General features: G+C 42.4%; 3 protein-coding genes across 7 annotated transcripts; all 3 read left to right on the top strand.

The window, feature by feature from the left end:
• Positions 1-1,115: 1,115 nt before the first annotated feature.
• On the top strand, positions 1,116-81,259 carry BOD1L1 (biorientation of chromosomes in cell division 1 like 1). Of its 5 annotated transcripts, none has more exons than XM_081959857.1 (25): positions 1,116-1,477; positions 3,634-3,758; positions 8,786-8,976; positions 13,524-14,138; positions 15,613-15,750; positions 17,465-17,634; positions 25,624-25,738; positions 25,882-26,026; positions 31,311-31,386; positions 33,454-39,172; positions 47,849-47,916; positions 49,107-49,176; positions 53,770-53,843; positions 53,927-53,996; positions 54,117-54,172; positions 56,309-56,393; positions 58,027-58,106; positions 59,539-59,608; positions 59,688-59,722; positions 65,770-65,818; positions 67,975-68,003; positions 68,135-68,219; positions 68,636-68,807; positions 75,280-75,423; positions 78,169-81,259. In XM_081959857.1, the coding sequence occupies exons 1-25, from the start codon at positions 1,226-1,228 to the stop codon at positions 78,275-78,277; spliced, it is 8,742 nt and encodes a 2,913-aa protein (XP_081815983.1). In that variant the 5' UTR covers positions 1,116-1,225; the 3' UTR covers positions 78,278-81,259. The 5 variants fall into 5 exon arrangements, 4 of the variants coding, with proteins under 4 accessions (XP_081815983.1, XP_081815984.1, XP_081815985.1 ...); XM_081959858.1 differs by having other exon boundaries at positions 59,542-59,608; XM_081959859.1 differs by having other exon boundaries at positions 49,110-49,176.
• Positions 81,260-87,137: 5,878 nt separating this feature from the next.
• Positions 87,138-91,064, top strand: NKX3-2 (NK3 homeobox 2; the record flags this gene model as incomplete). The annotated part of the gene is made up of 2 exons (XM_081959165.1): positions 87,138-87,776; positions 90,514-91,064. Exons 1-2 carry the CDS (start codon positions 87,284-87,286, stop codon positions 91,062-91,064), a joined length of 1,044 nt encoding a protein of 347 aa, XP_081815291.1. The 5' UTR covers positions 87,138-87,283.
• A 31,850-nt stretch (positions 91,065-122,914) lies between these two features.
• Positions 122,915-210,755, top strand: RAB28 (RAB28, member RAS oncogene family). Its single transcript, XM_081959861.1, has 7 exons — positions 122,915-123,265; positions 133,423-133,519; positions 153,695-153,783; positions 161,379-161,508; positions 192,974-193,077; positions 197,986-198,063; positions 209,550-210,755. The coding sequence occupies exons 1-7, from the start codon at positions 123,185-123,187 to the stop codon at positions 209,640-209,642; spliced, it is 672 nt and encodes a 223-aa protein (XP_081815987.1). The 5' UTR covers positions 122,915-123,184; the 3' UTR covers positions 209,643-210,755.
• The last annotated feature ends 77,603 nt before the right edge of the window (positions 210,756-288,358 follow it).

Here is a 288,358-nt window from a genome sequence, read left to right on the forward strand (position 1 = left end):
ACCAAACCTGGATTCAAAACGCAGCCTAGAGAGTTGCCCCTGCATGGCCCCATGGGAGTCTGACAACCAATCAGAATACAAGCCGAAGATCAAAGGCCAGAGAAGGCGTAAAACCAGGGCCTCAGCATCTCAGCCCTTCCTTCTCTTCTTCTCCCCAACATTGAAGCATGTGATCACCTTTTCTGTTCAGGACTCAAGCCATGTGGTCCTGTCCACCATTAAACCATCTTTCCAAGCAGCCTCCCATGTTTTCAGTGTCTTTTCCCCCCACTTGGAGCCGAACCCAGAAGGACATTTCTTTCAACACAAGGTTGGAGGAAACAAATTTGTTAATCTGCAAGCATCACAGATAACATTTTAGAATATTCTCCCATAGAACAATGCAAAAGACAAGTGAGGTTGCAGCAAATTACAATGAGATGGACCCGTTAGTAGGAAAAGGAGAATGAGCAGTAACACTTCGCAAGATGCATCAAACCTGAAGTCAAGATGTTTGTTATTTATTTGCACAAGGCGAGCATTCTTTTTATTTGAAAAGTACTCGGTCCGGCGAGGTGAGCGACCGGGCGTGACAAGCAGTGGCTGGGAGGGGTAAGGCATCTTAACCACTACTTTGTTTAAAAAGCCATGTTTGATAATAATGGTTAAATTTGTTCTGATGCTTTCTTTTATATTTTAGTTTTAAGATTGTTAAATTTGTGGGTTTCTAGGGGAGACTCTCGCCACCAGTATGGAAGCTGCAAAAAAATTTCTTGTACACCCTTTTACCCTTCCCTATATATTTCAAAACCAATAAAAATTTTGCAACAACAAAAAAAGCCATATAAATCCACTTCTAGCCTAGCCTCTTTCGTGGAGTTGTAGGGGGGGAGAAAGGAAAGACGATCCTGATACGTTTATTGAAAGACAGGGGGAACCAACAAGAGTGTCAATCGATCACAGAGCTCCATTTACGTCAATGCCCCGAGCATCCCAACCCTTCAGGGATATTGCGGAAGCCAAGTGTGAAATGCTATGCCCCTCGCTTGGCGGAAACCTCGGAAGCCCACGTGACGCCACAAGAGGCGTGGTTTAAAGAAAGGTCACATTCTCCGCTGCGTCGTCAGAGTTTCTTCCGGCCTTCTGCTTCCGGGGTCGCGGGTTGTGCGGGGGAGGGCGGAGCCTCAATGCGGTCGCGGCTTGGGAATTAGCCGCTGAGGGTGACGACGACGACGCTGCCGCCATTATGTCCGGCAGTGGGGGCACCCTCGCCGCTGCTCCCGCGGCCCCCACCGCCGCCACTTCTCCTCCCGAACAGCCACCTCCGCCGCCGCCTCCTCCGCCTCCCCCACCACAGCCGCCCCCGCCCCCGCCGCCGCCGGGGAGCTCCGCGGGCGCCGCCGAGCCAGAGCTGGTGTCGCTCATCCTGAACCGACTCAAGAGTCAAGGCCTTTTCGACCAGTTCCGCCGAGATTGCCTGGCCGACGTGGACACCAAGGTGGGAAGTTGCGGGTCTCGGGGGCCCATCCGACGCCGCGGCCCATTATTGCTGCTCTGCCCCGTTTGATCTCTTGTCCGAAAAACGACCGTCCAGTCCGTCTGAGCCCTTCCCGGAGGTTGCGATTTTCTTGGGAACGCTTTTCCCAGCCGTTGGGCCTGAAGAGCCCCTGCCTTAATTAGTCGAGTCCTGCACGCATCGATTTAGCGGCGATCACCTTTCCCACTCCCCACAAGATAGCCCTGCTTTTTCCTATATGAGCAGCTCTGACCTTAACGGTGTTCCTACCGCCTAATTCTGGACTTGTTTAACTGTTTTGCTCAATGGGCAGCTGGCCTTTCCTGCCTAATTCTCCCAGAAGCATTTCTCAAGTCTGGATAGATACGGATTGCAGATTTGTTTTCTTAAAAAGAGAGAGAGAAAGGAAAAACCGTATTTAATCTGACTGAGATTCATCTAGTCCGACTTTTCCCTATCAACAGCAATCGGGAGTACATAAGGAAGAGTTTTCCTGATATGGCATCTTTGAAAAGGGAAATTGTATTTCTCTGACAGCAATAGAAGTATCATTAATTGTGCATTAAATCGGCTACACAAGAGAGAAGTATTTCTGTTTCAGTATCCCCCACAGAGGTAGATTCAACTCTCTTTAAAAACTGGGCTGTTTTACATTTGGGTCCTTAGAATTGGACTTGGATGCAGAGTAGATCATTTCTGGGCTTTATTACAGAAAAATATTACAAAAGAGATTAAGTTAAAAACCATTTTATCAAGTTTTCTCATACTCTTTCCTAGATATATTTGAACAACTTGTCTACTGCCCAGATTCTAGTTTCAATATAACGCTGCCCTATTTTACAGACTAAATTTTAGAATTAGTGAAACATACAAGTATTTGTACACATTTTCCAATGTATCATGAGCACTATTTTGGTTAATTATATATTGTCAGTGTAGTACCCATGTGGTATTCTGATTCTATCACCCATTTGGTCCTGGTCTTGGAAGTTCCAGCTTAGTTATTGAGATTGAAAAAATAGTAAATTTCAACAATTAATATTGCATGGGAGATGAATTAATTAGCTGTTGTGAACTGTAAAAATACAGACACCTCAACCTTGGCAAAAATAGACAATTGATATTACTCTTAATTTAAGAGTAAAAGTAGGTTTCTCTTAAATATTTTTACATCAAATTATAAGCTATCTTGTGAATCACTTCATACAATGATTGGATAAAAATGCATATGATTTAAGATAATTACCTGTTGGACAGAATTTATTATTGGAATTACTGTGTTTCCCGTGTTAACATTCCGAAATAAGCACTTGGCCTTATTTTCGGGGGGTCTTTTTATTTTTGAGGTACAACAGGCACTCATGGCTGCTACTGTGTTGCAATTTTTTGGTGGAGGGCTTATTTTAGCTCATGTGCTCAAAAGCCTGATTGGGGAGGTCTTATCGGGGAAACAGGTTATTGTCTGAAAGATGCTTCTCAAAAGGCAACTGGACTTTCTTGGGTTTTTTTTCCTGAGTTCCTGAGTCAAAATTAAAAAGCTTGTTGGATGGGAAGCAAAATATTTTCAAGGGGAAAAAAACCCAGGAAAGTCCTGTTATCTTTTGAAAAGCATATTTGAGACAACTATGACCTGGGTGATTGAGAATCTCCTTAGATATGTTGGAATTATTAAAATCTTGAAATGATTTTCTTATTATAAAGAAGAAAAGAGCAACAATCGGAGCCTCCTTTAACAAATTCTCAGTAGAATTACTCTTTCTCAATATAATTGATTTATGATGGCCCTGTCTTTGTAAAAATAAGACTTTGGAGAAAAGATCTAGCTTTCTTTTCAAGTAAATAGCATTGGGCTTCTAATCACATTTTGCCTCCAAGTAGCATTCAGATATTACAATGTTTAGTAATTGAAATATGTGCCTCTATTTTTCAGAACTTTCAGCAATGAAGTTTTTTAAAAGTATGTTTTCTTAACCTGCAGTGGGTTTTTTTCCTAGTTAGATAAGCTTGGAATTATTACAGTGTATACTACTGTTTCTGTATTATTTTAAGATAAGGCTTTTAAATGTTTGTCTCCACTGATGAGAATGTGAAGGAATATTATGCAAGGAGGCTTCACAAGGTATCTGTTTCTTTTTTAGCCTGCATATCAGAATTTAAGACAGCGGGTGGACAATTTTGTTTCCAACCATCTAGCAACTCATACATGGAGTCCTCACTTGAACAAGAACCAATTAAGAAATAATATCAGGCAGCAGGTTCTTAAGTAAGTTTTACAAATTGTCCTTCTCTATGATCAACTGGTTTGACTGGAAATATGCAGGATAAAATGTGATTTGATATATGTAAATATTTGGAAGATCTTAGGCTGGGTGTCGGCAACCCGCCGCTCTGGAGCTCTTTGGGCCCTCTGCTGTGGCTTCCCGTCCTATCACTGCCTGGCTTTGCCCTTCCCTCCCTCACCTGGCCTGAGAAGGTAGGGGCGATGGTGGGGGAATGGAGAAGCGGCCGGGGCTGATTCTCCAGTACCTCACCCTTCTGGAGCTTCTTCCAGACCTTGTTGTTGCTGGGCATGCCTCGGTCGCTTGAGGAGATACGCAACCTGCTCTCTGCCCCAAGTCACTGACCTGGCCTGGCTGCCTCTTCCTCCCCCCTCCTTTTCCTCTTGTGACTTCCTGGCTGGGAGGGTGCACACGTGCAGGGTGGGAAAGGAGGGGGATGAGGAGGAGGGTCGCCGGAGCCTTGGTGCAGGAGTGAAGCGGCCCTGTAACTGCCTTTATGCCACATTTGTGAGTAAGATAGCCTTTGCTTCCTGCCGCTTTGGGCTGGAGCTTGTGCCCTCCACGCTTAGCTGAAGAGCTGCCTGGGGTGGGAATGACATGACAAAGCAATGGTCAGAGCCTTAGTTCAGGAGAGAAGCCGCGTCCTGTTAAGACCCTCTTTAAGTGAGCGGCTGCCTGCCCTGTGTGTGCCTTTGCTGCGCTTTGGCGCTCACGAGGAGGGTCTCCACATGTGTGTGTACCCCTCCCACCACAGCCGGCCAGTGGGTCGTGAGAGGAGAAAGAGGGGAGAGGAATTGGGTCACCCAAAGGGAAGCTTCCTCTGCAGCTGGCGATCATTCCTCAGTCAGCCTGGATTTCCAAAAAGAAAAAAGAAAAGGAGTAGCGAAGAGCCCCAAGGAGAGCTTGCTGGCTTGGCCAGGCTGCGACTTTCAGAGAGAGACTGAGACAGGGTGTGGAGGTGAGAGACACACAGTGATACAAAGAGAGCGGGGGAGAGAGTGGGGAAGATAGGGTGAGAGAGATACAGAGGCAGAGAGAGAGGGGTGGAGAGGGGGAGGGAGGGGGGAAGAAAGATACAGGTGGGAAGAGACAGATAGAGGGAGAGGGGCAGAGAGACAGATAGAGGGAGAGGGGGAGAGAGAGACATAGAGAATGGTTTTGTGGCTGGGTAAGCATGGCTAGGAGGTCATGTGACTTGAGTGGAAGTGAGTGACATTGAGTTTGCCACGTCCACCCAGGTTTTGTGGCTCCCTGCGTTTTTTTTTCTGTGGGAAATGGGTCCAAATGGCTCTTTGAATGTTTAAGGTTGCAGACCCCTGTCTTAGTGGTTTGGATTCAAAAACTGCTACGTTTCATATTTTGAAATTCAGTGTGAATGTGTGAGGCTGCTATTCAAAATAGCCTGTAAGGACTGATAGTAAAAATTCACCATAGTAAATATATTTCATGTAGCAGTTCGTGCATTATACTTAATGTGAATATAGGAGAATCAGTTCTTACTGAAACATCTTATGTTTTATATATGAATGTCAGCTTTAAAAGATCCTATCTAGATTTTTACATGCTGAAAAGAAATTAATATTGCCCTTCAGGTTTTTTATTACATGGAGGGTTTTTTTCCTCCTAAATGATTTTTTCCACATTTTGACTCATTGTATTTAACCAAATTGTAAGATTGCAGTATATCAACAGTCCCCAATCTTTACAGCTCTACAGACTGGCAGCAGTGGAGGGGGGAGAGGGGATGGTTTTGCGCACATGCCCACCACTTGCATAAATGGGGCTTTGCATGCTTGCCCACCACTTGCACGGCCAGTTCTCAACAGACTGCAGCCCAGTACTGGGCCATGAACCAAGGGTTGCAGACCCCTGCAATATAGTACTGCTGGTGAATGAAAACAGAGCTTAGTTATAGATTTTAATAATTTGTATCAACCTACTTGGTATATCATTAAATTGATTTTTCTGAAGTTACTGGGGTTATTATACACTGCTCAAAAAAATAAAGGGAACACAAAAATAAGACATCCTAGATCTGAATGAATGAAATATTCCTATTAAATACTTTGTTCTTTACATAGTTGAATGTGCTGACAACAAAATCACACAAAAATTAACAATGGAAATCAAATTAATCAACCCATGGAGGTCTGGATTTGGAGTTACACCCAAAATTGAAGTGGAAAACAACACTACAGGCTGATCCAACTTTGATGTAATGTCCTTAAAACAAGTCAAAATGAGGCTCAGTAGTGGGTGTGGTCTCCACGTGCCTGTATGACCTCCCTACAACTCCTGGGCATGCTCCTGATCAGGTGGTGGATGGTCTCCTGAGGGATCTCCTCCCCCCCCTGGACTAAAGCATCCCCCAACTCCTGGACAGTCTGGTGCAATGTGGCGTTGGTGGATGGAGCGAGACAGGACTAGAAGACCCCCAAGGTCCCTTCCAACTCTGCTATTGTATTGTATGATGTCCCAATGTACTCAATTGGATTCAGGTATGGGGAACGAGCAGGCCAGTCCATAGCATCAATGCCTTCGTCTTGCAGGAACTGCTGACACACTCCAGCCACATGAGGTCTAGCATTGTCATGCATCAGGAGGAACCCAGGGCCAACTGCACCAGCATATGGTCTCACAAGGGGTCTGAGGATCTCATCTTGGTACCTAATGGCAATCAGGCTACCTCTGGCGAGCACATGGAGGGCTGTGCGGCCCCCCAAAGAAATGCCACCCCACACCATTACTGACCCACTGCCAAACCGGTCATGCTAGAGGATGTTGCAGGCAGCAGAACATTCTCCACGACATCTCCAGATCCTGTCACGTCTATCACACGTGCTCAGGGTGAACCTGCTTTCATCTGTGAACAGCACAGGGCACCAGTGGTGAATTTTAAGCTGTAAGCACAACTTCCACCTCATACCACCCTCATGGAGTCTGTTTCTGACAGTTTGAGCAGATACATGCACATTTGTGGCCCGCTGGAGATCATTTTGTAGGGCTCTGGCAGAGCTCCTCCTGTTCCTCCTTGCACAAAGGTGGAGGATGCTGGATTGTTGCTCTCCTATGGCCTCCTCCACGTCTCCTGATGTACTGGCCTGTCTCCTGGTAGCTCCTCCATGCTCTGGACATTACACTGACAGATACAGCAAACCTTGCCACAGCTCACATTGATGTGCCATCCTGGATGAGCTGCACTACCTGAGCCACTTGTGTGGGTTGTAGACTCCGTCTCAAGCTACCACTAGAGTGAAAGCACCGCCAGCATTCAAAAGTGACCAAACCATCAGCCAGAAAGCATAGGAACTGAGAAGTGGTCTGTGGTCACCACCAGCAGAACCACTCCTTTATTGGGGATGTCCTGCTCATTGCCTATAATTTCCACCTGTTGTCTCTTCCATTTGCACAACAGTATGTGACATCGATTGTCAATCAGTGTTGCTACCTAAATGGACAGTTTGATTTCACAGAAGTGTGATTGACGTGGAGTTACATTGTGTTGTTTAAGTGTTCCCTTTATTTTTTTTGAGCAGTGTAGTATGCTTTTTATAATCTTCATTAATTTGCTTTTTTAACTTGTATAGTTGTAATATATGGTCAGTTATATCCAATCCACTGACCAGAGCTCCTCTACAAGGGAAATGAGCAGTTTAGAAATAGGAAATATAAATAAATAAAATTTAAAAATATCTTTTTCTGGAATGATATAAGGACTCTTCCTTGAGCAGGGGATTGGATTTAGAAGATTTCCAAGCTCCCTTCCAGCCCCGTAATTCTATGATTCAATGATCCTGAAACAGTACTTTAAGGATATATTAAATGAGATAATGAAAATTTTAGAAAAGCAACAGTAATGCCTTACTAGGCCTGAAGAGCCATGGGAATTAATTTTTGAGTCTTAATTTTTTTTATCTCTGAATATAATTTGCAGAAATATTTATTTGTTGGAATTGTTCGGTTCAATAATGTGTGACAGAAATAGATATCCTTGTCAACTACTACAAAAAGCAAAATTATTTTTATTTGTGTGCTTCAGTCATAGTGATTTAACGAAATGCAGGTTATAATAAATATCTTTTAGAAAAACTTAATGTGAAAGAAAATATGCAATATATTATACTTCATAAAGAGAAAGAAAACATGCAAAAATTCAGTGCGGGGAATCAGTTCTCAACAAAAACAAATTTGTATTAATTTTTTGTTGCATTTTGAACTACATTTTAAAGGAGAAATTTAGTAAATCTAAAGTATAAGAATTATCAATTTTATAAAACCAGGATTTAAATTGTCTTAATTTAAATTGATCTATAGCACCCTGTCAAACTCAAGGACCCCGTTTTCACTGGCAGAAGGCTAGGAAAACAAACAAAACAAAGCAAAAGGAGAAATGTTTCCCCTTTTGCATTTGAGCATGCAAGAAGGGGCAGGAAAGGAGAAGGGGAAAGAGGAAAGACAAAGAAAAAGAAGGGAAGATGGGAAGAGAGCAAGTAAGGAAAAATAAGGAAAGAGGGGAAGGAAGAAAGGAGAATGAAGGGGGAAGGAGAAGGAAGGAAGGAGGGAGGCAGAAGGGAGATTATAATGAGAGTGAGGGAGGGTCCTGCCTTAGCACTTGGCCACCACAGGTGCACCCAACACAAGTGACAGTGAGCTGGCCACGATACCCACAAGGTCAAACACAAACTTGATGTGGACATCTTAAGAAATCAAGTTTGACATCCCTGATCTATGTGGATGAATTGAATCCCTTCCTTGCCCAATATTTTGCACTGTTTTTCCTAGGATATCTGGGAATTCTCTTGAATTCTTCATTATATTCTCTCATGATATATGCAAATAATGATTCTAATCTTCTTTATAATCTTGTTAAGATTACCAAGAATATCCATAGAAGAAACTTAATATAAATTAGCATTAATATGTTCCCCTTCTTGCATAAATTCTTACAATGATTGTGTTAAAGTAATTGTGTTAGCTGTGATAGATAAATTATATTGTCATTTCATTTCAGATCTGGAATGTTAGAATCTGGTATTGACAGAATCATTTCTCAAGTCGTGGATCCAAAGATCAACCACATATTCAGGCCACAGGTAGAGAAGGCTGTCCATGAATTTTTAGTCACAATGAATCACCCAGAAGAGACCAATCCCAGCTTTGCCTTGCCTGAAGATAAATTAGAACCTTCTGTTTTGCTGCAAGGTATTTCTTCTCTCTTCCCTTGGCAAATGAATATGCTTTTAATATTTGGGTTTTAAAGAGGTGAGTGTAAGGAATCAAGAGTTGAAGTAATGCTCCTAATCACAGGCATACATTCAAATAATGTCATTGAAACTAATTGCCAAATTTATGTGCTTAAGGGAAAATAATTTCTTTATCAACAAACTTTGATATTACGGTACCTCTTTGGAGACATCCCAACCTAATTACATCTGTCCATCTGAATATAGTAATAGCTGGGTTTATTTTCTAGAGATAGCCTTCCTACTGAAAACTCTGGTTTATGGAAAGCTACTTCCAGCTGCTGCCATTGTCTCAATTTTCAGTCATATTGTAATAATAATAATAATATTATATAATATTATCTAAATAAGTAACGGAGTGAGCTCCTGTTACTTGTCCCAGCTTCTGCCAACCTAGCAGTTCGAAAGCATGTAAAAATGCGAGTAGAAAAATAGACCACCTTTGGTGGGAAGGTAACAGCATTCTGCTCACCTTTGGCATTTAATCATGCCAGCCACATGACCATGGAGACATCTTCGGACAACGCTGGGTCTTTGGCTTTGAAACGGAGATCAGCACCGCCCCCTAGAGTTGGGAACGACTAACACATACAGTACTGTGCAAAGGTTTTAAGCAGATGTGAAAAAATGCTGTAAACAACGAATGCTTTCAAAAATGGAAGTGTTATGTATGGTCATAAATGAATGCAGTGAATGAACAAAAGAGAAATCTAAATCAAATCAATATTGGTGTGACCATCCTTTGCCTTCAAAACAGCAGCAATTCTTCTAGGTACACTTGCACACAGTTTTGGAAGGAACTCGGCTGATAGGTTGTTCCAAACATCTTGGAGAACTAACCACAGATCTTCTGTGGATGTAGGCTTTCTCACATCCTTCTGTCTCTTCATGTAATCCCAGACACACTTGATGATGTTGAGATCAGAGCTCTGTGGGGGCTATGCCATCACTTCCAGTACTTCTTGTTCTTCTTTACGCTGACAATAGTTCTTCATGACTTTGGCTGTATGTTTGGGGTCATTGTCCTGCTGCAGAATAAATTTGGGGCCAATCATACGCCTCCCTGATGGTATTGCATGATGGATAAGTATCTGCCTGTATTTCTCAGCATTGAGAACACCATTAATCCTGACCAAATCTCCAACTCCATTTGCAGAAATGCAGCCCCAAACGTTCAAAGAACCTCCACCAGGCTTCACTGTTGCCTGCAGACACTCATTATTGTACCGCAGTCCAGCCCTTCGAACACACTGCCTTCTGCTACAGCCAAATATTTCAAATTTTGGCTCATCAGTCCAGAGCACCTGCTGCCATTTTTCTGCATCCCAGTTCCTATGTTTTTGTGCATACTTTAGTCACTTGGCCTCGTTCCTACGTCGGAGGTATGGCTTTTTGGCTGCAACTCTTCCATGAAGACCACTTCTGGTCAGACCTCTCCGGACAGTAGATGGGTGTACCTGGGTCCCACTGGTTTCTGCCAGTTCTGAGCTGATGGCAGTGCTGGACATCTTCAATTTCTAAGGGTAATAAGCTTGATGTATCTTTCATCTGCTACACTAAGTTTCCTTGGCCGACCACTGTGTCTATGATCCTCAGCGTTGCCCGTTTCTTTGTGCTTCTTCAAAAGAGCTTGAACAGCACATCTTGAAACCCCAGTCTGCTTTGAAATCTTTATCTGGGAGAGACCTTGTGGATGCAGTGTAACTACCTTGTGTCTTGTTGCTGTGCTCAATCTTGCCATGACATGAAACTGTCTTTCACAACCTCACCTTGGTAGCAGAGTTTAGCTGTTCCTCACCCAGTTTTACACCTCCTACACAGCTGTTTCTGTGTCAGTTCATGACTGGGTTTCAACCTACGTGTGACATTGATGATCATTAGCACCTGTTTGGTATAATTGGTTGATCATACACCTGACTATAATCCTACAAAATCCCTGACTTTGTGCAAGTGTACCTATGAGAATGGATGCTGGTTTGAAGGCAAAAGGTAGTAACACCAACTATTGATTTGATTTAGATTTTTCTTTTGTTCGCTCACTTTGCATTTTAAACATTGACAAAAATAAACAATATTTATATTTCTGAAAGCATTCTTTGTTTACAGCATTTTTTCACACCTGCCTAAAACTTTTGCACTGTGTGTGTGAGGGGAACCTTTATCTTTTAGTGTTCCAATATTGTTAGAATCCTCCCTTTTTTATCAGATTGCTGTATCACAAGCATTTCTCTCTTTTTGAATTAAATTCCAGTGCATCCATCCCAAAAATGTCCTCAATAACTATTCTTTAATTCATGGAGATTAGGATATGGAAGATTCAAATAAAGGTGTATATCATTCATTGACTGTTGATATTACAGTTGAAGCTGATGAAGACCATATTTAGGCTATCAACGTTACTGAGGTTCCATTGAGGGGGGCGGGAGAGGTCAGCTTGGAAGATAGAATATAGGCAAAAATTTCAATTGTCTTTGTAATATTTATTGTCTTTTTCTTTCACCATCGTCACTATTGCATCATTCAACTGATACAGTAATCACGCATTTCTGAATGACCTTTCTTTTCTTCAGCCTATTCATACTTATTCCCCAAAAGATATTAAGGTTTGCACCTGATGTTGCCCCTCTTAAAGTTGGTTAAACTTTATCTCCAAGGTAGCCAGTCTGGCTTCTGATGTAGTTTTGGAGACTTCAAAAACGATGTTCCTTAGCAACTTCTACTTGTCAAGGCTAACTCTAGACATCAGGGTCTCTATGACAGTCATAAGGCTCTAATATGTTGCAGAACTAATACATTAAAAGGGCATATTCTTGTTTTGAAAGCAGTCATTAATAGTCTTTGCTTTCTAATAAAATTTGGAGGTGAGATCTCACCTGTTTCTAAGAATTGTTAGGAGGATCTGCCTCCAGAGTTGTAGATTCTTGAATGCTGCAGGAATTTTCCAAGTCATAGGATTTAAGATTCTGTTGAAGCTCTAGTCTAGCTATGGGGGTGAGATGAGCACTGATAAATTCCTTGGCTCTCAAGAAAAACAACTTAAAGGTTAGATTGTTATAGTGCAAGTCACAGAAATCTTGGTACAAAGTTGATCAAATGTAGGGTGGAACACATTATCTCATGATAATGAAAGGTTTAGGATGTTGAAATGCTGGCCTTTGGCACAGTGGGCTTTCCTCCTCCAGTGGCCTCTGCCAGCAATTGTCCACCCCCAATGACCCCTTGGCACTAGGGGAAATCATCCCGGCCCATTCCCTGAGGCATGGTTTTATCTGGGTGTTTTGTTGCACCAGACAAGTAGCTGCCAGCCAATCAGGATTGAACAGCAACAATGGTGCTGAGAGGATAGTGTGTGACTGGTGGTGGGTGGGGTGAGTGAGGGGCTTGGGGTAAGTGAGGCGCTATGGGACAACACACAATTGACAGCGGGCAGGGTGATCCTGGGGGCTATGGGGTGCAATACGTGATTGGCAATGGGTGGGGCAGTCACAGGGATATGGGGGCAGCACATCATTGGCGGTGGCCAGAATGATCGTGGGGCTGTGGGGGGATGAGCGAGGGGCATGCGAGGCATTGTAAACTAATGTAACCCCACCTAATTCCACCTCTCATGCAAGCTGTAAAAGCAGTTTGCAAGCAATATTGGCCTGCACACCCAAATACCATGCAAGCTGGGATGTCTTTGCATGGCCTGGAGCCAAAGGGACTGAGAATATGTGAAGCCAGCCAGCTTGGACATTTAGCTCAGTCAATCAGCAATTTAAGCTAAAAGCAGAAAGGCCAGGTTTGGGTTGTTTTCTTTCTTGAGCCGGAGGAAGCTGTTGGCTGCCAGGAATTTAATCATCTTGATTAGCCCAGAGCAACTGCAGGAATTGGAAAACCGTGCCAGCTTCCAGGTTTCACGAAATCATAAAGAGGAGAGAAGGTAAAGCTTGACAGCCCCCGGGTTTGTCGCAAATGCGGAATTCCAGATTAAAGTTGGGCAGCTGGCTTGAAGGCCCCTAGTCCCCACCAATCACACAATGCCATTGTTATTGCCCCACCCGCTGCCAGTTGCATGCTGGCTCTTTAGCACCATCACTGCCACCCATTGCCCGATTGGCTGTCAGCTACTTGTCCAGAGCAGCTAAACACCCAGGTAAAATCGTGCCTCAGGGAATGGCTGGGATGCTGGGGGTGAAGGGACAGGGAGCCATTGGGGTGGACAATCACTGGCAGACAACAACAGGAGAAAAGTTGGTGCCGCTGAGAGTCGGCACCTAAATATCCTCTTCCAATAATGAGAGTAATAAAAAAGCTTTCTTAACAGTGTATTGCCACTACTGCATCATATCAGAGTTATGCCACATGGCTTACTGTCAAAAATGGAATGTTAGTATCTAAGGATGTGCCAAAGTTGGGGTCACATTGCGCATTCTGAAATAAGAGATTCTTTTTTGGTTTGGCTTCTTCACTACATATGCAATATCTCATACTAATAGTTGTACTTAACCTTACTCTTATTTGAAGGTGTTCCTGCTGTCACTCCAAATATGAATATGGCTAATGATGCTCTGTCTATTTTGGAGACCATAACATCTCTCAACCAAGAAGCCAGTGCCACCAAGGCTTCTACAGAAGCAACCAACACTAAGACAAATGAGAGATTCTCAAAGAAACTCCTATCTCAGCACAGTTTGGATGGCAGCATAGAGAGAGACCGGAATGCAGAAGATGTTTCTGATGGAGAAAAAACTCCTTATATCTCTACAGAAGAAAGTTTTGAACCAGTAGTAAACTGTGAAGATATAAGTAATTCATTTTCTTCAAACGAAGAAGGGAAAACTATATCAAAAGAAGCTAGTAGCCTGCTTAATCCAAGCAAGGAAAATTTTCAGGAAAGTGATGAACAGAAAAGTAAAGTGGTGGATAAATGTGATAAAAAACTGGAAAGCTTGGAAAAAGGAGAAAAGAAGAAAGAAAAAAAAGAAAAATCTGACAAAAAAGTAGATTTCTCAAAGAGAAATGGTGATGATGTAAAAGCAAAAGAGGAAAAGACAATAAAAGATAAAGAGACAGAAGTGATAAAAAATTTAACCCTTGAAAAGAATGCTAGTAAAAACAAAAATGAAAGCACAAAAGAAGGTATAATAGAGGTGTTTATTAATTCCAAACACATTGAAACAAATGGAGGGGTTTTTAATTTATTTGGAAAGTTTTGATATAGGTGAAAAGATGCCGGCATTACATTTTTTTAGTTGACTTTAGAATTTTTTTTTACCTGTAGCATGGTAATTTTCTAAAGATTTTAGCTTACTGGACAGAGAATACTTCAGAATATAACCTGTTTTATAGACATAGCAGGTAATATGTTGGTAAGATAATACTAAATATTGTGATGAGTGTTTTTATCCATCTTAAACCGTACCTGTTCATTGCTTGTAGTGAGTATCTTTGCACTCTTTTCTTGGTTTTTAATTGCCCTTGTTTCAGATTTTTAAACTGGAGCAGTTTCTTTTTACTCTTCTCTACTACCCTGTGCACTACTTATGAAAGGAGACATTACTGCATTTAAGTTTTCAGCCAATTTTTCATTATATATATATATATATATATATATATATATATATATATATATATATATATATATATATATATATATATATATATATATATATATATATATATATATATATATATATATATATATATATATATATATATATATATATATATATTTGCAATGTCTCATTTTCATGTTGCATTTTGAGATTCTTACCTTTGCTTTCTCGTTCAGGATCCATTATTTCTCATTTTATGGTGTTTTGCATTTTATTTTTTTAATATGCCAGGAATCTTTCCTAGAGGATGGCTTTTTATACTTACATGTTTTGACAGTTTCATCATTTAACAATCTTTCCGAAATACATTAATTTCTCACAGAAGATATGCTTAAACTCTTTCATATGTTTTATTCAGTTTTAATTATTGTTAGGTTACTGTTACTGTTACTTCTGTTTCTTTGTACTCCTTTATCTCATCTAAAGCAATTGACATCGCTTCCATCTTCTTTTTTGTCAAATTTCTTGTCCTCTTTTCATAGGTATTATGTTAAAACCTTCTTGCATTATTTTGATTTCTTGTTTTATGTGTTTTATTAAGCTAGTTCTCTCTTGCTATGGCCTTTTTAGCATGGTGCCCTCCTGGTTGATGGTATGTCAGACACTTCAATTCCAAGCTGGTTTAACTAATTGCTATGCTGAGAATTGTGGGAAATTGGAATCCTAGTGTGACTGGAGGGTACCAGACTGGAGAACGGAAGCCTGAGAATTGGCATTTCACTGAGGAGGAAGACTTTCATGACTATTCTTAGGACAAAATATTTTCATATCTGTCTTATCTTATGATGATGCTCAGTTTCTGCACTGAGACCTTTTTACATACATGCACACCTTTTGCAGACTAATGAAGAGACAGACTTCTAAAGGTCATTTTCTTCAACAGCACTTTGGAAGGTGGGTAGTGCCAGGCATGCAGGGAGCTGTTTCTACTTTCTTGTGGGATGTTTTGGATTCTGGGTCAGATTTTAAGTCATCTCTGTCTGTTTTTTCTCAACTAGTGTTGGAAGATTCTGATGTGGACATACTGAGTGATATTACTGTTAGCTCAGTGCATACCAGTGATCTTTCTTCGTTTGAAGAAGATAGTGAAGACATGCTTTCTGATAGCACAGAAGAAGGAGAAATTGTTTCTGATGGTAAAGTAATCTTGACCTTTGGCTAATGAGAAGAATAAAAGTATGAATTTGTTTTTCCTTAAATACAACTCCCTTATATACTTGTGGTACTATTAGTTGGAATGATTGAATATTACGTACATTCAGTGCATGTATTTTTGTGCAGTGTACCACAAAACCCCAAGTAAATACAGTTCTTTACTCCATGAGGCTGCCCCTAAAATGGATTAAAATTAGTTTGGATGTGATTTTAAATGTTTTCATGGACACAGAATCCAAGCAAAGATTGGTGAGAAAACTCTTGGCAAGACAAGGTATAAACATCCCTCTTGCCTTAACAGGTAACCTGGATCTGTCTGTTCTCATATATTTAGATACCACATAAATGAAAAAAATGTTATTTCTAAATATATTTGTTATTTAATATGATGTGTTCTGCATTAACCACAAACCATAAGTGGACTCTCATTTAGCAAAACTCACTTTATGTTCAATAGAATGAGAATTAGTTTGGTCTAATGGGCTAGAAATAAGGAGGCTGTGAGTTCTAGTCATGGCATAGGTAGGAAAGCCAGTTGAGTTGACTTTGAGCCAGTCATTTTCTTTTGGCCCATGATATCAGTTCCTGTGGCAACCAATGAATCAACGTTCAGTTCTTCTTAAAGCAGAACTTGCACTTGCAGGAAAAAAAAACGCAAGGAAGAAAAATCTTATTTAATAGATATCAGGCAAATTATAGCATAGTGTCCTTTGTTCATAAGAACAGAGTCAGTTTGTTAATGTATATATAAAAGGCATTTGAAAGATTTTGGTATTTTGTTGTTAGGGTTGAATGTATGCTTTTGTTTTGTTTCATCTTGACTGATGGATTTGTATTTTATTTTCTATGGTAAAACAAATATTAAAAAGTTTTCAGTATTTTAAGTTCAGAAAGCTGCATTTAAATACCTAGCTGATTGCTTGCTTTGATCTTCTTGACCTTTTAGCACCATCTGTGCTAAGAGGATAATTCTGTGCTTTTACTGGCTGGAATATCTGGAATCAGTTCATAGTTTTCCTAAGATAATTGAAGCTGAGGCAATCAGATAATAGATAATATGCAATATAACAATAGCATTTAGACTTATATACCGCTTCACAGTGCTTTAAAGCCCTCTCGAAGCCATTTACAGAGTCAACATATTGCCCCCAAACAATCTGGGTCCTCATTTTACCAACCTGGAAAGGATGGAAGGCTGAATCAACCTTGAATCTCGTGAGATTCGAACTTCCAAATTGCCGGCAGCCAGCAGAAGTAGCCTGCAGTACTGCATTTGAACCTCTGTCCCACTGTGGTTCATATTACAATTCCAGAATCTTGTGGTAAAAATGAAGGCTAAATTTACTGTGATCTGTAGTTCTGGATTTACCATAATAATGGGATAATAAAATAATGTGGGATTTTAACATTATTTCTAACAGTATTAATAAATATGGAGGATATTTATTGATACAGATGGAGGATAGCTAAGGCTAGGATCCTCAAATGCCAAAATAATTTTTACTTTCATATAGGGTGATGGTTTTTCATTTCCAGCTACAGTTCCTTCTATGCAACATCAGTTTTGAGAAAGGGGTCGGTTGAGAAGGGGGTTTCACCTACCTTGGGGGTATTGTCTGGTTCTTTGGATCTTAGCTTATATCTAAATTATAAAATGAACATTTCCTTACACTTTTGTTCTCAACTTTTATCTAGACGAGGAAGATGAATGCAGCCAGATTAAAGCAAAATCAGAGGCAGAAGGGACAAATGATAAAAAAACAAAATCTGGACGACATGCTTACATCCACAAGCCTTACCTTTACTCCAAATATTACAGTGATTCAGATGACGAAAGAACAGTGGAGCAACGTCGCCAGTCGGTTGTAAGCTGAATTGCTCTTTTATCTCTTTCCTTAATGAGTGGGAGTTTCCCAGGATGAATGATTCTTGGAAAAATTTCTTACAGCATCACAGTACCATTTATAATGCAGCAGTTATTTTCTGTGCTCCAAGCTGAGGGTTGTGTGTCACATAAGTGCTTGCTCCATTTTCTTATGAATATCAACTTGTCAAAAGATTGGCAAGGGAAGTTTTGTACACATGCAGTCCCAAAGGTGCTTTATCAAGAGGCAACTTGATTTTCTTGTTTTTCTTTGAAGATGTTTCACTTCTCATCCAAGGAGCTTCTTCAGCTCTGACTGGATGGTGTGGAATGGAAGGATTTATACTCATTGCAGACAACTGATTATTTACCTTCTTTTAGAGAGTCCTTGGGGCCACCTGGAGGTTTCTGTGTGTCGTCAGAGTCATCTGTGGTGCAAATGAGTGTGGAGCCTTGGAGCTGTTGAAAGGGCTGTGTTGTACACTGGAGATAGATGATGTTGTATCTCTCCCCCTCTGTTGAGAGAGGGCTGTTCAATTTTGACATAGATGGCCTCTTTGATCTCTCTTTCAAATCAGCGGTCCTCTCTGTCCAAAATGTGGACTTCGCTGTCTTCAAAAGAATGGCACAACATAGAACAAACCCATCAGGACAGGATTCATCTGCATTTAAAAAACAAAGGTCACATAGTCCTTTGAATAGTTCCAAGAAGGCTCCATACCCATTTGTACTACTTAGGTGACCCTGACAACATAGATAAACCTCCAGGTGGCTTCAACGAGACTCTAAAAAGAATGCAGATGACTAGCTGTCTGCAAATCCTTCCATTTCCTACCATCCAGTCAGAGCTGAAGAAGCTTCTTGGATGAGAAGTGAAACGTCTTTAAAGAAAAACCAGAAAGTCCAGTTGTTTCTTGAAAAAGTACCTTTGGGACAACTATGACCTGGATGACTGAGAATCTCCATAGATGTGTTACATCCACTACATGCAATCCAGGTAGCCAATATTTTCTTTATTTTAACTTCTAAATACTTGGATACATATCATGCTGGCAAAATTTAAGGCAAGAAAAAAATGCCTGGTTTCAGAATTCCTTTCTCCCTCTAATTTTTAATGTATTGCTGCTAGTTTAACATTATTGTTATCTCTTAAATTGAAAGAAAAATTTAAGGATGTCTCAAGTGCCTTGTTGCTATCTCTGCCATCTCTCACCAAAATAACTACTGGTTGTGTCTGCCCTGGAGTACCTGGAACCTCATTTTTTCCTAGCTAAATTCATCCATAGTGTGGGATAGATGAATAGAAACTCTCTTCTGTATATTTATCTCATGCAAATGCATGATTCTTCCATCTTGTTTTTGTATTGCTTTTGTTTCAATCTGGGCTCTCTGTGTAGTTTTATGTTTATCTGTTTCTATGGATGTTTTGCTATTATACTGATGAGTCCATTGATGGCTTGCTATAACAAGTCTGAATAAATCATTTATTAGGAGTGTAGGTGTTAAATTTTGCTGCCACTTTGAGGCATTTTGAATTGACATATAATATGAATTGTTATAGTTGGGATGTAGTCCAGCTATGGACAGTCATCACCACATCCAACTAGTTGAGAAGATTTGGATGATGCACCAAATACAATTGATCCTCTATGTAGATGTCCCTTCTAAATTCAGTGTCAACTGAGGATCCAAGTGTCAGGCCTTAAAGACATCTTGGGCATTGGATCTTCAGGCCTGCCACATTTAGTTTGTGGGAAACTGGGAAGGGGGATTGCATAGAGTTGGGGAGATATATAGTGATAATAACCTACTTTTCTCCAAGAGTCAAGGACATTCTGTCCTGCACCTGGAGGGGTGTGACTGGGAGGCATCTCCAGTTAGGATGGTGCTTTGATTAGACCATGTGATTGACACGTGGATGCTGGGTAGTGCGTGGACTTTCTTTTGGGTGGGGAAAACCTGGAAGGTTTCAGATTTGGGTTTTCCCAGAAGTGCCAATATGACATCTCTAATAAAATGGAACTTTGAGGAACTTCAAGTCTTGGAGTCTTATTTTGTTGGGGGTGTTACTTGGATCCCTGACATCCCGAATCCTCTTTAAACTTCAACCAGCTCCCCAAACCTCAAGGTGCTGTCCGGGGTCCTGAGCCCTGAACATCGACCCACCACCACTGGGTGGTGTGAAGACTCTGGAAAGTTGGAGGAAGACAAATCAGCCACAGAGGGAGCCATGGGCGAGCTTGGCAGTCTACGTCGAGACCATCTACTCCCCTTCCCAAGCTGTGGTGGAAGCAGAGATGGTGGCAGAAGCGGAACGTCAGGTTGGTTCCCAGCCCAAAGAGCCGATGCCCAAATGAGCCACCCAGCAAGACCTTACTCTATGGAACAAAGCTGCAAGAGCCACACTACCTTAAGAGGCAATGCCTGAAACGATGCTGCTGAGCCAACAGATGGGACTGAGCAGAACGGAGCTGACCCCTGCTTACGAGTGGAGAGTGCCAGGACCCGCAGACCCCAGGCGCTCTCGGATTAGGAATTCACGCAGCATCACGCAGCCAGTCGCTAGCGGGCCTCCTGGAGCAATTCGGCCAACTCAGCATGAGGAGCACAGCTCAGCTCCTGGGAACTGGACAACCCCGTTGGAATCTCTGGCTCAACTCACATTCACCTTCCGAACCTCAAAGCTGCAGCACCACCAAGTGCCGCATCTGCCTCCTTCTACACGGCCCGAAGCGGATCGTGCCACAGCCTCACATATTGGGCCTGATCCACCAAGGGGACAGCATATGCAATCTGAATTGGACAGCAGGAAAGCCCATTGAGTCATCCCAGTCCAGTACTACAAGGACCCCAACTGGGGCTGTTGGGACCTATTACCCCATCCCAGCAGCAAGTCCTCAGATTGCCCCAAGGTGATAAAATCTCACCAGTGTGGGCATTCTAACCCGGTCAGGGGTGGGTGCAATACCAGCGGACGCCTGCTCCAATATTGCAATACATGGTGGCCCAGCAACCAGTGCAGTTACAACCGCCAGTACCAGTGCAATTCCAGCTATTGGCCATGGTCCTGCCGCGGGTGCCAGCACAACAGCCCATGATGGCTCAGCAGCCCACAGCGGTTCCACAACTGACTCTGCCAGCCACTCCCCCTCCGGGTTTTATGGCAACTTTTAATGGAACCCCGGGATGGCTAGCCTACTTCCTTAATCGAGTCTGGGCGCACATTGATTGTTATGGGATCAATACCTAACCGATCGGGATTTGATTTTGGCGATTATGAATGGCATGAATGAGGGAGAAGCAGCAAAATGGATAGCTGAGCTCCATGATGAGGAAGCCCTCGAGCTAGACGATGAGGACAAATTCATCCAGCTGCTCTGAGGCCGCTTCAAAGACATGGCCCATTCTGTAAAGGCCGAGGCCCAAATAAAGACATTGAAACAAACGGGCTGACATCCCAAAGAGTTAATGTGGAAGTTTCAAAGATTGCTGCTGCAAAGCAGGGACAAACCAAAAATAACAGCTAAAGACTCTGCTGGAGAGAAGAAGGTGAGCTGTGGTGAAACTGGGGGAGAGGATCTTTCTTATGTTCTAAATTGAATCCCAAGAAATAGTCAGAACTATTCGCCCAGAACTGTGTATTAAAGTGGCGCCTGAGCATTTTGAGGCGTTTTTTTGTTTTTAAGTACCAAACCAGAATGAAAGCTTTAGGAGAACAAACAATATATTATGAAATAAATAGACTCCTAAACAGGGAAGAAGCATTACTGGGAAGGTAGTTTTGAACATTGGGTTTATCTACATATTTTTTAAAAAAAGTAAAGTTATTTTGCTTTGTATTTCCTGTACAACGCAAGGACAATAAATTGGTAAACTAGTAACTGAAATTTAAATGGAGAGTGCCATCTGTTGACAAAAGAGGAAACTGCAAAGAAACTGCATAGGCATAATCATGAGGCCCCATTCGCTTTGAGCAGGTTGATAGGACATTAATAGGTGGTGTCCTAGCCATCTGAGTGACAGAACTTGTCAGGCTAGAAATGGGCCAATTCCGGGAACTCATCCGAAGGCATCAAAAGGCAAAAGAAGGGGGAAACACCAGGACCAGATGGATTACCGGCAGAACTGTACCAAACACTACAAGAAGTATTAAGCAAAGCAATGTTGGAACTATTCAATGACTTATTAAGGAGGCAAAAATGCCAGAAACATGGATGGAGGCATATATAACACTTATACCAAAAGAAGAGTCAGATCTACAACAAATAAAGAACTATAGACCTATTTCACTATTAAATGTGGATTATAAAATTTTTTGCAACAATAATGGCAGAAAAATGAAGAGACATTTAAATGAATTTATACACATAGACCAAAATGGATTTCTCCCCAAGAGATAGATCAGAGACAATTTGTGAATTGTATTGAACACGCTAGAGTACTATGAAGCCCACCCAGAAAAGCAAATGGCGTTGTTGTTTCTGAACTCTCAAAAGGCCTTTGATAATGTGAACTGGCAATTCATGATAATGCAATTTCAAATGATGGGATTTGGTGACGGATTTATAAATATGATTAAAACGATATTTAATAACCAGTTGGCAAAGGTAATGGTAAATAATGATATGACAGGAAAGATAGCGATTACGAAGAGAACTAGACAAGAATGTCCACTATCGCCATTATTATTTATACTGACAGTAGAGATTTTGAATAGAAAAATATGACAAAATAAAGAGGTAAAAGGTACGAGGGTCAAGAAAGAAGAGTATAAATTACAAGCATTTGCGGATGATTTGGTGTTTATTATGGAGGATCCAATAGAAAAAGCCAAAATTAGTTAAAATAATAGAAGAATATGGAGAAGTAGTGGGGTTGAAGATTAATAAAGATAAAACAAAATTCTGGTGAAAAATATGACAGAAAAACAGAAAAGAGTTGATGCGGAAACTGGACATACCTTAAGAGGCAATGCCTGGAATGATGCTGCTGAGCCAACAGATGGGATTGAGCAGAATGGAGCTGACCCCAGCTTACAAGTGGAGAGTGCCAGGACCCACAGACCCCAGGCGCTCTCGGATTAGGGATTCACCCAGCCATCACGCAGCCAGTCACTAGTGGGCCTCCTGGAGCAATTCAGCCAACTCAGCGTGAGGAGCAAAACTCAGCTCCTGGGAACTGGAAAACTCCTTTGGAATCTCTGGCTCAATTCACATTCACCTTTCCGAGCCTCAAAGCTGCAGCACCACTGAGTGCAGCATCTGCCTCTTCCTATACGGCCCGAAGCGGATCGTGCCACAGCTTCGCATGTCAGGCCCGATGTATCGAAGGAACAGCATATGCCAGAATCGGAATTGGACAGCAGCAAAGCTCCTTGAATCACTTCAAACATGAGTGTTACTTGGAACCTGCTACCATGTGTAATCTAAGATTGCAAACCTGTTCCTTTAGAATGAGAACAAACTTACCAAACATTCATGTGGCTCTTTAACCCCTCTACTGCGGCTTCCTGCCTACCTGGTCGTATGACCTGCTCTCCACCCCGAGACATTGGCCCAACCTGGCAGTGGCTCAGACCAACCTCGCTAACACAAGGGGTGGGAATGTGATTTTGGAAGAGGGTACAACAGAAAGGGGGACAGGCTCACAGCTGAGAAGTGAGCACGAGCTGCCGGCTTCCCCGCTTTCTCACTCAACCCGCTGGCCGGCTGTTGCTGTGCCGGGGGGGTGTACACGAGCGGGGATGCCCTCAATTGAGCAGCTGGGTTCCACTACAGTGCAGCAAAGGCATGCAGAGCGGGTGGGTTGAGCGGCTGACGGGCAAGCGTCTTTGGTGAGGGTGCTCCAGCTTTCTCCAAGCGTGATGCCCAGGCTGGGCGTGTGAGAGAGGATATTGCTTGCAGACGGTACTCCTGCTCATGTGCGAGAGAGGGTATCCTCATTCGTGCAAGAGAACGAGTGAGAGTAATGAGAGAGAAGGGTAAAAAGAGAGAGAAATGTGAAAATGATGGAGGGGGGGAAAGAGAGGAAAAAAAGAAACAAATGAGAGAGAAGGGAGAGAGAAAAATGAGAGAGCTGGAGGGAAAGAATGGGAAAAGAGGGAAACAAATAGAGAGAGAGAGAGAGAGAGAAATGAGAGAGCTGGAGGGAGAGAATGAGAGAGGGTAAAGAGAGAAACAAATGAGAGAGAGAAGAGGGAGAGAAAGAAAAAAAAGGGAGAGGAAAAAGCGAGTAAAAATAGAAATGGGAGGCAGAAGTGACCCATTTCCCACTGAAAACACCGGGCGCCACAAAACCTGGATAGGTGTGGCTGCGGGGTCATGTGACTGGGTGGGAGTGACGTTGAGTTAGCTACACCCACCTGGTTTTGTGCTCCTGGTGTTTTCTGTGGGAAACGGGTCCAAATGGCTCTTTGAGGGTTAAAGGTTGCAGACCCCTTATCTAGCCCGTTGTGGAATTTAAACAGTTTCCGAAGTGAACTTCTGTCAATCTCCAAATGAACCTCTTTAAGCACTTTTTTGGGGAACGTCGAAGTCAGTGGGAAATAGATGGAAATCCAGGGATCAGTGGCCTCATTTTGGAAGAATATTCCTTCAGCAGCATCTTCTAGACCAGTGATGCTAACATTTTTTTGTACCCGTGTACCTGCGTGGTGGAAATGTTACACAAAACTATCCCGCGAGGAACACGCGGCCTTGCTGGCCTTCGCATATGTGGGAGTGCTGAAAGCCGGAAGAGCAGTGCTCCATTGCGCATGTGCCCAAATTTCCATTGTGGGCTTGACAAACAGCTGGCCATCGCGCTTGTGCACAATGGAAACATGGAAGTTAGGGTGCCGCTGTGCACAAATGCATAAAGTCTGGCTGGCCTGGGTGTGTGCACAGAAACACGTAAGAGGAGCCAGCGAGGCCGCACGTCTTGCAGGAGATGGCTCTGTGTGCTGTTTCTGGCACATGTGCCATAGGTTCTCCACCATGGCCCTAGGCTTCGAACAGGAAAAGATCTGATCCATTGTGAAACAAGATTCCTACAGCCTGGAAGGCAGTCTAGCATAATAGTATGGTAAAGGGTAGGAAAGACTTGCTTACAAGCCAATTGGCAACGTCTCTCTTCCCCTATCTAGTTTCTGGCACAAATCACTCATCAGGATGATGAGAGCAGTTTTATTATTGTCTCCCAGCCAAATAGAACTTCATCTAGAAAGAATCATACGTCTGGAAGGGACCTTGGAGATCTTCTAGTCTAACCCACTTCCCAAGCCAGGAATCCTTATTCCATCCTGGACAAATGAATGTCCAGTATTTCCCTGAAAATCCCCAGCAATGGGCACCACAGTTCCAGGAGACTTTTTTTTTACTATTGACTTTTTAAAAATAAGTAACAAAAGTGGCTCAGAATAGGTAAGACCTAGCTGTTTTCATGGCGCGCACAAAAAATGTACCATTGATTGATTTGTTGCCTTGTTTTGGATGGCACACGGAAGCAGGCTAAGTTAAGTAACCACTATGGACTATTTTTTTAAACCAACATCTCTATCCCATTGTTCCTTAAACTCAACCATAATATGGCTTAAAATGTTCTGTGCATAGGAAATAGGGAAGATGCGCCAGGGAGTGCCATCTTAAATAACAGGCTGCAGTAGACATATATCACATAAGTTGACTTCAAGATGCTTAGGAGTATTAAATTAAAGTTAGCATATTCTACTAGATCTTGCAGACCTTCAAACGTAGCAGAAGAATAATTCCCAGCTTCCCTCAGTATTGTCTGTATTGAATGAAGCTGCCAGAAATTATAGTTGGACAACATCTTGAGAGCCACAGGAGGGAAATGCATGGTCTGCTTTGTTTTCTGACACACCAGAATCCAGCTAATAGTGATACTTCACATGGGCTCATAAACCTAGGTAATAAAGGGCAATTTGGATAAGGGAACTGAAAGCCTGTCCTTGTCTTACTCTGGATCACACACTTTCCCACCCTATTTACAGGCTAAAGAAAAAGAAGAGAGATTTCTGAGGAGACAGCTTAACAGAGAAAAACTTGAAGAAAAGAGGAAACAGAAGGCTGCAGAAAAAACAAAATCTCTGAAAATTGGCCATCAAGGTACTGAGTTTTACTTTATGCCAATCATTCTTGCAGTGCTTTACTACTGGATGCATTTTTGGCAAACCGGTGGAAGCTTCCTTTATTCTGAAACCATGGAAATATGAGATACAGCAGCTTGAGATGTTCTGATGTTATTTTAGGTAAAAGCATTCAAAATTTGGAAGACCTTTCAGGAAGAAGCTTTGATCTAAAAACTGGTGGTGCCAGCATTAAGGATGTGCTTAAAGAACAAAGATTTTTGGAAAAGAAAGTAGCACTAAGCAGAAAAAGAAAAAGAGAGTCAAGGTATACCTTCATTTTATTTTATGTTAAAGTGGAGTTACGTTCATGTTGGCATATTTCAAAATTGTCTTGTGGTTTTCAGGTAGTAATCACTGAAGACATGCTTTGCTTGTGTGATTTTAAAACAAATCAGTAAATTAGTTATAGGTAGTACTTGACTTACAATGGTTTGTTTAGTGACCATTTAAAATTACAATGGAATTGTAAAAAAAGGAAACATAACTATTTTTCACACCCATTGCAGCATCTCCATGGTCATTTGATCAAAATTCATCTGACTCATGGTGACTGACTCATATTTCTGACAGTTGCAGTATCCCGTGGTCATGTGATACAAAAAATAAATGTAATTAAATAAGAATGTCAGCCTTGCCCCAACTAGGCCCTATGAAAGAAAGACCATCAACTCCATTTGGTTGAATTGATATGTTATATTACTAAGAAGTAGTGGTTGCAGCAAAAGCAGGCTAGAACTAACGTTCCTATGCAAGAGGTTACACATTTTCCCCTTCTCCCTGGCCCTCCCCGCCTTGACCGGTTCATCTTTGACCAATAGTGTGCCAAGTAGGTGTTCTGGGAACCGCTCAGATGTTTGGTGCCTCATGGTCCAATTTGCATTCCTTTCTTAGGCTCTGTAGCCCTGAAGACTGGAACAAGTTGGTTCTTACACCTCTGGTTTCCGTCAATCCTGTCTCTCCCCCCCTCCCCTTTTAGTCTTCTCTACCCTCTACATGCCAATTGCCTATTTCTTCTTCCCCCCTCTAATGATTAATAGCAGGATGCCAGCAAGGCGCCAAGCTGAAGATGGCAGATCTGACTTTCTGCCCCTCTTTTTAGACACATTAGTCCTGCAAAGAAAACACAAGCTGGAGGGGAAAGAGAGATACAAATACAAATACAAATACAAATACAAGATCAATTTATGTTCATGAGGCTTGTCCAGGTATTGTCTATGGAATTTCTTAAGTAATTTGGAAGCTCTAAGATGTTGCAAATCCACCCAATCTATTTTGGAAGGTGGAAAATCTTTCCATGCCACTAAGTGTTAGGTTTTCAACTAGCAGGTGTGTGAATTCAAAATGTCTTTGATGTCCTTCATGAGGGGTTATGGCTAAACATTTTCCATGGAAATACCTTAAGGCCACAGTAGTCTATGCATAGAAATAGGGTACCATCTTTCTTTTCTCTGAAAAGGATTGGGATGGCCACCCAGGATCTGGCTAGTTGTATGAACCCATGCTTTAAGTTCTTATGAAGGAGTGGAGCTCTTCAAGCTCCTAGGGGGGTCATTGAACACAGCTTGGGCTTAGCCCCCAGGTGGATTTCTGTGACACAGTTAGTAGGGTGATGAGGGGGGGTAGTGTATTCAAGCTCTTTTCACTAAACGTGTAGATCCCAGTATTCATTGGGTATCAGGGATCCCCTTAGGGAGTTCTCTATAGGCTTCCCCCATCTCTTTCTCTGTTTTCTTCCCCAGTGCTGCCTGCAGCCTCCTCTTGGGTTCATCTCCGAGCATTTTCTGCTAAATCTTTAATAGCCTCCTCCTCCAGTTCACATAAGAGTTCCATTTCAGTAGCCATGCTGCTTTATCTTCCTTGCTATGGAAATAATGTGTATTTCTACTTGCACCTAGTAATTTTTGTGAACTGTCACAATTTTACAAAATTTATTGTAGTTTCAAATTCTTTGGCCTAAAAAAGGGGGGAAGGGACTTTTTTTTTCTTTCACTCTCCTTTTTCCTTCAAAGTACTAAACTTTTTAAAAACCAAAAAAGCACTTTAAAAAAAAAACTTTCTAATACATCTTATTCTTTGACTTTAACATACAAGTTTTAAACTTCAATGTTGCATTTAGCTCCCTCCCTCCAAACTACCCTTATAGAATAATTATTTTTTTCTTTTATAAACATCCTTTTTAACATGCAGAGCTTTTCTTTAAACTGGTACGTCATTTTTTTCCCCTTAATGCAGGTACTCTCAAATACATTTTCAATAGCTTTTGCCTACTTTAAGATTTACTTAAGCATTATAAATATGTAAAAAATAGCAATCCCACCCTGCTTTTGCTGCGGTTTTTTCGCCTTCCCCAGGCTCCAGAGGCTTTCTAGGAGTCTGGGGAGAGCGAAAACAGCCTCCCCGCCCACCCATCCCCGGATGCCCTCTGGAGGCTTCAGGAGCTTTCCTGAAGCCTCCGGAGGGCAAAAACCAGACCTACAGGGAACCCGGAAGTTCGGGAATGGTAATTTCCGGTTTGTCCATAGGGCCGATTTTTGACCTCCGGAGCATTAAGGGGCTTCAGGAGGCTTCCCTGAAGGCTCCAGAGGGCAAAAAACGGTCCTATGAGCAAACCGGAGGTCCGTTCTCGAATTTGCGGTTTGCCCATAGGGCCGTTTTTTTGCGCTTTGGAGGCTTCAGCCTCGTTCCCCTGACAAATGGCTCCACATGCCATAGGTTTGCCATCACGGCTCAATACACTCATGCTTTCCGCATACATTCTCCACATTCCATTTCCCTCCCTGCAGTTCATCGGCAAGTTGAAAAACATTAGGTTTGAAAAAAGCAAAGTGATTCAATCTTGACATCCCTCTTTTCTCTAAAAGTCCCAAATGGCTCTCTTTGGATCTCAATGTTGCCTTGTAGTTCTATACATACTGAGCCTGAGTGAACGTTTATCTATTTCTCTGGGAACAAGAAGGAAACAAATTATTTTCTTGGCAATACCTTTTGGAAGGAATGTTGTCCTCCCTTAATCTTCCTCTGGTAAAAAATATCATTATATTTCTTTTTTAAAAAAAAAATCATTAAGGATGAACTGCATATGTAGGTGTCTAGCCAATAGTCTCAGAAATGCTTTTCAAAAGGCAACTGGACTTTCTTTTTTTTCTTGAAAATGTTTCGCTTCTCATCAAAGAAGCTTCTTCAGTTCTGACAATGATGGGAAGGATCTTGGATGAGAAGTGGAATTTTTCAAGAAAAAAGTTAACTTTTGAAAAGCACTTTTGGGACAATCATGAGCAGGTTGATTGAGAATCTCCCCAGATATGTCTATCATCTGTCTGTTTATTTATTTATTTATTTTCTTCGAATTTCTAGACCGCCCCCTCTCCCGCAAAGGACTCGGGGCGGTGTACAGTCCACACAACAAACAATAAGTATCAAATACAAATATAAATACAGATATAAATACACATAAGGAGGAGGTTAAAAATTTAAAAAGAACTGTACGGAAGAATATAAATCTGGTTCTAAAAACCCTAAAATCAGTTAAATTTAAAACCGTACCCTATAAATAACCAGGTAAGAATATGGTTCCAGGAGGTAACAGTTGTCACAATTATAATTATGCCAGGCCAGCTAATCGAAACAGGTGAGTCTTCAATTTTTCTCGGAAGGAGCGGAAGTCTGTGGTGGTTCTGATATCGGGGGGAGGTCATTCCAGAGGGTTGGGCCCATCACAGAGAAGGCCCTACTCCTTGGCGTCGCCCGCTGGCATTGCCTAGTGGACGGCACCTGGAGAAGCCCCTCCCTGTGAGAGCGGATTGGCCGCAGGGATGTATGTGGGAGGATGCGATCCCGCGATCCTGTCTATCTATTTACCATCTATCTGTTACATTTTGGAACCACCAATCTCCCTCACAGTGGGACCCTTGGTAGTGTACCATAAAATATTAAAATATAAAAACAATATATAAAAGTTATTTTTTAAAAAAAGGCAAGGATGATTAAAAGCACTATTAAAAATTAATAGGAAGGTGAAGAGAGGGCTTTCACAGGGACTTAAACCACCCCATGGCTCTGTGCTCCTCTGGGCTTCCCAAGCAAAACTGTAGAGCCATATTTTCACTCCTTTCTGGGGAATAATGTTCCTGAGGGTGGGGGCAACAAGGAAGACTCTCTTCCACCTCTCAGAATTATTTGAATGATGGGGTCTACAACATACCTTCCCTGTCTGACGTAGTAGTTAATACCTTAGTATCTACATTAATTAATGAAATAGGATATGTATGTATGTATGTATGTATGTATGTATGTATGTATGTATGTATGTATGTATGTATGTATATATATATACAAATCCCAGTAAGGGTATGGCTAGCTGATGAGAGCTAAATAGCTTGAAATAGATCTATACTAGTCTCCCTTTATTTATCAGCAGAAATACAACACAAATATAAAAAGGCAACATTAAAAATAAAAATATGGTTTTCTGCCTGCATGGTCTTCTGTAATGAGCTGAAGGACAGAAAGGGGGAGTAGTGAGCTCCCTCCCATATGTGGGCATACCAGGGGTTGTAACACAAATACATACTTATTTCCCTGGCTCAGCTGATAAGGAGGAGAGCCTGTGGCTTAGTGGCTAAGACTCTTGCCTAATATGTAATACAGCCCAGGTTCAAAACCCAGTAAGGGTATGGCTAGCTGATGAGAGCTAAATAGCTTGAAATAGATCTATACTAGTCTTCCTTTATTTATTTATCAGCACAAATACAACATACATACATATATATATATATGTATGTATGTATGTATGTATGTATATGTATATGTATATACATACACACACACACACATATCTAGCCTATTTCATTAACAAATATATGTTGTTGCATTTGTGCTGATAAATAAATAAAGGGAGACTAGTATGTATCTATTTCAAGCTGTTTAGCTCTCATCAGCTAGCCATACCCTTACTGGGAATTGAACCTGGGCTGTATTACATATTAGGCAGTTGTATTAGCCACTAAGCCACAGGCTCTCCTCCTTTATCAGCTAAGCTAGGGAAATAGGTATGTATTGTGTCACAACCTTTTAAAGCTGTAACCCCAAATGAATTCAGTGAATTTTGTTTTCTTTCTGCAGTTGTTTGAGTGCTAGCTATGTTTTCTAGTGGACCACATTAGAGCATTGTCCTTGAGATTCCTCCTTTGTTACCTCCATTTCACTGCATGCCTCTTCTTTCCATAGTGTTTCCAGTCTAATACATTTTTCTATGGACGTCTTTCCGTTATTTCCATGTTATCTTGAAGCTTACTAGTGTCATTATTTGGATCTAGCCAATCATTCCTCTCTTTCTGGTCCCAAGGACAGCATCTAGCTCTTGTTCACATGGAAAAGAAACTATGGATGCTATGAATATGACCTAATTATGAATGCTGTGACTATTTAGGAGAAGGGGCAAGTCAACAGATTGTCAGCTCATTACTTTGTTTAAATATTTAATTAATTAAATAGGTTATATTTCTACCAGAATAGAGATTTCCAATAATTTTATCCTCTCATACATCTAGGCATGATGAAGAGGGCTGGAAGAAAAAATGTGAACAGCCTGATGAATATTTTGGAGAATTTGAAAAGATCAATGAAGTAAGTCTTAATTTTTAGAAAAGCTTTTAAAATTCTTGCTGGCTAAAATTGTTCATTTGATAAATGCTTCTAAAGTGAATTCTGTTTCTGGTTATTAAAACACCTGTTTATGTGTGAGCCTTGGCTCATGGCATTTGTAGAGTTAGTGGGAGACCTGTGTTCTTAGATCAAGAGGGTATAAAAGGGATTCATTTGAATCTACAGGCTTCTTCAGGGAAATGTGCAAGAAATTTTTTAATGAAATGAACTCTGTTGATTCCACTCAGAAATGGCACCCTGAACTGGCCGAGAATTTCTTTGTTCTGCTAGATGGCTGGTTTGGTTGCTAGGAGTTAGTCTCTGTAGACAGTTCCTGGATTGGAAAAGGAACAATGTGAAATTATCCTAAAATTCCTTGGGTGGTTGTGCTTAGCAGGAGGGAGGAAAGATTCAGTGGATTTCATCTCCCTGGTAAGTTCAGCAGGAGGAGGAGTACACCCTGTCCTTCCAGCCTTTGTTTTCAAAGGACACCTATGCTTTTAACTGCTTTGCAGTTAATGTTTTTTCCCCGTATGTAAATTGCTGACTGTGTGCTGGAAACCCTATCACCCTATGCTATTTAACTGGAGGGGGTGGGGTGGGGGTATGATTTTCATGGGGGCAAAAGAAGGACTTGGTACTGAAGGCTCCACTCCCGAGACCCTCCGTCTTCCTACCTATAACCATAGGCATTGAAAGTCTGGCTTTCTTGCAAGCAAGCCCAATAGAGACGCAGCACTTTAGTCCTGGATGCCACCATATCATAAACACGTTGCCGGGCTTCTCAGCAAGCCCCCTACACCTTTGTTGCTTCCTAAAGCAGCCCTGGGAAGCACGGAGGTTGGGATTCGGTGGGCATAGCGGGCACTGCGTAGGAGGCATAAGGCAGTTGCCGGTATCTCCACTGCTTGGAACGCCTTCGTTTCAGATCCGCTGCACACCTGGTTGAAGATCCACCACCTCTTCCCTACATTCATACAATAGGACAGTTTTATTATCATGACGGGTTCGAGCGGAAAGTGAACTGCTTCCACTTCTGATTGTGCTCCACCTGGATGGGGAAGCTGCCAATGCCGGGCTCACCCCTCTCCCCTGCTGCTGGCTTCTTTGCCTTTGTTCGCGTGTGGTGGGGAAGAGCTCAGAGGGGAGCTGGGGGGGGGGAGATTTATCCATTTACGCTATTTTACACTTGAATTATCTCCCGGTTCCAATTTCACGCTTATTGTATCAGTGGGTTTTAAATCTTCTCACCCAGTTGCGTCACTTCGTCCAGCCATTGCTCCTGCACTCATGCTTGCCCCAGTTGACCCGACTTTGTGGCAGACATTTTACAATGCCTGCCGCTCCTGCTGCCTGATTAGAGAGCTAGTCTCTGGCCTTTGAGGAACCAGTTTAGTTCCTCTTGGCCGCTCGAGGTACAGCTCTTTCTTCACCTTCTTTACAGGAAGGTGCCAGTCTGAAGACCGCCCCCCCGGCAACGGTTTGTCAGCCCTGTATTTCACGGTACTCCTTGGAGCCCACAATTCTAATCTGTCTCTCCCTGGGTGAGGCCATCTTGTGTTGCCACACAGTTGCTACGAAATCTGAGAAAGAAGGGGAGGAGGGAAGTAGATAGCCCAGCTTACAGTCAAAATAAAAAGAACCAAAGCCATTTTAACAGATGGCTGGTGAAGGAGGAGAGAGGCCTGACAGCTATATTCATTGGATAATGACTGATGACACTAGGGAGGGGGGAAGTTTTATTCTTTTAATTATGTAAAAACCGCTGGAACTTTCAGAGTTGGTTTTCACCGGCTATGCTGATATGTATCCAATAAACATGTTATTTGAAGAATCTACCAGCCTCTGGGTTCTGATTTAAATGGTACATTACTTGGAACCTTGACAAATGGCATAAGCAATTGTGTTGGAGGAAATTGTTTCTAACAATAGCAAAATTTCACTTAAGAAAAGCACTGGATCCAATCCATTTTATAAATAATTATAAATGAAGCTATCAGTATTTGAACTAAAGATGACTTAACAATTTGTCACTTTTTTGTCTTGCAGGGTACTGAAAAGTTGTCTTCAAAAGAAATTAAAGTCAGTCAAGGCAAAAATGGAAATAAAGTTGTTAGAAAAATTGCAGAATTGGGACTTTCACCGGAAGAAAATAAAAGTGAAATCAAAGTTGAAAAGGAACACAAGAGAAGAACGTCTGCCTCTTTCCAGTTGGAGGTTATCCAGCCAGATGTTGAAGGAGAATCTCAATTTGAGATGGCAGAGGTCAGTCCAGAAGAACCTCAAAAGCAAAGGAATGTACTTAAAAATGAAAAACATATTAAAAAGGATGAGTCAGAAACACCAGGTGTTAAGAATGTACTGAAGAAGGAGGTGAGGCCATCAAAAGATAAAAATGAAAAAGAAAGAAGTCTTTCTGAAGACAAATCATTAATGAAGTATAAATGTAAAGGAGATAATGTTCAGAAAACAAGTGAAAATGTTGAAAATGTACCTTCTGAGAAGAACATGAGAAATGAAGAAACTGTTGTGAAAAATAGTCAGCTAGCAAAAGTTTTGCCTGATGATAAAACTGAAAGGAAAAACAAGCATAGAAGTGAACGAAAGGCTTCTGTGAACAGCAAAGAGATGAAAAACATTTCAGAAAAAAATGAGATTATACGCAAAGAGAACAATAGAAAAGAGAGGCAGCTTTCCACAGAGAAATTGAAAGCAGAGTACAAATCCAGGAAGTTTCCAAATGATTCTAGGCCACCAAAAGAGTCACAGAGTGCCTCAAAGATTCATGTTTCTTCCATAACATCAAAACGAAATGAAGAAGAAAAGCATGATGCAGAATCATCCAATTTGGATCATATTTTGCGGCAAGGTGATAATCTACACAAAGTCAGACGAAGATCAAAGTGTGGCTTAGAAGAAAGGATCGTATTGAAACCAGTGTCCAAGAGTTATAACAAATCAGCAAAAGTACCTGAAAGTGAATTACAAGAAAGTTTATCTAAGCATGAATCTGTGCAGAAATTGGACAAAGATAAACATTCAGAAGAGAGTAATCCAGATAAACAACCTAAGTTCAAACAGGAAATGAAATGTTTTGAAGAAAATTCAACTGAGTTGGAAATTGAAAGTGAAGCACATTCACTTAGTAGTTTCCAAAAAGATGCTAATCATAAAGTTAAGGGGCAATTAGGAGAAAAAATACGAGAAAGAAGTAAAAGTGATAAATATTTGAGTACTTCTAGACTGGAAAGGAGATTGTCAGCAGATAATCACAAAAGCAGAAATTTTAAGCATAACAAGGACATGAAAAAGAAAGGAGATGAGGGAAAATCAGAAGACAAAGGCATGAAAGAAGTAGAAAACAATGCAAAGATGCTAGAAAATCTGCACACAGAGAAGAAGCCTATTAAAAGATTAAGTAATGAACATCGAAAGATGAATACATCAACCCAAGAAATAGATACAAGAGAGGAAAAAATACCAGCCATCACAAGCCCTTTCATTTCTCTTCAAAAGACTACTGGGCACTTATTGTATTCTGATCAAACCCAGGAACCAATGGAAGAATGTTGCAGTGATATACATAATCAACAAAGCCAAATTGAGGAAGAAAGCAGTAATAATTTACAAGGAAAAGCTGAACTGAAAAATATTGTCAAAGACCAAATACATCATCATTTAATGTCTGAATTCAATACAACATTGTATTCAAATTTCAGTAACTCTGAAGAAAAAGTGGAAGTTTTTTCTACTAAGGAAGTAAATGTATCAAGTGGCACCTTCAGGCAGATGCCAAAGGATTTAAGTTGTTTTGAAAAAGAACAACATCATGTAAATGCTGCTTCTGAAGAAACTGATCACGTTTTACCTGATGCTGCTCATGAAAATGAAAAATTAAAATTTCATGGAATGACTGAGGATGGTCATAGTCCAACGAATCTTACAAGTAGAGGTCATCAAAATTGGAAAAGTAGTTCTTTAATAAAGAGTTTAACAAGAGAATGTGCACATCAGAAATCTATGGATGTAGATCTTCCAGAAATCACAGATCCTTATAATGGATCTAAAGCGGGATCTTTGAATACATCTTGTGATAAATATACTGTTTCAGATAGTCAAACCCTTAAAACAAAATTTTATGATAACATCGTACTCAATGCAAACCTGAAAGATGATCCTGCCAATATAAGAATTAAAAACTCAGATGACACAATACATTTACCTTCTAAACTAATACCTAGAAAAAGAGTAAGTGCTGTAGCAGGTATTCAGGAAGTTACTAGGCAAAGAACTGGAAGTGCATCAACTAGTACCTTAGAGAATGATAATCTCATAGGTTCAGAAGCAGCACCTACAAATTTAAGTGCAAACAAATATGTTTTAATCAACTTGGAGAAAGTAGAAAGGGATCATTTCAGTGAGAATATTGCAGAATATAAACTGGAAATAGACAAAGATCAGAGTATTAGTAATTTAGTAGAATTATCTTCAGGTTCAGTGCCCAAGAATGTTTCAGAAAAAAAAATCAAAGTATCTGCATTCCACAAAGGAGGAAATGATATGAAAGAAGTTGCTGAAGATAATAATGAAAGAAGTGTAGTAGACAGTAGTGTAGAAGGTAGCCATTGCATTGTTAGTCACAGTAGCATGGAAACTGATGCAAATGTTATAGGAACTAGCACAGAAAGACCTACCAGGATCCCTTCCATAGCTGATAGTCTTAAAGAAAACCATGGAGATGAAGACATGTCAAATTTGCTGACTGAAGGTGAAGCCATCATTACTTGCTCAGAAGAGCAAAGAAAGGCTCATTTAAGTTGTGCAAGTATAGAAGCAGATGAAGGTTTCACTTTGAGTCCGTGGATCAAAAGTAAAGAAAATGCCCATTCTGTAATAGAAAAAGCAATTGGTGAGTGCACTGTCACAACAGCTGAAGAAAGTGGTGCTGTTATGGAAGAGCTTGCAATATGTGAGAGTTCTTCAACCAGTACAAAGGAAAGAGAAAGTGGTGAATGCACTGTGAATTACATACAAGAAAGTACAAAGAAGGCAGTCAATGGTAGAAGAGATGACCTTGATCAAAGTGTGAATAGCTATGTAACAGAAGAGAAAGATGATGCTGTAACCAGTGCAAGCTCTGAACAAAAATGTGTGGCTTCCAACTACGTTGATATAAGCAGATTTCATGGCGGTGCCACATGCACAGGTGAAATAGAAAGTGATGGTGCTGTAACCAGTGCAGGTACTGAAGCTCAGAATCAGTCTATGATTGGTGATCCAGATACCTTTCAGAGTAACTCAGTTCAATCTGAACAAGCTAAAGCAGCTGAGGGCACTGTGACTTGTACAGCTATAGAAACTGAGCTCATTGGTTCTGTTATCTGTTCAGTGACTGGTACAGATTCACAAGAGAATGCTGTAACAGGACTATGCCCTGAAATGGTAAATAACATAGCAACAATATCCCATGCTGACAAAAGTGAAGACATTGTAAATGGTGAGAGTGCTGTCAGTAGCACAGGAATAATAGCAGAAGATGATCCTGCTTGTACTCTTTTGGAGGAAAACCAGAAAGGGTTTGTAGGAGTCTCAGACACAGAAGGAAAATATCAACTTGCCACAGACAGTACAGAAGTTAGAACTGAAACAAATGCTGTTGAAGTCAGTCAAGGTTCATATATTGATGATGAAGGTTGTGTAACCAGCACAGGTGAAAAAGAAGAGGATGAAGAAAGTGAAAATTTTGTAACTAGTACAGGAAGAGGCAATGAAGAAGCGGAACATGTGCTGGCTTGTACAGGAACAGAAGAAAGTGGAATGTTGCTTATTAACATGGGAACTACAGAACATGAAAGTTCTGTCTGTCTGTCTACAGATCAGCTTGGAACAGGGTTAGATGAATATTCATTAAATGCAAATAAAAGTTCTATTGATATTATGGCATGCTTATCAAAAGAAATGAAGGTTGATAGTGTTCACAATAACATAAAGGGGACAGTTGCAAGTAGCACCACTAGCGTTGGCATAAGTAATGAAAATATGGCATTTGTCTCCCCGAAAGAGGATTCTCTGTTTACCGAGACACTTAAGAACAACAATGACCTCTTAAATAAACAAAATATAAATCAACCATTGGTTAGTGAAGAGCGGAGTGAGAACACTGAATCTTCCTTGGATAACAGGAAATGTGGAGAACTGATTAAGATGGTATCTAAGGAAATAAATATACTTTCAGCATCTGCTAATGAAAAGGATAAAAGTAAAGGTGAAATCATCTCTACAAGTGGGGCCAAATTGTGCTCTGTTTCAGCACATTCTGCCAAGCACAATGAGCCAACATTACCACTTGTTGCTAGAACAGTTGAAAACTTAGAGACGGTCAAAGGTCTGCTAACATCTGAAGATTTTAGTTCTCCTGCATCAAGTACAACTGTCAAATATATGAATCAAGATGGAGATATTATGAAATTTAATAAAGTTTCTACTAGTATTTTAGAAGAATTTGAAACTCCAATGCCAATTGTAGCAGTGAAAGATACTGACACTGTACTTGCCATTAACAGAGCTGTAGAGAAAACCAGCAGCATGGAGATAAATGCCATTCATATGCCCAGTGTATTCACAGGAGGAAGCGATGAAATCCAGGTGGTTGGTGATAAAGAGGGAAGGGATGAATGTGCTACAATTTCCACAAGTGTAATTGAATACACAGAAACTCCCGTTTCAGAGGAAGGCAGTGAAGACATTGCTCAATGCTTTGATCCAAGACTGGAGCAAACTACTGATACTGCCACAATCTCAACAAGTTCAGTAGAACATTTTGAATTTTCTACTGAGAAACAAATGAATCAGATCTCTGTAACAGAAGAAAAATTGAATTTTGCTCAGCTTGCAACAGAGATATATAACAGAGTTACACATAGTGTAGTTGTGCCAATAGAAACAAAACAAAGTAGTGAAAATACAGTAGTCTCTCCAGAAGTAGAAAAGTACAAGACTGTTCAAGAAGCTACAAGCCAAGAATCTGAATTAGATGAAAGTGACACGCATTTACTTACAAAAGTAGGAATATGTCATGGCCTTGAATTCAGTATTATTAATAACAAATCTGATCAGATGTTTATTGCTTCAACTACAGAGGATCTTGCAAAGAATCCTGACAGAACAGGGGCTGCTGTCTCAGAAGAAATTCCATGTACATTGACCAGCACAGAATTGGAAGAGAAAACCAATGTGTGCCCTGAAGAATTGGTTCCCACAATGTTGACAGATTTAAAAAACAGTAAGAATTTAGTTGAGTTACCTAGTGATGGCCAAGGGATCCAGGGAGGGGAGGAAAGCAGAGAACCTTCAGTGATATCTAGGACTGATGGCAATAGTAAAAGCATAGAAATTTCCACAAGTACAATGGAACTTATTAATATAGTTGAACTTCCCTGTGCAGAAATAAGTTTTGATTCCTGTGTCTCTGGCCGTGGTCTATCTGCTGAAACACATATGGCTGGAAATAAATCCAAAGAAGATGGGAAATATATTCTGTCAAAACCTGCTGGTCTACTAGAAAAAAAAAAGTGGAATGAGAAGATAGACTTTATTATTCATCAACCAGTATTAAAAGCTGAAGTTACTGAAGAAAAGGATGTCTCCAACTCCAGTTCATTACCATTTGAATTAGAAGGAAATTCTGAGAATGCTCAATGTAGCAAGACAGATGTAAATGCTAAAGTACCAGATGCTCTTGTTCCTGGAAATATAGAAAACAATCATGGTAAGAATTAAATAGAATAGATTATCTGTAGCTCAGGGTTCAACTTTTGAATCCTTGGTATTCTCTGAGCTTGCTTGCTTGCAGGTGTTTCATTTTCAATTAGGTAATATCATCACTGCAAATGAGTATGGAGTTTGCTCCATTTATATACAGTACATGCCCAGCATATAATGTTCCTTGGATTAGAGTATTGTTTTCTGCTTGATTGTTTGCTTGGTGTTAACTCCTGCTTTTCTGGCTGTTAGAAAGGATGTGTTCTAGTCTTTCATCTCTTCTGAATGGTTTGTGAATATGGTTTATTCGTATGTATCTCATCTTCCGGAAATCCCCTAGTATTTATGGGTTTAGCTTGATCTAAGGTGCTTCCAGTTGAAACTATTATTTATTTTGTCCATGTGCTGTGAATTTTCAGCATGTCTTCTGATTGCAAGTTTGTGTTCATTGATGTGCTCTGCTAGTCTTCTACCTGTCTGTCCTACATAGTTGTTAGTCCTTACCCATGTTGTAGATGACTCCTGGTTTTCCCCCCTTCTATGATAGCACTTATCCTTGTTGATTCTGTACTGGGTTGAGTCATTTTCTGACTAGCATAATAGGTTTAATCACTGTAGTGGGATGATAACTTCTTGATCCTTGATAAAAGGATAACACTACCATACATTGAAAATTTCAGAACAGCCAAAAGACTATTGCAACCACACAGCATTACTGTAGCATATAAACTAACTAAGTCCTTCCAAAACATCTTAACTAAACTAAAAGACCCAATAGTTGGCCTACTGCAGCATTCTGCTGGCAAAAATAGGGTGCGGGATGCCCACATATGCCCCCCCCCCCCGTGCCACGTTTTGGCCAGCAGGATGCTGCAGGAGGTGTCTATCCCTTCTCCTCTCCCTTTCCTTGGATGCCATCAAGCTTGATGAAGCATAGCAAAGATGGCAGAGCTGGCAGCAAACAACCAAGCTCAGAGAGCACCAGGACTTGGTAATAATGGTAAGATTCTGAGGATTTTAATGTAATGCATACAAAAGCTAATGATTTGAATTCAATTTTTTAAAATATAATTTGGAATTAATTAACAAAGTATCTCAAGTTTCATCATGTTATGAAATAAAGCTATAATAAGGATTCCTCGGTGCTCCCTGAGCTTGATTGTTTTCTTGCAGACATTTCATTATCCAAATTAGGTCATCAGTGCTAGTGGGGAGTGGGGTTTGCTCTCATTTATATTCTAATAGTTTGCCCTGTTAGAATTGCTGGGAGTGGTAGTCCTTTCGTTAGGACTGTTAGCTTGTTTGGGAATTCCTTAATTGGGCATTGTTTGCTTCTTGTTGGACTAATGTTAATCTTGGCATTAATCTTGTCACCTGGATGTTGATTGCTGGTGAGGAGGTGTTCTGGTCTTTTTGTTCCCTTGTTGGTTGTCTCTCTTGAATGGTATATAGATGTTGTTTACATTTTTGTGCCTATTGATAGTCAATTTCTCAGAATGCCAGGTTTCCAGGAATTCTGTAGTGTTTTGGACTTGATCTAGGATGGTTTATGTTTCGTAGCTGAAACTATGGTTAAGTCTATCTACGTATTGTGAAATTAAGGAATTTTCCTCAAGTTTTCTAACTGCTAGTTGATGCTCATGTATGCTTTCTGCTAGTCTTCTGCCTTTTGTCCTATGTACAGGATATTGCAGTCCTTACACTCCTGCTTTCTGCTGGGTCTTTTGGTTTACTTAGGATGTTTTGGAGGGCTTTATTGGGTTGAGTGTCAGGCACTTTTTGATGAAGTTGCATGGATATCCATTTTGTTGCAAGATTTATAGATGATCTGTTTCCTTTTTCTGATGTTAAGGCTTGCTGTAGCATGTTTGTGCTCATCTAAATAGTATTCTTACACAGCTACTCTTGTGAGAGATTGGGTTAATATATTAATATTATATTATTAATATATTAGCACACTTGGTTAGTGTGGGTGATTTTTCAATAAACTTGTATTTCTATATTTGCCATTGCTATTTGCTGATGAGGTTACCATGGAAAAGTAGCATGTTCTTTTCTTCTTCCCTTGTGAATTTTATATCTTTGAAATTGTTGACAATTTTGTATGTGTTATTTAGTTGGTTTTTTCTTATAACCAAGATGTCACCTTCATACTGGATGCATACTTTGGGTTGTATAGGTGTGAGCGCTATAAATAGTTTAAATAATAAACATCTGAAAAGTTTCAACACTTTTATAATATTTAAATCAGTGAATGCCTTGGCTTGAGCACCACTTTCTGCTTATTGAAAATGTTTCTATTCTACCATTCAATTCATAATTTGTATTTCAGCTTATAAAAATAGAAGGCTAAATACACTCACAGCAGAAGTAAATAACGCAGGTATACATGGCTACAAAAATAGAAAGGTGTTTATTTGGGTGGGTAAAGGTCTAGGTCAGCGATGGCGAACCTTTTTTGGCTCGCGTGCCATAAGTGGGGGGAGCGCAGGGGGGTCATGTGCAGGCGTGCCGCACCAATAATGCAATGTGCGATCCCCCCAGTGTGCATGCGCGCACTACAGGCGCGACCCCCCATTTTTACATGCTTTTTTTGCCCCCCCCCCAGGCTCCAGAGGCTTTATAGAAGCCCGAGGAGGGCGAAAACAGCCTCCCCGCCCCCCCAGACACCCTCCGGAGGCGTCAGGGAAGCCTCCGGACGGTCCCTGAAGCCTTCGGAGCGCTTAAAACGAGCCTCCGAGCAAACCAGAAGTCACTTCCTGTTTGATGGGAAGATCGTTTTGAGCGCTCCGAAAGCTTTAGGGACCGTCCGGAGGCTTCCCTGACTTCCGGTTTGCTCGGAGGATCGTTTTGAACGCTCCGAAGGCGTCAGGGAAGCTCATGAAGCCTCTGGAGGGCCTCCGGGAGGGGGAGGGGGGGCTCTTTTCACCCTCCCCAGGCTCCTATAAAGCCTCTGGAGCCTGGGGAGGGCGAAAAATGGCTTTAAAAAAAGGTGAATTTTTTGCCATAGGTTCGCCATCACTGGTCTAGGTTCTACAAAACTGTTGAAATGTGGGAGTTTTAAAGATAAGGACAAGAGTAGCCTCTGAGGCAGTCTTTTCCAGTCACTCAGGGCATGTGGAGTAATCACATTCCCCCGAGGAAATAAGCCTGTGGTGGTTTTCTATTAATGCCCTTGTTTTAATGTATGTCCGTTTTCATTGGAAAGACTAGCCAATGATGATTTCAAATGGTTAAATAGAGTACAGTGAATCAAATACAACTGAACTTTCTTGACAGCTTTAAAACATGAAAAATAACATATATTTCTTTGGCCCATGTTTCTGAAAATAGGTTTGTAAGAAGGCAAGTGAGGGGGGGAGTACATGAAGTTGTTGGTAATAGAAGATGTTACCCTGATGTTTACATGACTTCATCCCAAACAAGTCCCAAACATTCTATAGAATATTAAGCAACTATCGTATTTCCCCAAAAATAAGACCTAGCCTGATTTTTACACCTGCACCTAATATAAACCCTGCCCCCAAAATAAGCCCTACTTAAGCCCTGCCCACTCAGTCCCACCATCTGGTTGCTCACGGCCGCATCAGGACAGGAGGGCGCATGGCACCACCAAGAGGCGAGGCAGGTGGCAGGGGGAGCTGCCTCCTCCTACACCTACCACTTTGGCACTGCCTCGTGCTGCCTAGTCCCCGTTCACCATTTCAAATGAGACAGCTCTGGAGGCCTGCAACTCTGCTGCTGCATTTTGGGAGATGCCGTCTTTGCCTTCAGACGTGTCAATTTCAGCACCTGGAGCCCTTGGGGGTGGTTTGCCTTGCCACCTGCTTTCCAGCTCTGTTGCGTTTCTCCACCACTATAGAGCTTGGAGCATCACCGTCCAGCTCCCCTCTCGTCTCCAAAGCATTCCTTTGCTGACCTGCTTTCCAGCTCCATTGTATTTCTCTGCCACCGCGTGCAGGGAAACAAGAAGTAGTGGGATTTTAAAAAAAGTTCAATCAGACCTTCCAACTTCACAAGATCTTTTTGCAAGAAGTTGAAAGATCTGATTGAACTTTTTTTTTCAGTCCCACAAACTTCTTTTGTTACCCTGCATGTGGCAGTGGAGAAACGCAACAGAGCTGGAAAGCAGGTGACAAGGCAACCCCCCCCCCCCAACGACTCCAGGCATTGAAATGGCCCCATCTCAAGGCAAAACTGGCATCTACTGAAACAAGGAGGCAGAGCTGCAGGCCTCCAGACCTGCCACCTTTGAAACGCCAAACGGGGCCAGGCAGTGCAAAGCAGTGCCGTAGGACCAAAGAGCAGGTACAGGAGAAGGAGGCAGCTGTTGCTGGGCAGGTGATCTCTGGAGAAGGGGGAGGGGGGACAGAAGAAAGCTCCTCCAGCAGAGGCTGATGCACAGCGCTGGCAGAGGCCTTTTGCCATCACTGGCTCTGAAAAAGCGGAGAGAGACTGGGTAAGAGGATTGAGTCTCATCTGCCCATCCTCTATAGCATGGAAGTCCGGCTTGGGAGGGGAGTGAAAGGGAAGAGGTGGGTGGGCAGCTCTTTTACCTTCTCACCCAACTGTTGATGGGGTTGGGGGGGAGCTGGGGGATTATGTAGGATGGCATGGCGCCATCCCCGCCCAAGCTTGCCTAGTCCATTCATCATCAGGCTTGCAGAGCCTGATGCTGGTGGCCCCTTCCCCATATCACCTGGCAATAGCAGCCAGCAAGGCATCTCCTGCTGCCTCTCTTATGCTGTGGCTGGGACTTGTAGCGCTGCTTCACCCCATCAGCATCAGGGCTCTGCAGACCCCACTGCACCAACAGTATCCTTCACCACCGTCTGGATAGGGCCCTCACAGAGATGGGCAACATTGCGGGGCTGGAGGGAGGCTGCGGCTGCAGGAAGGACTGAAAGGGCCCCGCGGAAGGCAGGAGACTCCTTCCTGATGGGGAAGGCTGGGCAAAGCCGGACAGTGCTCTGCAGGGCAGGCTGCCTGTGTGCCCTGCTCTGTGCTCCATCCCAGAAAATTTTGGCTTTTCTCTGGAAGGGTGAAGCAACCTGGCGGGCAGAAGGGTGTGACTTTTCGCCTGGCTCTTTTTGCCTTTTTTCCCCCTGAACTGACCTTTTTCCACATCCTGCTTTGTCTTTTGCTTTGTCTTTTTCACACAGAAAGCGGCCAGTCCTGCCCCCTGCCTTGTCTCATGGTCGCGGCACCAGCCTGCCGGACACGCTGCACAGCCGCCTGTGTCAAAAAAAATAAGTCATTCCCCCAAAATAAGGGAATCATGCTTATTTTGGGGCCCAAAAGAAAATAAGACTAGGTCTTATTTTCGGGGAAACACGGTAGAAGGAATAGATGTTGTTTAAAATGGCCAAAAGAAGCAGAATGTGAATAAATTAATTATGTTCCTATATTATACCATTACAAGCTGTTTCATTCAATTAGACGGGAATTAGAGGGGAAAACCTTGGCAAAATATGACTAATTAAATTGATCTTAGAATTAGTAAAAATAAGGTAGAAATAATCTGTGATAATACTATTTATAAAAAGGAAATAGAATATTATTAAAAAACATAATATTTAACACAGTTAAGAAGATAACATTGAAAATTGTGAAAATAGGTAATAAAACAATTGTAAGGACCTGACTCTCCTCTCTTCAAGAAAGCAGAACCCTTGAAACAGACATTATTTCAAAAGGAAACTTTTATTGAGAGAAAGTAATAGCAAAGAAAGCAAGGCAGGATCTGAAATTCCCGCTGTTAGGTTAAACGTTGCAGAAAAACCCCTCTGCTATGTCCAGTCCGAGGTGGGCCAATCCACAGGTGTGAAATTGTTATAAGAACTCGAGCTGAGAAGATGATAAGTTGTTCTCAGGCACCACTGCCAAAACAGATGGCCCCAGGCCAATTCCTCTCCCTCACTTTCCCAAGCAGGTACATCAAAGTGACAGGAAGACCAGAAACAGGAAAGAGATTGTAAAGGAACATCCGGGAATGGCAGTGTCCCAATAGGGATGTAAAGGACCTGACAGCAATATAATATATTGAAAAATGGGGAAAAAGTTACATATTTAGATTTTAGCTGTGATAAAATGATTCTGCTGCAATTTATCTTTTGGACAAATGTATTAATAACTGAACAAAGTAGAAAGATGGTTTTGTTTTTACTCTAGAACTTCATATTTCAAAAGTTCTATTTTGAATTACTTTGCCTCAGCAGAACCAAAACCTACAATGTCTGAGTTGTTCAGGTCTCAGGTGAAACAAAGTATGGAGTAGGCAAGTCAGGGCTGGTGGGTTTTTTTGCATTCATTAAGATCAATCTATCCTTTTGGCCAGCCCAGATCTGAAGTTCTGGCTGTCAGTTCATTTTCTGTTCCCAGGAAGAAGTATGGAAGTGCCCACAGACTGCAACTTTATGTGGGAAGAAAAGGCTCCCCCCTCCCCCACTCCTGATTGTGAAGAAATGTAGACCTGCCTTAGGAATGGTAAAGAATGAATTAACTATTAAGTGGTGAATTGTAGAAAGGATGACAGTCTTAAGAAAGAGGATACCAAAGAGGACATCCAACACAAACACACGAGTACAGAAATGAAATAAGGAATTATTCAACCAGATTCAACAGGTGAAAACTGGTGTCTTTATAGACGAGGACTGTGATAGTGAACCTATGGCACGCGTGCCACAGGTGATACGCGGAGTCATAGTTGCCAGCATGGCAGCCCTCGGCAGCTTTCAGCTCTGGCACGCATGCATGCGCCAGCCAGTTGATTTTCAGGTTTCCAGAGAGCTGGGGGAGGCCGTTTTTACCCTCCTCAGGCTTCAGGAAAGCCTCTGGAGCCTGGGGAAGGTGAAAATCCCCCCCCTGCGCAGGGGGCGCTCACACATGCACAGGGGTGGTTGCTTGCGCAGGGGGGTGAGGACACATGTGCGTGATAACTTGCACGCACATAGTTTTGGCACACCTTTAGAAAAAGGTTAGCCATCACTAGACTAGGATAAATGCCCAAGAAATTCTATGAAAATCTCTTGTCGAACACAGCTTGTTTGGCCAATAGTCTTGGCTATAGTCTGCAAAATCTGGAAGGAATCAGATACTTACTGGACCACCTTATATATTACATTGCCAAAAAGGTTTATAGACCATTGGTGCTTGAAAATAAAAATGAAGTATCTTTATGTCATGATAAATTGAGTTAGCCACACAATTGTGTTAGCCACCCTCAAATAACCTCATGAATAATGCAGGAAATAATCATTCTTCCTGAAAGAAAGTTTATTTCTTGCCACGGATGACATAAATGGGTCTGTGTTTCTGGACATACTGTAGGTAGCAATTCATGTTTTCTGAAACAAAGGTGGTAGTCCAATCATCCTAGAGATAAAGGTAGTATTGATTGTTACTTCTTCTTTCCCAGGACTCAACAATTAGGCCAATGAAGTATAAAACCAAAGTATTACTATTTGACTAGAGTGGTGGGATTTTAGTCTAACAAATTAATAACAGCCTGTTTATGTAAGGCTTCAGAATAGACTTTCACTGTATAGTATGAGGGATGCCAACAAAGCATGTTCTGTTTTCTTGTTCTATGAAAGGCATTATAGAATAGGCATTTTCTGTACAAAAGAGGAACTAGAAGAGGCTGAGAAGACTTGTGGGGGAACAGGTTAAGGCCAATGGGATATTTGGGAGCTGTTGTGGAGAGAGAGAAAAACATGAATCTCCATATCTTCAGTTGCCTTGGGTTCTTTGCACTCTTCTCCCTCTTAATTCAATCTATTTCTGCCTAAACAGCTAATTTCCTTCCAGGCAGGGACCAAATCAACAGAAACACCTATGTTTCTGCTCAGGCACAGGCGTTCAAAAATATCTATTCTTGTACAACTGTACTAATAAAGGTGAAAGTAATTTTATTGATAGTACTTCATGCTAACAAAATAACAAATGTATTATTATAATTTGATAGTTATAAATAATACTTGTAAAAAAAATAATCTTATTTTGCCATTCCAAAAGTTACTTTATTAATAGTAATGTGCATTTAAAATATTATAAGCAAATTCATAATGAACTTCAAAAACTGAATAAATAAATGCAAAGAGGTATTGCCTGTCTCTGCCATAATACATATTTCATAATCTAATGGAAAGTTGTAGAAGTTGTAGTGACTTTTCTCCACGATAAATTTAGCTTTTCTATTAAATTTTGAATATTTATTAAATATAATATTAAAATTATTAAATTTAAGCAAGCTATAATATACTAATTGAAAATAGTAAAACAGAATAGCATTCTGTTACAAATGAAGGTGAATATATAGGATAATGTTGCAGAATCTAATCTTGGTTGATCTTCGAAGCTTTTGGTGGATCCCATACTCAGGGAACTTCTGTCCAGTAGTGTGTGTCTTTGGGCTATTCTGTGTGTTGTATTTATATGGTGCTTGTTGTGTGTGGCTTTTTAGCCACACCCAGATTGGATCCTGCAGAATATATTCTAATTTTATATTGTTATCTCTGGAACCAAACCTCCTAATCCTGTTTCCAAATAAAATTTCAAAAAAATTTAATTTACTAAAGTTGGCTTTATTCAGCCATTTGTATAGGGTAAAGTTGCCAGATAACTATAAGATTATAACCTATTGTAATCATCATATTATAATTGCTTAAATTATTTTCATTAGACAGTAAAGTGGTGTGTCCACTTGAGACTGACAGTCTGGAACCAAAGATGGAGACAGCAACTGACGAGGTACAATGGTGTTTTGAAATGTTTAGTTATTTAAAGTTGTTTGTACTTAATTTGGAAGAAAACAAATATTTGAAATTAAGATTATTCAAGAAACATTGATTAAATTGGACTGTAATGTAAAAAAATGTTCCATGAGCAGATTCTTGTTGGGAGAGTCTGCCCATGCTTATATTTTTGCTCCTTATTTGAAATATAGGCTCTGTACCTAGTTGCTTGCCAACATATAGAAAGTAGCTCAAAACAAAAGCTTTATAGAATATAGATGCTTATTTTAAAAAATCCTAAACAACCTATGATCATTGAATTACCATTTCAGAGATATTTCCTTACCTGAACAGAAACTGAATGACCAAGAGCAAAAAGCAATGGGAGTGGGATTAACTTCATGCCAAATTAACCATGGCTGACTGATCTACTCAGCCTCCAGAAAGGGCCATGGTTGGTCCAGTTTAGATGATCTCCAATGGCCAAAGGAAGGGCTAGTCTGCCCAGCCTCCAGATGATTAGGGCAGACCTAGTCTATTGAACCTCTGGGCAGTAGCATGACATCATTTAAGTGACCACAAATGCCAACTTTCAATCCTATTGGTTCCTTTGGTCCCCAATTTATTAGTCATTCCATAAGTTAGCTCATTTGATATACCTCAATTCAAAATTTGTTGCCGCGTGTATTTTTTTTTTGTCCCGTTCAGGGTTACAGGCAAAAGAGTTCTAGTAGTACAACATATAGATGTATATGCTACATGTATGTAGCTGTACATTGTTTGAAGTATTCCAGCTTCTAATTCATTTGTTTAATTCAAATATACTTCTTGTACAGCATAGTCACAGTACCTTCTCATTTGACTTCCATTCACTCTGTTGGAAGCTCTGTGTTTAGCTCTTTTGTAAACACACACACATACAATTCCAGGTAAGGCAAATCATACAGAAGATGTGTCTGTCACTCTTGCTTTCTCCCACATTGATTTTTAAAAAATTTGAAAGCTCCCTTAGGGTTTAAGAGAGTTAGCAAGAGTGCATTTCTATGCCACCATGCTTCCTGCCCTTGCTTTAGAGGCAATACAACAGTATATTATTGTTGTTATTCTTCTGCAGTTTACTCAGCAGCATGCTTGCTTTCAAATAGAAGTGTATTGGGGTTTGATACTATTAAAGTTGAAAGAGATTTTTTTCTTTTTTCTTCATAGCAGCTGTTGTGTACAAATCCAGAAAAGGAACTTCACTATGAAGAGAAACAGCCCGAAGAGGTTCTCAAAAGTAAATTCATGTTTTTAATTTTTATGATAAGTCATAATTTTGTGTCCCAATCAATGAAACTATAGTATGTACATTTAACAGGACTGTATATCCAGTCACTTGTGGTGTCTTGAGGTATTAAAAACAAAGCCTCAAAACTTAGTCTCTCCATTGCATTTCTAGCAGGTTTCAGTTGAACTGAAGTAAGGGACTTGAGAACAGTGGATCTCTTCTTCCCTGGAAGTTTCAAACAAAGCAGGATGGCCGCTGGTTGACAGTGATATAATTGATTCTTTCCCTTAGCAAGGGGTGAGCTAACTGGAATAATCTTTTCCAACTCACATATTCTGTTATTCTAGTTGTGAAAGGTAACCTAAGGGATTTTAAATCTATTTGTTTACAATATATGCCAGTGTGTGAGTGATCATAGAGAAGTGAAAGTTGCCTTTTCATTGATCTCTACTAACAATACAATATTTCATTCAAAGGGCCTAACATAGTTTCCTGCACAGTTTTCAAACTTTTTTCAGGACATGGAATCTACTGATGAAAAAGTACATTCCCAAAACCCTCTTCTAGAAATTCTGCATACTCCTGTTTTCCCTCTTGTTGTGTGTATAATTGTAGTTCAAATAAATGATTCCTGGATACTTGTTGCTTGTACTCCACAAAGAATAGCTAAAAGACATTTTCACATGTAAGTTTCTTACATGGGAATCTACCTATCTATTATTCTACATGACATTAAGTGTTAAATTGTATTTTTTTCCATTAGAGACATTTTTAGAACGCTCCTTCACTTGATAATATTCAGCCTAAGTAAGAGGAAGTTGTTCAAAAGAGAGTCAATGTCTTCTGTCAAAAATGTGTCTGCAATGCAGGCCAAGAGCTTCATAATCCAAAATTGCAAGGAATGTAAACACCCGGTTGCTGTTTAATGAACAAAGATCTAACTCTGTATTTGATGGTATATTTCTAAAACTGAAATATTATTTCCTTTGTATCTTATGTAGTAATAATAAAAGAAACCATGTGCATACTTAAAATGATTTTAAATGAGCATCACAATGAATAATTAGAATAGCAGACTTAGCTGTATTCTAAGTTTATAATAGGAAGTTCCAGTAAACTGGAATTTTAAACAACTGGGAGTTCAAGCTTCCTGTCAGTGGCTCACCTTGACTTTTCTATCTCCTGGGCCTCTTTCTGCCTTGGAGTGAACAAGTAGGGAGTATCTAATTCTTTGTTGCTGCTTTGCTTTCTTGGGGTTTGTGCAATCTGGTTAATAAGAATATGGGAGCCAAAGTCCTCTCTTAAGCCCAAAATCTCTTCTGCTGCACTTAAACGCGATGCTCTGTTATATTTTCAGACAAATGATGATGATGATGAAAGGAGAAAACTGTAATTATTACCTTAGGATACTTTAATTAAAGAGGTCGTTAAATAGAGAATATAATAACATTTTTCCTTCACATCCAGGTAGATTTTTTTCCAACAAATTACATATATACAAATATCCTTGATTTATAACCACAGTGGAACCCCAAATTTCTGTTGCTAAGCAAAACAGTTGTTAAGTGAATTGTTCTTTATTTTTACAACTTTTTTCCACAGTTGTGTAAGCAAATAACTGCAGGTGTTAAGTGAATCTTTTGGTTGTTAAGTGAATCTTCAGTCTTCCCCCATTGACTTTGCTTGTCAGAAGCTTTAGCTGGGAAGGTTACAAATGGTGATCAAATGACCCTGGGACAGTGCAACTGTCATAAAGACATGCCAGTTTTCCTGTACACTGCTTGGAGAATTCAAGAATGGGTTAAACTCAGCCAATCTTCCCAGGACTGAATTGAAATTTTAGCCACGCCTCTCGTTGCCTTGACTGCCAGTTTTTTCAATTCAGTTCAAGCCCAGTGGACGCGTTTCTATTTCTCTCAGTCCTTTGCAGATTACTTGGACTCTTCTTTTTGTTTTTCAAGTACCTTTTTTCTTCCTTTTTCCTTTTCTCTTTTTTCCCCAGAGAGTAGGCTTGGTGAGTTAAATACTTTTGTTTGGATTCCAGTTCACCGGTACAGTTTCAGGGGTCCTGGGGTTGTCCGGACACCTGCTACTGTCCGGCAGGCTATTGGAGGCACAAGAGTGCAGGCGGTGGGCGGGGCTATGCGTGATCGCCACGGCACCTCCACTTTTATTTTGAATTGTGCTTGATGCCGCAGGTGGTTTTCAGGTCCTCTCGGCTGGTGGTGGCCATTTTGGAAGTCTCCCTTGTGGTGGTGGCCATTTTGGAAGCCTTACATGTGGTAGTGGCCATTTTGGAGGCCTTTGTTGTGGTGGTGGCCATTTTGGAAGGCTCCCTTGTGATGGTGGCAATTTTAGAAGCCTTTTTTGTGACTGCTGCCATTTTGGAAGCCTTTTTTGTGACAGCTGCCATTTTGGTTTGTTTATTTTTGGCGTGAAGCCTCCCTTTTGGCACATTTTTTTCTTCTGTTGCCAGATCAGCCTGCCGGTAGCCTCGCTCTGTGCAGATCACTTTCCTGTCCGGGTTGGTTCGATGGGTCTGCTCTTATCTCTGACTATTGGATTGGGCGGCATAGGGGTTTTTGGCCTCCCCCGGTCATACCCCTTTACCTCTTCCTCTGCGCTAGTTCTGGGAGCGCAGCAGCTTGCACCGGGGGATTTTTTCTGGCACTTCCTCTTGACTCGGCCTTGCTTATATCTGTGGCCTCAGTGTGTTCATTGTGGGAGCGCTTTAGCCTCTTGTCTGCTGTGATAGCAGGTGGTGAGTTATTCAATCCCTGATCTATCCACTGATTGCAGGGGCCCCACCAGGGAAGGATGGCTGAACAGGATCCCAGGGTTTCAGGACAGCCGGGCACCTCTACTGGCAGGGACTATCCAGACAAGCTGGTAGGGCATCTGGGGAGCCCTTAAGGCATCCTTGCCATCGTCCAGGCAGAGCAAGAAGCAGGCACAGGGCCAGGATAGGGATGCCTCATGTCGCCAGACGGCACCAGAGAACCAATTCTCTAAGGCCCAGGGTCAGGCCACAGTTTCTCCTCAGGAGCCTGCCAGGGATGCTTCTCCGGTAGATCGGACCAGGCCCGCAACTTCTATATCGGACAGTGAGGAGGAACAGGAATTTCCCCCTGAGGCTTCCTTGATCACAGGCGGTCCCCCAAGGCCCTCGATGACTGAGCATGCTGACCTCTTTGATTGCCAGCTGGAAGTGGAGGAGGAGGTCATACCTGCGGGATCCTTAGCCCCCCAACAGGCCTTGCCCCCTCCACCCAAAAGAGCCCGCCTCACAGAGGACCGGGGTCCCAAGCTTTCCTCAGAGATGCAGGAGGTCATTGCCAGGGCCATTTCTCAAGGCATTTAGGCTGGCATGCAGTGCAAGACCAAGCGTGCACAGCGGCCTAGGCCTAATCCAGGGCCTCCTGACCTGCAGAGGGCAGACCAGGCACAAAGACCAGTGTCACCCCATTCCTCGCTGGACAGCGGGGATTCAGATTGGGAGGAGGACATTCTTCCAGGGCAGGAACCCGAGTTTTTGGGGGATGAAAGAACCATCCCTGACAAACCTGCATTCTCAGGTTTACTTAAACAAGCCAAAGACTATATTGGGTAAGGCTAAAGCCTCAACCCGATTTGGTTCTTCTGGCCCTGAACAACCTGCTCCAGATCCCTTGGACCTCAGTGAGGGCCTCTTTGAGGAGCCAGTTCAACTTCAAGAAATAGTTCCTGTTCCAAAGTTATTCCTAAATGTAGTGCAGAAACAATGGGCGCAGCCGGGCACCTTTGCCACCCCTAGTGGTAGTGACAGGAAGCTATACATTGTAGATGCTAGCTTGGAGGACTTATTGAAGTTGCCCCCTGAGGACACTCCAGTGGCTGCGCTCACATCCTCCTCTGTCCTTTCCCCTGACTTTGAAGGGCTCAAGGCGGAGGACAAGCAAGGTGAAAAGGTCTGCCACAAAACGCATCAGGTGGCTGCCTGGGCGATTAAGATGTCTGCTTTCTCTTCCTTTCTATCCAGAGCTTCACTTCTTTGGTTGAGCAGTTACACATCAAACTCCCAGCTGGGGACACTAAGCTTAGAAAGAATGTCAACAAAATCATTGCGGCAATGGAGTATACAGCTGATGCCACTCTGAATGCTGCCAAGTTTGGGTCTAGGGGCTTAGCATCCAATATCACCACCCAACACCTTCTGTGACTCAGACACTGGAATGTGGACATGAGGTCCAAGTGGAATCCCCCCAATAAAAATGACATAGTAGAATAATAGAAAGTGTGGCAGGCCAAAGATCCAAAAGGGAATATGGCTGCAGGCCTGACATGGTGATTTATTGAAGATGTGGGTGAAGATGGGGGCAAGAAGCAAGAAGGAGTTATCTTGTCTGGTACTTTTCCTGGCTTTTGTCTGTGAAATACACCACAGAGTTGGTGTGCCCAATGGGATGGGATAGGTTGTAGGAGGCTTAGCTGTTGTTGGTGTCTGAGATGGGGATTATGGAAATGGGTGGCAGTAATTTTCTACTACTGATAGTTTTCTACTAATATGTCATGGCAACATTAGATTCTGATTAATACTTCTATATTTCTGTTTTTGTTTTTTAGCCTTTGGAAGTACACATGCTATGGTCATAACAGAAGCAATAGAAGGTCAAATTCTTAAAGAAAAAATATCAGAGGTATGCACTGAGGTTTGGGGTTAAGGACTGGCCAATCCAAGAAGGCAGTCCTTGTCCTCATTTCTCCTCTCCTTTGGTTGTAGCCAGAAAGACCTAATCAGAACGAAGAGAATTTCATGCCAGAAGCAATGAGGAGTCCTACTATTGAAGAGGGTAAATGGGGGAGTTCAAACTATGGCCTTGCTTGATTGAGATAATGGTGCAAATAAGTTTTCATCCTTTTGACTACACTTTTGGAAATCATTTCAAGAAAACATTAATGTTATTTTACAGGTGGTGGTACACAATGCCAAATTTTGGAAGAGGAGGCCAAACAAGAAATTAATGAGGTATTGTGTGATTCATTAAAATACATTGCAAGATATACTGTATATATATTATGGGCACATAATGATCGCTAATGATAGATCATTTTCTTTTTACATCCAGTATCATTTCTTGATTTTTGTATATCCCTGCTTGGAATAACAATTATTATTTATAAATAAAAAAGAGAAGAATCAACTTATTCCATTTCAACTGTACTCATGCTCACTTGTAAGGTCTAATATACCCTTGTGGTTACAATTACTGGTTTACAAAGCCATCTTGCTTTGTACCTTGCTCCAGATGATGGTATGCAGAAAGTCTGATATTGAGAATAGAATAGAATTCTTTTTTTGGCCAAGTGTGATTGGACACACAAGGAATTTGTCTTGTGCATATGCTCTCGGTGTACATAAAAGAAGAGATACATTTGTCAAGAATCATAAGGTACAACACTTAATGATAGACATAAGGTACAAATAAGCAATCAAATCATATTAGGAAACAATATAAATCATAAAGATACAAGTAACAAAGTTACAGTCATAAGTGGGAGGAGATGGGTGATAGGAACGAAGAGAACATTAATAGTAATACAGTCTTAGTAAATAATTTGACAGTGTTGTGGGAATTATTTGTTCAGCAAAGTAATGGTGTTCGGGGAAAAACTGTTCATGTGTTTTGGTGTGCATTGCTCTATAGCCTGCATTGTTTTGAGGGGAGGAGTTGAAACAGTTTATGTACAGGATGTGAGGGGTCTGTAAATATTTTCGCAGCCCTCTTTTTGACTCGTGCAGTGTACAGGTCCTCAAAGGAAGGCAAGTTGGTAGTAATTGTTTTTTCTGCAGTTCTGATTATCCTCTGAAGTCTGTGTCTGTCTTGTTGGGTTGCAGAAGCAAACCAGACAGTTACAGAGGTGCAGATGACAGACTCAATAATTCCTCTGTAGAACTATATCAGCAGCTTCTTGGGCAGTTTGAGGTTCCTGAGTTGCACAGAAAGAACATTCTTTGTTGTGCTTTTTTAATGACATTTTTGATATTAGCTTTTTGTAGGTTTTAGGTTTTGAGATATGATAGAACCTAGAAATTTGAAGGTCTCTACTGTTGATGCTATATTGTCTAGTATTGTAAGAGGTGGTAGTATGGGGTGGTAGTATCTCCTAAAGTCCACCACCATTTCTACTTTTTTGAGTGTGTTCAGTTCAAGATTGTTCCGGTCGCACCACGAGGCTAGTTTTACCTCCTGTCTGTATGCGGATTCATCATTGTCTCAAATGAGACCGATCACTGTTGTATCATCTGCGAACTTCATAGTTTAACAGATGGATCGTTTGAGATGCAGTCATTGGTATAGAGAGAGAAGAGAAGTGGGGAGAGCACAAAACTTTGGGGTGGCCCTGTGCTGATTGTACAAGTATCTGATGTGATTCTGCTTAGCTTCACCTGCTGCTTCCTGTCTGTTAGGAAGCTTACCATCCACTTACAAGTGTGTTCAGGTACCGCTAGCTAGTTTAGCTTAGTTAGAAGAATGTCTGGAATGATGGTATTGAATACTGAACTAAAGTCTACAAAGAGGACCTTTACATAGGTCTTTGGAGATTCAAGATGTTGTAGGATGTAGTGCAGAGCCTTATTAGCAGCAGCATCTGTCGATCTATTTGCTCAATATGCAATTTGAAGGGGGTCTAACAGCAGATCCATGATGGTTTCCAGGTGGGCCAACACATGTTAGAGCAACTGGTCTATAGTTCCTTGATGGAAGACTTCTTCGGAACTGGAATGGTAGTAGAGCGTTTGAAGCAAGAAGGAACATAGCACATCTCTAGTGATTTATTGAAGATTCGGGTGAAAATGGGGGCCAATTGGTCAGCACAGACTTTTAAGCAAGAAGGAGAGGGGACAAAGAGAAAACACCTCATTTATTGTAACCAAAAACAGCCAAAATTGCTTAAGTTTGAAAAGGAGGTAACTTGGTAACCCATGTCAAGTGACATTGAAACAGGAAGATATCAGTCGTATCCCTTGTCCGAAGGATCTTCCTGAGTAAATAGAATGAGTTAATGCAGGGTGATGCAGAGAGCAAATTGGTAGTATTTTAGCAGCATTAAATGGGGGTTGTTCTCTTTCATCAGCAGTTATTTATTTATAATTCTTTAGGAAAAAACTGCCAACAACTCTGAAGAAATGCCTGAATGTCATGCTGTGGCTGAGAAACATTCCTCAGAATCTGTAAAAGAAAAAGGTGATACCAAGTGTGATGAGTTTGAGTTTTCCATAAAAAACAGCAGTCCACAAGTAATATTGCATGACCCATTAAATTAATGAGAATTTGTTTACATACATTTCAATTTTTGAGCTGATAATGGTGATACAATGCCTAATTATTCTGAAGAGGCCTGATGGCACAGGGGTTAGAATGCAGTATTGCCGGCTAATTTTGCTCACATTGCCAGGAGTTTGATTCCTTTGATCCTGATCCTGACCGGCTCAAGTTTGACATAGCCTTCCATCCTTTCAAGGTCAGTAAAATGAGGACCCAGATTGTTGGAGGCAATATGCTCACTCTGTAAATCACTTACAGAGTGCTGTAAAACATTGTGAAGCAGTATATACCGAAATCAAGTGCTATTGCTATTCCAGAAAATTTGAAACTTCAGATTGAAAAGCCTCTCAGACAAGTTATTCAAAAGGTGTAGAGTGATCCTTTTCTTCCAGCAGTTGGCTGTACAATCTTAGCAGTAGAATTACAATATTTATATTTATATTATAGTAGTTTCCTTGAATATTATTTTTCCTTATACTCCCTACTTAATTACCTGGACATGAAATCTAAAAACTTATTCAGAAGCGACATGGAAAGAAGAATCCATTAACATTTAGCTGTTACTCAGAGGTGTTTGCAGAAGGGCAAGAGATAAAACGGGTGTGATGATTTGCATCAGATGACAGGAAACAAGTATACAGTCTTTGCATTTTGTGATGACATTGCTATGTATGTGGTATTAGTTTTACCTATTTGCTGCTTAGGATGTTATTTGCCTCCTAGGATGTAGAAGCTGTTTCCTACTCCTTTTCAAATAGATACATTAGTTGCAAGAACAAATTTGGGTTGGCTGTCTGGTCACCGGGACCAGAGATTTACTTTTCCAAGCAAAATGATTGAAGCCTGGGAAATGGGTCCCTTATCAGTTAACAGGAGTGTTGATTTACCACTAGCTTATCAAATACTTAGGAGCTGAGGGTTTGGCAGCACAAGGAAATAACAGCCAGTCGCCAGCCATCAACACACCAATCAGCCAATAAGAAGGCCCCACATAAACATGACTCAACAGAACAGCCCAAAGCATGTATTCTAGTACAGAGAAGTTCCCTGAAGATGGACTCCATCATGAGTCTGAAAGCTCGGAAGAGTACATCCCTGGTCCCATTGACCGACCTAAATTTGATCTCACATCATTATCCTAGGACAGGGATATTTGTCTTCATTCATGAGATAAATTATAAACCATTCCATGTTGTGGATATTGTGTTGAACAAGATAAAGTAGATAGGGTGGTTTTCTATTATTTGACATTTCTGTCCTGTAGAAGCAATATACTTATTTCCATTTTTTGGGACAGTCAGTTTCCTGATTAATTTTTAGCATAATAAATAACCATATAAATGTGAATTTTAGATCCATGATACAGCAAAATATAAGGCAAGTAATTATCTGAAGTTTACTAAGGTTGTCATAAAAGTAAAAATGATTGGGTGTGCAGCAAATGGAAGCCAGACTTACGCTGTTCAGAGGAAGTCAACAGATTATGTCGTTGCTAAAAATAATTATATAAGCATTTCATATAAGTTGGGTTTCTTGAATTTCTTTCCTGCAGATAAAATTATTGGCAGAATGGATAGTTCTAACACTTCAGGTCTGGAATCCAGTTTGAATCCTGTTGAGGGAAGCAGTCTGGTCAGTATCAGTCACTCATTTGAAAGTTGCTTGTATGTGCTTCAGATGATCATGTTTTGCCCAATTGTAACAATATAAAAGACAAAAAACCAGACTAACAAACAATTCACTAATGTTTTTCTAGGTAATCAAGATAATAGCTACGTTGCAGATAATTCATGGATCAAAATCGTTAACTACTTAGCTCCTAAAGTAATCTGAATGAAGGAAAGAAAGAAAAAAAACTTTTTTGTATTGTAAAAAAATGAACCTTTTTGAGTTCAAGTTACAATCGTAATGGAGACCATTACGGTTAAATTAAATGGCCTTACAACGACCCCTGCTCTCTCTGATGCAGCTATTAAATTAACTTACGGGATGTTAAGTGAAGCACAAAGTACCTTGGGGAGGGAGAGACCCTAGGAGGCCTAATGCAGGCCAAGGCTTGCCTGCCTTGAGGTTTTCCCACCTCCTGAAGCACTCTCTGCTCTGCTTCTCACCTCTTGCAGTCCTTCAGCTTCCTATCCACCCAGCAACCTAGAAGACAGCAGACCAGCTGGTGTTTGCAAATTCATACTATTCTGCAACATGTGCTATTGTAATACTAAGGAGGCTCCATTTAAAAGGCTGCCCTCTACAGGTTTGTGAGAATAACAACTGCTTTGCCCCGAGACTGGCTCAGTAAGAAAGCTGATCCTGTGTCTCAGAAACTGCAAAAAAAGAAAAGTAAGTTGGGTGCTGCTGGACCCTGGAGCAGGCCAAGACCTGCAAGCCCCTAGGTTGGAGGGCAGCTGGAGGCTTGCAAATTCCAAATGACTTGATCTCCCCCTTGCTTTCTTGGTGGGAAGGAAGCTGGGAAGCATGCCAATTTACATGTGCTACAGTTGGCCTGATCTCCCCTGAGTGGATTAATGGCTACAGGCACCCGTAGGCAGGGGCAGGATAGGTGAGTGGGTAGTGCTGCAGCATCCCTATGGTTGGTTCTAAGGGCAAAATGACTTCAGGGGTGCTGCAAGGTCCATAACTTTTGAAACTGAATCATGTAGTTTTGAGGGAGTTAACTGAACAGTTGCTAAGCCACTGGTCATAGATGGGGCACTACCTATAGTTGTGATTGTGAAGCATGTCAAACTCTAAACAGAGTGTTTTAAACTTGGAACACTTCTTTTCTGACTGAAGCCAAAATGCTCAGGCTACAAAATAAAGACTTCAATTTCTTACTCAGAACTAGTCATTTTTTGAAAATTCATGAAATATTTTGCATACCCTAGAGACTAACAACCACTTTTCATTGGTGCTAACCTGCAAAAAAAAAGGTTAGATCACAGTAACTCTGTTTGTTATTAATTTTCTTTAATGGTTCTCAACCTTTTTTCCTTCCTATATTTGTTTTAGAGGATATCTTCAAGTGTTCTTTTTAACTAATAATAATCTTTTGGCTTGTTTGGTACAGCAGCAAGTAATAGTTAAACGAAAAAGAGGAAGACCTCGCAAATATCCTATTGAAATAGCAGCAGTGCAGAGTAAGTATGATAACATCCCTTTCTAAAAAATAGATATCAGTGTTTCACTGAATTCAGGAATTGTATTCTTTCATTCCAGGTCAGGATTCAGCATTGGACACAGTCATGAGAAATGTAAGCATTTGGTGGGGTGTTTTGTCTGCATGCAGAGGTTGAGGGAGTATTATCTTTCTATGGAACTTATTTGTATATTGTTTGTTTGGTAAAGCAAACATTGGCAGGATCAAGAAGACAATTTCACTCAGTATAATATTACTTATACTGATATTTTACTTTTAAAACACCCTGCCTCTGAGAGGATCCTGACCTTCCTCACCTTCTAAAAAGCCTTGAAGAACTGACTTTTTCCAGATGTCTTGGGGTAGTGTGTAGCTGGAACCCAAGAAAATTGTTTTTTTCAAAGTGAGCTGAGTATTGTTTTTGGAAACACTGGAGGTTTTTGTGCTGTTTTTTATGCTTCTTGTTCGGTACTGGTGCGATTAAGCACTAGCAATGAACCCCAGGTCGAGGTTATAACAGAGCAACCCTGTAAAGTATACGCAGCGTGCGATAGATAAAGCAACCACACTGAATAATGGATAGTAAAGTAACAAAATAAACTTTACTTTTTGAAGAATATAGCAAAATCCATAAACACAGCCAAAAAGTCATACACAGAAAAAACAGTCCAATACTACCAAGATAACTTGGATACAAGTAGCAAATAACTTACACACAGTAAGTAGTAGCAACAGTAGTAACAGTTAGACAGCAGTTATCATACATCAATCAAGAGAGAGAGAGAGAGAGAGCAACAACATCAGCTGCAATTTAAATGCTGTAATCTACTAATTAGCAGAGTTCCTCTCTTAAAGATACATAACATGCCTGGTGCAATATATTGTCTACCCAACTTGTTGGTTACACCCTAACACTTCTTATCATCCCTGTTTTTAAGCTGTCTAAGGTTATGATATTAGGTTGGTGGCTATATAATTTTTTAAAGAATATTCTTTTAAACATGATTCTTTCAACGCCAAAACTTAATTTGTTTTCTCTTGTACAACGGCATTCCCCATTTATTTACTATATACTGTATATATGCTGCACATTTTTCAAGGTTATAAAATATCTACGGTAACAATCAGAAACAACATTAAAACAATCATCAATAAAAAATGAACCCAACCCCAAATAATAATTATTTCAATAGTACTATTAGCCGTAGTGGTGCAATGGTTAGAATGCAACATTGCAGGCTAACTCTGCCAGCTTTTCAGTCCTGACCAGATCAAGGTTGACTCATCCTTCCACCCTTCCAAGGTCCGTAAAATGATGACCCAAGTTGTTGGGGGCAATATGCCGACAGTATAAATTGCTTACAGAGACTTTTAAAGCACTATGAACCAATATATCAGTCTAACTACTGTTGCTTTTTTAAAAAAAAGTGTGTCCACTAATGCATCTCAGCATTCAAAGTGTGCTTTTCTCCTGAGCTAGATGGAAAAGCCAGGTCCAACTTGTATTCCTGAAACCCAGCAGGGAAGAAGTAAATCAAATCTCCATAAGATAGAGGATAGTGATTGAAAATAACAATGTTTTAATCCAATCAGACATTGTTCTGATTGGATAAATAAAAGAATGTACTGCTTTTTTACTCAAATGCCTATACACAAATGCAAGATTATGAGGACTAAACAGGGAGAATTAGAAATTAGAAGGACATGAGGGGAGATATGATATTGTTGCTATTACGGAAACATGGTGGGATGAAACCCACAATGGAACATACAGCTAGAGGAATGTAAATTATTTAAAAGAAATAGACCAAATAAAAGAAGAGGTGGAGTTGCACTATATATTAGAAATAACTACATCTCTACAGAAATAGAGCACAATAATGACAAATATGATCTTGAATGCATTTGGATCAATATTAAAGATGAAAAAAATGACATTACTATAGGCCACCCAACCAAACTGAGGCAATAGATGAACTTTTTGCTAGGCAACTAAGGTATGTAGGAAGCACATCACAATAATAATGTGGGATTTTAACTACCCTGACATCAACTGGGAGACAAACTTCACCAAGTGGAAGATCCAACAGGTTCCTAACAAACCTACCAGACAACTTTGTTTCCCAAAAAGTAGAGAAGGGAAGAAGGGGATCAGCCATATTGGATTTAATTCTCACTAACAGAGAGGAAATGATAGAAGGTGTTGAAGCTACAGGAACCTTGGGGGCAAGTGATCATGCAATATTGGAATTCAATGTTATGCAAGCACAAGCAATATAACAAAGTCAAACTAGAGTCTTGGACTTTAAGAGAGCTAATTTCAATAAACTTTCTGAGCTTGGGAAGGATTCCATGGATGAGAATCCTCATGGGGAAAACAATTCAAGAAGCTTGGGAAATTTTGAAAAGTGAGATTATAAAAGCCTAGTCTAGCACAATACCAATGAAGAAGAAAAATAACAGTTCTCAAAAGAAACCAGCATGGCTGCATAAAGAACTCTCTGACAAATTCAAAGACAAAAAGTATAAAAAGTGGAAAGGGGGGCACATAACTAAGGCAAAACATCAGCAAATAGCCCGAGGCTGCAAAGATGAAGTGAGGAAAGCTAAGGCTCACAATGAACAAAGGCTTGTTACAAAAGTAAAAAATAACCAAAAAAAAAAGGTTCCAACATGTTGAAAGCAAGAATAAAGTCAAGAGAATAATTGGTTCATTGCTGGGAGAAAGTGTCAAGAAGGTGACAAGCAACAGGGAGAAAGCAGAACTACTTAATTTGTTTTTTACAACTGTCTTTACACAAAGGAAAAAAAACAGTTGGACCTATAAAAAACAGCACCACAAAAAGCAGATTAGGAACACAAGTTAAAATAGGGAAGAAAATGGTAAGTGAGCACCTGTCTACCCTAGATGAGTTCAAATCACCAGGACTGGATGAATTACACCCCAAGGTTCTGAAGGAACTGGCAAACGAGATCTCAGAATCACTGAACTATATCTTTCAAAGATCCTGGAGCACCAGGGAACTGCCAGAGGACTGGAAAAGAGCTAATGTAGTTCCCATCTTCAAAAAAGGAAAAAAAAATAGATCCAGGAAACTACAGACTAGCCTGGCCACAATACCAGGGAAAATTCTGGAAAAGATAATCAAGCAACGAAACAGCGAACATCTAGACGCAAACAAAGTAATAAGCAAAAGCCAACATGGGTTTGTCAAAAACAGATCATGCCAGACTAATCTTATTGCATTCTTTGACAAAGTGACAAAATTAGTGGGCCAGAGAAATGCCGTGGATATAATTTACTTGGACTTCAGTAAGGCATTTGATAAAGTAGACCATACCCTACTATTTGATATGATACAAAAATGTGGGTTAGACAGCAATACCACCAGAGCAAATTGCCTTTGCAGAATCAAGCCCTGGAAGATCATGGGAAGGACATGTTTAGAAGCAACGCAAGCATCTCCCTGTAACGAGAATTGCAAGCAACACTAAGGAATCATTGAGACTTTCTCAGAATGGCAGGAGTTGCAGTTCCTAATACCTTCAGGAAGGCTGGGTGATGGAAATCTTAGGCCAGGCTTCTTGTAGCTGAAGCAATCCGTCTCGCCCAAGGTCAGGTTGGCCATTGCAGGAGGCTCATCCTGCATTTGTGGCGGAGCTGGGGAATGGGCCACACCTCCCATGACGGCCAACCTGACCCTGGGTGAGACTGATTGCTTCAGCTGCGAGGAGTCTGGCCTAAGGTTTCCATCGCCCAGGCTTCCTGAGGGTGATGGGAACTGCAGCCCAGCACAGCTGAAGAGTTTAACTGAGCCATGACGTTGAACACAACAGTAAAGCAGTGGTGCTCCCCAAATGAGGAAATGTGAGCTTTCAGGGAGGGAGTGTATTTCCGTGGCTCATTCATAGAATTCATACCGTGCCTTCCCATTTGCATTCAAGGAGGCCCTAACATTCATGCCCTAACCCTTTCGGTATATCGTTTTGTTATACTTAAAATGGTCATTAGGGCAGAGAACCGGTTGTTAAATTATTTCAGGTGTGTTAAACTCAAATTTCATTGAGGGCCGCATTAGGATTGTGTTTGACCTCGGGGGACCAGGGTGGGTGTGGCCAGGGTGGGCATAGTCACCTTGATGTTACTCGTGTCGGGGGCACCTGTTGTGGCCTGAGAGCTCTGCCAGAGAAAATAGGCTCCCAAGCTCTGTTTTCGGCTGGGACGGCCTCCTGCAACCCTCTGCCAACAAAAACTGAGCTCAGGACGGCCGTGTGCAGCCCTCCTGAGCTCCGTTTTCACTGGCAGAGGCACTGTGGGCCAGACATTCACTCTTTCCAGGGCGGCCCTTGGGCCATACATATCTAAGCATCCCATGGGCCAGATCCATCCTGGAGGCCTTGAGTTTGACACCCCTGAATTATCTGACTCCCACCACTGGATCAGATTATCCCTAGAGCAATACCACTTAAACTTCACAGTGCTTTACAGCCTTCTCTAAGTAGTTTACAGAGTCTGCATATTGCCCCCAACAATCTATCATTTTACTGACCTCGGAAGTATGGAAGGCTTAGTCAACTTTGAGTTGATCAGAATCGAACTCCTGGAGTGAGCAGTGAGTTAATCCTGCAGTACTGCATTCTAACTGTGCTACCATGGCTATCCAACGTAATCTGCCAGCTTCCTGTCATTTAATCTTTGCCTCTATGCTTTACTATACTGCATTTTGCTTCATATACAGGTAATTCTCAAGTTACGACAGTTCACGTAGCAACCATTCTATATTACGACTATATAACACCCTCCCAAGTATTTACAACAATTTACGACACAGCCCAAAGTTAGGAATGTTGCAGCACCACAGTAGTCGTTCACACTCACGAACATTTGCAGAGGCACTGGAACATTCACCCTACCTATTCCCCCAATCCCGGCCCTGGGTCACCACCGTCATGGGGCCTGTGGAGATTCACTTACCTTGCAGCGATCTAGCAAGCCGCCGGTTCCTTTGCCTGCTTCGGTGCATTCGCGGAGAACAGAGGCCTAAAGTAGCGTGGGATCAAGGCCCTGAGAAGCTCCCCGTCTTGGCGGAAAAAGAGTTTGCAAGCTGATGGGGGGATTGCAAGAAATGCGATTTCACTGGCCCAATGTCTCATCAACTTGCAAATGCATTTTGCGCCAAGACTGCAAACAGGCAAAGAAACCACAGCAGAAAGGCTGGAGAGGAGACAGCTTGCTACATCTTCACCAGGTAAGTGACCTGGCACAGCAGGCTGGGGGGGGGAGCAATTGTGGGGAGCACAGGGGAGGGAGCATGAGATATCTCAGGGGTTGGGTGAGGCCTTGGGTGGTCTGAAGCAAGTAGCCTATTCCATCGCTAGACGACACCTCCCCCCCATGGCTTTCCATATCTTGAGATACCTCATGTGGGTATGTAATGGGCAGGCTCCATTACATTCATAACTCAAGTATTACCTCTATGAAACTATAAAAAATGTCAACATTGATTGTAGTTTTTAATATTCTGACCAATGAGCTGTTCTGTGTATAAAATATGTTTTACAGTATATTCTAAAATGTAAGCCATGACAAAAACATTTAAAAGTGTATGTGTGTGTGTATTTATGATATTGATAAACTCACTATAAGATCATGATCCTCTATGGATAGAAGTTTCTTTGAAAAACCCAGCTTTTTTCATGGGTTGTAAAAAGTGCCGTGTTTCCCCGAAAATAAGACAGGGTCTTATTTTCTTTTGACTCCTGAAATAACATTTCGCCTTATGTTCGGGGAGGTTTTATTATTTTTGCGGTGCAGGAGGTGGCAAGCGTGGTCACCTCATGGCTGCTACTGTGTTGCAATATTTTCAGGAAGCACTTATTTTTGGAGGAGGGATTATTTTAGCGCATAGGCTCAAAAGCCTGATTGGGCTTATTATCTGGGGAGGTCTTATTTTCGGGGAACCCCAGAGTATTGCATATTACATTACTTTGGGTCTACACTAATTGTAGCAGTTGGGCTACTTCTCCGTATTTAAATAACTTCTGAGAGGACAGGATATCATGAATTGGTTTAAATATAAATAAAGGTTGAAAGAGCATTTAAACACACTTAGTATGTTTGATTTTTCTACTGAGAATACTGCTGCTTTTGTTCTTAATTAGGTACTGCAGTCTTCAGGCACTAGCAGTAGACCAGTGATAATACCAGAAGGTAATGATTCAGACATATGTTCTTAACATGAAAAATAGATGGCATGAAATGCAACAGGCTTTTTTTCCCTTTTAAATAAAGACTTGATACTCCATCAATTTGGCTATCATAATTATGAAGTTTTCTTGTCCAGAGTTCCAGGGTAGTTCTAACATGTATGCAAGCCCTTTCTCAAATTTGGTAAAATCTGTGGTTTCAGTGGCCTAATAAATTGATATCTGTCAGCAGGACATCGCTAGGGAACTTAATGGCATAACTTCCTTCCATACTGCTCATGGGATCGCACAGTTTGGTCTGATTGATTTGATTTGATTTCTGAACTATCAGAATGTATAACTCCTAGTGTTGTAGAGTAGTAAATAGAAGAGTGCAGAATTCAATAACATAATTAAAACTTTGAACTTCCATAAAACCAAAAAGATCCAGTAAAAGATTAGTGAAATATAATTGACTCCCACCCACCCACCCCTCTTTCCTAGAACACATTTCCAAGAGGACAGCCTTCCCACCCATGTCCAGCCATATGTCAAGTCAGCTTGTAGAGTCTTGTTATCGAGGGAGCTGACGTTTAACTGCAGTGGCTAGAGAAGCAGGGTCACCAGCATTTAATATTTTCATTTGATAACTGACTCTTAATAATAATAAAATAATAATATTTAATGCTTCTAGACCGCCCCCTCTCCCGCAAGGGACTCGGGGCGGTGTACAGTTCATACAAAATATAACAGGATACAATAAAATTAAATTAAATATGTACAGTTGACAATTGACATGGAGGAGGTTAAAATGTAGTTAAAAGAACTGTACAAAGCAGATATAAAATAAATTCAAACCCCTAAAAACAAATACAGTAAATTAAAAAGCCCCTAAAATAACCAGATATAATACATTTGCCAGGAGGGACAGTTGAATTATGCCAGGCCTGCTAATCGGAACAGGTGGGTCTTCAGTTTTTGCCGGAAGGAGCGGAGGTCAGAAGTGGTTCTAATGTCGGGGGGGAGGTCATTCCAGAGGGTTGGGCCCATCACAGAGAAGGCCCTACTCCTCGGTGTCGCCCGCTGGCATTGCCTAGTGGACGGCACCAGGAGAAGTCCCTCCCTGTGTGAGCGTATTGGCCGCAGGGATGTATGTGGGAGGATGCGATCCCGCAAGTAACTAGGTCCCGTGCCATGGAGCGCTTTAAAGGTGGTAATCAGCACCTTGAAACGCACCCGGAAAACCACAGGCAGCCAGTGCAGCTCGCGCAGGAGAGGTGTTACGTGGGAGTACCTCGTACTCCCCATCACAGCCCGTGCGGCTGCGTTCTGAACTAACTGCAGTCTCCGGGCGCGTCCCAAGGGCAGCCCCATGTAGAGAGCGTTGCAGTAATCCAGGCGGGACGTCACCAGTGCATGAGTGACCGTGCGTAGGGCATCCCGGTCCAGTAGGGGGCGCAATTGGCGCACCAGGCGAACCTGGTGGAACGCCCCCCTTGCCACAGCTGCCACATGGTCATCCATTGACAGCCGGGCATCAAGGAGGACGCCCAAATTGCGCGCCCGTTCCACAGGGGGCAATTGTTCGCCCCCTATGGCCAGCGATGGGATCAGCTGGCTGAACCGAGGTGCCGGTAGCCACAGCCACTCAGTCTTGGAGGGGTTGAGTTTAAGTCTGTTGTCCCCCATCCAGACCCCGACGGCCTCCAAACACCGGGACATCACTTCGACAGCCTCGTTGGGGTGGTTTGGAGTTGAAATATACAGCTGAGTATCATCAGCGTAGAGGTGATACTCAACCCCAAAACCACGGATGATCTCACCCAGCGGCTTCACATATGTGTTGAACAGGAGAGGCGAGAGGACCGACCCCTGTGGCACTCCACAAGTGAGTGACCTCGGGGTCAACCTCTGTCCCCCTGTCAACACACATTGCCTCCGGTTAACATCCAGCCTCATAGAATTATATACAATTCCAATTTTCAAGGAGGATTAGGTCATTCTATTTTACTATTGTCTATCATCCCTATCACAATTTACATTTGCATTTAGTACATTGTAAGTTTAGGAGGAACAGCATGCAAGGAAAGTCATTTTTAATTAAATGACTAAGTAACATTTTTTGGCTAATTTTAATATCTTGATAAAAGTACATTCTTAATTATTTGTTTCTTTTTACAGCCAATGACTCTTTGAACAATAGAAGCAATGTAAGTTGAATAATTTTTAATTCATGCTGTTTTCCAACTCAAATCTAAAATATCTTTACAGGATTACAAGACCTTTTGGTTGTAGTGGAACTGGATTGTTGTTTTGTTTTGTTTTTATTTCCAATTGTTAGGAAACTGAAAAAGAGAAGAGCAAGGTGGTTATGGGGTTAAGAGGAAGAAAATCGAAACAGGCTTGTCTTTCATCAGAGGAAACAGGTAGACAAAGACCTCCTCTTCTTCTCTTAACTTTTTATTTTTTTAAGTTGTCTATTAACTTGTAAAGAGATCAGCTTTATACCCTGGGAAAAAAATCATTGGGCTGAAGCTAAAGTAAATATTATAGAAAAATGTGCAAATCTCTGTAATTTTATGTCAGGATTAGTACAGCACAGCTGCTTGGTTCCGCTTGAGTTCTCTATGAATTTTGTCTGTGAAAGAACAAAGTAAACTATCACAAATGTGTTTAAAGAGATTTAAACAAATATGAATTAAAACATAAAGGGATGGAAAATTACATTTTCCATTTACAAGGTTCTTTAAGAGTATTCTATATGGTATGCTCTTTTTTTAAAAAAAATCAATCTTTTTCTGAGGCTTGAGTGGATCTTTGATACCGTCATTAAAATTTGCAGGAACAAACACATCTGAGTCATCTAAAAAACGTCAGAAGCTCATATCCGTCTCTGAAGAAAGCGCTAAGGGCCTGGATGAAATCAAGAAGAAAGGAAGTGGTGATGAAACAGATGGAGATGAGACGCATCCAGGAGCCACAACTAGGTCAGCGTCAAGATTAGAAGCAGAAAGGTAATTCCAACTATGACAAGACTTGGCAAATGATTAACCGGGTCTCTCCAGTAGGGCTTGGAGGGATGTTATGAGAATTGAGTAAAAAGACACTTAAGGCTGTCTTTTTCTGCAGTAACTGGTATATTTGTCTCAAATCCAGTGAATTTCCCAACTGATAATGAAGGATTTCTGGCTGCAGTTACCATATGAATAAGGGTATACTTATTAAAGTTAAAATGGCAATCACAACTATGTAGTTGAAGCATCAGTCTTTTTTATATATGTCACATATAAAAAAGGAGTAAGGCTTTCATGTCGTTGTTATGGTCATCATCTTGCCTTTTTTACCCCTTTCCTATAGACTTCTCTGCATATGAATAAAATTAGAACCATCCTAACATCTGCAAATTTGGTGCATTTTAATCCATTTTATATTTTATTTGTGATACATTATTTTATCTTGAGATAAGCCCCTTAGAGCCACCTGAACTGCAAGATGGGCAGTGAATAAATGAAGGAATGAATGAAGTGTGACAAGTGCATATCGAATCACAGTTATCCAATGATCCAGCCAATAGATCTCCAATTTATATAGATTAATGTAAAATTTCTTTGTTTTCATCTAATCATAAAATGATCCAGATTCCAAGTCAGAACTTCCGTAACTCCAGGGTAAACAATAGTGACTAACCAGGGGACTGAGCATCACCAGTACATAAGCAAAAATCTAAATCTAGTGGCTTAAACCAGCAATTTCATGCAAATTTTAAACATAATCAAAAATGAGATGATTTTTAGTGTCTTGAAAGCACAGCTGTGGTCTCCCATCTTTCTTAAAAATCTGCATTTCATCAGAATTGAAGATCCTGCTAATAATACCCCTGAATATTACACTTCCTCTCTATTATCAATAGTCTGAAGTCTTGACTCCACCAAAATCTTGGCTCCACAATCAGTCTGGAAATCAGATAGGAAGCAATACAGAAGAACTTTTGCAATCAAGAAAACCTATAAATACATAACTAGGTGCATTGTCCATGAAAGAACCTTAAGGTTCCTGACCAACATAACTGACAACTTTGTCATCAAAAAGATAGAGGGCCTGCTATTCTAGACCTAATTCTTATTTAAAAGTGAAAAAATAATAGAGGGAGTTGAAGTTGCCAAAACTTTGGTAGAGAATGACCATGTCATATTGGAATTCAATATAATGCAACACAAATAATAGAACATAAGCAAACCAGTTTCTTAGACTTTAAAAGAGCTGATTTTAACAAACTTAGAGAAAGCTTGGGAAGGATTCCAGGGATGAAAATCTTAAAGGGGAAAACAATTCCAAGAAGCTTGAAAAACTGAAAAATATTATTATAAAAGCCCAGTCCAATTCAATACCACTGAAAAAGAAAAACAAGAAATCCAAGAAAATAGTGCAGTTATAAAAAGAACTCTGATAAATGGAAAGACAAAAAGGCTAAGTACAAAAAATGGAAAGAGGAACACATAGCTAAAGTTCAGAATGAAGTAAGACTAGCGATTAATATCAAAAATTGTTTTTAAAAAGTTTCAACATATAAAAAACAAGAAAAAAGTCAAGGAAACAATCGGTCCACTAATGAGAGAAGCAAGGCAAGAAAGAAACAGGCAGTAGAGAGAAAGCAGAGCTGCTTAATTCACTCTTTTCACCTGTCTTCACACAAAAAAATAATATAATCTAACCTACCAAAAACATAATCATAAAAGATAAATTAGGAATACCAATTAAAATAAGCAAGAAAATGTTAAGAGAATACCTGTCCGCTCTACACAAGTTCACATTACTGGCACCTGATTCATTTACGTCCCAGATTTTGAAAGAGCTGGCAGATTTTGGAACCATTGAACCATACCTTTCAAAGATCCCAGAGCACCAGAGAACTACCTGAGGATTAGAAAGGAGCTGATACGGTTCCCATCTTCAAAAAAGGGGAGGAAAAACAATTCCAGGAAACTACAGACCAATAAATCTGGCATCCATACCTGGAAAGATCCTGGAAAAGATAAGCAACAGATCTGGAAAAACCTAGAAGCAAGCAAAGTTATAACAAAAAACCAATATGGGTTTGTCAAAAACAGATTATGCCAAATAAATATTATTTCACTCTTTGACGAAGTGACTAAATCAGTGGACCACCAGTGAAATACAGTGGACATAGTATACTTGGATTTAGTAAGGCATTTGACTATTAGACTATGACCTACTTTTTTTGTAAAATAAAAAAATGTGGGATAGACAGCATCACTACCAGATGGATTTGTAACTGGCTAACAAACCGCACTCAACATGTAGTCTTTAATGGAACTTCATCTACATGGAAAGAAGGAAGCAATGGAGTACCCCAATGTTCTATTTTAGGCCCAATACTCTTCTTCAACATCTTCATAAACTATTTCAATGAGGGAATAGAAGGGGAACTCATCAAATTTGCAGACAACACTAAAGTGGCAGGAACAGCCAACCCCCCAGAAGATAGGCCCAAGAATCAGATAGATCCCAATAGACTTGAACACAGGGCCCTATCTAACAAAATGAAACTCAAAGTAGAGAAAAGTAATGTTTTAATGCAAGAAAAATAAAGGTACAGATTAAGTGGAACTTGGCTCAATTGCAGTATCTGATCCTAGTGGACAATCACTTATATACGAGCCAGCAATGTGCAGCAACAGCCAATGCAGTCTTAGATTGCATTGATAGAGAAATAGAATCAAGATCAGAAGAAGTATTAATACAGCTTTATAAAGTCTTAGTAACACTACCCTTAGAATATTACATCCAGTTTTGGTCAACATATTGCTTAGGAGTAATTTCCTAACAGTGAGAACAATTAATCAGTGGAACGGCTTACCTTCAGAAGTTATGGGTACTCCATCACTGGAGACTTTTTAAAAAAAAAATACTTTATGGTTTTTAACATATATGAGTACTTAGTGAACAGTACATTGTCTGGGTCAATTTACCTTATGGAGTACTAATAATAATAATACTGTTTAGGTATACATAATAGTAATCTTTCAACTTCTAAGATTTACATATACATTGTAGTTATAATGTATTATATTTTGTAACAGTATACATATTAATGTTTTCCCCATTTCTACTTTCTACCTCTTTTTTCTAAACCCTAATTAATACAATAATGCCCATATTCTCTCTACCATTCATGTTTAGTCTAAATATTTCCTCTGTCTCCACATCTGCCTCTCATTGTCTACTCTCTAAAATATCCAACAATGACTGTTACATCTTTTCTAGGGGATCTTTCTCTTTACCCTCTTCTACATTTTGGCCTCTTGAAAAATAGTCTACCTGCTCTATTTCAAGAATTTTTACTATTTCTTCTGTATCTTTATCTAATTATGTCATTTGTTGATTTATGTCCTCTATTCTTTCCTCTACTCCAGTGGTTCCCAACCTTTTTTTGGCCATGCCCCACCTAAGCATCTCTAAAATCCTGATGCCCCTCCCCCAGTGACATAATTCTTACTATTCAAAAAGTGAACTCCTACTCATGCGGAAGAAGCCTAAAAGGCCATTAACTTGGTTTAAACAAGGTTCCAAAGAACATGGCATCCATGAAAGAGAAAAATAAAAAACAAAAGGCAGTAGAAATACTTAAAAAATAATAGTACGAAGGGATATGAAAAAACAGCAAATTATGTTTCAAAACATATAATAGAGAACTGAAATGTACAAATATAAAATAATTTTAATGAAAGCTTTTTCTTAAATACTTTGATCATATTAATTACTATTCATATTAAAATAAAGGTATCTAACAAATTCAAAATACAATTTGAGCTCACCTCAAGATCATATTTACAACACAATCCTATGCATGTCTACGCAGAAGTAAGTACCATTGTCTTCAATGGGACTTACTCCTGGGAAAATGTTGTAGGTTTGCAGCTTTAGTCTACTTAAGTTAGTGAGATCCTTGTGCTTGATGCCTACTGCAGAGAGATTTTATATTAGACTCCAATTTAGTCAGGGATATCCTTTTCAGACCAGACCCTAGGAAATGCAGTTTAACAAAGACAACAATAGGTAAATGAAACACAGCTGTTTCATCAAAAATATATAAGAACACTCAGCAGGCTTTCAAAAATTCAGTTAATAGCTCATTTTCAAATTGCCCCCATTAAAAATCAAATTTCCCTCCTGTGGAGCATGGGCCCCACGTTGGGAACCACTGCTCTACTCTTTCTGGATTTTCCTCTATTGTCTGCATTTTTTGTTCATTTTTCATTATCATTTGCTGGAGATTTCCTGATCTCACATCTGTATTGTGCATCAGTTGCATCATCTCCCTATGGTTCCTTGTCAAACCTTCTTGGATATCTTGAAGCATTAATTTTATTTCTGTTTGGGATGTATTTGTTCTTCCTTGTTGTAACAGTTTGCTTTATTTTAGCGGGCAAAAGGAAAGACAAAGTCCCTTCCCCTGCACCCATATGTCCATCACATGGGCCAATTAATCCACTGTCCCAACTGGAGATGCCTCCTGGTCACACCACTCCAGGTGCAGGCTGAGTATCTTTGATTCTCAGAGAAAAGAATGTTGTTATGGCTAAATACTTCTACCAGCTCTATGCAAACCCTCCTCCCAGTTTCCCACAAATTAAGTGTGGCAGCCCTGAAGATCCAAAAGAAAAGATGACCTCCACGGCTGACATCTGAATTATTCAAATTTGTAGGTCTTGTTTAGTTTTTCTTTTGCCTCGTAAAGTATTCCATAAAATAGTATTTGTAATACAGAATGGCCCACCAAATTTCCGTATGTCTCATTAATTCATAAAATCAGGTGTTTGGTTTCAAGTGCAAATCCTTTTATTTATAATCCACACTTCTTAGAGAAATTTCAAAAGACTCACCTGTTACTCCCAATCCGTCAAAAAACTAGTAGATAGAAAAGAAAAAACAAAAAGACAACCTTCTAGATGTTGTTTGCCTTTCATTTTGTTTCTCGTCTTATCAATCCTGACTTTCCTTTCTTTTTTATCAGCCCTAACTTCTTTTTTTCAAGGTCCTTTCCAGCCATATAATAATATAATGTATTCTTTGGCCAGTAGATGGTGTTCCAACTCTATGTTTTACTACCAAAACAAGGGGGAAGCTCTAACAGCTGATTGTCAAAGTTCAACAAAAGAAAAAAAATTCTTTATATAATTTCTTCCAGCAGTCAAACAATATTTCCAACAAATTAAAATCACTTTTCACAGCAACCACAAATTCCAGTTCAGTCTTTCTATATTTTGAAACTTCATATTCCTCCATTAAAATTTCATTTCTCTTTTGAATCTATAATTTGTCTCCATGTATTAATTCACTGCTTCCTGGGTTTTGGAGTCTTTCAAAAATTCTTTTATGTAGGGTGAGTCTCTAATAAAGAATTTGAAAATTGTCTCACCCAGTTCCAATCCTATGTTCACACACCGCTCCAGCTCGTTTCTCCGTCAGTCAGGCAGGCGCCTCGGATCTAGCTGGAGAGCTGCCGCTCTCCCGCAATCGACAAGGAATCCCTCCTTTCTTCATCACCCCTCCAGGGTGCTTTGGCCCTTTAGGGCCTTCTATTGGAGAAGAATCGGTTGGGATTTGTGGAGCCCCACTACCTCTTAACTGTCTCGCCACAACTCCAATCCAGAAGTCTATCACTGGAGGCTTTTAAGAAGAGACTGGATAGCCACTTCTCTGGAATGGCATAGTTTCCTGCTTGAGCAGGAGGTTAGACTACAAGGTCTCCAAGGTCCCTTCCAATGCTGCTATTCTATTACTCTATGATTGCAATAGCTGCTTCTGTTAAAACAAGATGTAACAATGGACGTTATTCAGGGGATCAGACATTTTTATATGTCCTTTATGTCTTTTTTTTTGCTAGTGTTTCTTAAAACAGGACAATCTGTAGCCACATCCCTTCATGTATTTACAGAAGGAGGCTCACCAACAGCCACTGTGAGGCACCCTTGCTGGATGGCCATTCTTGAAATGAAACCTCCAGTTCTGCTTTTCTATCATATTATATTGATAGATCTGGTGTTTTAGAAATTTAATTGACACTTCACTTCAGAAATCTCCTCAGTTTCCTTCATCTAAATGTAAAATAAGAGAGATTCATTTATTTCTTAATGGTCTGTAAAATCACTACACAAAACCACCAACGTATTATTTTGTTTTGCATCTAAGAGACCTAGAAGTGATCCATACACACACCCTTACATTTTTCTCACTTTAAAATGTCAACCTCATCTCTCTCTGCCTCTCCCTCCCTCCCTCCCTCTCTCTCTCTCCGCCTCCCTCCCTCTCTCTCTCTCATTGAAGTAAGATGTTTTTAAATAAAGAGTGTGGGAACATTATAGACACTCCCAAGCTCCCATTTTTGGAATTATGCTTATAATTGATCGTCTTACCTGGTCCTAGAAAAGCCCCTTCTTTGATATTTGTACTTATTTTTTTCAGGAAGCAGCCAAACAAGCCAACAACCCGAGCCGCATCGAAAAGCCAGAATCCATCCCCAGCTCTTCCTAGAAATCGTCGAAAATTAGCAGAGAAGAAGCAATCATCTGCCACTGCAAAAGTGAACAAAGATTCTCGCTTGGCCCAGTAAGTGGAAAGAAAAATATCTTGAGATTCTCCTCCTTCCATTTGTTTGATCATTACTACCCAAAATGATGCCACAGTATTGGTGGGATAACTACAGGACATGAGTCCTGTCGTGGGTCCAAATAAAGATCCCAATCAGTTCAACACTCTGAGGCCTTAGCTTCCTCAAAAATCCTGTTTATTGGGTACAACATATTGGCTCGGTCAAATGTGAAACCAACACTGAATAATTCCCATGGTTTCAGTACAATTAAAGAATAGATACTGGCCACCCTCCTTGTGTCACAGATCACATTAGCCAACCAAGCAGATGAGGAACCTCTCAGCACTCCTTTCTGCCATTGCTAGGACAGATGGATCCAGCCTTGGTTCTTATCTTTCTTATGTCTGGCACATTGGAGGGAAATATTCTACATTCCATACGTCCCCCTCCCTTCCCATAAGTATGGCAACCAAGAAACGAAGCAAGAAAAATATTACTTCAACTAGAGTCATTTCAAGAGTTAACAGTTTATTTCTGCTATGCTCTAGAAGGATCTGGCTGTCCATTATTGAATATCAGATATGATTTGGCATGGACTTCTCTGTTACTTTGCTTAAAAGATAGCTTCAAGCATTTACCAAAATTTTGAGGGTAACATATCTTTTATCTTGTTTATTTTTTCATTCATGTAAAATATGAGCTTCTACTTTGCTTCAATACAGTTTATTTACTTTTATAATATCATAGTTCGAAACCCCAAAATCACAGCATCTCTATTTTTCTGGAGCAGCCTTATGGAGTAGAAACTTGTTGGCAAGCAAGTGGCAGTTCAGAACTCATTTTGAGATGAAGGTGGTATTGACCACAGGAAATGCCAGACACCTAAACAACTTTGGAAGATTGACCATGGAAAATAGTTCCTCATGCTAGCCAAAAACAAAGAAGGATCCATAGAAAAAAGAAATAAGCTATTTAAGACAAGTATTTCATGGCTCAGCCAGGTATCAAATTGTCGTGTGCATGAATCTGTAGTGCTCAGGATCAGAAAAGGTCTTGAGAGACTTGAACAATGGGCCCTGTCCAACAAAATGAAATTTAATGTGGAGAAAACCAAGGTTTTACAGTTAGGCAGGAAAAACCAAAAGTACAAGTACAGATCAGGCAAAACCTGGCTCAAAACCAGTAACTGTGAGAGGGACCTTGGAGTCCTAGTGGATGATCACTTAAATATGAGCCAGCAGTGTGCGGCAGCAGCCAAAATAGCTAATATAAACCTTGCTTGTATAAACAGAGGCATAGAATCAAAATCTATCTATTAGTAACACTTTATAATTAGTACCGCTAATACTATGTATTAGTACTTGCCTTTAGTAAGGCAAAAATACTGGAATACGGCATCCAGTTTTCGTCACCACTTTATAAAAAGAATGTTGAGACTGGAAAAATTGCAGAGAAGAGTAACTAAGATGATTAAAGGCCTGGAGACTAAATCATATGAAGAATGGTTGCAGGAATTGGATATGGCTAGTCTAGAGAAAAGAAAGACTGTGGGTTACATGATAAAAATATTCCAGGATTGCCACCAAGAAGAGGAGGTCAACTTATTTTCCAAAGCACCAGAAGGCAAAACAAGACACAAGAAACTAATCAAGAAAGAAGCAACCTGGAAATAAGGAGAAACTTCCTAACAGGGAACTGACCAGTGGAAAAGCTTACTCTCAGAAGTTGTGGGTGCTTCATCACTGGAGGTTTTTAAAAAGAGACTGGACAGCCACTTGTCTGAAATGGTATAGGGCCGTGATGGCGAATCTATGGCACGCATACCACAGGTGGCACGTGGAGCCATTTGTTAGGGCACGTCACCTTTTTCAGACATTTTTTGCCCTCCGGAGGCTTCAGGGAAGCCTCCTGAAGGCTCTGGAAGGCAAAAAACGGCACTATGGTCATGCATGTAGCATTATGGGTATGGCACGCCAGCGCACGACCCCCCCTGCGCTCCCCCCGCTTTTGGCACACGATCCAAAAAAGGTTAGCCTTGGTATAGGGTCACCTGCTTGAACAGAGGATTTGACTAGAAGACCTCCAAGGTCCCTTCCAGCTCTATTCTGATTGATTGAATCTAAATGTAATTGTAATCATTGGGCTAAAGAGAAATGATGCCAGGTATATGCAGTCTCCAGAGTCTCTTATAACTGAGGCAATTCATAAATACAATGTCAGTAAGCAAGTGTAACCATAATCATATGCCATACCATTTTATTTAGTTGAAAAAGGGAAGCTGGAGTATTTAAGCAGAACCCTCATGGAAGAATTCAGTTTTTTATAGGAGTCCGAAATCAAGGAGGTCTGATGGGAAGAGTAGAGGGAGTCATCCATATGTTTGGGATCTGTCAGTGGAAAGCCCTGGAGTTCCTCATCCAAGTCTCCACTGTGAATCGCATAGGTTGCAGTGGTACAAATGAGAAAATGGCAGGGAGTCAAGATGGCCAGGGACAAAAAATGGCAGCAGACACTTTTCCAAAGATGTTCTTGATGATGAGGAGCAGCCAAACAAGCCTCATCAGGTGGACAAAAAGAGGTAGAGTGGAATAGCAGCTTAGAACTAAATTCTCTTGCTTCCCAATTTAGCCAGGATCCCAACAATGGTATTGTTGAGGACAGTCTCTCCCAAAGCAGGTGATGGGCCTAGTTTGATCAAAGTCACTGGATTCCATGATTACTAAAAATAATTACCCCTTTTTTGTTTGTTTTGATACTTTCAGATCAAAATTTCAACCCATCAAGCGCAGAAGGGAAGCAAGCCCCCCAGTGTCACATAAGAAGGATCACCAGAGGGCTGATGAGCCTGACATGAAAAAGTCCAAGCGATAGTTGGAACCCATGTCAGTGGGGATTCAGGGTGGGAGGGAACATTCTGTGCTCTGTAAAGCTTGGGTGAGCTGCATGTGTGTATTTCCAAGATGTAACATTAATACACATGTAATATTTTAAACAGCTTCATAAACTATTTGTTTATGAAAAAGATGATATGAATTAGAGAAGTTTCTTTGTGTCCAGGAGGAATTTGCTGATGCTTCCAAACCACTCTTCACTAGTGGCTTCTTAACACCTTTTGTATATAGAACATTTATTTAAAAAAAGATTGTATTTTACTGTGTATGAACATAATGAGAACACTGTGTTGAACTGCAACACCTGGTGGTATAGTATATTGTTTTAACTGGATTATTAAATGTTGTGCTGCCATGCTTAGTGCTGGGTAGGACTAGGAAAAGGAAGTGTGAAGCTAATTTGGCTCAGAACCTTATCATATGTTCGGGTCACGCAGATAGGCATAAGGAGAGCTTTGTTACTTCCCTTGTTGTGTTTGTAACTTTCTCTATGCTAAGAGTTAAGAGTGACATTTTTACAGTGTTGAGTTCGACGTCCCCTTTCCTTTGGAAATGTATTCTCACTTGTAAAATTTATCCCAGTGTCCCAGCTGGAACATAGTACAAGAAGAGTTTTCGACTGAAGAGCACATCACCTTTCTATGGAGCGCTTAATTGTTCTTCTTCCAGGGCTTTTGTTTCTCCATAGAAAAATGGAAAACAAAAGGACTGAAAAGATTGGCAACATGCATACTTTATCCACTAGTATTAAAGAAGGGCGTAGAATCTGGCTAGTTGTCCAAATTTTTAGTAGACTTGCATTTTACTCTCTCAAGGACAAATCTTCAATTTGAGTTCCGTGTAAAGCTTTTTTATTGTTAATTGCACTTGTCTCTTGCAAAGATGTAAGTTGCCAAATATTATGAGATTATTTTAAAATGTTCATATTCATCTTTTATAACTAAAAAACATTGATTTTTAATTTTTTGTTGTAGTTGTTGTTTGGGGATCTTTTGTTGTAATGTGGATATTTCTGTCAAATATTCTAGTTTGTTTCTTATGGAATTTTTATATATAAATTACAAAATGTTTCCAAACTAGAGTCTCAGTATTTGAATTGCTAGGTTTTTGCATGTATGTCTAGTCTATACTCAAAGATTGTCATCCCAAACATTTCTGAATCTTATTGATGTTTATGCAAGTTAAAACACAAGCTGAAATCTCTGGTGCTCTCAGCTCAGCAATTTAATGGTGCTTTGTTTTGGATTGGGCTCATGAAATAGAAGTTACAGCATGGAGTCAATCATATTGATAGGGAGGTCTGTAGGATGCAACCAAAATCAAAATGGTGGCCATGATTGCACAGTCAGAAGTTTGCCTGATTTTTGTCTGCAAAGCTTCAATCACATTGTTGTGGCTGCCATTTTGATATTTTTGATCTATTCTATGGATGCCCCTGCATTTCAGATAATTTTTTTATCCTTTTCTATTTTTAATTATGACAGATCAAAACTGTTATCAATTTTATATGGATATTTTTATCATTAATTCCAACTTATTGGGTAGAGAAAGACTCAAAAGATTTCAATTGACCTTCATAGTTGTTGTCTTGCATGATGCAAAGGCAGGAAAGATCGCAAGTCTTCATAATTGCAAAAATGCACTCTTCCCCCCTCCTCCAAATTGGGAAGCCCTGCTTCCCGGTGCAAACACTTAAGGTCAGAAGCTCTGTTACAGGGATGGTGGGGGAAGGGAGCAGCCAGAGACCCTGTCCCCTCCTCCTTTTTGCACAGAAAAGCCTTCCCCCAAAAGTTGTTGCCTTCTTTTACATAGAAGGTTCATTATCTGATATTCATTAGCAATGGAAAATGAATTGTATTCGGTCAAGTACCACTGATAGTACTACAAGTACTGTTAACCTTGCAGGAAAAATGGATTCCTGGTTAAATAAAACCAATAAAAATAGAGCTTTCTTTATTAGAAGTTATTTTAACAGCAATTGTGAATCTGTCCCACAGGATCAGATCCCAGCGACTCAGCAGTATTTTTAATCACTTTTTACATGTGTGTAATACAAGTAAACTCATGATGCATACTATCACTCACCTTCCCACTGAAAACTCACATGCTCTTGAGAGTCATTCCCTAGCAACATAAACTTTGAAAAGAAGGACAGACCTGGGAAATTCTCGGCTGAAGGTCAGAAATGGATTGTGATGTTTTATCTGTATCCATCAGCCTTTCAGGGTAGACCAGTCAGAAAACAGCCACCACAGAAACAACTGTGGTGTTGTCAGGCAGAATAACCTGTTGTTGTCAGGTAGAATAACAGGATTTTGAAAGTCTGCCAGAATTTCCCTTTGTCCCCTCTTATACCAATGTAGAAACAATATATGAATTTGAAATGCCTTCCATATGATGGAAAGCATTAGCAAGCAAGTAGGGTAAGAAGCTGATGGAATAGGACCATTCTTAAAAGGTCCCAAGGAACTGGGTGTGGGAGATTGTGTGAACTACTTCAAATTCCCTATTCATTGAGATAACGTTGTGTTTTCTCCCTTGAGATACAAGTTTCCTGTTTAGAGATGCTTTTTGTCCTGAAAATTAAGAATGAAATTAGCAAACTTCAGTCAGTAAAATACATTTTTTTGCACTTGTGTCAGAAGCAACGAGGTGTATCCAAGTTGAAAGGATTAGCCAGTGATATCACTGCTGTCCTGGGGACACTCAGTTGGAGGCTACTTTCATGTGATGGATAAGAGCTCAAACTTACCTCACAGCAGCTATCCGGTCTCAAATGCTAACCTCCTGCCAAGTGTCCCAAACATTTGAGCCACCAAGCCACAGTAAAATAAATAAATAATAATCTGTTCAACCTATTTTGGTTTAAAAGATTTGGGAGTTGTGGTTTACTGTAAAATGAATACATGAGAAAGTACAAATCTTGTCTTTGGTTTCTCTTCACTCTTCTAAATAAATGTGCTGGGTTTTCATGCTTCAGCATCTCCAAAATGCCTGGGTTTCTGGTCAGAAAATTGCAAATTGTTGCATATGTTGTTGTTAGTTGCAAAATCATGTCCGACCCATCGCGACCCCATGGACAACGTTCCTCCAGGCCTTCCTGTCCTCTACTATCCTCTGGAGTCCATTTAAGCTCACGCCTACTATTATAAGTTGCTTCCCACTGCACCCTTTTCATAAAGTCCAGTAGAAAATATACATAACTGAGAAACAGCAATGTCTTTAGCATACATATATTAATGGAAAAGAGACTCAAGAAAAAAAAAGTTATTTGAGAAGTATATGGCAAAAAGCACAAATGGGAACATTAAGAATTTGCTTAAGCATATGAAGCTGGAAACAAAAAAGAGATGAGAAGGGTGTTCAGGAAGGATATGGAATTTCAGAGAATTCTAATTCTTTATATTTGCCTTTGTTACAGATGATATAGAAGAGATCCTGAACTTGAATTGACTTTATTAGAACAAAAACAAATTAAAATACCAGGAGATGATGCCCTAGAACAGCTTGACAGCAACAAAAAAATCACTGCATCTGATTGGTTCTTAAGAAAACCTCAGGTGTGACATTGCTGACCTCTGAGTATGTCACTTCTCTTTCAGATCAGTTCCTGTGCCAAAGTCCTGGAAGGAAGCCAAGGAGACCCCAATTTTAGGAGACACCTATACAATTCTAAACCAGTCAGCTTAACATTTTTTCTAAGACAGCTGGTAGAAATTAATGAAAAAATAGTTAACTACAAGGCCTTCCGAAGGGAAATCAACACAAATTCTGCAAGTGGAAATCTATGTTACTATTTATCTACTGTCTACATTTCATATCTGGATTTTAAAAATATTTTTGACCAAGTTCCATGTCTTGAAAAAATGTACATGTCAAGGGATAGGAGGACTTATCCTCTTGTAGAATGCCAAATAGCTGAAAACGAAAGGCAAACATAAATTGAAAGAAGGTAAGAAAAGGCATCTTTCAGAATATGTTCAGGGATGATATTTTGTTTTACTAGTTCACAAATGAATTTCATTTAGTGTAAGCCAGTGAGCTGGGCAGATGATATGAAACTCTTCAGGGTGATGAAATCCAAATGCCTGTGAAGGTTCCAGGATCTCTATAAGCTGACTCAACCTAGCACCTACTGTTCAATGTAAAGTGATAAATGCTGGGCTGTGATGATGACATAGCAGAAAATTATTGAAGATGTTTAGACAACCCAAATCTGACAAGGCAGGGCAAAGCCTAGGAAACCTACACATTGTGCAAGCAACCAGATTGCTTTTGAAAGGGGAGAAAGCCAGCTCCATATTTATGATTCTGAATCACTTTGGGCCCTCTGCAACAGAAGAATCTCCCCCCCCCCCCTCTGTTCTCACCAGGAAAAAAAGGCCAACCAGAGGAAGTTGGAGAAGGAAAGATTAGTAGCCCTTGAGCAGCTGAAGTTCAACTTGAATGGTTTTGCTCTTAGTACTCATCATTTCTCTTGGCAACTTGTCGGTACTGTGTAAGTAAGGTCACTTCACACTTCATTATATCATATTTGTATCTTATCTCTGACTTTGAAAAAGATATAAGCCACTTCTCCTTGCGCCATATCTGTCATCGGACGTTGGCAATCCTATTTTTATCAACATGTGCACGAAAAAATGCTGTTGAATGTTGTCCAAGCCAGTCCCTTAGATTCTGAAGCTATGATGTTGTTCTGCCTGGACCTTGTTTGCCTTCAGTCTTTCCTTGGAATTAGTGTGTGTGAGAAAGGGCGGAGAGATTGTGGAACTGTAGATGTGTTAACTAGCTGAAAACACTAACTGAAGGCTTGGAGGCAGCCAGAGAGGTGGAGACTGAAGGTCCATCCCAGTCAGGAGAGCAATGAAAGGGGGGGGGGGGGTGTTTACTATTTATGCCACTTGGCTTGAAATAAAGCAGAAGACATATCTGTAGTCCCAAAGGACAGTTGCTTCCTGGAACCAGGCAATTCTAACATGTTAGAATAGAAATGTCTTATTACCATTTTTTTTAATGGGCCCAGCAATTGTGACTTGTTCACCAGCTGGAGGGCATGTAGAGTGTACTGATTCTACTATCAATTGTCTGAGAAGGAACCTCTACAAGAAAAGGAGATGCCATTTCTCATTGTTATGTAGCATAAGCGACTAGCAACCAATACCTAGAAATGAATCTCAACCCAAGAATAACAGCAAATTGTTTCTCACAAAGGAACCACCAAGGCTTGATGCTGACCAATGGTCGGCCACCATTTCCCCATCATTTCAATGTCTCTAAGCAAGCTCAGATTCCCATTCCAGGGGAGACTGCAGCTAGGGGCAAGTCAACGAATCAATGGACGGTACCCGTAGCCAACAAGGTTGCTGCGTCGAATCTGCGGACCGAACTTGGCAGAGATCGAGACGGGTTTGGGCTACAGAGACGAACTTGGGGCACTCTAAACGGCAGCATTCGCCGGTCACGGAGCAGCTTGCTGCCTCTACCCCGACAAGGAGCGCCGCGCTTCTAGCCTTTTTGGCGCTAAATCCCCCCGGAATGCGCATCAGTCCGGGTAGCTCCCTGCTCGCAAAGGCACTCCCTGGCTGCTTCTGCTCTGCCTGCTCTCACTAGCGCTCGCCAGGAAGAGTCGGTGGCCACCGAGGGAAAGGGTGAGACGAGCGCCGTTCTCTGCCTCTCCCGTTTGTCTCCGGGTGGCGTTCGCCAAGATTCCCGGGTTCGGTCCCTGCAAAGGCGGAGGGGACGGAAATCCGAGCGATTGCCTTCGCCGGGAGAACTTTGAACGCCGCAACTCTGAACGTTGGAACGGTTGGGCGAGACGGTGGGAAAACCCCGGCGAGGCCTCTTTCCGCCCGGAACTGGCATTCCGGACGCCTCCTTCACTCTTTTTCCGCCCGGGGGAAGGCTTCTTGGGGAGTTCCCCGACACACCCTCAAGTCTCCTGCTCTGAACATCCCCTCCATTGGCGGACTGGGCTCGCAGGCACCTTTCCCGGGGCGTGTTACGTCTGAATCCATTGAAAGGTGGTTTAAGTGTGGCTTGCAGCCCAGGTTTGTCATGTGGCGCCAGGGAAGGAGATCTCGCGGCGGTCAATAGCGGCATCTTCCGTCCCGAGGCCTTCCTGCTCTGCTCTCACAGCCGAACTAGGGGAGGCGCAGCTGCTCAGCAAAAAGGGTCCCTCCCGCCTCCAGGCCGAGCCGCCGCGGCGCAGAGAGAGCAGCCTTCACGCTCTTTTCGCCAACTCGCTCGCCGCCTCTCCTCTGAGCAGCTGGGCTCAAACTGCCTTTCCTTGTTTGCGCCTTTGCTGGTTGGCGGGTCCGCGGCGAAGTTCCACGGGCGGAGACTCAAGTCTGCTGCTCGGCAGGGAGAGGCCCCGGGGCTCCAACCCAGAGCGCTTGCCGTCCCTCTAGACCTGGCGAACGCACCCCCAGCCTCCTGCGCTAAGCCGCCTTCCCTCCGCTCGCCACCGGGGCTGCACGCCTGGAAAGCCCCTTTTCCTTCGGTGCCGGCCAGTCCGGCTTCCTCCCAGCTCAGGGACAAACAGAAGTTGGCGGAGCTGAGAAGGCCCGTTCTTTGCCCTAGCCTAGCTCCATCGGGACTGGACGGCTCTTTCCCCCGGCACAGTCTCGGCCGGCAGAAACGGCGTCTGAGTCGGACTGCGACTGCACGCGCCCTTTGTCTCCTCCGCTGGGGAGACCGGGCTTTTAGCTGGGGGCACCCTTCCTGTGGCGCAATGAGCGGGAACACCTGGACACTGATGGAAAGGATAGGAACTTGGCTGCGGGGGGGGGGGGTGAAATCCGGGACTTCACGGTTCAGCTCTTTCCTTCTTGCCAGATCTATACGCGCCATAGCTCAGTGAGTTCTCTGGGAGCCTCGCGGGCGAAGGAGAGGGAACTCCCGGCTATAGGAAAAGGTCTTGCTCCCAATAGTCAAGGAACAAGAGACAAAAGTCCTTTCATAATTGGCATCCCCGTGCAGGGGAATTCGGAGGTTGCAGAAATTTCACTCGGGGATTTAAAATTCACACGGTATTTCAAGGAACACCCGACTTGAAGATATTACTGATTCCACCGGAGTTCTGACTTGTTTATTAAAACCGTTGCATACTTTCAATGGACTAAAGATACATTCATAGAAATTAGAAAATATCTCGGCCTATTTATTCTGAGGAACGTGTCTTAACCATACGGTGCTACATCTGAGTCCTTCTTGCCTTAAAGAAAGGCGCAGGAGCAGCGTTTTCATCCCCAAGTAGCCCCCAGTGCCCAGACTCTAGTATCCTAGGAGCAAGTCGCTTAAGAAATGTGTCCCATCTGTCCCACTTTTCTCCCCATCACCATCCCAGTTTCTTTTGTAAATTTCGAGAGAGGGTGCGGTGTGTGTGTGTGTTAAAACTTCTGTTAATTCCTAGTTGCCCAGATCCCTTTGAGGTTATAAACCCCTACCTTTCTATTTGGAGAACTGATATTTTTCACATAGTCTATTCAGTATATAGGTATACACATACAGGCCGTCTGTTCATTTCACTCTGCAACCCTGAAACATGTAGCAAATGTGTGACATTGTCCATAATGATAAATATTGGATTCTATTAGCCACACTCGCTGAGGCAAATCATTTTAATTTTGTTCCGAATTCGTTCAATTTTTGTGTGTATAAAATTTATTCGTTCACAATTTATGCACAAAGCACTCACGCGGAGAATGTTTTTGAATAAATAAATTGACACACTCGTTCTGCATAAAGCGCTGAGGAATCAGATATGAAAAGCATGGGCACCAGTCTGGTAAAGGACATGGCAGAAGTTTTTTTTCTTTCTGGAAACGTCTTAAGTTTTCTGCTGCAATCAAAACCCTGCACAGAGTTGATTCGAACTGACAAAAATATGGAATTTCGCCTAGTTCTGTTTCGAGGAACTTTCAAAATGCATTTTCTAGGTTGAGAAGAAAATGCACCCTTAATTCTCTCTTCGAGTTTCAGTCTTACAAATTCTCAAGCGTCAAAAGACAAGCTCTAGCAACATCACCATATTAGATAGCAAAATCTTCGCTATCTTTGCATGTGCTTCAGATGCAGAATAAACAGTAGAAATATGTGTTCTTTTAAATTTCATTCCAGGCAAAGACGATGGACTCTCGATTTCAGCATTTTGATTAAAGGAAAAATAACGAAGCAGTAGTCATTATAAATTCTCGAATTATCACAGCTGCCAGTTCTTTAGATGGCACTGGCCTTCATAGGTATCAGGTTCTTCCCAAGAACCTAGATCCTAGGAAATTAATGTATTGCTTTGATATGTATGGATCCAAGCATGTGGCCTTTTGCAATTAACAAATGGAAATTTTGTCAGTGCTCAGATTTTCTAATACGGTTCCAGATTTTTTGATATGGCCACCGCCTCAAAGGCTTGGGCAGAAAAAGTCTCTGATTCAGCAACAGCTTTACCTGTCGGTTGCCCCAGATGGGGTTTCAGCTTAACTATCCTAGAAAGGCCGAATATGTATCTCGCTGACTCGGGAGAGGCGTAAAAATGGAGAAGGGATGCCCTCGAAGAATTTCCCTTCCTTCCCTACCAGAAGCTCTTTCTCAGGCAGGAAAACCCTTCGCACGGGAAAGGGTTAAGGCGAGCTCTCCAGAGCCGGAGTCTCCCGCGGGCCGGAAAAGTAGCGTAGCCAATGAACGCGCTGCACGGGACGAGCCCCACCTACGAGGAAAGGCCGGCCCTGGCCTCGGCTCTGGCTCTCCACCGCTGGACTGACAGCTGGGTGGGCTGCAAAAGGCGACCGAAAGCCAGCGACCACGCAGAGGCGCGGTGTGGGTCGGAGTCGGGAGCTGCCTGGCCAGAGGAGCGTCTCAGCAGGTTGGCGACGGCTGGGCTCTTTATGGGAACAGCGCGCAACGGGCCTGGGGGCGCAGAGGGCAGCGTCCAACTGAAGATAGACCTCCCGCTGCTGCCCGAGGCGCCAGCCGAGCAGCCGGCCCAGCCATGGCCCGGCGCAATGCTAGCCTGGCCCCGACGCCTTTTTCCATCCAAGCCCTCCTCACCAAGAAGGAAGTGGGCGCCGTGCGAGTCGTAGCTGCCACCCGTCCCTGCCCGCCGATACTCCTGCCCGGTCCCAAGGGTACATCCGCCTGTTGCTGGCGTCTCTTTGACCCGGAGGCCACAAGTCTGGGCCCGGTGCTCCAGCCGCCCCAGCCGCCCCAGCCGCCAACACTCCAGGAGCAGCAGCGCTCTGACCCCGCGGCTGGCCGGCCACCCATCTGGGACTCGGACTCTGTCCTGAGCGAGGACCACGACGAACAGGAACCTAGCAGCAGAGAGGGCCACGTGCCCGCTGACTCCCGAAGACCCCGAGAGAGGCTGCACGGTCAGGGCAGAGCCCAATCCCACGCGGGAAGAATCAGCACCGAGCAAGGCCACCCTCCTCCGTCCCCGGAAAGCCGTCCCCCGGGCCGAGGCTCGGAGCCGCTGACAACAGGTGAGCCGGGTCCCTTCGGAGCGATCAAGGGAGGACTGTGGAGCGGGACGATGCCGGTGGGAGACAAAGCCAGGTAGGGGGCGAAGTCGTGCTCCTGCTCACCCGGAGATCTCGAGGGTGTGAAGCTCTGATTGGGGAGAGTAGAGGGGACTTCTCTCTTAGAGAGAGCGGACGATCCCGCGCTGCCTTCCGGGAATCCCCCCCAAAACGAAGCGTTCTGGCCAGTGGGTTACCGCTAGAAGGCCACCTTTCGAGGGGCAGCGGCGTCACCTTCGGCCAGGGCTGGCAATCTGGAGTCTCGCCCTGCTCCCCAGTTCTGGGTTTAAAAGGCAGCGCTTGCCGGGCCTGGCAGAAAAAAGCAACTGCAAAGCCATTCTGCCCCAAACCGTTGTTGCTTTCCTACCTGCGGGTCCCTTCGGGAGGAAAGCGTTCTAATCAAGAAAAGGCAGCCGGGAAACGGGTCGCGGAAGCGGAGGGCCGCTCTCCCAGCTGTTCGGCTGGGCCTAAGAAGCGGCCGACTAGGGTGCAAAGAGGGGGAGACTCCAGGCCAGTGGGGGAGCCCGCTTAACCCGCTCGAAGCATGTTGCTAATTGCACCCTCGTCGTCGCTGTCCGAGTTTAGAGAACAGTTCCGAGTTCTGGCTGGCTGCCGTGATTGCGGAGCCCCGAAGACTCATCTCCGACGCAGTGCTGTGGGAGCCGCCGCCTTCCGATGGACAAAGGCCTCGCTGAGCTCGGGAAAGACAGCTCAAACCTAATAGAGGATGTTTCTCTACAGGAAATGGATCGCGTGAAGCCTAATTACTAGGTGCAAAGAAGGGCCCCGTTCTGCTCCACATCCTCTCTCTTTCCAGGCAGAATTCGTTTCTCAGTCGCCGGCCTCGCAGTGGCAAATGCAGCAAACGAGCTTGTCCTTCTCCAGACTAGCTGGATCCCGGGGCGGCTTCAATAAATCCCCCGGGCCTAAAGTGGATCCCGGGGCGGCTTCACTAAGCGGGCGGGAGGTGGGGAGTAGGAGAGTGCCGATTGCTGGGTGGCATCTCCCTGGCAGTTGTTCCGCTTGGGCTGAGCCTGGCGGCGGAGCAAAGACTTATGCGGGGCGGGAGGAAAAGATGCGTCGCCTGCCCTCTTCGACTTTTCTAGGCTGCAGGGAAGAGCTTTCATTTCTGCCCGCCGCTCCATTTGGAGAACCTGACAGAGGGGAACCAAGGATGCGTCCCCAGGGAAGGCCAGCATGTACAAAGAGGAGCGCCAAAGAGGCCCAGAAGCGAAGGGCTCGAACGGAGAAGTTTTTCTACCTTTAGGAATCCGGAGACCAGCACGCAAAGTTGAGCTGCTTTTCTTCTCGCTTTAGTTCGCCTTCCCGCACACCAGAAGGGCCTGATCTTTGAACAAAGCATGCTTCGGTCCACCTGTCGAAACCAAGCCAGGGCGAGACCTGGTTCGCTGGTGGGAGTGACGGGCCTTGTCGGTTCCGGCAAATGAACCTGAGGCAAGAACACTTAGAAGGGTGATTTCTAGCTTACTTTCTACAGCTCCTGCCTCTAAAGGCTCGACTGCCGCTCGGCTGAGATCCTCTGAGCCCGGGGTGAGATTTTGAAGCAAAAAGATGCCTGGGAAATGGGAAGTACGGGATCTAGTTTGAAACCCGTTGGATTTAAGTTACGAACTGCGGCTTATTGGAAAATGGCGGGACAGACTGGAGCTTTGCGGCTCCGCTAACAGAGGATGCGCTCCTGCAGCGTTTGCGAGGAGAGTTTGACTGCTGGGATATTAAGAAATGTCAATTTTCGAATTGTGGTGGAGGCTCTTCTTTTCGTTGTTCCTTTGTGGCGCTTCGCTCTCCCCCTTCCCCACCCCTTAACTGGACAGGCTGGCTGGCGCCCTGATTTAGCAGAGGGATTGTGGCGCTCCTTCCTTGACACGGCCTCCCCTCAGCCCCACAGCAGTCCGCAAGGCGGCTGACAAAAAGGATGCGCGTACAGGCAGGTCATATGAGGAAGGATAAAGGCTGCCTTGAGGGCAGCAGCAATCCCTGCGGTCCCGAGCAAATGTTGGCTGGATCAAACGCAGTGCTTCTTCCCAATTTCTAAGACAGTGTCTCCAAGTCTGTCTTGGGGTCATTCCCTTTCAGGGCAACTCGTGGGTGCTCCTCTCATCCAAAGTGCAACCTTCTGCCCCCTCCCTTCTTTACCAAAAAGGAGAGGAAGCAAAATAAAGAGTTTGAAGGGCTCCGACCTGGCCTTGTGTTTACCCTGAGACAGACAAAATTCCATCCCATGCGGGTCTCTTTCCCGTTCAACATCCTTTGTTTTACACGTGTAATCCATGCAACTGTTGGCCTCTGCTTTTAAAGGGCTTAGATATGCGTGTGGCTGCGCGGGAGAAGCCCAAGAAAAACAGTGAAGGCACTGAACCCGGTGGGACATCCGTCAAAAACCCCTAGGACAGTAGAGAAGCGATGACAACCACCGGCCCCAGCGCCTTGCCTGGATTCGGCGCCTCCACCGGAGGAAGGAGGTTTGCTTTAGGGGCAGGAGAACATGTAGGCCCAATGCTGCTTCAGGATGGGGCAGAATGGGAAGCCGGCAAGGGGCCCTCCGGCCGAGTCTCTCTGCTCCCAGTGGAGAAACCGAGGTGGAGGGGAAGCCGGGGAGGTGGGGCGCGTGGCTGAAGGGGCGCCCCCAAATTCCGACGCCTCCTGTCCTGACTCTGTCTGTCTTCTTTTCCCTCCTCAGGAGGCGGCAGCCACCCTGAAGAGGAAGACGAGGAGGAGGAGGACGAAGCCAAACACGGCCACCAGGGCTCCAAAGCCCTCTCCGAGGAGGACGAGGCAATGTCAGCGGGCGTCCCGGCCCCAGTGGCACCCTCGACGGCGTCCCAGAAACCGCGCAAAAAGCGCTCGCGGGCGGCCTTTTCCCACGCGCAGGTCTTCGAGCTGGAGAGGCGCTTCAACCACCAGCGCTACCTCTCTGGGCCCGAGCGCGCCGATTTGGCTGCCTCGCTCAAGCTCACCGAGACGCAGGTGAAAATCTGGTTCCAGAACCGGCGCTACAAGACGAAGCGGCGCCAGCTGACCGCGGACCTCCTGTCCGCCGCGCCGGCGGCCAAGAAAGTGGCGGTCAAAGTGCTTGTTCGTGATGATCAGAGGCAATATCACCCGAACGAGATGGTCCGGCCGCCTTCCCTCTTTTCCTTCCAGCCCTCTTACTATTACCCTTATTATTGCCTGCCGGGTTGGGCCCTTTCTGCTTGTGCCGCCGCCGCCGCCGCCGGGGGCATCAAATGAGGGTCGGGTCCCGGCCGCTCCAGAGCATGAAGGGAGGGAGGGTAGGGAGAGGAGAAACAAGGCAAGGAAGGCCGGGAAGAGCAGTAGGAGAAAACTCGGGAGCCGATCTTTTCTTCCAACAGCTTCTGCTCTTCTGGCGCTGCCTCCACCATCCTCCTTTCTCTGTTCAAAACTGTCCAAACGCCGCCGGAGCAGAGTCAATCCCCTCCTGCCGGCCTCGCTGAACAATCGAAAGGTTTTTTTTTTTTTTTCCGGGAAAACCAAGCGGGCCGTTCTCCTGTCCAGCGCCTGGGAGGCAATCGGAAAGTGCCGAAACAAGCGCGCTCAGTCTAATCAAACAGACCACCTTTCCGTCCAACTCTAACGCGGCTGTATAGGAGAGTTTCCTCCCAGCTTCCTGGCTGACTTTCTCGCAGTTATGGGGCGCAGTTTGGGAAACAATTATGATTCTAGCACTTTTTGATTGTATTAAAATCGTTGTGATTATAATTATTTTTATATTTACTATGAATTTAATACTCGGGCTTTTGAATGGAAAAAGAAACAGTTATGGTGGGAATGTTGAGGCCATTCGGTGCCTTTTTTCCCCCTTCTCCGATTTCGCAGTAAATGCCGCCCCCTCTTTCTAGGTGGAAAGTTGCAAACAACAATGACAATTTACTTCCACTGAATTGTGAATATTTGTCAGTCCATCCCTTCCTTGTACTATCCCCGTAATTTATAAAAATCAGTTTAACTTTTGGCAATTGCTTTGTTTCTTAATTCTAAAACTGCGCTTGGTTTGAACACTCCCGGACTGTTTGGAGAGTTTGGTTTCCGCCAGAAAAACTTACATTTCAAGCCGCGTTCATGGGACTACTTGATCCCTCGCTGGTCGCCTCACTCTTACAGGGGTTCCTTCTCTTTTATTTGGCGACTACGGGCATTTGGGTCGCCATCCAAATATCAATCTGTCTTTGTTCTAAAAATAAATGGGCCAATTGCAAGGCACCTCGCAAACCTTCTACAGTTTCCCTGGCTATTGACTGCGACCCGAAGGTTATGTCTACCTCGAGGCTTGGATTTAAATCTGAAACCCGTAACTGGATTGTTGACCCAATTTAAGGAGGGCTCATAGTTAAAAGTCTTCAACAATCACCCTTTCTCTCCGCAGTTTCCAACCAAAGATTTATTCTCGGTTGTACTGACGTTTATTGTAACAAAATCAAAATAAGGGGTTTGTTTTTATTTCTGATGAAATAAGTAGGCAAGAGTAAACAGTGGGGGGGGGGGGAGGCGAAGTAAAACAGCAGTTTGGCACTTGCTGGAGGAATGGTGATTCTTCTGAAGAAAAGATATTTAATAAGGGAAGTTTAGACATTGTTGGAAGAAATATATTCACAAATCCAGAAAAATAAGAAATAGTGAATGGAGAACCAGTCCAAAGCAATGTTCTTAGGATGTGTGGGAGCCTCTTGGTAGATGGTAAGTGAAAATGATGGATTAAATAGCCTCTCTGTCCACGAATTGGGGTGTGTTGTAGGCTGTACTGTATCAAAAATGGGAGGGGAAGACAAAAAGGCAAGCTAAGCCATGTGGGAGGATGTGTAGCACCTGTGGGAATAGTGTGAAACCAAGTGGCTGCCTCGATTTTCCTTCTAAAAAGCTTCTGGGACACCTGCTTTAGTTGCCTGGAAGGCTTTGAGCAGCTCAGGGCTCATGGGATTCAGGATTCCCCCCCCCCCCTTCAGTCACCAGGACCACCAGACAAAACTTGGCTCCAGTTCCTGTATAACTTCACTTGGATTTAGAGTAGGAGAGAAAGGTCTAGAGCCTGCAAGAGTAGCCAGGAAATCCTGCTTTTGAGCACAGGTAAAACCAAAGAAATGAGTCTGGATTCAGGAAGCTAATAAGGCAAATAGCTTTATTTACACAAGATTCTGAATTAAGTCGTGGCTAAAGGGATTTCCTGCTACCCTTATGGCCCTATGGGTGGATCATCTGAGGATCTGGCTAAAGATGGTATTGTGTGTCCTCTGTACACTCCCAAATGTCAGGGTCTTCTGAAGGGAGCAAAAGCTTTGGAGAGCTGTTGTGTCAAGATATTATCATCACAACCCTGGTAGGTGGAGGCTGAAGTGGGGAAGACCTACTATCTTCTCTTGGCGCAAATTGGAATCTTCTGAAAACCTTGCATAGGTAGCCAGTTTTCCTTCTTCCTTCCATTTGTAGATTTCATTTTTCAATTAATTGTTCTTTCCACTCTCAGGAAGACTGTAACATTTCATGCAGCTAGCATGGGGATTTTTTAACCCCGAAAAGTGCATTCTAGATATAACCACTCAAAGGACCAAACTCATTTCAAATGCATTAACAAATTTGGAATGGACAGCTGGGCAAAGTTGGAAGAAGCACTTTTCCTGACTGACCACCGCTTTAAACTCCGGGCAAAGTACCAACTCACTCCTTTCTGACTTCGGGCTAGAGAATCTTCCTCATCCTTTTTCTCTCCTTTCCTCAAAGATGTACTTCAATTCCTTCACTAATAGCCTATAAATCATTGGTAGCAGAAACTCTGTCCAGTTTAGAATTATGTTTTTGGTTCTCATCAAATTAGTTGGAGCAGATTTACTAAGATCCATATGTTAGCAAATAGCAACAACATTCTTTGTGCAGTTGTTCATTCTATCAGATTTACCATTTGCCTTGGAATAAACTCCCTAGGATACAGTTGTCCTCTAAATGCACAGAAGAAATTCATCTACTAGGGTTTTCAGTTAAGAAAAGGCAACCTTTAGTTGCCCTTTAGTTTCCCCATGGGGAAAATCAATTAAAAATAGTAAAATAAATAATTTCAAAATAATAAAAGAATCACATGGCACTTTTCTTTGTTATACTTCCTTCCCATATCCTGAAAAGGCAGCAATAGGAGGTGTCCTTAAGATGCACAATTCTTTAAGGGTGCAAAGCAGCAGGTCTCCTCCAGTGTAAGGCTTTTCATTTCGGCCTCAAAATATGCTGGCCCATTTCATATGGTGCTTTCGGATCCTTGATCCTGGGATCTGGAGCTTATTTGGGAAAGATTGGCCTTGTTGTGAGTCGCAGGAAAGCAGTCAGTGCCAGATGCCAGGAATAAAGTCTCCTAAAAACCAGACTTCGGAGGGGGTGCATGGGAAATTTGGGGAGTGTCTGGGACTGAAAAGGAGCCTTAGAAACAGCTTTGTAGGCATTATCTCTGAAATGACTCTCTTTCCCCCATTAGAATTTTTGAATGTCCAAGGGCAACCCAATGGAGCTGGGTCTTGCTAAGCTGGAGGGGGGGGGGCAGAAGGCATCCCTAGCACACCTAAAAATAGAACGAGCCTAATTCTAACAAGGCTGGCCAATTCAGAGTTCTTGAGAATTCTGTGGTCTTCCATCCCACCCACCCCCAAAAGGAGGTAGCTATCATTGCTATTCCATTCCCCCTTTATTTAGCTACACCTACCTGAGGGAGGGAGGCAGAGGACATCCCCAGCACACCTAAAAATAGAACGAGCCTAATTCTACCAGGACTAAGGTGCCCTAAGCAAGGCTGGCCAATTCAGAATTCTTGACAATTCTGTGGTCTTCCATCCCCCCCCCCAAAGGGGGTAGCTATCATTGCTGTTCCATTCCCCCTTTCTTTAGCTGCACCTACCTGAGGGAAGAACAGGGTCTGGCAGCCCCTTTTTCATCTCCCCATCACCACCATATTTGCACGAGTGAGGCAGATTTAAGTCTCCTTTCATTGCACAAGGGTAAAAACCGAGCTTCTCCCAGATTCTAACATCAAATAGAAGAGCCTCAAAACTGCAATCGGTATTGTCCTGAAGTCAGAGGTCTGCAGAGCCTGGGAACCAGGGCTCACCATCGGGAAGAGCGCGCTACTTGCCGACAAAATTGACAATCGCTTCAATGAAAATAGTCTCTCGTTAAACTTCGGCTGGAGAGATCCATCCTGCCGGCAAAAAGGCAAGGAGGGAAATGACCAAGAGGAATCCACAAGCTCCCAGGCCATCAAAATCCCTGTGAACGTGGGGTCTCCTTTTGGTCAAGACAGCCGAATTGGGGTGAAAGAGGAGGGCGGCTCGTCTTCCTTCGAGGAAAACGTCGTAAGATATTTCCCGGAGCCGATGGTCCCAAGGCCAAGGCTGCCGGATGTAGGGTCAGGAAAGCAGCAAGGACCATCTATCGCTTCCCCCAGATGTTCCCTCTGAGGGCATATTCGATCCTCGGCTCAGTTCAAGTGATCTACCGTAGCTGATAGTCTCCGAAAGTAACCCCTCCAAAAGCAGACTAATTTTGAACCGCCTGGACTGCGACGCAGGCTACTCCTTGGAGACAGAGACGTTGCCCTGTTGGATGGGCAGAACGCCCGCTCTGGGATTGGCAATGGCCAAAAGTTTCTATGATACCTCTCTGAGGTCATGGCAGGAAGAGGAGAGGGAATGGGTGGAAAAATTCCTTCAAAAGAACTGCTGCTCCCAACTAGCCCGCAGAGGCCCGGGCAGCCTCACGCTTCAGTCGTCTGCGGGCAGGGAGAGGCAGGGGCCCGATGACTCCGCATTGATAACCACGAGTACTTCTGCCCCTTCATTCCCTGGCTAGCGTTGGCGGAGGAAAGAGACCATCAGACAGATCCCGAGAATTCGGAAGCATCGTTTGTCTTGCAGGTCAACTGAAACATGCAAACAAATAGATCAACAATTAAACAGAAAACAAACATCATTGCAGGAATGGCTCGATGAGGCCTTGTAGGATGGCTATGTGCTGGAAAATCCTTTTATGCTTTTTGCACGGCTAGGGATAGAGAAAAAAAAGTGGATGGTGGAAGGCGGTGAGTTTCTCTGCCTTTTGGACCTGACCTATTATTCTCAGAGTCAAAGAAAGGGACATTAAAGGGGATACGCACTTTTTCTATTCGAACTGATTCATCAATGATGAATCTTTGTGCAAAAAGACAAGCACTTTCTGGCAGGAATAGTCAATGCGGCTTTCCCCCCTGGTTTAACCCCACCCTGTCAAGAGACTCTTCTCCCTTCAAAGCAAAAGCCTCTGAGCACTTGCAGAGCGCTCTTCCAATCCCATTTCAGGATCAGTTCATAAAGTTGTGGCTTTCAGAGCCCATAAAGGGAGGCTAAGCAGATGAAGCATTGGGTCACTTTAAATAAGAGCGATTTAGCCAGACCTTTTCCGACTCTTGTTCGTTCGGCTTCTCCTTGACAGACGTGGGATTCTCCTTCGCTGTATTAATAATATTTCTTTAACTTGGCTTGATTTAAAAACAAAAACGAGTTCGCTCAATAGAATCGCTGGATTCTAAGGGCAAGAGGAGGTAAAGTGATGGTGTAAAAGCTTTACTTTGATTCTCGCAACCAGTGAGCGATTCGGCTTAACCCCAGGCAGGAAGGTCGACCTAAGAGAAGCCTTTTCTGCTGAGAAGAGATTTCGGGTCAGCCTTTATTTCTTATATCGCTCGAAATCTTTTAATTGGACCAGTTCGGAATTTCTTACAGCCTGTAGTTTCTCTGCCTGCACTTTGCTTCTGCCCCATCCTGGGCACTGTGCAAACAAACAAACAAACAAACAAACAAACAAACAAACAAACAAACAATAAACTAACAAACAAACAAGCCACCCAATTCCAGTGCGTTGAGTTTTTCCTGGAGACTTCTGAGGAGCAGAAGTCTTCTGCAACCGCGCTCGCTCAGCGGCTGCGTTCGGCTACGGCTAAGTTAGGGTTTGGGTCGGTGTGTCGACAAGCTTATGGGTCAATGTGTGGTACAGGCGCAAAAAAATAATAATCTGAAAACGTTCCACTAATTCCGGGGAGTTACTGGCACTGTTAAATCATCTTTTTCCGCAGGCACGCCCAGGGTGCTAGGGAAGGCTTTCCGCAGCTACCTCGCCACACAGTTGGGATAAAGATGGCTCGAAAGCGCCCTGAGACACTTTTCCAGAGCTTTAGGCCGGCCGTTTATTCCGGTCGCCCTTCAGCTCTGCAGAAGTCCGGCAAGAGAGATTTCAAGCATCTGCCCCAAAGCTTTCGGCGCCATAAGCCCTGAACTGCGTTGCATCAAGCCACAAAGAAAGGGTTCCCCACTTGTGACCTTCGGGAACTGCTCTGGAAATGGGCGCGCGAATTTCACCGCTCGGCATTCGACCCAGCAGAAATTATTTTTGCTTTGATGCGCGGTCGCAGAGGGTGCGACTACTTGAGCTGAAGGTAGGAAGGAGCTTTCGGGCGCCTGGAAAAGCCAAAAGTACCGCTTCCGAACTTCAGCCTCTTCTTTGCAGTATTTTAAGGGTCGAGCCTTGGGCGCTTTGATGTCTGCCAGGATAGAATCCCTGCCCGTGGTGACAGTGGGGAACCCGGTATCTTTGCTACTCAGATTCAAAAGTAGTCCCGACGGATCTTGCCGAAGGAAGAGCCGGCTTAGCTTGCAGCAAGGAAACAGCTTTGGGCCAAGCCAAGCCGACCTGATTCGCATTTTCTCTGAGTGAGGATGCTAGTCAGCTGCTGGTTAAGCTCCTCTTGTCTTGTGAAGACAAAAACACGGCCACAGCCGAACAAATTTCCAAGACGGTCCTTTCCTTGTCAGCATCGTGGATGCAAAAACCCTTCAAATATTAGGACACACAGTGGGAAAGGCGCCTTTCAAGAAGCAAACTTTTAACGTTTTGCACTTTTCTCCTCCTCCCTCCACTGTCTCAAGTTGTTGCCCATCTGGAAAACACTCTTCGCTTAGTATTTTCAGTACGTGGGCTCATCGATTTAGGCTGCTTGCCTTTTGTAATCTGTTTCAGGAACAGTTGTATCAAAGCCGAAGCTTCAAAGAAGCGATGATTAAAATATCCAGCGTCCTTCGCCCTCGCCTCGAGGCTGCTGGGCGTTTCCTCCAAACCATCAGGCCCAAGGACCCTGAAAAACGATCCCAGGGCTCTCTTCCTATCCGCATCTAACAGCCTTGGAGAGTAGAAAGTTGCCGGGCGTTTTAGCTAAAAGCTGTTCCCTCTCCTCCTCGACAGCTGACAGTTCAGTTAGGCTGCCTTTCCCGCCAGATCTATGGCCTGGTTGGCCCACAAAGGGGGTCGTTTGTTTCCCCAGAATCCGGTGGTGATTGTCCTCCTGATCTTCCTGGAGCTTCAGGACCGTCTGTTGCCAGGTTATATTCCCAAGGATGGCATCAAAGCAGTAGATGGGAATAAGCCTTTCTGAAGGTAGATTTGAACCACGGCATGGAGACTAGGAAACTTAGTTGCGCTTGTCACCATCCTTTTTTGTATGTTTCTGAGAGCAGCTGGATTTGCCCCAGCAGCTCGACCAATAATCGGGGAATAATCCAAGAATAATCTCTACTGTGCAGGACTGAAGGGGGATGACTTTTTCAGAGCATCTGCCATGAAAGAGACAATGCTATTGGGCCAATAGTCACGGTATGGGTATCCAGCTCTTGAGAGGCTCGCCGTTTGAGACCGCCAGAAGTTACTGCTATGCACAATGCAATGTTATGTGCGTCTACTCAGAAGTAATGTCTCCACTGATTAATGGAAAAGGTGATTAATTACAGGAAGGCACAGCCGCTGATTTCAGTCCTACATCTGATCGATGGTGCTGAAAGGCTTCAATGGAAACTGACTCAAGGATCTTAACTGACTTTTCAAAGACGGGGTAAAATAGGTATCTGAATCCATGCCATCTGCCTCTCCAAACCCCATTAATCAACTGGGGCTTGTTCTGCCCCAATAGTCAGAATTTCCGGGTTCATAGAACTACGACCACGGCGGGGTGGGCCCAAAGCAAGTGGGAAGGGAGGCGCAGCGGAGACTAGGGCAAAGACTGAGGTTCAAACCCTCGTCCTAAATTATCTAAGTTATCTCTCATGAGGTTGTTGCAGTGAGATCCTGAAGACAGACTAGGAATGATTACTTCCAGTAATTATTGTATTCTTTGCCAGTGCCGAAGCCTCTTTTCCCTACAGGAAAGCAGCTCGCGGGACTAGGGCACCTCTCTGTGCATGGCGGGGCGTGGTTTCGAAGTTAGGATGGTGCTAGAAACGCCGTCCTCGGCCCTCTCGCCCATCAAGGCGGAGATACCCTTCCCCCAGGACACCCGGCGCTTTCCTGGCATTGGATTTCGCCCGTCAAGGCCAATTTGCACCTCCGGCTTCTCCGACGCGCCTTGACAACCATAATGAGGCTAATCATTCCGGCTATTTTCCTGGCCGCCCAGACCTGTTCCAATTGTTGTGACAGCTCGCGTTTCAGGCCCGCTAATGATGGACAATTACCGGCTCTAATTCGAGACACCGCCGCCGCCGCCGATGAACGCCGAAAGCGGGGCGCCTGCTTAGGGAAAATGCGCTGATTCAGGATGCCTTTGGCCCCCAAACTGAGCCCCCTCTGTGTGAGGCCCCTCTTCCCCCAAGAAAGACCTCCTGAAAAGCGGGGGCTTTCCCCAGGGGGATAGCCGCGTTCACACAACCGGCTCAGGCGGGTGCAAACTTTTCCCGCCAAGGCAGCGTCCTCCGTTGAACCGGCCCGGCGGGTCGCCTGATTCCCGAGGCGGATTTCTCAGGTGTCCGTGAATGCCCAACCGCGGAGACCTGGATCGTCTCTGCCAGACGCCGGGGAGTCGCGAGGAGGAGTGAGAGCCTCGCCTCTTCTTCCCTCCGTTATCTTTTCTCTCCGGGGAGGAAAGCCAGGGAAACCCCCTGAGCCAAGCCAATACTTGAAAAGCGAAAGGGGGCGGCGGTCTTTGCCAAGTCGGCGTGAAGCAGCAGGCGAGGCCGCCGCACAGTCTTGAAGGTTGGGCCAGATCTGAGACTGGCTTCGGCAAGGCCCGCCGCGGTCAGAAAGAGACGGCTGCAGTAGCTTCGGTTGCCACTGGATGACCAGTGTTAATGGCCCCAAAAGTTCAGTGTTCCGCCAGTCTCCGTATGCCCACCGCGGCTTTGGGCAAGTGCGAGTCCCCGTCCCCCCCTCACCAGATTAGGGAAGATTGAGCGGCGGGAGCGACTGCTTGCCCCGTGAGTAACCCGTCCTGCCCGGCGAGCCCTGCGGAGGGCCCTTGTAGGAGGAACCGCTGCTCCTGGGAGCCGTTCGCCCCTCTAGCGCCGGGTTTCCCCAAGAAAAATCGCCTAGGTCGGGGAAACCAATGGTTAAGGGGTCTCCTAGAACTCTTGGCAAAAAGCGAGCGAGCGAGCAGGGGGAGGCAGCGGGTCGGTGGGCCGCTGCGAGATGGAACTCGGTGTGACAGACAGGGGACGGAACGATCCTTGAAGGCTCTCCAAGGAGTGCTCCCTCCCGCTGGGACGGGCCTTTTCCAAAAAATGAGCAAGGGGGGGGAGCTTCTGTTGCCGATGTACATCTTCTCGCCTGCCTGGATGAACTAGAAGAGGGGGAGGCCTGCTTCCCCTCTTCTAGTTCATCCAGGCCCCCGGAGATCCCGGCCCTGATAGAAATCAGCTTGCAGGACTGTTGGGCCATTCCGACCTCGAAGCGGAGTGACGCGCTGCTTAAAGCCCACTGCTTCCCGACTCGCAGAGGGCCATTCCTTCCCTCCACCTCTCAGGGCCCCGACAGGAGAGGATCTCTCCTGCTTTACGCTGGTGCCCTTTGCGCGCTGCAGGAAGAGGAGATCGCGGGGAGGAGGCCAGCGGAACACTGAACTTTTGGGGCCATTAACTAACAAGATGCCCAGTCGGGGCAGAGGTCAGACAAACTGACCTCGTTGTGTGGATGCCAATGCTACCAGTTGATTGTCACGAAGGTTCTGGAAGAAGCTTCTTGGATGAAAAGCTAAACGTTTTCAAGGGAAAACAAAGTATAGTTGCCTTTTGAAAAAAAAAAAAGCACCTTTGGGACAATAATGACCTGGATGACTGAGAATCTCCCATTGCAGGAACTCAGCCCACCTATCTCTACATCCTCCATAATCAGACCTCTCTAGGATGTCTACGGACTGATCGAGCTCCCTTCCCGCTCTTCAGAACGGAACCTGCATAACTCTCTATGCAGACGAGTGTCAATTAAGCGTAACGGGTCCCCGTTCCAAATCACTGCAGTCACGTCAGAGTATTTGCCTCCTGAGTCTCTTGGCCGCGCGAAAGAAGGAGCAGCTCGAGCCCGATTTGGGTCCGGGAAGAAGGAGGTGAAGCGCCTCGCTCGGCCTTGGCTGGTTTCTTCCCGTCAAACGCGGCCGGGATGGTTACGATCACCCTAAACTTGATTTTAAAAAGGAAGGAAGAAATAACTGGGCCGAGTAATCAATAAAGCCTCTATCCCATTGCAGCTGGGGTTTTTTTTTGTTCGACCATCCCCTGGAGGAAAAGAGCCTATGCGGAGGGGGTGGGAGAGAGAAGGCTGATCTTAATCACGCAGGGTCTATTTTGCCGTCTGAGTCCTAGAGGACGTGGGGAAGCGAGCCTGACCTTTTTTTCTTTCCTTGAGCGCCACTTTTGAGTACCCTCCCCAAAACGCAGCTCCTCTTCCGGGCCCAAAAGCAAGAGGGCTCGAAAAACGCTACATTGTAAAAGTTACAATGTCTGAGCAGTCGCCCAGGCTCAGTTCCCTAGGGACTTGACAGTGACATCCTCACCACTCGCTTCCCCCACTTGTTGAAAGAGTTCATTTTCTGGGTCAGCACGTTGCACCGATCAGAGGCGTTGAATTCACATGGCACATTAATTGCACCAAGACATAACCCAGAAAAATGAATTATCTCGGTAAGCGGAGTAAGCGAGTGGTGAGAATGTCGCTGCCAAATCCGCGGGCAAGTTGCGCCGAGAAAAGGAGGCAGCCGCTGCGCTTGCACGCTCCTCGCGGGCCGCTCGGCCTTAGCCGAGCCTCGCCAAGCACCTGCAAGCTCCCAAAGGCGGCCCCGTGTCGCCCTGTGCAATGAAGGCTGGAGGAGAGGCTCGGGGCCGAGTGTCCCCTCTCCAGCCGTCTCCATCGCTGCCGCCCTCTCAGGGAAACCCAACTGTTTTCCGGGAAGCGTCGGGCCGAGGCTGGAGCTACACTAAGAGCGACCGGGGATCAGTGCCTCTCTTCGCCGGGCAGCGAGCAACGCTCTTGCTGTAAATGCCGGGCAGCAAGAAGCCATAACCGCCGCCGTCAGTTCCCTATCCTGGTCGCCTTCTGCGCGACAACGGCAGGACCACATAGCCTCACTCTTCCTCGGCCAGTAGCTTTGCTCGGGGCGGGCGGCCTGGCGGACCCCACGGAGTACCCTTGGCAGCGCGCCTGGCAAGGCGACCCGGAATGTTTCTCTAGGGGGCTCCTGGTATTTCCTCGGACTCTCAAGTTCTTGCTTTCCAGGGTGCGGCTGAGATAAGCCATTAGTCCCATTGCACTAAGACATGACTTGTTTGCCTAAGCCCTCGGATGATCAGTAAACTTTGGTTAATGTTTGCTCAGAGTGATTATACTCAGGTTATATACTAGTTGACACACTGTATTAAATAAACCACGGCTTAATGTGTTGCATTAGGATTTAGGTATACTAAAATGTTTTGCTTAGCAGTGGTTTATGTTATGTCATGTGTTCGGTGAACCAGATACAAAAAGGCCACCGAGGTAAAAAATATTTACCTGGAAGTAGATCACATCTCAAGGCAGTGCATTGCAGATACTCTGGTGGGAGTGAAGATGAGGAATCTTTCCACAGAAAGACAGGTGCTGATTGCAGAAGAGGTAAGGGTGAAATGATGAGTAGTTTAGCAGGGTAGATAGCTGTTGATCCTACCTCAATAATGCAGGATGCCCAGAAGTCTGATACCAAAGGAAGATTATGATATCTCTTTTTCTATCTTTGGGCACTAGAAAAATAGGACACCTTGCCTTTACTTAGTAGCAGTAATGTTTCTGTCCCTTGAATACTACAAGGCACTGTGGAATGCTGAGCAAGGTTTCTGAGGCTGGAGATGCCTTTGCAAGTTCCTGTCCCTTTGGTGGCTCTCTTCTGGGATGATGAGTCCTGCTGTACCTTGAAAGTAGTGGTGAAATTCATTTTTTTTTAAAACTACTGGTTCTGTGGGCTCAGCTTGGTGGGAATGTCAGGGGAAGGATATTACAAAATCTCCATTCCCACCCCACTCTGGGGCCAGCCAGAGATGGTATTTGCCGGTTCTCTGAACTACTCAAAATTTCCGCTACCGATTCTCCACAACCTGTCAGAACCTGCTGAATTTCACACCTGCTTGAAAGGCCATATACAAAAATAGTCTTGGAAGAGGGGGGGTGAGTGGAGAGGGCATTGATCTGTTTTTCAATTGAACTGTACAGCTTACACAGTATGTTATATTAAAGATGGGAAGAATTCTGAAGTGATGTACAGTGCCATGCAAAAATGTTAGGCACTTGTACAAAAATGCTGTAGATTAAAAATGCTTTCAGAAATAAAAATATTAATAGTTTATTTTTAATTAACAAAATGGAAAGTAAATAAGAGAAATCCAAATCAAATCAATATTTGGTGTCACCACCCTTCCACCTTCAAAGCAGCATCAATTCTTACACACGAAGTCAGAGATTTTGTAGGATTAGAGTCAGGTGTATGATTAACCATTATACCAAGCAGGTGGTAATGATCATCAATTTCATCTGTAGGTTGAAACATAGTCAACTGAAACATAAATACCTGTATAGGGGGCTTAAAATTGAGTGAGGAATAGCTAAACTTTGCTCTAAAGTGAGATTGTGGAAGTTAAGTTTCATGTCACAGATCATACACCATGACCAAACAGCACAGGAACAAGGTCTTTGCCAGGCAAAGATTTCAAAGTAGACTGGCGTTTCAAGACATGCTGTTCAAGCTCTTTTGAAGAAGCACAAAGAAATGGGCAGCATTGAAGACTGTAGACAGAGGGGTCAGCCAAGGAAAAATAATGCAGCAGATGAAAGACACATCATGTGTACTTCCCTTTGACATAAGATGTCCACTACTGCTATCAGCACAGAACTGGGGGAAACCAGTGGGACCCAGGTTCACCCATCTACTGTCCAGAGAAGTCTGGCCAGAAGTGGCCATACCTCTGATGTGGAAACAATACTAAGTGACTCGGCTATGTGCAAAAACAGGAACTGGGGTGCAGAAAAATGGTAGGAGGTGCTCAGGACTGATGAGTCAAAATCTGAAATATTTGGCTGTAGCAGGAGGAAGTTTGTTCGTCACATTTGGGGCTGCATCTCTACAAATGGAGGTGAAGATTTGGTCAGGATCAATGGTGTCCTCAATGCTGAGAAATACAGGCAGATACTTATCATGCCATACCATGAGAGCAGTTTGAAACTGTGGAACTGGCATCTAACTTAGCTGTCTGGCAGCGTGCATTTCAGCGGCAAAACGTTCAGGGCCATCTCTGAACTCTTAGGCATCCCATTGGTGGAGTGAGCAAGCAGCAGCTGTTTGAAACTCAGCTGTTCCAGTATGGTGGAGACCGGCTGGAAGTGACTTGCCCCTCAGACACAAAGAGAGGTTCTACAGTGGAATTCAAAGAAGTCACATTCATTGCTCATGAGGATTTGTAAAAGAAGAAAGACTTGGAGGGAATTGTGGCCAATGGAGGGACAGTGGGCATAACAATCGGGGCTGCTTAAGAGGAGAGTTAAGAGCCGGGGAAATGTGCAAGGTCTGCTCCTAGGGTATCAGCCTTGGCAGGGGGCTTGAGTGGGACCTGGGTCGAGAGGTTTTGTGTAAGTGGTCCCCTTCTGAGTGGTGAGAGGGACCAGTTGGGACAGTGTGGTTGTTGCAAGGGGGTAGGGGTTGGAGAGGGGGTGTTCTCGGTGTTGATAGCTTTTGCTATAACACCATGGGGACTCCCTCCCTCATCCCTGTCTGGGAGTATGAATGTGAATGATTGGAGAGGGGCGCCAGAGCCCTTGGCTCTTCAAGGAAGCAGGGTGGGAGGGAAGAGGAAACATTTATCTTGGGGAACATAGGGTAGGATCACAGTGGTGACAGGCAGGAGATGCTATGGGGGGCAGAGGGCAGGCCATTACAGGGGAAGATACCCCCAATGTGAAATATTGGTGGTGTGTTCTGGCTCCCCGAATTCATTCCCAGTCCTTGGACAGCATACCCCATGCCCCCATTCTGAATGCCAGGTCAGTTAGTAATATAGATCCTCTTGTTTAAGATCTTATTGAGGCACGAGCTGACCTGGAGTGTATTACTGAGACCTGGCTGACTCCAGAAAGGGTGTATGTCTAGGTGGTTTTCAGGTTTGGCACTAGCCAAGACACCAGTGCATGGGAGGTGGGATGGCAGTGATTATCAGAGTGTCTCTTTTGGCTCTCAGGGGCCTTGCTCCACAAGGCTCTGGTTGTGAGATCCTTTTTCTGAAATTAGGCTCATGGGATAAGATGGGATCGTTGCTAGTATACCATCCTCCCTGTTGTGTAGCAAACTCCCTGCCTGAGCTGCTGGAGGCCCTGTTAGGCTGGCAGTAGAGTTCCCAAGACTTATGGTTCTGGGGAACTTCAATCTGCCATCTCTGCGTGTAGCCTCAGAAGCAGCCCAACTCAGGAGAGTGGTCACGCACCAGATTTAATCTTCTTGTCAGAACAATGGCAATATAACCTGGTGGGGAAATTAAGATTATCTCCCTTGTCATGATCAGATCACGCCCTGGTGTCCATCCTTGAGTGTTCTGACCCCCTCCTCTTGTATACCAAGACACTCCGACACAAAGTCTCTTCAAAGATGCTTATTGACATACAGGTTCCACCTTGGCAGCAATCCAGACTGCCAAGGTCAAGATAGCACTCTGGGCAGCAATCCAGCTACAGCGACACCCCTTGGCAGCAATCCAGCTACCAAGCTCCAGATAATCACCTTAGCAGCCAAGGTCCAGGGAACAGATTGACAGTAATCCAGGTAAAATCTTTAGCAGCAATCCAGCCTGCCAAAGTACGACACAGATCTGAGCTTCTCCAACTCCAATGATCAGTTGATTCCTGCAAAGGGTGTGTCCACAAGCAGTCCCTTTATAGTCTGGAGAGGAGTCTAATGATCAGCAGCTGAGAGCCATTATCTCCGGTAATTGCTCAATTGCTCCTTACGCCGGGTAGCACGTCGGTAACGAGCATCTAATAGCTCACTGCTGTCTGACTCACTGTCCTGTGACTCCTCTCCACTGCTCCAAGGCATGACATCAGGAGCCCCCTTCCTTTGGCTTTCACCACTGCTCCATGCCTCAGGCGCCCCCTGGTGGCCAACCAGCCTCTCTGCGCCCTGCTCAGCGTCGGAACCCTGTCCAGGGTCCCCCACCTCCTCTTGAGCCGACTCAGAGGACACCTCGCTGTCGGAGTCTGGTGGCAGCGGCACCGGCACCGGCTGGGCCACAACACTATCCCTCACCGCAGGGCCCTTCCCCCGGGCCTGACGCTCGGGATGCGGTCGGGAGGGAAAACGTCCATGATAGGCCCGCACCAAAGCTGGAGCATGCACAGCCGTCGCATCGGTCCAGGTCCCACCGTCCGAGTCCTCGTCCGCCCAGTCGACCAAATACTGGAACCGACCCTTGAGCCATCTCGAGTCACGGATCCGGGTCACTCTGTGCGATGGCCGTGCGTGCACGTCAGGCGACGACGGCAGGGGCGAAGAGGGACGTCGGAGAGGACAATCCGACCGTTCAGGGATCAGGAGCGAGCGATGGAACACCGGGTGTACTCGCATCGAGCGCGGGAGGGTCAGGCGATAGGCCACCGGATTGATAACGGCCTCCACAGGGAACGGCCCCAGATACCGGTGGTCCAACTTCCTCGTAGGCCGGTGGGACGGAAGATGCCGCGTGGACAACCACACGCGATCACCCACGACCAATTCCGGCACAGCACGGCGAGACCTGTCCGCCACCCGCTTGTAATCCTCCTTCGCCTGATTCACGTAGCGGCGCACCATCTGGTGAACCGCCTGAAGCTCAGAGAGGAAATCCTGCGCTGCGGGGACCGGAGAGTCCACGGGGGTGAGAGGGAAAAAACGAGGGTGGTACCCGACGTTCGCCATGAAAGGCGTCGTCCGTGTGGAGGAGTGCTGCGAGTTGTTGAACGCAAACTCCGCCACGGCGAGGTACTCCGCCCAATTGTTCTGCTGCTGGTTCACGAAGCAGCGCAGATATTGTTCCAGAATCCCAATCACCCTCTCCGTCCCTCCATCGGTTTCGGGATGGTGCGCCGAGGACAGACAAACTTGAACGTCAAGAGCGGCCATCAGCCCTTTCCAGAACTGGGCCGTGAATTGTGTACCACGATCGGAGACGACCCGGTCAGGTAGGCCGTGCAGCCGGAACACGTGCTGGATGAACATGCGGGCGGTGGCGCGGGCTGTCGGCAATCTCCGGCAGGGGATGAAATGCGCCATCTTGGTGAGCATGTCCACCACCACTAGGACCGTAGTGAAACCGGACGACGGAGGCAGTTCCGTCAAGAAGTCCATGGACACGGCTCCCCAGGGTCTGTCCGGGGTCGGCAATGGCTGTAGCAAGCCTGGAGGAGCTCCCGTCGCTGATTTGGCCTGTCGACACTGCACACATGATGTGACGTACGTCTGCACATCGTGTCGCAGGCGAGGCCACCAAAACGTACGGGAAACCAGGTGCAAAGTTTTGAACAGGCCAAAGTGTCCCGCTGCCGGAGTGTCATGACAGTGGGAGAGAACCAATCCACGGAGCGGTCCTGCAGGCACGTAGAGCCGATCCCGATACCTCAAAAGGTCCTCGTCAAAGGTCCACGGGGATGTCGGCCCTACCTCTGCCCGCCGTTGTTCCACCCACTCGTCGTTTCGCTGCGCATTCCGTATCAACGACCGTAAATCCACGGGTTCCTGGATTGCAGCGAAGGACTCGACGGGTAGGACCGTCCGGGGGGGCAGGGAGTCAGCAGGGTCTGAGTACTCCGGCTTTCTAGATAGGGCATCCGCCCTCTGGTTCAAGGCACTGGGGATATACGTGACCTTGAAGTGGAACCGGGCAAAAAACAGAGACCACCGGATCTGGCGCTGATTGAGCTTCCGGGCTGTTGTCAAAAACTCCAGATTCCGATGGTCTGTCCGGACTTCGACCTGATGCCTGGCCCCCTCCAGGTGATGTCGCCAGGCTTCGAACGCCGCCTTGATAGCCAGCAACTCCTTCTCCCAGATGGTATAATTGCGCTCGGAAGGATTGAGTTTCCGAGAGTAATAGGCGCAAGGGAAAAGGGTGCCATCAGGGGCGTGAGCCTGCAATAACACCGCCCCCACCGCGATGTCGGACGCATCCGCCTCGACTACAAAGGGGCGATGGGGATCAGGGTGTTTCAAGATCGGCTCCTTTGTAAAAGCGCGCTTCAAGGCCACGAACGCTTGTTGTTCCGTGGACCCCCAGTGAAACGGCACTTTCTTTTGCAGGAGCCGAGTGAGGGGCGCGGTCAAGAAAGCAAAGCCGGGGATGAAGGACCGGTAGTAGTTGGCAAACCCGAGGAGTCTCTGAACGTCTTTCATCCGTCGAGGAGATTGCCAACTTCGTAATGCCTCCACCTTGCCTGGCTCCATCGCAATTCCTTCAGGGGAAATACAGTGCCCCAGGAACTCGATGGTGGTCTGCCAGAACTGACACTTCTCCAGCTTGGCAAACAAGCGATGCTTTCGAAGGCGCTGCAAGACCTGACGCAAGTGCTGTTGATGATCCTTCCGGGACGTAGAGTAGATCAAGATGTCGTCCAGGTAGATGACGACAAACTGATCCAAAAGGTCCCGAAAGATATCGTTCATAAAATGTTGGAAGACAGCTGGGGCATTGGTCAACCCGAACGGCATGACCGTATACTCAAAATGTCCATATCGGGTGCCAAAGGCTGTCTTCCATTCGTCCCCCGCCCTGACTCGAACCAGATTGTAAGCTCCACGTAAGTCCAGTTTGGTAAACACCACGGCCTCCCGGAGCCGCTCCAACAACTCGGGAATCAGAGGCAACGGGTAGCGATTACGGATCGTGATGGCGTTCAAGCGCCGGTAATCGCAACAAAGTCTTAGATCCCCGGTCTTCTTTTTGACGAACAAAACCGGGGCAGACAAGGGCGAAGACGAAGGCCGGATAAAACCCCGGGCAAGGTTCTTGTCAAGGAAGCCCCGCAATGCGGCCAACTCCGGTTCAGACATGGAGTATAGGCGGCCCGTCGGGAGTTTCGCATCAGGTACCAGGTCAATGGGACAGTCGTAAGGCCGGTGCGGTGGCAGTTGATCCGCCTCCTGCTCGCTAAACACGTCCGCGAACTCCGCTAAATCCGGCGGCACTGTCACCTCGGCCGAACTGGGCACCTGAGCCGCGCAAACATGACGGGTATGGTCCACGCATTGCAAGGACGGGAACGAAATGCGGTTCTGCGACCAGTAGATCTGGGGATCGTGCGCCCGCAGCCAAGCCAAGCCCAACACCACGGGGAAATGCAGACCCGAAGCCACGTAAAATTGAATGGCCTCCTCATGCTCCCCGAGGATCAGGCACAAAGGCTGCGTGGCGTTCTTGATGGGCCCAGACAGAAGCACCCGGCCGTCAATGGTCTCCACTCGCATCGGAGGGTCTACCGGGCACAGAGGGACGTGATATTTAGTGACAAACGCTGCATCCATAAAATTCGTGGTAGCCCCGGAATCGACCAAGGCATGGGCTGGTATTCCCTGCGGACTACCCGACAAGAGAATGTGCGCTGCAAGAATCAGATGTCGTGGAGGCCCCTCCGCCTCTGTTCCGGCCTGTGCCCGACCCGAAGTCTCCCTCAGATTGGGCCCCGCCCGTTTCCCGACACGTTGCTGAGGGGAGGCCGCAGTCCGCACAGGCCCCCTACCCTTTTTGGGGCAAACCAAAGCCAAGTGTCCAAAATCCCCACAGTAGAAACACAACCCCCCTGCACGCCGTCTGTCCATCTCCGTGCGCAACAAGCGGGGTTTGGCGGCACCCAACTCCATGGGCTCCTCCGTGCAACTGCAGTCTCGTGAGGGACCGGCACCCTACTGGTCTCCTGGGACACGCGGCAAGGCCTCCGCCTCTGCAGCCGGGCGTCTATCCGGAGGCACAAATGAACCAACGCGTCGAACGTTGGAGGCCTGTCCACCCTCACAAGCTCGTCCTGCAGGCCATCTGATAGGCCGTCCTGGAAAGTGTCCATAAGGGCTGGCTCATTCCAAGCAGAGTCCTGACTAAGCAGCCGGAATTCGCTGACATAATCCTGCAAAGAACCACGCCCCTGGTGCAACTCTTTCAGGAGTCTGGTGGCTGTTTCCCCCTTAATGGGATCTTCAAACATCAGCCGGAGATGGTTACAAAAACCCTGAAAATCGTCCAGCAGGGGGCTCGGTTGGGAGAGCAATGGAGTGGCCCACCTCGCTGCTGTGCCTGAGAGCAAGCTGATGATAAATCCCACCTTCGTCCGGTCAGTGGGAAAGTCCTCCGCTCTCAAGCTGATAAACAGCTGGCATTGGCCCAGGAACGCTGCAAACATTGCTTGTTTGCCATCAAACTTGTCTGGTGTAGCCACTGGACATTTCCTCCTTGGCTGGAGGGGGTTTGCAAGCCCCTGGAGCTGAGAGACCTGACCAGCCAGCAAAGCAATCAGTTGAGCCAACTGGGCCATCTCAGCTTGTAGTTGCTCCATTGCAACTTAATGGAGTTTTGTTTGGGGCAGGAATCAATCTGTTCTGACCCCCTCCTCTTGTATACCAAGACACTCCGACACAAAGTCTCTTCAAAGATGTTTATTGACATACAGGTTCCACCTTGGCAGCAATCCAGACTGCCAAGGTCAAGATAGCACTCTGGGCAGCAATCCAGCTACAGCGACACCCCTTGGCAGCAATCCAGCTACCAAGCTCCAGATAATCACCTTAGCAGCCAAGGTCCAGGGAACAGATTGACAGTAATCCAGGTAAAATCTTTAGCAGCAATCCAGCCTGCCAAAGTACGACACAGATCTGAGCTTCTCCAACTCCAATGATCAGTTGATTCCTGCAAAGGGTGTGTCCACAAGCAGTCCCTTTATAGTCTGGAGAGGAGTCTAATGATCAGCAGCTGAGAGCCATTATCTCCGGTAATTGCTCAATTGCTCCTTACGCCGGGTAGCACGTCGGTAACGAGCATCTAATAGCTCACTGCTGTCTGACTCACTGTCCTGTGACTCCTCTCCACTGCTCCAAGGCATGACATCAGGAGCCCCCTTCCTTTGGCTTTCACCACTGCTCCATGCCTCAGGCGCCCCCTGGTGGCCAACCAGCCTCTCTGCGCCCTGCTCAGCGTCGGAACCCTGTCCAGGGTCCCCCACCTCCTCTTGAGCCGACTCAGAGGACACCTCGCTGTCGGAGTCTGGTGGCAGCGGCACCGGCACCGGCTGGGCCACAACACTTGAGGCTCTCATATGTTGGCCCCCTGTGCAGGGAGGCTGGATTACTGGATGGTCTACCTCCAGTAATTGATAGACTGTGGTGGGTTCTAGAGGAAATTGAGGGATATCCTGGAGGTGTTGCTGCATGGTCCCACTGAAACCGTGGTGGCAATCTGGAATCTAAGGATGGCTGTGGCTTTGGGCAGGATTACACCCATGCGACCTCTCTTGACTCATCATTCCTGATCCTCCCCATGATTCAGAGGACTTACAGGTTCTGAAAAGGGCCAAGACATGTGTAGAGCACAGCTGGAGGAAGACAAAGGATGATTCTGATCGGACAAGACAGGAGTCACTATTAAGGCTTACCTTGTGGTGGTAAGAGTGGCGAAACAGTATGTCAAAGTGCCATCCAGCAGCCCTGTTTCAGGTTTCCTGTTCCCTCCTGGGTTTGGGGGCTCACGCGATTTGAGCCCGGGCACAGGAGTTTGTTCAACAACTGATCTACTAAGTCCTCAAACCTGTTGCCAGTTGGATCCCATCCATGGAGATGCCCAAGCAGAGGTCTTGCACTGTTATCTGGGAACAGTTGGATCCTTTTTTAATTGAAAGACTTTTGACTATGTAAACTAGGGGACTTCAACCCCTGGTCTGTGGACCAGCACCAATCTTCGGCATGCCAGCAAGTAGGCCATAGAAACAAGCAAAGTCCACCTACAAGATGCAGGCAGCACACGAAACCATGCTCCCTCCAGTCTGTGGAAATGAGATTAGCTTACGTGCCTTCTGACGAATTTGTGTGATGATGTCATAGTAGAAGCAATATGTAGGAAAACAAAGTCTCCCCTTATTTATTTACAGTAATACTATTGGGGGAGGAGATATAAAGGAGGTCATAGTTCTAATCTTCACAATACATGGCTTCATCAGAAACAAAACAAAACTGAGCCTTTGATTTACAGATTATTGAGAATGTCTTGGACCACAAGAACTGATCATTCAGTTCTTTCAATATTACATGAAATAAAGCTGGCCTCTTTATTAGCAACACTAATAATAACACTGAAAAAAATAGATATTTTGAACATATTGTAAATTGTATGAGAGCAAGAATCATGGAAGAAGACCCTGACTCTTGGAAAAATCAAAAGCTACTGGAAATGAAGGCAATCAAAGCCAAAGTGGCCAGATATTACTACTTACAGACAAGTATGATCTTATAAGAACCCAAAGATGCAGCTACTGGCAGGCAAACCTGATGGAATGATGTCTTTCAAGTCACACAGAATTCAAAGTGAATGAATGACAAGGAACAAGAAGGGCATGCACTAAAATAAACCCTCTCCTGAAAATAAGCCCTCCCCGAAAATATTGCAACACAGCAGCAGCCATGAGGTGACCACGCTCGCTGCCTCCTGCAACTCAAAAATAATAACACCTCCCTTAAAATAAGGCTAAGTGCTTAAGCGCTAGACCTCCTGAACTCCATGAATGGTTTTTATTTTATTTCTTTATTTTATCTCTTTCAAACCATATTATTATACGTCATATTTTGAAATTAAAATGTTACAACTGGAGTCAAGAAAATTTATTGTATTCATGCATCAGAAAGGTTGCAAGACACAACTCTTAGAACCCATCAGTCTGTGCATTTAACAGAAATCAGAGTCTTGTCTCTCTCAGAGACTGTCCAACTGCCCCCTCAGTCAGGCTCTGACTCCCAGTTCTCAAGTCAGTGAAGAATAGGCTTTGATGGGTTTCCTTATTAGTGTGGTATATAAGGGTCATATAAACTCGATATGTTTACTCTGTGAAGTTCACATTGTGAGAGCATCTGATTAGAATTGTGTATCTGACTCAGAGTGTAGTTTTAAAAACAGCAGTAGTTTGAAAACAGCAGTAAGTTCATCCTTGTGTGATCGCAATTTTATTTTGAGGATATCTGGTGAAACACTTGTTTTACAGCTATTTTTTCATGGTACTCTTTTTAAGTTTGGATATTGTCCTATTTGTATACAGACTGCTACTTTACATATACAGATTGCTTGTCTAGAGCAGGGGTGCCTGTAAATAGGCCTGCGCATGCACAGAACATAAAAAATGTCCAAAAAGACATGTGATGGCAACTGGGGAACCAGTTCGGGGGCATGACAAGCCTGCCATCCCTACAGATTCAGTGACCCAGTCGCAATTTCCACTACCAGTTTGCCCGAACCGGTGCGAAATGGTAGCAACCCATCTCGGAGGCACATTAATAAAAGCAAAAGAAAGAGAATCCTCTCTAGTTCACAGCAAATGTAAGTAGGATAGCAAAGAAGAAGAAAATAGCATGTACGTAGCATATAAGCATATAGCATATAAGAACAGTGGAAATGTGACTGTTAGAGAGATATATGAGAGATATATAAGAACATACAGAAGGAAACCAAACAAGTTATTAATGCTGCTAAAGCACAGAAATAGGAGGAACTGGCTAAATCTACAAAAAGGGGGATAAAACCTTTTTTAGATACCTTAGCGACAAAAGGAGAAAAACTGTGTAATTACTAAAATAAAATGGCAAATAATTATTATATTAAGGGAGACCTGGTTATAGCAAACTATCAAAACAAATACATCTCTTTGTTCAGTCTTCTCAGAAATAGATGCCAAAACAAAATGTAACAAAAATAAGCTAGAGGATCATAATAGTCCTAGCAGGGGAGATGCTTTTCCTGGGTTTTTAGAAGTGGAGGTGGCAGGGGAGCTAGCCTGCTTAAAGCTTAATAATGCAATGATACAGATATTATTCATCCCAGAGTTTTGATGGAACTTCTAGGTGTGCTTGCTGGACCAATAACTGATCTGTTTAACCAGTCTCTTCTAACAAGTCTGCCAAACAACTAATATTGTACCCATCCACAAGAAGTCGGCTAGGGAAGAAGTTGGAAACTTAGGCTGGTGACCTTAAAATCTGTAGTAGTAAAGTTAATGGAATCACTCCTAAAACAAAAAGGATTAACGAGCTCATTAAAAAGTTGCACAGGCTAGGGCTTAACCACTGGGTGATTCAGTGGATAGGAAGGTGGTTCAGGGATAGATCCCAGTGTGTAATTGTTATTGGAGCACTATTTGAACAGAAACCAATCACAAGCAATGTACCACAAGGCTCAGTCCTAGATCCTGTTCTGTTCAGTGTGCATGTAAGTGGCAAAAGAGAAGGATTATTAGATAAGGTTAGTCTTTTTGCTGATGACACAAAGGTGTATAATAGAGTTGCTGTGTCTGGGGGTATTCATAACATGAAAACGATTTGGCATTGCTGAGAAAATTGGTAAAAAATGTGAAAACTACACTTCAATGTTTCCAAATGTCAATATCATGCATTTGGGGGGGGGATCCTCTGGTATAGTATTGGGGGTACAGAGCAACAAAAGAAAAAGGTTTAGGAGGGGTGTGGCTAGCGTTGTGGCAAGACAACGCATCCCTTGGGAGCTCCTGGGGGAGAGTGTTGAATCCTACTGCCAGGATGGTCTATTCGGACCGGAATCGCCTCGTAGGGATGAGGAAGAAGAGGACGCATTCTGTAGATCTTAGAGAGCCCTGATTATCCCAGATAAGGCTCTCAAACTCAACAGAATGGAAACGACAGCCATTACATGCTGGACCAAAGCTGGAGCAGCCAAAAAAGGGAAGCATTAAAGAGAGTGTATATATATATATAAAATTGGGAAATTATATACTGCTTTCTCACTACAAAATAAAAGGGGAATAGCTTTGTATATAAAAGAAACAATAAATGCCAAACAGGTTTTTACAGATGAGTAAGTGAGAATTTTGATGGTGGAAATAATGATGAATGATAAATTGATACTTTTGGTAGCAATATATGCACCAAATATCAACCAAGAGGATTTCTATAGAGCACTCCATTAAAAAAATAACAGAATTGGAACATGAAAATATTTGTATCCTGGGAGCCTTTAATGCAATTGTAAATATGGAAATAGACTATAAAACTAGAAAAGTAAATTTAAAAAGCAAGGAAAACACTCCTTAAAGTCTTTTCAAGAATGGTGGAAGAACTAGCTATTCAAGATGTTTGGCGTGAAATGCATCCCAAAGAAAACCAATATTCATTTTACTCAAGCAGACATATGTCTTGGTGAAAGAGATATGATATGGATGACAGCAGAATTGAAATCAATGTACAAGAAATAAGTATTGAAATAAGCAAAGGGGTGGATCATAGTCCAATTAAACATATGGAAAGGACAAAAAAGAGAACTAGATTTTTTCTTCAAAGAGAATAGAAAAGAAGAAACATTACTACAAAATGTATGGGACACAGCCAAGGCATATATTAGAGGATTAGTTATAACATACAGAGGGAAGTAGAACAGAAAGAAGAAACAAAATCAAAGAATATTAGGCTTTAGAGATAGAATTACAAAAAGATCCACAAAAAAGGGAAATAATCAAATGAACTTAATGAAACATAAAAGGAGCTTAATGGATAAAGAATAATTAGCACACAAAATTAAAAGTGTTAAACTTTTTTAAAAAAATGCTAACAAACCAGGAAAACGGTTGGCGTATCAGTTAAAAAAAGAGAAAAAGAGAGAAACTGATAGACAAATTAATGGACAATGAAGGGGAAATTCACTACCAAAATAAGAGAAAAAGAAAGTGATTCAGAACTATTATAAGAAGTTTATGAGCAAGACTTAATATCAGAAGAGAAAATAAAATAATATTTAGAAAAAGCGGAAATACCTAAAATATCTGAAACAGTTAACGCATCAGTAGACAAACATATAGGTGAAACTCGAAAAATTAGAATATTGTGCCAAAGGTCATTTATTTCAGTAATGCAACTTAAAAGGTGAAACTAATATATGAGATAGACTCATTACATGCAAAGCAAGATAGTTGAAGCCGTGATTTGTCATAATTGTGATGATTATGGCTTACAGCTCATGAAAACCCCAAATCAACAATCTCAGAAAATTAGAAATTAGAATATTACATGCAATCAATAAAACAAGGATTGTACATAGAACAATATCGGACCTCTGAAAAGTATAAGCATGCATATGTACGCAGTACTTGGTTTGGACCCCTTTTGCAGCAATTACTGCTTCAATGTGGCGTAGCTATCAGCCTGTGGCACTGCTGAGGTGTTATGGAAGGCCAGGATGCTTCAATAGTGGCCTTCAGCTCTTCTGCATTGTTCGGTCTCATGTCTCTTATCTTTCTCTTGGCAATGCCCCATAGATTCTCTATGGGGTTCAGGTCAGGCGAGTTTGCTGGCCAATCAAGCACAGCAATCACACGGTCATTGAACCAGGTTTTGGTGCTTTTGGCAGTGTAGGCAGGTGCCAAGTTCTGCTGGAAAATGAAGTCAGCATCCCCATACAGCTTGTCTGCAGAAAGAAGCATGAAGTGCTCCAAAATCTCCTGGTTAGATGGCTGCGTTGACCCTGGACTTAATGAAGCACAGTGGACCAACACCAGCAGATGACATGGCTCCCCAATCAACAGAGACTGTGGAAACTTCACACTGGACTTCAAGCATCTTGCAGTGTGTGCCTCTCCATTCTTCCTCTATACTCTGGGTCCTTGGTTTCCAAATGAGATGCAAAAGTTGCTCTCATCAGAAAAGAGGACTTTGGACCACTGTGCAACAGACCTGAGCAACAGACCAGGTCTGTTTTTCTTTAGCCCAGCTAAGACGCTTCTGACATTGTTTGTTATTCAGGAGCGGCTTGACAAGAGAAATACGACATTTGAAGTCCATGTCTAGAATCCGTCTGTGTGTGGTGGCTCTTGATGCGTTGACTCCAGCCTCAGTCCACTCCTTGTGAAAATCCCCAACACTTTTGAATGACCTTTTCCTGACAATCCTTTCCAGGCTGCGGTCTCCCTGCTGCTTGTGCACCTTTTTCTTCCACACTTTTCCCTTCCACAAAACTTTCTATTAATGTGCTTTGATACAGCACTTTGGGAACATCAGACTTCTTTTGCAATTATCTTTTGAGGCTTTCCCTCCTTATGGAGGGTGTCAATGATGGTTTTCTGCACAACTGTCAGGTCAGCAGGCTTTCCCATGATTGTGATTCCTACTGAACCAGACTGAGAGACCATTTAATGGCTCAGGAACCCTTTGCAGGTGTTATGGCTTAAATAGCTGATTAGAGTGGGACACTTTGAGCCTAGAATATTGCACCTTTTCACAATATTCTAATTTTCTGAGATTGAGGATTTGGGGTTTTCATGAGCTGTAAGCCATAATCATCACAATTATGGCAAATCACGGCTTGAACTATCTTGCTTTGCATGTAATGAGTCTATCTCCTATGTTAGTTTCACCTTTTAAGTTGCATTACTGAAATAAATGAACTTTTGCACGATATTCTAATTTTTCGAGTTTCACCTGTATATCTGTGATGGAGTTAACAGAAGCAATTAAGAGGCAAAAGAATGGGAAGATGGTCTACCAGCTGAACTATATAAAGAATTGCAAGACACTTTGATTAAACCAATGTTGGAAGTATTTAATGAACTTTTTTTAGCGGCAAAGTTACCAAATTCATCGATGGAAGCATATATTACCCTTGTAGCGAAAGAAGATGTGGATTTACAACAAATAAAAAATTACAGACTAATATCCTTGTCAAATGTGGATTATAAAATATTCACGTCAATAATTGCAGAAAGACTAAAATGATTTTTAAATCAATTCATACATCCAGATCAAAATGTTTCTTTCACCTAGGAGACAAATTAAAGACACTATGATAATAATCTTGAATACTTTGGAGTATTATGAAGCACATCCAGAGAAGCAAATGGTGTTGATCTTCTTAGATGCATAGAAAGCATTTGACAATGTGAATTGACAATTTATGTTAGCACAGTTAAAAAAGATAAGATTTTGGGGAGAGATTTGTTGAAATGCATAAAGGCGATATACCATAAGCAAACCACAAAAGTGATGGTAAAAGGAGATATGACTGAGAAAGTATTAAGAAAGGTACAAGACAAGGATGCCCTCTGTCTCCATTATTGTTTATACTGACATTGTAAGTACTGAATAGAAATATTAGTCAAGACCTAGAGATAAAAGGCATGGAGGAACAATAAAAATTGCTGGTGTTTGCAGATGATTTAGCCTTTATTTTGGAAGAACGATTAACAACAGTGCCCAAATTAATAGAAAAAATAGAAAAATATGGAGAAGTGGCAGGTCTGAAAATAAATAAAGAGAAAACTAAGATTTTAGTTAAAAATCTCACAGATAAGTAAAAAAGAAAATTAGTAAAGAGGGTAGACATTCAGATAGTAAAGAAAGTTAAATATTTAGGGATCCAGCTGACAGCAAGATGTGTAACAATTAAGGAAGATAATTACTATAAATTGTTGCAGCAAATCCAAGTAGATCTTGAAAAATGGAAGAATCTACAATTATCCTTGGTAGGAAGAATAGCAACAATTAAAATGAATATACTGCCAGGATTATTGTATCTATTCCAGACAATTCTGTTAAAATTGGAAAAGAAATATTTTGAGGAACTTAATAAAATAATAATAAAATAAAGTATATTTGGCAAGGGAAAAAAAGCAAGAATTGGTCTGAAAATGATGCGATGTAAGAAATAGAGGAGGCTTTACACTACCAAACTGGGAATTTTACTATCAAGCAACAGTACTGATATGGATGACATGGGTGAAAGAGTGGATTGTACTGAGGAATATAAGATTATTGATGTTGGAAGGACACAATTTACAACTGGGCTGGCATGCATTCTTATGGTATGGGAAAAATAAGATACATGGATATTTTCAGAGACATTATATAAGGAATGCATTATTATTGGTGTGGGAGAAAATTAAAGAACAACATTATTTGAGGATACCGGTTGGCTTTCAACAATGGAAGCATTGATTCACCCAAATATTATTAATATGGGAAACATTGTCAGATATAAAGATATCTTGATTGAAGAAGGGGGACTTAAAATGAAAGAAAAGAGTGAGCAAGTGATTGATATAACGTGGTATTCTCATGTGCAGATACAGTCTAGATATGAAAAAGATGCTAAATTACAGGGTTTTTACAAAGAATTAATGGAGTTAGATGAAATCTTAACAGGAACAGAAGAAAGGTTAATAAAGAAATTGTATAATTACTTATTGGGCATAAAATTGGAAGAAGAACAAGTAAAAGAGACAATGATAGCATGGGTGAAAAACTTTGGCTATAAGAATTAGATAAATGGTAGAAATTGTGGGACAGGCATTATAAATTAACAATGTCAACTGCATATAAAGAGAATGTGTATAAGATGTTTTACAGAAGGCATCTACCACTACCGAGGTTGGCAAAGATGTTTAACGACAATTCAGCTAAATATTGGAAGTGCCATCAAATACCTGGATCTAACTATCACACGTGGTAGACATGTGGAGAAGCAAAGAAATATTGGACAAAAATTAAAATATGGTTGGAAGAGATGACACAACAATTGAGTTGAAACCAGAAACATTTCTGCTAGGAATTCTACCTAAAATTTATAATAAAGAGAACGTATATTTAATCATTCGTGTATTAACCGCAGGTAGAATTGTATTTGCACAACATTGGAAAAGTGTAGATTCCTATTGAAGAGAAGGTGATAAGGAAAATATTACAATGTGCAGAAATGAACAGATTAACATTAGCAATTAAGGGGAAAGGGCAAACCGAATATTATACGATTTGGGAAATATTTTACTACTGGCTGGAGAATAAAAAGGACTTTGAAATGAAGAAGGCTAGAAAATAAGTAGAAAATATATTAAGATAGAGATGTAAATAAGATGAAAATGTTAGTATGTGTATGATGAGAATAATGATGTTTAATGTTAATATGGTACTATCACTAGAAGATATTAAGAAGAAAAATGGAGAGTTTTATACTGTTTAAATGTTCAATATATTATAGTATGAAGTCTAGGGAAATAATGTTAATATGAATGTGAAAGATGTGGCAAATGAGGAACAATGTTGCACAGAGATGTTTGTACCCAGACGACACACTGCATAAGGAAAGATGGAATGTTTGTTTTTGTAATTGAAAAATAAAAAAAAATCTTTATAAAAAAGAAAGAAAAGGATTTAGATGTACTCATAGCAGATGACTGCAAAATGAGTAAACATTGTGGCCAGGCAGCTGTGAAGGCAAACAAAATTCTGGGATGCATCACTAGAGAGATCATCAACAGGGAAAAAAAAGGAGGTCCTAATCCCGTTATGTAGGGCTTTAGTCAAATTCCATTTGGAAAACTATAAAGTTCTAGAGACCTCACTCAAAAAAAGATATTTATAAGATTGAGATACTCCAGAGATGGGCAACAAAATATACCAAGAGAGATTGGAGGAACTGAATAAGTACAACATGGAGGATAGAAAGGGGGAAAAAGGGTGTGTGTGACATAATTGAAACATTTAAATATATTAAGGGTGTGAATAAGGTTCTAGAAGGCAGTATTTTCAATATTAAGCAAAAATCAAGAACATGGGAGCATAACCTCAAACTGAGAAGCTAAAACATAATGTTAAGAAGTATTCACAGAAACAATAGTGGAAGCTTGGAATCAGCTTCTGGCAGAGATAGTGAGTTACTCATCAGTAATTGAGTTTAAACATATTTGGGATAAAAACATGTCTTTTATCGACAAATTTTTTTAAAAAAATAAAGTAAAAATTACAAATAAAAATAATTAAAAACCAATAAAGTTTTTAAAAAACCCAAATGATAGAATGGATGGACCACTATGTCATTTTTTCTGTTGTCAATTATCTGTTTCAAATGCAGTTGCTCTACCTGGTCCTATAGTCTAGACCAGTGTTTCTCAAACTTGGCGACTTTAAGTCCTGTGGACTTCAACTCCCAGAATCCCCCAGTGCTGGCTGGGGGATTCTGGGAGTTGAAGTCCACAGGACTTAAAGTCGCCAAGTTTGAGAAACACTGGTCTAGACCAGCGATGGTGAACCTTTTTTGGCTCGTGTGCCATAAGTGGGGGGAGCACAGGTGAGTCGTTTGCAGGCGTGCCGCACCCATAATGCAATGTGCGACCCCCCCCAGAGTGCATGTGCGCACTATAGGTGCGACCCCCCCCCATTTTTGCATGCTTTTTTCGCCCTCCCCAGGCTCCAGAGGCTTTATATGACTTCCAGTTTGCTCGGAGGGTCGTTTTAAGCGCTCCGAAGGCTTCAGGGACCTTCAGGAAGCTTCCCTGAAGCCTCCGGAGCAGTCAAAACGACCCTCCGAGCAAACAGGAAGTCAGTTCCTGAACTTCCGGTTTGCCCGTAGGGCCTGTTTTTTTGCGCTCCGGAGGCTTCAGGAAAGCTCATGAAGCCTCCAGAAGGCCTCCAGGGGGGTGGGGTGGGGGCTCTTTTCACCCTCACCAGGCTCCTATAAAGCCTCTGGAGCCTGGGAAGGGCGAAAAATGGCTTTAAAAAAGGGTGAACTCAGCTGGCCAGCTGACAGGGCAGTGCCTTGCGTGCCCTGATAAATGGCTCCGCGTGCCACCTGTGGTACACGTGCCATAGGTTCGCCAGCACTGGTCTACACCTTCCCTTCTGACTGGCCTGGGAACTGCTGCTTTCTGCCTTGCCAGCAAGCAGTTCTGAATATTTGATTGAATTTAGAAGTTGGTATGGTATAAAATTATACTTCTTGGACATGGGACATATATAAAAGTATATGCCAACCAGTGTTTACAATGGAGCTTTTATCTTTTTCAGTAAAAGGTCATACATAGGTGCTCTTACAATGGTATGTTGGAACTTGCATGGAGCTTTGAGTTGAGATTGTTATTTACTTATTAAAAAGAGCTCCCTTCTTTAACAATTACATGGCCACATGAAGACTGGGCATTGTTATCAAAAGAGAAAGAATCAAGATCAACTCCCAGGATCTGCATGAACATTACCCTGTACCTTTTCTATCCAGGATGCAGAAGTGGTCAGCCATTGCCTCCCCCGGCCACGCTTTTGGCATGGGTCACTACCTGAATTTCCTGGTGGCCTCCCGTCCAAGGAGGAAGTAGAGCATTCCTGTTAAGCTCCCGCAGAGGCTATCCGGTGCTGCTACCTCTTGGCGCTCTTGCGGAAACGACCTTGGCTTTGCAACCCACGGTATAGTGTTACGTCTAGCTGGGCTTTCGCAACTGATCAGTTCCATTATTTCAGAGCTAGAGAGCCGTGCAAGATGATCAAGCATTTACTAATATCAATAACAGAATACAAACGGTTCTGAATTGTTTCAAGCATCCCAACGTTAAGGTGCATGAGATGTGCGGTTATATCACTTTTTTTTTTACAGAAATACAGTAATTCGTGTCGGTTTCTTCCACATGCATTCAAGGTATTGGTTTCCCACGGACCGGCCAAAGTCGCCGCGCACACTGCGCAGGTGAAGGGGCGTGTCTTTACCACCCATTACCCCGCCCCCGGTGGCCATAAGCAGTATATGGGTTGTTATGTTTTTGGGAGAAACCATCGATGTAGAGAGGGAGGACTGATCACGGGCAGCCGCGGTTCATTTTTCTTCTAATTGCTTCCTCCGCACCACGTTCCGTGGCCGTTCCTCTTCCGCAGCGGCGGCGCTTCCCTCCCCATCGGCTTGCTGGAGCGTTGGTCCAGTCCAACGGCTCCTGGCCGACAGAATGGTCAAGATGGCGGCGGTGCGGCGGTCTTTGAGGCCCCTCTGAAGGTGACTTCCTGCACTGGATTGCGGGCGATGTCGGACTCGGAGTCGGAGGAAGAAGGCGCCAACAGGCAGCTCAAGTTCGTGCTGTTGGGCGATGGCGCCTCCGGCAAGGTCAGTCCAGAGACCGAGGAGGTTGCGGGTCCCCAGGGGCGTATCGAAGGCTTCAGGTGTGTGGGTGTGGATGTGGGTGTGTGGCTTCTCGGCCTTCCTCGACTGCTCGGAGGCCCCGCGGTGATTGCAGAGGCGACCCCCTGGAGTGGGTTGGAAATGAGGATTTTACAGAACGCTTGCCCTGAAGCGGGGAGGGAATGGGGATTTTACAGTAACCTTCCCCAGCCATGCCCACCAAGCCATACCACGGCCACAGAACCTTTAGTAAAAATGTTTGAATCCCCCCCCCCACCTTCTTGGGGACGATTGTCAAGGATTAGGCTGGGTGGGAAGGGAAAAGGCTAATCTCATAAACATCTTGGAGGATGTTCATGATGAAGTATTCCCCCTCTAATGAAATTAGGGAACCGTTTCCTTCTTTAAATGGTATACTGTCATTCCAACGTACGTGTTCAATGAGAGCTGGCCCTGTGATGTAAATGCTGTTCTAATTTATTTTGCAATAAAATAGCTTTTTCAGTGCCTTGAAAGAACGTTATTATTCTGGATTTGAATGAAGGTGTTGCAAGTTATTCCTTGAAATGAATAAAACGTCTGGCATAACAACAATACAGCATTGTTGGCTTTATTTTTCTGATTCTGTTTCAAGTATCGGCTGAATAGGATTCCTCTGATTTGTAAAGGTGCCAATTGTTGTAAACATTGTTTTGCCTGGCGCAGAAAGTGCTTCGAGGTAGACTAGTAGAGGTCTATTGCCATAGTCTCCAATGAAGGAGGCTGACCTTAGTGGGCACATACATTGTTTGTGAGAGAAGCCTGTTTTGACCATTTCAATTTGGCTTTTCTATCACAACAGAGAACCCTTGTTATTAGGCAACATAAAAGCACCATCAATAAAGCATGGTATAGCATATTTGCATTCTTTATCACAGTTTATCATTTCAACAGTTGCCATAATTTCAGTAATAAAAGCCTTTGCATATCATATACACAAATAAATGGCTATGGAACGAGACAACACTCTGTGGCCAACTCGCTATTGGACAAGTCCTTGTGGAAAATCCACATGGGATAACTCAATGCGATAAATACTATCCGCCACTGTTTCTTATACATTATTTCCATTGACAAAAATGGAAATAATGTAGAAGAAACAGTGGCAGATAACATTCAGTTGAATTATCCCACATGGATGGTTCCGTGGCAAGATGGCTGCAACAAGTTGGTCATGACGAGTTGTCCTAGACCCCATGCCTAGGACCAAACCCTAAACCCATGGGCATGTCTCCCAAGAGGGAACTACTCCCATCTAGTGTCATCCAGTCACTTACAAATGAGGGGACCCTTGTTAATACACCTGTTGTTCATCAGCAACAGCCAAAGGTCTGGGTCTCCAAAGGTCAACTATTCAGCATCTGGTGTGAGCTTGAAACCCCAGAATATACCACTGTTATTAAGTATCAGGAACCTCTTCACCTGTAAAGGCCTGCCCTATGGCTCCTGTTTCTTCCCCTACCCATCACTACCTGGATTGGTTCTCTCCCTCTAAACCAGGGCTGTCAAACTCCTGGCCGGATGCATCATGTTCTGGCCACGCCCATGCCCATTTAGCGAAGGGGAAAAAAGTTGTGATATCATGTGACATTGCCGTGATGACATGAGTTTGACACTCCTCTAAACTTTGTGAGGTGGTCTTCTATTCCCAACCCTGACCTCCCTCCTTCCTGCACTGTCAACCCTGTCATTCTGTCAATCATACTGATTCACCTCAATCATTCAATGGGTAGGTGGGAGGACGGATACTCCTGGCACCTTGGGGTCCTTGAACTCCTGTGCGCTCTCCCTCCCCCAAATTGCCAAAGTTGCTTCCTGTCAGTCCTAGAGGCTGTTTCTACCAATGTCTGGCCACATCCTTCATATTATCGTTTTAAACTGTTCAGTGCTTATTTCATCTGTACTTAGTCCTTTTCTATAAAACAGCTAGAACACTTTGGTTCCTGAATATATTCTCTTTGTACGAATATTTTTTCCCTCTACTTTTGTTTATGAAGGGTTTTACTCTAATAAGTCCCTCTTCCTTTAGTCTCATTTGCTTATACTAGAGGTCTGTAAATTATCTGACATAATTAGAATAGCCATACATTTTCCTGTAAATTTTCAGATTTAAAAAAAAATCTTTTAAATATTTTTCCAATTTAACTGATTTAATTCTTAATTTAAATAGTTATTATATTTTTAAATAATTACACTTAAAAAGATTAGTGGTGGTTTACAGTTAAAAATGAAATAATTAAACTTCAATAAATAACAACATAATAGTCCTATTAGCATTATTATAATAAAGACTCACTATTAAAACTATTATTATTAGATCTACTGATGTTCAGATTTTAACCTCTAAAACAGATCCCCAATCTGTGAGCTGAGACCCACTACTGTATCATGGGCTATTTGCAACCGGGCTGTGTAAATGCAGGCCCACTTGTACGAGAAGCGTGTGCCAGCCCTTGCAGCCCCACTCATGCAAAGGGGGGGTGCCAGTGCTCGCAGCCCCACTTGTGTGAGCGTGGGCATCAGTGCTCGCAGCCCCACTTGTGCAAGTTGTGTGCGTGCTCACCGCTCACTCAAAGCTGTGTGCCCTGCGCTTCACACAAAACCATCCTCTCTTCCCCTCCCCTCCCCCGTGCTGGGCCAACACAGACAGCTTGGGGAATGTTGCTCTAGAAGGTCTTTTTGAATTTGTTTTTTCTATAGCTTTTCTGAAGCTAGGAGTAATTATGCCAGTGAAAGGCTATTCCAGAGGTTCAGTGCAGCGTTTGAAAAGCACAGGTCTCTTGTTCTCCCAAGTATCTACTGTAGGGAAGAGGTTCATTATTTATACTGTGGATATGTGTCCTGGATGGGGAATTACTTTCAAGCAGACGGTCCCTCCCAGTCCTGAGTGCCAAATAGATTTTGTAGGTTAAAATCAGATTTTATGCCCAGACGTTTATTCCAGCCAATGCAGAACCTACTTACTGGCATCTTATGAAAACTTAGTTGGGTTCCATGAGAGAATAAGGCTTAAAAAAGGTCACAGAGCGCAGTGGGGGAGGCCATGGCAGTGCTGTGCAAAGCAGAAAGAGCAGGGCCTCTCAGCTGACATTCACAAGTCCCCCATTCCCTTTGGCTTTTGTTCTCATGCAGACCTATTATTCTGTAAGAGGCAGGCAAAAATAATGTTTTTTAAGCTAACAGGTTATATGACCTGAACATCTTTGAAAACCTTTAGTCAAGAGGGCTTCCAAATCCCTGGGGAGTAGTTCCTCATCCAGAGTCACCACTGGTCAGCGGCAGCTATGCGCTCTGTCCTCCTGAGGCGGTCCTACAGCTGTGTCTCAACTGACCCATGCTCATCCAATTGCTCATCTGCTTGCTCCCCCTGCAACTGCTCCACATTTGGTCTTGCTGATCCCATCTCGGGGTCACTGGCTGCCTCCAGGTGTGCTGTACCTCCTCCTTGATGTGCCTGGGATTGGCTCATCCTCCAAGCTGGTGTTCGGAGAGGCATTTGGGGAAGCGTCCAAGGAGGCCTTCATCACAAGAGTTTCCTCCATTTCATTTGGAGTAAGAGTGTGCACTTGGATATCATTTATTTGAATAGACAGGATTCTATCTTTTATTGGGTTAATTAGTTATATATCCTTTTTGAGTATTAATTCCATTCCATTCTTTCATACGATCCCAAATTTGGAATACAATCATTTAAAATGATTTCCCATTTCAGCCTACTTAAACATTCAGTTTAATATACTTCATTTCCTATTTTATAATAGTACTTTCTACATTGGTTCATACTTCCTGCTTTCCATATTTTTATTTTATTTTTCATTTTTTTTCTCATTGATATTCTATAAGGCAACAAGAAACAGCAGATTAATATATCCCAACATTCAGCGATAGGTTACATAATAGTTAATTTTTAAATAGAAGAGTTATTCACATAATTTTTATAATCTTTCCAGATCCAATAAGAATTTTGAGAATTCTATCATTAAATGTTTCAATAACAGCACTTGACTACAGTTAGTCCTCGACCTACGGCTGTAATGGAACCTGCCCATTATGGTTGAAATGGCAAGATGGCCTTGCTTAACTATAATTATCTCATCCCTGCTCTCTTTGATGCAGTCATTAAATATCTGTACATTGTCATTAAATGGAACACAAGATGTCTTGGATGAGGGGAGACTAGGGGAGGCTTGGGGACCGCTGGTCCAAAAAGGAGGCAGACAAGCAACAAAAAGTTTTGCAAAGGCAAAATTATCTTTGAGGGAAGAGCCCAGTTAGAGTAGGGCCCATGCTGGAGTGGCTTCCCTATAACCTATGTGTTTGGCTGTGAGAAGCCCTGATGGATTTGTGAAACAGCAATGAGGAAGCTTAGTGATTCATCCACTGGTGGCATTTATGCCATGCCTGTGGGCTAGACCTCTGTGCTGATCAGTTAGCAATCAAGAGTCTGCAGGCCTCTGCTGGGTCTTGCTAGTCTTTGAGTAAAACCCATGCATGTGAAGACAGCAGCTCCAGGATGAGTGTCTCAAAACATTTCCCGTGCTTTAGTCCCTCTCTCTGCCACAAATCCATGTTTTCAATAAAGAAAACAGTCTCTCCACACAAAAGCTTAAAAGATACCTAATCCATTTATTGATAAGATAATGTTGATTTTATAAAAAATGAATAATAGCAATTTTCTGATGGGACTATATACCTTTTGGAGTGAAACATGATTGATCAGAATGAATAAACTTCCCTATAACTAATATGATTGGCTTAAATTATAAATGATATAATTTAAATATGTAATTATATAAATTATAAAATAATTTAGTAAATAATTGATTATCAAGATTAAAAAAGATGGGCATGTAAGAATAAATTTCTAATGGGTCTTTTTACCTGGTTTGGGAATTAGAACAGTGCCAGGATAAGGAAAGACAATTTTCCTGATATAGTACATGGCTTAATGTCAAACATTCTAGTATAACAATATCCAAATGGCTTATAGAATTTGATTGCTAATGCATCAGGGTCTGGAATTGTTAATGGAAAATCTTAAAAAATATATTCAACTTTTGATTGTGAAATCTCAAGTATTCAAGTATTGAGCATTCATTAAAAATAATTATAGACAATTCAGTTTGTTGAGATGTTAGTTGATTTTTTTTCTTCTTGCATGTTTTCAGAAGTGTATAGCTCCATAAACATCTCTACAGAATTTATACTAATATTTTTAGTATTAGTTATAATATGACTTTAAGAATTTGTTATTCCATTATATATCTTTAACTTTTTAAAACCTATTTGCCAGTAAACTTGAATATTATTGTCAGATTCTTGTATGTTTTTAAAGATTAAAATATGGGTTGATATTTGGTGAATTTCTTGTCTTATTCTTGTATTTTAAGTTTAAAATATGGGTTGATCCTCCCTCTTCCCCCCCTCTGCATATTTTGATTGGAAATGTCCTTGTAAACCTAGGATTTTTTTCAGTACTGACACTTTCAATGAATAAGTGTCTTTACTCTTGTCTGTTTACATCATCAGCTCCAGATCTGTTTGTGAAAGTTCAGTGTCTGTCCAGTATGTTCTGACCTTTGACATCCACAGTTGTTGTTTCAGCTGTTTCTATGAGGTGTTCTTGATCATACAGTGCCGCTTTCCAAGTTTGATTGGAAGTTTGTTGTGTTGGTTTGGTTCGCGTTCTTCATACCTGCTATGTCCCACTTGCCCTCCTTCCCATTTGCTCATACTAGCAAGGCTGACCTTAGCTCATCCCACCATCACTGAGCCCTCCCACCTAGTCTGAGCAGAAGTCCACCGACAAAGAAGTTTTTATTAGTAAAACTCAAAAGTAAAACTTTACTGAAGAAGGAAGTCTGAACTCCTTTTCTAATGGTAGAAAAGTGAAGAGTAAGTAATTGCCAATGGTATATTCCTTAGCTTAGGTGCAATTCAGCATGTTATTGCTTGTAAACTTCACCTCCATTTTGATCATTAGGTACCTGTATATGCAAATTGGAAAAAAGTATGTATTTGGAATTACAGCAGGAAATAATGGCCTGCCAACTGATAATGTAATTTAGTTTGGTAATAATACATCAGATATTTTTTTCTATGTGCTATGCATGGGTTTATTTCTGGAAATATAAATCAATGTATATGTATACATATATTTTCAATGCAAATTCAAAATAGAGATATTTGGAAATAATTTACTGTGGGTAGGTAAAACTCTGAAGACAAAAAGAAGCCTGAAGAAAACTATGCAAAAAGACAGTGATTGTAGGTCAGTTAATTAAATGAAGGGCAGGAATAGAAATGTTGGTGTGATTCATTGTTTTAGAAACTTTAGCCTAGACCTAGTTCAGTCTAGTATTGAAGGCACTAGGCTAGAAACTAGAATGCTGAGAGTTCTAGTTCCACTTAGGCATGGAAAACACAGGGGTGACTTGGGCCCAGTTCCTCTCTCTCAATCTAACTTACCTCACAGGGTTGTTATTTCATATATAAAGTTTTTTATTTTTTTCATTTTCATAACAAATAACCACATGTATACTATTACATAACCAACATCGTATTATATTGTTAAATGTTTACATCAGTTTGTCTTACCATCAACTCCCAAAAACAATTATTGGTTCTTCTGCTCTCCATACACCATATTTGTACCCTATCCATCATTTTCTTCTCACTCTCTCCTTCTCCTCCCTACCTCCTTTCTTCCTTCTGTCGTCCTTCTCTTCTTTACTTCCCCTTCCTCTCTCCTTCTCCTCTCTCCCCTTTCCACTCCTCCTTTCTCTCCTCCTCCCCCCCCCTGCCCTCTCTCCTATCCCTCTCCTTCCCTTACCTCTCTCCTCTATTTTACACGCTTCATCTCATTTTGGTGTTTTTCAGCCTCTGAGCGAGCTCCATTTTATGTTAATGGTATTTATAATTCCTTTTCAATATACATATTTAATTTTGACATATATCTTCCTCCTTTTTTAAAAGAAAAAAAGTATGCATATATAATAATACCCCCCCAGCCTATTTTTGGTTGAGATGTAGACCTGGTTATGATTCCCACCTATTCTCATCATTATATTTATATAGTTATGCATATTTACACGCCCCAAATTTGTAGTTCTGTCTTTATAATCTCAATAATTTCCCATTGTAAGTATACTTCATGTTCCTTCTCCGTTTTTCCATATCTTGACTTAGCTTACCCTTAATTGTCTTTAAATAACAATCCTTACTGTTCAATGTTCATTACAATTCCATCAATCTCTATAGAATAACAAGTGGTACTCACTTTGTTCATCATGTTAGGAGTTCTATATGTGTCCATATTTCATATATTTTAACCTATACTTAATTGTTCTTCCATTGTCATATTCAATCAATTAAGAACTCAGTTTAATTATCATGTATAAAAGTGAATCACATACCTCTACTTTACATTCTCCACATAACAGTTTCATATTTGTCCATATTCCATATATTTTAACCTTTATTTAATTATATTTCCATTATATTCAATCAGTTAGCAACTCAGTTTTATTATCATATATAGGAGTAAACCACATATCTCAGCTTTATATTTCCCATATAACAATTTCTAATTGCCTGATTTTTTCCTAGTAAGTCTTTTGTCCCACTTCTCTATTCCTGTTTTCTCCCTTTTCTTTGTTTTGACATGTCCAACTTCTTCAATTTTCCCCAAGCCACTGTCAAACCTAGTGAAATCTTTTGTATTTCCTTTTGTTGGGACACATCCCCCCCTTTTCAATTTTCCCTATACCAGTGACAAACCCAATGAGGTTTTTTGTCTGCTTTTTATTTTCCACTGTTTCTACCCCTTCATTACCCCCCTCGTCTTCCTTTACTTCTTCCTTCACTTCCTGCTCAATATCTAACTTCAAAATTCTATTTAGACTTGATTTTAATGATTTATGCATATTTTTTATAATTTCACGTAGTTCTTCAAATTCCCACCTTTCCATAATGTCTAGTTCCAAAATTACAGTTAGTTATACAGTTCTTATTTCAGAGTTCTGGTCCACCTTAAATTTAGCTAATTCAGGTAATGTGAAGAGGAAGAGAAGCGGGAGCCATCTTGATCTTTTGTTCTCCTTTCTGAAAAAGAAAACCAAGCTTCATATTTTCCCGGTTCTTAATTCTATTATTATTTTTCCCTTGTTACGTTCCACCTCTCGTTGGTTATAGTTGCTCAAAATATATTAATTGGAACAAACTCGAATACAGCAAATCTCTGGTATGTTTCTCTTCACTTCCTGCTTTTCCAAATTCTGATTTATGGCAATTGGTTAATTAAAACTTCCTACCCAGAGTTTCACATTCCATTTGCCGCACTCAGGCAAGATTTGGTTATCAGTGAGGAAAGAGTGCTTTTTTCTTGATTCCCCCTCCCCTGTTACATTCCACTTCTCATTAATTGGAGTTGCTTAAGATATGTTAGAAGAAATTCAAATGAAGCAAATCTCCTCCGTATGTTTTGGATTCCGTTTCGCCCTCCTAATCTTTTTTAAAAACAGAATCTTTTTAAATCCAAATCCAAATTTAAAGTTTGTGTTTGAATGGGTTTGTCACTTCTGTGCTTTCTCCTGTCTAAATTGTTTAAAGCAAATGGCTCTTTTGGGCTAGTGATTCAACCCTCCATTTTCCCCCTTCTTTCTTTTTGCCAAAAATCCCGATCTGTCCATTAATATTATTTGTACTCTCAAGGTTCTTTGCCTTTTCCAAATTCTGATTTATGACTGTGGGTTAATTAGATCTTCTTACCAGGCTTTCATCTCATCTTCTGCACGCTACTGTTCAGTTGGGGTGAAGTCAACATCTTGTGCAGCCATGTTGCCATGCTGCCTCCCCAACGCCGATTCAGAGAGCAAATCTCCGACCTATGAGGGACCTGTTGCATTCCCTCTGGGTCTGATGAGACGCTGCCCCTTCTTCATCCCCCTCCCCAGGGATGTTCTGATCCAAAAAGGATCTCGGCATTGGTTTGTCAGACGGAGTTCATGTGAGACTCCAGCTGGAGAACTTCCGGTCGAATCCTACAGGGTTGTTATTAAGGGGAAAATATAAGGAGTATTAGATATGTTCACTGCTTTCAATTTATAATAATAATAATAATAATAATAATAATAATAATAATAATAATAATAATAATAATAATAAAAAAGGTGGGATTTTTAGATTTTAAAAATCTAAAATACTGTCTTTTTCGGAGTATAAGATACACTGGAGTATAAGATACACCAAGATTTTGAAGAGGCAAATTAAAAAAAAAAGTTTTTGCATTCTACAAACCTCTCCAAAACAGTTCATTTTTCGCGAAAACGGGCCCGTTTTGTTTTTTTTAAAAAAGGCATACATAGTCTTTAGGAGGCCTGTATAGGGTGCTCCTGGGGGTGCGGGTGGGCCCAAAAACGAGCAAAAAAACAGCGCAGGAGCACTCTGGAAGCCTCCTAAAGGCTATGCACGGCCATTTTGGTTAAGGAGGCGGGGTTTCAGGAGGCAAAAGGATGCTGTATTCAATGTATAAGATGCATGAAGATTTTCAGCCTCTTTTTTGAGGGAAAAAGGTGTGTCTTATGCTCCAAAAATATGGTAAATACCTTTTGACCTGAAAGTGAGATACAGTTCAAATTTAGTCCAACTCCATGTTGTTTTCAGGGAGTTCCTTTTTTAGAAAGAAAGAATGGTGAGGATTGTTGCTGAAAGTGACCTAACCTCTTTTCAGCAATGGCATTCATTGCTTTCTTTCATGTTCCACAGGCAGTGTTTAAAAGAATGAAGAACAGGTATGCATTCCCCTTTCTTCCTTATTCCACTTACCCAGTATATTTCAGTCAAGTAGCCAGAGCTTCAGGAGGTGGCAATTCCTTTGTGTAATGTTCTGCATTGCAATATTTTTTATTTATTGTTAGTATTTAGTTAATTGGTTAGTTAATATTTGATGTGATCCTAAGAACTGTGATGATGGGTAAAGTTTTTGCAGTATTACAAAATTGCTTTATTACCGTAAGTAAAAGAAATAAAATATTATAAATAATAGAGTTTAAATTTGGATTTTTTGTTCATTGCTTCTGAATTAGATATAATTTTCTTTTTAGACCTCCTTAGCTACTCGTTTTGTTCACGATACTTTTGGAAAGCAATACAAGCAAACCATAGGACTTGACTTCTTTTTGAAAAGAATAACACTCCCAGGTAAGATGAAATTAGAATATACTATATAAAAACAGGAGTAAGAGTTAAGTGTTCAGGAGAGCATAATACAATTTAATACTTCAGGAATGTGAATAAAACTTTAATGGAATAAGAACCCTTATCTTGGGCTGGGAGTTGGACTAGAATACCTCCAAGGTCTCTTCCAGCCCTATGATTCTATGATTGCACTAACAAAGTTCATTGCTAAATATGTTTGTATCGTTGTACTATTTTATACTTTGCACATATTATTTGAGATTATTATATCTTTGATTTGCAGCATGAATATGTAAATTCAGGAAAAGTAGAACTTGAAACAACTTAAGCAAATTCTCCTTGCAGTCTCGCGTGAAAATCTTGCTGTTATTATTGTGGGTGTTAACATAAAACAAAGAAAACACAGCTGAATTAATAATGCATAGGCTTGTACTTTTCTCACCTTAGTAAAATGAAGATGGTCTCTTCTGAGCAATAAATTAAATTAGAGCATCAGTAATTAAATCTTGAAAATATTTTAGGGTTTTTAAAAAAAGAACTATCAGATGTACAAGTTTGTCCAGGTATAAATTATTACCCAAATTAATGTTTGGACCTAGTTATTCAGATTTTTGGGGGGTAGGCCATGATTATTATTGCTATGGTGTTGAATTTATGTTTGAATGGTTATTTCTCTGTGAACAGAATAGACTAATCAAAGGACATTAGCTTTGTTCTTCTAGAACTTGGGTGTCAAACTGGCGGCCCATGCGCTGGATGCAAGCAACATCCACCCCAGCTCCATGAAGGGAAAAACATTGCAATACATCAGGTGATGACAATGTGACATGGCGAGTTTGACACCCGTGTTCTAGAAGTACAGGTAGTCCTCGACTTACGACAACAACTGAGCCCAAAATTTATGTTGCTAAGTGAGAAATCTGTGAAGTGCGTTTTGCCCCATTTTATGACTTGCCACATTTGTTAAGTGAAATGCCATCATAAATCTGAACCAATTGTCAAGCATCTGAATGTAAATCATATGACTACGGGGATGCAACGGTCATAAGTGTGAAAAATTGTCATAAGTCACTTTTTTCAGTGCTGTTGTAACTTCAAATGGTCACTAAATGAACGGTTGTAAGTTGAACTGTATAAATATTCATAATATTTATAGAGGTACTAGCAAATGAAAAGTCTATCTTGTACGTAAGATAGACTTTTCATTTGCTAATACCGCTATAAATATTATGAATATTTATACCGTGTTTCCCCGAGAATATGACACATCCTGATACTAAGCCCAATCGGGCTTTTCAACACATGGGTTAAAATAAGTCCCCCCCGAAAATAAGCCCCCCCCAAACTACTTAAGTGCATGCGCAACGAGAGACAACAGGCTTTTCGGAAGTTAACCAAATCCAAAAGGTAGGGGTAATGTGTGTGTGTGGGAGGTGTAGGTGAGAAGAAAGGAGAGGGTTGTGATTTTTTTTTTTGCATGTGTTTAAATGTGTCACATTTTGTACCCGGGTCTCCTTCAGCCCCATGTTGGATGGTTGCAGCGACTTGGGGCAGAGTTCGGGTGGACACAGCCTCTCGGTCGCCCTCCAGTACCTCCAGATGGGAGGAAACCTGCCTCCAAAGGTTGGCAGGGCTCCAGAGAAACGACGCGTTCTACCCAACCCATCACGTGTTGCCTGGTGGTCATGCAGAAGTCCGGCGAAGGAAACGCAACAGCCCTGCCCCCCCCTCTATTTCCCTCGCCCTCTCCGTGTGGTCCCTAAAGTTCTCAGAACACCGCTTGGCAAAGCCTACGCCAAGCGGGTGCTGTGCCTCCTTTTGAAAGCCGGGCTGCCTTTCTACCTTTTTATTAAGCATGCCCGAATGTCCAAACGAGCATGATCAGTGGCCGCAACCAAAGTCACTCGCCCTTTCCTTTCCTCTTGGTGCTTTTTGGAAAGTGCTGCTCCCATGGAGAGAGATCACTTTGACTTCGGGAGCTGCATTTTGAACTCTCTGATGCTTGTGGTTGACAGCTATCACCGCGGTTCTTATCGGGCAGCGGCAAGGCTTTTCAGCTTTCCTTGTTTTGGGAGCTGACTTTGGTGGATGTGCTGACTGACAGCTCTCGCCGCGATTGTCTGAGTAGCGGCAAGGCTGCTTTTAGAGGAGTTCAGAGCCTCCCTTGCAAGTAGTGGCAAATGTCATCTATTCCCCTCTACAAGAGGAGGAGGAGGAGGCTGCGCAAGTGGGGAAACTTGGAGTTAAAGGAGGAGGGGAGAGGCGCTGAGAAAGTCAAAGCCCTCCCTCCCTCCCTCTTTTTCTTCAGCAGTCTCTTCCCCCCCACCATTCCAAGCATACCACCTGCCTCATCTCCACCCTGTCCAGCTGGTGCGGCTCTGCTTTTTGCAAAGAAAAGAAAAGGAGTAGGGGAAGAGGGGAAAAAAGTCCCAGGGCAAAAAATACGCCTTGCAGGATATCGAATATCCCATTAAGCTGCGCCTACCTACCCACTTTTCCTTCTCTTTCTGCCCTTCTCTCTCCCCCCCCCCTCTCTCTGTGTCTTTTTTGATGAGCCCGAGCTGTCACAGCCAGCCAGCTTTGCTTGCTCACTTGGCGGCGGCGTTTTTCGGAAATAAGCGGAGTCTCACGGCCTGGCCCATCTCTTGCCTCCCTCCCCCGATAATAAGGCCACAGCCATATTTTGGGGGTCAAAAGAAAATAAGACCCTGTGTTATTTTGGGGGAAAAACAATACTTATAAAAAGAACAAGGTTAATATACTGTAATTTGATTAGTCTATTCTGTTCATAGAGAAATAAGCATTCAAACAGAATTCAATACCATTGCAATGAATCTATTTACGCTCTACCATCCCTCAAAATGTGTACGTTTTCATGTATATAATATAAAATGGAAAAGTGAATTTTGATGTGTTTGAAACATTGCAGGCCATTTCACAACTAGGAAATGAAAAAGCATTTTATTTTCGATTACTAGATTTGTTTTTCTCCCAAACTCTGTAAGTGTAATTGGTGGATATTCAATTATTATTTCTCTAGAATATTTCATAAACCTGATTGATAGTCAGCTTTTACAGCTACGCGAGCATCAATTTTGGAATATCAAATCTTTTTATGGTTCAGTTTAAAATGTACCATATGGAAAAATGTGTCAGCTGTTTATTAAGAGTTATGGTGTATTTAATGACAGCTCCATATTTTGAGTCTTTAGTTTGAGTTTATTATTTTATCATAAATGTTGATTCTATTTTTCTATTCAATAAATGTTTTGTATTTTTTTCACTTTAATCTCTGCTCAATGGGTTGAATTCAGTTTATATTTGGTAGCTGGTGTTTTGATTTTTTTGGGGGGGATATTATTAAATTTAGTGAATAAAACATGACTCAAAAATTGGTTCATACGAGCACATTTATGCATTGTTAAATTTGGTTGAAATTCATGAGATTTATTTAAGAAACCAATCTACCCTCAAGTTAATCTACCCCCAACTCTTTTTAGTGTCAAATGTATTTGGAACTTGTCCCTCTCTAAATGCACGCGATCCACATAAAGTATGGAGGAGCAAAATCCACATAAAATATAGAGAAGGAGGAAGGAAATAGCAAAATATTGCGCTCTCTCTCTCTCTCTCTCATGCGCACACACACACACGCAAAAGACAGTGAAGCAGTAAAACAAAACGAAAAACCAGTGATTTCACACCAAATCAAAATATAGCAAAATAAAAATTATAATCCAAGCATTCAGCAAGGAGAAGAAAATTCCCTTTGCTTCTGTCTTTCTCAAACAGTTCTAGATGGTTGCTGGTTTTTAGTTTTTGGCAGGGGTAATATGGAGAGAAATCACTCAATTAATTTCAAAATGAAATTCAGACTGCTGCTGTGGCCTGACATTCTGCTGTTTAGGAATTCTTTTAGGGCTTTGCAATACATCAAACGATAACTAGATAAGAAATTGGCAATGTTAAGATTTTCCTAGATAAATTAAATGGAAAGGAATTTGGCTAAATTGTTTCAAGGGTTGGTCTTGGAGTTAGCTTTTTGGCACTGTTGGGATAGGATCAAGTGATTTTTATTTCATTCCTGGAGCTACTGCTTATTGAGTAGATTTTGCCTTGGCTAAAAGTAAAAAGTGTAAGATGATAAGGAATTGTCAGTGAAAGAGAGAATTAGCAAAATTGAGTGAATCAAATTATTTTCTGCAAATAGGAGAAATATTACTTACCACACATTTAATGATCAAATGCTGTGTAGAAAAGGATCTCTGAACTTGTATTCTTGTATTTAGGATTGGCGTGTAAATTTGCGTTTATGTATATATTATTTAAATATTTCATAAAATAATTTAGCTGTTATATTTAATTAAACATATTAAATCAAACTACATAAAGCAAAATAAAAGCAACTGCTAGCAACTACATTCATGCAATTTCTCCCCAGTTGGTGGAAACAGCAGTCAGGATGGCTTGTCTCTGTCCATTGACCAATCGGATTGAGTCTACAGTTGTGACATCACTGGTACCACTGGTATTCCTCCCAGCTTTAGACTCAGTCCAATCAGGACGGGACGCACAAAATGTTCTCCTCCAAAAATTTTCCTAATTAGGTCCTTTTTTCCAAAACGTTTTCTGATTTGACTCTATTTGGCTTAGTCTAAAGGTTAGATTTTTTTTTCCTCTCCAAACTGCGATCTCTACTGCTACTTGCCATTTCTGCTACTACTTGACATCGTGCTGCTGCTTACCATCGCAGGAGGCCATGAGGTATCTCCGGAGCTCTCTGCGACATCGTTCTCATCAGGCAAGACTGCGGGTGGTAACCCTATGGCCGCTGCCTATTGGGGGGTGGGATTGTTTCATCTTTGTAGCGCGTCGGCTGCATTGGCTCAGTTTCGGTTGCGAAAAGCTTCCGGAGAGGTTTTTTCTCTCTTTTCGGAGCTCCGTGTCACGATGTTAAAAAGTTTGCTAGGCCTGAACTGAATGAATTGACACTCAAGAGTTAAACTAAGAAAGAGTTATTGCGCAGGTCATAAAAGTTCTTATCTGAAAGTGATTTATTGCGCATGCGTTACACATTCCAAAATTTTTTTTCTTCTTTGTTCGGCTGCCAACTTGGCAACCGGAGCTTTTTATTATCAAAATGTAACCATTAGTTATTTCTGTTTTATTTTATTATTAAAGTTTGTTTATTAATTAGAATACTTCTTAAAGACTTATTTCTTTTTTTTAATATCTCAAAAGATATGGGGAAGGGAATCAGCCTCGGTCCATTGATCTCAGATTTCCCCAGGGCGTTTTTCCCCTGACAACTTGGTATGCAGAGGTTGGTCGACAACTTGGCAGCTGAGATGGCTACAATTTATGGCTGTATTTTCCCTTCATGCTATCTAAAGATAACCGACTAAGCCTAATTAGCAATGTCGGAGAAAAAGAAAAAAAAGAAAAAGAAAGATGGGGCAAGCACAGACGGATCAGCTTCTTCTGACAAAGAATCCATTCCCTCAGACACAGAGGAACAACAAATTCCTTCAGGTGCCGAGCCAGATGTGGGGGAAGGAGTTACAGGACGCGACATCCACGAAACGAGGTCAGTGGTTCCTCCTTCTAAAATATCTCCAGGAGATTATGAATTTTTGGGGGCCAAGCCAAAACTTCCCACTCTGCCAGAGCCACTCCATTCCCAGACCCTCGCAGATTATCAAGATACAATTAATGAACGGCAAAAGTCTAAACGGCAACTGCCGGCAGAGAAAAAATCCTCCCACGCAGAAAGCAAAGTTTATGAAATCTTCCCAGATGATGAGGAAGAAATGCAAAGCTATCTATATCGATTAAAGCTTTTTGAAAAATATACTAGGGAGGCGAGAGAATGCTTTAACGAAATGAAGCGAAGTAGGAGGAGCTCCCCCACTCCCAAAATGTCTGAGGACGCCATCTTTTCTTCAAAACAACAGCCTAAGACACACCCCACAGAGAAGTTCTTAGGTCAATCAGAACAAAGAGATATGTACACGTCACCGAGGTCACGTGATCCCTTTGAGCCCATTGAACTTCCGGCCATGTATAGAGGGCTGCAGCCAAGAAGTGAAGCTGCACTGCCATCTGCTGGCGGAGAAAAATTATTAGAGCAAAAGATGATTCAGTTTCATCAAAGCTCTAGAGATTTACCTATGAGTCCTTTAGAAGCCAAAACTTTGCCTCCAAAGGTTAAGTCTTCAACACCTGGTGGGGCCGAATCCTCCCTAGATGGAAAAAGGCAAAGTCAAAGGCGAATTCGAGGAAGCCAATTTGATGTTGCCACGCAAAGGCCAATGATGCAACCCCAGCATCCCCTGGTTCAACAACCAGTTTTGCAACCTGCGCAACAAATTGTTCCGATCCACATTCCTCAGCAGGTATTCACAGTCACCCCCTTGACTGGTGAGTCCAAATTAAAGGAGTCAGGAGAGAATTATAAAGCCTGGGTCAGTGAAATTGCGCTCTTGCTTCGAAGAGAAGGCACACATTCCATGGTTTTTAATCCTCCTCCTCAACCCTGGACACCTGCAATGAGAGACCTCGAAAACAGAGCAATCACGACTTTGCTCATGTCAATGGAAATTGAGATCCAAGGTATCTTTCCACCTGATGCAAATGCCCAAGAAATTTGGGCTATTTTGGAAGATTGCTACAGGCCCGTTTCAATTGAATCTTCATGTTTGCTCATGTCTGAGTTCCATGGTTCGAAGTTGAAACCTGGTGAACGAATTGGTGGACATTTGACCAAACTGAAAAGAATGAGAAGTGAATTGAGACAAAATGGCCATGTAATCGATGATATCCAAATGATTAGCATCATCATTAACTCATTGAATTATGAATGGAAAGATGCTGTTGCAAAGATTAACTACGTGCCTATTGCTCAACGCACAGTTAACCACGTTTGCAGACTTTTAGTGGAAGACGAAGCTATCAGGTTAGCTACACCACATCTGCAACGACCTCCAGCATCAAAGGCTCCAGCCAGACGTCCCTTCCGAGGAAGAGGCTACGCTCCAAGGATGCCAAAATGCTACACCTGCAACCGTGTGGGACATGACACCCGGGATTGTCCCCAACGAGTTCCAGCTCCCGCCACGTACCAGCCCAGAGGAACAGATTCCAGAGGCAGAGGTAGAGGCGGAAGACAAGGCCGTCGTGGTCCAAGGCGTGATTCACAAGCTCCACTTGTGACACTGGCCATAACCCACGTTCCACAACCTGATCCAAAGTTCGACAGACGTCTTTTGTGGACTTTAGATAGTGGAGCAGCTGTGCACGTTACCCACAGAAGGGAACTTTTCACAGAGATGGGCGAACCAGAGCCCAAGTATCGAGAACTGTATTCCTTCACCAACCACACTTGCAAGGTCATGGGAAAAGGAACTGTTTACATTGAAGAGCTCGATACACACATCCCTGATGTTTATTACATACCTTCAGCAACCAGTAATTTGCTTAGTCAAAGTCACTTGTCTAGAGATTTAAAGTTCCAGGTTCACCACCTCGAAAAAGCAAGTTACATAGTTAAAGATGGAGATATTGTTGCTGAAACCATGCTGATTGGTGGTGTTTATTACTTAAAGCCAAAGCCTAAAGGGCAAGCACAGGCAAGTATGCAAACTCCAAAAAGGCACAACGCAGACCCAGAGAGAGTTGTCCCAGAGAGAGAAAGCGTTACTGTGCCAAAGGCTCCTAAAGCCAACAAACAGAGAAAACAGAAACAGGTTGCTCAAAGCAAGCCTGAGGGTCCTCATGAAACTGTTAATGTTGAGAATTCACTAACTGGTAAACCTTTGCATTCCAGGTGTATTCACAAGTGGCACAGAAGATTGGGGCATGCCAGTTTCCGTGTTCTTAGAAAGATGCCGGAGTTCGCAAAAGGTTTGGATCTAAAGGGGTGTAAGGTGTTTTTGGATTGTGCGGTTTGCAAAAAGGCTAAATCCAAGGCGGCTGCAATTCCCAAACATGCTACACGCCTGTCAACACGCATTTTTGATTTGGTACACACTGACATAGTGGGTCCTTTCCCACCAACACTTGGTGGCAGAAAGTATTTTTTAACAATTGTAGATAATCATTCTAGATATGGATTTGTATATCCTATGAGAGAGAAATCTGAGACCTTTCAGATCTTTAAAGACTTTGCAGCGTTTGTTTCTACACAATACCAAGTTCGCATCGCCAGAATCCAGAGTGACCGTGGTGCAGAATTCATGTCTCAGCGTTTCCAGGACTGGATGCGTAAGAATGGAATTCTTCATCAGACATCTGCTCCATATACACCGGCTCATAACGGAGTCGTAGAAAGAAGACAAGGGGTTCTACAAACCATGATGCGTTGTCTTCTAGAAGATGCCAATCTCAGTAACGCATACTGGGGTGAAGCAATCAAATATGCAAATTACATTGTCAACCGTACTTGGAGCAGTGTAATCAATCAAACTTCTTTCTACATGCTGTATGGCTACAAGCCCGATCTCAAGAACCTCCATATTTTTGGTTCATATGCTATGGTGAACACTCCCTTAAGTCAAAGAAGAAAGGGAGGTACAGTAGCAAAGAGACTGAGATTTATGGGTATTGATGATAATTCAAAATGGTACAAATTCATTGATACTAAACATGTGATTGTCATTTCACAATCTGCTAATTTTGAGGAAGATATTGACTGGTCCAGGATTCATTCCAATGATCCTGAAGTTTATTTTCCTAGAGATGGTGTTCCAGATGCCACGCAGCCTGATGGCAATTCGCAGGCAGATATTCCTTCTACCAGTTCTTCACAAACTGATGTTCCGTCTTCGCAAGCCGCGGATGCTGATGCTAGCGACGAACGTGAGGACGAGGATGATGATGAAGAAGAAGACTGGTCTGATGCTCCTAGACGCTCCAAGAGGGCCACAAAAGGAATCCCTCCACAACGTTATTCATGGCAACTGACAAAGTCACCATTACCTTTGATTTGCAACGTTACTCTTCCTCCAGAGACATTCACACAAATCAAACAGCTTCCTGATTCAGAACAAGACAAGTGGTATGATGCAATGCAGGATGAAATGGACAGTTTAAAGAAACTCAATGTATTCACACCTGCAAAACCTCCAGCAAACAAGAAAGTCATTGGCACCCGATGGGTCTACAGAATCAAGAAGAAACCAAATGGTGAGTCTTTATACAAAGCCAGACTTGTAGCTCAGGGTTTCGCTCAACGTTATCCTGAGGACTACACAAATACTTACTCACCAGCAGTCAGAACTGAAAGTGTAAAAATTGCCTTAACCACTGCAACTATTCTTGGTTTAGAAGTTTTCCAATTTGATGTGGACACAGCTTATCTACATGCAGACCTAGATGAAGAGATCTACGTGAGAAGCCCTCCAGGATTCCGAAAGCAAGAAGGGGATACCTGGTTCCTGAACAAAAGTCTTTATGGTCTGAAACAGTCAGGTTTAATGTGGTATTTATGTCTTACTGACAAACTAAATTCAATGGGCTTTATTAAGTCCGAAACTGATGAATGCGTGTTCACAAAAAGATCTAACAATGCATATGAGATAATTCTTGTTTATGTTGATGATATTGTTTATATTGGTCCAAATAAGAAAATGAGTGAGATTTTTGCTAAAAGTTTGCAGAGATACTTCACACTAAAATCTTTAGGACACATTAGCACTTATTTAGGTGTTCAAATTGAAAAGACACAGAAGGGGTTTAGTCTTTCACAAGAGGAGAAAATTGACCACATTCTACATCATTGCAACATGAAAGATGCTAGCACAACAAAGACACCCATGCAAACAGATTTTCACAACTTAACACATGAACCAAGTCCTGAGTTCGAGGATCAAACACTTTATCGTTCAGTCATTGGTTCACTATTATACATTAGTAGTTGGATCAGACCTGACATCGCACTTAGTGTTAATCTTTTATCACGACACGTAGGTAAGGCAACACAATTTCATTGGTCATGCATTAAGAAGTTATTGAAATACCTAAAACACACTAAACACATGAAGTTATTGCTAGAACCAACACACGCTGATCAACCAAAGTTGATTTGTTTTGCTGATTCCGACTGGGCGAGCGACAAGAAGTCACGCAAAAGCACTTCGGTTACATGATGTTCCTAAATGGTTGTCCTGTTTACTGGCAAGTGAGAAAACAGAGTTTTGTTTCATGTTCATCTACTGAAGCTGAATATGCTTGTGTTTCAGATGCTTGTAATTCTCTAACGTGGTTTGATGCTTTGATCACAGATATCTGGACACGTCCGATTCGACCAATCACCGTGATGGAAGATAATGTATCTGTGGTTTATATTTCTGAGTCACATTTTACAGGTTCTAGGTCCAGACACATTGACATTCGTTATCAAAACACAAAGCAATTAGTTAAGCAAGGTTTTGTTAAATTGCAATATGTTTCTACACATGATCAGATCGCAGACATGCTTAACAAACCACTTGCCGCAAATCAACACGAGTATCTGCGAAAGAAGATGTGCCTTAATTGATGATTTGATGACGTCAGCCCAGACTAGCAAAAGAAGGGGTGTCACGATGTTAAAAAGTTTGCTAGGCCTGAACTGAATGAATTGACACTCAAGAGTTAAACTAAGAAAGAGTTATTGCGCAGGTCATAAAAGTTCTTATCTGAAAGTGATTTATTGCGCATGCGTTACACATTCCAAAATTTTTTTTCTTCTTTGTTCGGCTACCAACTTGGCAACCGGAGCTTTTTATTATCAAAATGTAACCATTAGTTATTTCTGTTTTATTTCATTATTAAAGTTTGTTTATTAATTAGAATACTTCTTAAAGACTTATTTCTTTTTTTTAATATCTCAAAAGATATGCGGAAGGGAATCAGCCTCGGTCCATTGATCTCAGATTTCCCCTGACACTCCGGTGGCCATTTTGAATAGCTGTACAATTCCAGTGGCCATTTTGAATAGCTCTACAGTTTCGGTGGCCATTTTGGAGACCGTTTATTTGGCACCAAGCCTCTAGAGCACCAGGGACGTTGGAACAGCCTCTCTGCAGATTCGATCTTTTGGGGTGAGTCCCTGAGCCACCAATTCCTATGGCCTACAGCAGGGAAATCAAAGCCAGCCCAGCCCATGCATTTCACCACCGGATAGCCCAGTGGCAGGCCTTCAGGGGCAATTCCTACCAGGAAGAGACCAGCCCCAGAACCCAGGCCCAAAGCCAAGCCCCCCCAAAGCCTCCAAGGTTGCCCCAAAGGCGGAAGACCGCCGCCAACGCTGGCTGGACAAGGAGTTTGACAAGGCACCATACATGGCTTCCCAGCAACAGCCTCAGCCCCCTCCAGAGCGCCCTGCCAGTCCTCATCCATTCATGCCGGGCCCATTGCCCTGGGAGAGTCTAAAGCCTGCTGATCTGTCCTCAGACAGTGAAGGGGAATCACAGGAATCTTCTCATCAGACTGCTTCAGGTCCTTCAGACCCATCCCCGGCTCCTTTGGCTCCTCAACCTTCTCCTGAGGTACAATCTTCCCTTCTACTGCCCCAGGGCCCCCTGCCTGCAACTGGGCTAGGTATGGCCACTATCATCTCTGGTGGCAATTACCTCTGCTCGCCGCATCTCTGAGCTCGCGGCATGGTCCACTAGGCAAGACCTCTGCAGTTTCCATGAGGACAGGGTGGTGATCTGTCTTGACCCCACTTTCATTCCGAAGGTCAACAGTTGCTTTCATAGGGCACAGGAGATCGTCCTCCTTACCTTTGCCCATCTCCTACACATACTTGAACATAAGTGGCACAAGCTGGACGTGTGCTACACACTCCACATATACATCTCTAGGACTGCTTCCTTCTGTCGTTCAGAAGCCTTGTTCATCTCCTTTCATCAGACTAACATGGGTGCCAAAGTCTCTTCCAGGTCTGTTGGATGTTGGATCAGGTCCTGCATCTTTTTTTTTTGAACAACATTTTTTATTGGTTTTACAAAAATTTTAGGAAGAAGGGTAATGGGTAAGGTTACAAATTATGACAGCTACATTATGCAGGAAATGGCACTTCCCCCGGTTCTCATAACTTTCACTTGTTAATACATTAGGTAATTACTACTTAACAATTTTTTGACAGCATATTTTTACTTTATATCTTCCAATAATTTCAATCTATTTTATGTCCAACAGAAAAAATTCCCTGTATCAGCAATTGCATTATTTTTCTAACTCACTTTTGTGATCTAAGTTTTCTCGATGTTGCCTCTTCACCCCCCCCCCCCCCAGCAAAGCTCCGGCACCTCTCGTGTCTTGTGTGTCTTGTGTAGTGTCATCAGCTTTATCTAGGAGAGCTTTGTTTTTTTCCATGAAGGCCTCCGCCTCCATAGTTGTATTAATTCTGATTCTACCGCCCTCCCAGAATACCAGCAGGCCTTCTGGCAGTAGCCACCGGAATCAAACCCCTTTCTTGAATAGTTTCTTCGCTAAGAGCGAATATTTTTTCCTTTTATCTCTAACTTTCTTTGGGATTTGTTTCAGGATGACTATCTCTCTATCCTTGTATTTTAACACTTGCCCCCTTTGTGCACTCAGAATCTCATCTCTTGTAGTCTTTCTAAGAAATTTAATGTGAACCTCTCTTGGAACATTGTGTGTTCTAGCATAAGCTGAATTAACTCTATAGACCAGGTCAATATCCCATCCCAACTGCTGTCTGTCTTTTTTGATATATTCAGCGAGTAAGTTTGTCATAATCTCCCTCAAATCTTCATCATCAACCTCAATTACATTTTGAAATCTAAGGAAAAAAGACATCCTTTCAAATTCCATTTTTATCTGATGGTTCTCAAGTTCTTGGTTTCCTCTCTGGACCCCCCTCACCTCCCCCCTCATCTCAGCCGTCCTCTCCTCCAAAAGGTCCAGTCTGTGAGTTTTGAGTCGTTTGGTTTTGGTTCTCTCTGAGCTGTTCATTCATTTCTTTCAGTTGGTTTTTCAAGTCCTCCTGCCCCTTTAAGAGCTTTTGAAGCAACTGGTGGGTTAGGTCCTCCTCAGGGGCTTTGGGTTGTAGTAGAGATGTTAATGTCTGTTGTCCACTGGGGCTGGATGTTGAGGATGTTGGGGCGGAGCCAGCAAAGCCTGGTTTCCCAGGTGGGGGTCTTTTCGGTGCCATTTTAGTAAAGAAAAACTCAGAGGTGTCTGTGTCCATAGGATGAAATGGCAACTATGAAAAGGGGATAGCCAAGAGAGATCACGAGGCAGGCAGTCCAGACAATAATAGGGACCTTTTCTATAGTTCAACTCCAGACAAAAAATCCATTATTCCAAGTCCAGGGTACAGTATATCAAGAGATATTTCTGGGTGTCACAGAGACAAAGACAAAATGCCAGCAATTTCTATGGGTGGAGTCAAATTTCAAAGTGCATAAAGACAGCGGAAGTGTGCCATCTTGCCTTGCCAGCACGGGATCAGAAGGCAACAAACCGAAAGTTTTCAAAGTTTTCAAAAAGAACAGATCATCACTTCTCTTTCACAATTGCAGCAGGGTATTCATCTGCTTGCTTGCTATGAGTGTGATTTCATTCTAGAGCTCTCCCCCTCCTCCTCCGAGGGCAGAGAGCAGTCCAAACCCGCTTTTCCAAGGGGGGGAAAAATCCCCCTCTCTCCAATCGCACTTCCCAGGAACAGATTGAAAATCTTTAAAAAGCTGTCAGTCCTTCATTAAACAATCAGAGAGGGAATCGGGGAGCGTTTCTATCTCACCACATTGTAGCTGCAGCCTTTGGATCGTCAAATTCGTCCAGCAGCCTCGAAGCGAAAGCCTGGAAGCTCCTTGCGCACCCCCTTTCGCCTCCTGGCACCTAGGGGAATGCCAGGAGCCCCCCCCGGCTGCCGCCGGTACAGGGGACCCCCAGCTAGCTGCCCCCTCGGCAGGGCGCCCCTACAAGGCTCCCTGTGCCCCCCCGATCGAGGGGGCCCCACCAAGAGCGCGAAACACACCCGCTGCTCTCAGCAGCTGGAACCGGAAGTGATCAGGTCCTGCATCTTAAAGGCATACGGAGCTCTCGGACTCCTGCTCCTTCAGCAAGTGATGGCGCATTCAACGTGCATGGTCTACTCAAGCTTCCCTTGAGGAGATCTGCAGGGCAGCTATGGGGTCTTCACCGTCTCTCTTTGTACAACATTATAGACTAGACCGGTATGCGTCGGCGGATGCCGCTTTCGGCAGGAGAGTGCTTAAACAAGTCAGATCTGAACAGTCGTCTTCAGGACAATCTTCTTCCCATCCTTAGTGACGGGACAAGCTTTGGTATGTCCCATCCTGACTGCTGTTTCCACCAACTGGGGAGAATGGGCATTGGTTCTTACCTGAGGTGGAAACAGCAGTGAGCCCTGCCCTTTATCTGATTTTTCCTGGGACTATTTTTATCGGATTTGGAATTATCATTAGCTCAGGGCTTACTGGAGGAGGACGTGAGTGTGTTATCAATTTTTGTCCTAAAACCATGTGATTAACTCTCTTGGTTAAAGCTGGGAGGAACATCAGTGGTACCAGTGATGTCACAACTGTAGACTCAGTTCGATTGGTCAATGGACAGAGACAACCCATCCTGATTGCTGTTTCCACCTCCCGGAGAATGGGCGTATCAGGTAAGAACCAACACCCATTCTTGGCAGTGTTACTGGAGTGGTATACCTCTCCTTCTTTTTGGACAACCATTCTGCAAGATTCCCCATGAATGCCAGCTAGGTTGAGCATTTAACTCCTGAGATAATTGAATTAGAAATTTAAGTAAATGAGGGCAGATACGATATTGTTGCCATTACAGAAACTTGGGATGGAACCCACAAATGGAACGTACAGCTAGAACGATTTAAATTATTTAAAAGAAATAGACCAAATAAAAGAGGAGGTGGAGTTGCACTATATATAAGAAATAACTACATCTCTACAGAAATAGAGCACAACAATGATGAGAACTATCTTGAATGCATTTTGGTCAATATTAAAGGTTGGGGGGAAACGACATTGCCATAGGTCTATACTACAGGTCACCCAACCAAGCAGAGGAAGTAGATGAACATTTTGCTAGTCAGCTAACTATAGCTAAGGTATATAGGAAGCACACCACAATAGTAATGGGGGATTTTAACTACCCTGACATCAACTGGGAAATAAACTCTGCACCAAGTGGAAGATCCAACAGGTTCCTAACAAACCTAGCAGACAAAAAGTAGAGAAGGAAACAAGGGGATCGGCCATATTGGACTTAACAGAGAGGAAATGATAGAAGGTGTTGAAGCCACAGGAACCCTGGGGGCAATTGACCATGCATTATTGGAATTCAACATTATGCAAACACAAGTTGTAGAACAAAGTCAAACTAGAGTCTTGGACTTTAAGAGAGCTAGTTTCAATAACTTAGAGAGAGCTTGGGAAGTTAAGTATAAAAAGAGGGAAGGGGGGAACATAACTAAGGCAGAATATCAGCAAATAGCTCGAGCCTGTAAAGATGAAGTGAGGAAAGCTAAGGCTCACAATGAAGAAAGGCTTTCCACAAAACTAAAAAATAACGAACAAAGCTTCTTCCAACATGTTAAAAACAAGAAAAAAGTTAAGGAAACAATTGGTCCATTGCTGGGAGAAAGTAGCAAGAAGGTGACAAGCAACAGGGAGAAAGCAGAAATATTTAACTCATTTTTTGCATCTATAAAACAGTCCAACCTATCAAAAACAGCACTACAAAAATCAGATTAGGAACACAAGTTGAAATAGGGAAGAAAATGCTGAGCACCTGTCTACCCTAGACAAGTTCAAATCTCCAGGACCGGATGGATTACACCCCAGGGTTCTGAAGGAACTGGCAGATGAGATTTCAGAACCATTGAACTATATCTTTTAGAGATCCTGGAGCACCGGGGAACTGGCAGAGGACTGGAAATGAGCTGATGTGGTTCCCATCTTCAAAAAGGGAAAAAAAATAGATCCAGGAAACTATAGACCTATCAGCCTGACCTCAAAAGATAATCAAGCAACGAATTAGTGAGCACCTAGAAGTAAACAAAGTAATAGCCAGAAGCCAACATAGGTTTGTCAAAAACAGATCATGCCAGACTAATCTTATTGCATTCTTTGACAAAGTGACAAAATTAGTGGACCAGAGAAATGCCGTCGATATAGTTTACTTGGACTTCAGTAAGGCATTTGATAAGGTAGACGATAACCTACTACTAGATAAAGTAGAAGAATGTGGGTTAGACAGCATCACCACCAGATGGATTCGTAAAGGGAGAAAGCAGAACTATTTAACTCATTTTTTGCATCTGTTTTTACACAAAGGGATAAAACAGTCCAACCTATCAAAAACAGCACCACAAAAATCAGATTAGAAACACAAGTTGAAATAGGGAAGAAAATGCTAACTGAGCACCTGTCTACCTTAGACAAGTTCAAATCACTAGATAAAGTAGAAGAATGTGGGTTAGACAGCATCACCACCAGATGAATTCATAACTGGCTGACCAACCGCACTCAACGTATAGTCCTCAATGGAACTGCATTTACATGGAGGGAAGTATGCAGTGGAGTACCCCAAGGCTCTGTTTTAGGCCCAGTACTCTTCAACATCTTCAACATTGTTGATTTGAATGAGGGGATAAATGGGGAACTCATCAAATCTGCAGATGACACCAAGCTGGCAGGAATAGCCAACACTCCAGAAGATAGGCTTAAGCTACAGAAGGATCTTGACAAACTTGAACATTGGGCACTATCTAACAAAATGAAATTCAATGGTAAAAAAAGTAAGGTTCTACATTTAGGCAAGAGAAACAAAATGCACAGGTACAGTATATGTGGTACCTCGCTCAATAGTAGTAACTGTGAAAGGGACCTTGGAGTCCTAGTGTACAACCATTTAAATATGAGCCAGCAGTGTGCAGCAGCTGCCAAAAAACCAACATAGTTCTAAGACATATCAATGGTTGGATAGCCATTTGTCTGAAAGGGTATAGGGTTTCCTGCCTAGGCAGGGGGTTGGACTGGAAGACCAATATTGTTGCTCAGTTCCAATTTCAATTATTTTTAAATTATAAATCCAATAATTAGGCAATTTCTTTTTTGTAAAAAGGAATTTGGGATTTTAATACCAGCATTTTAAATTGCTCTCGATATCACATCTTTTAAATTTGAGAACTAAGTTTCTATTTATCATGTAAAAAACAATATTTTTTCCTCCTTTAATTCTCCGATATTTTTCTTGTGTGCTCGATCGCCGCTTCAACAAATAGCTTTAAATGTACTTTTCACTTGGATTTCTGGGGTCAACTTCCAATAAAAAAAAAAATTATCACCCAGATCACACTCCATTCACTTTCTCCACTCCAGCACAGTCTTGGGAATTCAGGTTATCCCTGGCTTCATTGTGGCCATTTTGGCTGTCACTGTTCCTCGTCTTCAGATGAGGGGGCTTTCCAAGTCAGGGAGGAGAGATGCAGCTCTCCTCTACCTGCCAGGCAGTCCCCGTTTACTTCACGACCCCTTCAGGGTGGCTATGGCCCGAATTTGGACCCTCCGACAGGGAGAGGTCAGAGCTGACTGCAGAGCTCGCGGATCAGGCTTCTAAAGGCGCCAGAAGTACAAGCGGAAATCTCCGATTTATTTATTTAGCACCCTTGTCTACTACCCATGGGGAACGTTGTTTGCCCATTGACATGAATGTCTGCATGGCTTACATCAGAAATGTAAGGTACTCTATTTATTTAGAGACATGGGTATCGATGATTTTGTATACCAGCTACCGCTATCTTTTTAAATAGGCATTTAACAATACTAAAATTAACCCACTTTCTTCTGCAGCTAGAAATGTAGGATCATTTCTCTAGCCACCCACTTCTCGAAGGACTAAATCGTTTCCTTGAAGCAATTTTATAGAAAGATTAACGAACCAAGTTGCTTATTGTGAACCGCCTTTTTTCGTTAGTTCCAGTAAAGATGCAGCTGCAATTTGAAACAAATATGAACTTAATTACAATATCAACATCAAAATGAGAAGTTTATTATACAAATAATATTGTATAGTTCACATAAATGTTCATTTTTTGAAAATTTGCAAAGGTGAATGAAATGAAATCACTGTTTTTTAAAGTTAATAAATTAGTAGGTTTTGTTATGCATTTATGTTAGATACAGTTCAGTCTCAAAAGTCATTTTCTTCATGTGACAAAAACCTCTTTCACTCTCCTTTGAGGGTGGTACTGTACATTAAACAGCAAGACTACATTGCTATTGAAATATGTGCCCGATTGGGGCTTTTGAGGGGAGTGGACTGATGTAGATCAGTATAATGGGAAAAATACTACTTTGTTTAAATTCCACTTATCTATATTAGGTTGTTCAGTGTGAAAGATATAAACAGTAGTGGTGTATAAAACATTTCAAGCTAGTAATGGGCACATTTTGTGCCTGGAACAGTTCCATAATGGCAGAAAGATATTTGAATGCTTCTGGTACTGCTGTTCCAAATTTGAAATAGAGAAGGAGGTAGAGAGATGAGAATCTGAAGATTCTATGGTATATAGCAGATTTTTAACTGCTATAAAAGGCAGCCAAATTAAACTTCACTGATTTCAGCTAGTCAGGTTTCAAAAACAATTGAGAAAATGATACATTTAAATGTGCATGGGGTGTGTGTGTCATGATGTTCGATCGGGTGTAAATACTTATCAACAGATGAAACTGCAAAGAAAAGTTTATGTGCAACTTTTTTTCTCTTAATATAAAAAGCCTTTCTTTTTCATTGTTAAAAATACTTCAACAGGAAAAATTGCTGTGGAGAAAAGTGAAAAAAGTTCTCTTGATAACATGCACACATATCTTTTTTTTGAATTGCATTACTAACAAAGGGGAACATTTTTACCCATGAATATTAACAAATGGTGAAAATAATAATTTGTGACACAGTGACTAGCAAAATTACATTCTATTTTGATTATAGGCTTGTATCCAAAATCTACTTTATGCCTGCTAATTTGGTGTTTTATTTTTTTTGTTTCTAAAGCACTGCAGAAAAAAAAGTGATATGGCTGAGACTGAGTGTAAAATGCCATCCAGTCAGGAATCACCCCCCCCGCCCCATAGCCAATGAATTGTTAGGCAGGCTGAATCCTTCCTGGAACCCCCAGTGCATTTATCACTGTGCCATTGGTAGAGAGTGAATGTGCTCCATGAGCTGTTGTTTTTTTGTTTGTATGGCATACCAATGCCTTTAATCACATTATCATTTTAAGAGGTGGGATTTCTTTAAGATGAAGTAGTTAACAGTTTTAGAGCACTTATTTTATGCCTGACATTTTTAAAAACCTAAATATAGCTGCTAATCCTTTTTTTTTTGCCCAATTTAAATGGCCATAATCATTTTGGAATAACAGAATAATTGTCTTCTGCGGATATTGTGCTGGCCCTGCCCTTCGGACTGCCACCAGATGCAGTGAAGAGGAAGCATGGATGCTGAGAAGGGTCACTGCATCTGATGGCATCTGAAGGGCTTTGCTGTAGAATGCATTTGCCTTGGTATCTTAAGTAGCTCATCTTTTAAACTAATAAACTACTTCTGTGATGCAACCTGTGTTTGATAATTTGGGTTATTAAGACTGCAATACTGTACTTTTCTTTGGAAATAAGTAACATTGATTTCAAGGGGGGGTTATGTCTGAGTAGATATATGTCAGGACAGCACTACCAGAGTTTTTCATCTTGAGCAAAATTTTATATTTCACTTTGTAACATTTAAAATGTTTTAAATATCATTTTGTATTTCAATATTTTATTTTCGTTTCATGGCTTAGAAAACATTAGCTGGGCAGCCAAATAAATTTCCATTTCAAATTACCATTCTGTGTAAAAACAATTTATTATGTACAAACTGCTGCTTAAAAAGCAAGTGACACCTCTTAATGAATTTCAGCATTCTTTGAAATTTGACATATTACAGCCAAACATGTGTTGTGTGCAGTAAAAAAGCTTGTTGCTAATCTTACTTATCTTTTACAAGACAAATTAGTGATGAATGTATATAGGTATATTGTATAGGATTTCAATACTGAATTGTAAAGATTATTTTTATCTGATTCTGTAACTCAGCTATGCCTTATACATCAGCTTTTTGTTTCCCTTTTCCCTTTTTTAGGAAATATAAATGTTACTCTTCATGTATGGGATATTGGAGGCCAAACAATAGGAAGCAAGATGTTAGACAAATATATCTATGGTGCACAGGTATGGTTAAAGAAGTATAAACTACCATAGTTTCTTACTGTTGGTATTCCTAGAATGTTTATTTAAAAAATAATAATTTACCAGGGACGTGCAGTCAGGGGAGGCAGGGGAGGCAGAGCCTCACCTCTCTTCATGAAATAATAGTATATAATATTATATACTATATATATATATATAATATTATAATATTATATACATCCGTCCGGCCGCGCCCGGGAGCTGCGGAGGCAGAAATGTTGTCGGCGCTGCCGGATGACGAAGGCACGAAAGCGACAGTCGCTTTCGTGCGTTCGTCATCCGGCAGCGGCGACAACATTTCTGCCTCTGTCCTCCGCAGCTCCCGGGTGCGCCCGGACGGAGGTAGCCAGAATGGCGCAAGGCAGTCCGGCGGGCGAGCAACCGAGGATCAGGCTGCCTCGCTCGCTCTTTCGTCCGCCCGGACCGCCTCGGCGTCGCTGTGGCTACATCCGTCCGGCCGCGCCCGGGAGCTGTTGTTGGCGCTGCCGGATGACGAAGGCACGAAAGCGCAGCTGCCTGAATGGGAAAGCAACGAAAGGGGCTGCGCTTTCACCCCGCTCAAGCCTTGCTGCCTGCAGCCACTGCCCGCCCTCGCTGCCCCTTTCGTTGCTTTCCCGCCCGCCCTCACTGCCCCTTTCGTTGCTTTCCCATTCAGGCGGCTGCGCTTTCACCCCGCTCAAGCCTTGCCGCCTGCATGAGAAGCCGCCTGAATGGAAAATGGGAATGGGAAGCGCAGCCGCCTGAATGGGAAAGCAACGAAAGGGGCAGCGAGGGCGGGCGGGAAAGCAATGAAAGGGGCAGCGAGGGCGGGTGGTGGCTGCAGGCGGCAAGGCTTGAGCGGGGTGAAAGCGCAGCCCCTTTCGTTGCTTTCCCATTCACCCCGCTTAAGCCTTGCCACCGGGCCCCATGGAGCCGCTTTTCCTCGGCAGCGATTGATGAAGCCGCTTGACAACCACACAACCGGCCCGCCGCCTCTCAGGTCTTTAGGAAGCAAATGCAAAGCAACCCACTGCCACGGGCGCGCGTTTGTGGGCGCCGGCGGCTGCAAGCCTTGGATGGGCTCTTCTTCTTCTTCCTCTTCTCCCACACCCCTGGGAAGCTCCTGCCCCCATTTTGTGCGTCTCCCTCCCTCACCCCGATTTTTTTCTCGGAGTCGGCGGCTCGGGAAAGGCCCGCCCTGTAGGTGAGTCTCTCGTTTGATGTGGGGCCATTCCTGGGAGCCGGCGGGTCTTTTGCTGGCTGCCAAAGCAGGGCTTCGCTGAGGTGACGACACTGAAGAAGCCGTGCAGGAGGAGTTAGGGGGATGCAGAAGGCCCGAGGGAGCTGGGGATCGGGCTTTGGGTTGGTGGGAGACCTTGAAGGAGTGGGGGGGGGGAAAGGGACTGGCGCTGGTGGAGGAAGCAATGCTACGCGGATCAGTGCACTCCGCGGTCCCCTTAATGTTCACTCAGGAAGGTGGGGAATGGGACCACGTGTGCTGGAGGCTGAGGCTGCCTCAGCCTCCTGCACACGTGGTCCCATTCCCTGCCTTCCTGATGACGTCACCAGCCTCACCAGCCATAACCCTCACCGCACGTCACTGTAATTTACAACATAACTTTAACTGAATATGAAAATGTGAATATATAAATGAAATTTATTTGAAAGTTCATTTTGCAGATCAAGGGTTATTTTGGGCAGTGCTAGAACAGTACTTTTTTATGAATGAGATGAATCCCTAATAGCTCTCTGAAACAGATGTTGCTTGCTCTATCTCAGTGATGGCTAACCTTTTTTGGCTCCCTTGCCAAAAGAGGGGGAGCGCAGGGGGTCTTGCGCGGGTCTACCACACCATAATGCTATGCACGCAACCCAGCACACATCCCCGTGTGCCCGTGTAGTGAGGAAGCAAAAGATCCCACGAAGCTACTAAGCCGGCCCTTAAGGGAATAGAAGTCATTGAATTCACCCAGTTGCAAGGCAACTCCGACCAAGCTTCCCAATCTTGGAATGGAGAGCAATTGCAGGACAAATGAGCCCTTGATAAGTCATCCTACCATACCTGTAACAATCGCAGTTGAATTAAGTGTACTTTCCTGGGGCGAAAGGAAAACTGAATTGCATTATTGGACTCAGGCTGCACCAGGTACCTGGTCAGCCCTGACATAATGGAGAAACTGGAGATACGACTCAAGGAACTAAAGGTCCCTGTGACATTTTTTCATCTAGATGGCTCAGTATAGGGGTGGCCCCCACAACATTGGTTATAGAATCTGTAGAGAGGAAGATGGGGCCCCATGAAAAACTATTAGTTTCATAATAGCGTCAAGTATGTTCAGGCCCATAGTGCTGGACTTAACATAGCTATTAAAGTGAAACCCCTCTGTAAATTGGAGGAGGTGAATATTAAAAATCAGGCAGAGACCGGATGAGGACTGAAAGAAAAGTTGACCTTGGAGCTCCATGCGCCACCCATTAAGAAAGTGAAAGGGTAAGGAGCTTCAGTAGTGCACCAACAAAGTCAGATCCTCAAATTCCCAAGGAGTATTGGGACTTACAGGAAGTTTTCAGTGAAAGGGACTTGGGTAGACTTCACCCTCATCGCTCCACAGATTGCTCCATAGAAATAGTACCCGGGGCCAAACTGCCTAAGCCGAAATTGTACTCTATGACCCCAAGACAATTAAATGGACTCTGAGCCTTTATAGACAGGAACCTTTCACAGGGTTTCATTCAAGCGGCAAAGTAACATATGGCAGCACATGTACTGTTTTGGGAGAAAAAAGATGTTTCTGCCTATGCATGGATTACTGTAGGCTAAATGCCATTTGGATTGAAAACTTCTACCCTCTTCTACTGCTTGTCTATCTAGCCAAGGGAAGGGTTTTCACCAAATTAGACTTAGGAGAGACATACTACTGTACACATCAAGGAGATAGATGAATTAAAAACAGCCTTCAATTGCCTGCTGGGATGTTTCTAGTTCTGCATACTACCCTTTGGGCTATGGGGGGCACCCACAGTTTTCATGATTAATGAGGTCCTTCATGATAAATATAAAGTGATCCTAGTGTATCTAGACAATATTTTAATCTACACTGAAACCCTGGAGGAACACATGAAACTAGTGAAAAAACTCTGTGCCTCTACGTTACACACAAATCTCTCTTAAGTGCAAATTACACAAGGAAAAGACTATTTGGGCTACTTGATTTCTCATGAAGGGATTGCGATAGATCCCAAGAAGTTGTGAGCCATGCTAGAATTGGGGACTCTGTGCACCCGGAAGCAACTCCAAAGCTTCCTGGGGTTTGTTAACTTTTATTGACAATAAGACTACCTATTATTAACCTTTTAAAGACCAAGTGAGAGGGGAAACACAAACTGAGTCAACCTCTCAAATGGACAATGGAATGCCAAGTGGCACACAAAAAACTTAAAAGACTGTTCACAGCCGAACCTGTGCTGAAGCACCCAGACCCAAATGTCCTATTTGTCATTCAGGCCGACACTAATGATGTGGTAGTTGGGGATGTCCTTCTCCAGAAAAAGAAGCAAGGGATCCTGCAGCTGTGTGCTTACACCTCTAGAAAGCTATCTGAGACTGAGCGGAGGTGGGCGGTCTGGGAAAAAGACGTGTACACTGTACTGTGGGCTCTCCTCACATGGACACTTTTTTTTAGAGGGTAGTAAAGCCTGTTTGGACAGATCATAAGAATCCAGAAGCTCTGAAAACACCTAATTAATTATCCCCAAAACAAATGTGATGGTCTTAATACTTCAACCAATTTAATTTCATATTGCACTATCTTCCGGGAGGGGGGGGGGGCTTTCTAGCTGATGCCCTCTCCTGGTTACCTCAATACAATAGCTCCAGAACTGACATTGTCAGCCCTATCATCCCCTCCAGTCAACTCTCTGCCCCTTTGATCACCTGGGTTCAGAACAATCAACCCTCAGATAGCCAATGACCTACAGATGACAGTGAAAGAAGCTCTGAATAAAGATGAATGATTTGAAAACCACCAATCAGAGTGCACTATGTGGGATGGTCTCCCTTGGTTTAGGACTAAGTTATATGTTCCTGAAAGCCAACATCCTTTGATCCTTTAACACAGCCATTACTCCAAAACAGCCGGGCACTTCAGGTTCGTGAAAACCCTACATTTAGTAAAACATCAGTTTTGGTGGCCATCTTTGAAATAGGACATTGAGAATTACGTTGCCAGTTGCTCCATCTGTTTCTCAGCCAAGGGATGACCAGGGAAAACCCCTGGCCTTCTGCAGCCAGTGGCAAAATCCCAAGACCCCTGGAAAGACATCTCTATGGACTTTATAGTGGAACTACTGAAAAGTTCAGGAAAATGGTGATTTGGGTTGTCACCGATTTATTCTCCAAGAAGTGCACTTTATTCTACAGCCTAAAATCTCTTCAGCACATATGCTAGCTAAACTATTTGTGCAACACATTGTTCTGACCTAGGCTTCCTGATAAAGCATAAATCACACACTTAGTCCCAAAAGCCCTCTAAACTGCTGTGAATTATGGTCATTCATAGCCCGTAATGATTCCCAGTCAGTGAAGAGTCCGACAGATGTCTGCCACAGTCTTTCAGGGTAATGCTGATAAGCACCCATCTTTATATCCCTTGAAACGCTGCCAGAGACTTAATTGCCAATTAGTTTTGCAAGGCCAAACAGAACACTGAGTCAAATAGAGCTTCAGAGTTTGAACCAACCAGAATGAACAAATTGCTTCCTGCAAAGGCTCATTTCCATTTGCTCCTCTTTTATGTCTTTATGGGAAGGGCCAATCATCTCCAAGCCTTACTCCCGAGTCAACCCTTTTGTCTTAATTGTTCTTGCCTTCTGGCAGCTCTGCGCATATGTACACTGGGATTAGACTCACACAGTTCTTCTGTCTTGCTGATGTCAGGCTCCAGAGGCTCTGGAGGCAGCACATCACTACCAGATGGCCTTGGCCCCCTCTCTGCCTCCAATGCAGAGCTCTCGTCCGAGCCTTCCCCAGACTCCAGGACTGGCCCATGCCCCCCCCCCCCAACCTCCTCATTGTCTGACTCTGCTGCTAGCTTTGCAGGCTGCCGGCGGACCACAATACACATACAGACTCCATGGCCTCTTCAACAACTCATTTTGGGACTGCGGAGTGCAGATCATTTTTGGCAAGGGTTTCTGAAATTGCTAGGCACCACATAAGGAGTCAGGATAATGCTTACATCATCTTCAAATAAAGGGAGGCTGTGAACGTATGAATGGTGTTCTAGAACAGTACCTTCACTTACATTTACCAACAGGATAATTTGGCGATCTCCTGTATTCATCAAAGAACAGCACAGTCAAAGAAATTTTAGACACCTGTAGACATAGAGGAGAAGTACAGTACTTAATATCATGGAAAGATTCCCCCCCAAGACTGAAAGGGTCAATGCCCAACACCGACTCCGCAAATTCTATAAAAAATACCCTGACAAACCCCATTGAAACCCCCATGATACCCTAATCATTTTTTTATTTTTCTGTTTCAGAACTAAGCTGCTTTTTCAAATTGGGCAGAATGTCAGCTGTGCCACACATTACTTCAGGTTGGCTTTGCATGGATGACATCCTGCCATAAAAGGGGAAGGGAAAAGTAGGGGGGGGGGGTTGCTAAGAGTGGATGACAGGAACCAGAAGTTCCAATAGTTGAGAGATCCAAGGATAGTGTGAGAACGGAATGCAAAGAGACTCCAATTTTTAAGACTGTTACCAAAATGTCTAATTTGAATACTATTGGACACTGACCAAATGACCAAGGGGAGAGGGTCTGGGACAAGAGAAAATCACTGAGTTTACATAGGAATATTCAGATCTTGCTTTGCTTATGCTGTATCCACTTGGCTTTAGTAAAAGTATACCTTTTCTTACCAATGGAGTTCAGGGTCTTTCTTTCCTAAGTGCCCAAGCTGGGACACAGTTGCCCTCCTCCTGAAGTTAATCTTATAGTAATCTTAGCCATCATGACAAAAATAAAATAAAGCTTTCAACTGGCAATATCTGAAGAGCTTTTTCCTCACCTCTATGTTGTATAATCTCTGGTTTTGCTTTCTTTATCTAAGCTGAAATTCCTTAGCATACAGAAAAAGGAAGGATGAAGTGCATTTAGAAATTAATAACATTTCTCTGACATTTTTCATGTAATTTTTAAAATCATCCTTATTTGATATACCTGCTACTATTTTTAATAAAGCTGCCGTAAGAGATTTTACTGTTTTGAATGTGTTATAGATGTAATATTGATTATGACAATGATGGCTAACCTTTTTGGCACTGAGTGCTGAAAGCATGTGCATTATACCCATAATATAATGCACATCCCCCCCTCATGTGTGCCCCACCCCCACACATGTCTCCTGCATGCATCCCGCCTGCCGCGCATGCGCGGCAGAGACCCAAAAACCAGCTAGCTGGCAGGAGGCACCCACGCATGCCTGGCGGAGCTGAGCTGGGGTGATGGTTCGTGCCCGTAGAGAGGGCTCTGTGTGCCACCTGTGGCACGCGTACCATAGGTTCGCCATCACGGGATTATGATAATCTACAAGCTAAAACCGAGTTTAACTGCCAGTGTCAGTATAAATAACTCAGTTATTCTCATTTATTACCCAAGAAGCTGGATTAACCATGATATTATTGTTGATCTGGATCTGAGTTAAAAAGGAGCTCTTCCAAAATAATTTTAAATATATGTATTTTATATTCCTTTCAGATCTTTTTAAAATTGGTAATGGTTGTATTATGTTGTGCATATTTTATAGTTACTTACATTTGTGAATGTTGTTGTACACCACTTTTAAAGCCCTGTACATGGCATGGGTCTAGGCTGTTTGAGGAATTGTCTCACCCATCCCCACGTGCTGGCAAGGAGGCATGTTGTGGACCCTGTTGGCCAGGGAATTCTCCAGGAGAAGAGTCTTCTCTGCCACAGCTCCTGTCCTTTGGAACATCTTGCTTTCTGAGGCAAGGTTGGCTTCCACCCTCCTCACCTTCTGTAAAGGTCTAAAGATCTGACTAAGTCAGTTGTCTTGGGGCCCCAATTGGGGAATATCATGCTTGAGGGGGGTTGGTAGACCAATAGTAGATCTAACCTTCCCTGTACATTCTGCTCCCTCCCTCTCCATCTTTTAGTCATAATATATTTTTATCATGATCAGTTATATGTATATTTTATGGTTTTATTGCTTTTAATGTTGTAAGACACCCAGTCGCCTTGTGGCTAGATGGGCAGCAAAAAAATTCAATAAATAAATAGTGGTGTAGTAATCTAATACATAGATAAAATTCTCAGTATTATACAGTTGAAGCAGTCTATAAGCAAAACTAAAAAAATATTTTTACTGTAGCTGTTTTATCAACATTAAGAATGAAAAAACATTTTTAAAACAGTATAATTTTTTAATTACTGGATTTTGTATGGAATATGCTGATATCTGTGTGATATACATGAACTTGAAAGTTATCTTTCCCCTTGTGCAATTTATGCAATTTAGTTGTCTGATTTTTTGTCATTAGTATTGCTCTTCACATAAGCTTTTTCTTTCCAGGCTATCCTTTTGGTGTATGATGTTACGAACCAACAGAGCTTTGAAAACTTAGAAAATTGGCATAATGTTGTAAAGAAGGTCAATGAAGAGTCAGAAACTCAACCACGTGTGGCCCTTGTAGGCAATAAAAGTAAGTTTTAAATTGTTATTTAAGTAGAATCTTTTGATTTACCTAAAATGCAGATCAGCAGTATTCTGTCTGTTCACAGGTCTACAGTAGCGGTGTGAGTCCCAATTTTGCAGGCATTGGTACATGTGTGGTCTCTTTCATTTTACTGGCACCATGTTGCATTGATTTTGGCAGTTTTAGAACTGTAAAATGTAGTATTTCATGCATTAGACCAAATGGGGAGTGCTGGGTTGTGACAGCAATCACAATGTTTAGTTTGATGGGGGATATCACTTCATGGAAATAACTTGCTTCAGTGATTATCAGTATGACATTACCCATAAAATTTGGGAAATTTTGCCAATTTATTTTCCTTATTTTATTTTTAATACAAAAATTGCTTTTTATTGTTTGGAATCCCTCTCCTTAATCCATGACTGATCAACAAATTGTGCCTAACTTTTTCCTACCTTTGTAATAAGTAACAAATAATACACTTTTCTTATGAAAATTGTATGGTCAACATATTACTTGGTAGTCCTTGACTTACAACTACAACTGAGTTCAACTGAGTTTAAAATCCTTGCTAACTTTTGGGAATGGGGGTGAACTATTTACATCAGTTCCGATGGCAAACAAGGCCTTGCCTGCAGAAAGATGACACCAGATCAAGGAAAATAGCTCATTGAATTTTCACAATAGAAGACCAAGAAATTATCTGTCTTCATCAGGAACCAGACAGAGTGGCCTTACTGCAGCGGTTAAGAAAACTCACCTTCTCCTGCCTCAGGGCAAATGAACTTCAGCATGATGCCATAGAACTCCAAGTGAACAGTAGCTTGCAATGTTTTGGATCCACCTAGGAACCTAGTCTCATTAATTCAGGGGTGTCAAACTGGTGACCTGCGGGCTGGATGTGTCACATGTAGAACACACCCACCCCGTCTCCTCAAAGACATAAAATGTCACGATACATCATGATACGTCACATGAAAGATATAGTTTGACATCCGTGCACTAATTGATCAGTGCTCCGAAACATTTCAACTACAATATGACCTGGATTCATAAAGAATATTTGGCAAAATTGTTTACATGATCAGTTTCCAGGTTTTGGGGAAAAAAACTCTCACGCCATCAGGGCCCTGTTAGCTATTGATGCCATATGTCAAGATGGTGCCGCCAACAGTAGCCTTGGTGAAATATCCCAGGGTTTCAGATACAGAGGGCAGACAGAATTGCAGAAAGAATTGTAAAATTGTAAAAAGAAGGGAAGGGGGTCTCTGTTTTTATATCAATAACCGATGATGCAAAAATGTAACTACATTAAATAAATTCTGTAATGTGGACTTAGAGACATTAATTGTCAATTGCAAACCGTTTTATTCTCCATGAGAGTTCTCCTCATTTGCAGCGTATCTTCCTTCACAAATTGCATAAACAATAAATTAATTACAAACTCTAATTGACTAGATTATGTGGGCTGAAGTAAAATACCCAGATTCACTCCTCATTGTGTTTGGAGACTTCAGCAGTGCTAACCTAGGCTAAGAGCTTCCAGAATACTTTCATTATGTCAACTGTCTCACTAGGGATAAGAATACTTTAGAGTTTAGACCACTGCTACACAACATTAAAAGACTCTTATCGGTCTTTACCAGGAGCAGCTGTGGGACACTTTGATCATTGTATGATTTACCTTGTGCCTGTTTATAGAAAAAGGCTTAAAACCATAAAACCAACAATTAAATCAGTGAAGTCTTGGACTGAGGAGGCAAAGCTAAAGCTACAGGCTTGCCTTGGCTGACTGATTGGAACATTTTCGAAGATACCTCTGCAGACTTGTATGAAATCAGATAGTGTTAATCGTACAGTATGTTAGTTTTTGTGAAGACTTATGTGTACTGACCAAAACCCTGCAAATATGCAGTAACAACAAACATTGGTTTAAAGCTAAACTCAAGCAGTTACGCTGTGCCAAAGGAAGCCTACAGGAAAGAAGATAGAAAGCAAGAAAAAGAAGCTTCTCTGAAAAGCTAAAGAATCATTATTCCACAAATGATCCAGCAAATATGTGAAAAACTCTTTAAAATATCACTGGTTACAGCAAACCTCCTTCCCATGCAGAAGGAAATCAAGAACTGGCAGATGACCTGAATGTGTTTTATTGTAGATTTGAGAGGAAAGCACTTTCACCTATCTCCACCACCTCCATATCAGATACACTAACAACAGCCAAGCCTCCTATAGCCCCATCCCTTTTGGACTCCCATCCCTTGTGATTACAGAAAATGATGTGCATGGTCTATTTCACAAACAAAAACCTGGAAAAGCGCCAGGCCCAGACAAGATAACTGCAAGGACTTGCTTCTCCTCTCTGCTCAGGAAAATAGAACTCTTGAAGCACTTAGCATTTCAAAAGGAAACTTTTATTGAAAGGAAAATGATAGCAAGACAGGGAAAGCAGGATCTGAGGATTACCCCACAATTCTGTTACATTAAAACAGTTAGAGATCCCTCCCCTCAGTCCGGCATTGAATAAGCCAATCCGCAGGTGCGAAGATGTTTCTGAGAAGGTGAATAAGTTGTTCTCAGGTATCACTTGCTGGAGACTTTGGAGCTGAGACAAAACAGATGTCCTTCCCCACTTTTGTTCCGACAATCAAAGCACTGGATAGATAGGCACCAGGAAGAAGGTTATAAACTGAGGCCCCTTCCCCACCAGAATGGTAGTGTCCCAATAGGGATCTATGGGACCTGACAATAACTTCTTGCTTGAAAGCTTGTGCTGACCAATTGGCCCCCATCTTAACCCTCATATTTAATAAATCACTAGAGATGTGCTATATTCCTTCTTGCTATGTGCTATGTTTGGCCTCAGTGGCCTCCTCCTGCCCTCTGCCAGCAAAAAGAGAGCTTTGTTTTCGCTGGCATAGGGCAGCAGGAGGCCATCCAGGCCAAATATGGGTCCGGGGGAGTTGTGCATGCCCCCCCCCCCCCGGGCTCCATTTTTGCTGGCAGTGGGCTAGTAGAACAAACTAAAAGCAAAACAAAACAAAAGGAGAAATGTTTCCTCTTTTGCATTTGAGCATCCAAGAAGGGACAAGAAAGGAGAAAGGGAAAGAGGAAAGACAAAGCAAAATAAGGAAAGATGGGAATGTCCCAGAAATCAGGAAAAGGTTAGTTTACAGCGTGCCACATATATGTACATTTGTTTGGACCTGTGAGCAAAATGAACTTAAAAGCTTCCCAGAACATAATCTAATAGTAAGTAGAGCACTGTTGGTATGTGCACTTGTTGAAATAAATACTTCTTATTAATTCCCCCTAGAGTCCACATTACCACAGAACTCAAATAGTCATGTTGCAAAAACATATGAGCACAGAAGTTGTTCTACTGTGAAGTGGCCATCCTCCTCATCCAGCAGAAACCAAGAGATCTATAAGTCCAAGACTAAAATAATATGTCAAGTAACATAGTGCTGATCAATATTAACAATATATTAACCATCATGCACAAGACATGGCTGTTCTCAGCAGCTGGAATTTTTTGTCCAAATTATGAAATAAGCACTGTGGAATCACATTGCAAGCTTTGTCCTCTACAAAATTTACTACTAGTGCTAATCATCACAATCAACATCATAGTGCAAATGCAAAAGTGGCAGAGCTTGCGTTGCCACTTTACAGTGTATTAGAACATAGAATAATAAGGTTGGAAAGGACATTAGAAATCTTCTAGTTCAGTCCCCTGCTCAAGCAGATCCTATATCAGAGGTTCCCAACCTTCAGTGTGTGGATTGGCATCAGGCTGTGCCATGCCAGCGACTGGGCTGCTTAGACAAGTGAAGTCCCATCAGTGGGGTTCAGGCAGCACGTAAAACCATGCTCTCTCCGGTCCACGGAAAAACTTTTCTCTATGGAACCGGTCCCGGATTCTCACAAGGCATGGGCAGGGGATGGGGTGGGTATGACGCACGCCCCCGCGACCTTTTATTTGCTTCCAGCAGGCTGCAGGGAGGCCTGTTAGGCCCAAAACGGGGCATGAGAGATTGTATGCACATACACGTGGGAGCACAGAGGGTCATGCGTATGGGCAGGGGGGCAGGGCGCATGGGGGTGTGTCACATGTGGATTGTATTATGGGTGCATGCATGCGCTTTTGGTACGCAATGAGAAAAAAGTTAGCCATCACAGCACTAGAACATTCTGGACAAATGACTGTTCAATTTCTTTTTAAAAAACCCGAGTTTGGAGCAGACACAACTTCTGAAGACACGCCATTCCACTGATTAGCTATTCTCATGTCAAGAACTGGGTTAGATCTCTCTCTGATAAATTTCCAACCATTACTTCTTGCTCACACCCTCTGGTGCTTTGGAGAATAGGTTGACCCCCTCCTCTCTGTCGCAGTTTCTTAAATACTGAAAGACTGTTATCAAGTCACCCGTAGTCCTTATCTTCATTATACTAGATGTATGCAGTTCATTTAACCATTCAGTTTTATCCTTCAGTCCCCCCTAATCATCTTTGCTGATTTTTTCTGCACTCTTTCGAGAGTCTCAACATCTTTTTTGTATCATGGTGACCAAAACTGGATGCAGTATTCCAAATGTAGTAAGTAGTATTCCAAGCAGTAGTAGTAGTACTCAAAAGGAGTACTAGGAGGACCAGGAGTAGAAGTAGCTGTGGAGAAATAATGAGCAATAGTATCTGAGTGTTCGCATGTATTGTCTAGGGACCTGTGTTGTCTCTAATGTTTTGAGCCCATCAAATTGGCTCTAGTTAAAAGAACATGTGACAATCATTATCTAGTAGTCTAGAGTTAATCTTAGTAACTTTCTTCACCTTTCCATTTATTTTCTGTTATCTTTAGTGAGAGCAAGATTGAAATTATGTTCACCGCTGTTTAAAACCTAATTGTTAACTACTACTATGAATTAATAACATACTTCTGCAGCATAGAGACAGCTTTATTTTTTCTTCTTCCTGACAGACGTAACTGATGTTTACTCCATTTATCACATTTATAAGCAACACACTTAAGTGTCACGTCAACATTCTTGCTGGATAAATAGTGACCTAAAATTAACCTTGCTGCATAGGAGCTGCTGTTACTTGATTTACAACTATTGGGAGACCTGAGGTCAGCTCTTATCAGCAATTTATGGAAAGGATAGGGATTATCAGGCAGCAGTGTATGGTAGATGAATGAGTGGTGTCTTTTCACACTGATATTAACCAGATCTTTTTCTAAGCAAAGCCCAATAAGTCAGGTTTTAAATAGTCCTTGTGATAGATGGATCTGGAAAAAAAGAGTGCATCAGTACTAATTAAAAATGTTGATGGTATATTTGCCTGAGTGATGATTAATTGATTTTGGAGTGTGATCTTGGAGCAGGAAATGTACTGTTGTAGTGTGAAGTTTAAAGGTTACATTTTAAAGTAACATGTAAGGTTAATGCATTGAATTATCTGAACTGTTTGAACAACAGAATTGCACTTGAGACTGCCAGTCTTGTTTTATTCCTAAGGATTCAAAAATTTCTATTCTCATAGTGCTCCTATTGGATAATGAAGATTTTTCCCTGGCAGATCAAAATAATGCATCTCTTGCTTCTCAAAGGACAAACCCTGCTCCAATAGACCAAGTACAGTTGGTACTGAACCAAAGGCTCAAAAAGGGAATGTGGAAAAAGTATAATTTCAGTCTAGCTCCATAAAAAATTCTGTCAATAATTCAGATAATGGTAAGACATATTTTGAACACACTCATTTTTCAGGCCAGTCAATGTTTTAGACGAAACATCTAAAACCATGAATTTATAATATTTTTTGGAATGTGAACTGGAATCATCTTTGAGTACCGTTGGGGGTTGAATTTCTTAGAGTTGATATTGTACAGTATGATCAGATAAAAAAGTAAAAATGTTTAGGCAAAGTGGATTGGCGTACATTATTTTCTATTATGACTTCCATGTCCACTAATGTGCACCTCATGCAGACCAGTTTCTTCCTGTATATAACAAGAACATTATGTACTGTAAACTATCTTTTAGAATCAAAAGTAAAACACATCTCATACTCTGACCTAGAGTAGAGATGAGCAACCCACTCAGCTTCTTTTTTGCAACCCTTGGTGTCCTTTTCTGAAATTTGGTGCTAATATGTCAAATTCTGAGAAGTAGTTATGTTGTCTCTCCCAATTTGCCCATCTGCTGTTCAGCTGCTGGGAGAAAAAAAAATGTTCGTGGCAGCAAAATGCTGTCTGCCTTGAATTTGAGAAAGTTTTAATGTTACAGCAATTTGAATAGTTTCAATATGTATTATATGTTGTCTCTTCATAACTAGCTGTGAACAAAATGTTCCCTGAGATTTTGATTCAATTTATGCTTCAACAGAGGAGTTCATTAGCAGCCTTGCCATAAGTATAAATATTCCTAATAATCATTTTATATGGCCAGAATTGGTATCAAATATTAATTGTATTACCACCACCCTGTGCTTTTGCTAATTAATCTGTGCTGCAAAATTATTATCTTTATTTACAAAAAACCCTGTCCCTCATAGGTTTTTAAAGACATTGTTACAAAATAAAGTATGACTGTTCTTGTGTGCAAAGAAAAACTATAATAGCAGATTGGGTGGTGGTAGAGTATTCTTGGGACTTCAGAACAACCTAATCAGGTTAATTCTAAGTGAATGGGTGCTTTATCAAACTGCATTCCCATAGCAGCCTTTTTGGTGAGAGCACATTAACTTTGAAAGAAAAAAAATAACAGATTTATTTTTGCCAAGCTTAATATGAAAAGTATTTTTTCTTCATCTTTGAAAAACCGTGACTTGTTTCATTAATAGTCCTTGTATCTTCAATGTCTTCACTGGTTCAAGACTTCAAAATATATAACACATTGCTTTCTGTTTACATATAGCGGTGTTTAAAAGTTTTTGAACCCTTTTGATTTTTTAATATTCCTGCCAAAATATGATCTACAAGGGATATGTTTTCCACACAGGTCCTAAAACTACATAATGAAAACTCAGTTAAACAAAGGAGTCAAAAATATTATACTTATTCATTGATTTATTGAGGGAAATGAGCCAATGCTACATATTTGTATGTGTGTCTCCTATAACAGAAATATGAACAGACTCTTTTGACACTTTGAATCTTGCTTTATTTATATTGTATATTTTGTAAGGATTTACCATTTATTTCTAATTTTTCACACAATTTCTGCAGTATTTATTCCACTTATATATACAAAATTAAAAACAAAGGTAACTTCTGATGATTTATGGAAATGCCTGAGTAATTTTCTTGGCAAAAACATCATGGACATGTTTTACCACTTTCTTTTAAAGTATTTTACAACTTCTGAGTCCAGCTGATATCCTTGAAATTTCCTAGTGGCGTCCCTTGCAAAGACTAGTTAGGACTTAACCCAGCTTAAAGGTGGGTGAGATGAACAGACTAGATTGGCTACGTTCTGCCATCTGTTGCAACATATATGGTGTCATTTTTATGCAATTATTTTATGTCATGACAGTGCCTAAGAATTTATTTAACATTAGTAATTCATTCTTAGCATAGCTACAGATTCTTAGATTTCTATTCACACTATTTATAAGCACAATGCCAAAAGGAGTTAAAGTGAGCATAATATCTTAAACCTCAGCAGTGAAAATAGTCTTGAAACTGAAAATAACACCTATAAAATATGCTTTATTAAAAGAAATTAGATATATAAAATAGCAAGGATTAATATGCAGTTTCTGGTGCATACAGTATGCAAGAAAATCGAAGACACATTATTTCAATCAATCACTTTTTCTTTTGCTTAACAAATTAAGCAAAATTTTATACATTTCTACAATGAAACCTGAGATTATCATGCTCAATATGACACTTGTAATGTTTCACAGCACCTTGCAAGGTGAGGCTATTAGTTTAGTATTATGGCATGAGATTTTCTTGGCCCCTGGCTTCAAATTGGTAAAGTATAACATATATTTCAATTCCAATTAAATTATTTTGAAAGGTTCAGAAATAGAAATATATTATCCTAGCCAATCAGCTATTAGATATGTTATACGCTTGTCTTAGAAAAAAGTTTTGAACAATTTTTTTTAAAAAGCCTTGTGCAGGTGAAAGGTATTTAGAATACAGAAAATATGCAATTCAACTGATAAAGTAGGTTTCTACATAGCCTTAAAAGTAAGCACACCATTCTTTTTTTTGAAAAACTTTTATTTATTTTTAATTTTCAAAACAAACATAAAAATCCTCCTTCTTTACATACTGTAGAAAGTGTATCAGTTGGTTACAAAAGGTTTTTGTGCATCTCTTCTACCGTCAACAAGTATAATTCATATTAACTCTATTATCTTAACTCAAATGTTTATACATATTACCATCATCATACCTCCATTTTTATTTGACTATAATTGTTTAAACGTCCTTAATCATAAAATATAGCAAAATTTAGTACATAACCACATACTGGCATTTCATTTACTTATTTATAAAATCCTCCATTAACATTAAATCCTTATATCCTATTCTAGCTAAACATCCATAATATTTAATAACAAAGTTTTCTAATCCTCCTTTCCAAATCACTGTTTACAATTTACATCCAATTCCCTTATATTATACCCATACATATATATAGATTATTATCATTATCCTTTCTTTATTTAGCTATATCCTATATCATAACATTTCCCCCCTAATGATCAAAACTTAACTGTGTGTAATTTAGTTATTATTATTTTTATTGTTATTATTATTATTGACCTTTATATATAATCCAAAAGGATTTCTAGCCTTCCCTTCACGGGTATCATTCAATATTCATATCCAATTATTGCTTATCATAACACTACACATTGTATACAGAATTATCATTATCAATTTTTTAATTTAACGATACCTATTATCACTAAATTTCACTAGGTTTAGCTAGTAATTTTAAATTATACTCTTCCATCTATCAACCTGTACCTTTCCAATAACAACAATCTTATGTCCTTTGCCATTTGTGGTATCAATCTTCTGAGCTTCTTCTTGATCAGCTTTGTATGGACTACTACTAGCAACTCCTTGCTTCTAAGATCTCTCATATAATCCTGATGCCCTCTCTGTTTCTTTATTCCGCTTATCTTTAATTGTCAGCAGTGTTATCCATATTTTCACTGATAAAGTTTCATAGTCCATAAATTCTTTACTTTCTTCTTCTTCTTCTATATCTTGTCCTTTGAAATATATTTCCTCTCCATTTATTTCCTCTTTCAATATTCCATTCTTTGCATTTTCAAAAACAAACCAATTGCCATAACTATCAGCAAGTTTAATCGCTTTATATTCATTTTCCACTTCAATTCTTTGGATTTTAATCCCCTCATTTTGCATTTGGTGAACATCATCAAATTTTTCATCACATTTTTCTGTTAGCTGTTCCAAATATTCCAGTTTTTGTTCAATCCTCTCATTTATATTTGTTAGTTTTAGTAATTCTGAAAATATTGTCTGCAAGCTTACAATCTCTATATTTTCCTGACATTCTGCCATCTTAAACAAAAGTGCTCTCACTTGGAAGATTTTTTAAAGTTAAAATATGGATTCACAAAAGCTGTTTTTTCCCCTCTTCTCTGGTTGAAAACACGCTTCAAAGGGACATTTGGCTTACCCCTATCGCTCTGTAACGAGCCATCAAAAGAAACCGTGAAGAAAGGGAAAAGTTCCGCTTGAATACACAAAGCTCCAGTCAACAAAACCTCCCAGCACGTAGCGCTTTTAAGAAATTTCTTGTTTTTTTAATATCTATTTTGTATTTCAAATTAGAAAAAGAGGTCCAGTCTTTAAATGGATTAAAAAAAATACAGCGATGAAAGAGGAAAGCTTTAGTCTATAAATCAGAGAGTCACAGAGAAAAAAAAAGTAGAAAAAGAAGACTTGATCCATCCATTTTAAAAAGCTTGTAAAGATTCCATCCATGAAGATAGCATATAAAGAAATGGGATAACCACTGTCAGGAAGCGTTGCAAGATTAATTTCACTGCTTGATTCTCCTATTCTTCAATTTAAATCAATTTTTAAGTTTTTATAGGCAATCTCTCTTTTAAAACAATAAAGATTCCTCACCAGCTGGAAACACTTTCACTTTCCATTCCTTCCGTTTTGGGGCCATCCCAACTTCATCAGCCTTGGCTGGATTTTTTGTCACCTGCTTAAAGAAATTTCTCTTGCTTTCTTTGGGGATTTTGTGATATCCCCGAGATCAGCAAGACATATTCTTCCTGTTTACTGTCTCTTCGGGACAGTTTTGGTCCGTTTGGACCCTCCCAGTGGCAAAAGTGTCGACTGCGATCTCAGAGCATTGAGAACGCACGTCGTGCCGTTGCGACTTCGGCCCCACCCTCCCCTTCGCCCCCGCCCCCGCCAACCATTCTTATATAGAAAGGCTTATGAAAAGCTTCCTAGTAATTGGAAGATTTATCATCACTCTTACTGGCATATTTCTTTTATGTTTACTAAATTGGCAATAATCAGACTGAGGCAATGAGCAACAATTAACTCAACTCTTTATTAGTTAACTGCAACAATAACAACTCAATTCTTGCCACCGTCTGACAGCTATTTATATGAGAGCTGTCAGCCGGCTGGCCAATGAGAAACTTGCTTCTCTCTGGCTGAGGGCTGATGTGCGTCCTCCAATCAGCGATGACTTCTGTCTTGTTGATTGACAACTGTGGTCGTATCTGTGAGGACTTAAAACATCTTCCCCCCTTGGACTGCGCAGGCGTAGTGCCTTAAGCAGGTGGGTCTCCGCCGGCTCTACACTGACCTTCGCAGTTCCTGGGCTGGCGTCAACGGAGGAGGAGATGTTGGTTCTTCCCGTGAATCCACTGGAGTTAGTTCACTCGCTGTTCGTGGAGACTCCATCCTCGGAGGCTGGTCACCTGCTGCAGGTAAGATGCCTGTTGAAAGATCGCATGGTGGAAGTGTCTCGATGTCATCAGGAGGAGGCGTGGATTGCCAGTAGGTGGCATCAGGTCTCTTGTTGACACTGGTGGTAGGTGGCCCTCTCATCTTGGTGGTTGAAAAGCGGCGGCATAGTTGATCCACGTGTTGCCGCCATTCCCGACTGTCTTCTAGGAGGACTCTATAAGAACAAGGTCCTGTTATTCCGGAGATGTGGCCTGGTAGACAACGCGGGGCACCAGCATAGTTTTCAGCAAAAACGTTATCTCTTAAGTTAAACAATTGGCTGGCCCCTGGCCCTGTAAAAGGGTCACAGACTGCATATGATGGATGTAGCCTGTCCAGAGTTGTCCTAAGCCTCTGCCCCATGAGACGTTCGGCTGGGCTCAGGTTATTCAGGGGACATAGCGTGGAATGTTGTAATAGAAGGTATGTTGCTAGGCTGTCTTGAAAATTACTAGACCCCATCCTACCTAAAGCTTCCTTCACCAATCGGACTGCTCGTTCAGCCCAGCCATTACTGGCCAGGTGATATGGGGCCACAGTATATGTCTAATGCCTAGGCTAGCAAGAAATAGTTGAAAAGCAGCTGATGTAAATGGAGGCCCATTGTCTGACACTAATGTGTTAATCAATCCATGAGTGGAAAATAAGCACTGTAATACCCTGTTGGTGGCTTTGGACATGGTGGATGACATGGGTATGACTTGTATCCATTTAGAATATGCGTCCACCACAATTAATAAATTCCGGCATGGACTGGTCTGGCAAAATCCACATCTAGTCTTGACTAGGGCCTCCGTGGCAACTTCCACTCCCTTGGTAAAGCTGCTGGTGGCGCTGGACATGATAATTGGCATGGTTCACATCTGGTTACCCAAGCTGTAATGTCCTGGTCTAGCTTGGGCCACCAGAGGTATCTGTGAGCCAACGATTTCATATTTATAATGCCAGGGTGTCCTATGTGTAGTTGACTTAAGATTTGATGATGGACTGCCTCTGGCACTACCACCCTATGACCCCAAAGAAGACATCCCTGCATTTCCGAAAGTTCTAATTGGTGTCTTCGGAACAGCAAAATTTCTGTGTTCACCGGCCCATCTGGCCACGAATCCATTCTAAAACTTGGGAAAGGGTTCTGTCTCATTTTGTGAAATGGGCTATATCCGCAGCAGATACTGGCAGACCCAGATCCTGCACCAAAAATATTATGGAAACTGGGGCTGGGTCATGGACAGTCCCCGAAAGGGGGCAGTGGCTTAAGGTGTCCACATGTCCCATTCGCTTTCCAGGGCGGTGAATTAAGGTATATAAGTAGGCAGCCAGAAACTCCCACCACCTTGAATGTGAGGGGGAAAGAATTAAAGGAGTTTGGCGGTCCCCCGCCAAAACACCCAATAATGGCTTATGGTCAGTGATAAGGTGGAAGTGGCGGCTGTACAGATAGTCATGGAATTTTTTAACGCCAGCGACGGCCGCCAAAGCCTCCCTATTCAACTGACTGTAATTCCTTTCAGCTGGGGACAGCATATGAGAAAAAGAAACCAATGGAGCTACTAACCCATTTGGGAACCTATGGCTAAGCACTACCCCAATGCCAAACAGGGAGGCATCTGTGGCTAACATCAGAGGCAAATGCTCGTCATACTGCACTAGCACTGCCGATGATGTCAGCAGCTGTTTGACAGAGTCAAATGCATGTGCCTCCCGTTTGCCCCAGTTCCAAATGGCAGCGCTGTCAAGAAGCCTGTGGAAGGGTTCGGCTCTGGAAGCCTTGTGTGGCAAGAATGTGGAATAGAAATTCAGCAGTCCTAAAAAAGCTTGAAGCTCCGTCTTATCGCCTCCACTTTGGACGGGGTAGGATGTATTCCTTGACCGCCAATTAAGTACCCTAAGAACTCAACTGAAGTAACTTCTAATTTTGCATTTATTGGGCTTAACATGAAGCCCAGCAGTCCGGAATCGGGTTAACACAGCTCTGACTTTAGTAATGAGTTCTGATTTGTTATTTGCGGCAATGTGAATGTTGTCAAAATAAGGGACAACACCCTGAAGTCCATGAAGCAGCCGCTCCACAAATATTCCGGGGGCAATGCAAACCCCAAATTGCAGGTGTTTGCAACGGAAAGTCCCTTTGTGAGTCACTATGGTTTGGGCGGTGGCAGTGGCTTCATCCACTGGAAGCTTTGGTACGCTTGTGCCATATCTAGTTTTGCGAATACCCTACCCTGGCCCAGTGAGTGTAGCAGTTGTTGCACCACTTGAACCAGGTAGGGGTTATTTTGAAGTGCTTTATTTATTGTTGATTTAAAATAGGCACAAATTCTTATTGAACCATCAGACTTCAGTGGAATCACAATAGGAGTTTCCCAAGGGGAGTGATCTACTGGTTCTAATATGCCCTGGGATATTAACTTGTCTAATTCGGCTTCAACCTTTTCTCTTAGGGCAAAAGGAACTCTTCTAGCCTTCAATCTAATAGGTGCTACCTATGGGTCCAGACTAAAAGAAATAGGAGACCCTTTATATTAACCAAGTGCTGGATCAAAAACATCAGCAAATTCTTGGGTTAGCTGCTCGAAACTGTCAGCTGAAATGGATGTGGCATGTATGCCCGTCACAGCTAGACCTAGTGGTCCAAACCAGTCTAAACGTAATAGACTGGCTAATTGGTTAGCAACCACTAAGAGAGGTAAACTGGCATCAAAATTGCCATGTTGCACTGTGAAATTTGCTGTGCCCATCACAGGAATTATATTGCTCTGGTAGTCTCTCAGTTGACAGTCACATTTGCGAAGGTGATTCGGTTTGACTGAAGGAATTAATATTTGAAGAGTGCTCCAGAATATAATGGATCTAACTGATCCTGTTTCAATCTCCATTTTACATGGAGCCCCTTCAATACGGACAGTTAGGAAAATTTCTTCTTTATGTTGGAGGTTGAGGCTGAGCCTACTTCCTAGGTAGGACTCAGCTGATGGCCATTGACGGTGAAACAGTCCTGGCGGGAATGGTTTGCTTGCTTTCTAGACCCTTTGCCCATATAACGGCTCTCTGGTCTCTTTAGAAAGTAAATAAGCCCTGCAAACATTTGTGAGGTGTTCTTTTTATCGCAACGTCTACAAACTGCAGTTTTAAACTTGCAGTTCAAATGGAAATGGTTGCCTCCGCAACTATAACACTGTGTCTGAGGTGATTTGGTGGCATAATCCCCCTTTTTCTTAAAACTGGGGGATTTTCTGCCATTCTTCTTTGCAAATCTTCTCAAGGTCACTCAGTTTGGATGGTGACTGTCCATGAACAGCCATTTTCAGGTCCCACCATAAATGTTCAATAGGGTTCAAGTCAAGGCTCTTGACTGGGCCACTCTAGGACATTCACAGAGTTGTCCCTAAGCCACTTTTGTGTTGTCTTGGCTGTGTGCTTAGGATCGTTGTCATATTGGAAAGTGAACCTTCAGCCCAGTGTGAGGTTCTGAGCACTATGGAACAGGTTTTCATTGAGGATATCCCTGTACTTTGCTCCAATCAGCTTTCCCTTAAACCTGACCAGTCCCTGCTGCTGAAAATCACCCCCACAGTAGTAGAACAAAGTCAAACTAGAGTCTTGGGTTTTAAGAGAGCTAATTTCAATAAACTTAGAGAGAGCTTGGGAAGAATTCCATGGATGAGAATCCTCAAGGGGAAAACAACTCAAGAAGCTTGGGAAATTTGGGGGGAGGAGCCGAAGTCGTGACAACACGATGTGCAATCTCAATGCTCTGAGATCGCAGTCGACACTTTTGCCACTGGGTGGTCCAAACGGACCTAAACTGTCCCGCAGAGACGGTGAACAGGAAGAATACGTTTTGCTGATCTGAGGGACATCGCAAAGTCCCTGATCGATCCAAGAGAAAGTCTTCAAGCCGGTGACAAAAAATCCAGCCATTTGGCTGACGAAGTCGGGGCAGCCCCAAAACGGAAGGATATGGAAAGAGAAAGTGTTTCCAGCTGGTGAAGAAATTTTATCGTTTTAAAAGTGACTGCCTATAAAAAACTTAAAATAAATTTAAATTGGAGAACAGAAGAAATAAGGTGGAATTAAATTTGGAATGGCTTTTGACAGTGTGTTATCTTTTCTTTTGAATGTTATCTTCACGGACAGAATTTATGTAAGACCTTTAAAACGAATGGACTAAACCTCCTTCTTCTATTTCTCTTTTTTTTTCATTACTCTCCGTAACCTATGGTCTAAAATTCTCCTCTTTCATTACTGTGGGTGTTTTTCTAACTCATTTAAGAATTGGACTTTCTTTTCAACTTGATACACAAAAAAAACATTTTTTTAAAAAATTGCAACATTGTAACACTAACACAGCTACTTCGGAATTGGAAACGAAACACTTTACTTTCTCTCACTGACTATCTTGGCTTGGCACTTCAAGTTTTTACTGTTTGTTTCAGAGAGTGATAAGAACAAAAGCACACAGATGTTTCTTTGAGTATTTCTAACCAGAGAGAGGTGAAGATGAAATGATTATTGTGAATTGAAGTCTAACCTTTGCTAAAAACTTCTAAGCTAGAATAGCAGTGTTTATTAGTTGGAAACAATGGCGCAATTCCAGCAGAAAGAGGTTTTAAGTCTGCAAAAGATATTCTCAGAAATACAGAAATTATCAAATACACGTGAGAGGATTGAGAAGAAGTTGGATGACTTAGTGCATTTAACCGCAAAATATGATGGAGAAGTTGAAGATGTTCATCAAATGGATAAAGTGGCAGTTAAAATTCAAAAAACCGAAGAGGAAAATGAATATAAAAAAACTAAAAGTTGTGATATTTATGGTGATTGGTTTGTCTTTGAAAATGGAAAGAGTGGAATATTGAAAGAGGAATTAAATGGAGGGGAAACTTACACCAGATGGCAAGATACAGAAGAAGAAAATAAAAGAATTTATGGATCTAAAGAGAGAAATTTTATTAGCAATATCATTGATAACACCACCGACAATTAAAGATAAGCGGATTAAGGAAACAGAAGAAGGGCATCGAAATTACATGAGAGATTCTATAAGCAAAGAGTTGCTAAGAGGAGTCCATACAAAATTGATTAAAGAGAAGATAAGAGGACTGATACCACAAATAGCAGAAGATATGAGACTATTTTGTTACTGGAAAAATACAGGTTGATAGATGGAAGAGTATAACTTCAAACTAGCTAAACTTAGTGAAATTTAGTGATAATAGATATAGTTAAACAAATGATTGATAACGATAATAATGTATACAATGTGTAGTGTCATGATAAGCAATAATGGGATATGAATATTGAATGGTACCCATGAAAGGAAGATTAGAAACCCTCTTGGATTATATATAAAGATTAATTTAAAAAAGAACTATATCAAATATAGTTAAGTTTTTAATATTAAGGGGAAATGTTACGATACAGGATATAGTTAAATAAAGAAGGAATAATGATAATAAGGTAAATATAGGCATGGGTACAACATAAGGAAATTGGATGTAAATTGCAAATAATGATTTGGAAAGAAGGATTAGAAAATTTTGTTAATGAATATTATGGATGTTTAGCTAGAATAGGATATAAAGATTCAGTGTTATTGGAGGATTTTAGAAATAGTAAATGAAATTGTGGTTATGTATTAAATCTTGGTATATTTTATGATGAAGGACGTTTAAACAATTATAGTCAAATGTAAATGGAGGTATGATGATGGTAACATGTATAAATATCTGAGTTAAAAACTTGAGTTGATACGAATTATGCTTGATGACTGTGGAAGAGATGCACAAAAGCCTTTTGTAACATACACTTTGTACAGTATGTAAAAAAGGAAGATCTTATGTGTTGTGTTTGTTTTGAAAAAAAAATATTAAAAAGAAAAGAAAAGAGCTGATGTGGTTCCCATCTTCAAAAAAGGAAAAAAAATAGATCCAGGAAACTATAGATCTATCAGCTTGACCTCAATACCAGAAAGATTCTGGAAAAGATAATCAAGCAACGAATTAGTGAACACCTAGAAGTAAACAAAGTAATAGCCAAAAGCCAACATGGGTTTGTCAAAAACAGATCATGCCAGTCTAATCTTATTGCATTCTTTGACAAAGTGACAAAATTAGTGGACCAGAGGAATGCCGTCGATATAGTTTACTTGGATTTCAGTAAGGCATTTGATAAGGTGGACCATAACCTACTACTAGATAAAGTAGAAGAATGTGGGTTGGACAGTATCATCACCAGATGGATTTGTAACTGGCTGACCAACCGCACTCAATGTGTAGTCCTCAATGGAACTGCATCTACATGGAGGGAAGTATGCAGTGGAGTACCCCAAGGCTCTGTTTTAGGCCCAGTACTCTTCAACATCTTCATCAATGATTTGGATGGGGGAATAAATGGGGAACTCTTCAAATTTGCAGATGACACCAAGCTGGCAGGAATAGCTAACATTCCAGAAGACAGGCTTAAAATACAGAAGGATCTTGACAAACTTGAACATTGGGCACTAATAAAATGAAATTCAATGGTGAAAAGAGTAAGGTTTAGGCAAGAAAAACGAAATGCACAGGTACAGTATAGGTGGTACCTTCCTCAATAGTAGTAACTGTTAGAGGGATCTTGGAGTCCTAGTGGACAACCATTTAAATATGAGCCAGCAGTGTGCAGCAGCTGCCAAAAAAGCCAACGCAGTTCTAGGCTTCATAAACAGAGGGATAGAATCAAGATCACGTGAAGTGTTAATACCACTTTATAATGCCTTGGTAAGGCCACACTTGGAATACTGCATTAGGTTTTGGACGCCACGATGTAGAAAAGATGCGGAGACTCTAGAAAGTGTGCAGAGAAGAGCAACCAAGATGATTAGGAGACTGGAGACTAAAACATATGAAGAACGGTTGCAGGAACTGGGTATGTCTAGTTTAATTAAAAGAAGGACTAGGGGAGACATCATAGCAGCGTTCCAATATCTTTTTTTTTTTTTTTCAAAAAGTTTTATTGGTTTTTTTAAAAACATTTATGTGGAAAAGGGTAGGTGGAATTACAAATTTTGGCAGTTGCAAATGCGGCAGACGCCCCCTCCCTCCAAACTCCTAGATTACATCAAAATATCAAATCTTAATACATAATAAAAAGTCAGCATCTTAATTCTAGAAAGAATAATTTTCAATCAATTTATATAATTATAATATATAGTCTAGTTATAAATTCATTTTTACTTTCGGTCTGTTTATAACATTGTGATTTTCTTATTTATTTTTGTGATCTGAGCTTTCTTGGTGTTGCCCCTTCACCCCCCGCTGGCAGAGCTCCGGCCCCTCCCGTGTCCTGCGTGACCGTTGTGGTGTCTTCTGTTTTTTCTAGGTTGGCTTTATTTTTTTCCATAAAGGCCTGTGCCTCTATGGGAGTATTAATTCTGATTCTTGTCTCCTCCCAGAATATCAGCATACCTTCAGGCATCAACCATCTAAACCACACCCCCTTCTGGTATAATTTATTCGCCAATTGCGAATAATTTTTCCTTTTTTCCCTAATTTTTTTGGGAATCTGCTTTAGAATGGTTATCTCCCTGTCACAGTATGTCAATGTTTGCCCCCTTTGCACACCCAGAATTTCATCTCTTGTGGTTTTCCTAAGGAATTTAATGTGAACCTCCCTGGGTACATTATGTGTTCTGGCATATGCTGAATTCACTCTATAAGCTAGGTCTATCTCCCATTCCATCTGCTGTTTATCTTTGTGTATGTATTCAGCTAGAATATTAGTCATAATGTCCCTTATATTTTCCCCATCTGCTTCTATTACATTTTGAAATCTAAGATAAAAGGACATTCTCTCAAACTCTATTTTCATTTGTTGGATGTCAAGTTCTTTGTTCCCCTTCTGTAAAGCCTCTACCCCCCCCTCGCCTCCGCCACCCCACCCTCCACAAGGTCCAGTCTCTGTGAGTTCTTAAAGATTTGAGCTTGGTTCTGTTTAATTTCATCTTTCATTTCCCTTAACTGTTTCTTAATTTCCTCCTGGCCCTGTAGAATTTGTTGAAGCATTTGTTGAAAGTCTATCTCTGTAGTCTTGGGTTGCATCAGTTCTGTTATCTTTGACTGTGTAGCTGGGCTAGACGTTGCAGACGTTGGGGCAGAAGTAGCAAATCCAGGCTTTCCAGGAGGTGGTCTTTTTGGAGACATGGTTTTTAAAGCAAGGAAATCAGTCAAAATAGAGACTGGGCAGCTGGAGAAGTAGAACAGGCAGGCGAATCCAGAAGGCAGAGGATCCAAACAGATGGGGATTTCTTTAGTCAGTCTAGCAATAGATGAAAATTTTTTCCCCAAAGAGTTCAGAAAAGAACAATCCACAAGAGATTCCTCTGGGTGTCTCGGAGACAAAGACCGGAAGCCTGAATTTTAAAGGTGGAGTCAGGTTTCACAGTTCATGAAGACAACGGAAGTGTGCCATCTTGCCCTGCCAGCTTTGGGCTCAGAGGCATAATAAAGTTTTAAAAGTTCAGAAAGTTCTCAGTTCACCCATAGATTCTGGAGCTAAGTCCAATGAAAGTCACTTTTATGAGGGTGAGGCATCATTAGTTGGCTCTCCCCCCTCCTCCTTCCCCTGAGGGCGAAAGCAAAATCTTCTCAAGCCGCTTGTCCAAGGGAGGGGGGGAAATCCCCCTCCCTCTAGCCGCACCTCTAGCAAAAGTCCGAAAGTTTAACTTTTTTTTTTTAAAAAGATGCTGAAAAGTCCATAAATTCAAGATAGAGGGAATGGAGAAGGGAAGCCTCTCACCACATTGCCGCTGCTTCGTTCAATAGCGCGTTCTCCGATCGGCATGGGGCGAGGCGCGCGCGCACGGGCGCCCTCCGAGACTGCTCCCCGGTGCCTAGAACGAAGCGGAGAAGCCCCCGCCAGCCGCCGCCGACGCCAGGACCCTCCGCGAGCCGTTCCCTCGGCAGGACACCTCTCCGGGGCGTCCTGTGCCCCCCCAGAAGCGGGGGAAGCCCACCGGGAGAGCGGGAGCAGGCAAAGGCTTGCCTGTCGCCGTAGCCGCCGGAACCGGAAGTGCAGCGTTCCAATATCTGAGGGTTGCTACAAAGAAGAGGGAGTCAAAGTATTCTCCAAGGCAACTTGAGGGTAGAACAAGAAGCAATGGGTGGAAACTAAGCAAGGAGAGAAGCAACTTAGAACTGAGGAGAAATTTCCTGACAGTTAGAACAATTAATCAGTGGAACAGCTTGCCTCCAGAAGTTGCGAATGCCCCAACACTGGAAGTCTTTAAGAAGATGTTGGATAGCCATTTGTCTGGAACGGTATAGGGTTTCCTGCATAGGCACGAGGTTGGACTAGAAGACGTCCAAGGTCCCTTCCAACTCTGCTATTGTATTATTGTGCCTTGCAATAATCCTGTCTCAGCTCTGCAGGCAGTTCCTTTGATTTCATGGCTTTTACTCTGCTACAGTATGTATTGTTAGCTTTGAGACGTTCTATAGAGAAGTGTGTACCTTTCCAAATCATGTCCAATCAATTTAAATCTAATTTTAGAAAGTTGCTACTTGCCCTGAATAAAAAATAAATTATTAATTCTGTAGAAGTTTCTTTTAGTTTTTCCTAAATGTCCAACCTTTTTTAGTACAGTAATGTATAAAACATCCTTGGTGAGAAAAATAAGTAAAAAAACTGTGTCACAACTTCTCAGTATTTTTCTTTTCATTGTTTCTCAAGATTCTTATTTCTGTAGTAGAGAAATATGGCTTAGTGAAATATAGTCAATTTCATTTGGATGAGACTTTAGCAAATTAAAAAATTTTTATTCAAGCAAAATGTAATGCACTTGTTTCAAAATGCAATCAAAGTACAGTACATGTTTTAAAAGGCAACATGAGTGTCAATTCAGTTTCACAGTTTCAAGTATACGTTTCTTGCCTTTTTCCCTATGCTTTCACTTCCCTTATATTTTGCACCAGAATATGTGAACAGATGTTGGAATGGCAGGAAAAGGAAGAGATTTTTAGAGCTCTCTTTGGAGGAAGAGCTGTTTGTAAATAAAATAAATAATACAGTTAAGGGAAAAGAGAACTCCCAAGGGCAAGCTGGAACTATCCAGGTTCCACTTTTCCTGTTGTACAAGGCAAACTTTTTTTCTGGTTTGATTCTGGATATTAGATTATAACAGCTATTTGTAAATAATTCAGTCAGAATCTAGATAAAGGATTTTTTTTAAAGACTAGAAGCTTGGTAAAAGTTAAAAACAGGATAAAGAATGATGTCACATGACAAACACTGTTAGGAATTGCTACTTGCATTGCCATTGAAGGGTTCCGACTGCAGGAAGTTCTTTTGAATATTGCATTGAAGGAGTCTTTCATGGATTTCCCATTCATTTAACAAGGCATGCATAGGAGAATTTCCAATAGATTAGGCTATTTAGAAAAGACATAGGTATGATAAAGAAATAAGCTTCATAAAACATCACTGGGGTCGAAGGCACTACTATATTTAAGTAGAAGTATGTATTGGCAAAGTTACTGATAATTTAGTTTAGAATAATTAAAGAGCTCTATCTGTTAAATTAATCTGGAATAAGTATATATGATAGAAGTAAATGAAGCCAATCTGGAACAGAACATTTATGAATGCAACTTTAACCAGGTATAAGTAGTAATGTTTGCCTATGGCCAATTAAACTGTGTTAAAATGATAATAATGTTTAGCATTCAAATAGGATGGTATAGTCATCAATTAAAAGAGATACTTTACAGCTCTTCTCTTATAAAATTTGCCATCACAGGATGTAAATAAAAGTTCATTTTTTATTTAAATTTTTTTTTTAAAACATAAAAGACAACATAAAAAATTCTCATCCGTTACATACAGCATGTCATTTGGTTACAAGCTTTTGTGCATCCATATTTTCAATTACGTATACAGTCACAAATTTTCCATCTAATATAACTAGGTACCTCACTTTCATTGTACATCATATGTTCAAATACAGTTAATATTTCTTTCTTTTCAGCAAACCTAATTCCCTTGCATTCTTGATTGTCTATTTAATAACAATATTCTTTTATGTAATCATTTATCTCATTCTGATTATTTTACAATGTAAAAGAATTTACCAACTGTTTATGTTTATACATCACTACTTTCAAATATGCATAATCCCGCTAATCATCCATCAAGTATGCTTATGTTCATTGTTGTCCTTGTACATCATACATTCAAACAAAAATGTTATCCCTTCATTTTTAAACAAAGTATTCTAAATACTCAATTCATAAATATATCAATCTTTCATTACTTCCTTATTAAACTATTTATCAACAACAAAATATCTTTATAATATACATCACTACGGTGTAAATAAAAGTTCTGATTAATAAGTTGCCCAGCATAAATTCCAATTTTAGCAAAATATATGTATTTCTCTTCGTTGTAGATTATTAGCATTAATCCTGGATAGTGTCATTGGCTTATGGATTCAAGCATTATATGTGGTTGTGCTGTTGCAGCAAAAGGTTAAGTATTAATGGAAAATGTTCACAGTTCTTTTACTCAAAGCAAACATGTTACTTGTAAGTTTTCTTTTGATTTTACTTTTACAGTTTCATTGAATGTCTTCATTCATTTAGCCATCCATAAAGCAAATATTGTTGCACATGCAGTGGATAATAAGTCTTTTTAGGACTATGTGTGTGGCATGTCACAGATCATTAACTTCAAGTAACCACCTGACTTGAGGGAAGTCTGGAAGCATTATTACAGTGAAATGAGCTTTTATTTCTGTATCACTGCAGTACATTGATTTGTAGGAATGTCTCCATTAGCTACTGTGGAAATATATCGTCACCAAAGGAAGCTGATGATAGAGATAAGGAATAGTTGATTGTGGGAAGGATATTAATGTTTTGCTTTGAGGTAGGATTAGAAATAAGAATGACAGTATGTTTAAGAATATTTATAAACTTTGTTTGATTTATTCCATTAAGGAACTTTCTTTCACTTTGTTTGTTCCACTGAAAAGAGTCAAATTAGAAAGAATAGTAAAAGTTTGATGGCCAATGTGTTGCGTTTTGTTTATCCTGGAAATCCATCTGTGTGTGAGAGAGAGAGGGGGGAGGGAGGGAGAGAGGGAGGGAGAGAGGGAGGAGAGAGAGAGAGAGAGAGAGAGAGAGAGAGAGAGAGAGAGAGAGAGAGAGAACCCCTCCTTGATGGTCTTATAAGCATTTTATAAATTTCCTTTGACAGTGGTTTAATGTTCCAGTTTAAAGAAACACTAGTATGATTACTGAAAAAGATTGCTGAAAGATAAACACTATTATATGTAATGTTGCAGTAGGAATGTGGTTTTATCAATACAGATAGTCTTTGACTTAGAACCATTCAGTTAGCAATTGTTCAAAATTACAACAGTATTGAATGAAGGGACTTAAGAACTGTGCTCAAAGTCCTTATTTAATAATTTGGAATAATAATGCTTTGTAGAGATTTTTGCCGAGCATTTTGTTTGAAACATCTGTCACTACATGCTAGTTTCTAGATTTTAACTGGCTTAAAATTATTGGCAGTTCATTTTTTTATACTGTACATTCTCCTAGGCTCAGGGGTGAATGTTCATATTACAGTAAATTTTCATTGCTCGCTCGCCCCCTATTTCAGTCCCCTCCAGTTGATTTATTTTCATGACATAGCTTGCTTAATTATTGAAATATAACAAAATGTAATAAATAAGCAAAGCCTATTGCTATTGTAAATAATTGAAATTGATACTAATTGAAATTCCTAAGTAAACTAATTTGTTACATAATTTCTCAGAGTATTAGTTTAAACAGAATTGATTGTGAGGTTGGATAATTGTTATGAAAGATTTTGTCTAGACTCTAGAGCTTGTTATAAATGTGAGTTCATATGGATCAATTCTTTCAAATTTCCTTTAGAAGATAAAGTCATCTTAATTTAACAATTGTTGAACTAAGTTACTTAAACAATTTACTTTTGAGAAGTTTACTTTTTTGCAAATTTAGATAATTGTCTGAACTTTTAAACTGCTATTTTGATTGGAGTGTAGTTGTCCCCTCCCTGATTTTTGCAGATGCTTACATTCCAGTGCAATTCTTGGTTAAAAATGAGGTAAAGTAACTATCTCCAGAAAAATTTTATTTAAAATATACATTTGAACGTATTTTTTCAATATTTTTAAAATATCAAGATAATATAAAGAGAACTATATTTTGTTTAGTATGAAACAGTTACCAGTATCCAGAACTGAGTGTTAACAAGTCAGCTAAGCCTCTGCTATAATACCTGTATGAAAAAAAACCCTGTAGCTGAAGCAGAAGGTATAAAGATCCACAAAGCCTATCCAATTTCCAGCTGCAATAATCACCATGGCAGCTTAATAAGAACTGGACTTTTTATGTTATGGGAAAAGGGCTGTCTGGGGGAAAGCAAAACACTAGAAATAGTAAAAGAATCCAGCTTTATTATTTTACCTAAGCTATTTTGGGAACTTTCTGAATCTAAATGTGGCACAAATTAACAAAAATCAGTCTTTCAGTTTATTTATTATATTACTTTATAAAAACTGCAATTTCTCCTGGACGATTGCCATATGTTTCTGGAATGCCACATGGGGCTGATTTTAACAGCCATGCATGTTCAGCATTGCTGTCTTGGCTTAGCTCCTATTCCTGAGGGGACTGCTGATATGGAACAATTTTGTACTCAAATTATATTTTTAGGTTACATTAAAAAGTGATACTTTTAGCAGTTTGAATGAGAATTGAGAATTTTGGATTCAGAAAGCATTAAAACTAGGACTGTGGAATACCTTTCAACACACTTATAAGCATTATAATGGAACTTTTCAATGGTATAATTTAAAAGATTCTTGTTGGTTTCAATTGATAGACTTTGGTAATGAAGCAAAGCTTTTTTTATTTTTGAAATCTGCACATTAAACTGATACTCTCAAATAAACCTTGCTCTTTAAGAGAGCAAGTAAAAAACATTGTAGGTACTTAATAACTGGCTTAGAGAGATAATTTGACAGTATATATAATTTGTGTTATATTTATTTATTTGTTCAATTTCTATAATCTCCCATCTCAGTCAATGACTCTGGGTGGCTTACAGTTGAAAAATATACTACAGTAAAAACATTAAAAACATTTTAAAATAATAAAAATAATAGAAACATCCAAAATAAATATATGTAGAAGGCAACATACTTGGTCAGTTAATATTCAGTGCCCCAGGCTTGAGAACATACCAAGGTTTTAGGGCTTTACAGAAAGGTAACAGGATTGGGACCATTCTTATTTTCAAAGGAAGGATGTTCCATAGAGCAGGGGCCACTGCAGAAAACACCTGTCTTCTAATCCCTTTGGCTGATGGTATTTGGAACATGATTATTTGGCTAGATTGGGTTGAATGGGTAGAACTTCCCATTCGGTATTTTATTAGTTATTTTACATGCTCTTTCACATCTGATTGGTTTTTTGGAGCCCATTGTTTTCAGATATTGTAACAGTTAGCCTTAGGACTAATAATGTTCATAATACCAAAATGTGATTATTGCTGCTTTACTGATAAGCGTTTAAATTGGAATTTCTGATTCTTTGCAATGTTGTGGATACTGCCTTTGTCTGATCCTTAAACAATGTTTAAGAAAGAAAGTTTAAAACTAGAAAGGAAATCATGAGATACTTAAATTCCTTAATTTATCACATGCTCCATGTAATCAGTGTTTCAGGAGTAATGGTATGGCACACTTTCAAGAAAATTATAAATTTTATAAATAGAAGATTTAGTTTTGGCATAGTTGATACTGCGGCTACTTTTATAGAATAGGAGACAAGGGATCTCCTTAACTTCCTGAGGACATAAAAAGAAGGGTCATGCCATCTATGTGCAAGAAATGTGTAAAATGTTCTAACAAGACAAGAATCAATTACATTTGGGGCAGTCAGGTCCCTACTGAACAGTTTCATACCATCAGGAACTTCTTCCTATTGCTTACTCAACTTCCTTTCCATAAATTGAACTTTTGTGGTTTACAGCTTTGCTAAAGCTCTCTGGACTTGCTCCATTTTGTCAAGAGCCTTTTAAAAAGTGCAGATGTAGAAAGGCACCAGTCCAAATGAGATCTGATGAGAAAGAAGTAACATAAATGATCATAATCTGGTGCCTACACTTTTACTGGTACATTAAAATCATTCAGTTGTATTAGATATTTTAAAACGAGGGCATTGTCCTACTAACTTATTCTGTGGGCTTCTGGGCACAATTCAAAATCCTTGTCGTTACCTATAAAGCTTTATGTGGCATAGGGACAGACTTCATGCAGGACTGTCTGTCTCTAATTGTTTCTGTCTATAGATCTCACAGGGCATGCACCTGATCCCTCCCAGTGAGCAATGTCATTTTCTTGGACTCAGGAGTCATGCCTTGTCCTACCAAACAGCTTCCCCCTCCCCCCCCCAAGACTTTCCTTGAGTCATGCTCAACTCTTGGTGACAATATGGGTATAGCTGTTTTGGACAACTCCTTTTGGTATGTTTTTTTCAGTTTTCCAAGATTAGCTGAACTTGTTTAGTTTTTTTCCTGAGTTCAGCTACAACTGGCTAGGTGCTGCCACCTGCTGAGTCAGATTTGCTTACAGTAATACCTTGAACTCCCAAAATACAATTGGGACAGATATATTGCAGTACTGTGCAAAAGGAACTTTTTATTAAAGCATACTCAGATTGTAAATCTCACTGGAACAGTTGGCTATTAATGTTATTTCAATACAATTAATATACTTTAAATAAAAGTATAATATTAATTTGAAGGTTGCAGTTTAAATAATAGTTTATATAATTTTGAAATGAAATTGGGAAAAGTTTTAGACTGAGAACCAACTTTATTAATATCTGTGCTTTCATAAACAAAATGTATAATATTTTATCTTTCCACTTTGTCATAATAATTGTGTTTTCTATAGTTCAAAAACTGTCCCACCAGATTCAGCACCCATTCATTAACTAGAGAATTTCTGAAGTATCCCAAGAGGCCGGAGGGCTACAGCTGGATACCGTTGGCCCTTGCATGCTACCTTGAAAATAAGCCTTGGGGAGAATGGGCATGGCCATCATGAAAGGCGGTGAGCACGCAAGGGTCGACGGTATCCAGCTGTAGCCCACAGGCCCTTGGGATAGCGCAAATACCGGTAATTCCGAGCATGAAGGCAGAGGTGGGGGGAGAAGAAAGGCAATCCACATGTGCTGCATAGCTGCTTGACTCATGGGAGGCTTGCGCGGCAGAACCGACAGCAGGTAGAGAAAGAGTACAAAGCGGCAAACTGTTTTGCAGGTCAGCCAAAGAGAAGGAAGCTTCACCATAGATCCCTCAAGAGTTGGGAGGGGAGGGGAAATGGGGCAATCCTACATTATATGTGGAAATAAAAATAACCTAATGGGTCATATGTTATTTAATAAAAACTAAGTGGATATTTTATACAGCTCTTTTGTTTTTATTATTGGAAAGTTAACTTTATGTAAATATTTTTAGCTTTTTTCCTAAAGCAATGTTTCCTTAGATTTTCCTAAATCTGAATCTCTAGCCTTCACTACACCAATCAGTAATATGTATAAAAATATAGCAGCATTGTCCTTAAATTAAATGAAACTAATATTTGATAAGTTGCTGGAAAGTTGCTCTTTGTGATTGTGTGTGTTATGTATGTGTGTGCATCAGAGGTGGGTTGCTAATTTTTTTTACTACCGGTTTGGGCGCGCTCGCAACTCTTCTGAGCATGCACAGAAGTGGGTCGGCAGAGCCTCCCACTGCCGCTACTACTGGTTCGGGCAATTTGGGTTAAACTGGCAGCAACCCAACTCTGGTGTGCATGAAATGCCCCTCTTCAAGATTTGAAGCACCTGGTGGAGTGGCCTGCTTCATGGTTTCTCTCTTATCTCCTGGGAGGGCCTCTCCCACTCACACTAGAGTGATTTTGGGCACCAGGGCATGTCAATTTCAACTTCTTCAGCTAAGGCATACCAGCCATGCAAGGTGTGTGGAGCGCCTCTGGAGATGAAAGTGTTTTAGATGTCATTCAACCCAGCCTGGAAATACTCTCAGCATGTTTTGTGGCCAGTCCTTTAAACTGCATGCCAAGTTATGAAATTCTTGGTTGCAGACAGCCACAGGTTGCTGATCCTGGTTTATCGTTTTCATTCTGGTTCTGTGTTTGCAGTCAGTGAGGATCTTTAAACCTCCTTTGGAGGACTATCATAAAGCGACTGAATTTGTGTAGTTCTGGGGTATCGTCATTGTGGAGTCTAACCATCTACTCCGCAGAATTCCCTTTCAGCACTAAAGTCATGCTTTGAACCTTGGCTTCTTCAGTCGGCAAGTCAGCTCTGTACTCCTGCATCTACATGCAGTCCTGGGTTAGGAAGGCCAACTGTTTTGGTTCTCTGTTGAATTTTACCCTCAAGACCGGTGATCTGGGCTCCCTTCTCCTTTGTGGAGTGGCACAGGCTGGTGGCAGTGACTGGATGATTGGAGCAGAAGCTGGTGCCAGGGCACTGCAGCGGCTGTAGTGGTGGGCATAGCTGTGCCATTGTCTGCCTGGTTCTGCACTGGTTGAGCAGGTGGCAGTGCCATTCGAACTAGGGCTTCATGCACTTGGAGATTGTTGAAGGCCTCCTTCAGGAATTTGATAGTTTGCTCAACCAGCACATGCACTCAGTACATAATGGCACAATATGAAAATATTGCGAATTCATTTGAATTTCATAATACCAAATTATTTATCTTTCCCCCATAGGAGTCCAGAGCAGTTTACAAGAGAATAGTTATCAAAATAGTGTTAAATAAAACTGGCAAGAAAACCACCAGAAATGTGGATTTACAAATGGCTGTTACGTATAACCTGGGTTGACAAAATCACAAATGAGGAGGCGATAAGCTGCCCAAGAAAGCAAAGGGAAATAATCAAAGCCATTAAAAAGCAAAAGTTAGAATATTTTGGACATGTGATGCGACACCCAGAAAAATTCAGCATCCTTCACTTAATCCTCCAGGGAAAGATTGAAGGCAAATGAGGTCCAGGCAGAAGAAGAACATCATGGCTTCAAAACCTAAGTGATTGGTTTGGACAAAACTCAGCAGCACTTTTTAATGCATCTGTTGACAAAAATAGGATTGCCAACATGATTACCAATGTCCGATGACGGATATGGCAGAAGAAGAAGAAAGCCATCAATGTTTAATGTTAAATACAAAAAACCCCCAAAAAACCCACCAACCATTCATTAAAAAAATCAGGAGCAGCATAAAGACAGTTTGGTGTCCAGAGTTCAGGAATGTCCTCATTTTTTTCTAAACAACTCACTTCTCTTGTGGAACAATTCTGTCCCTGGAATGGTTGCCCCTAAGAATGACCTATTCTGCTATTCCTCATGAACCAAACCCATTAGTGGAACTCCGATCAGGCTTCCCCAGTGGTTGGATGTGTTGGGCTATTTCAGTCCCATGTCATTTGGTTCATCCAGTAAATTAGAGCCCCTCTTTGAAGTAGATGGGCAGCTTAGAAATATAAATAAATAAAATAAGCAAAGTACATTAGGAAGTTAGGTCTACCTTTTGCTTCTTTCTGGTCATTCAGATGATTTTTTGAAACTTTTTTGTCAAACAGCCAGATAATATTACAAAACAGATTTTGTATGGTAGTAGGTGAAGTTAGCTGAAATATTATTGCAGATTTGCTTATTTTTTCTAAAGAGGCTACATATCCTGCTATTGACTACATGCATACTTTATATAGATAATGATGTTGCTGAACTTGACCATACTAAAGTTACTACTAAAGGAGGGAGGATAGGAAGTCCTAACATTTGAACAGCCTTGCTCTTATAACGCTACCTGTGTGTCAATTTTCAAGCATCCTCTTGTGTTTCAACAGGAAATTCTAAGGTTTGAATTGACCAGACTCTGTCCTTTAAATAGACCTTGAGGAATTGGCTTTTACAAGTGCTGGGTTAGGAAGTGTTGTGCTACTATCGGAATTTAATTATTGTGCTTAGTATGTTAATTTTCAGGTTGCATTCTGTTGCATTGTATTGTGTTGTTTTTATTGTGTACATTACCCAGAGTCTTTTCATTGTGTTGGCAAATTTAAAATATTATAAATTAACAATAACCCATTGCACATTAAAATTATATATTATTAATATTGTATTGTATGAATATATTTCAAATATTTAAGTACTAGGTACATATGTATATATGAGTTACCTAGAAGTTTAAAATTTTGTAGCATGGAACTTGAACCAAGAGTAAATAAAGTCTGTGTTATGGTAAACCTCTTGTGATGATCAAGATAAGATTTGAAAAAACTTCTACTCTTTTTCATTTTGGCTTGCCACCTCTTGTGCGTGCGCCAGTGGGTGGGGCACCCAGCCGGACTGATCACCCAAAAATTGTGTTTCCCTGAAAATAAGCTCTAGTGCTTATTTTGGAGCCCCAAAAATATAAGGCTGGGTCTTATTTTCAGGGAAACACAGTAGAAGCAGCCAAAATAAATACAAGGGAAATGTAGGATCAAAAGATTAAAAGGACAGGTGTCTACAGATGACGTATATATGTATGGAATGACCTCCCCCCCGACATCAGAACTACCACCGACTTCCGCTCCTTCCGACAAAAACTAAAGACTCACCTGTTTCGATTAGCCGGCTTGGCCCACTCATAGTTTTATTTTACCTCCTGGCAGATATTTTTAATTGGAATTTCTGGGGAACTATTTTAAATTTAATTCTTTGGGGTATTTTTAGGGGTCGTTTTTTAAATATTGTATTTTAAATGCTTTACTTGAATGTACAGTTTTTATAACCTCCTCCATGTAAGCATTTAATTAATTAATTATTTAAGTATTTAAATGTTTAAGTATTTGTTTTTTTATGTATTCTTTTTATGTATTCCATCGACTGTACACCGCCCCGAGTCCCTTTTGGGAGAGGGGGCGGTCTAGAAATATGAATAAAAGTAAAGTAAAGTAAAGTATGTATTTTCAGTGGGATTCCCCCCACCCCCGATATTAAGATGGAAATTTAAAACTTTAATTAACCAAATCCTTTATGAGACAATTCACACAAAAATTATTCTCTGAGTTAAAAATTGTTTTTAATGAGTTAATCTTTCAAATAGTTTATTGTCAAATAGAATATATCTATTAAAATAATAGTTTTTTCTTCTACTTCTTTGTTAGCAGCTGTATGGTCAGTTTACAACATAAAGAAATAAATAAAGCAGTAGGTTACAGTTTATGTATCAGATTGAAGATTCCCATAACTGATAATGCTCGATGATGAAGATAAGGATAACAATTCTTTGTGATTAATTTTAGGAGAGAATAGAACCCACTATTTATACTTGATACCAAATGGGAAACTGTTTTAAAGATGCTTATATTAAGTAAATTTCATTGTACTATTTTTTTCTTCTCAATGATTTTTTTAGTTGATTTGGAACATATACGGACAGTAAAAATTGATAAACATCTTCAATTTTGCCAGGAAAGTCATTCTAGCAGTCATTTTGTATCAGCAAAGACAGGCGATTCTGTAAGTATTATGAATTATTTTAACAATATTGCTATTGTGCATTTTTGTGACTCTCCAGAGCTGGGTACCAATATTGTACATTCAACATCAACTTTTAAAACTGGTTTGTTAGATATTTAAGATGTTATACTTCTCCAAAGGTGACAATTGAGCATTTTTTAAAAAATATTCTTTGTTTTAAAACTTACTCTTTAAGATTTTAAACAGATCTTTGGATTTATATTAACTTGTGTATGTGTTTATGTGTACAAAAAACAGATATATCACATTGGCATAAGTATTCAGACTCTTCACTCAGTAGTTTATTGAAGCACCTTTGGCAGCAATTACAGCCTTGAGTCTTTTTTGGTATGATGCAACAAGCCTTGCATACCTGGATTGGGGGATTTTCTGCCATTCTTCCCTGCAAATCCTCTCAAGCTTAGTCAGGTTGGATGGCGACAGTTGATGGACAGCCATTTTCAGGTCCCTTCAGAGATGTTCAATAGGGTTCAAGTCAGGGCTCTGTCTGGGCCACTCTAGGACATTCGCAGAGTTGTCCCTAAGCCACTCTCGTGTTGTCTTGGCTGTATGCTTAGGATTATTGTTATGCTGGAAAGTGAACCTTCAGCCCAGTCTGAGCGCCATAGAACAGGTTTTCATTGAGGATATCTCTTGCACCATTCAGTTTTCCCTCAACATCTGACCAGTCTCCCAGTCACTGCTGAAAAACACCCCAACAGCATGATGCTGCCACCACCATGCTTCATTACTGAGATGATTTTGGGGAGGTAATAAGCTATCTTTTTCATCAGACCAGAGAATTTTGTTCCTCACAGTTTGAGAAGCCTTCAGGTACTTTTCTGCAAACTCCAAGCGGGCTTTCATGTGTTCTATACTGAGGAGAGGCTTTCAACTGACCACTCTTCCATAAAGCCCAGATTGGTGGAGGGCTGCAGTGATGGTTGTTCTTCTTGAACTCTGTCCCATCTCTGCACAGGATGTCTGGAGCTCAGATTCTTGATCACATCTTTTATTAAGGCCCTTTTCCCCTGATTGTTCAGTTTGACCAGGCAACCAGCTCTCGGAAGAGTCCTGGTTGGGCCAAACGTCTTCCGTTTGAGAATTATGGAGGCCAATATGCTCTTAACAACCTTTAGTACATCAGAAATTTTATTGTAGCCTTTCCCAGATATGTGCCTTGCAATAATCCTGTCTCTGAGCTGTGCCGGCAGTTTGATTTCATGGTTTTTACTCTGCTACAGCATGCATTGTTAGCTGTGAGATGTTCTATTGAAAAGTGTGTCCAATCAATTTAATGTACTACAGGTGGACTCCAATCAAGGTGTAGAAACATGACAGCAACTATGAAAAAAAATGGGAGGCACCTGAACTAAATCTCAAATATTGTTGCAAAGGGTCTGAATACTTATGTCAATGTGATATTTCAGTTTTTTTTCTTTTTAATAAATTTACAAACATTTCTAAACCTTGGTTTTCACTTTGCCATTGTGGGGTACTGACTATAGATTAATGAGAAAAAATGAATTTCAATGACTGTAGAATTAGCCTTACAGCATAATAAAATTGACAAAAGTGAATGCACTGTGTGTGTGAGAGAGAGAGAGAGAGAGAGAGAGACAGACAGACAGACAGACAGACTTATACTACTACTTACAATATTAGGCAACACAATATCAACAGTAGAGACCTTCAGGTTTCTGGGTTCTATAATCTTCCAGGACTTGAAATGGACACGAAAGTTTAGAACCATCATTAAAAAGGCACAACAAAGAATGTTCTTCCTGTGTCAACTCAGAAAGCTCAGATTATCCAAGGATCTGCTAATACAGATACAGATCAATACAGAGGAATTATTGAGTCTTCATTTGTACCTCAATAACTGTCTGGTTTGGCACAGCAACCCAACAGGACAAGTATAGACTTCAATGGATGTTAGGACTGCAGAAAAAACAATTGCAACCAACCTGCCTTCCTTTGAGTAGCTGTATACTGCACAAACCAGAAAGAGGGCTGAAAAAATATCTGCAGATTCCTCACATCTTGGACATAATCTATTTATGTCCCTGCTTAAGAGCATTGCATGCCAAAACAACCAGACATAAAGATATTTTCCCTCATGCTATCACTCTGCTGAACACTTAATTTCCTCAGCACTCTCATTTCTCATCTTTCCTACTATTTTCTCCTATTTGTTTCTTATGATTTATCAATTGTTGTTTGTAACTTATGATTAATGATTGTAACTGTGATTATGACACTGTGAGCTTATTCACCAGAGACAAATTCCTTGTGTGTCCAACCACACTTGGTCAATAAAAAATTATGTTCTGTTCCATTCCATCCCATCCCATTTCATTTTCTGGATAAACATTTCAACTGAAAAGAAGCACTAGGGGTGACATAACAGCAGTATTCCAATATCTCAGGGGCTGCCACAAAGAAGAGGGAGTCAAGTTATTCCTCAGAACACCTGAGGGCAGGACAAGAAGCAATGGGTGGAAACTAATCAAGGAGAGAAGCAACCTAGAACTAAGGAGAAATTTCCTGACAGAATAATTAATCAGTGGAACAACTTGCCTCTAGAAGTTGTGAATGCTCCAACACTGGAAGTTTTTAAGAAGACCATTTGTGTGATGTGGTGTAGGGTTTCCTGCCTAAGCAGGGGGTTGGACTAGAAGACCTCCAAGGTCCCTTCCAACTCTGTTACTCTGTTTTCCCATCTGAGTCCAATCAATTAAAGTTCAATCTGGTGGGTCCCAAGAAGTGGGCCTTCTCATGGTCACTTAACAACTACAATGGGCAGAACAGGAATAGAAATCATTAAGTGAGATGATCATGTGGGCACCTTGTTTAATAATCACTGTGACATGTGACTGTAATGGGCAGGGTCCATTGTGGTAAGCAAAGGACTATCAATATTATTAATTCAATTAAAACAACTGAGCAATAATTCAAAAACCTGGAAAACAACTGAGCAATAATTTATTGCCTCAAAATTATCAAGGGAGAATAAGGTCGAGCCCTGTTTTGGCTGCTTTATTTTTCTCATATTAATCATTCAGCCCATTTCCCAACTGACTGAAACTATTGTCATTCTATTCCACCCAGTGGTGGGATTCAAATTTTTTAACAACCAGCTCTGTGGGCATGGCTTGGGGGGGCATGGCTGGGTGATCATGTGACTGAGTGGCCAACACAACGTCACTCACGGCATGGTGGGGTAGCGCAGGTAGGCCGTTGTTGCAGAGACAGGGCAAATTATATATATATATAAATCAACTTGGGGGTGGCCAGTACGTGACTCATCCAGCCTTTCTCAGCCGGAACTGAGCCAGCGGCTCGAGGCTGCTCATGCCGGTAAAGAGCGGCGGCTGGAGTCTTCTTGCATCGAAAAATAGAGGCCGCTGCTGCAAGTAGGCTGGCTGGCCCGGGGGTCTCTTGACGGGCTTTCTGCAGCGGCAGGTAGGGAGCTAACCTGGGCCTGCAAAGTGCGCACAATGGAGACACAGCAGTGGCAAAGATAGCCAGGCAAGACAGAGGATGGAGGGTGCTAGCTAGGCTGCGTGCTGTGTGATGGAAACACGGCGGCAGCAGCAGAGCTAGCCAGGCAAGGGCGGGAACGGAGGGTGCTAACTAGGACACGCACTGCATGCGATGGAGACGTGGCGGTGGCAAAGCTAGCCAGGCAAGGCTGGGGATGGAGGTGGGGGCTCCTAGCTAGTTAGGCCATGCACCACGTGTGATAGAGATGTGGCAGTGATGGCTGAGCTAGCCAGGCAAGGCTGGGGACAGAGAGGGGGAGCACAGCGGCAGCAGCCTAGGCCAGGCCGGGACTCAGCACCCGACCAGGACTTTCCACAGCAGCAGGTAGGTTGACCGAGCTGGCCTGGGAGTGTACTCGACTGGCCCTAGGCCAGCTCGGGAGTCGATTCAAACAGAGCCTGCAGGCTCTCCCCCAGGGAGATCAGGGTCTTGGCAGAAGGCAGGCAGTAATGGCACATGAAGGCAGGCAGGCAGCAATGGTGGGCAAGGGCAGGTTAACAATGGCGGGTCAGCAGGTAAGATGAGGAATGATTGGGCAGGCTGGAAGGGTTGGGGCCAGCCAGTGGTGTGATTTGCCAGTTTTCTAAACTGCGCAAAATCATAACAATCGGTTCGTGCAAACTGGTCCGTACTGGCTCAATCTCATGCCTGATTCCACCTTAATGATTCAACAAGAGCCTGAATCCAACAGACAGCTGCAGAACTAACAGCACAGATAATCCTATTTTATATGTAATAAAGTAACACAGCAAGTCATTTGACATAAATACTTTAGAAACAGATCTGTAAATATTGTAAAGTTGTCCTGATTTGTTGAAAGCTACATTCCTTGATATTTTATAGGCTTTTCCATTCATTGTTGATATAGAAAATGTGCAAAAGTAACTTTTGCTAAATACAATGAGGCTCAATTAAATATCAGTTTATAATTCAGATATATATTCTAAAGAAACTAATTATGAAAGAAAATATTCTTATAAATTTACCCTGTTTCCCTGAAAATAAGACCTCCCCAGATAATAACTCCAATCAGGCTTTTGAGCTCAGGCACTAAAATAAGCCCTTCCCCCAAAATAAGCCCTCCCCTAAAATATTGCAACACATTAGCAGCCATGAGGTGACCACGCTCGCCGCCTCCTGCAACTCAAAAATAATAACAGCTCCCCGAAAATAAGGCCAAGCGCCTGTCTTATTTTCGGGGAAACACAGCAGCATAGACTTGGCTAAAGAATTATTGCAGAAATACAGATAATTTCCCCATCATGTCTCACTGTTTGTCATTCAAAAGTGATTTTTTGCTATGTTGGAAATACCTTTAGGATATGTATTTTTAATCATTTAAGTTTTCATCTTTTAAAATAGGTGTTCCTGTGTTTTCAAGGAATTGCAGCTAACCTCGTTGATGTCAAATTAAACAGAGCAGAAATAGAACAATTACAGGTGATACTCCTAATTATTTACACACACATAAAAAGTTCAAGATTGTAGTTGTTGCATTGTGGGAAGACTATTACACACTATCATTTTTCCTCAGACATATAGAATCTCAATCTCTCTCTCTCTCTCTCTCTCTCTCTCTCTCTCTCTCTCTCTCTCTCTCTCTCTCTCTCTCACACACACACACACACACACACACACACACACACAGAGAAATATCAGAAAATTGTCCAATCCAGATGTACAAAACTTATCACATCATATCCCAAAAGACGCAAGGCATAATTGTTACCAAAGGTACCAACAAACTACTGAGTGAAGGGTCTGAATTCTTATGCCAATGTTATATTTCAGTTTTTTAAAAATAAATTTACAGACATTTCTAAACTTCTGTTTTCACTTTATCATTATGGGATATTGAATGTAGATTAATGAAAAAAATGAATTTCAACAACTAGAATCAGGCTGCAGAATAACTAAATTGACAAAAGTGAAGGTGGTCTGAATACTTTCTGAATGCACTGTGTTTATTTATTTTCTTGTCTATGATGCATACCCCAGACTAACACCGATCACATCTGCCAACTCACATTGGACTAGCGTGTCAGATTATGGTCTATTCCTGTGATGGTGAACCTTTTTTTTACGGTGTGCCAGAATTGCACACACATGTGCTACCGCTGCGCTCACGTGCCTACTCAAGTACCCGCCCAACTGTGCATGCGCATGTGACCCCCCGTGCATGCCCATGCAACCCCTCCCCAGGCTCTGGAGGCTTTCCTGAAGCCTGGGGAGGGCGAAAACAGCTTCCCCCATCCCCTAGAGGCCCTCGAAGTCAGAAACAGATTACTTCCGAACTTCCAGTTGGCCCATTGGGGCCGTTTTTTGCCCTCTCCAGCCTCCAGAAGCTTTCCTGAAGCCATTTTCGGCTTCTGGAGGGCCTCTGGGAGGCTGTGTGAGGCCGTTTATGCTTCAGGAGATGGTAGTTGTGAGCCTCGGGGCTCCCAGGGGGCCCATGTGCATCCTGAAGCAAAAAAATTATTTGATAAAGGATTTTGGTTTTGGTGGCTTCTGCCAGAAGGTATGCTGATTTTCTGGGAGGGCAGTAGAGTTAGAATTAATACAATTATGGAGGCAGAGGCCTTCATGGAAAAAAACAAAGCCCTCCTAGACAAAGCGGAAGACACTACACAAGATATGGGAGGTGCCGAGGCTTTGCTCGCAGGCGGGGGGGGGGAGGAGGCAACAATGAGAAAACTCAGATCACAAAAGTAAGTTAGAAAAATAGTGCAATTGCTGATATAATGAATCTTTTTGTTTGATACAAAGTAAATGATTTAAATTATTGAAAGATACAATGTAAAAATAAGCTGTCAAAATCTAGTTAAGCAATAACATCTTGTTTATCATTTTGTAAAAGTTATGAGAATTGGGGGGAATACCATTTCCTGCACGATGTAGCTGTCAAAATTTGTAACCATACCCATCACCCTTTTCCTTAAAATTTTGTAAAACTAATTAAAAAAAAATTCAAAAATTTTTATAATAATAGAGAAGCCCAATGCATCGTTTAATTGAACAAACAATACAAGCTTCAAATCATTCAAGTTTATGCATCACCAATAAGCTCTAAGAAGTCGGAGAGTTTTACGACGATGTGGTCTACCTTCAAGAAAAGAAAAATCCTGTTACAAAATACTAATGGATAACTTGAATGCAAGAATAGGAAGAACAATAACTGAAGAAAAAGCATCTGGCCCGTATGGAAGTGTGAACAAGATAATAGAGGTAACTACCTAGTAGATTTTATATCATGAACTCATTTTACAAGAAAAATGCTAGTAGAAAATGGACATGGAAGAATCCATCTGGGTAGACAAGTGAAATTGACATCATGTCAAGTGATAAAACCATATTCTGTAACTGTACTGTCATCAATCGTTTTAACGTTGGAAGTGACCATAGAATGGTATGAGTTAAGTAAAGACAAGACTGTCAAAAAGAACATATGAAAATGATAAAAATGTCATGAGAACCGAAAGCAGTGAAAAGCTGTTAGAGGAGAACAGCAGTTTTGAAATTAATCTATCAAATCACTTTGCTCTATTGCAGGATTTGGAAGAGATGAACATTATGGACCAAAATGAACAAATAGTAAAAAACGTCCTTGAATCTGCTATATCTATAGCACAGCCCGAAATCTACCTTGTACAGTCAAAAATCCCTGATTAAACTATAGATTTAATGAAAAATCAATGGACAATGAAGAACACCAGAAGACCATAAGAAACCAAATTCAAGAAGAAACACATCAGTTTAACATGAAGCTTGTGAAAATGGCAATTGAAGAGAACAAAGAGATTAATAGACCAAAATGCAAGTTTATAAATACAAGAAAGAAGATATTTGCATTAAAACATGAAGATGGCTCTGTGTGTAGAACAAGACAGGAAATGTTAAAAATATTGGAAAATTCTATTCAGAGCTATACAAAGATCAAGATCACTCAAAAGTAACAGCACCCACGAAAGAGGAAATGCTGGACATTCTAGTAGAGGAATTATCAAGTGCCATAAATCAGTGAAAAATGGCAAAGCTTCAGGAAATGACTGCATTACAATTGAAATGCTGAAAGCTGGTTGTCACAGTTTACCCAGGATACTAGCAAAACTATACTTAAGATGTCTCAAGAGAACAAAAAATACCTATGCATGGGCCCAAGATGATTTAAAGAACTATTGCACAAAGCTTGTAACCAAACGACATGCTGTACGTAATGGATGAGAATTTTTAAATGTTTTTTTATGTTTAAAAAAAAATAAAAAAATATTTTAAAAAAAGAATATTGAAAACATTAAAAGGTGTACAGTCAAAGAAGCAGGCATGGTTCAGAAGTAGCTACAGCATAATGAATCAAATCCAGATTTTTCAGCAAGTCATTGAAAGACAACGAGTACACCATGCAGTTTTCATTGACTACGAAAGATGTTTGACTCAATATTCCAGCAAGCTATAATCAATGCATTGCTCAACCAAGGCCTAGACATTGCTTACAGAAACTTACTGTCAACTGTCCATTTGGCGAATCCAGAAAAAGAAACTCCTGGGACATCATTTTACCAAGAGTATCAAACTTTACTCACATTGGCACAAAAGAAGCAAAACTAGCTCTGGCTTTCCCACGCAAAAGCAAGCGTAGCTTTTCTTACAGGCCACCCACAGTTCACAACGTCCACCAATTGGATCTGTTCATTTTGTTATAGGAAACTGTAAGGACCTGCCCCAGCTGGTCCTCAGGAAAGTAAAACTCTTGACTCCATTGAACTGAATCAAAAGAACATTTACTGAGAGAAAATGGTTGCGGTAAAGTCCGGCAGAATCTGAACTTCCTGCACAAAGCACAAAGCAGTTCTTTCATTCCCCAAACCCAACTCCACTGACCAGTCCACCGACAGACAATGTGATGCTGCAAGGTTGTTTTGAGAATGCTGAGGTGCTAGGCAGATAAGAGGTCACTCAAGACAGCCATTGAACCAGACTGGAACCGGCTGTGAGGGCGTCTGCTTCGTCTCCGAAGACAATCCCCCTCCTAGATTCCCAAGCTTGCAGCAAAAGCGAAATCATGCAAAAAAAATGCCAGCCTCCCTCCCTCCCCTCCAACAGAATGGCAGGACAGGATGGTGGACCTAACATTCTGCCTCCCTGAGCAGCAACAAACAAAACAAAATAAATAGAGAAGAAGATAAAAACAAAAAATATCAATTAGGTTTATGAGGGTATTGATTATGAAAACGTGTTAAAAGTCTAGAGCCCTAATGTGGCGGTGGTCAACCAATTCATTTTGGGTGTCAGGAATTCCTTACAAACCACTAAATATTGAAGGTTCCCCCTGTGTTGACGAGAATCTAAAATATTCCAGACCTCGATATTTTGTTCCCCTTCTATCATTAATGACTCAGGTGATGAGGGACACTTAGGTCTGAGGCGGGGGGGGGGGACTTCTGATTTTAATAAACTACAATGAAACACTGGGTGAACCCTCCAGAGGGACTGGACTGATGATGTGTTTAAAGGGAAAAGATTCTACATATTTAGGTCCTAATTTCTTTGATGGTTGGAGTGATTACAGCTAGTGAGTGGAGAGGTAAACTCGATTACCAATGTTAAAAGGTCTGGATTCCATTCACTTTTTATCCACCTGTTTTTTGTAAGCCTCATGTGCATCCGCTAGGGATTTTCTCATCACAGGCCACATATTTCGCAGTTGAAGAGACTCATCCTTTAATGAGAACACAGGGTCTTAGAGGGGTAGTTCAGGCATTGAATTAAACTCCTGCCCCGTTGCTATTCTAAAGGGATGAGTTCCATGCTACTATGCACCATATATTTTATGCCACCTCTGCAAACACCAATAGGTCAGTCCAGTTATCCTGTTGCTAATGATGCATCTGAGGTACTATTCCAGTACTGAGTTCATGCATTCACACCCAGCATTCATTTGTGGGTGCAGACTGGAGCTAAGCCTCTGGTCAGTCTCAAGTAAATTCAGAAAGACTCGTCAGAATTGTGAGGGGAGAAAAATATCAATTGGAAAGTTGCATGTAATAGACTTAGGAGTAAGCTTGCAGGCCTCACTGAATCAAAGTTTTTAACTTAACATAATTGCCAAATGTATCAGACTAATATTTCTAGTGTGCTGACTTGTGTCTGCATTTTCCGTAAAGTTTGTACTTGTATGGATATATTTAGAGCAGGAAGAATGAGATGGTGGGAAATGAGGAACTGAAAGTAACAAGTGTCTGAGAACTTCAAATGTACACAGGTGTTTGCAGAGGGAGATGGTCAATGACAGTCAGTAAGTCAGAACAAGGAAGTAAGTTCTGAAATGAATCCTTTCTGGATTCATCTATGACAGTGGAGCTTATTGCAATAAGTTGCTAATCTAAGTAATGCTATGTTTGCTATTCATGTTCAAAATTGTTCATGAAACAATAAACCTCTGATCTTAAAGTAAGATTTATTACTTGTGGTGCTTGTGGTTTCCCTTTGTTTTTTTATATAGGGATATTTTTATGACAGAACTTAGAAGTGAATTGCACACACTGCTGTTGAAAATGATGCATTGGGGTGCACCATGAAATGGATAAATGTGTAGAAATAATTTGACCAGTACCCATGCTGATGGAATCTTTTGACATGGACAAAATGTACCTGGTGGGAAAACAAATCGGTTATCACCCATATAACTCTATTTCCTGAACTTTCAGAAAGCTCTAAGATGAAATCCATGGAGATATATCTCCATGGTGCTGACGGCTCCGCTACTGTTTGGAAGAGTCGAGGTTTTTTCCCTTGCTGTCGGCAGAGGCGCAGACAAGGCAACTGGACACATAGCTTTCAATGTCCTTTTTTTAGAGACGGTTACTAAAACTGTTGTTTGACCAAATGCAAAGTCTTTACGAAGCCAAAATGTCCAGCAGTTTTGGAATTGCGGCTCTTTTCCAAGACCATCAGCCTCTGGCTCTCCGGCACATACAGCTTAATCCCCCCAAGCTAATTTGTCTTGAATTGAGCATACATTCTTATGATTTTGAAACCACTTGTCCTCCTGCAGTACAGCTTTAAGGGCCATGGTTACTTCGTTGTCTATTTGTTGTTTCTTTACTTGCGCTCAGCTGGTTACATGGGTGGCCAATTGACAAGATGGGATTAGTGGCTTGACTTCTGATTTAGGACAGTTGTATTGAGGCATTTGTGACAGAGCATCTGCTAGGAAGTTCTTTCCCCACCCCATTATCCAGGAGTAGTGTTATGTAAAGTCAAATTGATTAAAATACTGCACCCACTGCACTTGCTTGGGTGAGGGCCTTCGTGGGATTTTTAGTGCCTCCAGGTTTTTATAATAAGTCCATACCTCAAGAGGCACCTTATTTTCCTCAAGGAAGTGCCTCCTGGTTAAAAGTGCTCAGCGCACTGCATAAGTCTCTTTCTCCCATTCTGCCCATCTTTGTTCGGTGTCTGATAGTTTTTTAGAACTGTACATTCAGGGTTGGAGCTAGCCACATTCGTTTTTCTGTACTAATACAACCCCCACAGCCACATCATTCATGTCAGTTTGAATGATGAAAGGTTGCCTCAGGTTCAAATATTTTGTGGCCAAATACACCATATCCTCCACTCTAAATTCTCTCTGGGGGGCTCCTTTCTGAACTGCTTGCCTCTTTTGATTCTCCAATGCCTCACATGGCTTTCAAAATATCCAGCTAATCAGCTAATGATACTGAAGATGGGGTCCCTGTGGGAGCTCTGGCATGAGCACAAACTCCGTCCCCATAGCCACCTTGAAAGGGATAAAACCTGTGTTACGGTTCACTGAATTGTTATATGCTGTTCTGACCTAGGCTTCCCCTAAAAGCACGAGGCAGAGTCCTGGTCCCGACAAAACTCATTTTATTAAATGAATGTGAATTCCTCTCATTCACATTTAGCAAGGCCTGGCAAACAGTCTTTCAAAGGAATATTTATGACTACAGACCTTATCTATCTTGGAAAGATGCCATGTAAATATTTTCCAAATGAGGTGCTATGCAAGGAAAGACTAGGCACAGAGTCTCTGAGATTCACGGACAGATCTTCACACTCCTGAAACTACTCTAACGAATGAACGAACGAATTGTTTCCTACAAAAGTCCACCACCCTCTCTCTCCTCTTTTATTTCCTATGGGAGGGGCCAATCACCTTCTATCTGTGACTTTATTCCCAAGTCCACCCTGATTTCTGAGTTGTTCTTCTGGCAGCTTTGTGCATGCACACACTGGGAACAGGCTCTAGCTGTTCTTCTGCCTCACTGCTGTCTAGTTCCGTAGACACCTGATCGTTGCCAGATGGCCTCAGCTCTGTCTCTGCCTCCGATGCAAAGTCCGAGTCTTCCCCAACCCCCAGGACTGGCCCATGCTCCTCCCCAACCTCCTCACTGTCTGACTCTGGCAGGCCATAAGACATGGTACTTCCACTAAAGGCATGAGTTCAGCCCAATTAGTCTGCTGATAATTTACATAACATATTGCTCTACCACTGAATTCATGTGTTCAGCTCCATTGGTACTCGTATGATAGGCGGAGCTAAATACCTGGGAGGAGCTTATCCTCAAAAATTCCTGCCAGAACTTTGACATGAACTGCACTCCCCAGTTCTGAGATAATGTGCTTCAGGACCCCATGTAATCTGTAGGTGTGCTGTACAAACATTTTTGCTAGGATCTGAGCTGAAGGAATCTTCAGACATGCCACAAAGTGTGTTTGTTTTGAAAATAGGTCAATGACAGTCCAGATTATGGTATTTCCAGTATTCTCAGGCAGCTCCACAATGAAGTCTCTGGATATCTCAGGTAAGCAGGGCTGGCCACTACTACAGCAAGCCAGGAGGTTTCCCAGTCAGGCTCTTCATGGATGTACATGGGGCAATTGGACACATAGGCTTCTATGTCCTTTTTCATCTTTGGCCACCAAAACTGTCTCTTTACAAAATGAAGGATCTTCACAAACCCAAAATGTCCTGCAGTTTTCATGCCATGGCTCCTCTGCAGGATCAAGGTTCTCTGGCTGGCTGGAATGTACAATTTACTCCCATGCCAAGCTCTCCTTTAAACATCAAGTTATCCTTATGTCTTTGAAACCCCTTGTCCTCCCCAAGGCATCTTTTAGCGGCTGCATCAATGAATCTCCAGCCGGCTGCAGAGAGACCATTCTCTGTTCCTTGTAAGCCCTGCACTGAGAGCTGCTTAGATGGGATGATGGAGTTAACTACTTCCTCTCTGACACTTTTATACTGGGGCATGCAAGAGAGGGCATCTGCCAAGAAATTATTTCCCCCCAGCAAGTAGCAAAGGGTGAAATTGAAATTGTTAAAATATGAGTCCCCCGGGTCTGCTTAAGGGATAGCTTCCTCAAGGTTTTCAGCACCTCTAGGTTCTTATGGTTTGTCCAGACCTCAAATGGCATTTACTAACCTCCAAGAATTGCCTCCATGTTAGAAGAGCCCATCAGACCGCATTATACACATAATGACTGGTGTACTAACAGTAGAATTACTTATACACACTATTCTCCAGATGTGGAATTTTTAACTCATTTGTCGGTCATTTTATTTACCTAGAGAGATTTCTGTTATCACCCCTGTCTATATTACACCTGATGAAAATGTTAGCACAGTGCTCTCTAAGTTATATGACACCATCGAGAGGCAGCAGCAAATTTACTCTGAGGGCGCTTTTGTCCTGGCTGGGATTTTAATCAAGCCTATCTAAAGTCTATTCTCCCTAAATTTGTGCAGTATGTGCAGTGTACCACCAGAGGTAAGAACACTCTAGACCATATAAACCCGGCCCACAGTCTTTCAAAATAGTTCACAATTACTGATCTTTATCAGGCTTGGAAAGTGGCCAGGTCGATATCTTTCAGATGCCGCAATACTTGGGAAAAATGTAGGAATGAACTAATTTTCTCCTGCAAACACCCCACCCCTTTTGCTCCTCTTTTATTCCCTATGGGAGGGGCCATTCACCATCCACCTGTGGCTTTACTCCAAATCGACCCTTGATCCTTAGTTGTTCCCTTTGTCTGGCAACTCTGTGCATGCACACACTGGGAACAGGCTCCAGCTGTTTGGCTACCTCACTGATGTCTGAGTCCAAAGGCAGCTGATAACTGTCAGACAGTTATCCAACACAGAACTTTCGTCAGAGCCTTCCCCAGACTCCAGTATTGGCCCATGTTCCTCCCCAACCCCTTCACTATCCGAATCTGTTGCCAGCTCCACTGGTCGCTGGTGGGCCACAACAGTGATGCCTTTTGGAGCCCCAGCAATCTTTATGCAACTGATAAATGATGTGCTGCACGAGCACCTCTATAAAGGTGTCCTTGTCTACTTGGATGACATTTTCATTTTCAGTGAAACCCTAGAGGAGCATATGAAATTGTTGTGCCAGGTCTTGAACAAATTCCTCATGGTTAAGCTGTACACAAAGCTATCAAAATGTGAATTCCACAAGACCATGATAGACTATCAGCGCCCAAGCTGATGCCAGCAATGTTGCAGTTGCTACAGTTCTCCTACAGAAGAACGCAGATGGCAACTTACACCCCTGTGCCTACACCTCCAAAAAACTCACAGACACTGAAAGGAGGTGGGTGGTATGGGAAAAGGAAGCCTATGCAGTCCGATGGGCCCTACTGACCTGGAAGGAGTTCCTTGAAGGTAGCCAAGTGCCATTTGAGGTATGGACTGATCATAAGAACCTAGAGATGTTAAAAACCCCTAGGAAATGCTCTCTGAAACAGGTTCGCTGGGCATAGTACTTTAAGACTGAAGGACGAGCTGCCAATAGGCCCTTGGTATTAGAACAAGGAAGCACCAACAAGGAAGCACTAACCCTCAAGAATGGACTGGCTTGGAAAGGGTCCAAATTGTACATGCCAACAGCCCATGACTTCAAGTGCTGCAAAAGAGCCACGATTCTAAGCAGGAAGGGTACTTTGGCTACCTGAAGTCCCTGCATTTGGCCAGAAGGACAAAGATGATGAAGGACATAAAGGACTATATAAAAGGTTGTGCCACTTGTGCAGCCATGAAGAAAAGGCCAGGGAGATTCACTGGGTTACTCCAGTAAGTGGCAGACCCATCCCAACCCTGGGAAGAGATTGCTATGGATTTTATTGTTGAACTTCCTAAGAGCAGAGAGAATACAATCATCTGGACCATGATAGATTTGTTCTCAAAGGAAGCCCATTTTACAGCTTGTCCTGGGCTCTCCTCCGTGAAAAAAACTAGCCATTTTTTTCATAAAACAGGTAATACCTGTTTTACCTGCATGGGGTTCCCCGCAGAATCATTTCTGACAGAGGGGTCCAATTCACTGCTAGGTTCTGGAGGGAATTCATATGATCCATTGAGTCATCAGAGGGGCTCGGTCAACTTTTCATCCGAGTACAAATGGGGCGGCGGAATGAATGAATATTTGAGCAATATTTAAGGTGTTCTGTCAACCATTACAGTCCAACTGGGCAGAGTTGCTGCCGTTTGCTGAGGTGGCATACAATAATGAGGTGTATAATAGGCTTGACCCCTTTCCAAGTCACCACCAGCATGGAGTTTGTCCCCATGCCTGAACTGCCCAGAAAACCCCCCTCATCCATGTCTTTAAGTGAATGGATGCAGTCATTGAAGGAAGTGTGGGACTGCACCTTATGGGAAGCAGCATAAAAGTCAAGCTGACAAACACTGCTCCCCCCATCCACCATTCCAAGTTGGTAGCAAGGACTGCCTATCCACAAAATACCTAAAATTAAACCCTGCAAAAGCTGGGTCCGAAGTTTATAGGACCTTTTCCTATAGTGAATGTGATAAACCCTGTTACCATGCAGCTTAAACTCCCCCACTTGCTAGGGGAAAGTTCATCCAGTCTTTCACAGTAGCTTGTTAAAGCCAGCAGTAGGGTCCCAGATCAGGCTGGTAGATCAGGCAGCCCCAAAACCAATTGTGGATGATGGGGAACACATTATGAGGTAAAATCACAAGGAGGGGGGAATAGATAGGGTAGTATATTTTGTGATGACCCAGGGCATGGAACAGAGGTAACACAGCCACCTGGCAGCTCAAGCTGCCCCTTTATTGCTCCAAATTTCCCAAAACGCTCCCAGATGGTCATCCTGTTCCCCTCCTTCCCTGCCTACAAGCCGTCCCAATCCTGAAAGGCCCTGGCGTGACTGGGCCTGCTCCTCCCCATTTTCCTCCCAAACCAACCAAGCTGCCCCCTTTATCTCTGTTGACTCCAGTTCCGGCTTGTCTTCCTTCTAGGTTCAGACTCTGACAAACTTTTAATTTTAATTAGGTGAGAACCATGGGAATATTCAGAGTCAGTTTTCACCAGTCCATGCCAATACAACAGATCCAATAAACTTATTTTTTGAGGAATTTATCTGCCTCGGAGTTTTGTTTGCTATGGGTATGTTATTTGGAACCCTGACACCCTGTTTATTCCTCATATTTTGTGCATTGGTGTGTAAACATTTGAGTCATTTTTGACTGGTCCTGTCTTTACTTTCTACATAACCTGTTTTGTGTCTGCATTCCCCTCCTTCCTTACTACCTGTTTGATTAATGTACATTAGTACTCATTAATAGTGAAAAGAAAAAATGGCCAAGAAACTGACAAATTTTATGGGCTAGAACCTCTTAATTGGAATAAAGAAGCCAGGACTGTAACCATTGCTTATGTATAAAAGATTCAAGACGCTCTTATTTTGTCCTTTGTCAAAATCCTTATGCATATTTTCTGAGAGAAAAGTAATGCAGTATGTCTGACTTGTTTCAATGCTCTACATTTCATAGCATGATCTTTATTATGAAATATTTTATTAGCACTTTGAAATAGTCCCCCGGATTCACTTGCTGTAACCTCTTCTGTTTTTCTTTTCTTCTCTTTTGACAGAATGTAGTGAAGGCGGATATTGTAAACTATAGCCAGGAGCCTGCAACAAGAACCGTTAACTCTCCTCGGAGCTCAATGTGTACAATTCAGTGAGCATTTTCTTTTTTGTACAGTGCTTCTTTGGCTGCCTTCGCCCAACAATGGAGTTGCCGGGAATGTTGTTTTAACAGGAAACATGACTATAGTACATTTACAAGTTAAAAAAACCCACTACCCAGGCAACTTATTTGAATAGCCAAGATTCAAAGTGGGGCCACACACTTTGACAATATATACCGCATTTTTCAGACTACAAGATGCTCCGAACCAAGCTTTTGGGGAGGAAAACGAGAAAAAAAAATCTGCCTTTGCCTCCCAACAATTTGCCTCCTTACAGCAAACAGCCTGGTCAACTTCAGCACAGCCTGATTTAGCACGAGCAGCTGATTGGCAGTTGGATTGGCCTCCCGGAATACCGATGATCAGCTGTTCCAGGCTGCGGGAATTGTCGCCACCTACCGCCTCCTCCATGTGCCCCATTTTCAGGCTCCGTGAGCCCCATTTTTGACATATGCATGTCCTGTTTTTGGCCTACGCGCGCCCCATTTGTAGTCTACGTGCATCTCATTTGCGGTCCATTCCTACCAGAGAAGATTGCCACTACCAATTGCCATAGAATGGGATGCATGGAAAATGGGATGTGTGGAGGCAGAAAATGAGCATGCAGAGGCCAAAAATGGGACATGCGGAGGCCAAAAATGGAACATGCAGAGGTAAAAAATGGGGCACGTGGAGGTGGTGATAGGCGGCGGCGATCCCCAGAGCCTGGAATAGCTGATCATTGGTATTCTGGGAGGCCAACCCAACCATCAATCAGCTGCTCGTTCTAAATCAGGCTGTGCTGAAGCTGACCAGACTGTTTGCTGAAAGCAGGCAAATTGCTGAGAGGCAGAGGCTGAAGGGTGAGGGCCGGTATGTAGGCAAGGCTTTGGCAACATTCGCTCCATAAGACTCTCAGACATTTCCGCCCACTTTTTTAGGGTGGCAGTATGTCTTATAGTCTGAAAAATATGGTATATTCTTCTGAATAGTATTTTAGTAAAGGAGATTGATTTTGTGTAGAGATACTTTTACATATATTGTCAGAATGTATGAAGGTTGAATGCAACATGTAAATTAAATGGGATGAGAAGAGATTGTGAAATAAAGCAATGCAGTGAAAATACATTGGCTTTCTCTCTTTGATTTTGTCCATTTTGACTTTTTTCTTGTTAGAAGCAGGAGAGAGATTCTCACTCTAATCCTTTAGTCCTAAACATATTTATTTATTCTTTATCTCAAAATATAAAATGCAAAACAAAGAAAAAGAAAGAAAAAAACAAACTAACAAACATCTGACACCATCAAAACAAAAAACCATGTATACAAAAAGAAGAAAACCCAAATATTAAATACATCTAACATTAAACATTTAAAAAGGCCACCTTGGCTGAGTGCTGAAAGATGCATTAAAAAAACTAATATGTTCTCCTCTACATAGGTCTACAAATAGTTATAAACTTTCCAATCTATATTTAACAAAAATGCTACATATATTCCGTAAGCAGATTTCACTGATGTGGAAATCAATTTGTCTAATATTGAATTGAACCAACATCTCTTCACAAGATATATGTAAACAAAATCCAGTCAAAACCCCAAAAGATAACGCTAATCTTCAAATCCCTCTGTTAACCATTTATTATTGTATTTAATGTGTAGAACCATGCAGGGCTTCCAGTCTCTTATAAAATTGTCTAATTTATTGTCGGTAATCAAAGCAGTACATTTTGCCATCTCTGCTAATTTAAAATCCTCTCTGACAGTAAATATCTCCCTTTCCTTCCAATGCTTAGCATAAACAAGTCTTGCAGTGGTTACCATGTAAAGAAATAGTGTTCCAAACTGCTTTTCTATTAGTTTGTCCGTGACGAAAGGCTTCAGGTTTCATTAATATTTGTGTTTGAAACATTTCTCCATTGTCATTATTATATTTGTCCAATATGATTTAGTATACTTACAAGTTTACTACATGAGAAAAGGTACCTGGATTTTGTTTGCGTTTACAACACTTTTGTGTCAGTTTTACATTTTTGTCAGTCTATGTGGAGTCAAATACTAGCAGTACATAATTTTATAAAAGTTTTCTTTCAAAGTGTAATTCAAAGTAAATGTTAAACAACTGGTTCATCCATTGGTTGGTCTAGCATTATGTTGTAACCAAATATTTTTGCTCTTTTTACCATACAAACTTTAACATATTCATCTTCCAGATTCACCTTAAGTAACATTTTAGATTCTCACTTTAATCCTTGTGACGTTTAATATTGGCTGTCTTTTAGGACCAGTTATTTTCAGTCATGTATTCATGAGGTCATCCTGAGAAAATAAAGTTCTAGCATTTTTATTCATAAAACAGAATTTTGAAGGGAAACATAATTAAAAATCTCATTAAACTGGACTGTGATTATGTACTTGTTCTATTTTAACAAGAAACAATCATTTTTTCTTGTTTCTGGTTTTACCCACTTTGAAGTACTTTACCATAAAATTACTGCTAATATTTGTATTTACAAAATGAATACCCTTTTACTAGACTATTGATGGAGAGAGAACTTTCCGTTGGTGTTTGGCTATTAAGAACTAGAGCTATCATAAATCAGGACAACTTTAGTGATGGAATATCAACAGGGAACTTTTCATACCAATAAATATCCTATCCCTCACCAAATCACTGTAGAGCTCTATCTTTGGCCCACTTTACTGTCTTGCCCACTGCAGTTTTGGAAGAGCCCAAGACTCCATCCCACAGCTTTTCAAACTATTCTGCAGAATCCCAGAGTTCCCTGAGAACTTTAGTTTCCATGAAAGACAAAGACTCCCTTTTCTGGTATTACTGAGTCTTCAGATGGTGACAGTGGTGGCAAATGGGCTTTCAACTTTATACATTGAGAGTGAAAAGTGTCATGTTCTAATGGCATGGAATTCTACAATCCCAACACTGGCATGTCCCTATCAAAGGACAAATGGAAGATGGGGTAGCAGGGATGAGATATGTGTCCCCTCTAAGATTTCACAGGAAAGATCGACTTCTAGCTGCTGACAGGTACCGAGTGGATCCACACCAGTAGGAATGTATTAGGGGCTGTTCTCTGCATCATGTTTCTGGAAGAATTTAGTTGGTGTACCAGGGATAAACCCAGAACATACAGGAGGCCCATGAGCTCTGTTTTCACTAGCAGAGGGCTAGCAAAACAAACTAAAAGCGAAACAAAACAAAAGGAGAAATGTTTCCCCTTTTGCATTTGAGCATCCATGAAGCGACAGGAAAGAAAAGGAAAGGAGAAGAGAGCAAGGAAGGAAAAAAGAAGGAGAGGAGACAGAAAAAGAAGGAAGAGAAAGAAGAGGAAGAAAGAAAAGTCCTGCCTTAGCACTTGGCCTCCAGCAGCCGTTGCCATCCCCTTGTCCCCTCCTCTTGACCTCTCCTGGTGGTCTCCCATCCTATCGCTGAGGATGCTTTGGTTACAAAGCATCCTCAGCTTGTGTGGAGAGGGAATGGGCCTCCATCTGACCCACACACTTTGCCCTCCTGAACACACCATGAGCAACCTGGCCAAAGAGCACAGCAGCAGCAACAGCCTGGAAGTGGTAAGCGCACTTGGGCACCCCTTCTGGAAAGCAGGGCTGGGCTGGGCTGTGGGGTCCTGTTGCCCTGGGAGCTCGAGGGTGCTTGCCCTCTACTGCCTAGGGCTCTGGAAAGCCTGCATCCCCATCAGTGAGTCCTCTGCGTGGCGTGAGGACAAGGGTTTGGTGCGCTTCCTGGGCTCGTATTCCTTCTCTGGAGACGAAGGATCCCCCCAGCCCCATCCAGGCCACCACAGGTGCCCCCAACATGAGTGACATTGAGCTGGCCATGCCCCCCCAGCCACCATCCCCCACCCTCTGAGATCAAACACAACCCTGATACGGCCCTCAATGAAATTGAGTTTGACACCCTTGCTCTAATGTGCTTGAAAGCATGCTGTTAACAGAGGTTGGTTTATGCACGCTTTCTTTAAATAGACATCTCCTATATAGGACCAATCCTAGATCTAATTTCTGGGTGTACAGAGCATTGTGGGGACCATTGATGTGAGCTCTTGCTTTGTGTACTTGTAAGATATCTCTCCTAGGAGCAAGATTATTTGAACCTGAGAATCGAGCTCTGGGGTGTTATGTGGTTCAAATGTGGGTGATGGATTGCTGATTTGGTGTACAGATTTCAGATCTATGATCAGAAATCTAGTTGCATTCAATAGAAATTGGTAAAGTCAGGCATGTTTTCCCATCTACCAACTTGGTAACCAGATGCTCTTCTCCTTCTTGTCTCCACAATTCCTGCACAGGTTTTTAAGAAATAGGGAGCACTGGGGCATTTAATGCCAAAGATGTCAAAGAACATTGAGCTGGCTAAAGACCTGCTACTTTAGTTGTCTAGAATAGCATAAAACTTAATGTAAGTGTGTTTTAAAGTCCATGGAGCTGGCCCTGGTTGTGAAGCCATGTTGTGATTTGTGCTGTCACATTCCGTGCATTTTACACTGACTTTCCAGTCTTTGGCAAAGTGAAGGGCTAATGAGCAGTACTTGCATCAAATGTTTTCATTCAGGAAAGCTTTGCAGTATTCCATGGACCTCTCTCTGAAGGCTCTGAATTTTAGGAGATGATGTGGCTTCTAGTGTAGAGGACACTGATTACCGGGCTCTCTGATCTCAGTTTCTGTCTGAGAGGAGCTGTAAAAAGGACCTGTAAAAAGAATCTGGAGGAGTCATGTTAGTTTTGTTGACTGCTTCTGGAGGTTTTGGGGAAAGCTATCAATTCTTTTGAACAGTGCATTTTCCACTGCTTTTACTCAGCCATAACACTCGCAAGTCTGTCCAAGCTCATTTTAAGGCCTATTTTAGGGTAGTTTATATTTATTATCCTGATTTGTTTTGCATGCCTGGGAGATTCAATTCCAAGCCATTTAACTATTACTGTATTTTTCAATCTAAAAGATGCTCCACACATTAGCTTTAGAGGAGGAAAATGGGGGGGAGGGGATCTGCCTCTGCCTCCCACCATCCATCTGATATTCATCTGGCTAGTGTCTTTGCAGCAAACAGCAAACAGCCTGCTCAGCTTCAACACATCATCGCAGCCCCAGCATGTGGCTTGTAGGGCTCTGCTCCGGTTAGCTGAGTGACAGCTGGATCCCAGCCTTCCTTAGCCCCGCCGATCAGTGGGCTGGCCAACCAGGCATGTTGCCTCTGTGCCTGCTGCCTCTGCTGGGAACGCTGGACCCTTCACTGCCATGCAGAGATTGGCGGATGGATTGGTCTGGAATAATGCTGATTCTAGGTGGCGGGGATTGGCGTTACCATTCGAGGTGGTGATAGGTGACGATAAGCGACGGCGGCAAACAACTACTGCAATCCCCACTGCCTAGAACAGCTGATCGGCGGTATTCCAGGAGGCTGATCCAACTGCCAATCAGCTGCTCAGCAGTGAAAGTTTCAGCTTTCCCCCAGCAGTGACGAATGGCAGTGGTAGTGGTGATAGGCATTTGCACCAACTATAATATTTGCTCAATAAGACACATAGACATTTCCATCCACTTTTGGGAGGGGGGTGCGGCTTATAGCAAATCTCTTTACTACATGACAAAACTAAGCCTGTGATGGCATATTGGAAAGAAGATCACCAGGCTCTGCAGTTTTCAGGACGATCATTAAACTTTTCAAGCCCCTTTGTGACTAACTCACGTCGTGCGAAGAACTTGGCAAAGTCTACAGTGGCTTGATTATCTGACTATGTATTGCTGTGGTGAAAAAGTGTTGTGTAGTCATAATTTCTAGGAGTGTCTGGTTTCAGCTGGTCCTTCATGCTGCTCTGGCATGAAGGCAGATCCTATAATTTGCGGGCTCAGATACCTTGGGTGCAGTGGGGTCTGTCATCAGAGGTGCAACTTTGCTTAGAGCTCTCTGACTTGTATGTTTGAGGATTGTCACTGGCTTGTAGTGGTGCTATGTAGCATCTCTGGCTTGCTTCTTGAAGGTTGTTTTTTTTCCATCTAGGTGAACATTTCTGCTTGACCTGGAGTATTGATAGACATACTCTGAAGTGCGTTGTAGAGGATCTTGGAGTTCAGCTTCTAGCCCAAGCATGTTACTGTGTTTACTGCAGTCGGCATCAGAATATACTGCTCTCTCTAGGGTTTTAACTTCAGCTGTGGTAGCTGCTACTTCTTTCTCTATGGCAAGTCTCTCTAGGCTTGCTTCTTTCTGCATTTCCAGGGATGCCTCTTGCTGCATTCTTTCAGATTCTTTCTATACTCTTTCAGCCTCTAACCGTGCTCTCTCTCTCTCTTTTCTTTTCATTTCCATTGCTTGTTCAGCAAACGCTGCTCATGCTTTTGCTGCTTCAGCCTTTGGGCTGGCAATGGAAAGTGCATTACTTGCTGATGACTGTTTGGATGAACTAGAGACCTGAGACTTTGTATGAAGATGCCCAGCTCTGTGACATGGTGTCTTCTGGAGGTGCTTGACTGTAGAGACTGCTGTATGACCGTATGCAAGCATTGGCAGGGTAGCAGGCTTCTGTATAGTTGTTATCCTGGACCCCCCTTACTGGGTAGCTGTATTTCACTGTTCTGTTATATGCTGAGGGGCATGACATTAACCATCAAAGTTCTTTAAGTAAAGCTCTGAATTATTCTCTCCATCACCCCCAAAAGGACCATTTCCCTTGAATCTAATGCTTAGTTTCCATTGAGGCATGCCAATTAGACAAGTCACATCATCTTTCACCTGCATGCAAGTTTCGCTTCTGCTTCTGCCGCAGAGGATCAAATACATTTCACTGAAAGCAAAGGGTTTTGCATGTGATCAAGAGTCGTGGTGGCACAGTGGTTAGAATGCAGTATTGCAGGCTAATTTGGTCCACTGTCAAACATTCAGTCCTGACTAGTTCAAACTTAACTCTTGTCTTCTATCATTCCGAGGTCAGTAAAATGAGGGGCCAGATTGTTGGGGGCAATATGCTGACTCTGCAAACCACTTAGAGAAGGCTGTAAAGCACTACGAAGTGGTATATAAGTCTTAAGTGCTACTGATATTGCTCTCATCTTGAACAGCTTGAACAAGTCAGAAGAGAGAGCAGTAATTGTGACAGGGATCTTGGAATCCTAGTAGACAGTCATTTAAATATGAGACAGCAGTGTGCAGCAGCAGCAGCCAGAAAAGCCAATGCAATCCTGGGCTGCATTAACAGAGAGATAGAATGAAGATCGTGTGAAGTATTAGTACTACTTTACCTACCTCCCTTTCGCATTATTATAATCTTTTTGCCTTCTATTCTGATATCGAGTAGTTTGAGTCTGCTCCAAAATAGTCTCTGTTTAGCATCATGTACATTACACAAAATCCTTGGGTCTTGCTCTAAATTTTCAATACTGAATTTTTGCTTTGCTGAAGAATTAGACAAACTGAATATTACCGACAATTGTATGAAATTAACAAAACTGCATTTATTAATTATTAGTATGCATGCCTCAATGATTCCATCTTTTGGAGAGAATCTACCTATTCCGTTAGATTTACTGATGGCATAGGTACAAATTCCACCCCTGTAGCTTTTAAAAGGGGTGAGTCCAGTGCTACTATGCACTGCATTGTTGTATACAACTTCAGCAAATGGCAGGAGTTCTGCCCAGTTTGATTGCTGATAGTTGACATAGCAATGTAAGTACTACTCCACCATTGTGTTAGCTCATTCCACGGCTCCATTCATGCTCAATTGAAATGCAAAACTGAGCCCCTGGGAAGACCTTATTAGCCTTATGAATTTCTGCCAGAATTTGGCCATAAATTGGACCCCTCTGTCTCATTGTTTCTTTAACCTCTTCTTCTTCTAAATTTATTCTAAGTAGGTAACTATACAATTTTTAAATCATTTTTTCATCTGTTCCCATGAGTATCCTATCTAATTCTGAATTTTCCATATTAAAACCATACTCTTTAACAGCCTTCTCATATCTTGTTTGTATTTGCATTTGTTTAAACCATCCTATATCAATCCCTTGTTCTTCTAACACTTTCTTCTGTTTTAGTTCTCCCTGTGCTGTGATTTTATCTTTGTACATAATAACCTTTTTCATACTACTAATATTCGGATGTGTCAAAGCTTCCACTGTTGAAAGCCACATTGGTACTTCCATATACTGCTTTTCTTTCACTTTTTCCCATACTGCATATAAACCATTTCTTACATAGTGTCTCTGAAAATAACCATGTATTCTATTTTTCCCATACCAAAAATGTGTGCCAACCCACTTGCATATCGTGTCCCTCCAAGGATAATAACCTTGCATTTCTTGATAATATCCATTCTTTTATCCACATTAGAGGTGCTGCTTGGTAGTATAATTCCCAGTTTGGTACACCAAATCCACCTCTAATCCTTGAATCTTGTAACATTCTTATATTAATTCTCACTTTCTTTCTTTGCCAAATATATTTTCCTATTATTTTATTTAGTTTTTTGAAGTACTTTTCCCCAAGTTTTATTGTTATTGTTTGGAATAAAAATAATATTCTTGGTAATATATTCATCTTAATTACCGCTATTCTTCCCATTAGTGATAGCTGTACGTTTTTCCATTTCTCTATATCCATTTCAATTTGATGTTTGAGATGATGCGTTTCGGCACTCCATGCAGTCGGTAGATCTGCAGAAACATCCTGGCTAGCTTCTGGACTGACAAGAGCCTCGGGCAAGCTACAAAGTGAGCTTGCTTGGGGAACAGATCAACTACAGTCCAGATTAAACTATTCCCCTCACTCTCCAGGAGTTCTACTATGAAGTCCATATCTATTTCCTCCCATGGCCAGGTTGTCTCAGTCACTTGCTTGTAGCAGTCTGGGAGTTTTTCCTGGTCTCCGTTTCATAGATGCACATACAGTACAACTTTTTACATATCTTTCTTTGTCCTTTTTCATGCCTGGCCACTAGAATTGCTGTTTGGTCAAGTGTAGAGTTTTTAGGAACCCAAAGTGACTGTCTTGTTAGCACCATGGCTGTGTTGCAAGACTTGCGTTCGTAGCCTTTTGGGAATGTACAGTTTTCCCCTTTTCCAGGCCATACTTTGAAAGGGATTTTACTGCCCTCTAGGAACTGCCTCCACATTAGCAGTGCCCACCACCCTGCAAAGATTTCCTTCCCCACTTACTGCCCAATGTCTCTCCATCTCGTTCATCTTGGGCTTTGGTAGTTTTGCCCCTGGCAGGATCTCAGTTGCACAGTCTGTGGGACAGTGGAAGGGTAGGTCATTGCATTCCTTTTCACTGAAGGCTTCCGCTAAGTCCTGGTATTCTTTGGGGATAGTTTGCCCTTTTGGTGCCAGTTTGGATGCCGCTTTTATGCGCTCAAGTCTCTCTTCCCTCTGCTGGTTTGGCTTGCCCTACTTCCTTTTCAGGGGGTTGTGACCCTTCCCCGTCATTGGTACATGACTCTCTCGCAGTGCACGATGGTTTACACTTGATAAACCAGGCTAATCCCAATATCATAGCTTCTGCCATCTTTGGGGTGACCATGAACCGAATGGTCTCTTTGTGGGTTCCTAACTTTAGGTGCACTGGTTCTGTTAGGTAGGAGGTGGGCAAGCCCCTACAATGGAGCCATCAACCTGCTCAAATTTCATGGGTTGGCCTAACTTTCTCACTTGTAATCCCAACGTCTGCACTGTCTGCTGGTTGATTAAGCATCTTGTGCACCCTGAGCCTATTAGGGCTTTTATGACTCCCTTCACTCCTAAGTAGGGGGTGATGGTGTCACCATTGGGTCATCTTCCCCCTCATTGTTGCTCTTGTAGATCGTTGCTCAGCTGGGGATCCTCCTTCCCCCCTTCACTGTTGGGGGTGGGGGAAGAACTCTAGAGCTTTACATGCCACTCTCAATTTCTCCTTTCCCTGTTTGGATGGTTTCCTTGGTTTCACTGGGTTCGGGACTTGCAGGGTTGAAATGGGCGGTGGTGCTGGGCAGGCTGCAGCTCTATGGCCCTCTTGGCCACATAGGAAGCATAAGTTAGATCCACACCTTGGGGCTTCAGGACGGATAGGGGCCCTCACAGTGGGATTTCTCTGCCCCAGCGGGCACGTCTCCTGGCTCCTCTTCGGGTGGCCTTCTGTTCTTCCATGCCATTTGTATTCCATTGCAGTTTGTATTCCATTAGGTCCAGCTTCACCCTTGTTGACAGCTGGTACCAGTTGTGGATCCACTTGTGTATCCCTTGAGGTACACATGTGTTATAACTCCTTATTCAGGCCATCTCAGAAATAGTGGACCAGGAACCACTCCAGCCAGTGCCTCAGCCTCCCCACCAGCCTTTGGAACTCATAAATGTATTCCAGCAATGTATTCTTGCTTGATGGCATGGATGCCCATTGGACTAGTGTGGTGTCTCCAAATCGGGCTTTGAGCTCTCCCAAGAAGCATCGGGAGCCCCTTCGTCATGCAGGCCTGTCAACCATTTTGCTGCCTCTCCCTCTTACGTAGGTTTGCTATGATGGCGTTCAAGTAAGCCACATCATCTAAGTAGGCTGACCCATATTGATCCAGGTGAACCCACACCTGATTCAGGAAGAATTCCAATTTCTCCGGACTTCCATTGAACATGGCCTTGATTGCCAGGGGCTTTGATAGGGCCTCGGGTGCCCCTGTATGCCTGCCACCATCCCATACTGTAGGGAAAGGGCCAGGGCTGTGTGCCCGCTGCTGCCAGTTGTACTTGAGGCTGTCTGGCAATCCTGTGTGATTGGGTTGCCACATGTTGGGGTTCAGTGGTGCCTTGCTCCCCAATAGTTACATGGAGCAGAATTGGCACAGCAGATAGCACAAGTTTCTGGAGCAGGATCCAGTCAACCCTTGGCGACTCTCCACCTCTGTTGCCTCAACCCCAACCTCCAATGGGAGGAACCGCAGCCTTGGGAGCAGCCAGATCCCTATGGACTGTCATCAGCTGCCACTCCCCCCCATCCTCAGCCAGGGTGGGGGGGAGAGGCAACAGAGGTGGAGAGTCGCCAAGGGTTGACTGGATCCTGGGCTGGAAGTTTGGCCTATTTGCTGGGCTGGTTCTGTTCCCCGTAACTCTATTCTGATGAACCTCACTCTCAGCTGTTCAACTGATGCAGACTGCCAGGTACATCCACTCCACTAGTTCTTCCCACTCCGCTGCTCTTTTCTCTCTCAATCTTGTGCCCCTGGTAAATGCTGCTCCAGGAGAAAGCAGAGGGAACAGCTTCAGACACCTTTGGCACCCCATCCCACTATAGCTCTTTGCTTGCCTGACGGAATCCCCCAGCTGCTATGGCCTCCTCCCATGCTGCCGGCTGATCAGTTTTCTCTGCTCGTCCCTTTGAATGGGTCACCACCATCTGGGTGCTGAAATCCATCTGGTCGCTGGGGCTGTCCTGGACTTGGCCATCTTGCACTCCTTTACATTCCCCCCAGACATCTTCTCCTGGGTCTTCATAGCTCTTCTGGAGGTAGCTGGACAGGCTGCAGGAGCCAGGTCTCCTTTGTCATTTTTAATTTTGGCAGACCTGGTTTAATGTCAACGTTCCAACTGACGAAGAAGCATGGCCGAGACGATCCAATCCCTTAATGCAAAACTTTACTGAGTACACCATTTGGTCACAGACGAGGACAAAACCAGATCTGGCTAATTCCTGTGCAAATGCACATAATTAAAGTATAGATTCTCCTCCCCCCCCCCCATTAGGCCAGGCCACACTGTCCAATTGAGTCTCATATTGTTATGGGGAAAGGTTATGGGGAAAAGACTTTGGCAAACACCTGCCAAAGTGTCTGTGGTTCTCACTGCTGTCTTCTTGATGTCTGGGGTCTACATTCTATCTTCCCTTTCCCCTCCCACTAGGTTCATTGGCAAGCTGAGAATGGGTAATGGTTGCAACAGCAAAAACACACTTTAAAACTTGAGAGCAAGGTCACCCATCCATTTCAAGACTGTTCCATCATTTCTCTATTACATGCAAACATAGCAATAAACCTTACTTAGGACTGCCTAAGGAGCATATTTGGAAGATATGGATGTCTTTCCTCAGCAGTAACAATGTCCAGTTTGTTCCTGGTGCTATTTCCCTGAGATTATTGCATGACTTCCAATCAAAAGGAGTCGAGCTGGATTGTAGAAAATGCAAATATGCAGATTTTCTTTAGTTGCATTTAGGTATGAATGAAATTGAATGATATCTTATTAGACCATAGAGCACACAGGATAATGTTTCTTCCTTACGTAGTAAAGAATGTTCAGTTATAAACCAAAAGAAAAAAAATTAAGGGCCCATTCACAGCTCACTCAGATCTGTCCACTATTGTTACAGCACAGAGTTTGGCTATCTTTCTAGACAAGCTGCAATCCTAGTTGTTAAATAATAGTTGTAATGTCTGAACCTATGAATAAACACTCTTAAGAGAGATATTATTGAATATCAAAGCCATTATGAGCAGACTGTCTAAAGCACCCCAATGTGAGTGCCCTCCTATGTCAATATATAGCAAGACTACTGGCCGTTCAAAAATGTATGTGCAGATCTGTTTTTCTTCCTATAGAGAAAACTTTACATCTAAGGTATTTCTGTGGAAAAATGACTGGGTTCCGAGGCACAATTTCAGCCCACTTTAGAGCAGCTTAAATGGTGGGAATGTTCATGCTTAGTGGGCAGCTACTATCCCCACTGCTAAACTTGTGGAGAAGCAAAGGAGGTGAAAAATGGACATTCCAATACATCACAGGGTCAGTAACTGCCAACTCCTGCGGTCCTCCAAACCCATAATAGACAGTCCTCTTTGTTGCAGGAGGAGTGCATCTCCACTGTTCTGCAGCCTCCAGACCCCAGTCTTAGGAAAACAGTCATTTTGACAGAGGAAATAGTGAAAAATTAAAACATTTTCAAGCATGGAAAGTCATGGAGGTGCTGAAAGGAAAGGTCAGAGTCCAGATGAGATCACTCTAGGGGCTTCTCTTTTAAAAGGTTTCATGAACCAGTAAGAGACTCATTCAGTTGCTGTCTCCGATTGAAAAGTGGACTTTTGAATGCAGGCATCTGCAGTGCTCCATTTCACCATCAGAATCGTCTTTAGCAAGTTAAAAAAAAGTTATGTATTCCAATTTTGGCAAATGAATTTAAAATCACACAATGCTTTTGAAAATATTGCAAATGTTGCAATAGTTGTAATTCTTTTATTTGGATTATGAGAAAAACTGAAAACTATAGACATGGTTGGTGTAGACTAGATTTCTATTGAATGTTGGCTTGTTCTTGGGTATTCAGACCTGGATGTATTCTAAGAGAGGCTGGTTGTTGAGGAAGTTTTTATTTGGATTCATTCAGTAATCAAGAGGTCACACTCAAGGGAACCCCTCCAAAGTTCTGGTTTAGTGATTCCTGAAATTGTTTCTATAAGTATAAGTATGTGTAAGGCAATAGAGATGTAACAGGGCACATTTCCCCAAGGATTCTATGTATAGTTTTCTGGAGTACAGTTAGTTCCTTTCATGCAAACAGGAGGAGACACCGGAGGCGAGTCTTGAGGTACCTATCTGGGAGGAGTTTGACTCTGTTGCCGCCGAGGATATGGACAGGCTACGCGGGCGACTGCGGGCCACCACATGTTTATTGGACCCGTGTCCCTCCTGGCTTGTACTGGCAACCTGGGAGGTTACACGTGACTGGCTCCTGGGTCTGGTGAATGCCTCGCTGGAGGAGGGGTTCCTGCCAGCCTCCTTGAAGGAGGCGGTGGTGAGGCCCCTACTTAAGAGGCCTTCCCTAGACCCAGTTGAGTTAGCCAATTATCGTCCTGTCTCCAACCTTCCCTTTTTAGCGAAGGTTGTTGAGAGTGTGGTGGCGCAGCAGTTCCCTCAACACCTGGAGGAAATTACTTATCTAGATCCGCGCCAGTCCGGTTTCCGGCCGGGCCACAGCACAGAGACGGCTTTGGTCGCGTTGGTGGATGATCTCTGGAGGGCGAAAGATGGGGGTTGTTCCTCCATCTTAGTCCTGTTAGACCTCTCAGCGGCTTTCGATACCATCGACCATGGTATCCTGTTGCGTCGGCTGGAGGGGATGGGGGTGAGGGGCACCGTTTTGCGGTGGTTCTCCTCCTTCCTCTCCGGTCGGACGCAATGTGTGTTGGCGGGGGAGCAGAGATCGACCCTGAGGCCGCTCACGTGTGGAGTGCCACAGGGGTCGGTCCTCTCCCCTCTCCTGTTCAACACATACATGAAACCGCTGGGTGAGATCATTCGAGGATTCGGGGTTGAGTGCCATCTGTATGCAGATGACACTCAGTTATACATTTCTACCCCGAACCACCCCAACGAAGCCGTCGAGGTGATGTCCCGGTGTCTGGAAGCCGTGCGGGTCTGGATGGGCGACAACAGACTCAGACTCAACCCTTCCAAGACGGAGTGGCTGTGGCTACCGGCGCCCCGCTTTAGCCAATGTGTTCCATCTCTGGCATTGGGGGGGTACAACTGCCCCCGGTGGATAGGGTATGCAATTTGGGCGTCCTCCTAGATTCCCGGCTGTCGCTAGATGATCATGTGACGGCCGTGGCTAGGGAGGCGTTCCATCAGGTTCGCCTGATGCGCCAATTGCGTCCCTTACTGGAGTGGGACGCCCTTTGCACAGTCACTCATGCCCTAGTGACTTCTCGCCTTGATTACTGTAACGCTCTCTACATGGGGCTCCCCTTGAGATGCACCCGAAGGCTCCAGCTGGTCCAGAATGCAGCCGCGCGGGTTATTATGGGGAGTACTAAGTACTCCCATGTAACACCTCTCCTGCGCGAGCTGCACTGGCTACCTGTGGCCTTTCGGGTGCGTTTCAAGGTGTTGATTGTCATCTTCAAAGCGCTCCATGGCTCGGGACCTAGTTATTTGCGGGATCGCATTCTACCCCATACATCCCTGCGACCAATCCGCTCTCACAGAGAGGGCCTCCTCCGGGTACCATCCGCTAAACAGTGCGGGCGGGCGGTGCCTAGGAGTAGGGCCTTCTCTGTGATGGGCCCAACCCTCTGGAACGACCTCCCCCCCCGATATTAGAACCACCTCTGATCTCCGCTCCTTCCGCAAGAAACTCAAGACCCACCTGTTTCGAGTAGCAGGTCTGGCTTAATTACAACCATAATCGTAACTGCATTTAACATCTATTCAAACCTTCCTGGATGGCTTTTTAAATTTTTAAATTTTATATTGGGGTTTTAATGGGTTTTAAAATTGTTCTTAATATTTAATTGGTTTTGGGATTTTATAACAGACCGTGTGTGTGAGTTGTTTATGTTGCATGTGTTATGTCTTATGTCATTTTATTGTTTTGATTACGAATGGTCTGTACACCGCCCCGAGTCCCTACGGGGAGAGGGGGCGGTCTATAAATTAAATAAACAAACAAACAAAAAAAACAGGATCAGTTGATCATGGACATTTGGGGGTGCAACTGGATGTGGTTTCCAAATCTGTTAATGATGGCATCAACCTCAATGAAGCTATCACATTTTTGTTTGCACAAAGAAAACAGGCCCATTGATAGTAATGCAATACTTGTCAGATCTTCCCAACAAGATTGTTTTCATTCAAAGAAATCTGAAAAGTGAACTAGACAGAACTAACTTCTGCATAGCCAAGGGATTTCTGGGGAAAATAGCATTAAATTCACAAACTGATAAAGTTGAACAAATCTGTAAGTTTGGTTTTTTATTTAATTTGTATAACTACCTATTTTAGATTTGTGATGCTGGGCAGCTCACATAATTAAAAACAACCAGACAACACAGCCAATAAACAAAATAGAAAAATAAAAAATATTGAATCAAAGCTCCCCTTATATTTATGTGTGTTGTACATAAAATATTGCATATAAAAACAGGCGGTGTTTTAGCTATTTGTATGACCTTTTGAAAGAGATCAAACCTATAAAGATCAAACAACTTTGTGATTATGATGACGTTAACTGTCACTTTAATTTTAACTCCAATCTTAAATACAAAAATGTTCCCCGTTGTCTCTAGACCTTTAAATCTAAGGGACATAACAAAATGCAACTTCTTTCATTGCTGCACCACTAAAAACATCCTATTGGGGCACCAAAGAATGTAGGCCTTTGAACTATGGTGCTGGAGAAGACTCTTGAAAGTCCCTTGGACTGCAAGGCGATCAAACTGGTCAGTCCTAGGGGAGATCAACACTAACTGCTCTTTATTTTTTATTTTTTTATTAAAGTTTTAATAAGTTTTACAATTGTTTTCTCCCTTCCCTCCCTTTCCCCCCAACCCTCCCCCTCCTCCATCCCTTCCTCCCCCCGACCTCCCAGAGCAAAATTCAGGGTATAAGCATTTAACAATCATATGCTAACATAAGCTAACTAATTTTGACATTCAACCATTCTTGTGCTTTAACTCCCCCTTTCTCAAACTAACTTTGAATAAATTGTAATATTCCTTATGCCTTCATTCATAAGCTAATTGAAGTTTTTTAGTCTGATATTTGTTTTGAATATAATCAATCCATCTTCTCCAGTCCAGCTTGTATTTCTCATCTGAGTAGTCCTTCAAATACGCTGAAATTTTGGCCATCTCAGCTAGGTTTACTACTTTTAACGTCCATTCTTGGATAGTAGACAACTCTTCCTTCTTCCAATATTGCGCCACCAGCAATCTTGCTGCCGTTGTTAGGTTCAAAATCAAGTTAGTCTCTATAACAGTAGAATCTGGAACTATGCCTAACAAAAACAACTGGGGCAAGAATTTTATCCTCTTTTTCAAAATATTTTGAACAATCCACCATATTTTTATCCAGAATGCTTTAACTTTTTTACAAGTCCACCAAATATGATAATACATGGCATCAACACAATCATATCTCCAGCATTTGGATTGTAAGAACTAACACTAACTGCTCTTTAGAAGGCCAGATCCTGAAGATGAAACTCAAATACTTTGACCACTTAATGAGAAGGAAGGACTCACTGGAGAAGAGTCTAATGCTGGGAAAGATTGAGGGCAAATGAAGGGGACGACAGAGTATGAGGTGGCTGGATGGAGTCGCTGAAGCAGTAGGTGTGAGCTTAAGTGGATTCCAGAGGATGGTAGAGGACAGGAAGGCCTGGAGGAACATTGTCCATGGGGTCGCAATGGGTCGGACATGACTTCTCAACTAACAACAACATTGGGGCTACATTGGAGTTGAAATAGATATCATGTAACATTTGCTAAAGCAAGACATAGGGCACACCTTTGCTCTGGAAATGGAGATCTTACGAAGTAGAACTGTCATAAATCCAAAGCTGTACAGGAAGCAGAGCAGGAATTTGGATTAAATGTTTTGGCAAAGGACATCATTTGCCCTTTGCTTCTCTTAGAGCCCATATATGGAAATCTTCTGCCAAACAATCCCATAGTAAAACTCTACACTGGAAGAAGGCTTCTGTAGCAACTAAAGGACAATGCTTGGATATTTTAGACGAGAGTGCTTATTACTGTGAAATTATAGCACATTTTTAAGGATCCCTTATACAGAGAAAAAAGGAGATTCTTAAGCTATTAACATTTGCCCTCCTGTTATTAATCATGTTTGGTTATTAATCATGTTTGGATGTCATCTAAATAATGTGTTTGTAAAGTGAAGGATATATCTACAGTTTGGTTTTGAACTTAGACTTGACATTTGACATTTGACAGCATGTGCTTCTAGTGCATATTATTTGGATTTTTTTTAACAGAATGCTTTCAGGAAAGGAAAAACTAGAGCTTTAAATCATCATGTGAATAATTTTTTCTGTTTAATCATTTCGCCAGATCAGTCATGGGGGGGGGGGGGGTTGAGATATTGCAGCTTAGGAATTGGTTTCCTGGAGTCCAAACATTGAATAAACAAGAGATAAAAAAGAAAGAGGGGAGGAGAGAGACAAGGGGAAGAGATGAGAGAAGAGCTTGCTTAATGTAAAAACTGTCGTCTTGGCTTCAAGGAAAATTTCATTGTTTAGAAATTCAATAGATGCATATATGCTGGGAGGAAAATGGGCGTTGATACATTCATTTTCTGGTAGAGCAGAGATAGTAGCCAGACTGGTATGCTCCATCCATTAACCAATCAAACTGAGTCTACACATATGATGTCATCGGGCCCTTGTGGCTCCTCCCCAGTTTCAGATAAGGAAAACTGTAGACTCAAGTGAGAATTGTGAGCAAAAAGTCCATAGTCACTGTATCTCTCTCTCTCTCCTCCGCACAAGGAATCCCCTCGCGTGGCCCATACCAGGGCGGGGCTGGCTGCTGTCTCTACTCTACCAGAAAATGAGCATATCAGATAAGGACCAACTCCCATTTTCCTGTTATCATAGAGAAAGCAGCCAGACTGGACGTACCAAAGACTGGGCTGTCCACTAGGGTGGGAAATTGTAAAAAAAAGGTCTGTTAGGGCACAAGCACTTGTTGTAGCACCCTGTGCCCAAAAGCCATGTCAGCTGATGCGTACTTGTCCAATTTGTAATGACGTATGAAGACTGGGAGACGGCCAGGTGGCCGCCTGGCAGACTTCTTCCAAGGTGGCTTGAGTGGACCAAGCCGCAGATGTCGCAGCGCTGTGTGTAGAGTGAGCTGTAATGTTTGCAGGGACCTGTAGGGATTGAAGTTCATAAGACAGTTTAATACAGGCTCTTATCCAGTGCCCCAGACCAGACGAGGAAGCCTTGGTACCCAAGGAGGCCTGGCGAAAGGAGATGAAGAAAGCTTCCGAGTGGCGGAAAGGCGGTGCGGTTGATGTAGCTCTTGAGGGCATGACGTATGTCAAGAGTGTGCCACTTGCGCTCCCTCTTGTGACGGGGATATGGACAGAAATCAGGTAAGGTCAACTCCTGACTTCGGTGGAAACAGCTATTGATCTTTGGTATGAATGTCGGGTCCAGTCTTAAGACAACTTAGGCTGGATGGAACACGCACAAGTCACGCCTGACTGAAAGAGTAGCCAAATCAGGAATATGTCTGGCTGAGGTTACAGCCACCAAAAACAGCGTTTTAAAGGACAACTGTTTCAAAGAAGTGGATCTCATAGGTTCAAAGGTCGTGGAAGTCAAAGCCCAAGTTGGATATCTATGTATGGCAGGGGGACGCAGGTTGGATGCTCCATGGAGAAATCTCCGGATCAAGGGGTGAGAAGGTAGATGTTCGGATGCCAGGCCATCCAGAACAGAGGCCAGAGCTGCCACCTGTCAGCGTAGCGTGTTAGGGGTAAGTCCCTGATCAAGCCCCCTCTGCAGGAAGTCCAATATCTGCGGAGTGGATGCCCTAAGTGGGTCAACAGGAACACCACAGAGCAAAAGTCTGCCACATGGTGTCATAAATGCGGTTAGGAGAGCTTCTGCGTGATGTCTGAATGGTAGCAATGACATTGAGGGAGATGTTATCGGCTGTTAAGGCTTGCTGCTCAATCGCCATGCGGTTAATTGCAGCCACTGAGGGTCAGGATGGCAAACTGACCCTTGGTGTAGAGACAGGAGAGACCATGGGATGTGCCATGGGGTGGAGATTGACAGAGTCACTAGCTCGGCATACCAAGGCCGGTGTGGCCAATTTGGCGCTAGCAGCAACAGTTTTGCCTCCTGCTCCAGCATTTTTTGAATTACCCTCTGAATGAGGGGAAGGGGAGGAAATGTGTACAGGAGACCCCTGGGCCACTGGCATCTGAGAGCATCTACTTCTTCTGCCACAAAAACAAAACAAACATGGGGTCCATGAACCTCGAGTAATACCTGGGTACCTGGTTGTTGTCTGCCATCGCAAACAGGTCTAGGACTGGGAGGCCGAACCGTAGTGTCAGGCGATGGAAGAAGTTCGGAGGGATGCTCCACTCCGCCTGATCTATCGTTGTCCAGCTCAGCCAGTCTGCTTGGACATTGGACAACCCTGAGATGTGTTCTGTCCTGAGAGATGACAGGTGAGATTTTGCCCACTGGTACAACAGGTTGGACTCTTGCATCAGGGACCAGGAACGAGTTCCCCCCTGTCTGTTTATGTGTGCCTGGGTCATGGTATTGTCTGTGAGGACTAATATGTGTGGGGCCTGAACTCTGTGGTGGAAGTGTCTGAGGGTGAGACGAACCGTCCACAATTCTAGCCAATTTATGCTGTTTTGGCTCTCTTTGAGGGACCACTGACCCTGAGCCACTAGGTCCTGCATGTGTGCCCCCCATCCTGTCAGACTTGCATCCGTCTGTGTGAGACAGCACAGTTCTTTGAACAAGGTCCCTTGCAAAATCACCGGGGACTGCCACCATTTGAGAGAGTGTAATACCTGCCTGGGAAGGGGGACCCTGAGAGGAGAGTTGCCCCTGTTGGCCTTTTGATGTGGAAGCATGAACCATTGAAGGCTCCTGCTGTGAAACCTGGTCCACGGAACAATCCCGAAGCAGAATACCATCTTGCCCAAGACTTGGGAGAGAAGAAGAAGGGATGCCTTGCGTAGACGTAGCACCTTCCTAACAAGTTCCCTCAGACTGAGAATGTGGTTGTTGGATAGGAACACCCTCTCCGCCATGGTGTCTATCAAGACCCCGAGGTGCAGAAGGCAAATGCTGGGAACGAGGTGACTCTTTTTGAGATTCACCCCGAACCCGTTATTCTGCAAGGTGTGAATGGTGAGGGCGAGATGTCTTTCTGCCTGAACCGGAGACCTGGAGAACAAGAGGATGTTGTCCAGGTAACAGAGAATCTGAACTGGAGATGACCTGATGTGGGCGGCCAGTGCTGCCAGTACTTTTGTGAATACCCTGGGAGCAGAGGATAGACCGAACGGAAGAGCTTAGTACTGGAAGTGCCTCCCCCCATAGGGGGGAGATATTTTTGGTGGTCTATGGGGATATGAAGGTAAGCTTCGGTCAAGTCTACCGACGTGAGGAAGTCACCTTTTCTGACCGCCTGGAAGATAGTGTGCAGAGAATGCATTTTGAACCACCGATAGACAAAGTGGCAGTTCAATGTTTTTAGATGTAAAATTGCTCTCCATCCCCCAGAATTCTTCGGTACCACAAGCAAGCGGGAATAAAAACCCTGCCCTTCCTGATGGGGAGGAATCGGTTGGATGGCCCAGATCTCCAAAAGGTGCTGAATGGCCTGTTCCATCAGTGCCCTCTTGCGAGGACACCGAGAGACCGGGTATGGCACGAAGTGTTCCTGGGGGATGGAGAGGAATTCTAGAATGAGACCAAATTTGACAGTTTTGAGTACCCAATTGTCTGTTGTGGTCTCCTCCCAGTGGTGGGCAAAGAATGCCAGGTGGCCTCCGATTGATAGAGTCCAGATAGTCATTTCCTACATGAAAAATGGCGGTTGCCTCCTCCACAGTAAGATTTCTTGGAGGGGAAACGCTGTGTGTTTCTATTGGACCTGTGCTGGTGAGATTCCTGTCTGGGAGTGTAGGATTGGCATTGAGGACAGGGGAATTAAGATCCCATGTCCACCGGTCGAAAGGGCGACCTCCTATAGAAGGGAGAGGGGCGACTGTCCTGTTTCTTGTAGATGGATGAAAGGACCTTCTGCTTGTCTTTAGATTCTGTGAGGTACGGGTCTAAGGGAGTACCAAATAATTGGGTGCTACTGAATGGGGAGGCTGCTAGGCTTCATTTGGTACGGAAATCTGCCTGCCATGGCTTGAGCCAAAGCAGATGCCTGGCCATGACCGAAGAGGCCATGGCTTTAGAAGCAAATCTAGCAGCATTAAGGGAAGAATCAGCCGCAAATTCAACCACTGCCCTGTGGGATCTAGTGTCAGTAGGAGCGATGCGCTCCTGAAGCTGTTCAATCCAAACCAGGGCCGCCCTGGAGAAAAAGGAAGTGGCCGTTGAGGCCCTAACAGCCCAGGCCCCAGCCTGATAGTTTTTAACTAAGGTTTGATCTGACCTTTTCTCCTCAGGCTTGAGAATCTCCTCAGGGGCTCCAGAGACCACAGTAGGTGAAGACAGGGCTGCAACCAGTGCGTCCACTGGGGAAGTCTCGAAGAACTTGGTGAGGTTTGGTGCAATGTTGTAGAGACATTTGTCAAGGTTGGTCGGCTGTGGGCCCGTGCCTGGAGACTTCCACTGCTTCTGGATGACGTTCAGGAATATCTTGGGAACAGGGATCACCTCTTTTTCCACCGGGGGTTCAGTGAATGGGGTATTGGGACCCATAGTTGAAGTCAGTTCTGCCGGTTTATCCTGTGAAGTAGAAGCTGAAGCAGAAGATGGTAAGTTAGCAGCTTTAATGGTCTTAAGTAGAAGGGACTTGAAACGATCAGTTTTGAATAATCCGGTAAAGGCAGGGGTATCTGGGTGTGACCACCTCAGCATCAGACAGGTCTGAGTCCCACAGGTTATCTTGTTCCCCGCCAATTGAGGCCTGAGAAGTAGAGGCAGGGGGATCAGGTTGCTGAGCCGCAGCAGAAAATTTATGCTTATGGACATGTGATGGAGTAGGTTGAGGTTGCTGTTGTAGGCCAGCAGCCATGACCTGTTTAATGGTTTCAGCAATGATGGTTGCCATATCAGCAGGAGAGGTATACATGGTGTGGGGGGGCCCAGAGCCATGTGTAACCGGGAGGGAAGCCTGTTCAAAGGTGCGCTCCCTATTGAGAGGGACCTCAAAGAAATTGCCTCTTTTGTCAGGGTCCATCGAAGACGAGGACTCCAAAGAAGACAATTCCCCTTCTGAATAGGCAAGGGGGGATGTCAGCGTCCATGGGAGGAAGACAGGTGGAGCTGGGGACGCCACTTGGTGATCCTTGGAGGGAGGGAGGGAGGGAGGGAGGGAGGGAGGGCTGGGCAGTTAGACTATGTTGTTGTTTTTGGGCCCTCTAAAATTCTTTCTGCCTGCACTCTTCTGTGCTCTTCTGCTTTAGAGACCTTGGGGTTTACTCCTGAGGAAGGGGCCTCTTTGGCTTGCCTCTTCCTGCTGCTCTTTGCCCCTGATGGCCCTGCCTCCTCTAATCCTGCATTCGTAGCCATAGCTGGATCAGCCAATTCCCCAAACATAAATTAACACCCCAATAAGATAGGCAACAGTCTCACCCGTTTGCTGGCCAGGCGCTCCTGATCCGGTCCACCTGGGGTGATGCTGTGTTGCTGGGCACTCCAAACAGCTGCTGTAGAGTTTGCGCTTTTTTATTTTTTTATTTTTTTTTATAACAAATTTTTTTATTGGTTTTCAACATTTATAGGGAAAAGGGTAAATGGACAGGTATACAAATTTTGGCAGTTGCAAAATGTGACAGGCGCCCCTCCCTCCATACTCATAGTATACATTTATATATAATGCATTGGTATATAATTGATTACAATCAGCAAATTAGTTCTATTACTAAATTCAATCAGATTAGACATTACAGTATAAGATCCAGATATAATTCCATTATCACTTTCGGTCAGTTTATAATAATATGATTTTCTTGTTTATTTTTGTGATCTGAGTCTTCTTGCTATTGCCCCATCTCCCTCCACTGGCAGAGCTCTGGCCCCTCCTGTGTCCTGCGTGTCCGTTGTAGTGTCTCGTGTTTTTTCTAGGAGTGTTTTGTTTTTTTCCATAAAGGCCTGTGCCTCTATGGGTGAATTGATTCTAATTCTTGTCTCCTCCCAGAATATCAGCATACCTTCAGGCATCAACCATCTAAACCACACCCCTTTCTGGTATAATTTATTCGCTAATTGCGAATAATTCTTCCTTTTTTCTCTAATCTTCTTAGGGATCTGCTTCAGAATGGTTATCTCCATATCATGGTATGTCAATGCTTGCCCCCTCTGTACACCCAGAATTTCATCTCTTGTGCTTTTTCTAAGAAATTTAATGTGAACTTCCCTGGGTACATTGTGTGTTCTAGCATAAGCTGAGTTCACTCTATAAACCAGGTCTATATCCCACCCCATCTGTTGTTTTTCTTTGTGTGTGTAGTCAGCCAGGATGTTTGTCATGATGTCCCTTATGTTTTCCCCATCTTCTTCTATAACATTTTGAAATCTAAGGTAATAGGACATTCTCTCAAATTCTATTTTCATCTGTTGGATGTCAAGATCTTTGTTCCCTTTCTGCACAGCTTCTACCCCCCCTCACCTCCTCCACCCCCCCTTCCACAAGATTCAATCTTTGTGAGTTCTTATATATTTGGGCTTGATTTTCTTTAATTTCATCTTTCATTTCCCTTAGCTGTTTCTTGATTTCCTCCTGGCCCTGTAAAATTTGTTGAAGCATTTGTTGAAAGTCCATCTCTGTAGTCTTAGGTTGCATCAGTTCTGTTATCTTTGACTGTGTGGCTGGACTGGATGTTGCGGATGTTGGAGCAGAAGTGGCAAAGCCAGGTTTTCCAGGAGGTGGTCTTTTGGATGCCATCCTTTATAACGTTAAAAGTTCAGTCCAAATATAAGATAAACAGTTAGAAAAGAAGGGTAGCCAGGTGAGTCCGGGAGCAGAAGAACCAGGCAGAAGAGAATCTCTCTAATAAGTCTGGCAATAGATAGAAAATTTCCCCTAGAAAGTTTAAAAAATACCAATCCACAAGAGATTCCTCTGGGAGACACGGAGACAAAGACCGGAAGCCTGAATTTTAAAGGTGGAGTCAGGTTTCACAGTTCATAAAGACAACGGAAGTGTGCCATCTTGCCCTGCCAGTTTTGGACACAGAGGCATAACAAAGTTTTAAAAAGTTCCCAAAGTCCTCAAATCACAGTAATATGTAGAATTAAATTGAAAAGAAAATCATCTCAGCCTGGGTGAGGCTTCATTCGTTGGCTCTCCCCCCTCCTCCTTCCCCCGGGGGCTGAGAGCAAAATTGTTCCTTGCCGCTTGTCCAAGGGGGGGGGAAACCCCCCTCCCTCCAGCCGCACCTCCAAAATGCTCCAAAAGTTATTTTAAGAAGCTGAGTAATTCTTCATGCAGAATAGGGAATGAAGAGAGAAGCAACCTCACCGCACTGCAGCTGCTTCCTTCTATTGTTGCATTCTCCAGTCGGCTTATAGCGAGGCGCGAGGCGCAGGAACGCGAAGCGCCCTCCGAGCTTGCTCCCCGGTGCCTTGGGCACGCGCGAGACCTCCCGCCGGCAGCCGCCGCTGCAGGAGTCCTCCGCGATGCCGCCCCTCCCGCAGGACCCCTCTGCGGGGTGTCCTGTGCCCCCCAAGGAGTGGGGAAGCCCACCGGGGAGCCGGAGCGGGCAAGGAGCTGCCCGCCGCCGCCGCCGGCGGAACCGGAACCAAGTTTGCGCTTTTTTAAAAGCATCCAAAATGGCTGACTTTTTTTCTCTGAGGCTTTTCTGAGCCTCAAAATGGCTGCTGCTATCTTCGTGGGCTTTTCCGACCTGCAAAATGGCCGCTGATATTAAGTGTGGCCAGGCTATCTGCAGAATGGCCACTGGACTCTCCTGGAACCGCTGCGAGTGAAACGGCCGGTTGCGCGTCCCTCCGAGTGCCCAGAATCAAGGAGCGCTGCGGGGAAACAGCCGTGGAGCCGTAGCTCATGAGCTGGCCGATCTGGTTGCAAGGCAGGCTTCCTGAGTGAACTCGTGGCCACAGGCAATCAGATGGCCGAGGAGAGGCAGCTACAGATCAGTTTAGAATTTCCCTCTAATTTGTAGAATAAAGGATTATTTAAGGAATCAATTTAAAGGAACAACAATTTTTTTTGGAAAAATTCACCAATTAAAGATATAATTAAATAATTTGGAGGAGAGATCAATTCTCACAGCCAGTCCAGGTTGGACTGAGTCTGAAACTGGGGAGGAGCCACAAGGGCCCAATGACATCATAAGTGTAGACTCAGTCCGATTGGTTTATGGACGGAGCATACCAGTCTGGCTGCTGTCTCTACGATAACAGGAAAATTCTATGCTTCTGTATGATCATTAGAGTATATTCTCTCTGCCTTCATTTTTTACATAAAGAGACAAACATTAGAAATTCCAGACTAAATAAATTACTTGAACTCTTTTATAAGCTCCTAGGTGCCCACAAAAAACTTCCCTCCATCACTCTGCTCTTCCGTTGACCAATCTTGGATATGAGACTAGAGATCTGAAGCAATGACCTTCTTAAGAATTTCTACCTTGCCCTGATGAGCAAGATTCCCACTGGAGGGAGTTCTCTAATGCAATCTTGTTCTAGTGGAAACCAAAGCCATATGGGCTCAGACTGGGCGATCATTGGGCACAATGCCCAGGGCCTATAAAACTACAAAATGCCTAAGGAAACATACCCAAACCATTATATTGTGTAGACTTATGGAGAGATAATAGTACTTCTAATTTGTATATAATGCAAACACAAACAACTTTAAGTCGTGGGCCCATAATTATGAGAGTGGTTCGAACTGACAAAGATTTCACCTTGCTCTTCAGTTAGATTGGGGAGTGGTTTCTGTGGTGAAAAATTGCTAAATATTCTCACGTATTATTAGCATCCCACAACCAGAATTAATGAGCAGGACTGGATCAATTTATGGGGGTCTAGCATGTTTATCTCCAGGCTAGAGGTGGATTCAGGGGAACAAGTGGGACGTCTTTTACTTGACATCTCAGAGGCATCTGGTTTACCTCCCTGAGAATCTAAATGTTGGACTAAGGTGGGCTTTGGCCCAATTTTATCATGCCGCCATGATGTACACGAATTTAATGCTTGCTCTTTGCAGATATTTTGTAATCTGCTTCCACCCACTCAAGTGTCTGAAAAAGTCCTCCACTGTCATAAGCAGTAAAAACCATTAGATGGCCAGTGATACGTGATTCTCCATTACAATTTTATGACTTATTTATTTATGTATTTTATGTATCTGCCTCCAAGGTGGCTTTGGGTGGCTTACAGAAATAAAAACAATAGAAAAAGTGTATTAGAAGGAGAAAAAAGTGATGTGTTCCACAAAGAAAAACAATCCATATCAATGTACCTAACAAGAAGCTTGCCACTTACCCTAAGCCAAGGCTGAGGGAAAGCCATGTTTTTAACTGTTTCAAACACAGGCGTGGTAGTGGATATTACTTGGATTTTTTCTAATGGAATGCCCTCTCTAGAGTTGCTTCCTAGGTCCTATGTATGTATTCTTTCTTGGGTTAAGGGAACTTCTGCAAAATGAAAATGCCTTCTGTTTACAACAGGATTTCCCAAATGGTGAAGTGCACTCCCTGTAGGACGTGCAGACGGAGTGGAGGTATGCGTGCAGAACTTTTTATTTGCTATGTGAAAATAAAATCACATTTCCTTGTTCTTCAGTGTTCATTTTAGTATTTGGATTTTTAGGAAAGATGCGTACCTTAAGATTACATTAAGAGAAAATGTGAAGGCAAAAGCTTTAAGAAACTCAGTGTATGTGGAAGCCAATTTTTAAAATTTCTGCCACACTGTGCTGATCTACCAAGTGAATTTTATGATTTTATTTTATTGGCAAACATGTTTGCTTAAGGTGTGCAAAGACTGTCTGATGCTCCTTGAAACCAATCAGCTCGGATCTGTACTTCACTTAACCTTTGGAAGGATTATTGCCTGGACCTTTCTGTGTGGGAATGCCATGAATTTATAGTAGTTAAATAAAGAGGGTTTTTTTTCTGGACAAAGGGTTCTGTTTCTTGGTTCTGCTAAGGCTGGGTCAGAACAGAAATCATGTTACTCCTCAACATCTTCATCATCGAGTGCTACCACCCAGTCTGTGGCCTCCCTTTCCAGGGACATCATTATTCAAGCCTCATTGCTTGGAAAGTTCAGGCCATGTTCTGCCATGAAATTCCAACTTGGGTTAGGAAGTACTCCAATTGCTTCGCTTCATTGTCAGACTTCACTTTTAACCTCAGCACACGACAGTCATCTTGCCTCACAGAAGCCACAGGCATTGAGGGTGCTGGGGCAGGTGGTACGGTGGCTGTTACCAGTCTCCTATTGGGAGCAGGATTAGGCTGTTCCAGGGGTTCAGGTGTCAAAACCTGTTTCACCTTTTCTCTGATGAGATCAAGTGCCTGGTCAATTGCCTCACCTCGGGCCTCCCTCTTGGGTCGCTCAGGATTAAGTGGTGCTACTTGGTGGCTTGACTTAGCTCTGGAGTCCTAGATGAGGATCCCTCCTGTAGCTTAACAATGTTTCTCTCTCTCTCTCAGGAGAGCTGATGGGGGTGATAGTTTCCAAACAGCAGTTTTTGAGCATGCACCTGGCTCATCTGAGGTACTCTGGCTTATCTATTAGGTCCACCAGGGTTCAAATTTCTCCTCTGGACCAGAATTCCCACCTCTGCTCTTTGGTCTCCCACACCTCTGCTCTTTGGCCTCCCACACTTTCCTTCTACATCATCATCAGAGACAAATCATGCACAATCCCCATGGTAGATTATTTCTCTGGGTGGATTGGTAATGCAGTTGTGGCTTAATGTCAATCCTGCCTTAGCTTGAGACTGTAAGTAAGAATGATCCTTAACACCAAAGTATAGATTACTAGAAGCCAAATGAAATACAGTGTGCAAAGGTAGAATTAAAATTTGCACGCCCAAATCCCAAGAGTAACTTTTCCCTCCCGAAGGTGCCTCCTATAGTTGGCCCCCTCACATCCAATCAAATTTAAAATATGTTTTTAGAACAGCCTCTTGAGGAATGTGTTCACTGTGTTTTATTTGGTTTGCCAGCTGTGCCTATATTCTGTGCAGACTGAACTGTTTCTTAGCTGTGCTGAGATTTATTGCGCATGGCACAGTTCTTATCTGACAAGTTTTACTGCGCAGGTCACACATTCTTTCTTAACTTTCACTTCTGATCTTTTGTTCGCCTGCCAAGGGAGGTAGGCACAGAACTCTGCCAAGATGTAATTAATTCAGTTAGCAAGTTTGTATTTTTGCTTTCTTTTATATTAAAATATTTTTTTATTAGATCATGCCTCGGGTTTTATTTAGCTTATTCAAGAAGTATACTTCGAGGAGAAGCCACGATCCATCATCATTAATTACAAAGGGTTTAAATTATATCCCTGACAGAATGCAGCTGCACTCCATTTCCAAACAGTTGAGTTGGACACTGCTTGGAAAGCAGCAGTGAACTTTCATTCCCTTGAAGCATACTTCCCTCCCATCTGGCATCAGAATTCATGGCCAACTGGCACCAAAAGAAATTCTTGAAGCATATTAGTAGAGTATTGAGGTGGCATCTGACAGGGCTGTCCAATCTCTTCTTAGAAACCTCCACAACTTTTGAAGGCAAGCAGTTCCACTGGTTAATTGTTCTCACTGTCAGTTTTAGGAGTTCTTAGTTCCCTTTTGGTCTCTCCTGTGGCTAATGTTGAAGTAGGACTTGAATGCAACTGAGGTTGCCCTCTAGATATAGTTTGTAATCCACAGATGTATTTAAAAATGACAAATGAATTAAAGCTGAAAAGAAAAAGTATCTCAGCTGAGAGTAAAAAAATTAAATAGTTTGTAGTTAGTGTAAAAGATTGTAGAAAAATAGTAATTTGCAATAATACTGAAGAGATTCTTTCCTTTAAAAATATTGTAGTTTTAATTGTTTGCAATTCACAGAAGAAATGGTAATAGCAGATGAATAGAATCGGCAGTGTCTTATTGCAGTTTGGGGCATATTCACAATTGCAGTGAATTAGTTTACTATCCTCATAAATTTGCAGTGCCCCTTGGGAATAAAAGCGTATTGGGGGGGTCTTCAAGAGAGAAAGAAAGAAAGAAATCCTCACCGTTTGGGGATCTCCAAGTGCCTGGAGCAGAGATCTGCAAACTTGGCAACTTTAAGACTTGTGGATTTCAACTCCCAGAATTCAGCTCTGCTGGCTGGAGAATTCTGGGAGTTCAAGTCCACAAGTCTTAAAGTTGCCAAGTTTGCAGATCTCTGACATGGAGTTGAGAGCTTATTGAAAATGCGGCTAGCTATCCTTGCTCAAGCTAAGCTAATCAATAGTGGAAGGAAGGGAGGGAGGGAGGGAAGGGAGAAAAAGGGAAGGAAAAGTGAATGTGATATGGATCGATTGATAGTGGGAGGGAGGGAGAGAGAAAAAGGAAGGAAGGACCACAAACCTGGCACTAGAGGTTTGCTTCAGAGGATGCTTTGAAACAGCACAGCAATCCAGGGCTGGAAGGGACCTCAGAGGTCATCTAGTCCAACCCCCTGCTGCAGCAGGAGACATTATAACATCTTGGTTATTTTAGTGCCTTTAACACAGAGGAGAAATTTCCAGAGATCTCCAGGCATTGCCAACCTCTCCCCCCAGTAAAAAAAAACCTAGAGCAAAAACTTCATGCAGTATTAAAAAGAATAGAAAGGGGGGCTGCTGTGTATTGCTTAATGAACTGCTAAATTGGCAAAATTTAGACGGTTAAATTGGCCATGCCCACCCAATTACATGTACGCCAAACCACTCCCACCCCGTTACATGACTGCCAAGCCACACCCACAAAATAAGCCACAGCCACAGAACCAATAGTAAAAAAAATTAAAACCCACCACTGGACATCTTGGGTTTTAATAGTTTGGTGCCTGTGAAGATCTCGATGGCGCAGTCTGTGGGATGGCGGGGGGTGGGGGGGAGAGCTCATCGGAGCCCTCTTCGCTGAACACTTCAGCTAAGTCCTTCTATTCCCTGGGAATGCCTGTGTTGGTGCTGCTCCCCCAGCCACAGCTGTTTCTTTGTTTAGATTTCCTCCCAGTTCCTCCTTTCAGCCATCTGATCCGGTCACTCCTCATTGGAATCTTAGGGTTCCCTGTTTCCATTTTAATCTGGGGTTCCACTTCCTCAGCCAGGACTAGCGGCCATTCCATTCCGGGTGCCACAATAAATGTGAGTCTCTCATCATGAGTCCCCATGGCTATGTCTAGAGGTTCTGTGGCAAACATTGCCAGCTCCCCTCCCCAGGTGCAACTGATCCATCTAATTGGCAAAATGCTACGGGAGTTTTTAGCTTCTGCAGCTGGATGCCAAGTTTCCCCACCAGGGTTGGGGCTCTCCCTTCTTGGTACTGGTTGCTGGCCAGGTCAATCTCTACCTCTTTGGCTAGGATGTACCATTCAGGAAGTTGGTTTGGGGCTCCTCTGGCTAGGCAGGCCTGGTATAGGTTGTCATTCAGGCCATCCTTGAACCAGCTCACCAGAACCAGCTCACCCTGCAGGCGAGGTCCTGGAATTCTTCAGTGTATTCAGCCACCTGTTTCACTGTTCTCATGCAATTGCAGGCTTTTCAGTCCACCGGGGGCTCATCAAACTGGTGGCGAAGAACCATCATAAAACAGTCAAAATTTCTCAGCTCGGGGACATTGTGAAGGCTCACCATCCATTGGGCCACCGCCCCTTCCAGGGACAGGGTAACAACTCGGACTCGGGCACCCTGGGTTTGGAAATCCTGCCCATACTCTTGCATATATTTGAGGACATGCACCGGGAAGAAGCCCAGTTGTTGCGAGTCACCATCATACTTTACTCCCAGAGGGGTCTTCCTTTCCAGTTGCAGTGCTCTGGGCTGACCGAGGTCATTTGCAGGAGCAAGTGCTACGCGGGGCAGGTTTGACAGGGCGGCTGCTGCTCCTGCAGCATCATTGGCTGGGTCTGCGGCCACTGGATCCAGTTTCAGCTCCATTGGCTGCTTCTGCAGCCTCATCCCCCTCTGGCAATGATCCAGTCCCCCCGGACTCTGAGGTTTTCGAAAGCTTCCATCACGAAGAAACATGTCTCTTGAGTCAATCATCCCTGGCTGGTTTCCTCAGTCAGTTCTTATTGGTTTAACAGGGCTTCCAGGTCATGTTTCCAGCCAGGTTGTCAGCTGCTGTGGGTGAGGGTGACTCCTCTGGTTCTGCTGTCCCAGTTGTCTTTCTTCCCCACTCTGATCAACCACCTGGGTTTCATGAAGCCTTCCCATATGGCTTCAATGTTTTCAATGAGGCAGATGAAGCTGGCATATGGCTGGGTGGTGGTAGAGGTCTGCCCCCAGCATTCAGCCTGTCCTTGCTTGCTGCTTTGTTCAGACATTATTTGTAGGATCCCCTCGGTAGAGTACATTTGCTTCTCCAGATTGACCGCTATTGGAGATCCAGCTTTATGTAAGGTCTGCCTCTCCTCTCTGTTCAAGAAAGCACAAACTCTTGAAACTCCAGTATTTCAAAAGGAAACTTTTATTGAAAAGAAAGTGATTGCAAAACAAAGGCAAAGCAGGATCTAAGTTCTCCTTATGCTATTCCGTTAGGATAAAGGAGTTAGAAACCCTTCCCCTCAGTCGGATGTTGAATGAGCCAATCCACAGGTGCAAAGATGTTGAAAGTGACCATCCTGGGAAGGAGAACTGTTCCCGGGCACTTCAGGAGGCTTCAAAACGGAGAAAAAATAGATGCCCCCCCACAACATTCTCCAAAGGTAAATCAAAGCACAAGGCAGATAGGGTCAGAGCTAGGGTTATAAACTATGGGATTAGAGGATATGTAAGAAACAGGAAGAGGGCAGTAAGTGAGTAAATGGATCCTGGTCCCCCTCCTTACTGAAATGGCAATATCATGATAGGGATCTGACAAGGTTATTCCAATGGAGTGATTTCTTCTCCTTTACTGGAAGTTTTCAAACAGAGGCTGTATAGTCATTTATCAGGATTTTTGTAGTGTATCCTGCAGTGAACACTAGGCTGAACTTGATAACATCATAGGTCCTTTCCAATTATGTGATTCTAGGCATGCTTTTCTGCTCTAGTGCTATGAGACTTCCACTGGGTCATAGAATAGACAGAACTTTATATTATTCTAATTGTGTGCTTCTTGTTTTTCCTTCTGTTTCACCTTTCTCTAATAAAATCATGAGTTCTTTGAAAGACTCTTCTAATTTTCACATAGTCATGATGCCCTCCCTCATCTTCTAATAACCTGTCCCTGGAGTCCTCCAGAGTCATGACTGTTTCTTTCAGAAGAGTTTAGCTCACTGTAAGTACCGCATGAACAATTTTGAAATTCAGACTGGTTTTGCTGACCACCGTCTGAAAAGAACTGGTCTCGAGAGAATTAGCTCTTGAAAACAGACTCCATAGATTGACTTCTGTTTATTTGTAGACAGGAGAACAGAGAAACCTAGTGAGAGCTTGCCAGCAAAACTCTATGAAGCCTAGGCTGTGCCAGCAAACCTGATCGTACAGTAACTGACTGGAAAGGAAACCAGTGTGAACATATAAGGGCAATCTTGTTGATTTGTTCTTTAAGTTATGGAGTAAGGAAAGAGTGCGGGAGAGAATAAGAGGAAGAGATTAGGGCAGAAAACAAATATGCAAGCAAAGCCAGCAAGGCAAGCAATCCCCTTTCAATAAAATAAATTCATCAAATACTCATGCAGGATTAAATGACCTCCAAAGAGGCTGTCCATTGCATTTCTGCACGTTTCAGGGCCCTAGATTCTCTTCCTTTCAACTGGCTTTGCTGAAGGTGAGTGATAAGGCATTGTTTGATTATTCAAGTACATAAGAAAGAAAGGCAACTGAATTACCTGATCTTGCAGTGATACAGTCTAGCTACTGTTTACCCCATATGCAAGCAACTGCTAAAGCAAGGGCTTTTGGTGTTTGTTCCAAGAATATCATGGTCAGCAGAGATGGGTTGCTTCCAGTTCAGCCCAGTTTGGCCGAACTGGTAGTGGAATTCAGGCCTGTGTTGCAGAACCGGCAGTGACCCAGGCTGGCCACGCCCCCGAACCGGTTTCCTTGCTGCTGCTGGGCTGCTGCCATTTTGGTTTTTAGTGACTGCATGTGCGCAGTTCACTGTAAATTGTTCTGCTCATGCGTGAAGAACAATTTACATTGAACAGCACACACACACATGAGTGAAGCGCACAGGTTGCAAACCGGTAGTAAAATCAGCAGCAACGCACCCCTGATCCTCAGTCTCATAAGCCACAGCAATCAGACACTTGCCTTAAATCATTTGGGATATTCTCAATTCAAGACTGTTGTTGTTACTAATGTCTTCACTTCCAAAAATGGTTTAAGGCTAGGAGTTCACAGAAACGTGTTTTTAGTTTTGAGTACTTTCAAGATGTTACTACTTTTAATATGACCGATTTAATGATTTCTCAAGAGTTTGGGCATTAGAGGGAAATGGTGGTGGTGCACCTCAGGCCAGAAAAAGTGCTCTACTCCAGAGTAAAGGAACAACTTATGTGGAGCAGCAGAACCAGATTGCTGCCCTTGAGGGACAAAGAAATGATTCTGAGGGAGTGAGGAGAAAAGACTCAGGAGTTGCTAACAGACTGCTAACAGATGTCCATTGCTCTAAGTAGCTGTGACTCCTCAATCTAAGATGTTATACAGAAGCATCATGGGAGGATTTATCATTATTATGTAAGGTTGCAACTGCTCTTTTTGGTTAACTATAAGACAATTTTTGAGATTACATGAATTGGTAATGGTTTTTTCTGCTTTGCAGATACTATATTTGGAGGAGATGCTCCTTTGGGCTCTCGGGCCCTATATTCTACCTTGCCCACTTTCCCACCCTCTGTCTTTCTCTGTGTGTGTCTGTGTGTGTGTCTGTGTGTGTGTCTGTGTATGAAAGAGCACCACGGGGCCTTTATCCTGGATCTTTATTTTGCTAAAGCTGTTATCTGAGTCATACATGGTTTATTCACTGATACTTCCTTTTGTAAACTGGTTCGATGTTGTCCAACTTCAAGCAGGCATCATAAACACATCAAGAAAGCCCTCAGAATGTGGGCCTTCATCAAATCTCAAAAAAGACTCTACAAGAGCTCATCACAGACAATGATGAGAACAGTAAATGAAGCAACGTTGTCATTCTGTATGTTGCAGGCATATTGGAAAATGGAGGATCTTCAGCCAACATAACATATGCACACTTTGTCCACCACAAGGATAAAACACCCAGACAGAATCTGTACATTGGGGAAATGAAACAACCATTTCATAAATGCTTGGCACAACATAGGAGAACAAACACATCAGGACTAGATTCAGCAGTCCATTTAAAAGACACAGTCCACTCTTTTGAAAACAACAAAATCCATATTTTGGACAAAGAGGATCTCTGGTTTGAAGGAGGGGTTAAATAGGCCATCTATGTCAAAATTGAACAGCCCTCTCTCAAAAGAGGGGGGGGGGATACAACATCATTTAACTCCAATTTGCAACACAGTCCTTTCAACAGTTCCAAGAAGGCTCCACACCAATTTGCACCACTCAGGTGATCCTGATGACGCAGATAAATCTCCAGATGACGTTAACAACCCGCTAAAAGAATGCAAATGACCAGCTGTCTGCAAGGAGTATAAACCCTTCCATTCCCCACCATCCAGTCAGAGCTGAAGAAGTTTCTTGGATGAGAAGTGAAACATCTTCAAAGAATAACCAGAAAGTCCAGTTGCCTCTTGAAAAAAGCTCCTTTGGGACAACTATGACCTGTGTCAAACCTCGGGGTTTGCCTTACCAGGGGGGGAGGGAAGGGCCTGGTGGGAAGTTCATACGGCTGGTGGCTGCAGCCATGCGCCAGAGAAACCTCCTTGGAGCGCCAATCAGCTGTGGCAGGGAGGTGGCCAGCACGAGGCAACCGAGATTCCCGATGAACAGCTGTGCAGCCACGCGGAACCAGGCAAGCAACTTCTGGGCAAGGACTGCACCTTGGAGGGCATGGCTTGCCTATATAACTGCTTTTAATTCTGGATTGCATCTGTTTTGTGACCAGTGCTTTTTGGAGCTCATTTGTGTGCCTGAGTCTGGCTTAATAAACATAGTTACCACCTGTCCACATGCCTGGGGTTGTTACTGCTGGGTTAGGTCCGGAGCTCAGACCTCTTGAGAGCCTGGATGACTGAGAATCTCCATAGACACAATTGGGAGAGAAATTCAGCACTTTCTTAGGAGTGTCAATTCAGCAAGTGACAGTGAAGACCAGAATGTAGCCATTGGATTGAGATGGATGGATGACATGAGGACAAGGCCCCTTCAAAAATTGCTGGAAGATTGTGGTATTTTGTTAAGTGAGGTTTTTGCAGTTGAAAATGTACTTCCACAGGAGACTGTTTTCAAATTCTTATAAAGAATATTTGGCAACCTGATTGATGAGTTCCACAAGTTCTATTGGTTTATAAAAACTAAATGTATCAGAAGAGACTATAGAAGCTCTGTTTGGAGATTTAGACAGAAAAACTTCAAAACCACCAATTTAATTTGTTGAGGGGTTAAACAGGAATACATAGGAAATACTTTTGTCTCTTGCTACAAATATTTTTCAAGTGCACCAATCACTATAGCAGACTAAAGAGCCCCGAAATTACAGATAGCAAAATAAAATAGTTCATATTAAAATTATTCAACAGTTAATTGCTAAAATTTATGTAGCAGATATAGTAACTATAGAAGCTATAGAAATCATATTTCATACTTTGAAGTGTTCTGGTATTTTCTGCTAGTATGCATGTATGCTTCTAAAAATGTATATTATATATTGGATGAAATATGATATCAAAGAGATTAGTTCATAAAAACCCATGCTTAAATTCATATGGATTTAATATTTAGTTATGTGAGTTATGACTATCTTTGGTCAATATATTTATGGCAAATCTGTAAATGGCCAGTTTTAGTTACAGACAAATTAGAAGCCACCTTCCTTGTGCTTTCAATACTGTTGGCTGTATTGAGTGATGGTTATAGCTTTCCTGAGATTACAAAAACAGTCATCCTGGCCATTTCATTTCTCTCTAACCTATTGAGTCCCATGAGTCTGCTCTCTCCTGCCAGGCCACCTCCCAAGCCATTTATGTGTTTTGAGCTCTTCCTGTTGTCATATTTTGACAGTAACGTGAATAGTAGAGTTTGTATCTATTCAAAAATTCATGACAGATCATTTCAAGAGAACTGACTGAGCAGAAATTATTCTTCCAATACTTGAATATAGATGTTTAGAGTTTTAACTCATATAAATCTTTCTTCTAATATTTACAGGCCAGGTGAAAATATATGTGTGGCCAGGTTGCTGGTTTCTGTTTCTCAGCCAATGAGACCAAGAAAGAGGCTGGCCACCCAAAGAGGCATTTTTCCACTCTATTGACGATGCCGGTAACAGAAAATAAACCAAGTAAAGGTGGATAGGCCTACTGGATGTCAGAAGTAATAGATATTGCTATATTGCATTATGGTTACTGCTTGAACCATGCAGTCTATTCTATTCTCTGTGCTCCAAATTGAGTATGGTTTAGAAACTACCATACCAAGATTTGGTCTTCTTTGTCAATTAAATAATAATTCCTATATATTTTTTTCTTATTGTTAGGCTGCCTTACCAGCTTTATAACTGAATAATGCCATTGGGTTTAGTTTTTAATGGTGAGTAGAAGGGACTGCTGTTTGATTCCTGGACAGTTGAGAAGGTCGACATTATTCCCATGCTGAAGATTAATTCTCCATTTACATAAGAGACAGATGACTTTCCACATCTGGTTCAAATAAATTTCCCACCTCGGAACATTCCACCAAATGCTTCAGGAGCATAAACTCCACAGCATCACAGCTGGTAGATGACCCACATCTTCAGAGTGAAGCAGAGTAACAAATTTGCAGCCTCTTAGAAGATACGATTACATTTCAATCATGTGGCAAGAATTAAAGTCCTCACCCTGAGATTTCACTGTTCAAAAGAAATAGTGTAAACATTAGGGGAAAACTGAAGATTTTCTCTGTGGAGAAAAAAATCACATTCCAATCCTAGAATGGAGAGAATTAGTAATTATAGAGTTACTTATTATATATATTCCACTTTAGTGACTGAATGTTTATAGTTGAATGCCTATCTATATATTCATACTGGAGTATGAATATATAGATAGGCATTTAACTGTAAATAAATAAGAGGGGAATCCCAAAAAATATGGGGCAAAATTTATTTGTGTATGTTTTTGAAAGATAGCAAGGCAGAATCATTTAGTAAGAAATTGGAAGCTGCATTTCTCAATCAAAGTATAAGTGGAGTTCAAATCTCAGAGTGATCAGCCATCTTCCTCATTCACAATCCAAAATGCCAACCAAATGCCCAGCAGAATGGATTGTCAAAGAGATAAAATTAATATATAGAAAAGCTTTTTATTTTATTTTATGAGCATGAAAGGATTGCCATCCAGATTAAGAGACCTGGTTTGGAGGTGTTGTTGTTGATTTTATCTGTAGAAGTGGCCAGAAAATACCTCTCTCTCTCTTTCTATTTGTTGCTGTAGTAATATATAGCCTTTCTGGTAGATACTCGCGTTTCCCCAAAATAAGACCCTGTCTTATATTTTTTTGCCACCAAAAAAGGCACCGAGTCTTATTTTCAGGGGATGTCATCCACTGACTTACCTCACTTGCGTGCATTGCCCTCGGCCTCCTTTACGCTGTCAGAGGCCTTCAGGAACTCCTTTGGCCAGCAAGGCTTTTTTTTTTTTTTACAAAAAAAATTTTATTGGTTTTTTTTAAAATAAAAAGGAAAGGGGTAGTGGAATGGGTTACAAATTTTGGCAGTTACAATATGTAGGAGGTGTCCCCGCCCCCCGTACTCATAGTATTCATTTAAACATAAAGTTCAGTACTAAATAACAAAAATTTGTCAGCATGTAGATTCAAATAATAATTTCAATCAATTTACATCAAACCGATTTTCTTACTCATTTTTGTGATCTGAGTTTTCTTGGTATTGCCCCTTCTCCCCCCGGCAGCAGGGCTCCGGCCCCTCCCGTGTCTTGCAAATCTGGTGTCAAATCATCAGGTTTATCTAGGAGTGTTTTATTTTTTTCCATAAAGGCCTGAGCCTCTATGGTTGTGTTAATTCTGACTCTTGTGTCCTCCCAGAATATTAACATGCCTTCAGGCATCAACCATCTGAACCACACCCCCTTCTGGTATAGCTTCTTCGCTAATTGAGAATAATTTTTTCTTTTTTCTCTCACTTTCTTGGGGATCTGTTTCAAGATGGTTATTTCTCTATCTTGATATTTCAACACTTGCCCCCTTTGTGCACTCAGAATCTCATCTCTTGTAGTCTTTCTAAGAAATTTAATATGTACCTCCCTGGGTACGTTATGTGTTCTAGCATATGCTGAGTTTACTCTATAAACCAGATCCAGTTCCCACACCATCTGTTGTTTTTCTTTTTGAATGTATTCAGCCAGGATGTTTGTCATGATGTCCCTTAAGTCTTCATCATCTGCTTCAACTACATTTTGGAACCTAAGAAAAAAGGACATTCTTTCAAATTCTGTTTTCATTTGGTGGATCTCAATCTCTTGGTTCCCCTTCTGCACCCCTTTCACCTCCCCCCTCATCTCAGCCGTCCCTCCCTCCAAAAGATCCAGTCTCTGTGTATTTTTACTCGTCTGGTCTTGGTTCTCTTTAAGCTGCTCTTTCATCTCCTTTAATTGATTTTTTATGTCCTCCTGTCCCTTTAAAATTTGTTGAAACATCTGTTGAAAATCCATCTCAACAGGTTTGGGTTGCATCAGGGAGGTTAAAGTCTGTTGTCCACTTGGACTGGATACTGTAGATGTCGGGGCGGAGACAGCAAAGCCCAGCTTCCCCGGGGGTGGTCTTTTAGGTGGCATTATGTTGAGCAGTAAAAGTTCAAAGTCAATACAGAGAGGAAGTTAAGGAGGGAAACCGCCAAGAGAGATCAGGAGGCTAGGAGTCCAAGCAGAGGGGAAGTTGTTTTAATTACTTCTGGCAGTAGAGTAATAAAATCCTTTGTTCCAGGGAAATCCAATTCAACAAGAGATTTGTCTGAGTGTCACGGAGACAAAGACAGGAAGCCTGAAGTTTTATAGGTGGAGTCAATTTTCAATGTTTATAAAGACAACGGAAGTGTGCCATCTTGTCCTGCCAGCTTCGGAGTTAAGAGGCATAACAGAAAGTTTTCAAATTTTCCAAAGTTTACAGATCATCACCTCATTTATAAAGTTAAAATCCCAAATCCGCCTTCGTTATGAGCGTGAAATCATTAGTTGGCTCTCTCCCTTCCTCCTCCTCTAGGTCCGAGAGCAAAAAAGTTTATAGCCGCCTGTCCAAGGGGGGGAAAATCCCCCTCCCTCCAGTCACGCTTCTCCAGCCAAGTTGAAAACGATTTTAAAAGCAGCTGGCAGTTTTTTTTCTTTCCTTTCAAACAAGCAAGGGAACGGGGGGAAGTTTCCACCTCACCACACAGCAACCGCGTCCTTCAAATAGCACGTTCTTCCAGCTGCCTCCTCATGAAGACACCGCAGCGCCTCCCCATCATGCCTCCCGGTGCCTAGGGCGATGCGGGGGCCCCCCGGCTGCCGCTGACTCAGGGGATCCCCCGCTATGCCACCCCTTCAGCAGGAGCCTCTACAGGGTGTCCTGTGCCCCCCAAGCGGCGGGGGGCCCACCAGAAGAGCGCGGGGCGAGCAGAGCCTGCCCGTCGCGATCAGCAGCCGGAACCGGAAGTCGCCAGCAAGGCTTTCTTGAAGGTCTCTGCAACTGATAACAGAGTTCTGGATCAATCTGAAGCTCTGTTATCAGCTACAGAGGCCTTCAGGAAAGCCAAGAAAGTAGGGGCAGTCAGACACAACACAGATTATGTAGACAGTAAACACAGGGTCAATCAAAATGGACTCAAATGTCTATACACGAATGCACAGAATATGAGGAATAAACAGGGTGAATTAAAAATTCAAGTAAATGAGGGCAAATTGTTGCCATTACGGAAACTTGGTGGGATGAAACTCACAAATGGAACATACAGCTAGAAGGATTTAAATTATTTAAAAGAAATAGACCAAATAAAAGAGGAGGTGAAGTTACACTATATATAATAAACAACTACATCTCTACAGAAATAGAGCAGAACAATGATGAAAATTATCTTGAATACATTTGGGTAGCACACCACAATAGTAATAGGAGATTTTAAATAACCTGCCATCAACTGGGAGACAAACTCTGTACATCTTTGTTTCCCAAAAAGTAGAGAAGGAAACAAGGGGATCAGTCATATTGGACTTAATTCTCACCAACAGAGAGGAAATGATAGAAGGTGTTGAAGCTACAGGAACCTTTGGACCAAGTGATCATGCAATATTGGAATTCAACAATATGCACACACAAGTAGCAGAACAGAGTCAAACTAGAGTCTTCAACTTTTTTTTTTTTACTTCTCACTTTCACATGTTTCTGCTCATGGAGTGGAGGGGCAGAAGAAAGGCAAAGAAAAGCCAAGAAGCCACAACCTAAGATTGCAGGCAGGCTGTGGAAAGGTGGGGGTGGGGGGAGGAACGGGCTGTTCCTGCTAGTTTGGTGTCATCTGCAAATTTGATGAGTTCCCCATTTATTCCCTCATCCAAATAGCCAACACTCCAGAAGATAGGCTTAAGCTACAGAAGCATCTTAACAAACTTGAACATTGGGCACTATCTAACAAAATAAAATTTAATGGTGAAAAAAGTAAAGTTCTACATTTAGGCAAGAAAAACAAAATGCACAGGCACAGTATGTGGTACCTCGCTCAATAGTAGTAACTGCGAGAGGGATCTTGGAATCCTAGTGAACTACCATTTAAATATGAGCCAGCAGTGTGCAGCAGCTGCCAAAAAAGCCAACACAGTTCTAGGCTGCATAAACAGAGAGATAGAATCAAGATCACATGAAGTCTTAATACCACTTTATAATGCCTTGGTAAAGACCACACTTGGAATATTGCATTCAATACTGCATTTCACTCTAGAAAGACTAGAGGCTAAAACATGAAGAACGGTTGCAGGAACTGGGTATGTTTAGTTTAAGAGACAGAAGGACTAGGGGAGACATGATAGTATTGTTCCAATATCTCAGGGGTTGCCACAAAGAAGAGGGAGTCAAACTATTCTCCAAAGCACCTGAGGGTAGAACAAGAAGCAATGGATTGGAAACTAATCAAGGAGAGAAGCAACTTAAAACTGAGGAGAAATTTCCTGACAGTTAGAACAATTAATCAGTGCAACAACTTGCCTCCAGAAGTTGTGAATGCTCCAACACTGGAAGTTTTTAAGAAGATGTTGGATAGCCATCTGTCTGAAATGATATAGGGTTTCCTGCCTAGGCAGGGTTGGACTAAAAGACCTCCAAGGTCCCTTCCAACTCTGTTATTCTATTCTATTCTTTTCTATTCTATTCCTTGCTGGCTACAGAAGACATGGGCTGAGGTGTGTGAGGTCTGGCTGCAACTATCCAAACAGTGAATCTGAGTGTGATCCAGCAGGGTATAGGACTGCACAAAAGACAAATGCCATTTTAGGCTGCATTATCAGAAATAAAATTTCCAACTCATTAGAAGTACCTATTTCATTTTATTATGCCTTGATTAGATCCCAACTTGAGTATTGATGAAGGCAATTTATTAGGGCTGAGCCTATCTGTAGTGAATGCCTCTGGAAAATTTGCAAGCAATTGGTTGCCCAAGAGAAAAAGGATAAAAAGTGCCATGATCAACTTCTTCATCTGAAGAAGGAAGCTCCACGAGTCTGACTCCTCCTAGATGAACAGGAAGTCTTGATTTTCCTGAATCCCTAAATAGGCCAGGCTAGAGGGAATCTGGTGGCTTTCAGAGCCCTGGATCTGGCCTTGAAGACAGATTAATCCTAGGCTGAATAGTGCCCAAGAGGGAGATCTGAACTGGTCTGATCTGGGATTCTTACTTTCTAAGTAGAAACACCAATTCAGGCAGCTCTCAATAAAAACATCTAGTACCAGTTATGATTTCAACATCTCATGGAAGAAACTATAACTCTCCTGTGCAAAGCAACTTTAGATTTATTGCAGTTTTCATGACTTCCAAATTATCAACCTGATTCTTTTACATCTAATTTAGTGACAAAATTAATTCAGGCAAACATTTATATTTACCCTGCTTTTGGATTGTTAGTGATGAAAAAGACAGAATATTTACCTCCTCCAAAATACAAAAGTGTTCACTCAGGTCCCCATTTCAGAGCAGTTGACAGGAAAAACCATTCTTCTACCACATGTGATGGGTTCCTGGCATTAAGACTCTACAGCAAAGAACAATTTTGCTTCTGCACATGCTAATTCCCTTACCCCATGGAAGTGGGAGGTTTCATCCATGCCATCATGATGTCAACGCAGACGGACACGGCGAGCGGTCTTGGGTTTTCTTCCCCCCATCATGCAAGAGGCAGTCAAGCAACCTGGGGGAAGCCAAGCTGGGCCCAAAATTTATGGCCTCAGTTCTTATGACCTTCTCTCTTTCCCCACAACGTTTCTCAGCATGCAACTGAATCGTTCCCCATTTCATGATATTCTGGCCAGTGTAAAAGGATCGCTCATGCAACAAACTGACAAAGTGTTGAGTGTTCAAATAAATGTGCCTATGCAGGGGGAAAAATCCAGTCTTTAAACTTCACTCCTTCCTTTAGATTGGACTCTCAGGACATTTTAAGTTTATTCTGACTGCTGGACATACTATACTCAGAGGTCACTGTGATAGTGATAGCTTTTTCTCTTCCTCTGATGACAAAGACAGCAAATGTATGACTTTTTATTTCATCTGGAGCCATCAGCATGCCATGAAATAAGGCCATGGCCCAATTAAAGGGCTATGCCTATTCTGAATTAAAAGTCAGCAAGCCCCAACATCTGCAATAGGGCTAAGGAAGGACCTGTTCAATTAATTTGGCATGTTTAAAAGAATTCTAAAGGTCATGATATCCATTTTTAGGGTATTTTTATTTATTTCTTTAAATATATACAATCAAGGAAACCTCAGTGACCATCTTATCCAGTTGATCACCTGCACATTTCTAATACAACCTTGTTAAGCCAGGAGGGAAAGTAATAATAATAATAATAATAAATTTGGATTTATTAGCCGCTCCCTTTCCAAGTAGGACTCGGGGCGGCGTACAATGGAGCATATAACATAAAATACATAACAACACCAAACGTACATACATACACAACACATATACATATACACGGAGGAGGAAACAAATTACATCAATAGACAGTTAAAAATCTACTTTAAAATACCCCAATTGTAAAAACCCAATAAAATTAATATTTAAGAACAATTTAAAAAACAGTTTGGAGGAATGGGAAAATTACGATTGCGATTGAGCCAGGCCGGATAATTGAAAGAGGTGGGTCTTCAGCTGTACACGGAAGGAGCGGAGATCGGAAGTAATCCTGATGTCACGGGGGAGGTCATTCCATAGGGCTGGGCCCATCACAGAGAAGGCTCTGCTCCTGGGTGTCGCCCCCCGACACTGTTTGGCGGACGGCACCCGGAGAAGTCCCTCTCTGTGTGAGCGAATTGGTCGTAGGGATGTGTGGGGCAGGATGCGATCCTGCATATAACTAGGCCCTGTGCCATGGAGCGCTTTAAAGATCATAATCAAAACCTTGAAACGCACTCGGTAGACCACAGGCAGCCAGTGCAGCTCGCGCAGGAGAGGTGTTACAGGGGAGTATCTGGTCCTCCCCATAATCACCCGCGCGGCCGCGTTCTGGACCAACTGTAGTCTCCGAGTGCATCTCAAGGGAAGCCCCATGTAGAGAGCATTGCAGTAATCCAGGCGAGACGTCACTAGCGCATGGGTGACTGTGCGTAGGGCATCCCGGTCCAATAAGGGGCGCAATTGGCGCATCAGGCGAACCTGATGGAACGCCCCCCTTGCCACGGCTGTTACATGGTTATCCATGGACAGCCGGGTATCCAGGAGGACGCCCAAATTGCGCACCTGTTCCATGGGGGCTAGTTGGACGCCCCCGATGGCCAGAGATGGAAGCACCTGGTTGAACCGGGAGGCCGGAAGCCACAGCCACTCCGTCTTGGAAGGGTTGAGTTTTAGTCGGTTGCCATCCATCCAGACCCGTACGGCCTCCAGGCACCGGGACATCATTTCGACGGCCTCATTGGGGTGGTTCGGAGTGGAAATGTATAGCTGAGTATCATCAGCATACAGATGATATCCCACTCCAAAACCACGGATGATCTCGCCCAGCGGTTTCATATATGTGTTGAACAGGAGGGGCGAGAGCACCGATCCCTGTGGCACTCCACATGTGAGTGGCCTCCGGGTCGAACTCTGCTCCCCTGTCAACACACGTTGCGTCCGACCAGAGAGGTAGGAGCCAAACCACCGTAAAACGGTGCCTCTGACTCCCAGCCCCTCTAGCCGGTGCAACAGGATACCATGGTCGATGGTATCGAACGCCGCCGAGAGATCTAATAGGACCAGGATAGAGGAACAACCCCTATCTCTGGCCCTCCAGAGATCATCGACCAATGCGACCAAGGCCGTCTCCGTGCTGTGCCCGGGTCGGAAGCCGGACTGGCGCGGGTCTAGATAATCATTTTCCTCCAGGTGACGTGGGAACTGCTGTGCTACCACACTCTCTACAACCTTCGCTAAAAAAGGAAGGTTGGAGACTGGACGATAATTGACTAGGTCCGTTGGGTCCAGGGAAGGCTTCTTGAGTAGGGGCCTCACCACCGCCTCTTTCAAGGCGGCCGGTAGAGACCCCTCACCCAACGAGGCGTTCACCAGGCCCAGGAGCCAGTCGCGCGTAACCTCCCAGGATGCCAGTACAAGCCAGGAGGGACACGGGTCCAATAAACATGTGGTGGGTCGCAGACGTCCACGCAACCTGTCCAAATCCTCGATGGCAACCGAGTCAAACTCCTCCCAAAGCGGTCCCTCAAGACTCGCAACGGGCGTCTCTACTGAACCACTGAAAGGGGTCCATCCCATCCGGATTTGAGCGACTTTGTCCTGTAGATAATTCCCAAACTCCTCTGCTCTGCCCTGTAGAGGGGCTTCCCGTGGTCTCTCAAACAAGAGGGAATGGGTCACCCGAAACAGGGCGGCAGGGCGGTTATCTGCAGACGCAATAAGAGCGGCGCAATGTTGACGTTTGGCCGCTCTTAGTGCCACAAGGTACGTCTTCAAATAGGCTCGTGCCTGTGCTCGGTCAAATTCGGAACGGGAGGATCTCCAACGACTCTCTAGGCGTCTCTTGTGGCGTTTCATCACCCTTAGCTCCTCGGTAAACCAAGGTGCCAGGGTGGTTCTTCGCCGCAGGAGAGGCCGCAAAGGCGCCACCCGGTCTAGGGCCCCGGTAGCCGCACTATTCCATGCGACTACCAGGTCCTCTACTCGGGGGCGGGTCAGGTCCACAGGAGGTGGCCCAAGTTCCGTCTGGAACCTATCCGGTTCCATCAGGCGCTTGGGGCGGAACCATCTAATACCTTCCAGTTCCGCCTCCTCGCGGCGGGGGGTAGCACCAGGGAAGTCCAGCCGGAGAAGTGAGTGATCCGACCATGACAGGGGAATAGTGTCTAGATCCCCTATTCCCAGATCACTCGTCCACTGGCCAGAGACAAAAACAAGGTCCAGGGTGTGGCCTCCCTCATGAGTAGGGCCCTGAATTAACTGGGTCAGGTCCATGGCTGTCATGGAAGCCATGAACTCCCGAACCCCCTCAGACGCTTCTCCCATCGACGGCAGATTAAAATCCCCCATCACTAAAAGTTTGGGGGTCTCAACCGCCACCGATGAGATCAGCTCAAGGAGTTCGGGCAGGGCCGCTGAAGTATAGCGAGGAGCCAGGTATACTATCAGCAGGCCCAACTGCCTCCCTGGGCCCCATCTCACGACGAGGGACTCACACCCGGATGTCTGCGGCACAGTGAACTCTCTCGGCTCTAAGTCTTCCCGGATAATCACTGCTACCCCACCGCCCCTTCCCTGGGCCCGAGGCTGGTGAAATGCTCGATAACCTGGAGGGCACATTTCCACAAGGGGTAGACCTCCCTCGTGGCCCAACCAGGTCTCGGTTATTCCGGCGAGGTCCGGGTCCCCCTCCAAAATTAGATCGTGGATGAGGGGGGCCTTATTGACAACGGACCTCGCATTGCATAACAGCAGTCTCAGGCCTTGGGTCTGTAGATCCTGACCACCTAGTATGCAGGGGTTGGTACAAACGACCGGGAATGACCAAAAACCCCGGTCTCCCAACCGACTACGTGCTCTTAAACTGTCCTCGCACCTGCCCCTCCCTACGACCGTTGGTATTAAAGTGCCCTGCACAGGAATGCTATCTTCCTTCTCCTCCCCCACTCCGCTCCCTCCTCCTTCGACCACACCTAGATGCCTGGCTCTACTATCCCTCCTGACCTGTTCCCCCCCCTCCTCCCACCCCCCAACCCCAGGATCCCTACAAATTCTTAAAAAATATTTTACTAAAAAACCCCTTAATTTGTGCTTCCTCCACCTCTCAGGGTTAATAAACCCATCCTCAAGGTGGGCCCTCGAAAGGGCTGAAGGCCAGACCTGCGAGAAAGGGGATTCCCGCAGCCGCAGTAATTCCGGCTTCGTGTACATAGAAATGGAATCATGGGGTACAGTTAGTTGGTAACTGGTGCTGAAGAAATAGATGTAAAATCATTTGTTTGTCGAGAAGGTTTTCCTGACCCAAGATGAAAAGGGTGAGTTAATGGGCTAGTTGCCTCCCCGGGTTTCATTCAGGAGAGTTTCAAGATGGTGTAGGAACCGGCAAAGCAGATGTTAAAACGATGTTAAAAAGCAGATATTTAAAAGATGTTTAAAAAGATGTTAAAAGCAAACGCCAAGGTCACAATCAGAATAGTATCAAGGATTCAAACCTAGGTTCTAGGTTTGCCATTTAATTGTGTCTGCTCTGCTCTGAGAAACTTTAACCGGCTCACCCCTCCTATAGCTGCTTCGTTCAGATCTTCCTCCGTCTCCCTTCTCGCCTCTCACACAACGAGGCAGTCCTCCAGGTTTCTGGCCAACGCCCCGGCTAGCACGCCCACACGCCAACACGCCAGCACGCCAACAGACCGACATACTTGCAATCTTTCTCATCATCTTCCTGTCTCTCCAGCCTCTCCGCGCTTCTCCCTCACGCCTCCCACACTCCGTTCTCTGTTTGGTGCCAGATGATCCGTTCCATGCTCCACGTCTGGCGCTCTCACCAGCCAGACGGGCAACCACAGCCAAACGAGACCCACTTCGTATCTCCGTTCTTCTCCGTTCCTCCGTTCCTCTTTAGCCGCCTGACACTCAGCTCAGCTCCACACTCCACACTCCACACTCAGCTCCGCGCTCCACGCTCCACGCTCAGCTCCGCGCTCCACGCTCCCCATCTGGTGCTCTCACTAGCCAGATGGGAAGCCACAGCCACAGCCAGCAAACCATTCCATAACTCCTTCTCCACTCCATTCCGTTCTCCTTCTCCACTCCATTCCATTCTCCATTCCATTCTCCGCCTAAGCGCTGGCGCGTTCGGCGTCCTCGGCGTCCTTCGGTGTTTCAGCTTCTCGCTAGCCAGCTGACCGCCCCAAACGCCCTGCCCGGCCCCTCCTGGCCAGGGCAGAATCGGGGGGTGGTCGTCGACAAAGCACGACCCTCAGAGTAACATTAGGGGTCGGCAGCACCTCTCCCAGATGGAAAACCCCTCCGCAATTTTGCGGAGCTCACACGGCAGCCGCCATCTGCCTCGGAAGCTCCTCCTCCACCTATCCTCCTCCTCCATAATTTCAAATCTAGAGCTAGGTTTTATTGTTAAATGATATTTTTGTTGTTTCTCAGTTTGCATTTTTTCTGCACTCGCATGGAAGGCATTACAAGTCAGGATTAGAAAACTAACCCTTTCAATTTTGCTCAGTTTCTCATTATAGTATTTTAATTCTGTTGGTTGCTTTTCTGTATACAAATTTGCCTCTATACAAATTTTGGCTGAAAAAATTGTATACATATTGACCTACAAAGACACTTGTTTTTCCTGGTCAGTTTATTGGAAACAATGTTTCTGAATGTAATACAAATTTGTTTGTACATTACACAGACATAATTTTATGTACAGCACCGTATTTGTTTAGGTGTGTAAAGGAGTTGTGAATACACAACAACTTAAGTAAATAGAGAGGTCCCTCCCTCCTTCCTTCCTTCCTATTTCAAAGTAGATGAAGTGGGATTCTTTTAACCCAAAGATTCAAATTATATCTGCTAATTTCTTCAGAACAAGGCAGCCAGTACTATTAACTGACATTGTATGAAAAAATATGTTGTTTTTGAAGTCCGCAAATAAAATTGGCAAGCAAAATGGAGTTTTCCTCTACAGTATAAATTATATTGAAGAGCTTTGGCACTTGGAGGTTTTAAATACAGTGTGTTGTTTCAGTGACATTTATTGAGAATGCTGCATAGTGCTGAATAAGAGTGTAAATAGAGCTAAAGCAGCTAACTTGAAATGTTGCAGTTATATATGTATATGTAGATTGAATGGTGCTTATTAATCTGGCAACTGGAAAAATGCAGACATCATCTTATTCTTTTGATGAATCAAACCACAGGAAATTACCATAGGAAATTGCATTAGGCTCCATATTCTGGCGGTTTATAACACAGAGGGTGGTAAATCTTACAGCTGTTACAGTGTATACTGTAATAGCCTAACAGTCAGGGGTGGAAAATTCAAGATGGGAAATGTTGCTCACTTAGTTTCAATAACAAAATCTGAAAAGCACCCACGATTTATTTGGGATTTGTCTCTGATACTGAAAACAGAAGAACCTGTTTATACAATTGGTTGTAATTAATGCAATATATAAACAGTAAAATGCTAAAATGAAAGCATAAAAAGTAATAGTATGGTTTCACTTTTACTGTGTATATTGACATCGTATTATTCTAAGTTGGAAAGATAGAAGTCCAAGAAATTTCAGTGACGTTAAATGCATCTTTGCCTCTCTCCAACCGACATTGGAGTCTTAAAATGTTTTTAAAGATTACTTTCTGTTCTTAGTGCTGTCTCATTCAAATACCACACCATGTGTTGGATCTGGGCAACGAGAGAACAGACTGCGGACACGAAGTGACTTAACAGCTCTTTATTAGTAGTAATAGTGATCCAGCTTGCTCTGTGGTCGGAGGGTTCCCCTTTTATAGGAATCGGGTACGCCCCTCGACCAATCAGAACGATACCTGTTTCCCGCTGTAGCAGCGGACCAGAGAGGAGACTTGCTACGATATATGTTAATACCTAACACCCCTCCCCTCCTAGACGGAACGTTGCGGTTAGTAATATAGTCCTTAAGATACGTTGGTGTTTGCCTTACTCGGGTGGAGCGTCGCAGTTCGGGTTGGTCAGAAGTAGTTGCAGGATTGGTTGCTTTCTGTGTTTCGTTTCCGGGCGTTTGCAGGCTTTCGTTGCTTTGGCGTTCGGGGATTTGCTCGCTTTCGTTGCTTGGGGGTTGTTCCGTTTCGCGCTCAACTTCTTGTTCTGTTCTAGGCTCGCAGGTGTCATAGTTCTCTGTGTTGGGGCTCTCGAGTGGCTGACTTTGCATTGGCAGGTAGCTCTCGCTCTCGGTTCGTAGATCTGAGTGCGCCAGACGACCCCGAAGTTGATCGATGTGCCTTTTCCAGTTCCGCCCATCTTCCAGTTCTAACAGATACGATCGTGGACCCGTGATGCCAATGACCTTTGCCGGCATCCACAATGTCCCCCCTGCATAGTTGTGGGCGTATACCGAATCCCCTATGCTAAAACTCCGAATTTTGCTTGTGGAGTCTGGGGGTGCTGTGGCAGAGTAATTTGGGTGAAGACGGTCCAGGTGAGACCGTAGATGGCGGCCCATGAGTAGCTCAGCGGGGCTCCTACCCGTCGTTGCGCTGGGGGTAATGTGTTGGATTAATAGGTAATGGTCAATGCGTGTTTGCCAATCACCTGGACCCATCCTAGCGAGGGCCTCTTTTGCAGATCGCACCATTCTTTCCACCTGTCCGTTTGAAGCCGGATGGAATGGCGCGACGAGGGCATGCCGAATCCCCTGACCAGCTAAATACGTTTCGAATTGCATGGCCGTGAACTGGGGCCCGTTATCGGAAACCAGGAGGTCGGGCAGGCCATGAGTGGCGAAAAGTCACCTTAGAACCTTAATGACTGCCTCTGCCGTGGTTGAAGTCATTAGGACTACTTCTAGCCATTTGGAGTATGCATCCACAACTATGAGGAAGGTCTGACCTTGAACTGGCCCTGCGAAATCGATGTGTATTCTCGACCAAGGTGCTTTAGGCTTTTCCCATTCTGTGGCGGGCGCTTCCGGGGTGCTGGTCTCGATTCCTGGCATGGATCGCAAGTGGCCACCCATTCCTCTATCTCTTTGTCCATGTTTGGCCACCACACGTAACTTCTTGCTAACGCCTTCATCCTCACAATTCCCGGATGACCAACATGTAATGCATCTAACACATTTCTACGCAACGCATAAGGAATAACAACTCGATCCCCCCACAATAAACAACCTTGTAACACTGAGAGTTCATCCCGTTTTGACCAAAACACTTTGAATTCCGGGCCCACGTTTCCTTTCGGCCACCCCCTCCAAACCCAAGTTTGCACTTGCTTTATTATATTATCTTTAGAGGAGAACCTTGCAATGTCGCAGGAAGAAACCGGTCTTGAGTCCAAACAGTCAATGAGCAACACCGGTATTTCGGGAGTGGGGTCTGGCAAGAGGTCCGGTAATGGGCAACGGCTGAGTGCGTCTGCGTGTCCTAAAGTGGAGCCCGGCCGATGAATTAACTTGTATGAGTACGCAGCCAGGAAAACAGTCCACCTGGTCATGCGTGGAGAAAGGGAGATGGGAGTGGGGCGGTTTCCCACCAAAAGTCCCAACAGCGGTTTGTGATCTGTAATTAGTTCAAAATCGCGGCCGTAAAGGTATTCATGGAAACGTTTTACTCCAGCTACAGCAGCTAACGCTTCCCTGTCCATCTGGCTGTAGTTCCTCTCGGCCGATGAAAGAGTTCTAGAGTAGAACGCGATGGGTGCTTCGTTCCCGTTTGGCATCCTGTGGCTAAGGACTGCGCCAACTCCAAAAGGTGATGCGTCGCAGGTCAATACCAGCGGCAGTGTCTGGCTGTATTGGACTAACAGCGAGTCAGTGGTGAGCAGGCGCTTTACTGCGGCAAAAGCTGCTGCTTCGGATCATCCCCATTTCCATGGTGCGTTCCTCTGGAGTAGATGATGTAATGGCTCAGCAACGGTCGCCTTCTGTCTCAGAAAAATGCTGTAGAAGTTAAGTAGTCCGAGGAAGGCCTGCAACTCGGTCTGATTTCGTGGTGTGGGGGCGTCCTGGATCGCCTTAATTTTCTTTGAAGTGGGGTGTATTCCCTGACCATCGATTCTATATCCCAGGAATTCTACGCTAGGCACGTTAATTTGGCATTTTCCCTTTTTAAGGCGGAGGCCTTTCTCTCTGATTCGGGCCAAAACAGTTCTGACTCTTTTTAATAGTTGCTCCTCGTTTGCAGCGGATACCAAGATGTCGTCGAAATAAGGGACGACTCCCGGTATCCCTTGCAACAGCCGTTCCATGACGCTCTGGAACAGACCTGGAGCAATACTCACGCCGAATTGTAGCCAGTTGCATTTGAATGCTCCTCTATGCGTCACTATAGTCTGGGCCTCCGCTGTGGCGCTATCCACGGGCAACTGCTGGTAAGCTTGTGCCATGTCTAACTTAGCAAATATCTTTCCTGGCCCCAACGAATGCAATAGGTGTTGTACTACTGGCACAGGATATGCGCTTTGTTGTAGCGTGACATTAATTGTGCATTTATAGTCCGCGCAGATGCGGACTGATCCGTCTGGCTTGACTGGGGTCACAATGGGAGTTTCCCAGCGCGCGTGATCCACCGGCTCAAGGATTCCCTGCTCCACTAACTTATCTATCTCCTTATCTATTTTTGGGCGGAGTGCAAAAGGCACTCGTCTCAGTTTAAGTCGGATTGGCGCCACTTTGGGGTCTAAATTGAATGAGATTGGTTTACCCACATACTTACCAAGACCGGGGCTGAACACATCCTCGAACTCCTTAAAAATCTGCTCGGCGCTGCTGTTCTCCACGGCGTTGATTCCGGTGACTTCTAGCCCCAAGGATTCAAACCAATCCAGTCCTAGAAGGTTCTGTAGCGGTGCGCTGGCGATGGTCACGGGCAGCTGGGCTACGATGTCCTTGAAACGGATCTGGAACGTGCCTTGGCCCACGATGGGGACTCGGTTCCCCTGGTAGTCTCGTAGCAGGATGTCTGGAGCGCGTAGTTGGCTCTTTTTGAGGCTAGGGATAGCCTGTTTCATGGATGCCCATGAAATGATCGTCAGGGACGATCCTGTGTCAACTTCCAGCTCGCAAGGTGAGCCCTCCAAGAGGACTGTGACTTTCAGCTTTTTAGGCCGCTTGGTGCGGACCTGACTTATTGTGGTGAGATACGTTCGCAACTCCTCTCTCTGGGTCAACTCTATCTCAGCATCTGTATCCTGAAAATACTCTCGTTGAGTGTCTTGATAGAACGCTCTCTCAGCTCTTTGTGTGTAATCTCTCTGGGAATACGCTCGCTCAGCTCTTTGGGGATTTTCTCTCTGGGTAAACACTTGTGGATTTCTCTCTCGGCGCCCTTTTTGATTTCGCCAAGCCCCTGGGTTGGGCTTCTGTTGGCGGTACGTAGGTGGCTGCCATGAGGCAGGGACTCCGCTCATGCGATGTGCCCAAGTTTGTTGCAGATTGAACAAACAACGTTCCTGAAACGACAGGTAGACTGGGGGTGATTCCCTCCGCAGCTTGCGCAGGGTGGCAAACGGGATCCGGGTCTCCCCCCTGGCCTCATGTGACTGCTCCACACCAGGTGACTGTCCTCGAACTCGGGATCCTCGTAGTCGGGGTTTGTGTCCTCGTAGTGAACTCTGGTTTGCCTGGGTGCTGGCTGGCTTCCGCTGAAACCGCGTTGTATGGTTACTGATGATTTCTCTGCTGACTCTGATGCCCTTGCTTCGTTTAGTGCTATCTGTAGGGTTAAATTTGGGTTTGCCAACAGCTTCTTTTGTAGGGAAATGTCTCTTAACCCACAGACAAATTGTGCCAGGATATGCTCGTCCAGATCCCTGAACTCGCAGTGAGTTGCTGCTTTATGCAGGGCTGCAACATATTGGTTGATTGACTCTCCCGCCTTCTGGTTCCGCGTGTTGAATTCCTGGCGGCAAACGTGGCGGGAAGGTTTTGGCGCGTAATGAGTCTGTAGAGCCTGTTGCAACGCCGTCCATGATACCGCTTGTATTGGAGTAGGCGCGGTGAGGTCTCTGGCCGTATTGAAGACTTCCTTTCCACAGTAGCCGAGGAAGATGTTTTTCTTTCGGGCGTCGGTTATCCCCGTGTATTCGTTCGCTTCGAGAAAACACTCGAAACGAATCATGAAGGCTTCCCATTCGTCGTTCGCTGGGTCGAATGGAACGGGGGGAGTGTGCATCGCCATCTTCTTCCGTTTGAATTTGCCGCGCTGCGGTGTCCTGAGATGGCTGCCGGAATTTCTGCCGAATTCCTGGGCTGGATCGAATCCGGAGATTCTGAAGTAGTGTTCTTTGTCCTATCTGTCTCTCGATCCCACCCTCGTCGCCAATGTTGGATCTGGGCAACGAGAGAACAGACTGCGGACACGAAGTGACTTAACAGCTCTTTATTAGTAGTAATAGTGATCCAGCTTGCTCTGTGGTCGGAGGGTTCCCCTTTTATAGGAATCGGGTACGCCCCTCGACCAATCAGAACGATACCTGTTTCCCGCTGTAGCGGACCAGAGAGGAGACTTGCTACGATATATGTTAATATCTAACACCATGGTCTTTTAGTATACTGTATAATAGAATATTTATAGACTTTTAGCAGGCATAAAAATTCTTTTTGAACACATATGTGTTTATTAGCTTAAACTTGTTTTTCTAAAAATCAAAAAGCATGTATGTATGTATGCATGTATGTATGTATGTATGTATGTATGCATGTATGTGTTTATCTTTATCTGTTATCATATAAGTTTCCTATACCTACACACAGTGTCAATTTTCCACTAAGACCCAGGTTCATTGAAGCTCTCCTGGAAAGAAGGCAGGCAAATTTGATTTGCAAAGATCAGAATAACCCAAAGAAAGCAGCATTATTTCTAGATTGAATCTCTCCTCAGTAAGTTTCCATCCCTTATTCATTTGTCTGGCCTTCAGGTACATTGGATTTGACCTCTTCCTCTCTGTGGCAGCCCTTCAAATATTAGAACGCTGCTATCATGTTTCCTCCTGGTCCTTCTCTTCATTAGACTAGCCATGCCCAGTTCCTGTAATCGTTGTTTATATGTTTTAGTCTCCAGTCCCCTAATCATCCTGGTTGCTCTTCTCTTTCTTGGGTCTCAACATCTCCCCCCACCCCGATTTTTTTTTTATTTTTTATTTTTAAGAAATATATCAAATCAATGCATGAACAGTGTGGCACCTAGGTGTCACACATTCTAATACAAATAGAACTAATGAAATTAATCATAATTATAACATTCAATCAACTCATGTATTTCGAGCAATAATATACATTTATATTAAATTACAGTCCATCATCATTCAGTTATTCCATGTTGTATCTTGTTATTACTTTTATTATTATAAAGTGTATACAATAATATCCCCCCTTCTCTTGTTTCTATCACTTATTCTAGCTTTTAATCATATCACATGTTGTTAAAAAAACTATTTCTGTCTATCCTTTCTAATCTTCTCACCCACTTAAAAGAAAAAAGGTAACAGAGAGAGAGAAAGAAAAGGGAGAGCAAATCAGAACAAATAGAAGGATCATATAGAAGTGATCATATAGAAGTGTGTCTATAACCCGCTTTGATATTTTAATGCTACATTTTAATGTAGCTGGATATGGCCCGGTATTCAAGTCTGTCAGGATCCATCTGGATCTTGAGCCTATTTTCTAGGGTATTAACTATTCCTGCCAGCTTAGTATCATCTGCAAATTTGGTAAATTCCCCTTCTATTCTATTCTAGGTAAGAGTTATAGCATCACTATCAGGGTCTTAAAAACTCTACAAAGGAAATCTATTGGCAAAAGGACAAAAGAACTGAGCACCTTTAAGTCTAAAAAATATTAGGGACTTATACATGAACCTTTTTCAATTTTCAAAGCCATTAAAAGAAAGAGTGGCGGCTATTGTTCAATTTATTTACTGAGTCTAGGTCAAAAACAGTGTATCTCAAAAGACCCTCTATCTGATGTGAAAATTGTGTGATTTTACAAACAGCAAATCTTAGCAGCAAGGTCATTAAAGAGGTAGTAGATTAATTGTGCAACAGGGTCCCAGAAAATATTATGCAAATAAACAGTGTGGATAACTCAACTCTTTGAATTTACAGAAAGTCTAAATTAAAACAAAATGATTAGGGCTACGTTTTAGCCTGCAGCAAATTCGGGGTTCATCTTTCACTGAAGGAGCTCTCAGCTGGCACATACTTGAAAGGTAACTTAATATGCTACCACCAAGAGAAATAGAACAGGCTTCTTATTGGACATGTTTAAAAGAAAAGGCAGAAGTCTTCTGATAAATAGATTTATGAATAATATAAGAAACAAATGAAATCCCTGAGCTCAGAAGATTCAGCTGAGTGGACTAGAAATGTCAATTTGAACCATTTTGTCCATGCCAAACAATCCCAACAGAATCTTTTAAAAATAAGCCTAGCTGCCTCTGACATCATACTCTTGCCACCTGTACTGTATCAGACACCTTTTTAAAAAAACTAAACAATAAGAGACTGCAGTATTGCCATTCCATCCTATTAGATTTTAAAGGTTTGGGTTGGAAGATCTAATACAGAAAACCAATGAAACTAAGCATTGAGAGGAAATGTATATATCATATTTTTTTTCGTACAGGTGGTCTTTGAAATGAAATAATTTGATGAAATTTATTCTCTTTGTTTGGATAACACTGACATTCACTTTAATTAACTATAGCCCTGTGATAAAAGCAATGGTAGTGATTGACTAGGATGTCAAGCAGAGTTAAATTTTGTGCCTAGATTTATGCATACCTACCATAGGTCCTTGGAATATGAACTTTTCAAAGACTGAACCCAGCAATTAAATGGTGAAAAATCATTTTATCTATTAATTTTATCTATTCCAAAACAGTCCATAGATAAGCATAGAGATACATGCATAAACATACATACATACATAAATTAACGAGAATTTATGTTAATCATTGCTGGTCTACTTGCAGCCAGAGGGTGCTGGAGGTATGTGTGTGATCACTTTGCTCTGGGACTTGCCATAACGTGGGAGCATTTGGAGCAATAAGGGGTCATTTTGAACCACCAGCTGACTGTGTTGCCTCTGTGCCTTGCCCCGGGTCATCACATGGGGTAGTGAGGGCATCTGGGCGCCAGGAGCTGAAACGGGCTCGTCACTCTCCAGCGGTTGCCCAGGCCCTCCGGAAGGAAGGTCAGCATCTACCAGCACTTAGACGTAGCAGTATTCCAGCTCTGGCTGAGTAGAGGCAGCTGCCATGGGTGCTGCAGGCAGGATGCCTACTCGCTTTAGCACCCTCTGCAACCCTCTGGCATTCCGCCAGCTCTTTGGCCCTGGGCTTTGACTGGGTCTTTTAAAAAGACCCACTAGGTCTTATTTTTGGGGAAATGTGGTTGTTTTTGCTTGAGTGACATGATCAAAGGTGCCATGTCTCTGTTTGGTTTCATATGTTTTGGTTACAGGAATTGGTTTTGTCTAGTTTAATTAAAAGAAGACCATGGGTGACATGATAGCAGTCTCCCAGTATTTGAGGGGCTGCCCTTCCACCAATTAATTGTTCTTACTGCCAGATTTGCTTAATGACTGTGTGGTTTAGTTAACAACTGCTGCGATTCCTTAAAATAACGGTGGCAAAAGAGATTGTAAAAGGAGGTAAAACTTATTCAAACAACCCTCTTGATTAGTGATAGAAATTTGGGGCTCAATGACCATCCAAATCAAGGACTACTGTATTATTCCCCTCCTCCACCCACTTAGCTTCTTTCCAATCTCTGCAAAGCCTCCATCTTTGAGACCCTCTCCCCACATCCCCCACAATCTCCAGTTTGAATCAGACACAGGCTCTGCCTTGGATGAAAATTTGCTTCCTTCCCTTCTCGGCTGATTTAGATGCCTCCCCCCAGTCAGGACACACAGAGAGAGAGCCTGCAGGCAGGTGTCACCTCTGCCTTTGAGTGCTCTCTCCTTGCCTTGACAAGCAATTCAACAGGGGAAGCACATTATCTATGACTGTAAAAGCTCCTTTTGTTTCTGAGCAAAGAGTTGCATATAACAGGAGGGCAAGTAGAAGGAGACAAGCTTCTGTGATTCCCTGACCGGAGCCCTGCAGGGTGCAAGGCATGAGAGGCGGCTCTTCTTCCTGATGCAAATATCAATGCTTCCAGCCAGCCCTACCTCCACCTTTTTCCGTTCTGCTACTTTCAGTGGTCTGACCTCTTTAAGTACCTTTTCTCCCAAACTTTGCAGCAGAGGGAGGAACACCACACAATGTGCACATGCAGGGATACACAAACATGTCCTTGGGTCTCCTCCCGCTTCCATCGCTCCTCTCTTGGACTTTTGGGGAGGTGTGGTCTAGTGGTCCACTTCAGGCAACTCAGTTTTGCAGCAATTCTTCTCAGCCCCAAGGAGCTTACAATCAACATCTCTCCTTCTCTCTCCCCCCTCCCCCCCAGACAAATGGTTATCCAATCTCTTCTTAAAAACTTCCAGTGTTAGAGCACCCACATCTTTTGGAGGCAAGTTGTTCCACTGATTGATTGTTCTAACTGTTGAGAAATTTCACCTTAGTTCTAGGTGTCAGGCCTGTAGTTATGTTCCTTTTAGGATCTTTGGTCTGCCACACTTTCTTATAATTTCCTATGTGTTTCATTAGTGTAGTAGTTGGGAGGGGGGAATAGAAAGGAGTAGGATTGTGGAATGTATTGTTGTGATTCTTCTTAGAAGCTCAAGGTCATCTTTTGTCTCCGCACCTCGACACTTGACCGGAAGCAGAGGGGTGTAGATGCCAGTGTGGAAGATGATGATTGGAACATGTGATGGATTTGTGGGTGTGGGGATAGATCATGAACTTTCAACTGGGTGAACCCACAGGATGTACATTAGAGTTGAAATTTCATAACATAATGCCAACATGTCTGTCTTATTAAATTGGAGCTTTAAGGATAACTTTGCCTTGGACAATGATTTAATTCTGCATGATGTTTGGAACGCTGACACTAGGTTGCTTACATTCTATCCATTGCTTCTTGTCCTGCCTTCAGGTGCTTTGAGGAAGAGGTTGACCCCACCCCCTCCTTGTGGCACTCCCTCTGGTATTGGAACACTGCTATTGTGTCACCTAGTCCTTCTTTTCATTAGACTAGACATACCCAAATCCTGCAACTGTTCTTTATGTGTTTTAGCCTCCAGTCCACTGATCATCTTTGTTGCTCTACTCTGTACTCTTTTTAGACCAATGATGGCTAACCTTTTTCCCAACATGTGTCCAAAGTGGAGGGAGCACAGGGGGGTTGTGCATGCGCATGCCCATCCTTCCCCCGCTTTTGGCATGTGATGGACCTGTTTTTCGCCCTCCCCATGCTCCAGATGCCCTCTGGAGGCTTCAGGAGACTTTCCTGAAGCCTCAGGAGGGCGAACAACAGCCCTACGGGCAACCTGGAAGTCCGTTCCTGAAGTTCCAAGTTGCCTGTAGGGCTGTTTTTCTCCCTCTGGAGGCTTCAGGGAAGCCTCCTGAAGGCTCTGGAGAGTGAAAAACGGCCCTACTGGCAACCCAGAAGTTCAGGTCTGGTTTGCGCATTGGGTTGTTTTTTGCCCTCCGGAGGCTTCAGGGAAACCTCGGGAGGGCAAAAAACAGCTGAAAATGAAGGCCGAAGTCAGCTGGCCAGCGCGTGCATGTGCGCTGGAGATGACAGGGCAATGCCTTGCGTGCCCTAACAAATGGCTCTGCATGCCACCTGTGGCACACGGGCCATAGTTTCTCCATCACAGTTCTTGAGTCTCAATATTTTCTTTACATCGTGGCAACCAAGAGTGGATGCAATATTCCAACTGTGGTCTTATATGTGGCATTATAAAGTGGTAATAACATTTCACGTGATCTTGATTCTATCCCACTGTTAATGCAGTCTAGTACTGTTTTGGCTTTATTGGCAGCTGCAGCACACTGCTGAATCATGTAAGTACTTGTCCACTAGGATTCTTTTACCTGTTGATCCAGGTACAACCTATATTATACCTGGGCATTTGGTTTTTCCTTGCCTAAATGTACTTTTTTCACCACTGGATTTCATTTTGTTAGATAGAGCCCAATTTTCAAGTCTGTCAAGATCCTTCTGTATCTTAAGCCTATCTTCTGGAGTGTTTGCTGTTCCTGCCAGCTTGGTGTCATCAGCAAATTTGATGAGTTGCTCATCTATCCACTCATCTAAATCATTGATAAAGATACTGAAGAATACTGAGTCTAAGACTGAGCCTTGGGGTAACCCCACTGCATACTTCCCTCCATGTAGATGTACTTCCATTGAGGACTACATGTTGAGTCCAGTTGGTCAGCCATCTGGTGGTGATGCTCTCTAACCCACATTTTTTCATCATATCAAATAGTAGGTTATGGTCTATTTCATCTAATGCCTTACTGAAGTACAAGTAAATTATATCTACACATTTTGTTACTTTTTCAAAGAATGATTATAGAATAGCATAAGATTAGTCTGGCATGATCTGTTTTTGACAAACCCATATTGGCTTTGGGTTATGACTTTGTTTATCTCTAGGTATTTGCAGATTCATTGCTTATCTTTTCAGGGATCTTCCTAGGTATTGATGTCAGGCTGACATCTGTAGTTTACTGTATCCCCCCCCCCTTTTTTTTTTTTGAAGATGGAAACTATATCAGCCTCTCCAGTACTCTGGTAGTTCCCCAGTGCTCCAGGATCTTTGAAATATATGGTTCAGTGGTTCTGACAGATCGCATCTTTCAGTTCCTTCAAAACCTCGGGGTGTAATTCATCTGGTCCTGGTGATTTCAACTTGTCTAATGTGGGTAGTTGCTGTCTTACCATTTTCTTGCCTATTTTATCTTCCTTCCTAATCTGTTTTTAAATGTACTGTTTTTTGATAGGTTGATTTTTTTTCCTTTTGTGAAAAAAACAAATGCAAAAAATGAGTTAAGCAGTTCTACTTTCTCCCTGTTGCTCATCACATGATGTGTGTATATCACGAAAACTAAAGTAAATAGGTTACACAGCTCTGTAGGAAAGTTTATCAATGAAGGGAAACAGGATAGAGAAATTTAAAATATGAAAAGTGTTAGGTATTGTAATTGGTTGTCAGGTGAAGTTCTCAGTCTGGTCCTCTGTTGGAGTGGGAAAATACCCTCTCCTGATTGGTTGTGGGCTGATCAGCTTCCCTATAAAAGGAGCTGTGTCAGCCAGGGAGAAACAGTTGCCTCATAGGCAGTATTGAATAAAGAGCTGTTAGAAGTCACTCAGGCCTCGCCTTCATTCTTCACCCAGAACATAACAATGGCAACGATGGTGGGATCGAATGAAAACTGAGGCTGCAAAGAGCTGATCACTGTGAGCTGACCCACTCAGAGCTGAATCCCTGGAGCTGATCCACAGTTGCTGCCATTTGATTGACCATAGATGCCTAAACCCAGATTACTGAAGGCTCAAACTAGTCTTGTGGAAAACGGCTGCAATGCTGCCTTTTGCCTCTGAGACATGGGACTCCTACCTTGCTTGTTTCGACTGCTTCCTTGAAGTCAATGACTTTGCAGAGATCAATGACAACAAGAAAAGGATACTTTTCCTAAACTGCTGCTGCCAGGGGATTTTTGAGATGGCCAGGGTTCTCCTCACTGCAATGGCTGTTCAGTCTGCACCATGGTAAGTGATGCAGAGCAACCTATGGACTCACTATGTGCCCAAACCTTGGTGAATCGCATGTCGGCACATCTTCCATCACCGGAATCAGGCTGAAGGTGAATTCATCAACAAATACATTCGACAGGCAGCCCTATATTGTGAGTTTAAGGACTTAGATCCGTGATGGCGAACCTATGGCACGCATACCACAAGTAGCACATGGAGCCATTTGTCAGGGCACGCGAGGCCATTTCCTGAAGCCTACAGAGTGCAATAAACCAGCTCTATAGGTGAACCGGAAGTTTGGGAACGTACTTCTGGTTTGCTTGTAGGGCCAGTTTTAGCCCTTCAGAGCCTTCAGGAGGCTTCCCTGAAGGCTCCGGAGGGCAAAAAATGACCTTACGAGCAAACTGGAAGTCACTTCTGGGTTGCTCGTAGGGCCAGTTTTAGCCCTCCAGAGTGTTCAGGAGCCTTCAGGAGGCTTCCCTGAAGGCTCCGGAGAGCAAAAACTGACCCTACGAGCAAACCAGAAGTCACTTCCGGGTTGCTTGTAGAGTCGTTTTTTGCACTCTGGAGCCTTCAGGGAAGCCTCCCGAAGGCCCCGGAAGGCTCTGGAGGGCTAAAACTAGTCCTACGAGCAAACTGGATGTCCATTCCTGAACTTCCGGTTTGCCCACAGGGCCAGTTTTTTGCACTCCGGAGGCTTCAGGGAAGCTCCTGAAGCCTCCAGAGGGCCTCTGGGGGGGGTTGTTTTCACCCTCCCCAGGCTCCTATAAAGCCTCTGGAGCCTGGGGAGGGTGAAAAAAGCACGCCAAAAATGGAGGGGAGTGAGGGCTGGTCATTCCCGCATGCACGCTGGGTCATGCACATAGCATTATGGGTGTGGCACACCCATGCATGAACCCCTTGCGCTCCCCCGCTTTTGGCACGCGAGCTACAAAAGGTTCGCCATCACTGACTTAGATGATGTCTTGGTGGGGAGATGTGTTATGTATTGTATATAGTTGTTAGTTGAAGTTCTCAGTCTGGTCCTCTGTTGGAGCAGGAAAATACTCTCTCCTGGTTGATTTTGGGCTGATTAGTTTCCCTATAAAAGGAGCTGTGTCAGCAAGGGAGAAACTGTTGCCTCATAGGCACTTTTTAATAAAGAGCTGTTAGAAGTCACCCGGGCTTCGCCTCCATTATGTTCTCACCCAGAACATAACAAAATGTAATAGGTAGTTTGTTATGAGGAATGAATGTTGTTGAAAGAAAACAAAATAGTGCTTTACCTTCTTTTTTGGGAGGTAAAGAATTGGGTATGTTAGAAGAATTACAAAACTAAGTTGAATGTTGTGGGGACAGAATAATTAATAATAATAATAATAATAATAATAATAATAATAATAATAATAATAATAATAATAATAATAATAATAATAATAATAATAAAAATTTATTATTATTATTATTATTATTATTATTATTATTATTATTATTATTATTATTATTATTAATTAAGAAGCATGTGTGGCAATATAAGGTGCAGTAAGGTAGTCAAGAATGAATTTGGGCTGAATTCAAAATGAAGGACCAGTATGAAAGAAGTTCATGAATTCTTCATGATACAAAAATCACCTACGTGGTCTAAATCACTAAAAAAAAACTAAAGGGCAGTGAAAAGGACGCAAGATGAGGAAATCATGTTGGATGGAGCTGAAAAGACCCTGAAAAATAGGTGAAATAGGTTTATAGATGTGGCGGCAACAAGGATGGTTTGCAAAGAAAGAAAGATGTGGAAAACATAGAGAATAGTGCTGGACATAAACTAATCTTTAAATATGTTTTCCTTCTTTTTCTCATTTCATGACTTCATTTCCTTTTATTTATTTTTTTACTCCTTTCCTGCTCTTACCATCACATTGTTTAACCCAAAAGGAAATATCATGATGGGTATACAGATGTATGCATGAAAATCATGACTGGATTCTGCAAAAGTAATTAATCTGCATTTCAAGCTTTCTTTTCCATTTGTTTGGTTTGATCTTTGAAATACAATACACACACACAAAAGGGTGACTGTCAGGGTTGAAAGTGATTTTTATAATGGGAAAACTCAGAAGCTATCTCTATCTGACCTGTAAAGACAGTATTCATATTTTGGAATTTCATATTACTATTTTCTTTATTACTATTTCATATTATAAATATTTTTTGGGGGTAGATAAGTTGACAAGAGTGATTAAGATCCTTAATAATAATGTGAAGACTGAAGATGTTTGGAGATCTCTGGGAAATGGAGAAAAGCAGCATATATACAACTATCTCCTTTGTGGAAAGTAGCAACTTGTTTCTTAATGGTTTCAGGACAACATGGGAGTGCAGTAAGACTGATGCATAATACCTGATATTTTCATCTAGTCCTCTTCCTTTCAGTAAATTGCAAGATTACAATGAGGCGGTTTTGAAACCTAGTTTTAAATTGTAGAAAGCTGATTCTTTTGTTGTTCACTTGATTTTTTTGTCTTAATTACTTAAAAACCATTGAATTCTTCCTGATAAGAAACAGTAGCCTTTTTATTTTATACTATGAGCCATGGTGGCACAGTGGTGAGATTGCAGTATTGCAGACTAATTCTGCCAACAGCCAGCAGTTCAATCCTGATTGGCTCAAGGTTGATTCAGCCTTCCATCCTTCCAAGGTTGGTAAAATGAGGATCCAAATTGTTGGGGGAAATATGCTGACTCTGTAAACTGCTTAGAGAGGGCTGTAAAGCACTATGAAGTGATAAGTCTAAGTGCTATTGCTATTGTACTTTGTTTATTATGTAGTATATTGTGTGTACCCCAGTTCCCCTACATAATTTATTATATACTGTAAATCAGCAGCCCCCAACTTTTTGGGCACCAGGGACCAGTTCTGTGGAATGAGGTTTTTCCCTGGATTGGAGATGGTATGCTGCCTGCATCCTGTGGACAAGTCTTCGCTTGTTTGCATGGCCCGGTTTCTGGCATGCTGCAGCCCGGTCTCAGTCCTGGAGTCCCTGCTGTAAATGACATTATATGTACAAATTGACTGCCATTTTCTTTTCAATCCTTCCTCATTTGATGCATGACCTTTGAGCATTCTCAAGTACAGCAATATATTTTCTTTGGGAAAAAAAATATTTAAATTGCCTTATGGGTCTGACTTTTGGTACACCCTCCATCTTGCCTTATAACTATTAGTTTGGGTTTAAATTATATATACTTCTCCATGCACTTTCACCATATGTATTAGCCAGGACACACCCAATATAAATTCTTCTTTTGGAGGAAGAAGTTGAATCTATTACTGGGGTGACATTCCAGTTTGGGAAGCGAGAATAAAATTTGGTTTCCAAATTCTCATTTATCTGTCCAAAGCATCTGGTATCATCTATTGATAAAGTTGAAATTGTTAGAGCAATTTCTAACAGAAATACCTAGTTTAGAACCAGAACCTGTAATTTGTTACGGCAGCAGGAAAAACATCATCAAAATATTATTAAGACCAGAAAGATCCCAAATCTGAGAAGACTGTCTTGCTGACCTTTACTTTGTAACAAACTTTGGCTCTTCTCATATGGTCATATATGAAGCCACAGCCACAGAGGAGATGCCAATCCTTTTCAGAGCCACAATTGATCAAGACGTCTATTTTGCTGCTATGTAGAAAGGCTGAGGTGATCTGTAATGTTGTGAATTCTCAAATTCATAAAGAATTAAAATAATAATGATCAGAACCTTGCTATTTGTTAAAGCACTTGAGGAGTCAATTTTTGGCCACAGATTTTTAAGATTAACCTCAGACAAGACCTATTATTTGATCCATACAAATGTAAAATCTGAGACTGGAATGATAGAGGGCTTCCAATTAGCACATTCATAACAATTAGACCATTGCCCAGTCCTCACCTAGTTTGGCCTCAAATCAGATGCTGAACAGTCAGTAAACAAAATGACCTTAGGAAAGGACCTGATTTAGTCTTGATTTGAATGGCTTATTTCTTGAGCACTATTCTGTGTCAGCATCACATCATTTTTCCATCCGCCTCTGCTTTCATAGGAAGTTGTGCTTGGCTCAAGTACATTCTTGGATGATTTAAATAAATAAAAAGAATCCCTTTACTTATTTATCTGCTGTCAAATTTTAATTAGTGTTTACATGATGGCAACAAATTTTTAGTTGCTATTAAATAAAGCTAACATAACACTGGGTAATGAATTTTTCATTTCATTGCTATATATGCAGCTAAAATTCAATAATTATTTTATAACCTGAAATTTTGAAAAATAAACCCGCATTTTGATTTTTCTAAGGAACTAAACGCTTGAACAATAGAAATATTGTACCCATTTTCTCCTAGATAGCTGCAAACACTGGAATGTTTTTAGTTAAAAATAATTGTTGGGACAAACATCTTGTTGACAGCAAAATGCAGATTTACGACAGTGGCAAATATCTGTAGCTCTGGTATAGAATGAGAGTGGAGGTTCATTCTCTGAGCTTATGGGTCAGTTTCTGAATATTTCATTGCCAGGCTAGGTAACATCTTCAGCGGAGTTTAGGGAACGTCAGTGTTTCTCTTTTTATAAGGGTTTTGTGTGGTCAGTAAGTCTTGTGATGATGATGTCACATTAGGTGAGGGTCACATTGGGTCAAGGTCTTGTGATGGGTCAGATGTGGATCACCAGTGAGGATCTGGTGATGGGTCTTGTGATGGGTAGGTCACATCAGATGAGAGTCATTGGTAGGTGAAGTGCTGGTTGGGGCAGTTGTATAGGTTGGTTGAGGGTTGGTGCTGTCTCTGGTTGGCTGTGTGGTTGAAGTGAATTCTGAGGGGTTCATAGACTAGTTCTAGATCAATGTGTCTGTTGATGGAATTGCTTGGAATGCCAGGCTTTGATAAACTCGCAAGTATGGCAGATAGTAGCATGGCCGATAATTCTTGTATTGCTCCAATTGGTGTTCGCTGTCAGTGTGGGTAGAGATTAGGTATTTGGGATTGACTGTCAGCTGGCGTTGTGGATTTGGGTTTTCAATTGATGTGATGTTTGTCCCACATCGAATCGTTTGCAATTGTTATGGTTGATTTTATAAATTACATTGTTTCTTTCATCCTTCTATATTTTGTTGATTTTATAAATTACATTGTTTCTTTCATCCTTCTATATTTTGTTGATTATGTAAATTACATTGTTTCTTTCATCCGTCTTTGGTTCTTGATAATTCCTGGCAGAGTGTGGCTGTAGGTTTGTGGGCTATCGTTATTCCTAGAGGTTGGAGAATTATGGCTGTCATTTCAGACACCTCTTTTGTGTATGGTAGGGTTATTTTTTGTGTGGTGGTTGGCTGTGTGGTGCATTGTTGTTTGGATACTGTGTGTCAGGATACAATGTCAAACACCCATTTCTCTTCTGCTTTTCTTAATATTGTGGTGCTGCAGTGTGATATGGGTGATCCAGTGGTGGGATTTACTTACCTCCCCTACCAGTTTGCAAATGCTTTCATCTTGTTTCAGTTTCTTTAGTACTCTCTTCTCCTTTTGGCTGAGTGTTTCGTTGTGTCTAGTATTTTGGAGATTGGAGATGTTTCTTGGTCCAGGTGGTTGGTTTTTAGAATGAGTTGGAGGTTGGCAAGGAATTCAATGGGATTGGCTTCTTTGTTATTGAAATTGATGCCATCTTTGAGAATGATCTTTTTGCCATCTGATCTAGGTCTGCTGGATAGATTTCTGATCAATAGTTCTGTGTTATCATCTGGGAATGTGGACATGACCTCCCCATTACAAGGCCCATCACAAGACCCAGACTTGACACAACCCACACTGGATGGGCTGGGTCCATCACAAGTTGCATAATGACCCATCACAAGATCATGACCCAATGTGACCCTCACCTGATGTGACCTCCCCATCACTACTGACCATACAAAGCCCTTATAAACTCTGGCATCCCCTAAACTCCACTGAAGATGTTGCCTAGCCTGGTAATGAAATGTTAGAAACCAACCCACAAGCTCAAAGAATGAATATTCACCCTCACAATGAAGATTTGTTATTCCTCCTCCTCCTCCTCCTCCTCCTCCTCCTCCTCCTCCTCCTCCTCCTCCTCCTCCTCCTCCTCCTCCTCCTCCTCCTCCTCCTCCTCCTCCTCCTCCTCCTCCTCCTCCTCCATAGAACATGGAATAATAGAGTTGGAAGAGACCATGGAAGTTTTCTAGTTCAATCCTCTGCTCAAGCAGGAAACCCCATACCATTTCAGACAAATGGTTGTCCAGTCTTCTTTTGAAAGCCTCCAGTGAGATAGAACAACCTCAACTTCTGAAGGCAAGCTATTCCATTGGTTGATTGCTCTCACCTTTAGGAAATTTCTCCTTAGTTCTAGGTTGCTTCTCTCCTTGGTTAGTGTCCATCCATTGTTCCTTGTCTTGCCTTTTCTGGAGAACTGGTAGTGAAAATTTTGAGTAGTTTGGAAAACCAGTAAATGCCACCTCTGACTGGCCGCACCCCCATCTATTTTCTGCCTCACAAGTCCCAGCTGATCGGGAGGAAATTGAGATTTTGCAGTAACCTTCCCCTTGTGTGGGGTGGGAATGAAGATTTTACAGTATACTTTCCCTGCCATGCCCACCAAGCTACGCCCACCAAACCAAACCACACCCACCAAACCACGCCATGCCCACAGAACCGGTAGTAAAAAATTTTGAATCCCACCATTGATTTGAAGCCATCTAGAGCTGACAAGTATTCTTTTACCTTATTTTTGCATATTTTAATTTGTATTACTAACCTATCATTTATGATTCTGTTTTTGATAAATTGAGTAGTGTTTTCTTTTTGTGTGAAGACAGATGCAAAGTATCAATTAAACAGTTCTGCTTTCTCTCTACTGCCCATTACTTCTTGGTCTGAGAGTTCGTTGGGCAACCATGCTATTTTTTTTGTGGATTTCTCCTCCTCCTCCTCCTCCTCCTCCTCCTCCTCCTCTCCCTTACAGAGGAACTATTATATATGTGCTCCAGATTGAATGACCCTTTGAATTGTAAGGCAGCTTAATGTAATGCAATGTAATACTACTTGTTATCCATCCATGCACAACTGCCCTATTGCAAAACAAACTTGGTCCTGATACTGTTGTTCCAGATCTTCAATAGATTGCAAATTAGCAAAATTTGAAATATGTGTGTCAAAACCAGAAATGGATTCAGCACTTGCCTAAAATGTGTAGAGGGGAAGAAAAAGGAAGAAGAAGATTCAAGTAGCTGATCTATCCTCCATTCAGAGGTTGTTTATTAGGCAGCTCTTTGAACCAAGCCCAGGATCTATGGACTGAGTCACAATCCACAGAGGACCAGGTTTGCTCTTGAAGATGATTGAGTGGTTTTTAAATATCTCACTTTTTAAAATAAAATTTCTTTTCTTGCTAATAAAGTTCTCTAGGAAGATTGTGTTATTCAAAGTAGTAAAAGCAGTAAAAATAATAACTTCTGAGATGGGCTGAGTGATGAGGTCTACAACACCTTAATTTCCAAGGATGCCCCCATCTCCTCTACGGCTAGTATATCCTACCGGGTAATAGATTAACAGAGTTGGAACGGACCTTGTTGGTCATCTAATCCAACCCCCTTCTTGAAAAACTCCAGTGATGAAGCTCCCACAACTTCTGAAGGCAAGTTGTTCCATTGGTTGATTGTTCTCACTATTAGAACATTTCTCCCTATTTCTAGATTGAATCTCTCCTTGATCAGTTTCCATCCATTATTCCTTGTCTGGCCTTCAGGTGCCTTGGAAAATAGCTTGACCCCTCCCACCCCGTGGCAGCTCCTCAAATATTGGAACACGGCTATCATGTCTCCCCTGGTCCTTCTCTTCACCAGACTAGCCATGGCTAGTTTGGTTATTGTTCTTCATATGTTTTAGTCTCCAGTCCCCTAATCATCCTGGTTGCTCTTCTCTGCACTTTTTCCTATACTTTCAACATCTTTATAATAGTGTGATGACCAAAACTGGATGTGGTATTCTAGGTGTGGTCTTACTAAAAGAGGTATTAGTACCTCACTTGATCTTGATTGTATCCCTCTATTAATGCAATTTAGGATTGCTTTGGCTTTTTTGATTGCTGCCACACACTGCTGGCTCATATTTAAATGGTTGTCCACCAAGACTCCAAGATCCCTCTCACAGTTACTCCTATTAAGCCTGGTTTCACCCAATTTATAAGTGTACTTTTGGATTTTCTGGCCTAAGTGTAAGACTTGACTTTTCTCTACATTGAATTTCATTTTGTTAGATAGAGCCCAGCGTTCAAGTCTGTCAAGATCCAGAAGTGGGTGTGGGGCCGGGTTGTGAACTTTCAATTGGGTGGGGAAAACCTGGAAGCTTTCAGATTCCGGTTTTCCCAGATGTGCCAACATAACATCTCTAATAAAGTGGAACTTTGAGGAACTCCTAGCCTCGGAGTTTTATTTTGTTGGGGGTATTTTTGGGAACCACGACATGCATGCTGCCCCCTCAGCATCATGGCTTTTGCCTGCTACCCAATTTGCTGGTTGCTATTTGTCTCATGCAGCCAAAGGCCCAGGCCAAAGGGTACTTCAGAGAATGGGCTGGCCAAAGGGCACATGCGAGGGAGAATGGCCAGGGAGGGCCAGAGGAGGAGGAAAGCTGGCTTAGGCAGAAGGCTGAAGGTGAAGGAGGTGTAGCCAATGGTGGGAGCCTAAAGATCCCATTCCACTGCCCCCACCCCAGCAGCAGCAACAATGATGCTGGGAAAGGTGAAGGAGGGGGCTGTGAGGAGAATGCAATTGGTGACAGGTTATGTGATAAAGAAAAATTTGTGTGGGGAACAGGCAAATACTGCCTGCATGCAACTGCTGTTGATGCTGGGGAGGTTAGTATTAGGGTCCACCCAGTAATAGCCACATGCAGGCAGCATTTGCCTGCCACCCCATCCAGCACAAGCAGCATACGCGCACAGGCAAACACTGCTGGTGCAGAGGGGGTAGTAGGCAAACGCTGCTTTTGGGGATGAGTCTGTGGATGAGAAGCTTCCACCCTGGCTCCGTCACAGGTCATCTACAAATGCAACCAAAGTTATTCAGCATTAAATTCCAGCCTGAAACCACATGAAATGAGTCTAGATAACACAATCTAGCCAAAGTTTAGTTCTTTATCTGCTTCCACCATATAAACCATGGGTGTCAAACTCACAGTGTCATGTCGCTGTCGCATGACATATCGTGATGGTTTTTTCCTTCGCGGAACTGGGGTGGGCACGGCCTGGGCATGACGCATCTGGTACATGGGCCACCAGTTTGACACCCCTGATATAGACAGAAACTTGCCAGACTAAACCTAAACTGCCCTAACATAATGGCTATATCCCAGGAGATTCTAGGAAGTGGCTATTTTTCCTCTTCTTATGATCTAGGTCTGGTTTGTGGTGTCAGCCCTAGAATGTGCTCCCTCTTTCCTGGGAAACTGCCAACTGTAGTCCATCACATTGCCTCCCCTTTCATAAACACATTCTACCACATAATCCTCCTGGGTTCTCTGCAGAATAGTAACTTCAGTATATTGGTCACGACTTTTTACGCAAAGCTGTCCATTTTGTAGACAAAATGAAACGTACAGACTGTGTTCAGCATGGGTTTCTGAAGATCTGAACTCTTTCAAAGGATGCTTGTTTTGATTGTCTCATTGGTTTTGGCCATTAACTGTGAGAACAATGGATCTGGGCTTGACTTAAGCAAAGGGACCTTCAGCAAACTATAGACTTATTGGTCTCTCTTCTCTACCCTACTACAATTTTAGTCGTAGAAAATGTCAGGAACTGAGCTGAGAACTGTTTGTAGCCAAAACATATTCCAAATGTGCAAATGTCATTTGTATATTATGCTGTGCCTAAAGACATTATTTTGCTCATCCATTTCTTTTAAAAATGAGACATTTGCTGATTTATGTCGCAGTGACAATTCAAGAATGCTCACCAAGCATTCTGGGCACATGGGTAGGAAGAATAACCACTCTTTAAGATCTCTGAATCATTTTGAACATCGTGTTGGTGTATTGGCTGGGGGCATCAGGGCAGCTCAGTTGCAGAAGTCTTGGGATGACCCTGTTCCAGTTGACCCTGGAGTTTCATTGAATGAGCCTTCATCTACTATAGTGCTTTGTACCTGCCCATGCCTTCTCCAGTGATTAGTATTTTCTGCTAACCACCTACTCTTCCATTGCAGGTTGACACAAAACATGCTTGCCTTCTTGGGGAATTCCAAAGGATTCATATATTGCTTTTCTAAAACTCCATTGGCCCTTGAGGGAATCTGAAGAAACTGCACATGAGGCAAAGGCACATGAGATGGAAAACACAAATTCCAGAATCTATAAAAGAACTGATTGACAAAGCTGCAGTTTGTCCTAATTTGTTTATTTTATTTATAAAAATGGAGAGTATTCCTTGAAGAGGTGACATTTGAATTCCCAAGTGTCCCACAGATGTCAGAAAGAGTATAATTACATTGTTTACAGTGGAAAGCAGTATATATAAAACAGTTCACTATGACACCTTTCAACCAGTTTTTGACATTTTTCTTTTACTAGTCAAAGGGAGAAAGAGAAAAGAACCATTAAAATGTATGCAATATTACATTTTATACAATTAATAAATATTTATTGCTTTACTTATTTATCTACCCTATTTTACCAAATGTACTTTCTAATGTTTTAAAAATATTTCATGGACTATAAAATGTGTGTGTGTGTGTGTGTGTGTGTGTGTGTATGTATGTAATGTATGTATGTAATGTATGTATGTAATGTATGTATGTATGTATGTATGTATGTATGTATGTATGTATGTATGTATGTATGTATATAGTGGGAGGAAGTTTTCCAGCACCTTAAAGCTACAGGATATGAAATTAACTTTGAAGGAACCAAATTAATCTCCAAAACTGAACACGTCAACAAGAGAATAATTATGGAAGCTATCGAAATAGAGAAACACCCCCACAACATGAATAAACATGACAATACCTCCCACCTACCAGACATCTTGAAACCAGCCCTAGTCAACAAATGAGCTCCACCCACCACCCAGGACGTTACAACACAAAACAATGGACACACAGCCAGCACCAATCAGCACCAATCTACCAATTATGATACAACCACATAGCCAATCAATCCATTTACTGAAACAAAGCCAGCACTCCACACACCCCCACCAAGATTTATAGAAAGACGGCAGCTCCGACCACGCTTTAAGCTGAAAACACCAGCCTGAAGATGGCGAGTGAGACCTTGCTGAAACGTTGCCAAGACAATCTCAATCTTACACGGTCAAAGACCTGAATACAACAAGACCAGCATACCTACACCCCTGAAAATCTATAAACACACACACACGCACACACACATAATTTTAAAAATGTTATTAGATATATTTCAACATTAAAAAGCGACATATAGTTCCAATCTTTACAGCGCTTCCATATCAATGTCACTCACATTAACATAGTTACTAACTGTATAGATTACTATACTGTGTATTATATATACAGTTAAATTAGATCAAGATTTACAGACATATTCATTTCTCTTTCTTTTCGATATATATCTTACATATTCTTTATGTGTTAGCTTTATGTCTATCTTCCAATCAAATGTACCATATATTCCAGATTTTAAAGAATTACGATTCTTCTCTCTCCTTTAACTCCTCGGTTAACCTATCCATCTCTGCACATTCAAGTACCTTTCTTATTATCATTTGCTCAGAAGGAGTGTTGCTCTGTTTCCAATTTTGAGCAAAAACGATTCTAGCTGCAGTTAATATATGCAGTATTAAATATTGAAATTTTTAACACATTTCCCAATAAGAATATTTCTGGTTTCAGCTCTATCCTTTGTCCTGTAATCTCTTCTAGCCATTTCTTTACTTTGAGCCAGAATTCCCTCGCTTTAGGACATGACCACCACATATGATAGAAAGTTCCTTGTTTATCTCCTGCATCTCCAACATTCAGGCAAACAGTTTGGAAACATTTTGGCCAATCTCGCAGGGGGTAAATGCCAATGATAAAACATCTTGTACAAGTTTTCTTTGTAGGCCGCTGACATTGTTAATTTGTAGTTATTTTCCCATAATTTTTCCCAATGTTCCAAATTAATATTGTAGCCAAATTTTTGGGCCCAGCTTATCATTGTCTCCTTCACTGTTTCTTCCTCCATTTTAAATCTTAATAAATAATTGTATGATTTGATAATCATCCCCCCCCCGGTCCCCTGTATTATTTTGTCTAATTCCTGTTGTTCTCTATAGAAGCCAAATTGTTCTAGGTCTTTTTTATACCTTATCCTAATTTGTTCATATGGCCACCAACTCATCTCTATTCCTTGACTCTTTAATTCTTGACTCTATTGTTAATATCCTTTTATTATTTAGGTCTACCCAATCTTTAAGCCAAGTTATGGCTGCTGCATGGTAGTAAATTTCCCAAACTGGGAGTCCAAAACCTCCCTTATTTCTACTATCTTGCAAAAGTTTTCATTTTATATGGGATTTTGTCCCCAGCCAAATAAACGTTAATGTTATTTAATTTAATTCTTCAAAAAAATTGCCCTAATTTTATCAGTATGGTTTGGAGGAGAAACAGGATTTTAGGCAGTATGTTCATTTTAATCGTTGCAATTCTTCCAATTAGTGATATTTGTAATTTCACCCAACTATCCAAATCTTTTTGTATTTGTCGTAATAGTCTATCATAATTATCCTCTCTTATAGAGGAACATTTCACCATCAACCAAATTCCAAGATATTTCACTTTCCTAACTATCTGAATCCCCAATTTCTCCTCCAATTCTTCTTTCTGACTAGTAATAAGGTTCTTAGTATCATTGTCTTGTTCCTATTTATCTTAAGCCCCACTACTTTGCAAAATTCTTCTACTTCTTGTAATAATGTAATTCCTGTCTCTAGGGGATCCTCTATAATAAAGACCAAATCGTCCGCGAAGGCTTGTAGTTTATAGTCTTCCTTTTTAATTCTCAATCCTTTTATTTGCTGCTTTTGCCTAATGTGCATCAGTAGTACCTCTAGTGATAAGAAATATATTAAAGAGGGGTCAAAATAACATTTTTTTCTATTAAGAAAAATATTAGCAATTTAGAAATTTAGAATTCTTTAACGTAAAAAAAAATCATTAAAGCAAAAATATGCTCAATGAATATATTTATATATTTACTTATGTTAAAGGAAATAAACAAAAGAAATAAACAGGACTTCTGGGTGGTGATGTCAGGACGAGTGTGGAGAAGAAATCAAAGAGGAACAGAGCAGTAAGGAGGAGTTGGAATATAGAAGCCAGGAAGAACAACAACAGAGAACAATGGAAGGAGAACAAGGAGAAAGTAGTAGGGAGGAGAAAGAGCAACAGAGAGAGGAGGAAGTGAGACCAAAAACAAGGAGCCGAAAAAGAAGCTAGCGTTAATAAAAAATAAAGACAGGCAGAGAATTAGGAGGATGGAAGAAGAAATTCAATTATTGTCAGTAAATATTAACGGTTTAAATTCGCCAACAAAAAGAAAGCGTATCTGGGCAAAATTAACAAAACAAAAGGCAGATATAATATGCTTACAGGAAACACACATTAAAAAACAAGATATAAAATACCTGGAATGTTCTAAATTAGGAAAATTATATGCAGCATCAGCAGAAGAAAAGAGAAAAGGAATGTTAAAGATGGGATAAAGACAAATTTAATTTATGCAGACCCAAAGGAAAGAATATTAATAATAGAGATAGGGATAAACCAAAAATCAGTACTACTGGTAGCTATATATGCCCCAAATGAAAATCAGAAGGAATTTTATAAAAAACTACATGAAAAAATTAGAGAAATTGGATTGCGGAATATTTGTATAATAGGAGATTATAATGCCATAGTGGACAGTAAAAAAGATTACATAAGTGACAATTTTTTTAAAAAAAAAAGTATTACCAACAACTTGCTTTGAGATGATGGAGGAACTAAATTTAATAGATATTTGGAGAAAAATGGAACCAGAAAAAAAAAACAATTTACCTTTTACTCCAATCCACATCAATCCTGGTCACGGATTGATATGGCATGGATGAATGGGGAAATTGGGGCAGAAATACATACAATTGAAATATTACCAAATACGTGGGCGGATCACAAGCCCATTAAAATAATTTGATAAGGGAAAAAAAACTAGATGAAGATGGATGTTAAATATGCAAATATTAAAAGAAAAAGAATTTATTCAAAAATGTAGAAACGAATTGGAGTTATTCCTTAAGGAAAACACAAAAGAACAGACATCTATACAAAATCTATGGGACACCATGAAAGCTTATTCCCGCAGAATGATTATAGCGTATTCAGCAAAAAGAAACAAAGAGAAATGGGCACAACAGAAGATATTAAAGGAGGAAATTAAAAATGCAGAAATAGAATTACAAAATAAGCCACAAAGTGACAAAATTAGAAAGGATTGGATGTTAGCAAAACATACATAAATTAAATATATCAGACCAGGAAGAAATGGTAAAGGGCCTAAAACTAACAAAACAAAACTTCTTTGAGTAAGCAAATAAACCAGGGAGGTAGTTGTTGTATAGATTGAGAAAAGAGAGAGAAAAAAGATTAATATATCAACTTCAAGAGGAAACTGGTGAATTACAACATACAATGGAAGGGAAGAAAAAGATTACATACAAGTACTTTGAGAATCTGTATAAAAGGGAACAAGTAGATGAAAAACAAATAAAAGAGTATCTGAACGGAGAAGAAACACTGTCAATAACGGAAGACATGAAAGACATGAAAAAAAAAATGAAACTAGAATTGAAACAGGCGATCCAAAAACAGAAAAATAATAAAACGCCAGGCCCAGATGGATTTCCAGCAGAATGGTATAAAATAATAGATGAATTGAACAAATTGATAGAACCCTTGATTTGGAGATGTACAATGAGGCACTGATGAAAGCAAAAATACCGGATTCATGGAGGGAAGCACATATTACATTAATATTTAAAGAAGGTGCAGATAAAAAACAGATTCAAAACTATAGGCTAATCTCATTGTTAAATGCCGACTATAAAATATTCACAACAATAATAGTGGAGAGACTGAAAAAACTATTAAATGACAATATACATCCAGACCAAAATGGATTTCTCCCAATAAGACAAATTAGGAATAGTACCAGAATAATAGCAAATATCTTAGAGTACTATGAGGTGCATCCAGAGAAACAAGTGGCACTTGTTTTTCTGGATGCACAGAAGGCATTTGACAATTTAAATTGGGAATTCATGATGCAACAAATTAAGAATATGAAATTAGAGGACCAATTTGAAAGATTAATAGAAATGATATACTCTACCCAAAGGGAAAATATATTATTAAATGGGGAGAGTACAGAGACCTTTAAAATAATGAAAGGAGTAAGGCAGGGTTGCCCACTATCACCTCTGCTTTTTATCCTGATGCTTGAAAGTCTGCTAATAAGAATTAGACAAAATTCGGAGATAAGAGGAACTAAAATTAAAAGAGAGGAGTATAAAATTCAGGCCTTTGCAGATGATTTGGTATTCATTATAGAAGATCCACTAGAAACAGGAAATAGTTTAATGCGAGAATTAGAAAAATATGGAGATGTAGCAGGTTTAAAGATTAATAGAGAAAAGACTAAAATGATAACTAAAAATTTGAAGGCAGACCAAAATAAAGAACTAGAAAGAATAATAGGACTACAAGTGACAAAGAAAGTTAAATATCTTGGAATATGGCTAACTGCAAAAAGAAAACAATTATACAAAATTAGTGCAACAAATAAAAAAGATCTAGAATTATGGGGGAAACTACAACTATCATTATTAGGGAAAATAGCAGCGATAAAAATGAATGTATTACCGAGACTATCATACTTATTTCAAACAATCCCCATAAAATTAGAAAAAATTTTTTTTATTGAATTGAACAAGATTATATTAAAATTTATATGGCAAGGGAAGAAAGCCAGGATAAAGTTGAAAGCTCTACAGGATGACAGAAGCAGAGGTGGTATGGGATTCCCTGACTGGGAGCTTTATTACAAAGCAGGAGCATTAACATGAATTAGGGATTGGATAAATTTAAAAAATAAAAGAATACTAACATTAGAGGGCCACGATTTGTAAATGGGATGGCACTTTTTCCTGTGGGAAGAGGGTAAAGAGAAACAAAAATATTTTCATAGAACTATATTAGAGATGCACTGATACAGGTCTGGAATAAAGTTAGAGAAAAATACTACATGAAAATTCCGACATGGCTTTCCACTATGGAAGCCATGACACATCCCAATACACTAGATCTATCGAAAATGGTTAGATATAGTGAAATTTTAGACATCCAAGGAAATTTGAAAACAAATCAGGAATTAAAAGAGCAAAATATAAATATAGACTGGTGGCCATACCTTCAACTACAATCAAGATACAAAAAAGATGTAAAAGAACAGGGAATATACACAAAATTACAACAAACAGATAAATTTTTAATTGGCCACAACAAAACAGATCCCAAACTACAAACTGCACACAGAGGTACATAAAAATATTAGCATGGATATTCTTTTTAATTAATCCAAACATTAATAAATTTTATTCATTGGAGAAACTGAATTCCAGAAATTTTTACAGACAAACCCATATCTCATTTTCACTCTGGCTTTGTTTAGAATGCTGAATGTCTTTTTTTTGGGGGGGGGGGGCAAACATTGCTCTGTTTATTCTTGGAGACTCTGCTCCAGAACATAACTGAATGTCTCTACCCTGCTTTGGAAATGGCTGGTTTAGCTGCTGGTTCACCTATTCTGTTGGTTTATCTATTCTGGACACATGTCAAGCTCTAAACAAGAGGCAATGGAACTCTTTCAAACT

This window comes from Natrix helvetica (assembly GCF_964273705.1).
Source record: "Natrix helvetica genome assembly, chromosome: 7".
Taxonomy (NCBI): Eukaryota; Metazoa; Chordata; class Lepidosauria; order Squamata; family Natricidae; genus Natrix; species Natrix helvetica.

Bases quoted from the DNA above. Each gene is read 5' to 3' on its own strand.
- RAB28 (XM_081959861.1), top strand. From the start codon at position 123,185: ATGTCGGACTCGGAGTCGGAGGAAGAAGGCGCCAACAGGCAGCTCAAG. The intron at 153,784-161,378 runs GTATGGTTAAAG...TTTTCTTTCCAG, and splicing joins AATATATCTATGGTGCACAG to GCTATCCTTTTGGTGTATGA. The intron at 198,064-209,549 runs GTGATACTCCTA...CTCTTTTGACAG, and splicing joins CAGAAATAGAACAATTACAG to AATGTAGTGAAGGCGGATAT.
- BOD1L1 (XM_081959857.1), top strand. From the start codon at position 1,226: ATGTCCGGCAGTGGGGGCACCCTCGCCGCTGCTCCCGCGGCCCCCACC. The intron at 54,173-56,308 runs GTATTGTGTGAT...ATAATTCTTTAG, and splicing joins CCAAACAAGAAATTAATGAG to GAAAAAACTGCCAACAACTC. The intron at 59,609-59,687 runs GTAAGTATGATA...CTTTCATTCCAG, and splicing joins TGAAATAGCAGCAGTGCAGA to GTCAGGATTCAGCATTGGAC.